Source organism: Gouania willdenowi, chromosome 14, assembly GCF_900634775.1.
Source record: "Gouania willdenowi chromosome 14, fGouWil2.1, whole genome shotgun sequence".
Lineage (NCBI taxonomy): Eukaryota > Metazoa > Chordata > Actinopteri > Blenniiformes > Gobiesocidae > Gouania > Gouania willdenowi.
In genome coordinates, this window is record NC_041057.1 from 19449490 (window position 1) to 19725908 (window position 276419).

Sequence of the window (276419 nt, forward strand, 5' to 3'; positions counted from 1 at the left end):
GAAATAAATTAAATGATAGATACTTGTTTTTGTTGTATTTTACAGCTCATTTAGGACCCGTTATCATAAGAGATGCTAACAGAAAGCTAACACAAGAAGAAAGTCACTTTTTATTAGGCTCAGTAATTGTGATTCATTGTGATTGAACTTTAGTAATTGAGAACGTGATTGAAATTGGAAAGATTGCTGGTCACTGTCTTCGTAATTTAATTCTAATTGAACATGGGTAATTAAAAACATAATTGTAACTGAAAAATGTAATTGACCCCAACCCTGGTCGCACGCCATTGGCTCAAACGCCTGTAACCTATGACGACGGCCCAAAGCGTGACTATACTTGTAGTTTACTCTGAAACGATCCGCTACAGCCAACCCAAAACATATTTTTTCAGCACAAAGGCTAATTATTTTGTATTATTTTATGACATGTGATTGCAGAATCTCTCCTGGTCAGTTTTGGTCAAACTGCCTTAGAGCAGGCCAGATACCATCGTACTGATAGCATTTACCAAGGTCTCTTCTCGAGTGCTCTGTCATTGTTATGACTACAACTATGAGCAACATACAAAACCCTGAAAGCACATAACAACAACAGATTCATTGGACATACACACTGAAACCATTGAATCCCAGACCGGTCTGCTTCCAAAACCCATCGACCAAATAAACCCTGTGTCTGCATCTGACCAGCAACCCTAAAACTCCACTTTGTCTCATTTCATCCAAAACCGCCATAACACTGCGGCATCGTGATACTGTCAATACTGTGACATTCCTACGAACTAGGCATGCTGTACGGCCCCTGGTGCTAGGAGGTGGGTGAGGTTGGGATGGGGTGGGATAGAATAGACGTGCAGCTGTTTGTGTGACTTGTTGTCACTTGTCAGGTAGCGCGGCCACTAGCCTTGAGATACTTGGCTGTTGTCTGAGAGTGCTTTATCATCTTGATAAATGCAGCCTTGGAGCAGTGCACTATCAGCATGCCCAAAGGCATGAGACACACTCTGACTAATGAAAAGAGAAGGTCAAGGAGAGGGAGGGGTGTACGGCATGAGAAAGAGGGGAAATGGTGAACAGAGATGTGGATGTAAAAGTATGGGACAGCTTGTCACATTCTCTATTTGTGGGCCTGTGTGAAAGAGGAAATGGTAATTTTCCAGCTTTGTATGGGTGCTCATGTGTGTTCCCGCTACTTATAAAACGTGTGTGTGTGTGTGCACAGTACACATTCTCCCTTTGAATGTGTGTTGCATTGTGAATGAATGCCTGAGTGGTGTATGGCTCTGGCACTCCATTATACTTACAGAAAATCACATCTTCACATATGGCTCTGCAAGTGCAAATAGAAAACAGCAGCAAATCATTGCTAGCTTCACCCTTTAATAACAGTCGCTGGGCCATATCTGAGCCACTAATTACATTTGACAAGAGGGCTGAAGCTAATTTTCTTGTACCTGTGTTACTGAAGACACATTCCTTCTATCTGGAATGTTATTACAGCAGGTGTTAAGAATTGCTTGCACTGAGTTAATTTTAGAGTCATCAAAGTGACAGCACTGAGCTTGGGAATCCTTTTGGGCTCATTACCATAGTCTACTGAATATATTGGCAGAGCCCCGCATGACTGGGCAGAAGCTCGCACTAGCCTTGGCCTTCAGATAAAAATGCAATGATCAGGGGGGTCAACAGATGCTGCAGAGTCTGCAGGGTCACATCCACTCGATCCCACTGATGAGACTAAAAACCAAGGCGAAAAAGCACAACAGCTTACGAGCAGTTTGTAGCTGAATTGAACCGCTAAGAGAAACGCCTCTTCCTACAGCAAATCACTGTTTCCCCACTGCTCCTGTACCTCCATGTTAGAAACCCATGGAACAGTTTGAGGCAATTGTGAATTGAGGTTAAAGGTCAGGTGGAGCTCAGATTTTACCAACAGGAATGAATGTGCCTGGCAAAGGTTTTTTTTTTTTATTTAAAAAAAAAAAAAAAAAGCATTGAAGTGATAATTTGCTCAAAGCGTGTTCTTTCTCGTTTATCAAGAGATGTGTGATCAGCTGGGCTAAATATAGAAGGAGAAAAACAATGCTCAATTATACGTGTTATACGATAATTTAAAAAATGGAATTAAAACAAAAATATACGGATACAAAGATGCTTGCACAATTTTGGAAAGTGGAAAGTTTTTGCCCCCCCCCAAGTAATATGTATTTTTGCTCGCTTTTAGATCTTTAGATTAAAATTTGATTCATTTCCTTTCTTCTTGTTTAGTATTTTTTCTGTAATACGTTATATTGTGTCTATTGGTATTGTCTCTGTCTTGTCAGCAGCTGTGTGTATGAAGAATTAAAGCTGATGGAGACAAAACATTTACAGATTAGTTGTTTCTTAACTCATATATATATATATACAGTGGTATGCAAAAGTTTGGGCACCCTTGTAAATGTTCATGATTTTCCTTAATAAATAATTGGTTGTTTGGATAACAAATTCCAGTTAAATTTATCATATAGGAGACAAACACAGTGATATTTGAGAAGTGAAATAAAGTTTATTCGATTTACAGAAAGTGTGCTAGAATTATTTAAACAGAATTAGGCATGTGCATAAGTTTAGGCACCCTTGCATCTTATTGATTTTAATACTCTTAGCACTAATTATTGGAACTCAAAATTGTTTATATATAATATAATATAAAAAATAAAAAATTGATATGAATGCATTTCGAATCGATAATTGCGCGATGTAATATCACGATATGACCCCTACTTGTTTTTATCTCATCAAAAGTTTCACGCATTGCATTGTGGGATGTGGAGTCTGGAGGCAAGTGTTTGTCCTTAATTCTTGCTGGGATTTTCCGATATACATGTATATGGTGGCGATTAAATTGTCTCTGTCTGTGTGTTGTATGTGGCAAATAAATTAAAAATAAATAAAGGAAAAAAGGAGATCAAAACAACTCAAAAGACAAAATCGAGAGGCAGTTTAAATTTGTTTTAGTCCTTTTTGAGCAATTCATCTTGAATTTATTGATTTATGAGGCCTACGCCATGTTTTTATCTGATTTCAGTCTGCAGATGCCTTCAGTAGCTCCTCCCATTCCTACACAGGTGAGTCTCATTGACCGTGATTAGCTCTCATCAGCTATGGGTCACTGTGTCATTGCTTGTGTGCTGTGCTGTCGTCCTTTGACCAGGTCAGTCCAATCCAGTTCTTTATTTGATCTTTGTTTTGCATATAGAAATAAAGATTAAAAAAGTTCCATGCAGAAAAAAACTAATTAATTAATTCAAATATAGGCCTAATTCCTTTTTACTTTAATTCCCCTCAACACTTTACATATAGGATGAAAGATGTTGAAAATGAACTGCCAATAGGTAAAAAAACCCCAAAAAAAACACAGTTTTCGAACTATACATCCGAGGAGTGTGTCCGTGATTATCTGCTGACCTTTCCAAAGTACTTACAGGATACGTGTGAATAGGAGCTTCTGTCGCTGTCTTTTCTTTCTCCCCGACGTGACGTGCTGTGATTCAGTCGGAGACAAAGCATTAAAAAATGAACCTGGGAAAAAAGTTCACAACTGTGATTGAACAACAGTAAATGCAGTTCAACTGTTGTGTACAACGTTTTATAACCATTTTTCTTGCAAAAGAATACGCTTTCAAATGATTATTTAGAATCCTCGGAGGAAATCAATGTTCTTCTCAGAATGTTTATGCCTGACAGTCTTGAGGGGGCAAAAATTCTTCAGCTCTATTCATGATGATGATCCATTTTTTGCTGAGTATCTTGTTTGGTTAAAAAACATCTTTTTGCAGCAGTACTCTAGTAATAATGCATGTACATGTATACAGAGGTGTAAAGAGTACTGATATATCCTACTCAAGTAGAAGTACTGTTACTTGATTCAAAATGTAGTCAAGTACAAGTAAGTCATACATAAAATACTCAAGCTCATTTAAATAGTACTCAAAGTTCTAGTTACTACTTCCCTTCACCCCCCACTTTTATGTTTGGTAATAAATCTTACCACGGTTCCCTTGCATGCAGTAAACATCTCATGCATGACCTTAAAAAAAGAAGAGACGAAATCTTAATTTATTTTCCACAAATGCATCTGTATAAAATGTTTGTCAAAATGTGCATTTCTTTTTTTTGAATAAAGTAACACCAATAAATTCAATTAAAAAAAAAGAATAAAATTCAGACTCCAAGCATAGCTACATTCATGTCTAAAAACAATCTAAAACTGTGCCATGCCAAATGTGCCATATTGGTAACAACATAATTGGTAGAAACCACAACCTGAACTGAAAAAAGTGTCTGGGCGTTGATCAGAAATGACAAGACCAAAAAAAACTGTGTTTAATGAGCCTTCGTAAACTGCTGACCTGAAATCAGTACAGTTCTGTGGTTTAAAGGGCCCATGTTAAGCTAAATCAACTTTTCTGTGCTTTAAACATCATAAAGTGCTATTTAGGCTTCATACACATTAAAGTGTTTTCTTCATTGATTTCCTCAATCGTTAGTTAGAGGGTGATTTGTTCCATTCTTACTGAAGGGTGAGCCCAAACACCTCGCTCCAATTTGATGAAACGTTCCCACTTTGATGATGAATTTGACGCGGCACTGAGCTGGAGAAGCCACGCCTCCGGGAAGCTCTCTGCCGTGATTGACATGTAAACAGCCACGCCCACAAAGGTGAGCATTTCAGCGTCCTTCGCGCAGTGCTATGTATGTACTTTCTACAGTCTATGTATGTACCGGTGAACGCCCCGCCCCCACGCTCTGTCTCGTGTTTATAAAGCAGCATGAGCTCAGCTACGGAGTGGGTGGGAGGAGGGCGGGCCGTCCTCTGGCCTTACGTCACCGTGCAGGGAGGAGGAAGTCAGTGTCCCGTCTATAGACACGCTCACTTATAAATATGCATAAGGAGGATCAACCTGTTTGTGTAGAGTTGCTCAGAAAGTGAGGGGGTAGTGTGGTTCCAGTTACTGTTAAACAGTGGTGTTGAACAGTCTGATGGCAGTGGGCACAAATGACTGAAATGAAAAATCATGTGAATGTGATGAATCTTTCTGAATAATTAATGGTGAATGTTGGCTTAACATGTTCTTTGATTGTATAGTATATGTCTTGTTACTGTGATTGTAACATGTGCTATAATTTTACGGTTGTAAGGTTGTGTGGATGGTATAATTTCATACAATCGCTTGGAGAAAGCGCTCTGTTTAGCCAATCAATCTAAATATGCCAGGCAGTTTGGTGTCAATAGGAGTGTTTGTTTGTTTGAATACGCAGTATAACAATCAGTCAGGCCTCTCCCGTCTAATGAACAGTCATCATAAGATGTTTTTACATAATCCTGCCATCTAAAATTACCTTAATGCTTGTAAAAGCTTGCTACTGATGTGTGCCTCATTACCTTGGGACATTGGTCATTTCATTTCAAGGGTCTGATTTTCATTAACTGCTCTGCCCCCTACCCATTAGCGGAATGAAAGCTAGGCTGCAGCCATCTGGTTGCCAACTACACCTCAGGGCTGCTTTATAGCTCCATCGAGCTTCATTGAAGGGAAGGTTGGACTATTAGAGCCTTCACAGAGTTACCCAGAAGGAGCATATGGGCCAGATGCAAGCAGTGTGTCCCATACTCAGGAATGTGGGAGGAGACAAAAACAGAGATAAATTTAGACACACACAAGTTCTTCACTGCAGTGATAGATGAGACAGAGAGGGGAGCCAAAAATAAGAGAAAGTCAAGCAAAACCCAGAAGAAAAGTCAACAGAAAATAAGAATAGAGGAGACAGAGGGAATATGAGAGAACAGAAAACAAGGAGTGTGGTGGTGATGACAGTTTCTGAGATAAGACTTCCACTTGTTCCCAAACAGTTGAAAGTCGAAAGTGTGATTCTATTGATGATCCTGCTCAGTCAGAGAACAGGTGTACATTTCACTGCTTTCTATTTACTTATATTTTAGGAATGTCCTTGTTTTGAAAAGGCTTACAGAGAACATTTCACTGCCTCCATCAAACACAGACTCTTTCCATCCAATCCTTCACTGCTTTCATTCTATTGTCCAGACCAACCTTTTTTTCTTGTCATGCAATTACTTGATGTTGATAGTGTTTTGTTGTCTTCCGCAGACTGCCCTTGAATGCATGTCAGCCTACTGTATCTTCTTCTTGTTTTGATGACAGTGTAATACAAACTTCTTGCAGCTGTACCCTGAATAGCAGCGTGGGCTTTATTGCTTATTTCTGTCTGCAGTAGGTGAATCATACAAGTTTTCCTCCTTTGTTGTCCATGCAAATTACACGGAAGTACACAGAATAAGGGGCTTGTAGCTATTATTTCCCCTCTGCTAAGTTAGGCCTCTATAATTTGGCCTACATAACAAACAGGAGCACAATAATGAGCTCAGTAGATACTGTCTTCTAATAATTTTGGAATGTAACGTTTTATCAGAGAAAAGCGTATTGTAGTTCCACAGGCTTTTTGCAGGTGTCATTTGTCATTTCTAAGTAATTTGTTTGGATAACCAAATTAAAGGTAAATAAAGGCTTTTTTTACTCGCCAAACTGCCATAAGGAAGTGGCTCCCACAATGATACAATACTTTATTGATATTTTCTTCCACTCAGGCTCTGCACAGAGGTCAAAGGTCAAGTACAGCCTTTAGCGCTTGGAGGAATTTGATGCTTTGCCTGTGTTTGCTAACTTTTGGCCTCCACGTAGGCCAGTAAACCCATGTTTTCCTGAAGGAAATGTTTATTGCATGCGAGCATCTGGATTTGTTTTTATTTAAAGAAACTTTATTTTAAATCTCTGCTTTGAGGAGCAGTAGGTAGCCACAGTGTAGCGCCCGGGAGAGACAAGAACTGGCGACTCAGATTACTAGCCTGCTTCCTTAACCAAATGTAACTGATGCAAAAGCCTCACTCTGTTCCTTTAAAAAAAAAAAAGAGTAAATACATTATTTTCTGCCGCCTAGAGACATAAAGTGCTGAGTGACCTAAAACACAGTCAGTTATTTTCTACACCTGAGGAACGCTTCCCCCTCAGGACCTATCATGTACATGAGGACTTCGCTTTACTCTGAATTAGACTAAAGTAATTCAAGTGCGTCACAGTCCATCCTCGTCCCGTGGGCAAAAAGTCAATGTTGTTTAATCTTAACAATGGGAAACAAGTGCATCGTTGGTTTTTGTCTAAACATTTGGAACAAATACTACACAGATGTATAAACAAACACAAGTCAGACATGCATTAATATGTTGTTCATTCATATTTAAATAAGTCGCGATGCTAAAGACTGTTTGAGAACTCCAATAAATGAAATTATGCCACGGTTGCAGCATATTGTTGGATGCTCATCGTGATATAAACTTTAGTTCACTGGACTCTTGTTGATGAATGAAAAACTGATGTTTTTACCATAGCACCAGTGTTGGGAACGTTACTTTAAAAAAGTAATGAGTTACTCACTACTTGTTCCAAAAAGTAACTGAGTTAGTAACTGAATGACTCTATAATAAAAGTAACTCATTACCAAGGAAAGTAACTATTTGTGTTACCGTTAAAAAAAAAAAGTTTCTATATGTCAAAGAATTCAGATTTTTTTAGATGCGTGCGTTGTTGTGAGGTGCTTCATTAAATTTGAGTTGCTTATAACAGATGTCGACAAAGTCTTCACTCCTGGATTTAATGTACACGTTCTTGCCTTTGACCACAATTAATTTAAAGTAGTGTTTGTATCGCCACCTTAAAAATGCTGTAGTGGTTGTGTGTGTGGCGCGTGTACTGGCACATGCGTAAAAACACTGGCTCTGATTGGCTACCGTGAAACATGACGCCGACTTAGCCAATCATAAACGCTCACCTCGTTTTTAACCCACCTCCTCACTACAGCTGCGTATGAAGCCAGGGGTGCGTTGGGATAACAGTTTATTCAGTCAATGCATGTAACACACCACATTTAACGTTAAGTAATTTTAACGGCGTTGTAACGGTAAAAAGTATATAGTGAGATTACCCCGTTACTGAAAAAAAAAAATGCCGTTACCTAACGCCGTTATTCCAAACACTGCATATCACTAAGTGAAAACACAGTTGATCAGTTTTTTATTTATTTTTTTTTAGTTTATCCGCAGAGCAGAAATGATTTACTAAGAGCCAGAGGTCCATTCCAAAGTCAATACCTGCAATTCAACCATGGAGAGTGCAACAAAACCAAAGGGAAGAACAAAAGCTTGTAGCTGGGGCTGAATCATTGATTCAAACACTAGGAAAAAAAGAAATGTTAGCATATTGGTACAATGAATATTCCACAACAACCTGTAAGCGTAAGGTGCTTTATTGTGTCAAATGCACAGAAGGCCCAGTGTAGGAGGAGGTGAGGGAAAAGAATAGAAACCCAATCATTATTCATCTCAAACTAGTGACAAAAGTTTACCAAATAGAAAAAGAATGCGAGTGTTTAAAGTGTGGGACCACACTGAAAAATAAAAGAAAATACAGCACTGTGTGGTGTGTTCTTTGCCATGTTGTGTTGTCTTTTTATAGCAGCTCCTCAACAGGAAGCATCCATTAAAAGCAATGGACTCGTCTCGCAGGCAGTACCGACAGGTCAGGGTTATTTTTCCTGCAAAACACATTTACTCTAAATCAAGGCAGAGAATTATGTGTCGAAAACAACAATGCACTTACCATAAGTTTTGTCAATTCAATTGCATATGGAAACAAAGCGACATTTAGTAAAATGGACACGTTTCAGCCACCTTGATAACCAGCGAGTGTATTTAACCAGGAGCAGTGCAGCTGTATCTGGCCCTGAGGCACAGAATCACATGAATGTGAGAAAACACGTTTTATATAATGATATATAAAACAAAAGTTTAAGTTACATAAAAATTTAAACTGTATTGCAGAAATATAGATAAAACACCTAAAATATGTTGTTTTGCTAAATGTTTGAAGGAAGTTGTATTTCTTGTTGAATCATTTTGTCGTTGGACACGCCCCCAAAAGGTGCTGCTGTTCAAACATAGCTACAAGCTCTGCATATTATCATAGCCAAGGTCACATTCAAGTTGTTGTGTTTTAATTTCTCATTTTTTTTTTTTTTTATTATTCAACTTGGCAAAAACAATTACTTTTACCTCAATTTAGCAATGTAGTTGTTTATTTAGACAATGTTGCTAATAAGGCCTTTAATAATATCTGTATAAAAAGTCAAGTTAAATTATTTTTGTTAGATTTGTGTATGTTTATTTGTGCAATAAAAAAAGATCAAGGTAGTTATGGAATATGTTAAAGAAGATTTCTCTCTTATGGATTAATTCAGGGATCTGCAACCCTGCGGCTCTGGAGCCTCATGTGGCTCTTTGACTCATTTTCAATGGCTCCCTATTGCTTTAAAAAAATAAATAAATAAATAAATTCATTATTTCTTACAGAGGTTATTGATGACTAATGACATTATCTTCAAATAGATTTATGACAAAACCTAAAAATAAATCACATACTGTACGTCACCTCCTGAAACCTCTACAGACACTCAACTTACCAGTTTTAAATCCCTGCCAACATAACTAACAAAAATAATATTCTGGAAGAAAATATATATTTTGTTTGTGTGGGGAATTTTTATTTTTTTATTTTTTATTTTATTTAATTTCATATGCATGCTTGATATGATGCAAGAAATGATCACTTAGCATTGTGTTGACCGACATGATCATGTGTCGTAGCCCATCAAATACATTAACTCAAAAAGTTATTGTTTACATAAAATGATTCGATACAATTTGAACTGTAGAGAATTTCATACACAATATTGTCTTTATTGAGAAAGTGTTTTTTCAGCTCCCGGAGGACTTTAATCCGGGTGAGATTAAGCAAAATGGCTCCTTTGAGAGTAAAGGTTGCAGACCCCTGGATTAATTGAATCATTTACTGCAGCCCTAGAACCAGTGACTCAATAGACAAAATAATGCAATCATAGAGCTAACAAATAGAGAGGCACACGTATGTTCATTCAGCTTCAGCCTTGTATTTTATAGGTTGATTTGAGTCTCTAAATAGATTTTTTTTTAATCCTCACATGCCTAGCCAGCAATCAACTAGCCTCAAGCACCTTCACACTGCTCTGTTAACCATCTTGAAGGATTAGATATGTTTTATAAAGATATGGGAATGTAACTATGTACATATTTTGAAACAACAGCATGCACTGTCATGTTCATAATCCTCTGAAAATCACACGTAAGTTGTTAAATATTGGTACACTACAAACACCAAGACGTCAACTCTTTTTACCTATAGTTATAATGCATATGTAGCCCTGACAACAAGGGATCGCATAAAACCTATCTTGAAAAACGAGTCCTGTCCAAAAAGTTAAATGCTACGAGCAGAACAAGACGTTATTGACCTTTTGAAATATCCGTCTATGATTTCTAAACAGAATCCAATCGATTAGACTATACCTTGTACACTGCAGTCTCTTTGCACACATTGGCATGCATCGCACTCATTCTCACAGCCTTTGAGTTTACAGCACACTGCGCTTAATCCAAGGTGATATATTTGTCATCTAATATTGTGTCTTGCATGAAAGGGGAGGGCTGGTCAATAGAAAGTGACTGCTAAATGTTAGATGATAGAATTCCTGTTAAACTTATAATTCTGATATCATTTCAAATTAATCACTGACATGTAAAGTTTTCTTGGTCAACATCCAGTATATCAATAATATATTTTGCCATCTTATTTAAGACCTGTTGGCAGGATATGGTATTTTTCAGAAGATTTAGCTCCCAGACAGCTGGCAAACTGTAGAGGCTCTTAAAGTTGCAATTTATTTTCTTGTGGCACCAACTTACAGTTACAGTTTGAGAGACTACTGCCTTACTATATATATATTTTTAATACATTTAGGCTCAAAACGTTATTTGAGAATGCTCACAGTCAGCTGGCTTGCTCAGTCCTGAATCATCTCTTTGTTTTGCTGTGAAAATGTTTGGCTTGTCTTTGTTCAAATACTTTAAATGTTATTATTGAAAGCCTAGGCTTATACAGTATAATCTGTCTCTCTCTGTTGTAGTCTCTTTTCCTGGCTGCATTTTTATTTTTTACTATATTATACGTACCCCAGTTTAGCTTGAAATGGTTAATGAAGCTAACAGTGACAGATTTTTGTCCCATTCTGCCTAGCTAATGATATTTTATCAATGGTTATCAATTCATTTAGTTACATTTTTTACTGACCTAATACGCTTTTTAGTTGCCGTGCTACTTCACGATTATGGGAAACTCGTTATATATAATAAATGGAGGAAATATGAATAAAGCTATTGGCTATGTTAGCTGCTGCACACTGGGAACACCATCTTCCTATTTTAGCCTCTTACAAGAAGAGTCTTGGATGTAGACTACACTGCACACGTGCACTGTCAAACAACTGCCTTAGCAAATATAAAGGTATTGTAAAAAGTTATACACAAACGTAAGCTCCCAACAAATTAATATAAGATTCAGCCACAATCATATAACAGCAGCACTCCCAGCATATGTGTGTTTGATAGAGGCAGATGGACCATCTGGTTCTGCATGACGGTATCATCAAAAATGATTTTCATTTCTTATGACATTGTTACATTTTTTATTTTTTTTTATTTTTTATTTTTTTTTGCCAATCTGAGTCCTATGAGATGGCTCTGCATTTTCTTCTACATCAATATGAAATAAATGTATTTCGTAAATTTTAATGTGTGTATGATTGCACTGTATTAATGAAAACAATTTAAAAGTTAATTATTCTCCAGCTCTCAGTGGGCATTAGGTGGGAGTACACCCTGGACAGGGCGCCAGTCCAACGCAGGGCAACACACAGACAGACAACCACCTACACTCACTTCTATACAGGCAATAGAGACTCCAGTTAACCTAACAGTCATGTTTTTGGATGGTGGGAGGAAGCTGGAGGAAACCCACGCAGCATGGGAAGAACATGCAAACTCCACACAGAAAGGACCCTAGTGTCAACTTCAGGGCTTGAACCCATGACCTTCTTGTTGTGTGAGGCGAACGTGCTTTCCACTAAGCCACCGTGCGCCCAAAATATAGATTATCCTATCCTAAATCGATATATCGACTCAACTCAATGTATTTATATAGCGCAAATTACAACAAAGTCCTGCTTAAATTTATGTTTGCAGAGGTGGTTTTTTTCCTGGTTTTACACTGCCTTCTCTGTTTAGGAAAACCAGTTTTTCAAACTGGCCATTTTTTTTAATCTGTTCACCTAAATGTGAGGGCGCCGCTAATGGCTGCTCCGGTGTGTTGATGTGTGTACTTTCGCTGAAACTACCTTGTATTGTTCTGCACTGTACCTGGCCAATAAAACTGATTCTGATCTCAAAGTGCTTAACAAAATATAGAGTTCATAATAAGAAACCAACACGATCCACATGAACAAGAGCTTAACAATAGTTAGGGGGGAAAAAATACAGCATGGATAAGTTGGTATAAAATTATTACATTCATGACCAATATATATTTTAACATTGATTATTTACTGAAAAAAAAAATATGTAGGTTATTTTCTAATTAATAGGCGATAATACATTTTAAATCCACAATGGTTTGTCATTGTGGAGCACAGTTTATACTGTATTTTGGAGCTTTAATAGAAGTAAATAAAATAAAAATAATTGACATTAAGTAGCACGGGGACCAGACTGATTATTTTGAGGAGTTGGTTTTGACCGCCAGCCCCATGTTTGTCACCACTGCTATGAAGTGAGGTCAGTGCTCACTAACTTTGAGGAGGCTGTTCCCAGTACAGACGCTAGGAGCTGTCCGTGGTGCTGACGCCTCGGCTGCTCTCTCTCTCTCTCTCTCTCTCTCTCTCTCCATGTGTCGACAGCTACACAGCCAGGAATCCGCTTTGCTGCGCGTTTCAAATTAAAAACACTCCAGCGTTTTCACTTGATTATTCTCCACTGTCTTCTTCACACGGTGAACCCCCTCCACCCCCCACACACACTCACACACAAGAATAGGTCTGAGAGCATCGCGCACGCATTCACTTGCAAACCTGACGGACGGGGCTCGAACCAGCAGCGCGCTTATTTGTCGCTTGTTGTTTTGTTCTCTCCGCTGGAAGTATTCTTCTTTTTTTTCTTCCTCTGTCTGTCTCTCTCTTTCTCTCCAACACGAGGACGAGCTTTTGAGAGTGCGCGCAGATCGACTTTGGTTGGACATGTGCAGGAGAGGCATGAGACGACACTGCCAGTTTCACACCTTCCTGACGGTCTTGGCTCTCTCTGCCGCCGTGGGTGAAATTCCCGGGCAAGGTAAGAAGAACTTGGGTGTGAAATAAAAATGTGATGCATTACTTTGGTCTTTGAGTCAAAGTGCACTCATTGCACAAAGGAAGCTCAGTTCTTTGCATTGACACCATGTGTATGATCTACAAGTGCAAATGATTTAATCATTTATGGTGAAAGTTTAAAAGGTGCAACATTCAACTTCAAATCTTTAACAAAAAGCTTTTCTCATTGCATAGTATTTAAAACCACATTTTTCTTTTTTTCTTTTACTTCCGAGCAGTAGGTATATCATTAAATAGTAAAAAGTGGCTCGTAAACAGTGTAGACAATTAAAAGTTATGGTTCTTCACCTTTTTCCTAAATGTGTTTAACAGGTACAAAACATTTTCCACAGACAATCTGAGGTTTTTCAAACTCCACACAGATGATCATAAAAGCCATTTATAAACTAAGCAAACACAAAACAACATTTCTCTTGTTTAGATTTACATCCCTCTCCATTAAATCAGGAAGTGCCATAGTTTGAACATGAAGGAAGTTCTGTGTGACAGACGGTGGTTGGTCATAAGACTCTAATCCAGTGGAATTGCTGAGGATTATTGACCAAGCTGTTTGACACAGTTGAGTGGTTGTGGGAAGACAGGATTCATGCACAGTAGACTCGTCTTTATTATTCCTGCAGTTTGCATCTGTCCACTCCTCACCATTAGATCCACACTGTCTGATCCACATTCACCTCACAGTAAGCAGTGCAAGTGCAAGTACAGTCCAGTAATTACAAAAAAAAAAAGAGGGACGTGTTTAAAACACGCATGTACTCATTAAACTCTGCACATTTTAACCTCATTTCTAACAGTTAATAGGAAAAATGTTCACACAACTCTTGCGTCGCTCCAAATGCAGCATATAATCACAATTTATATTAGTTAAAATATTGACTTTTAGTGGAACCGCTATCTAAATATTTTGCCCGAGCTTCTTATTAAAACTGCCAGGTTAATGTTGAAAACATTCATGAGGCAGAAATGTGATTACTTGGTAATGTAATAACTGTGGAAATGAGTTCATATTGATGGAACTTTGTGGTTCCCATATTTTAGCCCAAGAAGCAATTCTTCAGCAGGCTGAAACTCTATTTGACTCCATCCACGAAAACAGCAGCGAGCAGATTGAATATCTAGCAGAGAAATAGTGCAGCAGTATTGGAGTTTTATCATTTCTGGACCTTATGGAAGCCAATGTGATGCTGCTATGTGTTTTAAAGACCTCTCTGCACTGTTTAAATGTTAATCAAATTGTGTAAACAACAAGCGAGGCAGAGAAGCAGTGCCGTTGTGTGAAGAGGAGGTGTGAATTTGGGTGTTTTTTTTTCTCACATATCCCAAGAACACACCCGGCCTGTACACTCACACTGCCTGACACTCCAGGGAAAAGAGGAAAAGACAGTGCACTATGTTTTTGAGAAAAAATATAATTTAACAGCTTCCATTAGTTATTTCTCGTTTCTTGCTTTGCCAGCAAATGTTCCCACATTTGTCTGCTCAGAGGATTCTCAGTTTGGTATTTTTCGTGAAGTTTTTGAGGTTTATTTTCGGCTTCATCTTTAGCCTATTTGCGGATTCCTGAGGATTGCTTAGTGACGGTGTTGAATTTGATCCAAGTTGGAGGAAAACAGGAATAGGTATGGCAAACAGGGGGCTACAAAGAGCCAGTTATCAGTTTGATTGACAGATTTCAAGATTTGTTTCATTTTTTTTTCTTTTCAAGTGCATCATATAAGTGGAAAAAGGGAAGTCTTTGAAGTCTAATTCATGAATTTAATTTATGAGCAGAAAAAAAGTATTCGGCTTGGCTGTCAATTTCATTTGCTTCTGCTTCTTTGTCATGTAAAAACCAGGCTGTGCATGTGACGTACGCTACAAACATCATTGTTCATTTACCTTAACTATCTATACAGTATATATTAAGAGTATTCCCAATAAAAACAAGTGCTACTTTTCCTATACATAAGTGTGTGCCAGTCAGTTATTCATGGCATTCTTTTTCAATGAATACTTTATTCATTAAATACATTTAAACCTTAACAAAATGCTTTCAGTAGCCAAAAGAATACAAATTAAAAAATAACAATTAGACATAATAATGGATTCATTCAAATAGGATTTAGTGTAGTGGCCACACATAATAGAACTCTGCTAATTAATAGCCCACTAATTGTATTGCTTTAATTTCCCTGCACAGTAATGTCAAGGTAATTCATACAAAGACAGAATGAGGGTTATTAAAATTCTGATCATGACCTCTTTGTTATTTATGTACAACCTAAACTTCAAAAACACAAATTGATTGTTCTGCCCCTTAAATCTATTCTGTGCCTGTGGGAGGATGCGTCCCATTTTATTTGCATCCTTTTTTCCCAGGATGCACGGAAGTAACAACATGAGCAAATTGCTCTGTGTCACGTGTGTGTTCATCTGCTTGTGTTTAAATGCAATCGTGCTAAAAATAAAAGATAAAAAAACATATTGAACTCATGTCCATTCTGACTTAAATGTCTAATAATTACAGTATGAATGATATTTACACATTACTGTAACAAGCTGAGATGATACATACTTCATTGAGTGCAATCATAGAAAATCATCATTTCACAATAATTTAAGGTACTTTGGAACTAAATGTTGGCTTAATGACCCGTAGTTGACTGGTGAGACCTAATTGCAATCAGGATTCTTAACATCTTAACACTTTTGTGAGATTTTTTCAAATCTACTGAAAGAGTTAAATCAAAGCAGGTGCAATGCATGCAGAGTAATTTATGCATATGTATGTATATATAATAAAAATAAGAACAGAGGAGCTGTGTAAGTGGTAAGTACATACACATTACTCGAGAATGCCAAGATTGATTGCTTCAAAGCTGCATCAAATTGCCTTTGCCTTATGACCGTCGTCCTTTCACTGCACATTCAACTGCAATTTCCTTTCACACTGATATACATGCACCTGGATATTGACGTATTGTTGGAAAAGCGGATAAACTTAGCATGACTCATGTGGACAGGTCACCTTTTCCCTTTGTTCCCAGAGTTTTTGTTCCAGTGCTCACTTAGAGGTGGATGAGGGTCAGCCTGACCCGTCAGCTGCTCCACCAGGGCTAGTGCACAATGCTTTAACATCTCTCTCACTGCTCACCTTTTTGTTGCTCTTTTTCGTGGCTCATCTTTTGCTTTGCACGCTCATCAATAAACCGTGGGTGTCCTATGGTGTCCTCGCCATGTGACCGCTTTCTCTTCTCTCGACCAATTTCTCTCAATCACTGAAAGTCACTGCAAAACAAGAACAATGTGATGCATTGATTCTGCTGCTTATCCATCACAACTTGGCCTTTGATAAAAATCAATTGAATTGGTAAGTCTGCTGCTTATATTTATGTTGTAGCTATAAACTAATCGCAATCTAGAAAATGAAGTTATGCCAATAATTTCCATCACATCCTCTGTTTTAATGTGGTTGATCGGAGCCCATTCTCTGGAACAGGACGGTAGTAGATTGACAATATTACAATTAGGCTTCTAGTTTACACATAATCAGCTAATTTTATGGCCATTTTAAAGCTCATTACCCTTCAAATGATGCACTATATTCAATTTCAAAGATATGCATAATAATACAACTGCTCTACAGCAATTTGTGCATCTCTTAATCTCAGCTGTAATTCTCTATTTGTTTCACTAATGTCACAGGTTAGTGAATGAGGTGTTTCGCTTCAGTCATTAGGGTGTTGTTCACACTCCCAAATGTTGGTGAAATTTGCCTGGATCACGAGGATAAGACTGCATTATTCTGCCTTTAGCGATAGATATCTGTGATGAGCAGCTTTGTGCTGGAAAAATCCGAACATCCTATAATTCCATGGGAGGAAATAGAAATCCTTCAACACCTGTTTGTTGGATTGCCAGTTATTAACTTCATCAAGGGCTATTCAGCATCTGTGTGCTGTCATAATTAGTTTAACTTTCCCAAGGCCTGTCAATGGTAAATGAGAGTCATTATGGCAGAGTGCCCCTCTTAAAGGCTTGGCGCCTGCCTGCCTCGGCTCCTCTCTGTGCCTTTCTCGGTCTCTTTCACTGCCTCCTAGGTGGAGCTCACAGCTTGGCTGAATGCGACTCATTTTCAACTCTTCATGTGCAAATAGCTCGCTCGCTCGCTCAGTGAGAGTGTTCTATGCATCCTAATTTGACTCATTGCCTCATATATTTTCTTCCTCAAAAGTGCGGCGCTTTATTTGTCAAGGGAGGAAAAAGACTATTTCTGAAGGGTCTTTCTAGATTTCATCAGACTTTTTCGTTAGATTGCTTTTGTAATGACGCCTTGAACCCTATGCAAAGGTGTCTGTCTTTTTCTAAACAGCCTGAGCTATTGCTTCATCACAAATCTTTACACATTATGAGGACATGAGGACATTTGAAATTCAAGACGCTTTTTTGATGTGTGAGGGCTCAAAATGCCAAAGTCAACGGATGTTTGCTTGGTTAAAGTGATTTATTTCTTTTCATTTTGCCTTTATTTGACTTGGAGCAGCTAGGATTTGCTCACTTAAACAATGAAATGCCCTGCATGTCTAAAATTTGATTCTGTATTTCGATATTTCTTTCAGAGAGTAAGGCCAAAGATAAAAAAACAAAAAAATCATATTAATACCAAACACCTACACATATAAAAAAAATAAATATTTGAGCTGGATAGCTGTGAGCTATCCTTAAGATATTTTTTTGCACATCTTTTGGTGTATTAAATGTAATTTAAGGGAAAATATTAAACATGTTTTGCTAATGGTAGGAGGGACATTACAGGTAATTTAAGAACTATGGAGATGTTTGTCCAATTGTGTTATGGTCACCAAATGAATCTGTCCTCTCGCCCTCATACCAACCTTTGGATTCTCTGCTGTAATTCATGTCTTGACCTGCTAAGACAAAATCTTTTCATTTAAAATTTATTGACATAATGAAAAATATGGAAGACAATTTCACAGGAGATCTGTGTAGGTTTGTTTCTGAAGAAATGATGCCCTTTACTTTTATTTTCATTTTTTAAAAGCATCAGAATATCTCAATTTTTTGCTGAATTAAAGATTAAATCTTAAAATGAAATCTATAAATCCACAGTTGTTTTATTTTATTCTGTTATGCAGGTTATAGCCTAAATTTATTTATTTATTTATTTGTTGGAGGATATGCCCCTTGAGATGGAACATCTTGTTTTCGAGGGGGTCCTGGCTAATATGGAGCGCTTTGGTTTTATAACAGTACCAGAATAAAGTCGATCTTTGGTTGAGACTCTTCCATATATTCCCAGAAAAAAAAAGTTATATATTTCAACACTGGCAGACACTATATTTTACCTGACAGTGTTTCCCCTGCTGTTTGTTTAATCTGTTTGACACTTGTGGTAGACTTGAAATTGGTTGCTGCATTTAGGTAATTAAGTGCAAGCTTTCTCCGTTAGTGTTGTGTTTTGTCTCAACACAATCATCTCTTCTGAGACGTAAAGTAATGAGCTTACGCTGAAATTACTAACGTGTCCTCTGCATACAAACAGTCTGCAACCCTTTAAAATGGCTGATAGTTTGAGAGGTGGGCATGTCATTGTGTTGGTTTACATCAAACGAGAAATGTCGCTGTAAAAAGAAAAAAACTCTAAATGAAAAGATGTCAGTCTATTTGTCAAAGTACGACATTGTGAATATACTCAGTTTTGCCGTTGGCCCGGTGCCTTATTGATCCCACAAGTCGTTCACTGGAAGAAAAAAAGGAAGCCACCAGCGTGTGATCCTCCCTTAGGCCAAGCCTCCAATCCACACCTTTACCGCACGGCATAGCCACGCACACACCTCCCTAATCAGGACTGGCGTATTTTGCGGGTGCTGTAGGGATGGCTCTCTAAAACAATTAAGCCTTGGGACACCTCTTGCTCTCTTTCCCTCCTCTCCGTGCCAGATTTCATCCAGAAAGCATTTAATCTGTGGCAGTGGAAGGCCTTATGTAGGGTCGGAGAGTGCTGTGTGGAAAGCAGCAGGTAATAGGCTGTGTAATGTGTTTGGGGGAGTAGTTTTAGTATTCACAGTTAGTGCTGACCTCTGGCAGGCTAAGCCACCTCCACAGTAATTTTCACCCAAAAGATGTAATTGAATTCATCAGAATGAGTAAACATATTAAAAGTAGCGGGGAAAGATAACAATGTTGTGGTTAGATCAAGGAAGGGGATTGTAGCTTCACAAGTAATTGAAAATGGGCAAAGTGTGCAGGACAAATGGGAAAGTTGTTTAAGTAAGGCTGTTGAAATTTCCACAATATCGGACTTAGATTTTGTTCTTTAATTCTGAATTCCTGAACACTGCCATTAATATATTTCAGTTTCAGTCGAAGGCATAAATCAAGCCATCTTGCTGTAATTTCCCATTCCTTCCTCAACTCCTGTCACATAACAGAAGTTTGCAATGTGACCACATGTCCTGTCCTCTCCAGTGAGACGTATTGAAGTAATGTCCCAAAAGACCTTGTGTATAATTTAGAGGTTCTCACATTGACCGCCATCTCCCAAATATCAAACATTATCAGTCCAAGCTACTGCCGGGTGGTCAGGCAATTGTCTGTCAGTTATAGGATGGTCGTCTGCCTTTGCTTCTCCCCGGGTGATGGAAAGCCAGCTCATTGTTGCAATTCTCATCTGTCAGAGAAGCGAGGAGCCTTTAAAAAGAATAGTTGCCCTTAAGAATGGATTACTTAGCAGGGAACAGCTGCAGCTCTGTTAGATCTCGTCATTGATTGCTCGGCTATAGCTTTTAATGGTAAAAGCTGCCCTGTGCATTTCTGACATGCTGTGTGGAAAATAAGAAGGAACCATCAAATAACACATTGTTCTTTTAAAATGTAGTTTGATTATTTTCTTCTTTAAAATTTGTGTTATTTTGGTCTATTTTTAAAATATGTTTTTTAATACTCATTCAGCAATTTCTTACAAAACATATCCTGTTCATTTTCAGCTGGCTCTAAAAAGAAAAACACATCTGAAATGCATGAAAACCATGTACCTTAAAGCTGATATCCAGAGTTTCTGAGAAATCTGTTTATGGATCATTTTTTTGAAATTTGAAAAAATAACCTAACTAGTAGGGCTGGACAAAAAAAAAAAATCAATTTAATCGAATTTGTAGATAAAAACGATTTTTATTTTGCAAATTCGAGTTAAAAAAAAAAGAAAAAATATTTAATTTTTAAATTTTTTTTTCTCACCACAGTTTTTTCGGACTTTTTCGCGTTCCAATGTGAGCCAGCCCCCTCGTTGTTTACATTTGTTTACCCTTTGGTTAGGCTATATGTGTGCCACAGGGATGTTTAATATTTTATTTGCAGTATGCTGAGATGCTAAGGGAAGAGTTCATTATTTTTTTAATTGTAATGTTATAAAATATGTAGTTATCTGATTTCTTAATCAGAAAATGTAAGATACTGTGAAGTTGCTGTTGCACTTTTGCTTAAACCTGGGTTAAAGCTTGAAATTGTTGAATGACAGAGCCTTGTTTACTTTTTATTTTGGGATTGTTCTATGCATTTTAACTCTTGAGGACAATCACAGCAATAAAGTTGCACTTTTGACAATATATCTGATGTCTGCAGTCATTTTCAAATGTATTAAAAAAAATAAATAGAAAATTGAATTAAAACTTGAATTTTTCTTTAAAAAAAATTTTTTTTAGGCAAAATCGCCCAGCTCTACTAACTAGTCTTTTACTATGGTCTACTGCCGGTGGTCATTCATATACATCAATGTATATAAGACTTGCCTTTGTCCTATAGATCCCTATAAAACCCCTATAAATGGAAACGAGCAATGAATTTGCCCAGCCAATAGGCTTTGACTTCCTGGAGTGGACTCTGTCAATCAAAGGGAATGCGCATGGAAACAACAGCAAACAGGTATCACTGGTCACCCATAAACGTCAATGTATATAAGTCCCACCTTCTTCGTAGAGACCCCTATACAAATTACAAATTGCGCCGCAATCGCCCAGCAAATAGGCCTTGACTTCCTGTAGCAGAGACTGTCAATCAAGTGCGTAAACTGTGCACGGAAACAAGGCTGCGCGTCACAACAGCAAACAGGTATGATAGCATCATAGCATCATGGAGCACTTGGCTCTTACCTCAGAGATGTCCATCTCCAAAAGAATATCGATGACCCATAGACTACTGTATATCAATGTGACCCGATGCAACCTTGACATCAAGACGTTCGCTTTTGAATTTCCTCTCTCTTTTTTCATCCTCTGGATAATTGCTTTAATAATTCTCACCAGTTATTTTAATTGATTAGAGTCAATGAGACTGAATACCATTACTATCAGTCATCTTAGTAGAGCCTCTAACTTTGTGTTTAAAAATTTCCCAAATTCTGTTTCAGGGTTTACATTAAATCACATTAAAATTTTACATAAACATTTCATCATTTTTCCATAATTAGATGGAGATTTCTGTAAAAGCCGAGATCCAATTACATTATTTTTCTTGAGTTTTTAGGGATTTTTCAAGGCAGCGAAAATGTAGTGTTTTGATTGTATAGGTGGGTTATGTTATGTATGTATCACACTAAATGTCGTTGAAGACATTTAGATGTTAAATAATTTTATGTCATGAAACAACATCTTCAATTTCAAAAGTACAGTGAGTGTTTATTTTATTGTCATATTGAATTTCATGCACTGGAACCTGAATGTTTTATTTTGGCCCGCGGCCGTCCACTTCGATTAATTTTTGGCGCTTCAATGAAAAGAATTTGGGCACCCCTGGTTTAGATGATATACAAAATCGGGATGGTTACACTCCAATCGCGCAAGAGTGGCATTAGCCACACTGCTCGACCCTCAGCTGGGAAAAATACCATGGAAATGTGTGATATGATCCCAAAAACAATTTTATGGCATCTTTAATTGCCACCAGCTGGCGAATCACTGTCACGTTTGACACAAAACTCCGCGCGACCATGTGATCTGAGATGTTTCTGCCATGACAAGTCACCAGGTATAATGATCACCAGTTGAACTAATACGTCAGCTAAACCTGTCTTTGTACCAGTGCGTTTTCAGATTTGAATGTAGTCATAATAATCTGAACCACTCGTTCATCAGAACACATTAAAAAGACTTAAAAAGATATTAGTCAATTTGTCACGCTTTCTAGACATTCAATCACCTGTAATTTATTTGAATTACATATTAATCAATGTGTCAGCAAACAGCATCAACATAATTATGCCAGAGTTAGCACAATAGCTAAAATGAATCCATTGTCCTAAGGCAGGTAAGTGTGATATACAGTTGAAAAATAGCATTTAACATACAGTTAAGCAACATGGAACAATGAGACAAACATTAAACCTGACTGACAACTTTATGTATGTTTTTATTTATTTACAAAACACGACAATTTATATCATTCAGTTAAATTTGTTTATGGTGAAGTCCGTTTTGTAAAAAGGGGAGTCCCAAGAAGAGCAAGCGCTTACTGTATGTCCAGGGACCCACAGTTAAAATACAAATGCAGTCAAAATACAGAACAACCAATTACAAAAGAAAAACAAATTATAACACAGTTCACCCACCCTGCACCCACCCACAACAACCCACCAACAAGATCACATTTACAAAACGATGCCTGTGAAATTCACCCATCCCGTCTCTACACATCACAATATTGAAATCAGATTTACATAATTACATCTTCAGGTTTACAAGATATCTCATACATTCAAGGGCCAGACCAAAATGCGACCAATGCTAATAATCAGCCATATTGGATTATATTACAACAAAAACACCACCACATATTAGGGGTGTGTATTGCCTGGCACCTGGCGATATGATTTGTATCCCGATACATAGGTCACGATACAATATTTCCCGATATTAACACTTAAGGCAATATTTATTTTTTTTTTTTATTATATGACTTAAGAAACAACTAATCTGTAAATGTGTACACCTTCATGAGAACATTATGTATGAAATACATTTTATTGGCATATTTTACACTCAAAACATTGGCTTTAACATGTCATGTGTCAACAACTTAAAATCTGCCTGTGGCTTTTAAACCAATGTTGACTTTAGTGCAACTTAACTAAGATATATGCCTTGAACAACAAATAAATGCAGAAGTTAGTACTTTCTTTTTAGAATTTATTGAAAAAAAAAAAACATACCCAGGTTTCAGCGCAGTTCTTTGTGCAGTTACAATGTCTCCTGCAGTGGAAAAGACTTTCCTGGTTAAGTTAAGGTAAAAATAAAATATATATATATTTGTATATGTATGTGTGTGTGTATATATATATATATATATATAAAATAATTTTTTAATATAAATGAAATATTAAAACAATCAATATAGATGCATTTAAAATCGATCTGAGAATCGCGCGATGTAATTTTGCGATATATCGCTGAATTGATTTTCTTCAACACCCCTACCACATATACTATTTACAATATAAAACAACGGTCAGGAATTAAGAGACCACAAAAATCTGTGGGTGCATGACTGGTTTGTTTTCAACCAATTTAAATGCGTGATTGCGTGATATTGTTCCAAAACATCCATTTTTTTTTTTCTCCCCGCTCGTTTTCTGCAAACAGAAAAAAAAAAAAAAAAAAAATCAAAGACCCCACCATGGCTTCCTATCAACAAGCTGCTGCGTACCTACAGTATAATGAGGGTGTGGTTTTGGAAGGAGGCTTAAGGGACTTGGTTGGTATTTCTAAGTAACGCAGCCTCTTGTTTGTTAATATAGCTTTCCGTCTCAAATCATCTTGAGCTATACATTGTGTACATTCATACACCTTATTGAAACAAACCTATTTGATACGGTTAAGTATATAAAAACTGGAGTTTGTAGGACATTTTCTTTTCTCTGCTTTTAGACACTACTGATTCAACCATGTCTCTTAAATTTCAACAAGCTTTATTTTTTTGTACTCGTCCTAATGCAAGGGGATCCTAGTTCATGTATGTTTGTTCAATCTTCTACTAAAAAGTGTTTCACCCTCATAACCTCAGCACATGTAACTAAATTACTTGCGTGTTAATGAGATTTCCAAACTCAAATGGCTGATCCATGAAAGACAACTGTGCTAATTAGGAAGTTAATATCTCTCTTTAGTGCTCTTGGGTTTTTGGGGTTTTTACTGAGACTATTTGTATTTAGGAAGCGAGACTATTTAAAACATCGGAGCTGAATCTTTTTTGCTGGGTTTGTTAAAAACATCTCGCACTGAAGCTTTAAACATGTCCAGTATTCATTAATTCTATCTTGAACACTATTGATACACTAACTTTTATATTCCATTTAGGAGTAGAGTGCTTTATCTAATATTCACGCTGCTTAATAGCATTTGAAATACAACACAGTTATCTTTTTAGTTTAGTTCTGGTGCAAATATGACCTCACTGTTGTATGTATAAACCAGTTAGACTTTAATTTCCTTTAACCTTCAGCTTAAAAGATTGGGGGATGTCCATAATTCATTGCATGAGGCCATGTCGTGGCTACTTTACAGGATTAACTCGGTATTATAGACAAACACTTTAATAGAATACTGACTGCAGAGGATCCTGATTGTAAATACTTGCCAAGACCTTTCAAACAGACAAACAGAAGCGCTTTCGATCTGTTGAGGTTTACAAATAAAGAGGGTTTAACCACAGGAGGCATGAGGTAAAAGGGGGGGAAGTCATGTCTCAGTTTATGACAGTGTTATTTATTTTCAGTACCGAAAATACAAAAAAATGATTTCAGCCATTATTAAATGAGGAAAAGAAGGGATACAAGGAGTGATCACATGACTGGACCAATAAGAGGGACGATGGGGAGTGTTAATGTAGTAAGATAGAAAATGCAAAGGGACAGAAGAGGGAGTAGACAAATGGCAAGAGGAAAAAGGTACACGTCAATCGTAACTCACAAATTCTGTATAACCTTGTGTAACTATTAATTTCATCACATCATCTGTGTTGAACAGGTGATTAAACAAATAATTATTAGTCAAATTAAGCACAGCCTGATTGTGGGTTATCAAAGCCCAAACTGTGTTTTTTTATTGCCAATTTTGCTCAAATTCTGTTTCAGGGCTTATCTTTTTTCTTTATTTCCATATTATTGGCTTTTCCAGATCCGATATAATTACTGACACACTGAACGACTTTAAATTCTTAATAGGAATTAAGTTAAATCTTGTAAATTTTGATATGCTTCAGATGTGCACGATGTACCAGTTTACTCAGGTCTTGCAAGGTTAATCTCAACAGTTTTTGTAGTTCCTGATTTTGCACAACATTTGACATGCCCCTGTGTTTATTTCACTTGCTACACATTTAACTGCATGTTTAATACAAAAGATATGTTAGAAATCTGTCATATTCTCCCAAAACATGTACATGACGGCATATTCCATGTCCTATATCTTTTTCCGTTTTAGGAAGTTCAATTTGTGATTTACTGACATCAAATAGACACAAACAGCAGTAGAAAAATATGTGGCTCTATGATAATAACAGAAGTCAGTGTTTTTTGATGTTGTTGAAATTATACAAATGACCATTTTTCATCATAGATAGTTTAAGTTTATTTAAAAAAACTGAGGATGTTGAAGGAATAAATGTAGCAAAATTAACATTTTTTTTTTTATTCAGAGCATTATTGTATCTGCTTTGTGATTATACCCCATTGTTATCTGCAAACTTCAAGATTTATAACCTTCTCATGTAACATTCATTTAAATAAACAGCCCTGTACTAGATCTCCTAAAATTAGACTGCGCGTGAGGATGCCCATAAGTACAATTTGACCCACTTTAAAATCGCGTTACACTCCTCGACATACATGATTCAGTATTAATGATGTCAGCATATGTGGGATTCAGCCCGGAGGGTAAAATCACTTGCTGTCACGAGAAATCAAAACGGCTGCTTGCAAACACACAAAGACAAATGAAGTAAACTTGATCTCACAGAAATGTTCACTGTACGCATTAAGAGCAAGATGAGCACATAATGTCACAGGTTAGCACAGACATTTATGAGAATTAAGCAGGAGGAGAAGCTGTAGAGAGAGCAATAGGGAAGAAGTAATGGAGAAAGTGAGGAGGTGCAGCTGTGGCAACAGGTCACTCAGGTTGATGAGGGTGATGAGGCACGGATGTGGAGATTACAGGGAGCCCAGTGAGGTGACCCCTGTTTGTCAGGTGAGGAATTCAGCTTTGTTGAACATGTGTTGCAGCAAAAAAAAAACAAATGAAACTACTAAAAAAAAATTGCAATAAAATGCACAAGATGAAATATCGAGCTTATTTCACAACTGCAAGCAGCTCTTATTTAAGGGAGGCAAGCTGTTTGCTCTAGTCAAGCAATTATAATTCAAAACACATTATTGTTCAGTTTCAGAAAGGTTGCACCACAACAGAGAAGTCATTGACTCCAACTTTGGTCCAGCTGGAGTGAGCACCAAGCGTTTGCCTCTTCACTGCACTGGGCACATAATGAGGTGTAACAGAGCAGTTTTATAATACATTGCAAAGGAAATCCTCGCTGTGAGGCAGCACTGAATAATGTCCCAAGACTTGCTTCTTATAAATATACTTGTTTCTTTGAACTGCTGTTTTTCAATGAATTTACTGTATATATTTGAAATATCTACAGAAAAAGCCCAACACACTCATTGTGGAATGAATGGATGCTATTGCACCACAGCAATACATTTAGTCATTTCCAGTTCTCCACTTATTTCTGTGTTTTCATAATTTCTGTTAGCCTACCTGGATTTTCAGTGTTCTCTGGGTTTGTCCTTGATTTTTAGTCCCTAAATCAACCATTCCTGGTAGAGGTGTCCCGATCTGATTGATATCAGATATCGGTCATCAGCCTGAAAACGAATATTGGATTTTATCAGACTGCATCTAAAATCACTGACATAAGTGCTCCGATAAAATTTTCCTCTCCAGCATTTCTATTTATAAGTGGTTCACACTCCAACAAAGTAACCTACTGTTTCTGAATAATGTTTTCTGTTTGACTAACATCACTTGATCAAGCCTTTTCTAGCATTCCACACTACAAAATAAGTAATAAAAGTATGTATGATTCGTGCTGATATCGGATCGTATCAATATCGGTATCGACCGATACGCAAAGATGCAATAACGGTATCGGAAGTGAAAAAGTTATATCAGGACATCCCTAATTCCTGGCGCTGTGTGCGTGCGCGTGTGCGTGCGTGCACGTGCGTGCGCATATACCTGTGTGGGAAGAGTAGAGCTGGGTACTATCATGGCCAATGTACTGAATCAATTCAATTCCGACTAATAAGATTAATCACAATTTGATTTTGATTCATCGTTGATTGATTGACCTTTCAAATTTTACTTGGATATTAATAAGATGGTTCCAAACTGCCATGTTTGCACTGAATGCTAAATCAGCATTAGTCACAATGCTAGACCCTCAGCTTCCCGTTTATTGGGAAAAGAAGTGTGGAAATGTGTGATATGATCCCAAAACTTTATTTGTGAAATCATTAATTACCACCAATCGTCAAATCAGCCTTACGTTTTGCATGAAACTCCACGCAGCCGTGTGATCGGAGATGCTTGACCACCAGTTCAATGAATACACCAACAGCTAACCCTGTCTTTTTAGCTGCCTTTTCAGATTTGAATGCAGTCATGATAATCTGAACTAGGGGTGTTGAAAAAAATTGATTCAGCAATATATCGCAATATTACATCGCGCGATTCTCGAATCAATTCTAAATGCATGCATATCGATTTTTTCCCGCCTTTATTTAACCAGGAAAGTCTTTTCCACTGCAGGACACATTGTAACTGCACAAAGAAGTGTTGAAACCTGGGTATGTTGACCAGCTTGTGTTTTTTAAATAAAATCTAAAAAGAAAGTACTAACTTTCTGCATTTATTTGTTGTTCTAGGCATATATCTCAGTTAAGTTGCACTAAAGTCAAAGTTGGTTTAAAAGCCACAGGCAGACTGTTATTTTTTTTATTTTAAGTTGTTGACACATGGCATGTTAAAGCCAATGTTTTGAGTGTAAAATATGCCAATAAAATATATTTCATACATAATGTTCTTATGAAGGTGTAGACATTTACAGATTAATTGTGTCTTAAGTCATATATATATAAAAAAAATATGCAATAATCACCTTATAGTTTAATATCGGGATATGTCGTATTGTATCGTATCATGACCCGTGTATCGGAATATGAATCTTATCGCCAGATGCCAGGCAATACACACCCCTAATCTGAACCATTTGTTAAACCTAACACATTAAAAATGAATGCAGATTTTCACCTGAAGTGTGTTTTTTAATCACAGTTGAACCGTAACATGTGGCGAGATATTTTGAATTCTACTTATTGGTGGAATTGGACATGTTTGGTCTGTGAGATTTTTGTTATTTCCTTTATCACAGAATCAATAACGTGATTTGTTTTCCACAATCATAGAAAATCACAAGCTCTACGCACACGCTGACAGAACAGTAAGTGGTAGAAACACAAGGCTGACAAGACAGTTTTGACGTTAACATTAACCTACCAACAAACCCGAGGTAAATGTTAACAGTGGCCGAGAACATAAGCATCTTCTAGAAGCATTACCTGCAACAATCACTGGATTATTCCAGAAGTCCCTCATTACGCATCGCAACATCATTACCTTACCGGATCACTCTGTGTCCTTTTATTCCACTCCCCTGTAAAAGACAATTATCAATAGCTGAAGGTATATCTTTCAAATGAAGTACATTACGTTTGTTAGGATATGGTTTGATTTTTATTCAGGTCACGTCTCTGTATACAGAACACAACCTTGCTCTCCTTGTCTTTCTCAACCAAAGCCCTGCGGTATACGCTTTATTAGCTTACAGTAGATTTGACAGCTCAGCTCTGCTGTTTGTTTTTTATGGATTTCCTCCAACTCTGCATAACTGTATTTACGGATTTTACAAAAAAAAAAATGTTAACACTTTTTACACTTCCTTTTATTTATTTTTTCCCACCTCTGCAGTGCTTTGCTTTTATTATGAATTGAGTGTTTTTGCCTTAATGGACTCCTAGAAAATGTGTTTCTTTATGAAAATAGGTTTTTCTCAGCCTTCATCAGAGCCAAACAATGTTGTTTATCATCATGATGTACTTCATGTGTAGTTATTTTGTACACTAACAGCATTTATGGGAAAGGTAAATGTCCTTTATTTGTAAATAAACAAGAAAATGACAAATCAGAGTAACTTGTAAATTACAAGATTTTTATGACTTTAGGTGGATGGATTTGATGGGTGTCAAAGTAGGAAAATATAATTTAGTAAAAGGAGAAGTATTCTCATCTCAAAGGCCTAAATGTCATTAGTATGATCAACTGTGGAATAACTAAACCTTACTCTAGCTGCTGCTGAGTCTTTTTTTTTTCCACTAACAACATGAAAAGCATGCTGAACACACAATTCACTGAAGCCTGTGCTGTGGGGAAAACAGAAAAAAAAAGAAAAAAAAAAACCCTAGATGTTTATCAGAAAGCAGTCTCAGAGAAATCGAAAGAAAATATTCTCCAAACGATCATCTATAGGTGCATTTTTCAGTGAGCGTCGTCCATGCTTCCAACCAGTCTCATTCATCCAGAATATTCACCATTTCTGTTGTGGTAGTTTGCATAAAATCTTTCGCTGCATCCTGTATTTTTCATCAGGACAAAAGGAGCGCAGCTGAATTTACCATGTGTGAGGACAGCTGTTGAAATAATGACTGGGTTAGACTCTCTTGTGCATTCTGTCTCTCTTATTATTCCTGCACCCCCGGTGACAGAGTTTAGTTTCTTTTTATTTTTTTCCATTTTTATTTTTTTCCATTGGTGGTTTTTAAAGATTTTTTTTTCACCACATTTTGAATTCAGAGTAAGAATAAAGAGCACCCGCATTTTATAGCAATAACAGTCGGCAATTTTACTGTGAGACGAGCTCCATTCCTGCAATGATCTTTGCTCTGTGATCCGTCGTCTATTTTGTTTTGTTTTTTATTTTTTATGGCATATATCTTGAGATTGAGAGAGGTTGTAGGTTGTAAACAGTTTGAGAAGCAGTGTGAAAACTCAGGGAAAAGGAGCAAAGATCTTGAGTAAAAAACTTATTCTGCAAATCTTCCATTTTTATTGCAAAGTAGACACACTGGAGTATTCACCCAGGGTGCACAACAAAAATCTAACCACAGACCTGTGACTATTTTAATGTATTTGTGTTTGGACTGTATTAATTGATCCCAATCCACAGAAATGTCATGTCATTTCAAGCCTGGCTGTGCTCCATAGGCAGGGCGGCTGGTAAATAACCCATCAATGTCAGCAGCCATTCTAGTTTGAAGGTGACATGCTTGTATTGAGCTTAACCTATTTTATGTCGCTGTCATAGCAGTTTCATTTGGCGAGTAAACAAATCTTGAATGTCTTGAAGGTTTAGCAAAGATGAAAAAGCTAAATCTCATCACAAATGTGCACCACTTGGCACCAGTGCAATTACCTTCTGTAAATGAAGCTCAGTCTGTCCTGCAGCCGCTCGCCTTCTGTGCGGACCGCGTGCACGTGGTACACTGTGTCAACAAAGCAGCTCAAACCTCGGTGTAGAAGAAGGAGCGAGGATGTTTACCTTTGTTGCGGTGTGGATTGATGGGGTGGCAGAGGCAGGGGCACGATGTGAATGGTTGGAGTATTACTGTGGAAAGAGGTGTTTCCCCTTCGGAGGGAGCTAACTGAGTTTGACAAAGCTGTTTCTGAGAGGCTGTGGGAGACCACTCTGCGACCCCGCTTCACCAGCTCCGACTCTGCATGCAGATTCACATATCAGGTTGTGATAAAACGTTAAAGTAGAGCCATGAGGGACACGACATCTCCCAGTAACACAATTGCACAAGTGCTCTTCAGGCTATGGTATATGTAATGATTTATTAGGATGGGAAAAATACAAAGCATTGATAAGGAAAGCTCTGTTGCATGTTTGAATTCTAGCTACGTGATTTATTTGGTGGTGATTCACTTTGTTTAAACTAGAACTGTAGCTGTAGATAAGATGTCATGTAGTATAAACAATCTTTAATAAAATACTACATCTAGAGGAATTTCACAGGTTATTCTATTCATCTATACTTTTCTATACTTGCTATTATCCCATCTTTGTGCGTAGGGTGCAAGCAGGGTGTCGGCTATAATAGGATTAACCCACATAAATGGACATTTACACACATTGACTTTCTAGCTTTTAGACGATATAAAGTAGGCTCAATCATTGGTTTGGGGACCCATGTGGTTACATTAGTTAAAGGTCCCATATCATGCTATTTTTCACCCATCTCTATTTGTTCTAAGAACCCCAAAAACATAGTATGAGGATTATTTTCCAAAACTCGCCTGTTTTCCAGAGTTTTAGCCTCTGAAAAGTCACTTTCTGAGCAACTCTACACAAAAAGGCTGATTAGCATCCTACTTATGCATATTCATGAGTGGGCGTGTCTATAGACGGGACACTGACTTCCTCCTCCCCGCACGGTGACGTAGGGCGAGAGGACGGCCCGCCCTCCTCCCACCTACTCCATTGCTGAGCTCATGCTGCTTTATAAGCACGAGACAGATCGTGGGGGCGGGGCGTTCACCGGTACATACATAGACTGTAGAAAATACAAACATAGCACTGAACGAAGGATGCTGAAATGCTCACCTTCGTGGGTGTGTCTGTTTAATAGACACACCCACTTCCTGGAGGTGCGGCTTCTCCAGCTCAGTGGCGCGTCAAATTCATCATCAAAGTGTTTGGGCTCACCCTGCAGTAAGAAAGGAGCAAATCACCCTCTAACGATTGATAGAATCAATCCTTTAAACAATATTAACACATTGTCACAAGTTATAACACAAAAAGAAATATATGCTGCACGTACAAACATTATTTGCTCAAAATTCCTACTTTTTTGTTATTGTGATTCGGTGAACAACTCACTTGCTCTTTGGGTGCAATGTTAATACAAATGTATATGGCATTTTTCTTTAATCTTGGTGCTAAATGCAGGAATTAGTGTTGTTCCAATACCCTTTTTTTCTTCCGATGCCGATACCAATACCCAATTGCTTAGTATCGGCTGATGCAGATACAGCGGTGTTTAAAAATTTTTCGCTGAAAATCTAGTCCTCGAAATTGCGAAAAAATTTTCTCGTGTGTAGGGACATTAGTTTGTTTTTCGGCAACATGAAAATGGCGGCCCTGTGATTGGTTGAGAGCGACAGCTCCGTGGCCAATGCACTGAACACGTAACCATACGTGTTTCTGTGATCAGGAGTCAGGGCAGCAGAGGGAAAAACACAATGCGCTGTGTTTGGAGAAGAGTTTGATGCTGTAAATGGCATCGGCGTGTTCATAGTTAGTACTTACTGATGCCGATATTAGCCTTTTAATAATGCATCAATTTTATATAGAACTTTTTTGGACACTCAAAGTCGCTTTACAGAATTGAGGCATTATTCTTTCACTCCACACTTAGTGGTGGTAAGCTACTATTGTAGCCACAGCTGCCTTTGGGCAGACTGACGGAAGCAAGGCTGCCATTGTGCGACATTGTCCCTTCCGACCAACACTCATTCACAACACTACATTCATACTAGGCAATGTGGGTTAAGTGTCTTGCCCAAGGACACAATGACAGATGCCACTGGAGCAACTGTTTCCCACTGTGGCACCTGGGATTCTCAGTGGTCTTCTATCCAACTATTAACCAGGCCCAGACCTGCTTAGCTTCCGAGATCTAACAAGATCGGGCAATGACAAGCTGGTATGGCCACATAGTGCTGTATCAGGGCCCCTCCGATACTAGTATCTAAATGGTGTGTCCACAAAATATTTTACATTATGTTCATCTTAATCTTAAATTTTGGATTTTATTATTCCTTTTTCATGTGATGTCAGTCTGGTTTTTTGGAGAATGACCATATATGAGTTGTGATGCAACCAAGATGACCTTTCTCCGCAGTGCTTAAAGCTCACACCCACAATGCCTTCGCAGTTTAACACATCATAGTTATTATCACAAACTACTCTCAAAGATGCCTCCATACTGTGTAGCAATTCATTGTATTAAAACTTCTGCGAATAGTTTCCTCATTCATCGACTCTGCAAAATGATGGCTCTGAGTCATCATTACGTCAGGCACAGAATTTATAACGCCCATCTACAGCGGTAGTCATAGATGGTTGTTGACGTCACCAAAGTCGGCCCCAGAGTACTTGAAACCAAAGCCTTTAATAGTTTTATTATTAACTATAGATATACTCAGTATTTTTCAGTCTGACTTCTCCTATAGCCTGTGCACCAACAGCTTGTTTTGACAGCAGACTTGTCACTCAACCAGTGTTCATATTGATGAGGCTGAATTAGTATTTCAAGCAGATTGTCAAGCTCAGATTTACTTGTTTCTGAGCATGAAAGGTAGCCAGTTATGCAAGTGTACTTCTCCAGAAATCAAACTTTCTCAGGCTTCCTACATGCAAAGCCATATACACAATATTCTTTACAGCTATAGGAGAACATGCAAACTTTACCCAGGAGAATGGCAAAATGCAGTTTTACCATCCAAAATTTCAAGGAAATACATTCGATTGTTTTCTGTGATTTAGAACCATTTAATATCCAACTTTTCATTTAATTGCATATTTGTTAAAGGTGCAGTCCGCAACTCTCAGGACCCTCTCTCCCCCTTCCTCCCCGCTGCTCTCTTGCCCTGCCTCCAAACTTTCCAAAGTTCCTCCCTCAGAGTAGCTAACAAGCTAACATTAGCCCAACAGCAACACCACAGTAATATAACATGCTCTGTTAAAAACATATTACTGCAGCGCTTCTCTCTCTATGTGCACACACCTCAGCAGCAGCAACAACACAGTGTCAATTACAGCAGCCAAACGGAGGCTGCTGCGTGCACATGAACAACACATGCACTACAGAGTTGTAGTGTAATAATTACAAATCACACATAATGCTAATCAAGCAGCAGTAATTACCTTTCAATCCTTTACCTCCTCCAGACCATACACTGTAAAAAAGACAGCGCTACAGCCCCGGGAAAGGGGCGAGGCTTGTGAGAAACAGCTGTCACAGTCCATCAAATGCAATCCTGGCTCTGATTGGTTCTTTTTGCTCGGTCGCGGTGCATTCTGGCAATCTACCAAAGGCTGCAGGAGCAGCAGGGGGGGCTCAATGAGTCTGTTTTTTTCACACAAACTACTAGTTTGATGTAAAGCTGTCCTTATAGTGACAGTTTTAGCAAATATGACAAAAAGTCACTTTTATGAGTTGCAGACTGCACCTTTACAATTTTTTGTAGATTTCCCTAGTCTTCCTCCAGCAGCCCTTTTCCTTCAACCATTTTGAAATTCTAACCAAGTTAACAGACATGTCCCTATTTACCCAACACAGCTGTAAATGAAAGCAGAGATAAGAGAAAGCCAGCTGGATTTGTCACCCCTAAGCCAATGGGTTTTGCCAGTGTGCGTTTCATTCCACAGTCAAATCCAGTCTGTCCAAACTGATTATGAAGACAAATATGCAGACGTTTTTGAAGGCACATTCTCAAACAGATTTGAAAGGTTTGCAAATGTTTATTTCGCTGAAGCTTTTACAGGCCACTTGTGGGAAAAGTGGTGGCTTTACCAAGATTAGATGGTGACACTGGTGTTTGAGAAGTCGATATCATTGCTATAATAATAGGGTTAGATGAAAAGAAGCTCGTAACAAGACGAAAGTTGCCTTTCCCAAGACGAAAGGCAACTTGCAACAATTAAATTCAGGTTTTTGTTTTTCAGTTGTCCTCTGAATAGAACAAAAAAAGTCTAATTTACAAACATTATCAGAAACACCTCTCACACTTGTATTCTAAAGTTTGCAGAAAAAAACTAAATTCATTAAAAAGAGGTTCAATCTTTTTTCATAATGTTTTATTAAGAGACATCAAAAAAGCTTTTCTTGGTACCTCTTGGCAAGTGTGTGATAAGTAATGAATAAATTGGCCTTCACATTTGTTTTCTTAAGAAAAAGTAAGTTTGTATTTCTTATGAAAAAACCACACTGTTTTCAATGGGCAGCTCTTACAATTCTAATAATAATAATACATTTTAATTATACCTTATAGTTTATATCTTACAGTGGGAACGGTCATCATCCTAATCCTCTTAATCATACATATAGTATATAATAGACAGTGTATAAGTAGTTTGTCGTGCATAGTATGTTGTATGCTAGGGCTGGGCAATATATCGCGATTTAAGATATATTGAGTTTTCTATTTTGGCAATATACAAAATGACAATATCACCTATATCGAGGTGTATCTTTTTTTATGTGATTTGTACTGTGTGATTGTATAAATCAAAACTCGTATTTAATATTATTCATAGAGTACAGTTAAACAGTGTCCTTCTTTACAGTTTTCCAAATTTCTGATATATATATATATATTGTATAGCTTATTTTGTGTTAAAATACAGGAGTCGCTGCTTTCGTTACTTCTCAGAACATGAAAAGCACAGTTATATGGATTGCTATATGAGTGTGTCCTAACCCACTACACAACTTACTCATACGTGCTGTCTCTTATAGGAGAAAAAGCCAAAAGTGGCCCATAATGAATTATCTTTCTCATTAGACTTTATTGAGTTAAAATATTGAGATTTATATTGTATAGTAATGTTTTGAGAAAAACTATTGAGATTTGATGAGTTTTGGTCCATATCACAGCCTCGGCGTGTTGTGTGGGTCATGGTGTCATTTTCACTCCTTTCGTGGACTCATTAATCGACCCTTGGGAAAACATTTTTTTTTTAATTTTAAAGGGTTTCTTACACCTCAAAGCTAAAGTAAATCTGAGTATAGCTCACGTTGCTGCCATTGCATGAATAGATGTGGAAAGGCACTTCCCTATCCTTGCTCTTTGTCTTCAAACTCACCAAATCTTCACACTGCCTGAGACAAACAGCCCCTTGATCTGAAAGCTCAGAATCACGCTGAAGATACATCAAAGTGTGTTCCTTCACTCAGTCAATCCACCCCTCCTCTAACGGATGCATCTTCAAGAGAGGGAAGTGAAGATAAAGGAGGAGTACAGAGGGTGTGAGTGTGCCGGTCTACCCAGTGGGTGTAATTAGACTCTTTTTCTGGTTAATGTGTAGGGTAGGAGATGTATTGGATAAGAATGGCCATGGAATAAAATCCCTTTATCTGGGTTTCACATCCTCACAGCATGATAGGCCTATCTTGAAGACCTGCTTCAGTTAAATCTGAGTTGAAATAGCTGGAGCTATCGATATTAACTATCAAAGTTGAGGCAATGATTTTAGCGCTAGATGTGTTTAGAGTATGCACCCTGCAAAATGTAACAGAGCCAATTTAAGTGCATTTTTGACTACATCAACTGACCAAACTTCAATATTTTCTCAAATTTTGATGTAATTATATATTAATTCATAGAGTTCATTCGTGGTTTAACTCGATGCAGCTTCAAGAGGCTCCCAGGTTCTCCGTGGTGCTTGGAGTTGAGTTAATCATTAAGCAGAAAGCTGTCCTTCTGGCCTTTATTTAAACACTTCCTGCGAGAGAGGCTTCTTCTTCTAAATTAATTATGTTTGCCTAATGAATAATTAAGCCTAGGGAAAGATAATTTGGCGTTATGCAGGGAGAAAGGCCATTGCGCATGTAAAAGGAACTCGTGCTCTGTGTGCCTGGCTGATTTCACAATGGGAGTGTGAAATAACATTAGCAAACAATTTGCCTCCTGTTTCATTTTCCACCATGACTAAAACACCGCAGCTGATTACATCTTGACAAGTGTCAATACTGCACGCTTGTTTGTTAACTGTACCAGGAACAGCTTGTTTATGAGGTTCCATTACTGTGCTTACGAATTGGATACCGTCATTGATTCCTTAGGTGAAAAGTGGGCAGATAAATACCATCTTGTACTGACGCATACGTTAAGGTACTTTTCTTATGACAGCCTACATAAGTAGCTTCTTTTCATGTGGAGGTTAGACACCGATGATAGAGATTAAGCCATGAGAGAAGACATTTAATTATCTAAGTCATGGCAATTGTTACGGTTGAATAATACATGGGAGTCACTGATGGGGGGGGGGGGGTTCTAAAAGGATAACACATAATCCTATAAAGCAATAAGGATCATAATTAGTTTTCTCTCAAGTCTTTGGTTTTGTGTCCCCATAAATCCTATTTGTTTATCCATATTTATGTAATTTACATTTATTAGGGGGAATTGTATTAATATGTTTCCCCTTATTCCCTGTAGGAAGCCTTCTTGGATATTTATTCATGATCAACTGTCTCTTTACGACCTAAACTATCAAATCCTGCACAGCCTTATGCTAAAGGATCTTTTTGTGTTTAGCAAACCATTTTCTGATGTATTGTAAAGGTACATAGCTTGTTTTTCGATATTGTGGCAAAATGAGCACGGAACATAGAGGGAAATATGTTTTCATAATGACAAATACACACATCTTAGATAGACTGTAACAAAGAAAAACATTTCTGACAGTTTCAATTTTGCGGGCCCCCGGTGATTTATAGGCTCCAGGAGCCACTGGCACAAAAACGTGGGGAAGCAAGAACAAGTGAAACACACTTGTGCACGCACCGTTTCTACCTCCTTGTCTCCTTCTTCCCGCTCTTTGTCCCTCCCTGATTATTAAGACTTGCCAAGAAATTATTGGCTCAACAGAGAAAGGGCAAATCCTCTTCAGCCAATTTAAATTCTCTTGGGCGCATGGTGCTGACAATTCCAAACTGATTAATAGACATGTCATGAATAAAAACACTTTGATTATGAAAAGAAGTTGCCCTTGCCTCCTTTTAGGTCATTAGTATGAGGACACATGTGGTAAGTAGCTGCAGTGTTGGTATCCGCAGACAGACCACTGCAGATGCCCTTTCTTGATTAAATTTTTTTTTTAGTTTGTTCCATGTTTAATTCAGAGCCAACTGTGTCGACCAGCACTATGGTCCCTGATTAGCTCTACCTGAACCAACAGGGGGCCGACGGGACCTGCGCCGGGCAAGGCTTTTTATTCAAATAGCGGGAGACAAAGATATGTGACCTTGAAGAACTCTGCCATAGAAATCCTCTTCATCACATACTAACCGCCAACTACTTCCTCATTCAAAGTGATGCACAACTTCAATTCACATGTAGAACTAAGATTACGTACTCTGACAATGTGGTACCAAATGTCAGATTTTAATATAATAGGTTCGTGATAACCATATCATATTTTTTGGAAATGAAAGACGACAAAATAAATTGCAGTTGAAAATATACCAATGGTTGCAAAATGACTGACCTTTTCAGCTGAATAGGAATATAAAAAAGTAAAAACAAAGCATAACAATCTGGTGTTACATCTTGTAATGTTTTAATATCTCGACATCTTGTCACGTGACATAAAGTTCCATCTTTACTTATTTTTCATAGTACAGATTAGGGATTATAGTGTGTATTCATTTGTGCTGTCTTGCCTTTGGATATTTTTTTAACAGTCTGTAAATTATTAACAGAATCATGAATGGAGTGAAAAAGGCAAGATAAGACAAAAACTGAAATGATTTTTGATTAAAAATACCACATTGTCTTAATGTTATCTGTGTGAAGAAATGGATAGTTACTGGTAAAATGTGTACTTGATGATATGGTGATGCGTTATTTGGTCTGATATTATGTTCTCAACTACAAACAGCAAGTGCAAGTTTACACTCTGCTGCTTTATGGATTTCTTGGTACTGGTCCAACATCATATTTGCATGACCCTCAGACTGTTATAAATGAATCCCGTGCCCTATGGTACACAAAACAGGTTCTGGCTGTCAACATGTGGTCATCAGTCCAGCTGAGTTGTCCCAAAGGGGGTGCTGGACCCCCTCTGCAGCAGCCATCTGTATCTCGGACAAGGCCATCCATCATCCTCACTGCTGCTCTCAATTTAGGGTTTTTTTTTTCTTTTCCTGAAAACAGCTTTAGGCGTCGCTGAGCAGCTTTACATGTACGTGTTGGTAATGAGAGCCCTTGAAACCTGCCTAGTGGCTTTCAATAGCCTCAAGAGCTGAAGAGATTCAGTGAATCAATCCCTGAGGCTGAATCAATCTCCATCCTCCAGGGTTGCACTGACGGAGGATTTCCAAACAGAGAAACCACAAACACTCAAGTGGTGAAATTGATCAAGCAGTGCAAAGATATTTTTTTCTCTATTCCTACACTTTTGAAATTTTAATTTGATGACCTCCTGTGATGTTACTTTTTAGGTTAATTATTGGCATGTGTTTTTATTTATTTATCAATTTTTTATTTATTTTTTGTTTATTTGTTAAAAAGCAACAACCTACTGAGGATTTCATAAAAAAATAAGCCAAGAAAAAAAATAAAAAAAATACAGCATCAGCGTTTAGGTACATGCGAAGTTATATCTGCATATTCATATCAAGCTGTCTAGCTCATGAATTATGGTAAAATGAAGAAAGAAAAAAGCATGTAGAAATCTATGACATAAATGACCAAGAAAGTAATAATAATAGTGCTATTAGGAATTTTGTCGTGCTGAACATAGCTTGGATGGTAAAGTGTGGAGTAATGACTAATAAATGTCCCTGGGCAAGATGCTAGACCCCAAATTGCACAACTGTGTGGTAACTAAAGTGCTAGGGTTATCTTTTAAATGCTATGCTAAAAAAGGTATGATTTATTTTTTGACAGTTGTATAGATGTGAGATTCAAGTTACTTTTTGTATTTTTTTATTTTTTTTTTAGCATTTATATTTGCTGTTTTGATTGTAAGTATGCAAACTGATGATCAAGCCTGTTAAACCTTTGTTGATGGGCTAATCATCTTTAACTCTGTTTTAGGATCTCTCTGTAGCATGTGGACGAATCGTTTATTGTTTTAGATTGCTGCTGATATTGTTGCATCTATCTAATATATATATATATATATATGCACCAAATATTTGATGGACGAATATATTCACCCGAATATTGCAAAAAAGCCACATTCGGCCTCCGGTTTAGTGAGTTAAAATCAAGGCCGAATAGTAGCATGTGACGCAATGACGCAATCAAACAACGTGCAGTGATTTTGAGTTGGAAAAGTGTGTGTGCGTTGCTGCAGCTCCTCCTTTCCGCTTACCACTTTCCGTCATCGCGTAAATGTTGGAAGCCGTCCAATTCCACAACAGAGTCCGTTGTTAGCGCTGTGAGCCACGAATTCGTAAACATCCCCATTGTTTAATCCTCAGTTTACAAGTGATGTCGGGTCTCGCTGCATAGGCTGGTGTAGCATTAGCACAGAGTGCTAACAGCTGATGTGTGTAAACAATGGGTCCGTGGCTCCAAGAAGTGACTCCCAACATCGTTGGCAGCAGAAAAAGTAGTGCAGTTTGCATTTACATATATGGCAATAAAGTATAATATATATTTTATAATAAACAGCAGTGTTGTTTTAGCTGACTTTTTACAAAATGTGGAATAACAAGGGAGAGAGAAAACAGAACTTTTTCAACTTTGTCCCTCATACCTCCTTCATACCTGTCCTTTATTGCTCTTTAGTTTTTTTGGAATTCATGTTTTGTTTTATTTGAAGGGCTAATAATATAAATGAAAAACTTTGTTGTGCTTTTTTTTGAAAAGTAAAGGCTACTGGAATATTTAAAAAATGTCAGAATATTCAATTAACATTCACTTTCTTTAAAAAAAAAAAAAAAAAAACATGTTTAAAAATTTTATTCTACGCTATTTATGCACTATTTAAAAAAATAGTGAAAAACTTAACAACCGCATTTGATATTCGGTATTCGGCCAAGCGTTTATATTTGATTTGTCTTTGGCCTCAAATTTTCATTTCAGTGCATCGCCTATATATATATATATATATATATATATATATATATATATATATATATATATATAAAAACAAAATCTATTGTGGAGATTCTGAAAATGTCCTAAAATTGCATTTTTCAAGGTTGCCAACTCATTTGACCTAATAAGCACAAAACATTTCATAAAACGTTATTAGTTTACATTCTCCTGGCATCATTATGTTGAGAAAAGAAGATGGTCATTTCATGGAATGAAAGTTCCCTTATCCCTTAACGACTTCCTTCTCTAACTGTGAAAAAAAAAGTACTTCCTCGAGGTGTCTCTCATTCAAAGCTTGCATCTAAAAACTAAACTCAGGACCATAGTTAGGAACAAATACATGTATGGAAAACTTGCATCTTTCGTTCCCTCTTAAAGCCTACAGCAATTAATTACAGTTGGGTTGTTAATTTTTGTTGTTAGCCTATTGAAATGTGTTTGTCCTAATGGTGTTCTATGCTGTTATCTCACGGTGAATCATGCACTCGCTCACACCGTCTAAATTCAAAGTCCGTCAGTGACTCAAATATCTGTCCAGCAGGTTGAGGTTGAGAATCCATTTGCCTGGTAATTCAGCACCCCTCAACTGACTGCTGCATGCTGATGGTGCTCCCATAGGTGTCTTTGGAGAAAGCAGATAGACCCTCTTGATGGGGTGGGGGGCTGAAAGGTCATAGCCCAGTGCTTTAGCTAGATCACACCCTGTTACACACCAACTTGGCCGCACAAGACGAAATAGTTGCAGCTTATCACTTGTCAGCTACGTTTTATATAGCGGTACTGGGTCCACATCACTACATTATAAATCTCATTCTTCATGGTGACGCGTTGACCTATCTTGCAGTCTCTTGATAATCGCATGGACTGGTTTCCGGCACATCTAAATCCTAGCCCTACAGGTGCTTCTTCTGAACTGAACGAGAAGTATAAGCATCCAACAGCACAGCGCAGCAGTGTGTAACCTCCAGCTGTAGGGATTATTTTCATCCAAAGATTGTACTATTGAAATGAGTAAGACTGCAACCACTAAGGGATCTTTCAATATAAAACTCCTGAGATATTTTCATGTTGTACTGGGTGAAACAATATTGTTTTGATGCAATTGAGCTTTATTGTGTATTCTATCATCACGTGACTTATTTCAGTCTGCTATAGTTACTTTTAAATATACCCTGAATAGATCACCAGTCTAAGAAATGGATTATTCTTTGAATAATCTTATTATTGTTGTTTTTAGGGTTTAAAATTAGCTTAAAAACCCTTAAATGTTCTTTTATTTTTTATTATAAATTCCTCTGGTTTGTCTTTATCTTTGACTCTATCTTATTTCTCATCTTTTTATTAATTTTATTAGATTACGCATGTGTGCATTCGTTTTTAAACCTTTTTGTCATTTTACCTTTTGTCACTTTAGCAACATTCTGTGAAGCACTTTTGTCTACAATTTTCTTTAAGCTTTGGTAAAACTGGTTTGCATATTCTCTTCTTTTTTTCATTGGCCATCACATTACACATTTAATATTAAGTTTATTTTGTTACTATGATAACATTTATTTCCATAATGGATTAGAATTGCATTCAATGATTTCCATTCATCTATCAAGCCTAACCCTGCACCTGCAGTGACTTGTCATATTTACATTTGTTAAGCATATTCACTAATGCATGTACTGACTTGTTGAACAATGTACAATATCATAATTAAATACCATGAAGAATAATCTGGATTTAAAGATAATGCTGTCAATGGTCAGTGTGTTGGTTTGTCGAGTCGGACACAAGTCTATTTCTAGAAAAATATGTTTAATGTTGTTGTGAATAGATCATGTTAACCAGCCTTTAAGAGTTAACATTTTAGGGTTATTTCTATACGTCTCGATGGTAGATGCAGTGGAATGGTGCACAGTGAAATGCTTTGAACATTTCTGTTGAATTTCTGTACCCATTTTTAGTTCACAAGATTTGTGAGCTGCTATTTTGTTGCTATTCTTAGACAGGTCTCTTGAGAGGTCCTTTGCTTTTATTTTGATCACACAAGAATATTTCTTGATTTTCTTTTTCTTTTTTTTTTTTTGTTTGCCATAATGATCTCCATCTTTTCCAACTTGGGGACTGACAGTATAAGACTCCCTGTAGACAAACAGCCAGCTACTTGGTTGGAAATTATGGGGAACATCTTAACAATGTAGATATATGGAAAGCTGAGGCATTAATCTTTCCATGAGAGCTCCGCTTCAACTGTGCGTCTCTTCTTCAGAGGAAATTACTTGGATTTATATTTTCCACTGGTTCCATTCTGCTGTATGTTATTCTAACCTCCTGAATTTGCTCAACATAAACCTACAGTGTTACATTTAAAGCTCTTTCTGTCAATTCAAAGTCGTATCTTGCCTTGTCCTAAAGTAATAACATTCTCCTTTCAGACTACGCTGAGAAATTTTAGACCGCAATTTCCTCTGTCAGATTTGATGAATGTACTCTGTTCTGCACCTTCTGGGTGTACGAGTGTTCATCCTGAGAATGCCTTGAAACACTGGATTAGTGTGTCTTGTTCAAAACGTCAAAGCTAGCACCGGAGCATGCATGTGGCCGGAGGACCATCACTAATAACAGAAATTACTTTTCTCCACATAAACATATGGAGATCGCAGGCTGTGAAATTGACTTTGGGCCGTGAAATTAAAGAAAAAAAAAACAGTACACAGATGTAATGGTATGAATTGTTTGGCTAGTATGGGTGTATACTACTGAGGATGTGGGGAGGGGGGATACTGCAATTCAATTAATGACCTTGATCTTCAAGTGAGTCTGATGTGGTGTGACTCTTAGATCTGAGAGAGATGTTTTGATTTATTTGTTCATTAGAAGGCCTCTCTGCAGACTCAGACCACTCATCAATCTCTGTTCATTCTCAACAAGCCAAGTTCACTGACACATTTCACCAAGGAGGGAAAAAAAAACCAGCATACCAACCTTTTTAAAAGCCCGTGCACTGCAATAACTATCGACTAAAGGCATGATAATCCAAGCCAAAGAGGATGAAGTCATGAATTGTTTGTCACGAGTGAAGACGTACGGCCTGCTTTAGTGAAATCATGCCATGTGGATTAGGTTGGAGCAGATGTAGGAAACACTGTAGTCTACAGTAGCAGTTTCTCAATAAGAGAAATGTCAGGAAGGGAAAGTGGAAGGAAGAGGATGATGATGTTGTGGGTGGGGGCGGTGTCTTCACTGCAAGAAATCACATCATTATTACTTTACACTTTACATTACAACTGTTGCTGCTGGGGGAAATTCGTGGTTACTAAGTTTGAGTGTTACTCTTACTTACTACCAACTTTTACTCAATAAGACCATAGTGTATGCCTCATAAATCGATGAGTCAAACATGAAAAAGGTCAAAACAAATTTGTGTATCATTCGTTTTTCATTATGTAACAAAACCATGAAAAATGAAAAAAAAAAACACTCATTATTTGAAATTTGTTTCCAAAACCAAAATGAAAAAAACGCAAAATGCCTTGTTTTTCAAATTCAAGCTCTTTTGCTTCGATACAGAAAACGGAAAACGAACACCTTTATTTATTTTCTCCTTTATCGATTGGCCAAAGTACGTGACCCGGAAGTGTATTCTCATCCGACGCTAACAGCTATGCTAACGGCAGTGCGGCAGAATAAGCCTTTTCACACTCTCGCACTGGTTCAGTTCTTCCGCATTAGGTCAAAGGTCAAGAGGGATAAACTCGCCATGGCTGACGGTGTAGGAAGCGAGTCTGACAGAGATTTCGAATATTTTTCCCGTTATAGCGTTGATTCCTTGAACGATTTTTTGCATAAACGTAGTATCGGTCTCTGAGGCAGAAAGACCGAGTTAGCTGCCAAAGCTCATGCTGCACACGAGCTAAAAAATTATGTTTTTTTTCCTGACTTTTCAAACTGTTTCAGCTGATGGCGTTACTCCAGTTCTCTTATCGACCTGTCCATCTTGTGCACTTCCTTCAAATTTGTAAATTTAATTGAAATAATAGCCTAATAAAAATAATAGTGAATGGTGTACCTCATGAATGTATCTATTCAAAGTCAGAACTCATAGTCTCCTTTTCACAGTCAGAAATATCACTTGTCCCATCAATGATATCAAAAACACTTTACAGTTGTTAAAACAACTACACAAGTGAGAAAAAGAAACCAACAACAATAAAGTAAATACATAACAATCTAAAGTTGAAAGCTTGGGCGAGCAGTGTGAAAGCAGAGGTCTGTCGCTTTGATAAAGCTTCTCTCATCGGTTCTACAAAAGTGCTCAGATATGTGCATCAATCCCGGGTAGAGTCCTAATTCACCCGCTGCAGACCCAGGTAGTCGATGTTTTCATTCACCAGGGGTGGAAGCGAGGGGACTGCCTCGCTTCCATACTGCTGCTGAGCTGTTCCCATCGGTTATTAGAAGTGCTCGGATCGGCCAAAAGTGACATCAGCGGAAAATCCTGGACACCTCCTCTAGTCCGAATATGTGTAATATTAATAATATAAACACTATTAAAACACTAACGATCTCTGGAATAACATTAAAAACGCTGTTAGGTTGGAAATATCTACAGAGTGGACGAGCTTGTTTACGTTTATATCCCTCTCGACCTATGACCCTCCCAGGTCGCGCATGCGCAGTTCCAGAATGTGAAAAGGATTATTGATTACAAGATCGCTGCTTCCAACTGTGCATCCAAAACATGTCCTTTTCGCTTTCGCTGGTGTTGGGCACAGAACCTCCTCACGGACATTTCGGAGGATTAAGAGACTCCTAAGTGTTGCAAAGCTCAAGATATCTTGGAATGTGTTCCATATATTCCTCCAGTCCGGCCATGACACGGCTTGTGTTATCGGACAGGTAACTGAGACGGGTTACGCTGCACCTGTGTTTTTTATGTTTTTGTTACACAATGAAAAACGAATGATACACGGATTATAACTGCTGCTTAAATGTTTGTTTTCATTTCCACCCTAAACCCAAAGGTTGACATTTTTGCGCATTGCATTGTGGAATGTGGAGTTCGTAAATGGAAATGAAAAAAACAAGTTTTTTATTTACAACAATATATTGAGTCGAGATATATTGGGATTTCTGTTTTGGCGATAAAGAAAATTACATTATCCCCTATATAAATATATATTTTTATTTTATAACTTATTTTTTATTGAAAGGCAAAGCAAGACAAATTCATTTGTAAAGCACATTTCATACTCAAGGCCATTTATTGTGCGTAACGTGATCAAAAATGTTCAACAGAAAACATTAAACTGCTTAAAAATCAAGAAGAACGTTAAAATCATCAGTAAAAACATTGAATCAACAATAAGATGATTAAAAATCTCCCTCTCAGTCATACGCGGTAGAGGAAAAAGTGCCTTTTACTTGGATTTAAAAATGTTCACATTGGATGCTGACTTCACCTCATGTTGGTTTTACCCACTTCTTAGCAGCATAACAACTAAAATACTAATTTTAAGTGTTGCTGGTTTCACTACTTCTCAGACCAGTATGAAAAGCACATTTAAATGGATTACTGCATGTGCCCTAACTCAGACCTTCCCCTAAACAAGCCACACTACAGAACTCACTCACACGTGCTGTCCCTTAGAGGAGAAAAAGCCAAAAGTGGCCCATATTGTGCAACTGTTGTTTAACGTAGAATTATCTTTCTGATAAGATTTTATTGAGTTCAAAATATTGAGATTTATTTATGCCCAGCCCTATTCTTACTGTGATTTATTGTGCTTTTCGCCAGACGAGGAAGATAGTGATTCACTTGATACTGATACTGTCTGAGTCTCATCCCACAATGCAATTCTCCAAACTTTCAAGCAGCAATTTAAGCCTTTTACCTCTTTTTTTGAGCAAATTATCTTTGATTTATTGATCAATGAGGCTTACATTTGATTAAAAAATAAATAAAATGTCCAGCAGCTTCAAACAAATTTAATATATTTTTTTATTTTTTTATTTTTTTAAATGCAACAATTTATTGCCTACTTTAAATTGAAATGTCCTTCTTTTAAAGCAACCATGAAAGCGTCCTTACTTGACAGGTTATTCCTCATCTTCAAGCTTTATTTCAAAAATGTTATACCTCTGCATTTGTCAGCATCAGTAATGCCTCTAAATCCAACAGTGAAGAAGATTAGTCGGTAAGAAGTGCTGCCGGCTGCAGTAATTAAAATTCTGCAGGATGGTCAGGGCTTCTTCTGCCATCCTCGCTGTCTCTCTTCCTCACTTTCCCCGTCCGTTTGTCCCGGTCAATACTTTTAATCAGTTACAATACAGTTTGTGGCTGACAACACTTTTCTTTCAAGACTTAAAGGAGATGATGATAAGCAGGAAGAGCAAAACGGGAGCCAAAGATTCCCAACGATGACGGACAACTACTCCGACAGTGTTAAATCTTATCACATGTGTACAGTCCTCACTGAAGGAAAAATATATGGTAGATTGCTATTGTTTTCTATACTATATGTCAGGGTTTACAATTATAATTGTAATTGTGGAATTGGTCATTAATTACAATTATGGCGTAATTATAATTGTAACTGTAATTGAAAACACCCGTTACTGTTGTAATCATAATTGAACTGTAATTCAGTTCAGATAATTGACTTTGTAATCAGGGTTGGGTCGAATTGTATTTGGGTAATTGATGATTAATGACAATTATGATAGAATTATAATTGTAATTGTAATTTAAGAATCTGTTGGTGTTGTAATTGAGTTCAGAAAATGTACTTTGTAAATGACAGTTTTTAAATAATATTTTATACCCGATTACACTTATATTTAATTCATCTCAAACCTGGCACCATGTTACAGTTCTATAACACATACGTACTGTAGTTAACAATCATTAAAATATGTGTCATATAAAACATTTCCCACTACCTTTTTACCATTATTAAAAAATATACAGTATATAAATCTAGGACTATACCAATATTTTCATTGATTAGGAAGCCTAACAAGGAAACCAAAGGATGAGAAACATATTAAATGATATTATTTTTTAGTGTATTTGACAGTTATTCAAGACACGGGTCAAACTGACCTGTTAACATAAGACATGCTAACAGAAAGCTAACACAAGAGGAAGATTATGTTATGTGGACCTCTTTATTAAAGGCTCAGTAATTGTGATTAATTGTAATTGAACTTTAGTAATTGATAATGTAATTGTAATTGACTTACAGGGGAAAATAATAATTGTAATTTTAATTGTAATTGGAAGAAATGCTGCTCAATGTAATCGTAATTGAGTTGTAATCGAACATGAATAACTGACCACATAATTGTAATTTAAGAATGTAATTGACCCCAACCCTGTTTGCAATTCTAATTGGCATGGAAATTCTATAAAAACTACAACCATTTTGGACTTCTATGGCTTACACAATCGTTTTTTTAATCTTTTTTTAAAGAAGAAATTGAAATTGCTGAGTATACTGACAGAAAAAAGGCTGAAGCGCCCACACCAAATACATTAATACCAATGTTTTCATGGATAAGGAAGCCTAACAAGGTAACCAGGAGATGAAAAACAAATTAGATGAAAGATAATATTTTTTGTGTATTTTACAGCTGATTTAAGACATGGGTCAAAACCGACCAGTTATCATAAGAGATGCTAACAGTAAGCTAACACAAGAGGAAGGTTACATTTTATGGAATTCAGTAATTGTTCATGTGGCTGGGTTTTTTCTTTCTTATTATGAATTTGATATTTTGATAAGCGCATTGAGATGACTTTGTTGTAATTTGCGCTATACAATTAAAGTTGAATTGAACAACGTAATTATAATTGACTTTCAGTGGAAAAATAACAATTGTATTTTTAATTGTAATTGGAAAATATACTGGTCTCCGTAACCATAATTGAGTTGTAATTGAACATGGATAATTGTAATTGTAATTGAAATATGTAATTGACCCCAACCCCACTGTGTGTGCTCACTTTTAAAATAACGGGCAAAGCTTACACAGTAAGCACACAAGCTGTACACAACACATCACACTGTTCCATTCTCTATTTTTCATTTAACTACAAGGCCATCACCTGCTCCTGTCTATAAATGATCTACAGCGAAAGAACACCATCTTCTCTTGTTGTTGTTTAGACGAGCTTATCTTGCTTTATAAACATGGCACTGCAGCTCATAGCTCCACATTTCCACTCAGTCAAAAACATTAAATAAATAAACAAAACACTATTGTGCATCCTTTTGCTGCCTCAGCAGTATGCGGAGCCACCGCAAATTCTGTTTTCTCACACCTGACAAGCAGCTCAATAATTTATTAGTTTTCACTAACAAAAGTGATATATTCCATTTGGATTTTCATGGCTCAGTAAAACAATGTTTTTATAATTCGAGGAACATCTACAATAGTTTACCAGGGAGTTATCAATGCAACAGTTAAATGTAACTTTAGATTTCTCCGCCATCACTATGTGATGATCTTAGCTCGTTTTAATCTATGTACGAACCAAAAATTAATAGCTAAATTTTGTGTTTAAAAGTTTCCAAAACCCCTTCTCACTGTACACCTATTACCTTGTCACACTTCGTTTCCTTTCCGTTTGATCATCTTTCCCTATATAGATTACTTACTGTAACTGGCATTAAACTTCCCAAAATGTAGCCAACAAGTTAAATAGGGTTTATATAGGTCAAGTACTCTGATTAATTTAACATTTTATAATGCTTCAGTTGATTTACAAAATCAGGGTGGCTTTGCTGAAATTATTACATTGCAATAAGGAAGTTAGCCACAATGCTATACTAGTTAAATGGGTATAATATCATGGAAATATGTGATACATCCCAAAACAATATTTGTGAAACCAAATCATCTTTGCATTTTGCACTAAACCCCGCAAAGCCATTTGATTGTACCGTAGATGCTTCCACCGTGACGTTTCACTAGGTACAATAACCACCAGTTCAACTATTATACCACCAGCTAAACCCGTCTTTCTACCAGTTTCTTTTCAGGTTTGAACGCAGTCATAATAATCTGAACCACTTGTTCATCACAACACATTAAAAACACTCTTCAGATGAAGCTCTGCATGCAGAGACTGCCTTAGTAAAAGTAATCAATGATCTCCTTTTAGCCTCAGACAGAGGGTTGGTCTCAGTTCTGGTGCTCTTAGATCTCAGTGCAGCCTTCAATACAGTGGATCATTATTTATTGCTGCAGAGACTGGAAAGTGTTTTTGGGATTAAAGATATGGCGCTAGGTTGGTTTAAATCCTACTTTTTAGACAGAACCCACTTTGTTCATGTTATTAATCTCTCCTCAGCGCGTGCTAGAGTTAACCATGGAGTTCCACAAGGTTCAGTTTTAGGACCAATACTCTTTACATTATATATGCTTCTACTAGGTAACATTATTAGAGAACATAATATAAATTTCCATTGCAATGCAGATGATACACAGCTCTATTTGTCAAAGAAATCAGATGAAACTCGTCAGTTATTAAAACTCCAGGCCTGTCTTAATGACATCACATCCTGGATGAGCTGTAACTTTCTCCTTCTGAACCAGGATAAAACCGAAGTGATTTTGTTTAGTCCAAAACACTTCAGAAATTATCGGAGCAAATTAGTATCTCTGGATGGCATGACTATTAGTTCATTTAATTATTTGTTTATTTGGATTTGTTGCTTTGTTTCCATTTTATTACAAATCATATATTTAGAAAGTCCATTGAGATAACTTTTGTTGTAACTGGCGCTATATAAATAAAGTTGAATTGAATTTTCAATCACACAATAGCATGATCACTACTCAATCTGAATTTAAATTATTTCAAACAGGATTATCAGTGGAGTTGGAAATGTCCTTTTGTCACACTTTCTAGACATTCAAACACCTGTTTCTCGGTGAACAATGGTGTATAAAAGCGTGATATTGTTCCAAAACGTGATACATTTCCTTGTCAAATTAGGGCCAGATTTTAAATTTGTCAGATTAATTTTTCCATTTTAGATTGTGAATTCTATCTGTTTTTCACTTTTAAAAAATTGGAGGAGTAATTCAGAACATTTAAAGATTTGATATTAGAAATATATTCCTTTGTACTTTACTTTTATTAAATTTCCTTTGATTATTTAAAGGACGTAGAATTGTTGATTTTTTTTTTTTTTTTTTCTTAACAATTTTGCGACACTATATATATAAAGTTGAATTGAATTACTAAAGTTATTATCTAAAGTTTTTGCATTCACTTTTCACAGTGTTATGATAATAGGTAATCATTAACTATTATCTAAAATATCATCAACCCTAATAAAAGTTGTCATTGTTTAAAAATCAAAACATGTTCATTAAATATGTAGTTTGCTATAAGAAAATCGCACAACAATTTCACAACACTATAATACACTTTTAAAAGGCACTTATATTCATACTTTTTGCAGGATTTTAACCTGGCTCTTTATTTTTTCTCTCTGTTTTCCACTGTTTTCTCTGCTATTCCTCACGTCTCCATTTTTCACAGTTCTGTTGAGACCCCATGAATCAGGAACGGATGCTCTTGTGTTTCCTTTTTTTTTTTTCCCAAATCCACCTTCAAACCTAAAGTGACAATGTTTTTTGTTACGGGTGTGTTTTTTTAATGTCAGGAGAATGACAGGCGCCAAAGAGCAGACATAAAAATACTGTAATGCAATGAGTTTCTTATCTAAATCTGTCAGGAGGCAATGCTGCCAACTCGGAGCAGCTCAGCAGTCTGCACTTTGAAAGATCTTTGATGACAGTAATCTGGCCTGTTTTGCAAGCTTTTTGATGGACTGCTAGACTTTCAGCCTCTCTAAAATGGCACCATTATTTTTTTCAGTTGTATTTCTTCTTGCCCTATTTTTGCCACTTGTTACCTTAAAAGTACGCAGTTTATCTGCTTTATCTTTGTATCAAACTACCTTTTGTCTCTTTCCTCAGACTGGGTGCCACTGGTGGTCAATGTGTTTAATTTATCGCTCATCCACAGATGCTCCACTACGTGCACATTTCTGAAGTTTTAATCAACATTGCAGCTCTGTTTCATCTCAACCTGATTTTGTTTACGACTCCAATGACCTTTTCTGTGCCATAAAACTGTGAGAGTGGCAATCTCCCTAACACCTCGGGGTCATCACTTCATCAGTTATCTCCTACACTATAACAGCAGCACGACCTAGACTGTGTCTGTCCTCAGCCATCAGACTAAGAGAGATGGATGGTTTTATCTGTAAATGTAGCCATTGCGCTAGGCATGCTGACATAAATTCCCAGCTGATAAGATGAGCACTTTACAGGCCAGTTGGTAGGTCATGGCTGCAGCTGTGTGCACTGCATAGAAGAGAACTAATGAGAATATCTTTTTGGAAACAATATTTTGAATTTCTTGAATACAATTTTAAAATCAACTTTTGTCTTGCTTAATTCTAATGAATAATTCAATGAGAATCTCATTTCATTATTTATTAGAATTAAGGATTCAGAATGTAGGGTGTGGCCAGCATTTTTTTCAATTAAAATTAAATGTACAATTATCATTTCCCCCCTGAAAGACAATTACTAATGTTCAATTACAATTAATCACAATCACTGAGCCTATAATACTAATCCCATAAAACGTAACCTTAGCTTTCTGTTAGCATCTCTTATGATAACGGGCCAGTTTTGACCCATGTCTTAAATCATCTGTAAAATACACAAAAATATTATCTTTCATCCAATGTGTTTCCCATGTCTTGGTTACCTTGTTAGGCTTCCGTATCCGAGAAAACATTGGCATTAATATTTTTGGCGTGGGGGCGTCTGAGCCTTTTCGGCATCAGTATACCCCTCAATATAAATTTTTTTTAAAATTGTAAAACGATTCTAATGAGAACTGACAGGTAGTGGGATTAGTTGACATGAAACACATTTGAATAATTAACTACGTACTGCATATGTAAGCCATAGAACTGTAACAGGGGTTTTGTGTTTAATGAAATTGTAATGTAAAGTTTTTTCCATAGAAATTTCTATGGAATCACAATGGTCTATTGTTTAAACGCGATTGCATTTTAATTATGATGTCAACAGCAACATATCTTTTCCAATTTCAATTATAATTATGCCATAATAGTAATTAATTATCAATCATGCAATTACAGTTATAATTAACCCCAACCAAAGATACTTACTCATCCCTAACAAAAGGGCTGCTCGATTTTAGAAAAAATAATAATCACAATTATTTTAGTCATAACTGAAATCACGATTATTTAAACGATTACTTGTCAGCCGAAGTGTTTTATTTTTTGTACAAGACAATGTAAAATACATTATTTAAATCAAGTATGTTCACACTTTTTCACAAAACAAAACGGTTCTTGCACGTGATGTCTTTGCTCTATCTTCATCATCTAATCCAAAGTGTTCCCACATAACAGAATTTGACTTGCCTTGTTTGTTTTTGTGTTTTTGCTGCATTTCTCGTGCCATGTTTCAAGACTGCTAGCAGCAACAACTTTCCTGGTGTTGGCGTGTAGGCTAGCTTTGAGACGGGCGTGCATATAAATATATATATATGTATTTATAATGTTTTTCGATTGTAATTTTGTAATCATTGAGTGTAATAATCAAAATCGTAATCAAATTTCAAATAATTGCACAGCCTTACCTAACACTGGTTATCATGGTGATCTTCTGCGTTTCAAATGAGGACACTCACAACAACTAGAAGGTGAGTGGAGTATCACTATAGCTTTGCGTTGCCCGTTCCTTTTTCTCCGATGTCAATCCAGTCCAGTCTCAGCCTGCCATCAGCACTATTGATGCAGAGCTTGATGGATATTGCATGGCAGGGAGCATCGACTGATGAAGCTACGGAGTGATGGTGGAGAGTCAGTTGTGGGCTTTGAAAGATTGCCAATGTAAATACTCTTGAAGCTAAAGCAAGCACACCTCACAACTGGCTTTACAAAAGACAAATTACCTCCTGCAAAGTGTAAAAATGTAAAGAATGACAACAATCGATATTTAAAAATTTATAAAAAATTGATAATTATGTATAACAATATGATATATACAATTAAAGACTAGTATTTTCAATTACAGCCAGTTCATTGTCTTTTTTGAAATAACATGTTTAGGTTTTATTTATTCAGACAACTTTTTTCAGGAAATTTGATCTCCTGACATGTTTCGACTGTCAACTGTCAGTCTTCCTCAAAGGCATCTGCCGATTGCTTTGATGTATCCCTACGCGTTCTTTCATAAGGAAAGCATCAAAGCAATCGCCAGATGCCTCTGAGGAAGACTGACTGTTGCAGTCGAAACATGTCAGGTGATCAAATTTCCTGAAAAAAATGGTCTGAATAAATTTAATCTTAACATACAATAAAAATTTATTAAATAATTAATATAAATAAAAATATTTCATTTTGTTTCAAACATTTCTGAACATGTTGGAATATGGTAAAAATAATAGGATTATGCTTTTAAAATGAAAAAAAACAAAGATAATCTGCCGCAAAGCAAAGAAAGTGGGGAAAACAACACTTTCAGTCTCAGTTAAGATCAAAATTATCCAACTTCTCCATGGACAGCCTTACATATAGGTTGCTGTCCTTTTAACCTTGTGGTTGGCAAAGCTCGCAGCTCTGACACTCTGATGTGTTGGACTGCTTGCTTATTCACCTCCCCACGGGATCGCGCTGACAGGTAGCTTGAGAGGTGTGTGTGTGTGTGTGTGTGTGTGCGTGTGTGTGTGCGTGTGTGTGTGCGTGTGTGCGTGCGTGCGTGCGTGCGCGTGTTTGACTTTATAGTGATGACAACTGATGCTGTAACAAGCCCTAACAGGGACTGTCTGCTATTTGAATATTTAAAAGACAATTATTGTTATACAAAGCAAGATTTCTGTAAGGAATGCAAACATAGGTCTCTATAAATATTTTCAAGGCAGCTAAAAAACTAAATGAAATGTACGATATAGCTATTAATGCTGTAATGATTTAATAAAATTAATATGACTGCTGTAACTTGAGCTGAGTTTTGATTAATAAAGTTTTTAATCAATTTATCATGATTCAATTTTGATTGAGTATTGATTCAATATTTTACTTGGATATTGATACGATGGTTCCAAAATTCTGACTTCAGTTTGGGCAGTTTACCCATGTTTGCACTGAATTGAATGCACTCTGGCGTTGAGCAGCGCAGTATTTGACTTTTCTAACACCAGACTATAGTGCTAGACTACTGGGTTAGGGTAAAAAAAATATTATGTTTAGCACTTATGAATCAATTTTTGAAAATTTCAATGAAATCGATTTAAGATTTTTTTCCACTCAGCTCTAGCTGTAACTGAATTGTGAAGAAAAGACTGAAAATTGTGTCAAATGGACATAAATGACAAAATGGATAAATACATTTAGAAATATATTTTCACTAAATGTTGGATTTTTGTACAGAGAAGTTCTTTCATAACATTAATTTCAATGTCTCACTATGGGATCTATGCCTCTGCGTTATTCCTCAGAAGCCCAATCTCATTACGCCAATCAGGATTGGCGTAATGAGATTGGGTATTCATCTGCAGCTGGTAGTCCCGAATGGGTGAATGATACTACGCCATTCAAAAACCTCTTCTTACTCAAGAGCTATCTCATGTCTGCAGCAGCTTAACCATCCACAAGTGGACCCTCTTTTGGATTCCGTCGCCAGACACTGCTGTTGGATACTTCAGGTCAAGCAGTGCTTCCTTGCTCTCCATGCTTGGTACAGCATTTCTTCGACGCCTCACCGCAGCCGTCGATTGCCAACTGCTAACTGAGCGGCTCGGCTCACCACTTCCTTGACACCACACCACGGCTGTTGATTCCAGGACCTAACACTCCAGTTTACAACCCGGTTACAACACCGCCCTTGCCACCCCACCACAGTTGCCAGGCGCCACGTGTTGGTTCTCCGGCTAGGTTAGCAGCTACCCACCATGTGCCAAGCTAGCTGCTAACTTCCTTCCGCCTGCACATCAGCACAGACGGAAGATGGAGAACAAGGCCTTACACACCAAGGGGTCTGGAGGCTCGGAGGCACGTTTCTGCTGTTGCGGCAACGAGATATCGGGCCGAAACACGCACATGGGTGCCTCGGGCTGGAACATGCTCAGCAGACACTTGAAGCTCCCGGCTCCTGCCGACATTGTGCTGTTTTTACTGTAAAGAGCCTCCATAGCCTCCAGCCTGTCTTAACAGGACCCATATCTTCTTCCCCACGGCACCCCCGTCGCGACGGAGATGGAAACGGGGACCTGTGTGGAGCCTGCGGTGAGGCTTGGTTCCAGCTGGGGCTCCCAGCTCAACCTTGCCACTGTTCCTCCACTAGAGGAAGACGACCTGGACTGTGGGGATGACAAAGATGTCACTCCGGCCCGGGCTGCAAAGCCTGCTATCTCTGTTGCCTGCCTGGAAGGAGCTGAGGGAAGCACAGCAGCTTCTCCTCTCCCAGGTTCGGACATATTGGATGTGTGGAGACTCGTCACTGCCCAACTGGCCATTCCCTAGCCCGCCGTCGTGGCCGGGACGACCAGATCCTGCTGAGAGGAGAACGATTCCCCGAGACCAAGGGTTTGGCGAGGAGTCAGCGGTTTTTGATGGAGGTTCTGGCTGTTGCTCCTCTAAAATGTGTCATAAAGCCAAGCAGGGGACAGTGGGGTTCCCACTGTCGCGCTGCCCCCGGGGTGAGCAGTTGATTACGAGTACCGGGTACTCCCCTCCGGTCTTTTACTGAGCCCAAGGGTATTTGTACGGTGCGGTGGTAGCCCCACTGCAACGGCAGGGCCTCCGCTTGGCCACATACTTGGACAACTGGTTGCTTTTGGCACAGTCGGAGACTGAAGCCAGAGCAACACGTATCCTATTACGTCACCAAGGCGACCTGAGTTTCGTGGTCACGCAAAAATTAGCGTGTTGGAACCGTTACAGGAGATAGTCTTGTTAAGTCTATCCCTGCATTCAGTGCCTTTCACAGCACACCATTTGGCTGCATGGGTGAAAACTTTTGAAACATGCCTTGCGCTTTTCCAACTGGGAAAATCTGTCCAATTCAGATTGTGTCTTCTGTTGCCCGGGTTGATGGCGTCTGCCATCCTTGTGACCTGCTTCGGCCGCCTTCACATGCAGGAATTCCAGCTGTTGGTGGCCGCATGTTGGCTGGACCCGGCGCGTCATGGAGTGCGCCAGGGCTCTGCACCACTGGCGCACCCTGCTTTTACTGACGCGAGAAGTGCAAATGGGCACCGTCGCATCCAGGAAGGTGGTCACCATGGACGCAAGCCTGACGGGATGGAGCGCAGTGCATAAGGGCCGTGATGTGCGCCTCCAGAGCTCTCACATCAATTATTTGGAGCTTTCAGCTGTGTTTCTCTCGCTGAGGTATTTCCTTGCGTTCCTCACAGGCCACCATGTCCTGGTAAGAATAGACAATACGACCATGGTAGTATACATCAACGGTCAGGGCGGAGTGTGCTCCCGTCGGTTGTGCCTGCTGGCGTGTAGATTGATCCTGTTGAGCTGTGTTCACCTCCTCTCGCTGAGGGTGATGCACATCCCGGGAGACTTGAACAAAAGTGCCCCTGGCAACTCTCGTTGTGCAGTGACCTGCTGTCACAGGCAGAGGGCTCGGTCTTCCACCCTCGCCTAGAGCACTTGGCGCTGTGTACTTGGCCCCTGAGTGGCAGAATCTGTCAGTCGTGGGACTCGCACAGCGTGTGATTTCCACCATTCAGAGCGCTCGGGCTTCCTCCACTAGGTCTTTGTACGACTGTAAGTGGTGGGTGTTTGAGGGCTGGTGTCACCAGATGGGACACGCCCCTTTCAGTGTTCAGTGGGAGTGATATTGCCATTTCTGCAGGCGCTGACTGACAAACAGAAGGCCTTAATTCTCCATGGTGAAAGTGTATCTGGCAGTTATTGCTGCCTTTCACGTGGGCTTTGGGGATGAAACTGTGAGCCAGCATCTGCTGAAATTTCGTTTCATGAAAGGAGCACGCAGACTCCTCCCTGTGTCCAGGCCGCTGGTGCCACCGTGGGATCTGGCTGTGGTTCTGGAGGACTTAAATGCCCTCCCTTTAAACCAATGGGATGGGCAGACTTGAAGTTTGTGTCCCTGAAAACAGTGTTACTGGCTTTGGCTTCAGCTAAATGGGTCAGTGACATCCATGTGCTGTCAGTGCACTCATCGTGCGCTCAATTCTTCCTGGGCGAGCCGCCTGTGGGCTTGCATGCACACTCGACTCTGGGTTTAGCCACATCCTGGGCCCTGGTCAGAGTAGTGTCTTTTCAGGACATTTGTGCTGCAGCGAGCTGGCCCTCACTTTAGTCTGGTTCTATAGGTCGGATGTCTCCGCTCCGTGCGTGGCAAGGGCGGTTTTTCTGTCCTGATCGGAACAGTGCTTGCCCTGCGGGCTGGTGTATGCGTGACAAGCTTGTCTGCAATACGGGAGCTACCATATCCCATAGTGAGTAGGGATGGAAATTGATAAGGATTTAGGGATTCTGATGCTTTATCGATTCCTGCTTATTGATCCATTTTTTTGTATCTATTTTGTTATCGGTTCCCAAATAGGCTTAAAAACAAGTACCACAAGAGTGCAGAACATAATATAACCTGGTTTATTAACATAAATATCAGGTTTATTAATATAAATCTAAATTATTCACTGCTGAGAAACAATACTCAAATGAGTAAACTGAGTCCACAAGTCAAGTGGCTATTGGCTTAGGATGATAAATTAACCTAATTTTTATCATTATCACACAACGTTAGTAAGTAAATTTTATTTATATAGCACCTTTTTATAGATAGAAATCACAAAGTGCTTTACAGTAAAAACACTGCTTTACAAAACAGAATAAACAGTGGTTTACAAAGATACAATACAAGACAGTCCATCAAAGGACAAAGAAAATACAATGTTAACACCAAGTTAATAAATAGGTTAATTAAAAGCTTGTCTGTATAAAAGTGTCTTTAGCTTTATTTTAAAGAAGTCAATGGAGTTAGTGCAGTATAGAGCCAGCGGCTTGAGTATAATGCCATGTGGTGTGGCCACATGTTTGAACATATTGGGTAGTGTTATCGCCTTTTGTGCACGGATCCCTCTAGCAGAAATTACAGGTGACAATCCTCAAGGTGTCGTCCTTCTTCGTGAAAGGCAGCAGTTCAGCTCACCTCTGCTCTGCAGCAGCTTGTGTGTGTGACGTCATTGTGAATGGAGTACGTTTGTGGGAAGAATCGATAGCAGAATCGTAAAGGGTTTTTGTTAGCAATTCCAAAGAAATTTTACTAAGAACCGGTTCCCAAACAAAACCGGTTAATGATGCACATCCCTAATAGTGAGACATCAAAATGAATGTTATGAAAGAGAACTATAGGTTATTTACATAACACCGGTTCTCTGAGTAATATAAGTGAGGTGTCTCACCAGACAAGCCTTCTTGCTGGGCGAGTGAGAAGAGGTTTTTCTTATTTTTGAATGGCGTAGTATCATCTGCCCACTCCACTTACTTACATTTCACCAGCCAATCAGGATTGGAGGCGTATATCCCATAGTGAGACGTCTCACTCATATTACTCAAAGAACTGAGGTTATGTAAATAACCTATAGTTTTTTGTGTCCTAAACCCCTCTCCCTCTCAATCATAACTGATGTTTGTTAACTCTAACCCCACTAGATCCCTCCAGCTAACCCAGAAAAATGCCAACATAGCTCCAAAGGTGTCATTATTTAGTCTTCATGACACTTTATTCATGCTAATGAATGATAATAACAGCGTAATGTCAGAATTATGTATAAAACTTCCACTAAAGTGTAACCGAGTTTATTTATTTGGTCAAAGTGTGGTATTTTTACATCTTGAAATTCCATTATCAGCCTGCCTATTGTAGTTGAACATCCTGCCTACAAATATCAGGTAACCACATCTCTCCTTTAAGGGTTATTTAACATAACACAATGTCGATCGCAAAACATGCATTTCATGTAATGCTGGCTTCTCTATGCTGGAAGTTCTTCCAAGATTTAAGGGATTAAACCATGGTTAAATTTTCCACGGTGCTGCAGAGCGTTTAACCTTGTGCTACTGTGACAGCAGTTTTCCACTCAGATTAACCATCCGATGTACACTGCTTTAGTGTGACACTAGCTAACAGCTTCTTCTTCTTTTTTTGGGAAACGTGTGCTGAATTTTACACATTTACATAAATGTTTTAGGACACCTTTATCAGGCACAGATGACATCCGGTGATTGTGTGCTCTGAAGAATACAATCTTTGCCACAAATTCAGGAAAATTTCAATGCATGGCATGATGGAGGGTTTTCATAGATATGTAGGAGAATTTTACAACCACAAAGAAAAAGGTTCAGGGACAACCGGAGGTCAGAATGTCCCATTCTTTAAAAAGATGTGCTAAATTGGGACGAATATCGCTCCTGTTTGCAAGGTTTCAGGGTGGTTTGATGGCCAAGGTAATAGCTGAATCACAGTTATGGCTCTTGAGAGGACTCTTATTAGTACCTCATGTACTAATGCGGTTCATTTCATGCCAGAGTTAATCTCTTAGCAATAGGTGCTTTTCAGATCAAATGCTTCCTCTCATCTCTTGGCATTTAGATATTATTAACATGTCATGTCTTATAACCAGCTGGCCTCTCGTGCACTATGTTCGTGAAAGCAGTTTTGTGTAGCTGCAGCAGAGCTTCAAACCCACTTATGGAACAAGTCGGGCAGTGACAGTGAGCCTCTGATTACACAATGATTTTAATCTCTTACTAAAACTTATTTCAAATGGAGCAAATTATATCTTTTTTTTTTTTCTTTTTAACTAGACTCATTTTAGAGCAAAGTATATCAATAAAATGACCCCTAAACACACACAAAATGATGAAAAAAAATGACAAAACAACAAATGACTCCAAAAGACAAACAATTACAGAAAAAATACACAAAAGAACGTAAAAATACACAAAATAACATGAAAATACACAAAAGAACACACAAAACAACAACAAAAAACCCACAAAATGACAATAACTATACTTTAAAATAACAAAAAAAAAAAACCCAAAAATATCAACAAATGTGCACAGTTACTCCAAAAACAAACAAAACAGCAAAAATACTCCAAAAACACAAAATGGGAGGAAAATATACAAAATATCTTCAAAAACACAAAAATCTTACAAAAATGACAGTAAAATATACAAAATTAAGAACACATAAAGCCCTCTGTTTTTTTTTTTAGTTTGGTCATTATTCTAAATGCATGTTGATAATGTGGCCCTCACATCAGACAAACACATTTTTGTGGCCCCTGCTGTGATAGAAGTTGCCCATATATGCTTTAATCATTCTTATAAGTCAACAAATCTCAGATATTTACAAACTCTGGGAATGAACACTTCAATTAACACACGAGAATATCAAATTGTTCCCTAATTTCCAGTATCTCCACCAACACTCAAACTGCTCTTCAGAATAAATGTACTTAGCTTTTCCACATAGCCTGCACTAAGTGGTGATAAGGGTTGACATTTGTGATAAATGCACTGACCATAAACTGTCAAATTATGGCAGAAACCTGCCTGCCAGCCACTCCTTCACTAACCTTCTGCAGCAGTCGTTCTCTTCTGCCTTGTTCATGAAACTCCCCCCTCAGTCCTGAGCACAGCCGCCGTTTTGGACACACTTGGTCAGAGTTCACTTTAACGGGAGCTACAGTGACTCACACTGTGGCCAAAGGCTTTAGCAGCCAGTGTTACTCACCAATAAACATCTCTTCACCTCTCTCGCCATGGCCCTCTTTGAACTAGATATCAGTGTTTTTAATGTCAGCTGAGGAAAAAAATCCAGCAGCAAATGGAGTTGAAAGCGAAAGTGAAAAAAGATAAACTTGCATAAAGTAGTTGCTGAAAAGTGGATGGCACAACGCCAGTGCCGCTCTTATTTTCTTCATCTCTTATTTATCTACCCTGTTTATCTCCCACTGACGAGTTGCCACTCTCCCCAAGTCTTTTGTCCTGTTAAGAAATACATTGAATTATTCACCCTGCTTCATGCGTGATACTGCAACTGTCAGTTTGTATTACTCTATGAAGAGATAAGAGGATTTTTTTAAACCTGCCAGAAGATTCCGATCAGGGCAAAATTTTTTATTTTTATTTTTATTTTTTATCCCCACCCACAACACCACCACTTTTCTTTCATAAAACCTCTTTCGGGAACAAAGCTATTTGAGTAGATTGTTTTCAAACTAATGCAAGCGTTAGCAAAAGTAGCTTTAAATCAAAGATGGACAACCTTAGTTGATGAGGTAAGAATTAAAGTGTAGCTCAAGGAGGAATTGGTAAATTTTTATGGATAAATTGACAAATAAATTTTGTTATATTCATTTGTAACTTTGTTGGTGGTCATACCTTTATTTTTGTAGTGCAAAAACATGAGCAATCATATTTGAGTACGTTAAATGCAAAAGTAAAATTTTTAATTAATATATTCAAACTTAATATCAATTGTGATTTCACCAACCTAGTATGTAGTGATTAACTCTATCTAATATTGCTGACAGTGCTATCTTTCATTTGTTACAATCCACACAATCTTTTCCACATTTAGTTTTCCTCTATAGCTAATATAATGCTACTTTATCATGCTAAAATTCAACACTTAAACTATAACATTTAATACATTCCTTAACTGTATAGTAATGCATTTGTGGAACACCAGGGACTAGAAATAACCTGTCAACATAATAAATTGTGATAAAATATAGTTTCCACAAGTGTAAGAAATTGTCACATTCCTGCTCGTAAACAAATTTGAGACCAACTATGAGAATAATTCCATATCAAATATCAATTATATGACTATATGACCTTGCTGGTGTGCAACATGATAAAAACCTAAACCTGAGGTTCTTTGTCCTAGTGCTGAAAGAGGGACTTAAACTGAAGCTGAACAGCAGGCCACAATCAAGAGCTGTTCATCTCTCGTCTTCCAGCGAAGCAACTAAATAAACAAGCCAAGGCAGATGTGTGCATCGACTTTGATCTATGTCTCTTTTGTGCGTGGTCGGACGAGGGTTAGTGCCAGCGTGGGCGTGGTAACCGCCTGCTGTTTTTAAAGGCCCTGTAGAGCTGTGCAAGACTTTCATAAGAGCTCTAACAGGAGTATACGCAAGAGATATGAAGATATGAAACATTCCCACTGTGTTAGTGTGAAACTGGTTGGTCATCAGTCAGATCTGCTCTGATTTAGAAGAGATGGTATCCTGTAAACACGCTATGATGGAGTCGACCCTAGTGAATAACTTTTAACATGTTCACCTTTTTATTTTTCTTCTTTACCTACCAGCTTTAGTGCAACTATTATTCTCTCACTTTTGCACAGATTTGTACATTTGTGGTTATACAGCACATGCTAATGCCGGAAATTCTAATAATTTGTGTTGTTTAACGTATGTTTTATTATTATTATTATTATTATTATTATTATTATTATTATTATTACATAGGATACTAAGAACCCTCTTGCTATCTTATGGCCTTTTCGTAAGTTTAATGGCTATTGATTAATTGGCAAATTAAAATATTTGGGAGCCGTGACATCAAAGGACTTTCATACTGCATGATTGGTTGATCACATCATAGGTTGTGCTCATATATAATCCTTTCAGAATTAAAGATGATTCTGTGAAAGTGGCAGTTAACCCTTCACATTAAAAGCTGAAGATGTCATAAACTGTGCTCAGAAGCCAAATGAATAATTCTTCCACAATAAAAGATGATTCTGTTAAGGTTGCAGATAGCCCCTTCAAAATAAAAGCTAATTCCTTGAAGATTTCCTTTCTTACTTTTCTCACCTGCAACCGGACCTGTATTTTCTTCAGGAAATACAAATCATTTAGCTGAATTTGAATGCCATAATTTATTTAGACAGGTGAAAAAAAAATAGTGGCCACCATTTAAATCACCCACATCCTCATGGTCTCCTCAGATAGTCCAGAAACATACACTTTTGACAATCTTGTGACCCTCTTGTGAAACTGCTGAAGTTATTTATCAGGGAACGGGTGGAGGTTTTAATAAGTTACAGCTAGGTTAGAATCGCAACCAGAGAAATACTTGAAATAGAAAATCAAAGAAATGTGTTTGCATGCCTTTCAGATGGAGATGAAGGTCGAATGGTGAGTTTGCTATTATAGAGGAATACACATGAATAATCACGTGAGAAATCATATGTGAAGTATGCTCGTCATGGTTCAACCCTGTTGTATTGGAAGGGTGTGAGTGAAGGCTGAGAGATGTTGTACTGTACCTGATGTGTGCAAAAGATCTTTTTTTCTTTGTTCCATAATGCTGTGCTACTACTTGGAGGGAAATAATCCTAAATAGGTGGATAGCGTACTTATTGATGTCACCTACACAAAGCAAAGCTTCTTTATAGAGATAGCAAAAATACTTGATTATTGGTTTATATTGATTATTGGTTTTTATTTGTTGATAGAAGAAGTTCTCATATTATATATTAACTGTGATGAAACCCAAGGACAATTAAATGTATTTATCCTTGCTTTTAAATTCCTTAAAGCTAAACCAATTTATTTTTTCCGCCTACCTTCTCTCACAGTCCCTTTGCACACAGATTTGTTCTTGCACCACATGTTTGTAGATCCTCTTAGGGAAGCCGGGCTTGGAATCCAATTTTGGTGAAGCCTGAAGTGCAGAAATATATGAAAGAAAACTTTTTAAATTGTGATTTTTTTTTTTTCATTATTCATAAGCCATCTGAAAACATCTCCTCAAATTCAATGCAGACAAAGGTGCTATAGCACATCTGGGCTTTTTTTTTTTTTTTTTTTTAAACGTCTCATCAGGGTTTCAATTTTATTGGTATTGTTGGTGTTTCGCAATTACCCATTATGGTAATCTACAGTGCTGCCTCACGGTGAGACAGACATTGCTTTCCCTCTGAAAAGTTCTAATCAGATTGTTATTGTCGTCTCTCAATCCATCTCTGCATCAAGCCAAACAAAGGCATTTATTATTGCAATAAATTTGAATGACAATATTACCAGCTAGCAAACCTATGCATGCCACCAGGGCTCTCATTTAAAATTTTTTATGGTACTTTGGTACGTTTCTTATATTGCAGGTACTATACTGTGCCACATAGAAAACAGTTTTATTTTCAGTTTTTTTGTGGAAAAATGGCTTGTGCATTATACAAACGATGCTCAAACTGAGAGGTGGTTTATTCTGACCTCTGCATTTCTTTTGTTTTTAAAGCCTGCCTCTGCCTCTCTGCTGAGCAGAGTCATCATTATCTTTTATTACTATCAATGGCAATTTCATGTTTCATTTTATTCTCTAAGACCTTATCTTAATTTAACCTTTTCCGATCCCAAGAAAAACGCAGCAGCACTATATAGAGGGACCAAACTTGAATTGCCACACGCGTTTTTTCTGATAAGTTCAATATGAACGGGTGCGATGGGAAGCACAGCATCAATTTTCACTGGTCTGTGTTTTCCGAGGCACTAGGAAACAAATTCACTCTCTTCTTGTGTTTTATCTCAAGATTAACTGTAGCATAAACATTCAGGGTTTTTTGCATGGACATTTCTGGATTGTATTTATTATAGCATCTAATGAAGTCTACGTTCTTTGCTCAGCATGTTGCTTGTGACCTCAACACAAAGATGCAGACAGAGGCATCGTTTCCTCATTGTAACCAAATGCTAAAGAGTTGTTTTTCACCAGAGCTGCAGAAAAATGTCTCCTGTTACTGTTCTGGCCCGGGACAAATTAGAAGTGCACTGTGTGCAAAGCTGGGGCTTAGGTTTCAGTGTCAAATAAAGGTGCCGGTTATTTCCGGTTATCTCAGAGCTGTTATGGACACAAAATTAATATAAAAAAAACAGAATTTCAGAATAAGAGATCCTGAAAGAGTAACTCAACCATAAAACATGTTTTTTTCATTGGAATACACATGTATTTGGTATTAGGTAGTGCTGTTGATTGATCCTAGCCCCTAGGTTCCCAAAGTGGAATATGCAAATTGTCATAGGGGGTTTGTGAATAGAAATTGAAAATACCATGACAACATTGGAAACTAGTATATAAATCGACCAGCAGTCAGGAGCCTCCATGCATTGCCACAAATTACACATGCAGTGTCCCCGAGTGCAGCCTCAGAGTGAAAAACAATGTCATCAAAAAAGTGCAAATATGAAATTCAGCCAAACATTGCAGAGTCACATGCATCCTCTCAAACCTCACCTTTCTCATTAAAGTTGTAGCGAGTTGTATTTCACTGTTTCAGGGTAATGAGTATGTTATTGGTATATGTTTTGGTACGGGACTGGGAAATTGGGAACCACTGTCCTAGTCCAACTCTTAACATTTTAGTCAAAGTGTTTGAATTTGTGAGTTTGACGTTATTTGGCCTTCTTGCATCTCGTGTTTGCACCGTTGGCCCCGCCCCTCCTACACAAGCCGGAAGGTGATACTTGTACTTCCTCCTCTCTAAGCCATCAGTGAGCAGTGATTCATCATTCCGTTGCAGACTGCATTCAGCTGCTGTGATGTTTGACTCTGTGCTTCTATAAAGAGCTGATTCTGGTCTAATCAGTGGGTTAAGTGTGTATGTACAGGCACATTGTGTGTGTATTCCCGTCTCTCTGGTGTGTGTGTGTGAGTTTGTGTAGCGGGGCTCATGGCTGGAGAGCAGGGTCTGTTTGCCTGTTCATGCTATAGTGTTTGTAATGTGTGTGGGTGAGCAACACATCAGGATGGTGTGTGCGGGTGCTCGTAGGCTGTGGGCTGCTGTCAGAGTCACTGGACGTGTCTTGACTGATCCAGGAGCCCCGCCCATAATCAAGGCATTATTCAAATTTCCAGCGTAGATTCACGTCAGCCAAAGGCTTGAGGTGTAGTTACACTTTAATTGTATCAAGGTTTGTAATATAGAAGGTGTTGTAGCCTGTTTAGTAGAATAAGGTACTTTATATTTGCATTTCTTCATTCATCTGTTCACTAAACTTTTCGTTTGTTGCTACAGTTTGTAAGAAATATGGAATATTCTTTTTTGTCCATTATTTTGTTGCATCTAGATCGTGAAACCTAAGAAGAAAATAAGTAAAATATATACAGAACGTTTGCACCAGTCCATCACAGTGCAATAATATAATACAGTACATACCTGTATACCAATGTAATATGATAGGTCAGACAAAGTGTCCTCTTTTCTGGAAATCAAATTCTGTTCATCCTTGCCTATATGTTTTTTTTGCCTCCTGACCAAAAATATATATAAATACACTGAAGAAACATCAATAAAAAATGTGGAAAATGTACACTGAGTCTGTACACGTACGTCTGGAGGATGCAGATTGTAAGTGAAACATGTGAAATACTCTGTTTATTTGGCACGGTGTGGGGTCCTGCATCTATTAGACCTCTACAGAAAGCAGCACCATCGATCACTGACAACGTTGATATTGTTTCCCCGTCACCTCCCAATAGGCACCATTGTATTTTGGTTTTCAGCACTTACGTTTTCAGACTTGTGTGCTCACAGGCCTTCACCTGGTTTTGCTCTCCGACTCTTTGGCGTCCATCGGCCACAACCCATGAAACTAATTTTGACGCTTCATGCTGCCAGCATAATAACACATAGCTGGAGGAGAACTATTCGCACTTTTCTCCGCTTCTTAAACTTAAACTCACACAACGTCAATTATCCATATATTCTAAGTAATTTGTAAGATAAACCTGATAAAGAAATCCTCAAACAGGACTTTAACCCCAGATTCGGGTTTCAGGACAGCAAAGTGATTTTAAGAGAAGGAACATCTATTGCTGTTCTGGAGAAACCATTTTTCTTAGTTGGAAATGATTACATTTTCCAAAAAGAAAGTGACTATAGCTTTCAGACATAATTTTGAACAGCAGTAGGATGCTTGAAGTGAAAATAGTGTTTTTTGTTTTTTATTCCATTCATCATCCTTTGCCATGCTTTACACACTGAAATCAAATCAAAACACCTAGTAGTTCTAAAGCCCCCCCCCCCCCCCCCCCCCAAAAAAAAAGAAAAAAGGACTCCATTCAGCTATTTTCTGTGTGTTTGTGGATACTTACACTCCACTTTACCATTTCAATACCTTTCAGGTTTGGAAGGACTCGAACAACATTGCTTTTTAAAAATGATAACCCAATATTAGGTTGAAAGGTTGTTTTCTTAAAAGCAATTCAACCATCCCATGTCAAAAGCCTGACATAATTCAAGACACATTTTTTTGTGTGCTTGTCTCTTCTTATTCTGACCCGTTAACTAATTTATTCTTCTTGTTCTTGCCTTTAGAAATAAACAAAAAGAAACAATTATCCCATAAAAGTCACAATTCACTCCAAGATGAATTTGTCTTTTAAGAAAGGAACAGAAAAATGGCTAAACTGGAAACGAAAACAAGTACTTAAATTTAGTGTACAAAAGTACAGCAAACTTTGAAAATGTGCATTATTCTTTACAGCTTCATCGGTGTCTGTTAGTGGACAGCGATCAGATGTGACCAATTTAAATCAATTTTAATCCTTGAATGAATAAATAATAAAACCAAATACTATCTAATAAGTGCCAAAAGACTCAATTCTGTGCAAAGTGCATCTACCATTGGTGGCGTGGGTGCATGGAGCATTACTGATCACAGGGGTGGTACTGGGTGTCATAGTATCAAAGGACAGATGAGAATAAAGGCGCACACACATAATTACACTTGGTTTCAAGTCTGGGCTTAAAAAGATGGGGTCTGCACCTGTTCAAGACAAAAAACCCACTCATGATAAAAGTCAAAACAAAGCAAGCCTACCAAAAACCCATTTCAGAGTAAAAATATGAGGTTTTTATTTCCAAAAGCAAGTTGATCCCCTTGTTGTAGCTTTAATTCTTTAGTAGACAGCCTCAGAGAAATTAGACTGAAAGGAATCTCGACCAAACACTTTACTGAGTAACTGCTACAAGAGCCTACTGATGAGATATAGAGTGTTGACAAGTGTTATGCTTTGCATAGGCGATATTCAATCTATGACAAGTACACAGATAAGGTTGAAATTGCACTAAGGCCCTTAAGTAGTGCTTTCCTGGAGCTGATGGATTTGTTATGGAGCTGGGAAATCATTTAAAGGAGTCGGTAGCATCAATCAACCAGCTTTTAAAATCACCACTAATGCTTGCACTGTTGAGATGGGAGCAAGATGAATGTGTGTTTAACCTGTCAGTCTTTGGTTATGTTGTGTATATTGAATCCATATTTTTAATAACGGTACACTCAGAAACAGTTACAAATCATACAATTGTGTCTTGGGGCTCATTTTCAGATTTTGCGTAGTCTGTAATAAAACCATAATAGTAAAAGCTTAAAGAAATTGAATAAAACAAGTTTTTGCATTTCTTTTATGTTGAGGTTGTCTGTCTGATCAGAGTTAAAAAAAAAAAAAAAAAAAAAACAACCACTAAAAAAACCCCTAAATATTTGGCTGAGTAGCGTTTGTCTGACTTATGCCATATACTATGTACCAAACACAAAACTTAAGCAAAACGCACCATGTAATTTGAAATCCTCCTGTTTCTGTATTTTACATTACCACTTAGGTGCAATTCACTTATTTTCATGTATTGCATTTAGTTAAGTTATTTTTGCAAGATTTAGTACTTGTATATGTTTTTAAAAACAAACACATTATTAAAGGTGCAGTCCGTAACTTCCAGATCCCTCCCTCCCTCCCCGCTGCTCTCTTACCGTGCCTCCAAAGTTCCTCCCTCAGAGGAGCTAACAAGCTAACGTTAGCCCGACAGCAACATCACAGTAATATAACATGCGCTGGTAAATGCATATTACTGCAGCACTTCTCTCTCTCAATGTGCATACACCAATCGATCAGCAACAGCAACCCACACGGGGGCTGCAGTGAGAACTACGCGCATACAAACAAATCAAAGATAATGTAAATCAAGCAGCAGTAATTACCTTTCAAGCAGAAAAGTGGCCAATTCCTAATGCTAATTTAATTCCAAATTGAACTAAATCCGAATTAAGTGGCTAGTTTATTTTGATTTTAATTCCAAATGAGAAAATTCCTCTTTCTTGCAAACACTTAACTTGGCTAAATCCGCTTTAAGTTAATTCATATCGTTTTGCGCTTGCGCGACTTGCGGCGATGACACGCTGGTGACGACATAATCCAAATTGGCGGTGGCCCGGACTCCAGTTGAGACTATTTAATAAGACCCTTAAAAGACATGAATATAATGAAAAGAGTGGAGGCATAAACATGGAAACACACACAGACCTCGGTAAATGGACCAGGCTTCATCAAACGGCTGGCACTAGAACCCGGAGGTGAAGAAAATGCGTCCCCGTACTGCTTTCACAGGTTGTAATATCACCAAGTTTATCATTTTCCCTGTTGTTAGAGCTAATATCTTTACCACGGAGAAAATATTTATTCCTGGTGTTTGTTTTCCAGAGGTTTACTGGGCTTTATACCAGTGATTAGTTCCTATCTCCTTCCGTTCCACAGTCCAAACTGAAACCGTGTGTTATTTTTGAGCTGCTGCTTCAAAACTACAATCAAAACAGTTCTCATGTGTGGTCGTTTGTGTTACATCCAACAATAAAAGGTTTGTTGTGTTTTTCTCCCGATAGACGGGATAGGTCATGTTCTCCCCCTGCCCAATCAGAGCATTCCCAACCCCCCGACCTCTAGCGGAGTTAAGTTTTGGAATTACTATTTCCATCTAAACACGAAGCAGAGCACTTTAATTTCGAATGATTTAATTCGGAATAACTAATTCCGAATTAAAAATAACATAATGTAACCGTGGCCAATGAGCCAGTTTTTTTTTCACTCAAACTACTAGTTTCATGTAAGGCTGTCCTTGCATAGCTTTAGCAAATATGACAAAAAGTCAATTTTATAAGAGTTACGAACTGCACCTTTAATGTCCTAGGCTCTAATAAATGAAGTGAATAGCTTCATATGTGTTGCAACTTTTAAAAGGAGACATTTCTATTACAAATTCCACATTACAACAGTGCATTGTGATAGCAATGCACAATGCATTATACTAACCAACATACTCAAAAATAAAATTCATACCGAAGTCCATGATATCATTAAAGGCATTCTCCACTGTTTTTACAAATGTGGTCTAAAACCTTTTAAATGTACTTATTAGAAGATCTATGCCTAACAAAACTCATTATTTTGCACTATATTTGGTTTTTATTAACTATCAAACATCTCATTGTTTCCTATTGGAGTGGAGCATTTAGATCATTTAGCCAGCTTTAGACATATATCTTCTAATAAGTACATTTTAAAGGTTTTAGACCAGACTTGTAAAAACAGTGGAGGATCCCTTTAAAGGTTTCCTATAACCGAACCTCAAGCATGCACAAAGTGTTTCCTAATTTATTTAAAATACATATTCCGCTGTCGATTTCAAAGTTGTTGTTCTTGTTTCACCCACAGCTCTCTTCCTAATTGACTCCACCATGGAGTAAATGAGATAAAGAAAAGATAAATTACTCTAATGGAAGGGAATGAAGTGTGAAAAGAGACATTCCTCCGTTGTTGTTGTTTTTTTATTAGATGCGAGTAGATTGAAATACAACAAGGATTAGATCATATGTCACAGAGATTCTACTAACTTCAATGTTTGTTTACACACTACAAGTCGCTCCGTTTTTTTTAGTTGTTTTAAATTGGAGAAAAATAATTAATAAAAACACGTTCGGTACTTTAAAAAATTATAGATTTAAAAACAATTTAATAGCAATTAAAAGGCAATCAGCCCTGCACCACAGAGCTCAGATGATCTTAAAGATGGCCCATTTACCCCCTGCAGTTACAGCTTTACACTGAATTTCATGCAAATCGCATAAAGAAGGGTTTCTGCTTCAGCAAAAAGGTCAAGCCTTATGAGCTTCCTCGCACCATTAGGATACAGTTCTCTCCAAGTGTGTGGGACGGACAATGGTCACTGAAGCAGAACACAGAGAGCCTGTTAAAAACCAGAAGGAAAAGTTATGGTTCCGCTCAATGAAGTCAAAGGGCAGATGGGGGATAAAGTATCTCTTAATGCGTTACATTATTCTCATGACAAACTACCTGACACAGACAGTAAAAAAAAAAAAAAAAAAGTGACGCCTTGGAATTGGATCGTCTGCACAGTCATGGGCATAATACTGTTTTTAGAGCGTAGATGAAACAAAACAGTGACCTTTTGTTGTTGTTGTTTTCAATCCCTTTCAAATGAAGGAGCTCCCTTGGGGTCTCTTGATTTAATTAATTCATTTCCTTCCTGAAACATTTGTTTTTGTTTTTTTTTTTTTTTATATCCACTTTAATGCACCTGTCAAACCCACGAGCAAAATGAAACGATCAATTCATTAGCTTGACTAATAGAATCATTAGTCAGCTTTAACTTAGTTGTTCTTTAGTCTTTTCTTTATGCGAGCGAGTGTTGACTCCATGCATGCTGCAGGATGCGCAATACAAAGCACCGAAAGGAAATTTTCACCTAAAGAGTTACAATGAATTCAAAGTGTAAACCTCTACTGAGGTCCCTGGAAGGAGACACAGAGTGATCTCAGGGCCTTGTATCTGAGCCCAGCGGAAGCCGCTTATTGATTTGCTTGTCTAGTGGCTCTCTGTAATAATAAGAAAATAAAGCCCCGGGATATTAGGAGATCGACGTCAATCAGAAGCATGCCTCAAGTGTGGCTTGTCCCATCTTATTAGTGCTCTCTCCATGCGCTGAGTGTTCACTGATGACTCCATTGATATGCAACCGAGGATAGGAGGCTGTCTGTTGCCATCTCGAGGAGCATTCCCTTATGATTGCTCACTAGTCAACTTACGCCGGGCTGAAAAATTGCAGAGGATTGAGGAGTATTAATGCAGCACATGAGCTTGTACTTTCAGTAAATGTCACCCGCAATTCAAATCGCTCGAATACCTATAATAAAAGCCAGTAATGTGTATATTTAGTCCAGTTACAATTAAACAGTGTTACAAAAAAAAAAAAATCTGGTCATTGTTGAGATTTGCAGAATAAAAAGAACATTTAAGATTCAGCTCTCTACTAATGTGGGTTATTCTACTGTGACTCTTCTTTTCTCAAGGACACATTTTAACATTTTTGGGGTTGGCTTTAATCCGTTCTGGTCTTTTATTATCCTTTTAAATAGTAATTTTGTTTAAAGTAATGAAAAAAAATACAGATTCCTTTTTTTCAAATATGAAGACATGAATTTAAAGCTGATTCCTTCATAAATTGTCTCATTGAGCCTGTCCAACTTGGAAACATTTGGATACATGTCCTCAAAGACAGTAAATTGATTTTTTTTTTTTTTTTTCAAAGCTTAAAATAGGTTTGCATTAATCCAATTCTGTCTTGTTAAGTCCCACCTTTTAATTTATGAATTAGCTGTAATTAACCAGCTTCAGTGGTTTGGTAATCTGATGTAGTTATACTCAAACGTTTTTAAATGTGAGCTACAGTTTATACTTTTGCTCTTTAGCTACAAGTTACAAAAAGAAGATGCCAGCAGATAAACATGACACGTATGTAGGTCGTCGCTTCTTGATACAGCATATCACAGGTCTCCGATCATTTCAAGTATTTTCGCTGACTCCGGATGTGTCTGGAATTATGATAGCATGACACCCATTGTGTAAACCCGACACAGCACATCAGGATCACTTTGTACGGAAACTGCATTGGTTATGCCAACATATTACAGTGGATTTATAACTACCCTGAGTCCTTCAAGCACAATAAATTTAAATTGGTTGGCAGAGGTTTTCCTATGTTTTGATGCATGAGCACACATCGTGTGTGTGTGTGTGTGTGTGTGTGTGTGTGTGTGTGTGTGTGTGTGTGTGTGTGTGTGTGTGTGTGTGTGTGTGTGTGTGTGTGTGTGTGTGTGTGTGTGTGTGTGTGTGTGTGTGTGTGTGTGTGTGTGTGTGTGTGTGTGTGTGTGTGTGTGTGTGTGTGTGTGTGTGTGTGTTTTAATAAAGTACAGGCACCTGATAGCGGTTCTAAATTGAGCGAGTTGACAGAAATGCTCGGTTGGACAAAAAATGAAGTTGATTCTTAGTATTCGCATTTCATTAAGAGGCAATAGCTGCTGCGTAAATATGTGACAATGGGGCTACATCATCAACATTTGTCAGCATTTAGAATAATGATCCTTTTGAGCATTATTACTGAAAAGAACAAAGGGTTTCATGTGCTTTTGTGGTCGTTTTGTATCATTTCCTTTCAGTTTTGTGTATTCTTATACTTGTTTTTTTACTTTCAGCTATTTATGTTTTTTGAGTCATTTTGTGTGTTTTTATTGTATTTTTGTGTATTTTTATTGTAATAATGTGTGTTAATGCAGTCATTTAATGTGTTTTTGCATTTATTTTCTTTATCTGTCATTTTGTGTGTTTTGGGATTTATTTTATCCATGTACTTTTCAATAATGTGTTCATATACAGTACCTGTAGTTTTCAACTAACGTGTGGGAATATGCTGTATAGTCATGAACCAACTTTTAGTGGCTCATTAATTTGAAAGTAACCAATAGTTCATAATAGATTTGACAGCTATTTTTTTAAATGATTTTAAGTAATTACTGTCTAATGAAATAGAACATTTGTAGTCTCTTTAATTCTTTTTTTTGTTGCTCATATTGTTTTATTTATATTTATTTCAGCTTCAAAATGCACCATCTTTTGAAATGACAATTTGTAAGAAATAGAAAAAAAAATATGTCAATTGGAGTTTTTAAGGGCATTAAGTAGGGCATGGACCCTAACTTGTACACGTTGTTCTTTTAATGTTGTGTTCCCGTAATTGTATTGTATTTAAAATGATAGGTTTAAAAACCTTGGTTTGGGAAACTAATCGACTAAATCTCCAGATGATTAATATTTTTGAAAATACTCCAACTTTTAAAAGTACAGAGGAGATCTCACAAACACAGATTGTTCTTTAAAATCCCAGTTGTAAACACCCAATTAACACCCAGAGATCAGAACAATAAAGTCGCAGAGCTTCCCCCCTCTGTAATCACCACAGTGAGGTCTCCAACCTGTACATATTGATCGCGTATTGACTGGTGTATGAGAAACTCTAGTTTAACCCACTTCCTTACTCTCGCTTTCCACACCTACTCGATATTCTGACTGAAGGGCAGCAACTGCATGTTCCAACTGTGCCCAACACAGATAGAGACAAAGCAGCAGACGGAGATAAGGAAACTGCACTGCCTCATGCAATAATAACAACCTAAAATGCAGTGAATTTATGTTTGTGTAATTCAGATTCAAACAAAAAAAAATACACCACTTCCAGTGACAAGGAAGGCCATCTTTATTTACTTCTTCGATCAATTAAGAAAACCTCTGTTTAGTCTCCCACGGTAGTGAGTTGTGTCAAATATGCTTAGTTCTCTTTACAGCAGAATTTTGGCTGCTCTTGTTGTGACAGAATAAGGCTACAAGGGATTGTTCCTCCTCCATCTCACATCATCAAAAGGTCTTTGAATTGCTTCTGTCGCTAAGGAAGATGAACGTGCTGTGCTGTTGCGTCTGTCAGTAAAATGTAAAACCTTGTGTCAATTCTATCACCCTTGATGAGGCTTCAGAACAAAACTGTTTACTCTTCCTCTGGAATAGCCTGATCAAACTTTTATTAGCACGTTGGATGGTGGCAAATCTACTCGGCAAAATGTTGCAGAGCCAGTGCAAGCGATTTGGAAGTTTTTTTTTTTTTTTTGCAAAACAAAGGAGAGCTGCTGCTTCTGTGGCACGGTTAATTTTCACATTTATTCAGACTTGCATCTTTTACTTGAAACCTTGCTGTGTACAGTATTTAGTGTAATGGAAGAATTGATTATGCCTAAGTTGAAGTTAGGGAATGAATGCTTCAATCAGATGAACAGGTACCTTGTAAAAATATAACAAATGCAACACAACCAATCAGAACAAAGAGAGCTGGATTGAATAGCAGTGCTTTTCACTTGATCACAGCACCTGTTAGTGGGCGAGATGAATTACATAGCCTTTTTTTCCCCTCAAAGTAGATTTTTTAAAAGCAAGAAAAATAAATTTCTGATGGAAGAACGGGTCGTTAAAGACTTGTGGTGGGTTGTTTTCATACACTCGAACCTATATAGCTTTTTTTTTTGTTTTGTTTTTTTTGTTGCATGTTTTGTTATTGTATTTAAATAATTGCATTCATTTTATTGCATAATTGTGACCATCACCAGCCCTCGCTAAGGAAGGGTAAGAAATACTTTAGTATAGGGAGGATATAAACAGAGAGGGCAGTGTTACACCTAGGTGAGGGGGAAGGGAACAGGAAAGAGGGAGTCAGGGTAGGACAATGGAAAGGGCGGGGAAGAAGTGACTGCTTCAAAGTGAGAGTGAGATGTGATGTTATAGTTCAACAAAAAAATACATTCTATTCTATTCTTGCTCAAAAGGATCTAAGAGTAGTTTGGATACGAAAAATGCATTCAAAGTCAGGTCATACCATTATTGCTGGGTTGTGCATATTTGAGCGCAAAAAAAAAGAGAATTCATGAAATAGACTTTTTCGTTCTCGTGACTTTGTTTTGTGATGACAATACTCTCACATGATAATATCCTTCTCTTGACTGATGAAACCATTTATTAGCAGTTTTAAATGAATCTTAGTCCATTGTTGGTTCCAGAGTGGGGCTTCATGGTGAAAAACACACATCACAATGAATTTCACACTCATTTTCAGCCTGTGTCAACAACAGGCTTTCATCTAAAGGCGTGAAGAGTGGGCTGGAAACCACTCTGCCTCATCGAGATGAAGCTGTCACCCTGAATGAGAGCTAATTGACATGTCAAAATGATGATATTGTTCTATTAAGACACGCGTGGACAGATCTGAAGATGAGTGTTTAGTCTTTCTGTATGTATGCCATTCAAAGGAAATGCTCAAAACAGTTTAAAAACTCAGTTTGAATACCAATTATTGTATGTTTGTATTTTATTTTATTTGTAAAAAAAAAAAAAAAAAAGATAGCTGACCTTTAGAATTTTGGAATGAACCGAAAAAATAGTTAAATATAAGATAACTCGAAATATCTAAATGTGAGATACAATCTTGCAAATCTCTATTACAAGACCTAAAGGAGCATTTTAATTTGAAATCATTCTGTTCGGGTATTCTGCGTAGAGGTTTATGTGGAAGACATCCGTGTTCTAATCTGAGTGGGGAGCAGCTGAAGAATATATGATGATTTTATCACGATAAACGAGAATACGGAGTGCAGTTTATTTTTGCAGATGCCTACACTTTTCTGGCTTCTCTGTAGTTGAGGCAATCCCATAGATTTCCCCAAGCAACTAATGTGAAGGAAATTCATGAGATAATGAGGAAAATATGGCAACTTCAGGGAAAAACTGCCGTGATTTAGTTTAAAAAAAAAAAAAAAAAAACCTGCACAGTGTGAGGTGAACATCAGGTCTGTTATTGTAGAAAGTTATGACATTAGATATTTTGTGACGAGTGCTATGAGATGACGTATAGCTGTAATTAGCGCTATATAAATAAAGTGGAACTGAATATTTAGCTACCCATAAAAATATAATTCCTTCTTTCTGTCCAAAGTACAATTATTATTGTTTCATTTTGGGGAAATGTAATTACACTGCGTGAGTATATCATATGATCAAACAGCAAAAGTCACTGAGGCCCATATATTTCATTGTGTTTTTCAAACAAAGGAGAGTTTTTCTATTGTTTATAGATTTTAATGTAGCAATTTTTTCTCATGGTGTGTCTGCTGTGAGATTATTTCCCTCAGTGAGGGGTGTTACTGTGGACGCTGCTTTTGATAAACTGTCGTCCGACAAGCTGCTACTCCCGACTGTTACTATTAATTGGGTACAGACACTTGAAAGGTAATCCCTATGTGGTAGATCAATTGTAAGCAAACAACGTACAGTATGTAGAAAAATATCCTCTTTGCTGGAAAGATGCAGTTCCATCAAAAAAGCATTATTTTATACAATATTTTTTCTTTGATTTGCTCACTATTATAAGTCTGCTGGTTTTATTCTGTAAATTATCTTGTGCTGTGTTATGCTAACCCATGCTATGCTTTTCGTAAGCTAAACGTAGCATCTGCTTCGTACCATTTGCAATGTATACTGTTAAAATGTGTTTAGGGCAAATCTTGACAAAAACCATGACAGCTGAAAACTACATTTATTTATTTTGCTTTCTACACATTTAAAGTGTGCAAAAAATTAAGTGGTACTTTTTAATGTTTGCCAGTTTTAAATAATACATATTCCCCATTTCTAAAAATGTAATCTTGCATTAAGTTTTATATATAGTCGGGGAGACTACAAGAAAACATGCAAACTCCAGACAGAAAGGTTCTAGCTTCCCACTGACACTAAATCTAGAGCTATCTGTGCTGGGAGGGGAAACAGCTCACCACTACTAGTATGACTAGTAGTAATATCCAGATACGGCGATATATCACGATATATTTTTTGCACGATCGATAATCGATATGCTTGCGCTAACTATCAATTGAAATAATAATGATAATTTTCTTTCTTTTTTTTTGGATTAAAGATTTATTTTATTATTTTCAAAACCTTTTTTACTTTTTCACTAAAATGTGAAGGTAGGGCTTCACAGAAATTTTGTCACTGTTTGTTGAATGAACCAATATATTGTTTACTGGAATATTGCACTATAATGTATAATATCACTGGTGAGAAAGACCCTATTTTTTGTTTACAGGAAGCACTATTGGAGATACTTATTAGTTTACATTGGTATGTTGACACTTATTTACAGAAATGTTGCACTAAAATAGTGTCACTGTTCAAAGGACACTTTTTCAATTTATTGTCTTTCAGAGATATAAAATAATAAAAAAATAAATTTCACTTAATCTTTTTTTTTTCTTATGTCATAAATTATCATAGATTGATTTCTGACCAATATATTGATAATCCCAGAGAGAACCCAGAGGTTCCCACTCCTAATCCTATCAGAATTTGTGGTATATGTATTATATATGTAGGTTTAAAATGTTACGACGGCAGGTAAAAATATGTTAGATATCACACCAGGTGGACTGATCATGAGTTACAAAAGGGTTTCACATCAACAACACAAATGAAAAATATAGTAAACCAATAATGTAGAGGTTAAAGTTCTAATGTAAACATTGGTAATATTTGTTTTGTGCTCTTGTCGTTAAAATTATTTTTTTTTTAACAAGTGTACTGTCTTTTTTCCAGGTCAAAGACAAAGAAATGGCTTCAGCAAGGAACCACTGGGCCTCGACACAGATCTTCTCACACACTCGCCAACACAGGACACTAAAAGTGACATTCATTCAGTCACAACTGCTTCACCTTCAAACCTCCCCAACCACCAGCCTGTCTTCAAAGGACTGATGCTTCACGAGCACCTACTTACACGGGACTTCCAGGGAGATCAGCACTTTTTCAGGCAGGATAGCTCTGTGGCTACATATCCAACTGTGCCAGGCTATGCCTTTGCTCCAAACGCAAAGGACTCCGTCACCCATTATGTGTCCCACGAGGATGCCCCGGCCTTCTCGGACGTCGCTACTACCACCACCGTGGCTGCCACCTCCCCACTGACTACATTTTCTCACACTACAACCAAATCATCCACATCTTATCTTCCAAAAAGGTTATCCAAGGAGAAAAGCAGCGAAACGGAGAAGCTGGAGCCGACAACAGATTCTCTCACGACGCAGGTGACACCACATAATAAGGGTTTAGGAGATGAAAACGCCTCGAGTGCGCCCCTGTCCTCACCAAGTAGTCACCCTCATAGTTTCCCTGAAAACACAAACCTCAAACCAGCCGTGATGAAGATGGAGAAAGGGGACCCCAAAGAGGCGGCACAAAAACCCAAAAGTGACCATCTGATTACCACAACAGCGTCACCAATGGTTATTACCACCACCACCATCACAACTGTGCAAATATCAGGTAGGATGTTTTTCTGTCTTAAAATAAAATATGAAGCCTTAATGCAAAACTCAAAGCATAGCTAACTGAGGCCGTTATGTGGCTTTGGATAGTTTAGCATTCTGCCCACAAACGTTCAATCCTACACCAAAGATTTAGAGTTGTTCATGTGTCAAAAACAATCCGATTTTCCTTGATGTGTCCTGTCTGCTCTGTCCTCTGGCAATGGAGGGCTGAGGGCCCAGATGAGCCGTGTTGAAGAGGATTTCTGTGGAGATTGTTAGAGGGTTATATGGCCAGTGAGACACAGGTGGGCTGTCAGAAAGATCAGTGGTCCGGGAAAAAGGGAATCACTTGTCATTTTCCTGTCTCCCACAGAGCCGTGCAGTGTGAATTTCACTGACCCCGAGGGTAACATCGAAATCTTGCAGCAACTGGACTCAGGAGTGGAGTGCAACTACCTGATCACCGTCTATTTGGGATATGGCATTGAAGTTCAGGTCAGTGTGAAACACTCACTATTTGAATGATAATGAAACAATTACGTGTTGTTTAAATGCAAATTGTTACTTTAATTGGTTTCTTTTCTAGAGATTGAAAGACAGAGGGTGGCAAACATTGTCATTTCCCTGAAAACATTATCTTTTTACCTTATTTATGTAGGCAATATCATTGTGTGGTTTTAGATGTGATATTTTAGCCAAAACACAAAGCTTAATATGAATACTATTTGGTTGGTTAGGGTCTATTCAAAATGTTTTAAGATCTAGGGGGCAGGGTTCTCACCAGGAATTTTCCACAGCGTAGCGGGATTGGAATTGGGTCCGGAGGCATCCCCACAAAAAATTTAGAAATGTATAACCCTTTTGTAAGTCCCTTTTGTGTCCAAGTGTGCAACAATTATTACGACTGTGCGGATTAAAAAGGGGAAAAACAACAGAAAAGCCCCCTACGCTGGTTGAAACATACTGTTCTGGGTGACATCACACCGTAGGGGGTCAAAATCACAACGTAGGGGGACAACAGAAAGCCACACTTACCCATAATATTACAATGGTCATTTCACCATAACAACAATTTTACTAATTTCTGCTTAAAGTCTATTATTTACAAAAAAAAAAAATTACACCGCTATCTCAGAGAACAACTGTTTTAATTAACCGAATTAGCTTTGTCTTTCATGAATGGATGATTTTCATTGGTTCTCATGAGCTTGTTTAAATTGACAGCAGCAGTTTGCATTTGGAAACTTAACTGATAAGTGATCTAATCCCCAGCTCTAAAGATATACAAAAATATTTTGCTGAGAGATTCTTTTCCTGAGGTGGAGGTTTATAGTGTGACTGAAAACCAGCATGTCTGCACTCAGGCTGTGATGGACAGCATATGCAGCTATTGCAATAATTATTTCGATAAAAGAATAATAGCCATTTTGACTTGATGAAAAAAAGGCTCTTTTTTCCCCCCCTAATGGCAGCTGACTATATTTCAGTACCGCCTGCTCTTGTGTGGATAGACAGAGATAGGCAGGCTGGGAATTTCTAAAGCGGGTGGGTGGATGATGGCCAGAGCAGTCCATCTCAGGTTGAATGTTTGATTTGTAAATCTTTTCACAAAAGGTTCTAAAATTAACTAACAGTGTGCACATTCCCTGGGATTTGCAATTCCTCAAATGCTTCATTTACCACCGGAGACTTTAAAATGGGTGAGCTTTGTCTTGCTGTCTCTGGAGGGCTGAGATAAGTCTTGACAAAGTATATGTTTGCGAGTGCGCTTCGCTCCAAAAGCTTTTCTCCGGGTAACTTAAGTAAATCTCGAACCACTTATAAGAAGACACACATAGCCTACCTGCTCGTGCACATCGGCACATACGCTTGTGCTTTGGAAGTATCGTCCGTTGGTTTTCACAACTTCCTCTGCTGCATTTCAGATGACTTAATAGAACTGAAAATTGCAAGGCGTTCAGGACTAATATATAGGAGTTCCTGTAACACATCTAACCAGGGCTATTAAAGAAAAAGGATGGTAACAGGAGATTCTACATAAACATGAGAACAGATGGTGGGTGGGGTGGGGGTGGGGAGGAAACACACTCCCTGCCTCCCAAGGCAGAATTGATAGCCATCTGACGGCAAACTATAGAGACAATTGCTTGGCACAGCTGAAAAGACCGAGGAGCCAAGGTCCCTGCTCCTCGGGAACACAGAGTGACTGAAGATGGAAAGATAGAAATTGAAATCAAGCATGTGTCGTGCCTCTTTCTCATCAGCAGCGTGTGAAGCTAGCTCTTTTTCCTGTGCGCCCTCCAGGTTTCAAGGTTAGAAAGTCACAAGCATGACCACAACATGGACTAATCCAGTCCCTGTATGTGCACAGACCGTGTCTTTAGAGCAGAAAATTAGCATCACATTTGAAATGGTTCTGCATACAGAAATTTTCTTTTTTTTTTTTACATTTTATGTACAGGTCACCCTCATGCAGAGGAATTTAGCAATTAAAAACAGTATTTTTATTGTAGAGCTGCTTAGTCTGCTTTATTTTTTTGTATGCAGAAATATGTCTCCTGGAATAGAAAATGCTTAACCCAGCATTTTAAAGTGCGTTCCACACAGTCAAGGTTGTTGCTTGTTTTCTCGCTTATAGACCTTCATGAATTTGTATTTTTTTAAGTACACTCAGTTTCTTTATCAATATATTTTATGAATATATATAAATATGTTTAAAAATGTACATATATTTACAGTATATAGTTTTTTTGCATCCGAGTCCTTTGATTTTGAGAATTGGCCGATACCGAGTCCCGATCCTTTACTTCTATAATACATTATTAAGATAAAGAAGAGCTAAAAAACTGATCCAGGATGTCCCTTATTTATTCAATTCACCTTATTTTAACATTTACCTCTAAACCGAGCACTTCAAAATAAAAGTACCACAGTGTTGTAAAGTAAGGCCAGTAATGTGCTTTTAGGAACTGCACTCTTAATATTTACTCTCCTCACTTAGTTTCACAGATTGAAAAGTATGTTTTTCTTGATGAAAAGTATGACAACTTCATTTTGTTGGCATTGCAGGTGCAGAGCATGTAACGTATTAGCTGCTTACTAAATAAAGTGTGTGAGGTCTGCAGATAGAGGTTAATGTAGAACACACCTGCACGTCCTGCTGTAGGCGCTTGATATAGGAAATACTGCAGTAGATTGACTTAGGGTGGTCCATTCTCACACACAAACGTACACGCATGCACTTTAATCACACAAACACTGGCGTGCGCGCACACACACTAGCATCAGGCTAGTTACCAGAGAGGCTAACGATACGTTTTGTCTCTTCCAAACACAACAAATGTTGTAGGGATTTACCTGCTGTTGAACTCCTTTATTCACGAACGTATGGGAGAACTTGGGTCTAACTCTCCACCTCCGCTCTACTGACCAAACAACAGACAGGGCTCCTCTTTTTGACACTAGTTCTTCTGTGTCATTATGTTCTACTAGTTCTGCAGCTTCAGAGCTTTCTTTTCCATTTACACTGTAACCAGAGCGCTACTGTTTACCTTCGCAGTGCAACATTGAAAAGGCTCCGGTCTGATGTGGCGTGGCGTTCCAAACATTGTGTAATCAAGATACCGGTACGGCGGTATATAAAAAATGTATATCATAACAAAAATATATAGCAGTTTTTGGTACGAACCGGTATACCGCCCACCCCTATAATGATAATAAATATACAAATATATCCGAGTCCTGATCGGGAGATAACGTCCGATTGCGATCGAGTCTGAAACCATGTGATCGGGCCCGATTTCCGATCACGTGATTGGATCGGGACATCCTTAGTATACTGTATATACAACGCCGTATTAGGGCCACATTCAAATAAAAATAAAAATCTAGGCACCATGAGATTAAAGTCGCAATATTCCAAGAATGAAGTTGTAATTTTATGAGAATATAGTCGTATCTTAATAAAATCGTATTTTTATGAGATTGAAGTAATATTTCAAGATTAAAGTTAATTACGACTATTCTCGACATATTACAACTTTAATCCTGAAATATTATGACTTTAACCTAATTAAATTATGACTTTCTCATAAAATAACAACTTTATTCTTGAAATATTACGACTTTAATCTTGTAGAGCCAGATTTTTTTTTTATTTTCATGTGGCCCTGAAACGTCGCTGTGTATATATTTGAAAAAGGTGTTTTTTAGCAGCTCAGTCAAACCAGGAGTAAATAACACTTACGTATTTAGGCTAACAATTTGAGAGTTTTTAATTCATATCCATCCATTTGTCCTCTTCATGCACTGCGTTAACTTTTCTCAGGAATAGCATTTTCTGTTGAAGGCAACTGTTTTTACATTGTGATCCCAGATTCATGTCTGCTATTTATTAGAAGTCTGAGCTTCAATACTGCTGTTTTAATTCATTAACTTTTTCATGATATAGGTGAGCATTTTTTAGATATTTATTGGTAATACTGGTGCCTCACGCTTCAGGGTAACAAATTGTAATACTTGTGCCTTTGGGGTGAAGTGCATGCTCTTCTTAACAGGTGGCCTTCATTAGAGGAAATATAGTATAAATTTTACAGACAGTCTGGCCATTTACAAGGGCAAAGTAGGGAAATTGCCTGAAAGAAATAACAAGAAGGATGGCAGGGGTGACAGTTGTAATATTTATGGTAATGCTGTATACCTATGATTCAGTGAAACATTGTGAATCGGTGGTGTATCATTTCCAGTACCCATGGCTGGTTGGCAGCATTCAGAAACTATCACACTGAGCGGTGGGGACTAAATAAGACAGATGGGAAATTTTCTGCACTCATTCAGTGCTCTTCTCAGCAGACTGCGTGCTATTAGGGGATAGGAACCCAACGGTAGATAAACACTAAAATCATTTGGTTTCAGGCTGTATTCTGTGTGGGATATGAAAAGATGAGACTGTCTTTATTGATCAGTATGTAAAAATACATTGTAGTTATGGTGAAAAGCATGGATTTTGGCCCAACAATAATCTGAAAACATTCTAAAGATAAAGAATATATGAAACTACGTTGTTTGATAGTAATATATTTTAGAAAAACAGGTTCACATAGAAATTAATTATCCTGGTATCTATGAGTAAAATATAGCTTAAAAAATATTTCTCTTATTTTAAATATCCTGAGGCTTTTTCCTGAGCAGTGAATTAGTAAAATGTAAGATTGTTTTAATTTTAAACTCCCCATTTCTTCTTCTTTGCAGCACTCACTATTCAATAAGCTTTTGGTCGAGAACAGATGGAGGTTTTCCGGTACTCGGCTGTATCATTAAAGTGCCTAAAATCTGTTTTTTATTTGATCAAATAAATCTGGTGAGTTAGCTATCAGCTCCTTCCACAGCCATCTGTCCTGCTCTGATTTCTCTGTCTCCTCTTCTCACTGATCCACCTCGTTGGGTCTCGAGAAGTTCACATCTGAGGCTATACACAGGTTGTTCTGGCTCATTTTGACACTTACATCATTGGAATGTAATGTGTGGGAAGCAGTGTCTGATATTTTTCTGGGGACACGAACCTAGACACGACCAAATTCTCCTATTGCGACAAACCTCAAATTAAATGGGTGTTTCCATTTTCTGACAGGGCAAACACAGCTTTTACCAGCTTGTTCTTTCGGTTTTTGTTTCTCTTTTTGCTCGTTTACCTTGTTTTGGTCAGTTAGAAATAGTTTTAAACCCTACATTTTGCCCTCTATTTGTTCACCACTCTTCTCTACCCCATTATTCTGTTCTGGTCACAAGAACTAGCCCCTGTCCTAGGTTATCGGGATGAAGGCCATAATCCCAGGGTTTAAAATAGAATTATATAATCAATCTTTTTTAAGACCTATAAACAAGTCCAAGTTTTTTTTGTTTAGATTAAAACTTCATCATATGAACAAATACACAAAACTCTCTTTTAGTTGGTTCTCTTGAATAACGCCCATAAAGCAGAGGCAACCTTGGTGGAGAAAATGATTTATCAGGTTTTATATCCTCACATGACTCAAGAAAAGGGGAAAAAAATACAGTAACTCAATACATAAACAACTACAGAAATGTGATTTATCACACCAGGCCATCTTCTTCTTTGCTATGTGGTCTACATCTTATGCTCATGCATCCATTAAATTATTTTTGGGCTGTAAAGCAGGGTTAGCATGGATACTTTAGTGATTGGTAGCTTTGCAGCTTTGTATATCACTTCTGATCTGACAGTCCTTGTTTATTTCTAGCATTGTTACAATGAACATTTTATACTGAAGTAGTATTTTAGCACTAAAGGCCAGTCTTGGTCTTAAGACTGGTCCTGAGAGTACCTTTTGACAATCTTGGTCTGGTCTCAGTCTTGACTCCCAAAATTCTTGGTCTTTTCTTGTTCTCGAATTCGCTGGATTTTCCAGTTGAAACCAGCACCTATTTGCTATTCTTCAACTTCAGTAAAGTGAAAATAAAGTGAAGCATTTGGAACTGTTTCTGATTAACAATTGTTGTAATTTGACTTAAAACATTTAGCATTAGCTCACTAATTGATCTGCCTAATTGGAAATCTTTTGGGTTGCCTTATGTTCAACCTTTTCATGGTTTTTAAAATAGATTTGTATGGTCTTGTCTCTGGTTGTTTTGGTCTTTGTCTTGATTCGGTCTTAACTCCCAAAAGTCTTGGTCTCGGTGCGTTCTTGTCTCTAGCACGTGTCCATCTCAGACAGTTTAATCTTGAGTACAACACTAATAACCAGTGCATGCACTTACTGTATACATTTTATTGGAAGCTTGACTAGTTATAGTCCCTATGATACCGTGTTTCAAGTCTATGCTAAATGCAACAACATTGTACCCTATATATAGGCCGTCAATGAAATATTTTGCATAAATATGTCCATCTTAACATAAAATTTAGCATCTTAAAGTTGCTTGTCATGTGCTGCTGGTGTGCTTTGTGGAGAATGGCCTTAGATGGCTTGTGATGCATGAAGAGTTACTAGCGTGGCATTCTTCCCCTTTACCATGGCCCTGAGTTAGGTAGCATCATCATTGTTATCATTACACAAAATACTTTCTAAGATGGTTTGATAATATGTAACAGCTAACTGTAAGAATACTTTTGGGAAAAGAGTTTCCTTATTTACATGAAGCCGAGCCCCCTTTTGGCCTGATTAAGTCGTAGATGGGTGTTTTGACTAATTCTGTGGCCCAACAGTTGCTAAAATCTGCGTTTACTTGCAGACTTTAGCTAGTAGCTGAATTAATCCAAAGCCTTTAATAGCTTATACATCAACTATAATTATACTCTCAGTATTTTGCAGTCTACCTTCTCCTATAGCCTGAGCACAGACAGCTTGATTTGCCACATTGACAGCAGGCTGACTACTTCCTCACTCAAATAGGGTTCAAAACGATATGGCTGAATGAATCCGTTAAGTGGAATGTAGCTATCTCCAACTCATGCTCAGATTCACTCACATCCGAGCATGAAAGGTAAAGTTTTCTTCTCCAGAAATCCAACTTTCGTGTGCTTCGTCCACGTCCTTTGCTTCCACTGCTGAGAGCGGCTCACTGTTGTCACGTCTTGGATTTCGGCAAACCAAAAACCAGATGCTGGGCGGAAGCAAATATTGAGATGTTTAATTAAAAATTATGGACAAACCGAGCATTGTTTGGCACTGTTATTACCAGAATTAAGATGGTGTTAAAAAAAACAAAGATGTCAAAAATGGTGACATAGGGGCTTTAAGGATTCCGGTAAAGACCCCTCCTTTTAGCATTAAGATGTTGTAGAGAAGGCCAAGTGTTTTTAGCTAACTCTAACATCAGGGTTAACGATTTGTATTTGATGCTGTTTCTGAGACCACGCTCCTCTGACTCCAGTCAATAGCTATGTTAATAAGCGGCACCAACACTTGACTCGCAGCCTCCTCTCCCAGCTGGGTGGATTGCTTTTATTGATTATGGCTCTTGTATTTTAATTCCAGTTTTTTTTTTTTTTTTTTTTTTTTTTTGGGAAAAAAAAAAAAAAAGGAAATACACACAGCTTTTATCTTCGCTAAAGTGATAGTGACTGGGTGAGGAATTAAAAGTGGTTTCTTGGTGGTTGCCCGTGTGCTGATGAGATGAAAAGGCCACAAGACTGCGTTGTGAAGTTACAAACAATGTCTCCCAAAAGAAAACCCAAATAAATTAGTTTAAGTGTTTATTGGAAAGTGCAATTATCCCGTTTAAACTTAGATATTTCGATGGTGGTGTTTTGATGTTTTCTTCAGGTATTTCAGTGAACGTATAGAAAAACAAACACTGCAGGACACCTCAAAAGCGTAGCAGGCAAACTAAGCGTGACTGAGTAATGGCAGCCAAGACAGGCTCTCTGCCTTTAATCATCATGAGAAGAGGCAAAAGGAACCCTTCATCATGCCGTGCCACGAGGAGAAAGCCAGGGCATAAAGGGGGACGGTTTGATCTTGATGAGCTTTTTAATGTGTCAGGGCTTTGCAGAGATGAGTTTTCGTTGGGTCTGGCCATCCCGAGAGAAATGCTTTCAGGTGACATTAATTGCTCCCCCACTCAGCTACAGTAGATGTCATGAATGAAAAAGTCTGTTTGGTGCAAGTTTTCTGCAACTCTCTTTTGTTTTGTTTTTTTTGGAGGAAGTGTGTGCGAATACACAATGTTCGTGAAAAAAAAATGAAGAGTAATCAGAAATGCATGTATTTAAATGTATGCAACAATGGGTTCTGCAGCAAATAAACCCTGTGCTCCCCTAGAGGCACCTTGGAATAAGAAGATGATTTATCAGAAAACGAGATTCCTTTAAAATCATAAATCTAAATCTAATGGGTTATTACACTGCTGCTGCTGCTGCAAAAAAAAGAAAACCCCGGCACAGAGTGTGAAAAGATGGTCACTACACCGTGTTCACAATCTTATCAGCAAAATAAAAAAAAGAGTAGTTCAATTGTACCATAAAGCACTATGAGCTTGTTAGCATTGCATTTAGCCGCAGGCTCCCACTCATTAACATTCAGTTTTTTCCTGATTGGTGCAAATTCATTGTTTTAGGCAAACAGGAAGTGGCCTTGGCTGTTTCACATGGAGGTGAATGTTCAATTAAGATAACATTTTTTCAAGTAATGAGCACTGGAGGAACCCTTTTGTATGAATTAATCAGTAGATGCACAAAAACACCAACTGGAAGTGTGGGCACCCAAGATTATTCAAATGTACGTCAGAGATTGAATAACGACAGAGTAGGTATTACTGTGTCTTCCACAGCAGGTTTTATCACGGTAATGATGACTCTGCAGCTGCTGAGTCCAGTAGCTGTTGATTTATTGCCCCCGGCAGCAGGGTCATTTAATTTCCATGTATAGTGGTATCATTTTGATTACATATGGCGTTTATGCATCAGCAATAGCTCCTGTGAGTCGGTGTAAATGTTCAATGCGGAACCCAGCCAGATGTTTTTGACTATAAAATATTGTTGGAGCCGCGCACTGTGGAAAAGTAACTTGTGTGCTGGTAAATAAATGAGTGAATAAATATGACATGCGGCGAGAGAAAAAGTGTGATTTGTTTGATGGATTGTGTAGTTAAAAGCTCAATGACACATTTTGTTCTTTACACAAAAATCCAAACTTGTCATTTGTTTGCATGTTTAAAATGTGTTCTCATGTTATATCAGGGGTGTCAGTCATTTTAGTTCAGTGGCCAAATATGGAGCAGTTTGATCTCAAGTGGGCCACAGATTTTAAGTGGGAAAACAAGTCATTTCACCATAATTGTGCACTCGTTTACACTTCAACGCAGGGGTGGAGCAGCGAAGGAAGGACAACCGTCGACTCCAAATTTAGTTTATTAACTTATATTAGTAAAACCATGATGAAGCCATTATGAAAGCTGATATCCGGAGTTTCTGAGAGGACGTCTTGATGTCCCGCCCTAAACTTTGCGGGACATAACAAGGTCGAATCGGGTTGCATTGCACTCAGCAATCGTTTCCATTTGTATAAGGGTCTATAGGACGAAGGAGGGACTTATATACATTGATGTATATGAATGACCACCGGCAGTAGACCATAATAAAGGACTAGTTAGGTATTTTTTCGCATTTCAAAAGAATCATACATAAACATAGATTTCTCAGAAACTCCGGATATCAGCTTTAAGTCAGTGATACTCAACATGCGGCTCCTTATGTTTAAATTTGTATTGTTATTCCACCAGAAAACCTTAAAAGGGGGAACATTTTTAACCCCTTTTTACCTTTTTTTTGGCCATTTCACAAAAATTGACACTTTTTTTTTCAGATTTTAACTTCCTATTGGCCATAAATATCCCCTTTTCCCCATTTTTACAAGTTCTTTTTGAAACTTTTATTCATTTTTTAAAATTCTCTAACCCTTTTTTGCATTTTTCATTCAAATAGACTAACTTTTGCCCAATCAATAACACTGGTTTCCTTTTTTCCCTTCATTTTGCCTCTTTTTGTTCCACATTTTTGCCCTTTTTCACTATCGTTTGCCACATTTGGCTCATTTAAGCTACCTTTTGCCATTACAAACCACCTGTTTCCTCTTTTTTTGCAAAAAACCCAAAAAAACCCCCCCAAAAACTCTTGACTGATTTTGGCCCATTTTAGTCACTTCTCACTATTTTCTTGCCACTTTTGGACCATTGTTCTGTCACCTCTTACTCATTTGTTGTCACTTTAGCTACACTTTCTTAATTGCTGTTAACTCTTTGTATACCATCTGGCTTGATCACCATTCAGTAAATCTAACTTGACCAATACAATAAAACCCTCTGTAAAAAGTGAGAAGGATGAATTTTTGTTTTTATAAAAGTGCGGGTGTTGCACGCCTGGTTCAACGTATATATGAAATATAAAATATGTAACTGACAATATCCAAGCAATAAGTGATAAATATCAGTTTTCACTTTAAAGTCCCTAGATTTTGTGACCAATTTCTATTTAATAAAGGGAAATATGTCATAATTTGAGGAAAATTGAATGATTTTCTAAGAATTATTTGAGTTTTTTTCAACATTTTGACATTAAATATTACTGCCATCATGTGGAAAACTGTGAGCCCCTGCAAATATTGTTCAATGTCATTTACACAATGATTCATGTTTTCTCTGTAATTTTTACTTTCTCCTGTGGGCAGAATTAAATACTCTTAAGGGCCTGATTTGGCCCCCGGGCCATTAGTTTTACATGAGTGTTGTTTGATAAAACACAATATTTCTATATTGTATGAACATTGTTGTAACAGGTTTAACTATAGCTGCAGAAAGACTTTGTAATAGTACAGAAACAGAGTTGACTACTTCTCCCTGTTCACTCTGGAAATTTACCAAAACCACTCACGGGAAGCTTCCGGTTCTACAAAGGTCAAAGCAACCCTAGAAGACCAAGGTATTAAATCCTGCAAATGCTCTTATCCATTCAGACATTATTTTACAGATTTTCCTCTCATCATTTGTATTCAAAGTGCAATACGAGACATGTCAATTGTGCCGCAGCCTTGCAGAATGGTGTGTTCATTCCAGGGGTGTGATTGAAAAGCCAGTGGCTAGAGGAGAGAGATTACCTTCTTTCCTCTAGTCCTTTCATTGTGATTAGTTTCAGGGAAAAATATATTGGTGGAGTGATTGAAAAAAAAAAAAGATGCGCAAATTTGTCCAGAGGAGTGAGTAATTTTCAGTGAGGTTTACATCCAGTAAATACTATACACCAAACGAATGCACTTGATTGTGTCGGTACAAATCTCCGAATGGAACTGTCTTGCAGCGATGTCATTCCCTGATAACATTGTGATTTGAACAGAAGTCTGCTCGCTCAGCCAAAGTGGCTGCTGATGCACACATTCCAAACTAGCCTCACTGTACAGTAACTCTACACTCATTACAGTTGAAATGAACACATGCACACATACATGTAGGTGTGTGCGAGTGGAGTGATGGCGAGGAAGAGGTCCCTGAGGGCGTTTGGCGAGAGCACGGGTGGAGATAAGGTAGTGTGATATCTCCTGACATGGCCATGATTCATAATTGAGGCAGGGCAGCTGTTGCTGGCTGCACTGTCAGGTCCAAGGGTGGATGACAGATGATAGAGCCCTCTGGGGCCCAACTATCTATCAGTCCAAATGTTCACTGTCAGCCAGCCAATCCTTCATCCCACTCTTCCTATATGTAAACCAAGTTGTCTTAGATTTGATATCTGAGTTAACACTCAATATTATGATGAAATGATGTGTCACTCATCACTGACCGCATGGTTTACCTGTGATAGAATTTTATTAAAACTTAGTGGAATAGAAAAAAGTACATTCAATGGCTCTGAACTCACTCTGAATAAAATTTTCCATGCAGGTTCTACAATTAGGTGTAATCACCAGTAGGGGTGTGCATTGCCGTGAATCTGACGATACCATTCATGATTTGCATGTCACAATACAATATATCCCAATACTGAACACAATGATGCACATTGTGATATATCGCAATATCAATAATTACAAATTTCACCTTTAAAAGTATAAAATGGTATGAAATACAATTTATTTCATTTTTTCTAAACTTGTGAAAACAAATAAATGATAATTAACTGTCAAATTACATTTTCCAAAAAAGTTTAACTTTTGCTTATACAACAGATTCTGTTAAGTTCTGCAAGCAGAACTAAGTAACTTGCGCTTAGTGCTCCCCCTAAAGGTTCCTTTTGGTTATGTCCGCACCCCCACCCCACAGCTACATGTCCACCTTTGCTCTTCCAAGACGGTAGCAATCAATCACTGAAAAATCCTACTACAACAGTGACACTAAGGGTGCTTTCACACATATAGTCCCATGTGAACAGTATGAGGAAGAGAAAATAAATGAATAATGTGGGAGTAATACGGAAGGGAGTGTGGAAATGTATGTGATGTGTTTGTTTGTGTGCTGACAAAACGGCTCTGAAAATGGATGGATGGATGGATGGATATTTGTGTGTGTGCTGCCTGATGAAGCGCTGGGTTGTGAGTGTGTGTGTGTGTGTGTGCCTGTTGCCGCACCAACAGTGTGTGTGATTGGTGTGTGTTGCTGCTGAGCTGTCACTGCATGGAGTTGCTCCATTCCTTGAACAAAGGTCTTCTCTGCCTTTTTTTTTTTTGCTGGCGCCGCCATTTTTACTCAGAAGCCACAGGTATTTCTATGCAGGAAAATATCTGCAAAGTAGAAAATCAAGAGTCATTTTTTTGTGTTTCCAGATAGTATGAAGACTGTTAACTAACTGTAGAATAGAGGAAATCCAGCTGCGTTACATCTAAATGGACTTGATTTATATGAATGGACTTGATTTATGCCTACACTGAAGTAGTCCCAAAGCGCTTTACAATATCAACTCATTCACCCATTCACACACCAGTGGGACTGAGCTGCCATGCAATGCCCTGGTCAGCCACTGGGAGCAACTTGGGGTTCAGCGTCTTGCCCAAGGACACTTCGACGCATAGAGGGATATAGACTGGGATCTAACACCCAACCTCTTGATCAGAAGACGACCTCTCTACCACCTGAGCCACCTTTTGTCCTCTGTATTACCTACTATTTCCTTAAATTCCGTGCTTCCTTAGTGGGAATGTCAATTTGAAGGGGAATTCTTGTGCTGCAAAGTTTAGTATCAGATGTAAGACGATCATGTTGCTGAAGTAACCTGATTTGCAAAGCTTCTAAGCCCTCCATTTTAACTCCGTGAAAAAAAATAGGCAGAATTGAGAAGAAGGAACGATGCCTAAGGCCTTGTCATTGCATTACCCTTGAGGACTGGAGGTTCTGGGATTCTCAATTCATTTGACATTCTTTTATCACTCAAAATAATCCTTCCACTTGTGGTTGTTGCAGCAACAATATTATACCTATTTATTAAATGTTATACTAAAACATGGATGCAAAAATTCTACTTAAAGAGGTTTGCTATTTGATCTGCTCTTTTACTCATCCTTTGTGTTTTTAGTTTTAAATAAACCCTTCAGAGTGCTGTTGTGTTTAATTTGGGAAGGGGATGAAAACAAAGTGTTTGACCTCATGGATCATTATGGAAGGAGTCACCTCTAAGCTCAGACTCACAGCGACCATTAGCTTCTCTGCCCATGTTGTCAGCCGCTGTCCGACTGAGTGACAGTTAGTCAACGCGACCAAATTAATTTTGCTGCCACCATTGTGAATAGTGCTCATCCAGCACACTGTCTCAGCTTTTCCAGTCTGCTGCACTAACACTCCTGCACATATATTGCCTCAGGGACACCAGATGGAAGGCAACCACCTTTTTTTTTTTTTTGCTATACCTGAGATCTGAGCCCACACCCTATGACAGGATTAGCTCTCAGAACAAGTCAGGAATTTGCTACATGCTAGAAATGAAAGGAGTGATGGGGGACTTGTATTTGCAGACAGGGGTTTTGTCCATTTTTTCTCAAAGTGAATGGTGGCATGACATATTTAAACTCACCAGGCTGTGGTTCTCAAAAACTTAATCTCCTAGCAGTGAAATTTGTAATTGTGGGATCAAATTAGGGTCATGAGTATAGTGTGGCTGTGAAATACAAATTGCACATGTCAAACTTGAGACCAAAGGGCCAAATCCGGTGCAAACTAGTGCACAAACATGTTTTTTTTTTCCTGCCTAAAATGTAGTCCGTATTTGAAAATGGGTTTGATACCCTGTGTTAAAATGCGTGTGTAATTTTTGGCTTGTAATATTACTCCATAATTGCTACAACTACAAGCATAAAGTGCACTTAAAGATACAAACCACATACATTTGTCAACATCAGCGAACAAAATGTGCATTTAAAACCTGCAGTTAGCCAAAACTACATATTTAACATTTTTAGTGGGTATGTTATCAGTATTGTAAAATGTCATCATGGACCTTTTATTTAAAAAAAAAAAAAGAAAAAAAAAAAAAGATTTGATGTATGTAATGATTATGTTGAGATGGTGGGGTCTGAGGCTCACTCATGTACGATTATGATCACGATCTGCTGCTGGATTCCCATTTCCTGGTTCTGCAGGGAATGAATCAGATGTCGTTCCGAAAGGTGTCAGTACTCCATTACCCAGACAGTTTAACTACAAGCAGGTCTCTTGAGATCTTCATCACCAGATTTAGCTGCAGATGCTGCTCAAACCTGTTGAAGACATAAAACACAGCTGACAGATTTTGCTCAGAGGCACGAGCAGAACACAGAGCGGATGAATCAATTGTGCAACAAACCATGGGTAAAATAGCCCCGACATAGTCTAGAAATGCTCAAAACCAAGATACAATCCAGCAGCAGGTCGGCATGAAAGTAACCTAAGGTGATTATATGTGTCCCAATGGGTAATGCTATATGACTCAGAGACATAAAGTGTCAACCCACATTTTCACAGATACATTACAGGATACAATTTAGTGCAAAATGGCAACACGTACGTGCCTAATTAATGCTTCATCCGATGGAGCTTTTATTTATTATTTAAAGTGGACGTTTTTAGGCTATTAACATGTACGGAGGTGCTTTGAACTTTAAAACGAGTTTCATTTACTTTCTTAAAGGTGCTAAATGTGAGTTTGTTGGAGGGGGAACAAGTGACAGTGGAGGATACAGGCGGTCAGGAGCCTGTTCTTCTCGCCAACGAGACAGTCCTAATGAGAGGCCTCGTGCTGCGCAGCTGGAGCAACCAGATATCTATCCGTCTTCGGGGTGACCGGCAGCACCATTCAGTCCTCCTGCTGCATTACCAAGGTGAGTCTAATCCAGACTGGAAAGAAATAAAAACATTGGTAAACAATTGCATTATTAACTGGTAAATAGTATACTAAAATGTAAAGTGCAGTGCCTATGAAAGGCGCTTTATAAATCCAATGCAGTAATGAAGTAAATGTACTGTACTTTGTTAAAATACATAAGGATGAGGATACTTTACTTAAGTTTTTTTTTTTTTAAATCAGCACTTTTACTTTTACTCTACTACAGTGTTTCCCAAACGTTTCACAGTCATGTACTCCTTCAGACATTTAACCTGAACCCATGTACCCCCTACTCCTGCACATGTAAAAACATAATAATGTACTGTTATAGACAATGTAGCCCTACAGTGAATTGTACCTATCCTGTTAAGGAATAACATATAATCAGAATCTAGGATGCAGGTGCTGCCCCGCGTCGCACTGCATGAGCTTATCATTGGCATTAGCATGATCTAGTATTAGCCTAGCAATAGCAATAACCGAGCAATAACATTAACCTAGCATCAGCATTAACATTAGCACAGCAATAACATTAGCCTAGCATTATTATTGACCTAGTATTAGCTTTAACATAACATTATCTTTAGCCTAGCAATAGCATTAACCTAGTATTCGTATTAACCTAGCAATAGCAACAACCTAGCAATAACAATAACCTGACATTAACATAGCAATTGAATTAGCCGAGCATTAGCATTAGCCTAAAATTAACATTGGCCTAGCATTAGCATTAACCTAGCATTAGCATTCACCTAACATTAGCATTAACCTAGCTTTAACATGAACTGCTCTATTTATATTCTAGTTTCCAATGTTGTCATTGTTTTTCATTTTCATTCACGTACCCCTATAACAATTTGCGTACCCCACTTTGGGAACCTAGGCTCTACTACATTTAAAAGATAAAAAACATACTTTTACTGCGTTACTTTTATGTTTTCCTTCCTCATTACTTGTTACAGTTTAAAATATGATTATAATTAATCTGGAATGAGAGCACAAAAAGAACAACTTCTGGTTTGCACGTGAATTGGAGATGACGGCGGAAATGGTCACAGTTGATTAGAGTGACCATATGTACGCTTTGACCCTTTTTCACGTCTTGTCCGGTCTGTCTGGCTGGATTTTACAAACTCATCAAAATGTCTGGGTTTCCCAGGGACCCTGAACGCTTCTCAGTAACATGTTAATTTAAAAGTAACCGTAACTCTGCTAATATTTTCTCCATCGGTGGAGTTGCTCTTTACAGGCAATATTATTCAATATCTCAGGCAGACATTTGATTCACTAACTGCTCATGTGTTTTACCTAATAGTGAAATAAAGAAAACCAGGAAAGAACATTTATGGTTGTTTTGCTTCCTTTTATGTGTAAAATATGAAAAAAAAATTCTTTACTTTTACTTGTACTTTTACTTTTGATATTTATTTTCACATTTTCACAATTTTGATACTTCAGTGCATTTAATGTGAGCTGTTTTAAGACTTACTCGAGTGATTTTCTAATAACAATCAGAAAAGTTTTTATTCACCAAGTACAGTTAAAAACAATACAAGGGATTTAACTTGGGAGTTGGTGCGAAGAACAAAAAACAAAACAGAAACAATAATAATAATCATCATAATAATCATAAACATAATAATCATAATAACAAATATAAAGGGTAATTATATACATATATACAAGTGCTGCAGGTAACTTAACAGGGGACTTTCAGTTATTGTATTAGTACTTTTACTTTAAGTATCACTTATTCTTCCACCTATCATGCCTTTTCAATGTAAAAGCAAAGGCTTTTTCTCCCCTTGCTGCTGGTGTCACGATCTGAGTTTACTTCATACTGAGATTGATTATGAGCGTGCGCACTACTGGAAAATTAATTTTTGCTAGTTCCGCTGTGAGTTTTGCTACTTCCGCCATGCTGAGTGAGTAACAATCTCAGTCAACAATTTCAGTAAAGTAATCATGTCTCATGCAGCAATCTCAATACGAAAAGGAATAATTTATCTTCCAAAAAAAACATGATTATAATATGCATTGCAATAATTATCAGTTAACCTAATGTAACTTTACAATAATAAACTGTTGTATTCATATAAACTAGTGCAGTGCCCGTCGGAAGTATGCCTTTATATAGTGGGGGTTTAAAGGTGCAGTCCGCAACTCTCAGATCCCTCTCTCTCACTCCCTCCTCGCTTCTCTCTTGCTCTGCCTCTAAACTTTCCAAAGCCCCTCCCTCAGAGGAGCTAACAAGCTACCATTAGCCCAACAGCAACATCACAGTAATATAAGAATCAGAAGATTCAGAATCAAAATCAGAATCAGAATCAGAAGAGCTTTATTGACCAGGTACAGTTTAGAACAATACGAGGAATTTCACTTGGTAGTTGCAGTGAAAGAAGACACATCAACACACCGGAGCAGCCATTTGCGGCGCCCACATATTTAGGTGAAAAAGGGATCAACAACAGGAGGAGAGGAGGGGTGAGGGGAAAAAAAAAAACTGCCAGTTTGAAACTGATTTCCCTAAACAGAGAAGGCAGTGTGAAACCAGGAAAAAAAAACGCATCCGCAAACATAAACGTAAGCATGACACAGTCAAACAACTCGAGACAAGGCATGTGGGAAGGGTTGGGTGGGAGGTTGACTGGGGGAGGGGGTCAGGTGGGAAGAACAGCAGGATTCCAGCCGTTTGGGGACATGGGCGTGCTGCCAATGGGCGCTGCAACCACGCCTCCATGCAGCTGCGGATGGGAGGTGGGGAAAGATGGCCAACGAGGCATTTGAAGTTGAAGACCTGTAGCTGCATTACTGACAACCAGATGACGTGTGGAAAAGTTCAGCATCAACAGTTCCAGGTGGGAATGTAGGGAAGGAGCGGGGGGAGGGAGTGGGGGTAAGAGCCGCCGTCTGCAGAAACTTCCTGGTGATAAGAGTTGAGACAACCTTGGCTTTAGCCTTGGCTGGCTGGGGAGCCGAAAGGGAGATAAACAATGTGATTTGATACAGGCTATGTCAATTTCCAATAGCCTTCTGTCCTGGGTCTCTCTGCTGTAATCCAATGAGTGGCCTAGTTTCCACTTCCAAGCCGGGTCTCCAACTTCTCCCAGTTGTTATCCATAACGCGTAGACGATCCAAAAGTGTTCAGAGCCCTGCTACATCCTTCAGAAATCACTGTCAGCTTTTCCAAAACAGTCGCCAGTGTAGTACGGACTTTTCGTTTGATTAGGAAGCCACCAGCTCCGATCAGCAGCATGCCTACTATCATTATTCCAATCATGTAGATGTCCTCCACGTCTTCCACGGAAAGGATGGACAGACACACAACTCGCCAAGGGTCAAGTGTGTATCCAGCCGCAAACGTCCCGCTTGGACATGCGGGTTCACCACCCCCGGTTCTTTTCGTCGAAAAAATCTGATCGATAGCACTGACAGACCAACTAATTAATTCCATTATTCCGGTTTTGGATGAGTTACAGAGAGAGGCTCTTGTTAGGCTCACAAGACCAGACAAAGCAGCAGCTGGGAGAAAGATAAGAATGGAAGGGAGGGAGAAACAGAGAGTGCGACTGTCCTCGTCGAGAGAAGCAAGAAGAAATGTTTGATATGCTCTTTAAAAGAATATTACTGCAACGCTTCTCTCTCTCTATGTACACACACCTCAGCAGCAGCAGCAACAACACAGTGTCACTTACAGCAGCCACACAGAGGCTGCTGCGCACACACAAACAACACATGCACCACAGAGTTCTAGTGTAACAATCACAAATCAAACATAATGTAAATCAAGCAGCAGTAATAACCTTTCAAGCAGAAAAGTCACCAATTTCATCTTCTACTCCTCCAGACCATACACTGTAAAAAAGATGGTGCTCCAGTATGGGAAAGGGGCGGGGCCTGTGAGCAACAGCTGTCAGACAGTCCATCAAACACAATCCAGGCTCTGATTGGTTCTTTTTACTCAGTCGCGGCACATTCTGGCAATCTGCCAAATCCTGCAGGAGCAGCAGAGGGGATTCAATGAGCCTGTTTATTTCACACAAACTGATCTAAAGCTGTCCTTACATAGTGACAGCTTTTGCAAATATGACAACAAGTCACTTTTATAAGAGTTGCAGACTGCACCTTTAAGTAGAGTTGTCAATTATGGCCAAATGAGTATGTGTTTGAAGGTTGGATGTACAAAGAGGTGTACTAAAAACTAAAACAAACAAAAAAGTAGGTCCTGGTCCCAACTTTGTTTTTGTTTGAGTTTTTTTTAACAGCAAACAAAAAATACATAAAAAATAAGCAACATGATTGTGTTATATATTGATATGTAGTTGAAAATGCACAAAATAATAGATAATAAAGGAAAAAAGTTAACAGGGATTAAGTAGTGCTGTAGCAGTTGCAAACCCTGTTGGCTACTGTATGTTGGTGGTGAATATATTGGCCCATAATTCCTTTCCACCCTGAGGTTTGTTTTGTCTGCGACATTGATCTTCCCCGTGCGTAACAATGTCTGTTTATCTTTGCAATCACACAAAGTGGCCACCAATTACATGCCCCATCGATTTGAGCCGATGGTGGAAGCTGGTGGACAAAACATTCATTCCACCACATTACTGTGGCACTTTTTGTCCGCCACAAAATGAAAACGACCATCACAACAGCGCTGCTGATGCAAGATAGATCAGCCTGTCTCTGTTGGATTGGTGAATGTGGCTATGGGGTCAGACTGAATGATGACAGTGAGGGGTGGCTGCTGAACACACAGGGTGATGCATAAGTGACGATGAATGCTTGGAACAACTAAAAATACACCACTTTTTTTTTTTTACACAATCACAGGACATTTCTGCGTGTTTTTCACCCACAAGTAGATAAATACACAGCAACAGAAATCCTCAACCTTATGATTAAACTTGTATGCACCAACTTTGAAGACTGGTATAATCCACTGTAGGAAGCGTAATTAAATACAGTAATCTGTTACAATCACCATGTATTAATAGTTGCACCTTTTTGCATCCAGCAATCTATTAGTGATTTTATACATTGTTTATTCTCCATATTTCATTTATTGATTTTTTTTAACTTGTTATTATTGTTTTACTATTACTTGTTTTTATCTACAGTGATTTATTTTAGTTACACACTGTGTTCCCATGGTGTTTGTTTAAATTGATTTATGAATAAACTTGGATTGAATTGGACAAACAAGCAGTCATATAATGAAAGACAGAGAGAGAGAGATTTAATGATCACAAAGTTGAGACAAAGAATTGATTTGTTTCAGTAAAAGAAAGAGAAAACGTATTAAAATGTCCATAGTGCTTCTTATCAGTGGAGCTCAAGGCTGTCCATTTTGACCTTACAGCTTTGCAGCTATTACTGATTACATTAGAGCAGACTTTTTGAACTGGAAAATTCATCTCTGGTTTCAAGGGGTTGATTCAAACAGCTGAGTAAATCACATTTTCTATCTCATGCTGCATTACTTTAGACATTGATCATTTTTTTTTTTTTTATTGCAACAAGAATTAAAAAAGCTTAATAATGTTGGCCCTCATTCTATCGGCTGGAAGGAAAAAAAAAAAAAAAAGCCAATTGACTCTTTGACTCTCTATAGAACAGAATAAATCATTGGTTAAAGTCAGAATGACAATGACACAAATCAACTTTAGTTATTAGTCTTTCAAGAATAATAAAAGACCGATCTTAGTGATAGTCTTAAAATCTGTTCTTTTCTATTAGTGATAAGACCAGTTAAAGCAAATCTGACAGTAATACTTTGGATTTAAACCTTCTGTGGTGTAATTTTTCAGTTTGTTAAAACGTTGATAACCAGGGTTGGGGTAAATTATGATTGTAATTCCATAATTGGTAATTAATTACAAGTATGGTGTAATTGTAAACGTAATTGAAAAAAAATATGTTGCTGTTGTAATCATAACTGTAAAAAAAATGGCCGACGTACGCTCACGTGGAAGTGAAGCTTTTAATTTTAGAGCTCCCCCTGCTGACTGGCTGCAGTATGGGTCATAAGCCCCACCTCCTCAATGTTATCGGATGGGATGTTAGTCAAACTGTAAAGGTAAAATACTCATCACTATTTTTTTTTCCAAACCTAAACTCTGCTGTGATCATAAGTTATCACCCTACACTGTTAAAGTGCTATTTTTTTTTGTTTTAAATAAGTTATTTGAGGTTGAAATATGGGATTTGACATCATATATGACGATGATTGACAGCTTCGGATTTTGCGTAGCTCTCTGTGTGAATAGCATAAGCAGTTATGTCATGAAGGAAAGCCGAGACGCCATTAAACTTTACCGTTCAGTTTTTTCATCTTTTCTGAGCTACTAGTACTAGTACTAACCTCTATGATCTGATCATCTGAACAAAACGTTGCTAGAATTTCCAGCGGGAAACACACTTAAGTTTGTAACGTAGCTGGGCTGCGTAAGTCATTGCATTAAATGGGCGGGGCGTGTTACCACAGCTCCTCCCACTGGACCCTACTGCGCAGACTGGCTCCAAATGACGTCAAATTTGAAAGATGGAAGTGCCCCTAAGTGCCATTATTTGGCTTCCAGAACGTTGAGTGGGAACAGCTACAGTGCGTGCCCACTGGTTGTAATGCAATTGAATTGCGATTTAGTTCAGATAATTGACTTTGTAATTGTAATTGGCGTGAAAATTTAATTAAACGCAAACCTGTTGAACCATGTTACAGTTCTATGGCTTACACTTACGTAGGTAACAATTTATATTTATATATTTTTATTTCATTTTAGTTGAACTATAGTCACAAAGGGAAAGTATAGAAATCAAGTTTGTTTGTTGATTGTGTGTTTTAAAAAATTAATTTCAATTTTTCAGAAATTTCAGGCGACCCCATTTAAACTCAGGGCGACCCCCACAGGTTGAAAAACACTGATTCAGTGGCTCCTGAATAGATTTATTTCTATAGTTTCCGGTCATCTCACACCTGGGGTGGGACCAAGACTTAACACTTTATTTGTTAATTTTCCACTCTCTCCCAAGTACCCCCTGTACTGCCATCACGTACCCCTAGGGGCACATATACCACCATTTGAGAAACTGCTCTTGAGTATCATTTTACCATTTAAAAATAATTTGAAATCTAGGGTTCTACTCACAGAAAAAAGGCTCAAAAGGCCCACACCAAAACTATTAATACCAATATATTCATGGATTAGGAAGCCTAACAAGGAAACCAAGACATGAAAAACAAAGTGCATGATGGATAATATTTTTTACTGTATTTTACAGATGATTTAAGACATGGGTCAAAACTGACATATTATCATAAGTGATGCTAACAGAAAGAGGAGGTGAGATTTTGGCCTATAATTTGTGATTAATTGTAATTCAAACTTTAGTAATTGAGAACATAATTATAATTTACATTCAGGGGGAAAATAGTAATTGTCATTTAATTGTAATTGGGAAAAATGCTAGTCAACGTAATTGTAGTTGAGTTGTAACTGAACATGGATAATTTAAATTGTAATTGTAATTTAAAAATGTAATTGTCCCCAAAGCTGGTGATAAGTAAGACATCTTGGGTGCAGAATAAACACTGTATAGTCCCACCTTGGTTCCTCAGTGCAGAGTTTGCATGTTAGGTTAATTGGAATCCATAAATTGATTGTAGCAGTGAATGTTTTTGTGCCCGTGATCTCCTGTGATGGACCGGTGATGTGTGCAGGGAGCGCCCTGTGGTGATAGGCTCTGACAACCCGTGACCCTAAACAGGATAAGTGCGATGGATGAATATATGCATGAGTGACATTCGTATACTCAAATGTGAATTCTGGTTTACAAATTGCCCCGTGTGCATTTCTATAAGATTAGCTTTTTTTGGAGACATAGAAGATATTTCAATTGGTGTTGCTCTGCATGGTAAGCAGTCTTTTCCCTTGTCCTTTTATAATGGGCTGTGAGAAATGTGATTGGACAGGCATGGAGAAAGAGACTGAACTGTGGTGAGACGCGACTTGGCTCAGGGTAATTAATATCTGCCACGGCACGCGCTCTGGCAGACTGATGGATGTGCCTCTTTGTCGTCAGATATGCCTCACACGCAGAACATGGTTAAAATGGGTGTTTGACTATTTATATTAAAAAAGAAAAAAAAACAAAAAAAACAGGAATCTCAGAGGGAATAAAGGTGGGCTTCACTGCACGTAAACACCTACTCATGCATAGCTATGTTCACTGTAGCTATAGAATATATTTGTCACAGTTTGTGCACACACTAACCAACAACACATGTACAAGCCTGTGCGCAATTACTGTTGCAAGGACTAATCTCAATAGACAAATAGCTTGAATATATCACCGATGTCCTATTTTTTATGATCGACAAGCCGTGAGGACGCTTTGAGATGAAATGAATAACCACTTCACAGAGAATTGCATCCACTTGTGTTTTCTGCTTTTATATAAAATTAATTAGAGGCCACTCTATAGTGAGCAAGCTTTTATTACTGTATATTTTTTTTTATTTTAACCATTGATGACATCAAAATAATTGTATTACTTATAAAACATCTAAAAGCCAAGGCTCAAGATGTTACACAATTTCAGAAAGTATCTGAAAGAAGGTGTATAGCAGAGATGGGCAACTTTTACTACAGCGGGGCCACAAAAATGAGATTGTCTGATTTGAGGGCCACATTATCAACATTCATGTCAGCATTTAAAATAATGTTGGCATTAATACAGGAAAGAACAATGAGTTTGTGTTGTCATTTTATGTGTTTTTGGTCATTTTGTGTATTTTTCTAATTTTGCGCATTCTGTTGTGTGTGTCACTTTGTGTGTTTTTGAAGTCATTTAGCATAATTTCTTCTCATGTGTTATGAGCCAATTTATGTATTTTTGTTGTCATTTTGTGATTTTTGAGACATTTTTGTGTATTCGTTTTCTGTGTTTTTGTTGTCGTTTTGTAATTTTTTTTCAAATCATGTTGTTTTTTTTGCCATTTTCTGTGTTTTTGTTGTCGTTTTGTAATTTTTTTTCGAATAATGTTGTTTTTTTGCCATTTTCTGTGTTTTTGAAGTCATTTTGTGTATTTTCCTCTTGGTTAGTTTTTTGTTGTTGTTTTGTGTGTTATTAGTCAATTTGTGTATTTTTGTTGTCATTTTGTGATTTTTGAGACATTTTTGTGTATTTGTTTTTTGTTTGTTGTTTTGTAACTTTCTCTAAATTTTTTTGTTTTTTGTCTTGTTGCAGTTTTGTGTATTTTGTGTATTTTCCTCTTATTTGGTTTTTTTTGTTGTTGTTGTTTTTGTGTTATGAGTCAATTTGTGTATTTTTGTTGTCATTTTGTGATTTTTGAGACATTTTTTGTGTATCCGTTTTCTGTGTTTTTGTTGTTTTGTAATTTGTTTTCAAATCTTGTTTTTTTTTTTGCCATTTTCAGTGTTTTTTGTGTATTTTCCTCTTGTTTAGTTTTTTGTTGTTGTTTTGTGTGTTATTAGTCAATTTGTGTATTTTTGTTGTCATTTTGTGATTTTTGAGACATTTTTGTGTATTTGTTTTTTGTTTTTGTTGTTTTGTAACTTTTCTGTGATTTAGCTTTTCTTTCTACAGCAATGTTGTTGTTGTTTTTGATATATACAGTACATGAGTCAAATTTCATAAAGATTGGTCATTACAAACCATTATTTTTAAATATATTTTTTAAACTGATCCAGAATCAATATTGATCCAAAGCCCCTCCAAAATGCAATTTAAGCTTCCATGGCCAAAGGTTTATCTTTGATTAAGACTTTGTCAAAATCCTTTTAGTACTTTTGATATAAACCTACTAACAGACAAACAAACAAACAAATAAATAAAAGGCGGTGACAATATTACGTTTTTGGCCAAGATAATACATTTTTTTTTTTATTTATTTTTTACAAAACTGAATTTCAATTGACTCAACAGATTTACTTGCAACAAAATTGGGATTTTAATTCAAACTTGCTAAATGTACCCAATAAAATAGATTGCTGGTCACTGTTGTTGATAATCAGTTACTGGTATATATCATGTCAGCTACTATTGTAACAACATAAAATCCTAAATCCTTGATTGACCTACTGAGACTTGCTAGTTTTAAGCATTGCAACCCTCATAAGAACTCAATAATTGTCATTTTTTTTCCCAAAAGTGTGGGTGCTGCACTATTTTTTATTTCATAAGCACCCAATAAACTAACCTTTAGTGGTTAGTTTCAATGTAGTAGTGTGAGTTAAATCACGGGCAAGCATATCGACTCGGCTGTCGTATATTAATGCAGATTGTAGACATTCTGCACACGGAGAAAGACCTGGCAGTGATGGCCTTAATCAGCTTTGCATGCACTTGTCCTGCAAGGGCTTTTACATCGCGGACATTTGTGGTGTTATATCTAAAAGCCTTGCACTATAGCTTTACCTAATAAGCTGCGTTGACAAGTGAGGTGGCTATAGGACCTTTGCCACTGGCAGGGATCCAATACTCTGCACAAATTGAGAGTATTGAGCATTGATAAGATTCTGCCTTTAGCCCAACGTGATTCCTCTTTAATAGTCTTTATTGAGTAAATGACCATTAAAATTGAGGGTTTTTTTTACTAGACCACACAACTATCAATAGAGCAATATCAAGAGAACTATAGTCCCGCTTTCCACAACTGATTCACTTTCGCAGAGACAACACTATTGATCTTTCTGTAAAAGGTAATGCTTTGATGCACGGCCAGGACATGAGGCTTAGATGCAGTGATAGTCACTCTCTTAACTTCCCGACTAACCACTGCTGCTACATCTTAATATCAAAATAATAGCTTGCTACAGTTGACAAGTTATCGGCACACAATTTCCGCGATGTATTATAAATGTCAGCATAACGCACAATGGATAATATCTTCCAAATAAACTGCTATTAAATAGAAGGCCAATCTCCAGTACATTATTTGTGTTGTGTTTTCTGCCACCACATTTCATTATCTCCTGCCCTCACCTTGCAAAATTTGATCCTTTTCCAACTCGCTACCTGAAGGGATTCAGGAAAAACACACGGCAGTGCTACAGTTTATTAGAGCCAAATTGAAAAGCATTTTATTTGTTTCTACGGCAAGACTGAGTAACTTACTATTACTGCCTTCCACATCTATAGTGTTCATTATTGGCTGAAGAGCAGCATTCTCAATTTGAAGTGCTCAGACAAAATGAAAAAATGTGCATACAGCAGAGTGAGGGCCATTAATGGCAGATGTCAACGGGTACCAGCCGAACTGAGTGTTTATCCAGTTTGGCTGTTAGAAAAATAAATATATACGGTATATAAAATGTGTTTTATAAAATGTGCATCATTATCGCATTGACGGTCACCCGAAAAAAATGATTAATTTTGGTGGAAAATTGTACAACTTTTCTTGTGGATGGCTCATAATTATACATTTGCAAGATTACGTTTTATGATCACGAAACTGTGTCAATTAAGTCTCAAAATATTTTCTTTGTGTGAAGATATTGGGGACTTAGTAGTGATTGATTAGTCTCACTGAAATGGCCTCTGCTGATACAATGGCACCACAAAGATAGGTTGCACAGGGAGATAAAGTAAAACAGAACAAAAATGCCTCCAAAAAGAAAAATCTGAAGTCAGAGAAGCTAAAAATTCTATCAAAAGTGTGCATTAAAGGAATTTAGGAATACTGTGGTTGCAACTTTATTTTCCTCTCTAAAGAAAAACAAAACAAAACCTAAACACATAATCTCCACATTGTTTTTTTGTTGCTAATCTTCCTGGCCCCTCAGTGCTGTGGAACTATTATTTCTAATGGTAAAACAATCAGACTTTATGACCCAGCACCACATCTACTGGAATAGGAAGTAGTGCGTAATTTAATACTTCAGGAATTGGCTCCACAATTTTTGCCCCTGGCTCTTTCACTGCATGCTCAATAGGGATGTAAATGCTGCTATGATAATGGCAATAACTAGGTTCATTGGAGCTAGTGATAAACTATGAATGGGATGAATGACCCCGGGGTGGCGTACCTCATCCCTGTGGCTCACAGATTTACTGCAGAGGAACGGCCCCTTTTTTTATTATGGTAGTTTCACGACCCTTTATGGCCAGTATGCATTAGGAAGTCGATTCCTTGTTTTGAAGTTAAAAGGAAGATGAAGTGGCATTTTAAAAACATCATAAAATGTTTTTATTTTCCTCACAATGGAACAGTAATAAGTTCATTTTTTCTGACTAGTTTCTTTGCTGTTTCTTTTTTCAGCAGTACTTTATCACACAGGTTTTACTACGATACAAATGAAAAGTCATTGACATTAATTGGTTATTTATTCACCTCTAAAACATACCCTTTACACCGTCTCAAGAGATCTTGCAGAATTAAAGTTTTTGTGTAGAAGGTCGTTGGATGAATAGAAAGGATTGCATCCATCCCTAAATATTCTTTCGTTTCAAGCGCACTTATTGTTCAGCGCACTAACCAAGAATGGACAGGCCATAATCCAAGAGAACTGATTGGTCAGGAGGTCGTGTTTTTATACTCTCATAGCTTATCCAGAACATAACTTACTTCTGACCAGGTTTCCTGTTCAGCATTAGTTACCATGGTGATAAATAAATCCAACCCAGCGTCATAGTATAGGGCCCAGGGGGCGGGATCCTGTGACTCGATGCTAAAGGTTGCTAACCCCTGGTCTTGACAAAATCAAAGATCTGCTTGAGTCTATCTCAGCTACAAACCAGACAGAAGGTTGGATACCACATGGACAGGGTGCAAGATAGGAGATCCAGTACATAAAATGAACTTTGTTCAAATGAACATAATTCCACTTTACTAGTCCACTTTACTTTGGTTCATTGGCTGCTACAGTATGTGTTGGGCATAGTTTCTCAATGGTTCGTGAGATGGTTTAAACTAGCAGTGTCTTAGGTCTTACACCGAACGTGACTTCAGCGACTCTGGGGACTAGATTACAGTTCAAATCAATGTAAATGACATGGCGTCAGGCGACCTCCCTTGCAGCGACGCAACTAGCGCAATTCCAGCGACTAGATTGTACGGCAAATCGCTCAAGCTTGAAAATGTTAAACTTCTCAAGCAACTTCAAGTGACGCAAAATCCATTCTGCAGTGAGTTTATCCTCACGTCACTCCTCCGGTCAGAAAGGGTGTGTTTTAGAGGGCTGCAGCGAGGCGGCTGTACACTACTTATTCTATGGCTGCACGTTTACAACCTTTTAAATTCAAAATAAGTATATTTTGAGTGAACTCATCCTTTAGTAACTCTGTAAGTTGAGCATTTAAACTGTAAGTACATGCCGCTGTAGAAGTAGTATGCAGCCCTCTCAGTGCAGCCCTCTCAGGGTTGTCACGTCACTGGAGCGATGAAGCAATGAAGCGACCAAAAAGCGCAACATTAATGTTCAAGCGACTCATCACGAGCGATTTAAAGTCACAATCGGTGTGAACGCACCTTATATGTGATAAGATATTCTTGTTCTGTAAACATGAAATTCTAATCATATTACCATCAGTGGATTATTAAGTTTACACTAAATTGTTCATGTTTCATTAGTATTATTGCTTTAAGGAGTGACTGAAAGTAAGGTTTTCCCAGTGTGAGGTCTTCCAGTTAACCTAATGTTGGTTTTTGTTCCCTTTCTCTTCTATCGGTGCTGGTTTTGTCATTACACCAGCTCCATTAGGCCGAAATACAACTTGAATGTTTCTGCACGACTTAAAAAGGTCCCAGCTTTTTCGCAGCTGCATAATCACGCTGTTGTTTCAACACAAGCCATTGTGCTTGCAATTAAATTGCTCATTTTATAGTTTAGGCTTTTCCAGAAGTTTTAAAGTTTTAGTTGTGCCATTAAAGTGCCGACACTAATGATGTGGAACAGTGTGGGTATTAGACAGGAAGAGAAGGTTGTTTAATAGCATCGATTAAAGACTTGGTAAGCTCAACTCATTATCTATGTGAACTCCATTCCATCCTAAAACATTTATTTAAAAACAGTGACAAGACAGCAATGCAAAAGCGGCCCAAGAACATTGATCTTACCCCAACGCAAATGCAAATTTTTGACATCCACTGCATGAGCTATTCTTCCTCTGCTATCACAAAACATACGCACCGCGGCGTTCGATTGATCAGCCGTTCTTTCAATTGTCAACCTATTTACTGTGGCTCTGCTTTAAACCACACAGTGATGTTAATGACTGTAATGCCACATGCATTCTCTCCACATTTGCATACATTATGTGTCAGTGAAATGCAATTAAGAGACTCAGTGTCTGAGTTGAAGGTTGGTTTATAAAGTGCATTCGCACAAGGTTGAAACAGCAAAAAAAAGTTGTTGAAATATGGTAAATTTATGGTAAAGTTGTTGTTACACACAATAGATAAACAACTCACCCCCACCCTAATCCACCCTCGCTCCAGCTCACATCTAAATATGTCCTGCTGTGGTTTGGAGGCCAGACAACACAGTCAACACAACAGCTGCTGTAACACACAATGCAGAACATAGATGATTATGCTGTGAAGCCAGTTAACAATGTTAGCACTTTGGGACAGATTTAGACTTTTTGTCCAGTTTTGGATTGTGGCAAACTAACTCACACACAGCATTAGCAACGTGCTTGTAAAATCCCTTTTTTTTTTTGCACGTGTTTATTAGTTTTCTAAAAATTAGGACATGCAGCAGTTGTTGTTTGTACTGCGATTACTGAACTGATAATTGTCTAATTAACTGTGCTGGATATAATTGGTTGGAGTGCAGTACACCAACATCACATTTAGTGAGTTAATGCTGGATGCTGATCATTGAGCTGCATATTGGACATCAGAAAAGGACAAAAAACATGAGAAAATGATCATTTCTCATACAAATGCATTCCCCCTTTTTTAAGTACTCTATATACAGATTTCTTTCTTACTGAGACCAGCACTAGAATATTAAAGCTTGTTATAGACCTAATGTAGACCTCATTTATCAATAAATGGTTGATAATTTGCTCGTAAAATTATGTAAAAGGTTGAAATTGTTGCTTAAATGTTTGTTTTTATCTCCACTATAAACACTCGATTGTTGACATTGTTGGAAAAGTTTCACGCATTGCATTTTGGGATGTGGAGTCCTGTAAATGGGTGCGTAAAAGTGTTTTTACTTCTTTTCTACTCTGATTCCTAGCTTTTCTTCGCCAGACAGTGATTACCCTGATACTATTTTTGCTTGTTCTCAGTATTCCCTTTGATATCCCCTCACTCTGTGAGACATTCCATTTCTACCAGATTCTTTCCATGTTTACATCCATCATTGTTTTGCCACAACTTTCGATGTAAACACCAGAGATGTTTTTGGAAGTCGCTTTGGCAGTGTTTGGGGGCAAACACAATAAATGAAAGCAAAACCACTCCTATGCATCCGTCTACGGGACTTCACATCCCATAATGCAATGCACGAAACTTTTACGAAAATGTCAGTTAGACAGTGTTCAAGATGGAGATGAAAACAAACAGCAGAGCGGCAATTTCAACATTTCACATTTTTTTTAAACAAATAATCTTTGATTTATTGAGCTCAGAGGTCTATAGAATGTCTTCATTTGATTTAAAAAATGATCGTCTCCAGCAGTTTTAAACAATTAAGCCTTGGCTATTTAAAGGCTAAGTGTATACTAGAAATACCTCTTGTTTATTTCATTTCCTTTCTAAATTTCTTCCTTTCTAGCTTTCGTCTTGAGTTGTGCATTCCCCAAAGAACCTGCTGGTGGAGAAGTATCAGTGACACACCTCCATGCTGGTGGAGAGGTGTATTTCACCTGCTTCACTGGTTACAAGTTACAAGGCCCAAAAATGTTGACATGTCGCAATGCGACCACACCATACTGGAGTGGAAAGGAGCCCAAATGCATAGGTAATGTACCTCTTTTACACTGTCACAGAAAATTGCCCATAGGATTAAGTGTGAAAAGGTTTATTATTATAATATATACTTTTGTCATTTCTGTTGTTTTTATTATTGTAAAAGAAGAAATACATTTAAATACAGTGGATTTTTTTGTGATGATAATACAAACAAAAATCAGTTAAAAAATTAAATATGTACACAATTGAATTCGTTTGACCTTGAGAAATGAAAACAATTTCAAATAATTTGATTCTTCCAACTGGAAGTTTTATTGTATCTGTTTGTGATCTTAAAATTATATTTATGATGATCGTAATTTTTATTTTTTTATTTTTTTAACTGGTAGAAAGTACATAATTTGCACTGTATATATTTCATCTTGACCCCTCGCCCCAAGGACTACAGATGGAAATTAGCTTTTAAGCTAGAGTCTGGTACAAACATCTCTGTTTTTAGTAATGTATTCGTATGCTGTCCTAATAAATGAATAAATGAAATTAAATGACTCAAATATTCTACGAGGTTGTCTGCTACCGCTGACTTTTGGCTGTATTATGACCAAATAGGTGTGTTTGTTTTATGATTAGCAGAACGGGGTGCAGGTCATTGGAGACAAGACAAAACAAGCCAATGAACCATGGTCGCCTTAATTAGAATTTGGCCACATGAGCATCCCTCTCCTGCTGGTAAAAGCTCTTCTGTCTACAGCAGCTGCTTTGAGCTGATACTGCTCTTGTTTCGCTGTTCTCTTCAAAAACAATCACACACTCTTAAACCCAAAAGAGATGCCTTGTTTAGCTTGACCTCAGTTCCTCAGTGCGACTGTGTTTATTTTATTTTTTTTCACCTCGTATCATGGTTAATGTTGTTATTTTTCTCATTCATTTTTTTTTTTACCCTCAACTCTTTATTTGCCTTCTCTCTTTTCTCACATTTCTTATGTAGCATCCTGTGGGGGTATGATAAAAAATGCTACCTATGGTCGCATTGTCTCTCCTGGTTTCCCTGGCAACTACAGCAACAATTTGACCTGCCACTGGGTTCTGGAAGCCGCTGAAGGCCATCGGCTTCACATTCACTTTGAAAAGGTGGCTCTGGCAGAAGACGACGACAGGTGATTTATGAGCACAGACTCACAATACGACTGTTGAACTCAGCTTTTTTCATTGCATGATGCCAAGATTAATCTGTATAAGATCACTCTGGGCTTTAGAAGAAAACTTAATTTATTTTAATCCTTTTTATCTCGTAAATAAATTGAAAACATGTACGGGTTGTCTTGGGTAGAAGACTGCAACGGCATTACCATTTTCTCAGTTACTCCTGAGCCACACGGCCATTGTCATGCATGAGCATTCACCTCATTACCGAGTGTAGAATGTTATCACAAAGTTATTACAGCCATAACTGCAAGAGTGAGCAGCTCTCGGGCAGCTTGTAACTTCTACATTACGCCTCTCTCACCTTTCAAGGCTCATTTACATCTATTTTAACCAGTCTCAGGTCTTTTTTGTCTGCTTTGTATTTCAGGTTGCTCATTAAAAATGGGAACAACATAGACTCTCCTCCTGTGTACGACTCATATGAGGTAGAATACTTGCCCAACGAGGGCATCCTTAGCACTGGACGATATTTGTTTGTGGAGTTCACCACGGATGGAACAATGACTTCCACCGGCGCAGCCATCAGATATGAAGGCAAGAAAATCATGTAGAAAATAAGTCATTTTCCTCCTCTCACATGCCTTACACTAACCATCCTTTTCTCTGTAATACAGCCTTTGCAAATGGAATGTGCTACGAGCCCTTTGTAAAGTACGGTAACTTCAGCAGTAGTGACTCCAGCTATGGCGTGGGTGCAGTGGTTGAATTCTCCTGTGACCCTGGCTACACACTGGAGCAAGGTTCTGTGATAATTGAGTGTGTCGATACACAAAACCCACAGTGGAACGAGACCGAGCCAGCCTGTAGGGGTGAGTCAACAGATTTCATCTGTTCCAGTTATTGGAGAGCATTTTTTTTTTTTTTTTTTTTTTTTTACTGCAGAGGTACTCAGAGACAGATATGGCTGACCTACGGACAGAGGGATTAGCCTGTGTGATTGATCATTGCAAGGGTTCCTTTATTCAACTATTAAAAATACGATAGGCAGTTAACTATATCTTCCTAAGCTTCTTTTCTCTGATCTGTGATACATTTTCTTTTAAATTTACAACTATGATTTTCTTTGATATGTGCGCTTGCGGGGTGGATTTCATAAGTATGCAAGATTAAAGGCGTACAATAGATGGCAGATGAGTACTGTCACAGAGAGCTGCTAGTGCACCATTTTTTGATGGCGGTTCAACATAGAACCTTTTCTTTCTACTCTCTGTGGGACTTTTACCACATAAATACACTAATACACACACTAACACAAAACGCTGACCTTAGTGGTCAGAATGCCTGCATGGTCCTTCTGCATCAAAGTGAAATTGAAAAAAAGCTCTCTGCTAATACTGGATATGAGGGAAATTAAATTTCTGCCACTATGGGTCATGGTCACCAAGTTTTTTTGTGTTGGTATGCAGTTTTACAAGGATCACACCAAAGAGCCACATACCCAATTTCCATCATGTTTTTGACATTTTGGCCCCAGGTAAATTCTGTGCTGCCACAATATGGTTAGAGGCGTCACATGAAGGACGAGAGCAATTTTAGTTTAATGGGAGGTGGTCAAAAGTCACTGTGCTATTTAATAAAGTGTAGCATAACACACTTTGGACTGATATTAAAGTGTGTGTTTGATCTCTAAATGATAGATTTTAGCATAGAAAGATGTTCAATACTGTATGGATAGATACAATTTTTTTGTATTTGTGATCCATTACAAATATTGCTACAATTTAAAGTCTTTAACCCTATTTAAATTACACTGCATAACACTTGTATTTTACTTAAACTACAATTGTTAAAAATACAAGCTCTGTCAATAATTTATCAGCTTTAAAAACAGACAATATAAGGTTATGCTACCCTTCACAGATACCGTTTTTGGTATCTGCAAGACAGTGAGGAAATTGAGGTTGACTTTCATTTTTTTCCTCGAAAAATGAATGTGCAACTTTGTTTATATATTTATATGCGGTGCTAGGATTCAATTCTTGGTCAACTTCAACTGGCGTATGTTTTTTTTATTTTTATTTTATTTGGTTTTTGAAAAATCGTCCCATTGCAACGGGTACAGTATCATATTTAGTCACATTCCCATTCCCTGCCACTTCAAATCATAAACTGGTTCAATAATAATAATAATAATAATAAAATTCCCAAATAATCCAAATATAAATTAATAAACTCACACACATACAAAAAAAAAAAAAAACACACACACAAACACACACCTATGTGTCTGGTATAGAAGGTGTCATTCTAATGCTCAACTGGAATATTTAGCAATATTTATTTTGAAAATGAAGGTTTTTGTCCTTTTTCTCTGTTTCTCTATTGCTGACTTGTTTTTGCTTTTCTCATGGCGCGTCTCTAATGTCATGTGATTTAGTAGATGTTGGTATCATGTGGTTTAAACGGGTCAAACCTGATGTTTTACTTAAAGGTCTCATGTCATGCTATTTTTCACTTCATTTGTTCTAAGAACCCCAAAAAGTATTTGAGGTTGATTTTCCTAAACTCTCCTGTTTTCCAGAGTTTTAGCCTCTGAAAAGTTACTTTCTGAGCAACTCTACACAAACAGGCTGATTTGCGGCCTACTTGCATATTCATGAGTGGGCGTGTCTATAGACAGGACACTGACTTCCTCCTCCCCGCACGATGAAGTAGGGCCAGAGGACGGCCCGCCCTCCTCCCACCCACTCCGAGCGTGGGGGCGGGGCGTTCGACGGTACATAGATAGACTGTAGAAAGTACATACATAGCACTGCGCGAAGGATGCTGCAATGCTCACCTTTGTGGGCGTGTCTGTTTACATGTCAATCACGGCAGAGAGCTTCCTGGAGGCGTGGCTTTTCCAGCTCAGTGCCGCGTCAAATTTGTCATCAAAGTGGGGAACGTGTCATCAAATTGTAGCGAAGTGTTTGGGCTCACCCTGCAGTAAGAATGGAGCAAATCACCCTCTAACAATTGAGGGAATCAATGAAAAACACTCTTTGGGCATGTGTATGAAGCCAAATTGCACTTTATGATGTTTAAAGCACAAAAAAGTTGATTTAGCTTAACATGGGCCCTTTAAATTAATGCTACAATTGTGACCTCTGCAGCTACTTCTTTATTGCTTATGCAAAGTACAAATGAAGGAGGTCCCACTAAAATGTTTTTTTATAATTGACAGAAATCTTGTGTCTTATTATAGATCCATGTTTATGTAACTACATTGTGTTTTGCAGCTGTTTGCAGCGGAGAGATGACGGACTCCGCCGGTGTGGTGTTGTCTCCAAATTGGCCTGAAGCCTATGACAAGGGGCAAGACTGCATCTGGGGTATCCATGTGGAAGAGGACAAGAGAATCATGCTTGACATTCAAGTGTAAGAGACTGCACCCAGGTGTAAGATTAGAAATGGTACAAAGAGGAGGCCAGATCGACCCCGGGTTGTTAAAAATGCGGGGTCTCTAGACAAACAAAGCCCACATCCATATTGTTACTCTGTCCTCCTGTATACACATCACATATTACAACATACACAACATAATTGATAGTTACAGCCTTCAATTAGTTTTCTCTACACTCGCTACATTAGGAATTCTGCATTGCTTCCAGCTTGCACTCTGACCAGATTAGCCAGTAAGCCTCCGTGAATTCACTTTCCTGGTGTCTGCCTGAGAGTTGGCTTTGAAATAAATACGCTCTGGCAGTGAACGACTCCCAGCCACTTATCCAGCCTACCCAACTGTAATTCAGTGCATAGCTCACAGATATCAGAATACACAAACACACTTTTTTTTTTTTTTTACCTTTACTTATTATCACATAAATTGTTAATTTAAACACAGTATTCCCATCAAGACAGTGTGTGAATGTGATTGGTCTTAATTCACATGCATCAGCCTTGTTTTCCTTTAAAAAAAAAAAAAAAGCTAAAGGTATCCAGGCGTGTACATCACTGTCTTGTTATCTCATATGGATTTATCAGTTTGCTTCAGCTGAGTGATTCCCACAATATTACCACACACATGCAATCCGATGGTGAGCACAAAAGCTTCAGCATAAGTGATTTGTGTTATTGCCTGAAGCACTTGTACACAGGAGGGCACAGAGAGGTTAAAATTAAACCGGTGGGAAAACTGCCTGAAGTTGTAGAAGAACGATCACTTCATACTGTATATCTCAAACAGAACCAGTGGTGGGCTTTTGGACGTGGTGGTGATCATCATACATGCAGGCAAATTCTTTCATCAGTTTTTGATCAATTGTTTTGTGTCATGATGCTCTCTAAGGAGCTGAATGGAAAAAAAAAAAAAGGTTTAAAGGTTATGACGTGAGGTCTCAAGCTGTGCAGACAATGTTGACCCAGTAATAGAAAAACCTACTGAACCAATCGGTCATCCCCTCGACTACACGCATCTCATGGACAAGAGCAAAAACAAACCAGGTAGGGTGAAAAATCAGGGATTACTTTGGGGTTTTCGCAAGCTCCTTCTAAAGATTTAAAGTCCCAGGGATCAGGACCTGTTCTCCACAGCGTGGCCCCCGACATACACAATCTGAAATCTATTCTCAACTGCAATACACAAAAGCTTTTTTATTCTCTTTCTTCTTTATTTACACAGGTGCAATATAAGAACCGTAAATGCTAATATGAGTATACTTAAAGCATAATGCACACTAAAACTCTACAACTTATTGATTCTTGCATTGTCTGACACTTTTAAAAGTTGTCTAATTTTTGCATTTCAAATAACATTCACTACATCACCAAAGGCTAATGCAGTGGTTATATCAGAGGTTCCCAATCTTTTTTGGGTCGTGACCTAATTTTGATTTCACAATTGTCCAGCAACCCCAGAGAAATGCACCACCTCAGATATTTTTATTTGAAAGTTCAAGTATAGAGAAGAGTTTGATATTTATTGTGTGTGATGTGTTAATTTAAAAAATAATAATTTAAAAAAATAAATAAAAATTGTAAGCAGTTTTTTTTATTTAATTATTTATTTTTTTTAAAACCATTTTGACATTTCAGGCAACCCCATTTTAATTCCAGGCAACCTGACCCCAAGGTTGAAAGACACTGGGTTATATTGTCTACTCATAACTTTATAATAATAATTTTAAAATTATATCCAGACTAAAACTAGCTAACAATCCCTGGTGTAAATAGAAAATCATTTTCAATCAACTTAATTCAGTCCAATAGATGTCCAGAACTAAATCTAAATGTATTATTTGTCCAAATCCAAATCTTACTAGCTTTGCTACATTGCTACAAACTCCCATTAACTCAGTTGTAAAGTATCCTCGACATTGACGGTGGTCTCATAACTAATTCAGCATTTCAGTATCTACAACTGAGTAGCTGCAACTCCATAAAGTTTTCAGTCGTATAAAAACTCTTTTAACAATAAACGTGAACACTAGCATAGTTAGGAACAGCATTCTCAAAAAAAAAAAAACAAACAACTACTTCCATAAGACGCTGATTTAATTTGTGATCATTTGGATTTTGTTTATTTGATTCACTTTGAAAAGTCTTTTATTTCCTTTAGTCACTGTGTATTAAAATCTGTCCGTCATCAATTGTGTATGCAGCCGCATGATCGCAATACGCATAATTCTCCAAACCTTATCTTCCAGGCTTACAAGCCTCGAGATATGAGGCATCACTCAAAGACGATCCGCAGATGAAAAGGGAATAATAGCATCAGAGGATGCCAGGAAAAAAAAAAAAACTGTCTGCATATATAGCACACAGTGGTTTCCATGACCCTGCATGGCTCTCTGTTCTTCAGATGCAGATTAAAGCTTAGTGATTAATGTGGATGTTGAAAGTCAACTAGTACACCATGGCTGAAAAGGAATCTGGGGGGATTTGTTCCATGCAGAAGTAGGTAAACAACTTTGATTTGAGGTAAAGTGACTCTTCCAGAAATCCAATTTTAAAATAGTGCCAGACTTTGTTTTAATCCCAACCATGCCAGGCTTTGCTCTGTAAATTACTGGTGCTGCTGTGGCCAGTTTCACTTTATCTCAGGGTTGGCCATGCGTAGCGTTCACAGCTGTAGAAAGAACCACAGACCTGTCTGATCCCCTCAGACCCCACCATTACCGTCATGTCTTGTCTGCTCAGCTTCAGAGCAGCTTTCCTAAAGGTTTGGTCAACAGGCAATTTGCATCTATGCGTGTTTGTTTGCGTCACTGCGTGCGCTATCCATGTTGAGTTGACAAAAGGCTCTTGTGAGTAAGAGCTGTCTCATTATAAGGGTGGGCACACACTCTTCCACATTAATGAGAATGTTTTCAGTGTTATCATTCATCACTGTGCCCGTGCTGGCAATTACAGGGGAGCACTGTGCATAATGAGCGCTGATTAATTAATTTAGGCCAAACAGGAGGGCTGGCTCTCTGCTAATTAGCACGGAGCAGGGCTGGAGCAGGAGCCAGGGACAAGAGGTTACAGCTGATATCTCCACCTGTGGAAGAGCTAGGTAAATGATTAACATGTGACTGTTAGCGTTCACAATGAAAGAAATGGCTTTTACAGTTCAACATGATAAGAAAGGCTCATAACCTGGAGCTAATGCATGTGTCAGGCGGCTGTAGATATTGGACATCCTGGGTTAGCAGAGCCCTCTAGTGGAGACTCACAGCACTGCATGCAACCCATATGTAGCACAGACAATACTTTCAACATAAATCCATCCATCCACCAGTCACGAATGTACTGTACATAGCTTTAAACAGGGTTGGGGTCACTGACATTTTTCAGTTACAATTCAATTTTCAATTACCCGTGTTCAGTTACAATTCAATTATGATTACAGTTAACAGCATTTTTTTTTTTTTTTTTAAATCCTCAAAAAGTCAATTACAATTACACTCTTAATTTAAAAAGTTAAATTTCAGTTATTCCCAAATACTGAGCCTGAAATAAATAACTTCATAAAAGTGAACCTAGGTCCTAAAGCAGCTATAAAATGCACTAAAAAGAAATATCTATCATCTAATTTATTTCCTATCTATTGGTTACCTAATCAATGAAAATATTGGTTTCAATATTTTTTGGTGTGGGCATCTGAGCCTTTTTTGCGTCAGTATACCCCTAGATTAAATTTTTTTTAAATGGAAAAAATGTGAGAAAACTTGATATGAAACATATTTCAATAATTGTTCACTACATATGTGTAGAACTGTACATACAGCTGTAACAGGGTACCCCAGTTTGGCGTTAAGTTAAAAATAAACAAACAGCAGAGGGCAAAACAGACAATTTTTATAGAATTTTCATGGTAATTACAATTGCAAAGTCAATTATCTAAACTCAATTACAATTTAGTTCCGATTCCGACAGCAACAGATTTTCAGTGTTTAAGTATTGGACATATAGTAAAAAAAAAATGAAATAAAAAAAATTGCAGTTGTAAAAATAAGATGGATAGATTGATAGGATTTATTTCATACTATAAACAGACAATATATACAAATTGCAGAAAAAAAGAATATATTAAAATAGTACATAACAATGCTTTTATTTTACTTTAACTCTGGACATACTTACTCTGGGTATTACCTTTTTAACTCAATAGGAATAAAAAAAAATAAAAACAAACCATAATAACTTTTTTGTGTAGTAAATCTTTTAGATATCTGACTCTCTCGCGATACCACTCGTACCCTCGACGATATATCTTCTTGTAATGTTTTAATATCGCAATAACTTATTGCACGATATATCATTCCTCCTTTAGTATTCACCTAATCCTCTGAACACAACAATCAGTTTAAATTACTGTTGTTGAAATGTGAAACCCAGTGAGCGAGTTCAAATTTCCTTATAAACTCTAGATATATGTCATGTTAAGTTTAATCAATTCCTTTTTAATGATATATATATATATAAAAACAAAAAAATGAAACACTGTTCTTATGAGAGATAGAAGCACTTGAATACTTAATACTGAGCAGTTTTTATTCCCTGAGTAATTAGTTTGGCCTTAATGCTGCACCTTTAATGATGTAAAGTTCATTGAATTGCCTTGTGTATAAAATGCGCTATACAAACACATTTGCCTTGCCTTGCCTTTTGAAAACTTGACAGGTCAATAAAGGTGGCAAAGCGCCTGAAGGCACGTAGGAGACAAGTATCATTCCCTCAACCGCACAAGTGAACCGAGGCCATTAGTATTCAGACGAGTTCAAGAAATCATACGTTTTCTTTTTACTCCGACGTAAAAACCCAAGCTTTGTGACCCATCAAGCCAAACGGGTCAAAACCAGTGAAACAGTGAACATATATTGACATCTTTTATTTAGTTAGCATACCTTTTCATCTGTTATACACATTAATAGCAGAGCCTATAACATATTTTTTACTATGAGCGTCCATGGCTCATTTAGCAGTAAGCATTTGAAATGTCACTACCCTCAAAGTCATTAAGCATTTTGATAAAAGTTTATGTTGCTTGAAATTAAAAACGGAAAGACACACACACACACACACACACACACACACACACACACACACACACACACACACACACACACACACACACACACACACACACACACACACACACACACACACACACACACACACACACACACACACAGAGACAAAGAAAAAGAAAAATGGAAATATTAGTTGGATTAGTCAACAGTTTGCACACAGTATGTGGTTTGAGTGCCTTTTGTGTGTTCAAGGCGCAGCTATTACAGAGCCAGGTGGGATGACATTTGGAGGGAGCAATTGCCAGGTAGCTGCAGGCGAAAGCAACCGAGTGGCCTGTTGTGCCTCATCAGTGAGTGCTTTCTAGGTCTGCACCAAAGGCCCTCTGCATTTGGCATCCTTCTCTGATGTCGCCGGGGTCTTAAATACACTTGAAGGAGACAGCTGAAGGAATGCACAGGCTCAGTGGAAAACTTCACAATCTAGGTCGCCTGCAGGCGGAGTTCAGGTGAAATTATGTTATACATAGGTGACCAAAGTCGTACATGATCAACATCAAAAATAGGTAATATTATATTAGTCATGGACCCATGTTGTTTTTTTCTCAAAGGACAAAGATATAGTACTATATAAAAATGGTGCCGAAGTTCAAAGACAAGAGTAGAAATTTGAAAACAAACACACATAAATGCACAACGTGTAAACCATCACGGATACATGTCAACTACATGTAATACATGTAGTTGAAATCAGAGGTGTATAAAGAGTACTAATATATCCTACTCAAGAAGAACTACTGTTGCTTGATTGAAATTTGACTCAAGTACAAGTCAGTCCTACATAAAATACTCAAGTACAAGTAAAAAGTAGCTCACCTAAATAGTACTGAAAGTAAAAGGTACTGGTTATTTTCACCCCCCATGTTTATAAATTGTGCCACGGTTCCCTTGCATAAAGTAAACATCTCATGTATAAACTTAAAAAGGAAGACACCAAATCTTGCAAAATCGGAACTTAATTTATTTTCCACAAAGGCATCTGTATAAAATAAGTTTTGTCAAAATGTACAATTCTTTTTTAAATAAAAAAAAAAAAAAAAAAACACGAATAAATTCAATAAAAATTTTTTTTAAAATGAACAGGCTCTAAGTATAGCTAACTTTATGAACTCTAAAACTGTTAAAATAATCTCCATTTAATGCTGTTTTGGCGCGGTGCATTACGTTTAATCTGGTTGGTCGGCTATGATGTGATGCATGATTTGACTGTTGTCTGGTCATTTCATTTTTTGTAATTTCTAATTGTTCATTGATCATCTTACAACAACAAAAATTAGCATTTACTCAGCAACTTGAGTACTCAAAAGAAAAAAAATATGGTATTATATAAAATGCAGTGGCTATTTGTACGGAAACCTATCAATTGACTCCCCCTCTATCCGTACGGAGCGCCCCTTATTGGCCGTTTTAGGTGACGCGATAGGTGCACCAAGTGACTTAAAGAACCGTCAGTTTTATTTTAGCTCATATTTATTTTTATCTACCCCGCTAACCCTTTTATTTTAACCAGGATATACCCTACATTGTTAATATATTTTGTATATGTATTTTTAAAGGTGGAATTTGCTGTGGTAAATATGTTAAAATGAAAAAATATTTATGACAAAAGTGGGATTCCAACCCACGGCAGCGGAAGATCCGGAAAACATAAGTTTCCGTGTCAATAGTTCCAGGGTCTATGGATACGTTTCCCTATGAATAGTCACTTCGTATTGAAAAATGGTGCCGGGGTTAAAAGACAAGAGCAAAAACTAAAAAACAAAATGCACAAAAGTTAGAACCAGCATAGATTGTGCCAAATGCATGCAGTTAAAATAAAAATAAATGCCTGAAATTAGAGGTAATCTCATGCTTTAATTGTCAACTGAAACATTTGTATTCCTCCTTCCCGGCCACTACGGATGCAGGAAAACCTTGGGGAGAAGATAAGGTGAAATCCAGAGCAGCGATATGGTGGATTGCCTTGATGACATGAGGAGAGCTTGAATAGAAATTAAGTGTGAGATGTGAAGATAGAGGGGCAGTGGAGAAAAACACACACAAATTGGCTGTGGTGTTCCGGGGAACGTCATAGGTAAACACTTCACATCTATTTTGATAGAAGATTAGATGTTCTGTAAAGGGTTGTCAACCTGAGGTCCAGAGGAAAAAGATTCCTCTCATTTCATGTCATAAATGCCGGGTGCATCTTATTTAACCTTAAATGATAGTAAAACTTCATTATACATATATATATATATATATATATATATATATATAAAAAGCTTTATTTCATCGATATCATCCTAAAGGCTGATCTAAAGGTATTTAATTGTCATTGCTGTCATATTGCTCAGAGTTAGGGATGCGTTAAGTTAGGGAGGAGTAAATTGTCTCCCTACTGGTCCATTGCTCTAATCCATGCAGCTAGAACTAATCTCTTTATCCAAAAAAGAGGCGCCAATAAATCCCTGCACCAGTGCTAACAATGATCTTCCTATCAAATGTGGACATGCAGTTTTAATATGCTAAAAATGTCCAGACATTCATGCACTTTAAACAAAAAAAAATACAAATGTATCCAAACTGGGAAATGTTTGGAGTCGACCTCTTCAGCTCTGGTGCCTGTGGTTGTCCCGCTGGTATACATGCAGAATGAGTGAAAAGGCAGTGAAGTGGAAAAAGCTGTTATCCACAGCTTGTTCTGGCCGTTTGGCTCCATGGGTTTGGAATCAGTGCTGCTCCTAATTTTAGAGTCGATTCAAGCTTCAAAAATGTTTATATTGTTTTCATTGTTTATTGGAATTGACCCAACAACTCATTTGAGATGAGCAGTGTTGGCGCTATGAAGTGAATACATGATTTAGTGGAATAGGTCAAAATCAACACATCCAAAGTAACTTAAAGCTATTTATTTACATTTCTCGTATCATAAACAGCTGTTTAGTTTTAGAATCCTGTATTAATCCCAGGGGGAAATTGCTTACGTTACAGCCACTTAAGAAAAATCACAAATATAAAAAAAAGAATAAACATTAAATAAGTGTATAATTAAGTAAAAGACTGTTAAATAAGGATCAGATACACACACATTACAGTAGTAAAAAATAAGCAAGATTAATAATAATAATAATAATATACAAATTATTTACAAATATGATAGATATTTACAAAAAAATAATACAAAATGAGCAAATATGATACAGATATTTACAAAAAAGTAATGCAAATATGCAAATATGATACAGATATGTACAGCAATCAAGCTGAGGTTACAGTGATGAATTATACAGTTTGATCGCCACAGGCAGGAATGATTTCCTGTGGCGTTCTGTGGAGCACCGTGATTGGATCAGCCTGGTGCTGAAGGTGCTTCTGTGACTGACCAGCACATCATGGAGTGGGTTTAATTATCTGACCTAATTTACTCTGACCATCGAGGCAAGTTTTTGTAAAGCTTTCAAGGTCAGACGCACCCAGTACAGAATAAAATGAGTGTCCTTGAAACATCAGAATTTAAAGAAAATCTCATTATTAAGCTGATCAAATACCACTTACAAAGCATGATAGAAGTCTGAAAATCATTTCATTTTGGACACGAAAAACATTTGCCATGTATTGGTTCTTTTTAGATGAGAAATCTGCTCTGTAGCTTAAATTTTGTTGAATTTATTTCATATCTTGCACTGAGAACGTCCCTATGTGTAAAAGCTGTTCTTTAATGTGACCTGTTAATAAGATGTTTCAGGTTAAATCGTATTCTTTTCCAGTCATTATTTCTTTCATTGTGTGCCAAAGGAATAAAATGAGAAATACGGGGGCTTGTCATGTAGACAAAAGGCAAAGATTACTTCGGCATCATTAATGTGTTCAAATGCAAATCTTTAATCTATGGAGACATGTTTGCACCAAAGGCAGGAAAAAACGATGCTAAAACCCACAACGTCCTATTTTTAAAACAGCAATACAATGTTGATCTGAATTCTTGTTCATTTTTATCACATTGTTTCCTTTAAAACAGGTGCCAAGTTACTGTCTTAGTAATGCACATGATTAAACTTGATTAAATTACATTGTTATTATTAATAAAGTTGGCTCTCAATTGCAATCAGCACCAGGCAAATATTTGCTCATCATACATTTAACCTGATTTTGCTGTTTTGAATATAAAGAGCAAGAGCTATTATACCTACAGGGAGCAACAGCATCTTTGGTTTATCATTTATTTATTTTCTAACCTCCTTCTGCCCTCTGTGTATGAATAAATGTCAAGCTTTACTTGTGCCCTATCAGCAAAGCAAACAGGAATTCAGTATTTGCAAAATGTAAAGGTTAATGCATTCTTAAGACAATAAGTGACAGTGGACATCCTGTTCCAAATATTCAATTGTATCGAAGTATTAAAATGTCTTGGCTGCATTTAAAGGTTTAACTATATATACACAGTGTTTCCATCCAAACATATTGCATGTTTGTTTAATTTCTGTTATCTTATGTCTGATGTGTTACATCCTTTTGTTTAGTGCTGGTAAATGGTAATTAGAGCATCTTATTTGTCTGGAGTATTCTTGTGTTATATTGTGCTCATGTGCGCTTTGCTACATATTCATGAGTGCAATGTGAAAGACATGGATCATGAATTATTTAGTGTTTACTTCCCATTGAATCCATCCAATATAAACAGAATTGAAATTTCCCAAGTTCCGCTGACATTGCTTTTGCTTTCATCAGCTGTGAAAGACACCAAACATGGCACGTACACAGTTCTATCACTGAGGTGAAACTTTTTTCTTCTCATTTCCAGGCTCCATTTGGGTAAGAATGACCTGCTGACTTTCTACGATGGTGACGACCTGACTGCCAACATCCTGGGCCAGTACAGTGGCAGTCGTCCTCACTTCAAGCTCTACACCTCCATGGCAGATGTGACCATCCAGTTCCAGTCGGATCCTGCCACCAACATTTACGGCTACAACAATGGCTTTGTGGTTCACTTTTTTGGTAAGATGGACACAACACGTACATTTAGATACATTTCTGGTTAGCAAGCTATTTAAAACTGCCTGTGACAATCCCTATTGCTTCTTGTAACACCCATAGACATGTAGTCTCAAAGAAAACTCTGTCATTTACTCACAAACGTTGAAGGTTGAAATTGCCGCTCGCAAAATTGTTTTTGACTCCGTCACAAACATTATGTTTGTTAAAAAATGGTCATGTGACTTGAACTTTAGAAAAGATTTGGCCATTGTTTTGTGGGATTGGGAATCCTGTAGAAGAATGCAAAGACGGTGCCGAAGAAGACAAGTTTCATGACAGATTCGACATTTCTGATATTTAAGAGGTGTTCTATTTCATTTATTTTTTACAAATACAGTACTTAATTGTGACCATCACCAGCCCTCCCCAAGGAAGGGTAAGAAAAACTTTATTAGAGGGAAGATATTAGTGTTACAGCTTGGTGAGGGGGAAGGGAACGGGGGAGCGGGAGTTGGGGTGGGACAATGGAAGAAGTGGTTGACAGACAGCTGTTTTGGTTGTACTGAAAGTATAATTTGATGCTACTATTGTCCTTATTGTGTTGTCACGTGTACTCTATTGAACCAGTAAAAAAGTGAAGGATGCAACACTTAGCCTAAGTATAATGATGGTGGCCGTGAACAGAGGGAGAGGATAAGTGCTTACACCTAGAACTGATAGTTTAGATCCACATCTCTAAGGTTCAGCCCAATGCAAGCTTATCCCGAGAAAATCAGTGATTCACTTGACACCATTTTTGTTCTGGTTTGTTTATGATGTTCTCTGTGGTATAACATCACTCCGCAGGACATCACATTTTGGCCATATTCACACCTGAATATGGCCAAAATGTGATGTCCGGCATGATTTTCCATGATTTTGGCACAACTTCCAGTTTGTTAAAAAAAAAATGTGTTTGGAAAGTCACTTTGGCATGTTTGGGGGCACTCACATCAGTAGTGGATGAGAACAACCTTTGGATAAACAACAGCTACAGTTGAACAAATGTTAGGGAGCTTTAAATATTTAGAGTTTGGAACACAAATAAACATGTACAGTACATGAATGCTGCTAACAGCTACATATCTTATAATATTTATCAAGCTGATATTATTTCTGATTTCTTTACATTTTTTTCTTTTCTAACAGTTTTATTCTTTGTGATTTTACATTATTGTTTGTTTCTATTTGGTTATTTATTATTATTACTTCTGGTGATTTCACAGCCATTACAAAATACCAATACCCTTTTGAATGCTTGGATTTTATCATGATTTACTGTATCTTCATTAAATGTTCTGGTTAAATGTAGATGTTCATGTATTATAAATTAGTATTATACAGTAATTATGATTTTAAAAAAAAAAATTAGTCAGAGAAAAAATTTGAATAATTTCTATATAAAATATTTAATCATAATACTCTTATTTACAACCTAGGACGAAGAAAAGGTATTGTTTGGCATTTAGTTTTTTCTGCCTGTGCCTGTCGCTCTTTTCTGGCTCCTTCCGAGCTCACACAATTAAAAATCCCCAAAGATAGACTCACAATAACAGGGTACTCTGAACACCAGCTGCTTTTGTTCAATGCTTTGTGCTGTTGGACACGTGGGCTACAGGATGAAGCACGAACTGATTGCTGCCAAATCACATGCTGTGTTCTTCCTCGCAGAAAACTCCTCAGGCCTATAATTATGTTGTTAAAAAGAAGTATTTCTTTTTTAAATGTCGATGCATTCATTTTTTTCAACAGGTGTAACATATATTGCGTCATTCGTGGGCTAATATTCTCCACAGGATTCAGAGTGATGTGTAATTATATATATATATATATATATATATATATATATATGAATCAACTCTGTATTTCATAAAATGACTTTTTTCTGCTTTCATTTGTGTTTCATTTTCTTTTCCTGCTTTCCCTCTCTTCTCTTCCATTAACGCGATGCTGCAACTATCATTGTGACACCCAAAGAGGTGCCACGGAATGACACATGTCCAGAGTTGCCAGAGATCGTCAATGGGTGGAAGAGCACATCTCACCCTGATCTGATCCACGGGACTGTCGTCACCTACCAGTGCTACCCGGGGTATGAACTGGTCGGCTCCGAGATCCTCATGTGCCAGTGGGATCTCTCATGGAGTGGAGATGTGCCGAAATGTCAAGAAGGTAAGATGGAGTGCACACGGTGTAACGTGCCATGCATCACTTTCCAAGAAGGGAAATTATCAGTAAAACAGACAAGTCTGAAAAACGTGCTGCTGAGTATTAGACAAATCACTTAAGTAACGATAGTTATGTTATCGTTTAAAGCAGACTTGGGGAAGAATACAAAAAATAATGAATAACGTACAAAATCGCTCCAAAAACACACAAAATGACAGAAAAAAGCAAAAATAGACCAATTTGCTCGAAGAATAAACAAGACTACTTCAAGACTACTTGAAAAATACACAAAATGACACAAATACTCATTAATGACTCCAAAAACACGAACTGACAATAAAAACAACAAAAATGCACAAACCTACTTCTAAAACACACAAAACAACAGAAAAAAAACACAACATTGAGAGGGAAAAATTGCATCAAGATTATATCTGTCATAACTGTTTTCACTTGTTCAATCGGTTTGTTTTATTTTATTTTATTTTATTTTATTTTATTTTATTTTATATTATTTTATTTCATTTTATTTCATTTTATATCTTTTTATTTATTTATTTTTTATTTTATTTTATTTATTTATTTATTTTTTTTATTTTATTTTATTTATTTTTTTGTTGTTGTTCTCGTTATATATAAGACTACATTTCTAATTATACCCTTTATTGTTTCTATATATAAAAAAGGGAGATTACAATCAGGAGCAATCACTTACACATTGGTAACATTTTAAGTGTTTTATTTGTTTGCCATAATTGTTAACCTCCAGTTTTTCAATATTAATACATACAACAGTACTATGCATACAAATGTTTGTAATTTTGGAACATTGTACTGCTCCTAATGTAAATATTCTGTGCAAAATCAATAAAAATACAGAATGTTAAAAAAAAAAAGAAAAAAAAGGATTAGACAAATGTATTAAAATGACTCTGAACGTACAAACAAAATGACAAACAAAAACACACAAAATTATAAAAAAAAAAAATATATACAGTATATATAAACGGGGGAAAAAAGAAAAACCTTCGTTGTGTCTTGTATTATTGCTCGGAAAAGTCATTATTCTGAATACTGATATGACTGTTGATAATGTGGTCCACGGATCACATTTTCGTGGCCCCCACTGTGATAAAAGTTGCTTTCAACAATAGTAATTTGATAATGACATAATGGAACTGTCTTTTCTTTATCTTTTGTGTTGGTTGTGTCAGTCTTAAGCTGTCGAGACCCTGGAAACGTGGAGCACAGTCGTAAAGTGATTGGAGGAAAGCGCTTCACTGTTGGATCCACGGTGCAGTTTATCTGTAATAAAGGCTATGTCCTGTCAGGCTCCAGCCTCCTCACCTGTTACAACCGTGATTCAGCCGCTCCCAAGTGGAGCGAGAGGTTACCCAAGTGTGTCCGTAAGTCAGAAATACTCACACAATGTATGAAAGAAAACATATCTCAGTTGTACGGATCATAGGGACATGTTTCTGCCCAAATGTGCAGTGACAATCTGCCCCCACCCAGGGGTAAAAGTAATGGATTACAAGTACTCACGGTACTGTAATTGAGTTGCTTTTATGGGTACTTGTACTTTTTTTTGAGTATGTTTCTAAATCAATAATTGGTAATACTTTACTTGAAGTATTATACATGAGGCTGGCATTAAGCTGACATGACATGACGCCTGTTATTAGCATTAATAAGGTGTCATCAAGGCTGTCATTAAGTGTTGTTTGTTTCCCTAACTCTTTGTTACCCTAACCCCTAATCCTACTTAAACCCACTAGATCCCACCACCTAACCTCAAAAATGCCAACATAGCTCCAAAGTTGTCATAATTTAGTGAACGACACTTAAAGGTGCAGTAGGTAACTTGGAGGAGAGAGAGGACTTAGCATTAAATTTGAACAAATACAATTTTCAGATCCCTCCCCCTCCCTCTCAGTTGCTCTCCTGCCCTGCCTCCAAAGTCCCTCCCCCCAGAGGAGGCTGGTGTGAATATTGCGAAATGGCCAGTAACCTACAGAACAAAACCGATAGATGCGTTCACGCCGAACGAAGTGACTAGATTACATTCAATTCAATGTAAATGACACAACCTCAAGGTTTCTCCCCTCAAGCGACGTGACTTGTGTGATTTGAGTGACGAGGTCACGCTTGACCTAGTCGCTCAAAGTTGAAAAATTTCAAACGACAATTTTCCTGTCCTTCGCTGTCTGTACAGCCGAGGCAGAAGCTCCTCCCTCCCACTACAGTGACACGGCTTCCAGCCGAGGGCTGTACTACACTTCCTCAACATACCAGGGCAAAATTAAAGTGGTTAACTCTCTGAATAAGTCTACATTCTGAGTGAAGTCATCCTTTAGTAACTCCGTTATGATTGACTGCAGTCGCTACGGTTGCATTCGGTGTGAAGCTGTTGTGCTAACGGTAGCTGAAGAGGAATGGGGCGGAAGCTGTAATCGACAGCTGTTACAGTCCATCAAACACAATCCTGGCTCTGATTGGTTTCTTCTTGCTCAGTTGCGGTATATTCTGGCACTTTGCAGTAGGAGCAGTAGGCGAGACTTAATGAGCCTGTTTTTTTTGGGTTTTTTTACAGAATACTAGTTACATGTAATGCCGTCTTTACATAGTGACCGTTTTAGCAAATATGACAAAAAGTCACTTTTATAAGAGTTACCTATTGCAACTTTAATGGCATCCTTCATGGCACCATACTCATGCTAATGACAGCGTAATGTCAGCCTTATATATAAAACTTCAAGTAAATTGTTACCCAGTGATTACTTGTACTTAAGTACATTTTGAAAGAAGTAATTTGTTACATTTCTACACCCAACCGTTACTGAATCAATTATAATTTTTTGTTTTAACATTATCAACGGACATTGTAAAACTACAAAAAAAAATGAAATGACCAGACAACAATCAAATGCATCACATCATAGCCAACTAACCAGATTAAACGTAATGCATGGCACCAAAAGAGCATTGAATGCCAGTTATTATCCCCCGCCACAAAGTGGAATGGGGATACAGGTTTGAGCTCCGTCCGTCCATTCGTCCGTCCGAGTTAAAGGGCACAGCTTTTCCTAGAAACCATTTAAGACAGGATAACCAAATTCGATGTGTGGCTTCAGGGTATTAATACCTTGATGGAGTTTGAAAATGAGAAGCGTGCAAATTATTTTTTCCGGAAGTTATTGCCCTTGTTCCATTTTTTTTTTTACTCTGACAGCTTTTCTCAGACACCGTTTAAGATAAGATGACCAAATTCGGCGTGTGGCTTCAGGATATTAAGACCTTAATGGAGTTTGAAAATAAGAAGTGCGCAATTATTTTTTCTTATTGCCCTTGTTCTGTTTTTCTTTACTATGTTCGAGGTGTCTTCAAAAGGGACAGCTTTTCTTAGAAACTGTTCTTAGATTTAGGACATTTAGGAAAAGGTTGTGAGTTATCATGAGAACCAATCTGGCCAGGGATGTTGATGTCTTACTGTTTTTTTAGTTATAGAGTTAATGCATTTAGCTGTACTTAGAGCCTAATATTTTTTTCATTTTTAATTAAACTTATTGGTGTTATTATATTTTTTAAAAAATTGTACATTTTCACAAACCTTTTATTCTATACAGATGCCTTTGTGGAAAATAATTTAAGTTCCAGTTGTGGAAGATATTGACTGTACTAAGATATATGAGTTACTCGTACTTGAGTACAATTTCAATCAAGTAACAGTACTTGAGTAGGATATATCAGTACTCTTTACACCTCTGCCTCTACATATTTTTTTCCCTCTAGCTGAAAGGTACGAGCCCTGCAGAAATCCTGGTGCTGCTTCCACCAGTGTGCAGAGCTCAGAGAAGGCCTTCTACCAGGCTGGAGAGACCATCACCTTCTCCTGCCATGCCGGCTACGAGCTACAGGGCGGAGCCACCATCTACTGCGTCCCTGGACACCCATCACAGTGGAACAGCACCCCTCCTGCCTGCAGAAGTAAATCACTCTCCCACTGTGTGGCAAAGTGAATTTTTCACACATTTCGGGTCACCTGGAATTGACGTGCATAAGCGTATTGCATTCACTTGAAGAAAATAAAATATCCAGTTTTCCTGAATAATTATTTGTTTTGTTTTTCAATGCTATTTTTTTACTGTTCATTGTGCTAATTTCCCCCCTGTTTTTGAGAGTATTTTTTTGGTTGTTTTTCGGCCAAATTTTTTTCACCAGTATTTCGGAAAATTATTTTTCTGAGCTTAGAGGTTCATTTGAAACAACAGATGCATTTATTTCTTTATTAAGCAAACATGGCAGGCTTGTTTCATTTGATAAAAATGTATTTTCAACTTGGTTTAAGACAAAAGATAGTTCTATCTTTGACCCATTTTGATGGCATTACAATTAGTCTATCGACTCTACGTGGCCACCTGATGGGATTTCATGGTTGTTCAGAAGGAACAACCGGTAGAGATTTGAAATGTGCAGCGAGGAGTTGTCATAGGATTGATGTTCTTGCGGGATTTCCAAGTATCTCGATAATTCAGAAAATAAATTAGCACGAAAAACAGAAAAAAATGTCTCATAAAAACAAGAGCATATAACTCAGAAAAACACAAAAGAAATTAGTCCGAAAAACAGAAAAAAAAAATAGTCCAAAAAACAAACCAAATGAATAAATAATTCAGAAAAAGTATTTTTTTAATCTTTTTTTTAAGAACACTTCTGTGCAAAATATCTTGTTGACTTTTGTGTATGATTATATTTTTGTAGGCTCTTCAAAGCAGTTTGTAAATGAAAGAAAGATTGATGGTAAGTCACTTTTTTAAAGCTGTTTATTTGTACTTATATTAAATAAAATGCTTTATTTTACTAATGACATGTGCTTTCCCCTCAGAGGTTAACATGAATTACGACATGGAAGGAACCAATATTGCACTTGCAATTTTTGTCCCTACTGCTGTTATCTTGGTGGCTTTCCTTAGTATTTACATCTATTTTGCAAAGTAAGTTCTAAACTGGTTTTTACAGTTTAGTTGTTTTTTTTTTTTTTTATCGAACCATGTATTGATTGTCTATGCCTTCACTCAGACTCCAAGGGAAGTCCATCAGAATGCCAACGTCCTCCCCACCGTATGACAACATGACAGAAGAATCAGCTTTTGATAATCCCATATATGAAAGTGGAGTGAGTACAGATGTGCTGAGCATGCAAGACGTGGATTCTCACAACACCAGTGTGCTGTCCTGATCCATCTCCATCCTGTCATCATCTCCTCCCCACCAGCAGAGGGCGACCTTCATCTTAATGTTCATCACATTGACAGCAGACCTTCCCATTTTGACTTATTTACATGATCTCCACTATCCATTTGTCTTTAAAAATGATATGTAATCATGACATTATGTCCATTGTGTAATCTTTATTCCACCGTCATCCATGTTATAGAATGCTTTTCTGCTGTATTAAATGGAATATGACATGTGAAATATTGCAGCACTTTGTTTGAAAACACCCAGTGTGTCCTGTGTTTTTTTTAAACTCCTCCCTTGTTTCTCTGCTCCTCCAGCACTGGCAAACTCGCTCTAGATACTAATCCCTGCCAGTGTTTCCACTTTGACTAAAGATGCAGAACGGCACTGAGGTGAGATCTGACATCCACTCCCTCTGTTTATCCATTCATTCATTTGAATGCTATTTGTCATTTTTACGTCTTATCACACACTTCCTTTAAAGGCGCAAAATCAAATCATGCACGGATTTGAGCAGAGCCAATCATATCTGATTAAAAAAGTATTGTGTGAGCATGTTTTTCATTTGTCCTTTGCATCATCGTTTGACTCACTTTGTGTGTACATGTGTTCAGAAATCATTGCGTAACAGTAAAAAAGCCAAACAACATAGACAAATAGCTGAGGTAATAATAGGTATATAGGAAGTCAGTGACATAAGTGATTTTTTTTGGATTAAGCTGCAATTACATTAACACTTTATTTACTTTATGAAGGGAAATGTATGGGCAATGGTGGCCTAAAGCTTAAGGAAGCAGGGTCATTGGTTTAAATCCACTGAGCAAGTCCCTTAACCTTGTTCTCTCAAAAAAGAGATTCTTGAACTCAAAATAGAATATTTGCTAGTTAAAGTGACGTTAAAAATGGATTTTAAAAAGTGACCTTTTCTTAAAAATAAAAATGTCTTCCTCAAATCTCATGCTCAAGGTTCAGTAAGGCCACGCCCCCCAGTTTGGGAACCACTGCTCTAAAATAACAGGTCACGTATACATTATCACAAAAAAAAAAAAAAAATAACACGCCGTTATTTAGTTTTAGTCACTACGTATTTTGTTGAAGGATTATTTTCAAATTAAAGTATAACATCAAAACTGCTGAAATGCAGTTTAAAAAAAAAAAAAAGTTTTGTTTGGGGAAATAAACACTCAAAACTTAAAACAATTTCTTAAAAAGTTAATTTTGAGCACGGGTAAGGCCTTAAGAAAAACAAACATTGAATGATATTGCATGTCTTTTGTTGTTTTTTTGTAAACATCCTTAGTTTGTGTGTAGTAAAATGCTTCTGGACTGAATATTAATTTAATAATATCCAAATGTGTTCCATATTTTCCCATTCTTTTTCTCCTTCATAATTTTGTTGCTTTAACAATGCTTTGTTCATTGATTTTTTTCTTTTTTTGGTCTTCACAGGAAAAATGAAAAAGAAAAAAAAAATGAAAAGTGTGAATTTAAAGACCTTAAAGCAGGATTTGCTCAAGCTTTGCCTTTTTGGGACCCTCTCTGCACTGCTGACCCTTTTTTTTCTCCTCCAACACTTTTCTTCCTATATCACTGTAAATATGTTTATGTTCTTTCCTCTCTCCCCTTACAGTAAAATCTGTGAATTTGTGAAACACCATGGTAATATTTTTATAAAGTAAAGCGTTGACAACCGTTGGTGATTGTATGTTTTTCAGTCCTTTTTGATGCCCTGAGCTAATAGCAAGCACGGTTATGAGGTTAAAACAAACATTGTGATTGTGGGACTTGTTGGATACAAGATTCTTTTGCATCCTTTCTTTTTTTTTTTTTTTTTTTTGTTATTCACTTTGTGTTATGATGTTTTAAACTTTGTCTGCTAATTGTAAATAAACTGCCCGCCCAAATATGAGTGCCTCACAACTGACTATAACCTGGAACTCCGTGTGTGGTAATGTTTGTCAAACCTTCATGAATCATTTTGTATTTATTGGACCAGCATAGCACTTCATGTTAGCGTACGTTCAGTATTTCCCATCGAGCACTTTCAATAATCAAATAATGGCAGATGTTTTGGTGTGTGACGTCATCTGCAAACAGCCTCAGAGGACCTCTCAGATACACTGTATGTTTTCATATGCCACTCGTTGGCTTTACATTAGCACTGTTTTCAATGTCACATTGTAAAGTCTGCTTTGAACAATAAGTAGTGACTAAGATTCCTTTTGTGTATATAATCTACATTTGTGGTTGCACCTCGACATGATCCCATTTTGGGAACGCCCATTGAAATTCAGTGAAAGTAACACTTTGATTTAAGGTATAAACAAAGTCAGGTTGTTTGATGAAAATGCCAGACTGATCCTGCAATATGCGAAATAAAACATCACATACCATCTGGGAGATGATTCACAGTTGTGTTTCGGTGCAGCTGCTTGTGTTCAAGACTTTTTTCTCCTTTGTGCATATTCTTTATACTCTAACACATTTTTCTTTCAGCATCACAGCAGCTATGAGCACTCATGGGAAAACCAAATAAACTTCAAATATAAATATATATATATATATACATAATCTTCTATTACAAAAATAAACAGCTCTACAGAGAATTTTCCCAGATTTTGCTTTTTACTTTCACTTTTTACCAGTGATGGACTTACTTACATCTCAATTTCACTCCACTACATTTGAAAGACGAATATTGTACTTTTTTTTTTTTACTCCATTACATTATTTTAGATGTCCAAATCTTACATGAACTAAGGGTACTTGCCTTATAACAAAAAGAAAATGGGGCAAAAAATGGTTAGGACACACTGGTTTAGACAATTGCTTTGGCAGAGATTGACCATGAGAACGATGAAGATACTCAACCTGAGCATCCATGACCGTGTTTTAAGTTTTTGAACGTGGGCTTCCAGGTCCTGTCCATCCAGTCTAAACAGCGAACAATCAAACAAACATGAAAATAAACGTTTTGAAATCACCAAATAAGTCCAAAATGACGCATGCACACACTCGGGCTATGTGCAAGCTGTTAATGAAGTTTCAGGTCGAACAGACACCGCGTCGGGGAGAAATTCACTCCACAAACACACACACACGCAGAACTTCCTTGCTTTTATAGAGAGAGATTTCAGTACTTTCACTTTAACGATTATTTGACTGAGCCGCTTTTACTTGTATTGGAGTAGTTTTTGACAGAGTATATGTACCTAAAGGTTCGTACTTTTTCCACCTTTGCTTATTACTAATGAAGCCTAATTAATGCTCATTAGAGTATAGTATCTTTATTGATCCCGCAGTGTGGAAATCAACGATTAACATTGATAAGGTTTAAAACGTTTTATAAAAAAGCTTAATTTGTATAGTTATTATAAGTTATGGAGGTGTCCTCAATGATATATTTCTATTACATTAAATATTACTTGAGGGACATTAAACAGATGCACATTACTGTAGTTATCCACCAGAGGGCGACATGGAGGCGAAGTCAAGATCAGCTGACGGGTGCAATTTTCATTTTTCATTTGTTTTTATTGAGATTTATTAATGTATATGATAATGTAGGATGCTACCTTTCTCTCACGCTTGTTGTGGGGTTTTTATTTTACTAAAAGGCAATGTACAGTATAAGTTAATACATGATCTACTGAAAAGTTTTCGATTTAGGTACGGCTGCACTGAAAATGATCAAAACAATGAACATGATATGAAATACAGATGCATATTAGGCTTTTTATCTAGAAAATGAACTGGGCTAACACTTCCCAGAAGACCATTATTTATTTTGTCATCTTGATTTACACAAAACTTAAGAATTTACTTGACTAAAGCGTCTAGCTGTTATATGTGTAACTAACAAAAAACAAAAACAACAGTTTTGTTCCATGTTTGTGGAAGGAGTTTGATAGATTCAGACTCCAAAACCATCACATCTGGCCAGATTAAGTCAAATTTGCAAACTAATAATTGCGAACAGATTATTAACATTTGTACAGAAATAAGCAGTTTTAAGATCTTCTCCCTGTTAGCAGCAGGATTAGACATGATTAATGTAGGCAAAAAAATAAATGATTACACTTTATTAAATTCACAAAATCTAAATTAGAAGTTGATTAAACAATTTTCAAAATAAAAATCTTGAGAAAACAAACATTTGTCAGATGGATTATTACTTATAGATTGTTGCTATAAATTACAGTAGTTTCTAAATATAACAACAACAAAAAAACAATCACATTGGCACTTAGTATTGTAGGAAATTTAATTAATTCATTCATTGTCTGACCCGCTTGATCCTGTTCAGGTTTGCCACTATAGTTGCCATTTGATGTGATTTGATTTGATTTATTAATCTATTCATTTCGATCATGTAAATGGCAATTTAAAAACAGTTTAAAATAAAATAAAATAAATTAACAACAAAACAGTTTCATGCATCTTCCAATTCTTATGCATCTCAGTTTACATGAACAAAAAGGAGTAGGAAAAAAATATAAACTTATCTAATCCTTTATTTTTTTTCTAGATTTCCTAACTAAAACGTTAACAAAGTCTTGATTTACTTACAAGCTGAAAACTATTATGTGAATAAACAATCAATGCAATATAATACTGACAGAAATCAAGCGACATTAACCTCCTTTTCAAAACATCTGATCTGTAATCTAACATCTTTTTAGTCAATAATCAAATTATAGTTAATATTTCAATGTTGAATATTCAAAAGTAAAAATAAATGTTCATTGTGTATACTTTTGATATATTCACCCTGACTGCAATTGCAATTTACATGCAGGTTAATAGCAAATAGGATGGATTCAAATTAGTGTTTAAATCTATTCAATAGAATAATTAGCATTTCTGTAGCCAAAATGCCAAACTGATAAAACAAATGTTCATTTTCTGTGTTTATGGGGATGTGTGCGTCAGTGGGTCATTTTGGTGGCAGATACTCATGTTTCCTGCAAAGCTTTTCACTATTTATTTATGGATTTCATTGAGAAGATGTATTTCTCCATGAAGCCAGTAGATGGTAATATAGCTCTAATATAGAGAAGGGCCAACTTTGTATCCCACACATGATCATTTACTGTAATACTCTCACATTGCATCAGTGGTGGCTGCAGCTTATTCACAATCAAAATCAAATGTCCCGCTTACAATCCAACAGAGACCAAGACATGGCAATTAACCCTCTAATACAGCCCACCATTAGACCTGTGTGTGTGTGTGTGTGTGTGTGTCTCCAGGGCAGACTGTACACTCCCCACTGGGCTCAGGGATCCCTATTAACCAAAAGATAGTTTAATGTAATGATCCATTGAAGGAGTTGGAGGTAAAATGAGCAGCACTCTGCTGATATACTCAGCTTCATTTTTCAGAGTTAAGAATAGATAATAAGAATGAGAATAAGAATAAAGCACAAGCTATAACTCAACTTTCACCTAAGGTCATTTTAAGTTTATCAAAACAGATCATGTTTGAATTACACCGTATTTGTGTAATTCAGTGTTTTTCAACCTTGGGGTCATGACCCCATGTGGGGTCGCCTGGAGTAGAAATTAATAAAAATTAATTACAGAATTATGTATATATATATCGATGGTCAACTGATGTAACATTTTAAGCTTTTTTTTAAAATGGGTACAAAAATCTTTGTATGACATTGCGCATGACAATTCCAGCATGGGTACATCTCAGTACGTAGCAGTACTGATATTGTAAAATAATCTCAGTAAACTCAGACCGTGACACCGTGTCCGGGCCAATAGCAAAACCCTATTTTTTTAATTGTTTTTATTTTTCAAATTAAAACACAACATACAATGTTAAACAACTTTATACTTTCGTTTTGTCAAATATGAAAGTATGAAGAAAAGAAAAGAAGAAAAGTAAAATGAAAATGAAGTAAATTAATAAGTAAATTGAGTATGAAAATATCTGAGCTGGCACATCTATAGTCACTTTGTGCACTAACCCTGGCTACTCTGTATTTGTAACACAGTGTAACAAACAAGGTTAAAAACAAATATAAAAATCGGGTTACGATTCTAAAACGGTTGGAGAACCACTGATTTAATTGGTTTATTTATTGTTATATTATATATTAAGGAATGGGATTTCTAAAACCTATCAGTTTAAAATGATAAAAATGTAATTTTAGATCAATTAAATATTAATGAATATTACAATTTTATAAAGATTATGTTTGCTTTTTTTTTTTGCTTTCCAGTTTGTGAGTGTATGTCCGGTCTCTGGGGATGAAACAGCTCACTGCCTTTGTTATTGCTAACTGCAGCCTGAGGAAAGCATTTTGTCCCAAACAAAGTGGGAACCCTGCATGTGCACGCCTCTGCTGATGCTCTCTGTGGCAAAGAGCCAAGTCCTCCATCCCAGTGTATACATATTGTCTCCGAAAGCTCTCTGCAAACAAAGAATTGTATGAATTAGATGCCATCTCCAACCTCCCTGCTCATAAATAGCAAACAATTTGATGGACCTTAACTAGAGATACTGTGTTTCTGTGATAGAAACTTGAATAAACTGTATGAGAGATGACGTAAGGAGGCAGAGGAATGATGTTTATTTCAATGAAGACAAAATAGGAGATGAGTGATGAGGGACTCTTCAGATTGGATCGTCTTGAAGGATGTATGCGTAAAATGAACATTTTGGAGGATATTGAACTATATGTTTTGCCAAATCAAAATTGAATGTAAGATTTTAGAATTTGCAGGGTTTTTAAATCTTATAATTTTACATAGATATAGATAGATAGATATGCCTCATTTCAAAAATGGAATGGGCTGAATCACTAACTGCTTGTCAGAGCCTATCCCCAAACAATATTTAGTTTTTTAAAGATTATTTGAACATAGACAGTGAACTCATTAAATGAAAGTGATCCTCACGATCATTCCAAACTTTAACATCATAAACAGAAATGCATCTTCTTTTTACATTTTTTCTAAATTAACTTTTTTCTAAAATATATAAACCCCTCTTAAATTATATTTTACTTCTCTTAGTTTAAAAACTGAAATAATACCCAAAGAAATGTTTTTATTTCTGACTCAGAATAAAATCTCCAACACTTTTAACCTTATTATATCCATAAGTTTTATTTTTATTTTTAAACAGTTTGTTTTAGGTGCAAGGTCCACTTTATGTATTATTCTTAATGCTCTCTTTTGTAATTTGATTAATGGATCTACATATGTTTTACATGTTTCTGAGCAATGATGAATTCAGACAATCTTTTTTTAATATGCTTTTTGTTCGTTTTGTTTAAATTCAAACTGAGAGTTTCGAGTAGCACAATTTTACCAATGATTATTAATGTTTTAAGTTGCCTCTAAAAGATTTTTAGTGTAGAAAGTGAATTTTCTATTAAGTTCAAAAGTGCATTTTATCCTGATAATGATCGATTGATTGTTTATTCCGAGTTTGATGTACATTACATGTACACGACTCTTTTCAAATTAACATACTTGAAAAGGAGTGGGAGTAAGTAAACTTACTGTATAAGTTCCCATCCCTGTAATTGTCATAATTCATAGCAGTGGTTGCTTCCTTTCACAAAACAGTTAACATAACAGATAAACAGTTAACATGCAAGAAACATACATATGCATAGACACATAATTATACTGTATATACACATATAAATATACAAAAATATGTTACCAACAATGGTAAGTAACAATCTATTGTCAAGCTCTTATATGTAACAATTTTATTTTTATTTTATATATATATATACTGTACATAGTAGATGTTCATCACTATTTTTTTTTTTTTTTTTGTGTAGAGATAAGGCTTGAAGTGTATTGTGTATATATATATATATATATATATATATATATATATATATATATATATATATATATATATATATTTTTATTTTTTTTCCAAGTGGCAAATGCATGCACAGCTCTCAGTGTGTGTGTAAGTGTGTGTTTATACGTGTGTGTGTGTGGGCAATGAAATCCCATCAATGTGTGTGAGCAGGAGCAAGATAGAGGCGATGTTTTCCTTCCACGATGCTGGGCAGGTTTGAGATTGAGGCGTCTGAACAGAGAAGGGACAAAAGCAAGCGAGTAAGAGGGCGAAGGGGAGTGGATGAGCTGGTGAGATGATAATGCAGCATGACACCTCTGAAATGAATCCCCGGTTACCATGGTGAAGAAACAGGATGGGACAGTCTCTGAGGAGCCTCAAATAAAGCCTGCTGTAAATGATGTTTGATTAGTATTTAGATCATGTTCCTGCTCGCCATGCAGAAGCATTTTGTCAGCTGTTTGTGCACCATGTAGCTGCAGGGCTTTGCCGGAACATTCAGTGGTAAAGAAATATTTAATAGATGAACTCTACTGCTGTTTTTCAAAAAAAATATCAGTTTTTAAAATAAATGCATAGCTTTTCATTTTTTTTTTTCACCAAAGGTCATACATACTCAAAATGAGCATCTGAAATATACTTTTTTTTAAAATTCTAAATATATACATGATGATATTCATGCTATAAATGCCCTGTTTTGTATTGTTTTTCTGCCCTAAGCATAATAAGTACATTTTATCCAGTGGTCATCTGGGCATTTTCATATGTAAATGCAAATTTGTTGAAGGGAAAACATGCTCATCTAATACTGGGATTTGACTATTTACATATTTATACAGCAAGTCACACCACCCAAGATATAATGCTGTTATTTAAATACACAATATGTAGAAGGTCGGTGCAGACTCATGTAAAAATAAAGCCCAGAAAATGTCACATCTGCTTGGCTCTTAATAACAATATTCTATCACGACTGAAAGAGTGAATAGTATAAATGTCACAGGGTGTAAACAGTAAATGAGGTGGATTCTGAGTGAGAAATTTAGAGCGGAGGATATATACCAGTGTGCTGTATAGCTCCATGTGCAGACAGTGAGGTTCTTTTCACTGCTTCCTTCCTTTCCACTTCTCCCCTTTTATTTTGTCAGCCGTACCAGCGATGGACTGCTTACTAAGCCAGAACTAATCACATCTGACTGCTATCTGTCTCCATCAATTACACACTAGGTGCCTCTTGTCCTCGTGCTACCATAGAGTGAAAAGGATTCCACAAAGTACCACAACAAACACTCACCGATCACAGGGAAAAAAACAGTTTAGACTTGAAAAATAAAACATTTGTTACATTTTGTTAATTTATTTGTTTGTTATTTTTTATTTATTTATTTTGCAAAAACAGATGGTCACTCAGTTGTCACAAAATGTGTAGATCAGTGTTTTTCAACCTTGGGGTCATGACCCCATATGGGGTTGCCCTGGAATTTAAATGGGGTTACCTGTAATTAGTAAATGATAAAAACAATCTCAATCTCAACTATAGTCTATACTTTCACTTCCTCAAATATATTTATAGTTAAAAAAAATATATACAGTATCTTTTAAATAAACAGTTCATTAAATGATGAAATAATAATATAAATGAAATGTTTGTAATTATTATTGTTTTTCAAATTAAAAACACCTGACACAATCTCAATTAACTATAATCTATACCTACACTTCCTCAAATATAAATCTAGTTTTCAAAAAAAAAAAATAGTGTACAATTAAATAATTACATAGTTAATTAAATAATAATACAAATAAAAATAATATTTTTGTAATAAAAAATATATATTATTTTTCAAATTACAAACATCTCAAACAACTGTATTCTATACTTTCACATCCTCAAATAATACTATAGTTAAAAAGAAAGATACAGTATACATATTTTTTCATTAAATAGTTTATTAAATAAATAAATAATAATATAAATAATATTTTTGTAATTTTTTTCATTATTATTCTTTTTCAAATTAAAAACTCCGCACACAATATTGATTAACTGTAAACTATACTTTCACTTTCTCAAATGTAAATCTAGTTAAATACATATTGTCACTACAGTGCTACTTGTAACACTACATCACAAACATGATTAAAAAAGTAATGGTAAAAAAAAAAATGTCTGAAATTTGTGACATCAAAATGGGGTCACGATCCAAAAAAGGTTGGGAACCACTGGTGTAAAACCATTAGGGGAAACACAATTGAAGTAAGTCAGGCAACAATGTTTCACAATAGATATGCCCCAATAGAAAAACCATTACTGTATCACAATTGATGACACCTGTAAATACTCTCACCGAGTAACTCACAGTTTGTTGGTAACGGATGCAGGACTCAATAGTCATTAATCTAAAAATACACCAGCAATGCTAAACCCTCTGATTCATGGATTCCACACAGTATTAGTGTGTAAAAGAAATGAACTAGTAGCTCCTTTCACTGTTTTCGGTCATCCTCCATGTGCCTTTTCTTGACATTCTTCATCTTCATCAGCATGTCTTCTACTTGTTCACTGTCAGGCCCAAGTTGTCCCCCTGCCTGGGTGAAGACTGACAGAGACAGATTGCTTTGCCACAGCTTAAAGGTGACTGCCTCACTTTGAGTTCCCTAAAGCGCCGGATCATTGGAATCCATCATGAGTGGGCAGCGGTGATGTCCATATAGACGGATCACGTGGAAGAGACAACAACAAATGGGCAAGACAATACAGGACACAGAGAGAGAGAGAGGGAGAGGGTTAAACCTGATGGAGAGAAATAAGAGAAGACATGGGATGAAAATGGAGTGGAGAGACTGGAGGCAGGATGGAAGCATCTCAGTGTGAGTGCACAGGTGAGGCAACTCAGTGGTGGGATAGAGAGAGAGAGGACTAGAGATGCAGGGAAGTGGTGAAGACTGTGGACACACAGGCGATGGATGAAGGGTAAGCCTGTGCAGGAGGGCATTTATCATTATTGGCTGGCGCCTCCATTCCTTGCTAAAGCTGACATCCCTCCCGTCTTTGACATAAATCATGATTTCTCTGTAATAGATCCTCTTTGGGGCATGTGGGGGGAAGAATGGACAGCTCATATTGATTGTAGCCTCTTGTCACTTCTCCAACATACAATGCAGCTGTGTGATCATTATCCAACATTACTGATTTGGATTTTTATGTTTTTGTGTTTAATCTTAGCTCAGTTTGGATGGAAAAGGTATAGGCTGTATTAGCAGTAAACAACAAAAAAACACATTTTGAAAACAAATTATGTAAAGCATTTGTGGAGTCAATGAAATCATTGATAGCACAAGAAAACTATAATAGATGCACATTTCTATTATGGATCTGAGACATTTAATTGCTCTCTTCCTCCTTTTCCCTCCAACAAATAGTGTGATTCCAGCTGGTCAGGAAACATCTGCTACTTTTTGATCGTATGTAATCCCTGTAACCAACGTAAACAAGGATATAAACTGTACCACTACACATCATCGACCCATGGTGCTTTGCAACAATTCATGATGGTGGATCACAGACTTTATATGAAGCCCATCTATAAAAGACAATGAAAACAATGATGGTGCATAATGAGATGTTTTTTTTTTTTTATTTATTTATTTTTTTATGTATTTATTATTATTATTTTTCTGATAATCACAGATCTTCTAATCAGTACATTTAGAAGGTTTAGGGCCAAACTTGTGAAAACAAATGCCGATATTGTCCAACACTAAATTTACGATATCTTCATGGAAATAACAGGTTTAGTCAGTGTTTTTCAACCTTGGGTGTCGGGACCCTATGTGGGGTTACCTGTATTGTCTAGTAATTGGTAAAAATAAATAAATAAAAAATACTGCTTAAAGTTATATTTTCTTTTTCAAATTAACACACCACACACAATAAATATCAAACAACCGTTTTCTATACTTAAAATTTCTCAAATATATTTGTAGTTCAAATAACATGCCGTATAAAAATATCTGAGCTGGTGCATCGTGTTACTTTGTCACTAATCCCTGCAACTCTGTAGTAACACACTTTAAAAAAACATGATCAAAAATTAATTCTAGGCAGAAAAAAATGTCTGGGGTCACCGGACATTTATAAAAATCCTCTTGTGAAAACAAATGCCGATATTGTCCAACACTAAATTTCTGATTTCCAATATTAACAGATACCTATATAAACATAGACACCCAACCCTTGCACCTAATTTTAGGTCACATGATATATATCAAAATGGAAACAACAGGTTAACCCTACTTTCTTTTATTGTTTGTATTTCACAATAAACATCGCCTATGTAAAAATAATAAAACTTACATAAATTTAAAAATGGAAAATGTGCCATATTTGTTTTAAACATGTTGTATCAAACAACAACACATATTGTTTTTTCAATATCGGTGTAAAAACTGATGTCAACCGATATTACATTTTATTGCAAATATCAGCTGATATTATCAGTAGGCCAATAGTATCGTCCATACATTATTTATTACTGCATTGAAAGAGTTAAGCTTCTTTTCTTCAATGCTTCACTGCAGATTATATTTAACTTTGATGCAATAAATGAGCAAACTAAAACTGTTCTGTTTTGTTTTTTTCCAAGGGTTTCAGGTTCATCCGATGTGTCTTTTTTTTTTATAGCTTTGATGAAGCTTATTAAATTCAAATCATTAATCTCGTCCATATTTCATCTGAGATCTTGTTTTAATGAAACATTAAACTTTAATGCATAATATGTTAACCAGGGTGCACCACCAGATACATTTTACAAGTGCCTTGATTAATTACTACGCTGCAAATGCTATTTCAAATTACACTATAATTAGTCTTTTTGTCTTTCAGTCATGCAGAATATATGAAGGAGGATGATTTTCCTTGTTCAAAAAACAACTTTTTAAAAATGAACAAAAATATTTATTTAAATGCATAAGTCACAAGAGATTTCTTTGTTCTTGTTTTGTGTATGTGTGTTTTTTTTTTACACATTCAAATGTGGCAAAAAGCAGGCGTCTCGTGCGTGATTACTCCACATCCTGTTAATAGAACATCCATAACGGCCCAACAGCTTAACAGAGGCTTGATTTGTGGATGCTCGCTCATCCTCAATGCCACTTTCACTTTGTGCACATGCAATTTGAAAGTCATTTGTAAAACAGCGAAGTAATAAAACCACGGCAATTTACCTTTCTAAGAAACAGTCGAGCCATGTTCATTAAAAGAAATGCATTAATTTGTAATGAATATATTATATTTGTTGGCTGGTAATGTAATGATATATATGCCCTTAGGTCACTTGAAGTCTTTTTGCGTAAAAGTAATGATCAACTAATTTAAGAGAAACTAAATATTGCTTTTTTTTTTCCCCTCTCTTTTAAATACCTTTTCTTTTCTTCTTTTTATACCATTTTAACTTTTAGTCTTAAAATTATTATAATAGGCAGCAACAGATATAGATTTTCATTTCATATCACACAGTGTCTTTACACTTCTTTCCTGCCTTGACAACCTTACAAGGACTTTGAAATTACACTTAAATATCTTCAAAACTGTTAAAAAATAGGCATGTTAGCCAGCTTTATTTCTATAGCACGTGTAAACAGCCAAAGCTTACCAAAGTGCTTTAGAATAAAATAAAATAGACAAAACAATATAACAGATAAGAGGTGAAAAACAGAAGAAAATATGTACACAACACACAATAAGCAACAATGGATAAAACCATAACATGGAAAAAAAATGCTTGGCAAAGAAAAAGTTCACTTTTGTCTCTATGAGGAATGTTTTACAGAAGACAATTGTTAGCAGAACAAAATGATCTTTAAGTGAAATATTCCCCCCAAAAAAACAACTTCTGCTGTTGATGACATTGTCGTTAAAAAAGAAGAAAGGATTGTGGAGAAAAGAGAGGCTAGAAAATGAGTCTGACTCCTGACAGGCTGAGTTGATGATGCCCAGGCTTAACTACATATGAAGGGATTAAGAATGAGGCCCATACATATAGAGCCTAAATAAATGATTGCAGGGTTAATTGCAGTGTTCTCGGCTTTGGGTAATGGAGTGTACTGCCCTAATGATAAAGCATGAGCTCCTCGCTGAGCTCGCTCCAAGTGGCCTTTTTGTTTTAGATGGTAGATGATTGCACTCCTCAGTTTGTGACGGCGCTTTCCAAGATAACCTACCAGGCTTTGACTGTTTGTAGAATTATTAGAGATCTTGCTTCAATAACTGATCGCGTGCTGTGCAGCTAAACCCAGTGCTGCAGGATGGCAGCGTTTCTGATGCAAACCATTGCTTCTATATCCCTATGGAAATGTATGGGTTTCTTAATGTCCTGTAACACCAAATCATCATCATCATTGACATTCCTCAAATAAAGAAACCATTTAAGAGACACCCATGTAATTATTGTGAAAGAAACATAAAGGATCATCACAGTCGCATGTCAGCTGATCCGTACTATTAACCGAACTAGAAAATGTGTTGAGAAACAGAATAAATCCAGCTGCAAATACCAAAGTTTCACAATTGAGCTCAGCAATAAGATACAAGGAAGCTTACTGTACATGCAGCTAGTGTAATAATGAACTTGTTTCAGTTTGGTGAAGATCAAGGAAGCCTTTGTAGTTTAAACACGGTGGCTGTTATGGCTTTTATAAAGAGATTTAAGGAGGTTTGTAGTAAGTATTCAATATTCAGTGATGTGTGGAATTACCTTCCAGTTGTGTTTCTTAAGTATGTTCACATTTAAAATAGATTTATATTGAGTTTTAATGTACGCATTTTGTTAGTTTATGAGAAAAAACTCTAAATGCTGAAGCTGTTGAGCAAAATTAATAGATATATATGTCTATCTTTATCATTGTTGGTTACTTTGTTAAACAGTTAATCATGTTTGCATTCAAAAGGAGGATAACACTAGCAGACATAGACACAAAAAGACATTCACTCAAAGTCTCACCATGTGCTTCAAATGAATTCTTTCATGGTTGGATATAGATTAAAGCTGTTGGGGACAATAACTTTTGATCAGATAAATCTATATTGTGGGCGTCAATAAATCGAAGATCATTTGCTCAAAACAAAGTTTGAAATTGTCGCTCAAAAGTTTGTTTTCATTTCCACCGTAAACACTCTCTTGTTGAGATGTTGGAAAAGGTTTGCGCATTGCATTGTGGGATGTGGATACCTATAGAAGTGCTTGAATGCATAGAAGTGACATTCAATGTTTTTTTTTTTGCTAGAAACAGATCTTTACCCCAAAATAAACAGCCCACCATTATTTTTATCGACTGAAAGTTGTGGCTTGTGTTGGGAAGTCACTTTGGCAGAGTTTTTGGGGACAAACACTAGAAATCACAGAAAGAATGAAGAAAAAAAAAAAAAGAAATCTTCAATGCATCTGTCTAAAATGCAATACGTGAAACATTTCAAATAAATTGAGTGTTTACGGTGGGAATCAAAACAAACGTTAGAGTGGCAATTTCAACTCTTTTTCAAGCACATGACCTTGGAATTATTGATCTATGAAGTCTACATCACTATCTGATTAAAAAAATGTTATTGTCCCTAGCAATTTTACTTAAAGCTGAACTTAAGTTCAGATATACATTCAGAGACAGAGAAATATCACATGACATACATGACAAATCCATATACTTGGGTTAATATTAGTAAAAAAAAACAAGTATTTTAGTACTTTACATTTGATTTCCCTCTTTGTGATGATTAAAATCAGTTGTTTTCTATGGCTGACATAAATGTATTATCCGCACATTAAAGTGGCGGTCCTTGGTGCAATAAAGCCCAAGCACTGACAACCTGTGTGTGCCACTTTGGCTGAGCAAAACAAGACCCTTAAATTACAGGGTCTTTTTACAGTAGCTAAACATGTATTCAGAGCAATCAAGGGTTGGGGTTGGGGGCGTAGAAAAGGATTATTTTGCACTTTATACATAAAAAGCAGCACAAGTAGTTTAACAATAGAAATAAACGAGTAAAAACAAAACAAGGTAAGACAAGACTGTTAGAAACAAGGATAAAATGCCTACATCTGTGGTTGTTTCTATGTTTGGAATCAGTGCGAGAATTATTTTTATTGGAAAATCAGCAACAACACTTGTTTTGAAGAATATTGTGACATTTGCTGAAGGTAAAACTTGAACATTTTAAGATGAATAGTCACTTTTAACCGATGCAACTGTCGAAGTACTTCAATCACGTGGAAGAATAGAAGATAGGAGGTGTTAGTACAGTAAATGGAAGGGCTATTAGGGCTCATTGTGGAGGCTACAGCATGTTGCCTCTCCACCTGCTGTCTGTGCTGTTCTATAAAGCAAAGAAAGCCTCTTCTTCCCTAATGGCAGTTCACAAAACGTTTACCCACAACCACAAGTGTCATAATTTGCTCTAACCACTAAAATGATGTCATTTATTCTTTCAGCATCTACTGCTTTATTAAATGAGAGGAACAATATGTCTTATTATAACTTCTGAACAACAACATGTGGTTGAATTGTGACTGCGAATTTCACACAGAAGAAGTGTCTTTGTAGTGTGCGTATTATCAGAAAAGCTGGACAAATAGGTTGGACCGGTGAAAAGAAAACAAGGTAGGATACCACAACTGAGCAGTTTATGTGGAGAAAGGTCAACGTAAAGACAGCTTTTGGATTGAGTAAAAAAAACAAAATTAAAAAAAAAAACAACCAAAAACAAACAACAAAAACAGGTTGAAGAAAATCTAGCATGAAGGATAATTGAATTAGAATTCTATGTACTTTTTTTTCTCTTATTTAATTTATGTATTGAGCCAATTAAGCACATTATGGTAGTATTCTGTTATGCAATCAGAAAAAACAAATGCATTTTCTGCTCTTACACGCACGCTATCAGTTATTTTGTTGACCACAACATTTTTGTCATAGTTTTGTGTCATTTTTAAGTGAAAATAACTCTTAATATAAATTTATTAATTTATGACTACTAATTTTGATTTTTAAAAATATGTTGATATTTCTGTTGATTAATAAAAATAATAAACTATTATTTTGCATCAAGGGACAAAATCCATTCAGAAATCATGTGCTCATGTGTTCTTATTCATTGATCACATCAGGTCTGTCTGTATCATACAGTAGTAGGCTACATTGTAAATACATACAGACTGTATGTATTTACAAACATTAATACCATCCCATATCAGGTTCATAAATTGGAATTAGAATATTTGAAAAACATGCATAAACTCTTTTTTTTATGTATTTTTTGTGTTATTGTATTATTTTGTACTATAACAGATTTAGTCGACTAAAATCCTAGTCATTTATTTGACTAAAACTAAACTATAACTTTGACTAAAACTAAGTCACATTTTAGTAAAAAGACTAAAAATAAATGTAAATTTGCAGTCAAAATTAACACTGGCTCATGAAACATGCTCTTTGTTGTTTACCTAATGGAAGCTCTCTGTTTCTAATACAGACTACGTAAAAAAAAAAAAAAAAATTAAAAAAAAAACAAGCGTGATGAGCTAGACGTGCACTATCCACGAGGGTGCTCTACTCTTATTGTCATGCACTATTTAGTATAATAGGAAATTGTTGGCATACAACTGGATTCAATTTAACAATGTAGCAATGTAGGCTATCAAGTCAGTTTACTGCCCCCTGCTAATGTGAGCTATTGACTCAATATCTCCCACCACAACATCTGTGACATTTCTGTTTTTGGTTAAATGTTGCTTCTCAAAGCATCAAAATGTGCTTGGGTTGATATGTAAATGAGCTGTTGTTGTTTTTTCGCAGGAATAGAAAAATTCTAACTAAACGAACAGAAGCCTGAATTGCTGTTTACGTATTGGTACTGATGGTGACCTTTGGGCCGTGACTATGCACTTGTGTCGATGGACAATAACAAACTGCTCCGGCACACAAGCTTTTGATAAACCACCTTTTCTCCCAAAAGGCACATGAAACAAGCCCTGACTTCATTTGCATGATTGTTTTGTCCCTGCAAAGCTCGTTCATTCCGTTGCCAGATTCAGCCTTGCTCCGTTGTCGGACAGGGAAACAGTACAGATGATGATCTCCCAGTTGCAAAGCGTTTATTAGTTACCCACCACCATTCCCTAAATGTATAAGACATGAGTCTCTAAATCTATAAAACACAAAATGTTATAAATATTCACTGATCATCATAAATAATGACGTTTTTATGAAACATTGATTGTGTTATGGCCAGAGGTGTAAAGAGTACAGACATATCAAGTACAAGTAAGTCATAAATAAAATAATAAAGTACAAATAAAAAGTAGCTCACTTAAATAGTACTCAAACCCCACGTTTATATTTGGTAATATATCTTGCCACGTTTCCCTTGCATACAGTATAAACTTAAAAAGGAAGAAACAAAATATTGCACAATTGGAACCTAATTATTATCCACAAAGGCATCTGTATTAAATAAAAGGTTTGTCAAAATGTACAATTATTTTTTTAAATAAAATAACACCAATAGTTCAATTCAAAATCAATGTATAGCTACATTTATGAACTCTAAAACAGTGCCATGCCAAATGTGCCATGTGGGTAACAACATAATAAACCCCAACCTGAACCAAATAAAGTGGCTGGGCCTTGACCAGAAATGTCACGACTAAGAACTTATGAATTATGTTCAATGTGCCTTCAAACAGCAGCAGAAATAAATATACTATCACTAAAAATAATAATTTAGTCAGTTACGATTGGGTTTAGTTATGTAAGAAATTACAAAACGTGCTTAAATACAAGTACATTTACTGTTTTAAAAAAATATTCAAAGTACAAAGTAGAAGTAACCATAAGAGCAACTCAATTACAGTAACGTGAGTAATTGTAATCCATTACTTTCACCACTGGTTATGGATATTGCTGACAGCGTCATAAATAAGAGAGTTTAACAGTCTACAATCAGGTATTCAGCTCATTTGTGGAAGGCCCCCACAGAGCCCATCACTGTAGCTCCAGGGGGAAGTTTGGAGACGAGTGCAGTCGCAGAAAAATTAATTAGATTTTTTTTTTGTGCCCTCCCATTAGAAATTGGTTCCACTGTGACAGAAACAACAGAACCTTCCCTTGCCAAAAGTAAAAGCTCTTGTTTCCTCTTTAGGAATTGGCATGTGACTGCTTATAAACTGGTATTATTTACTAATACTGTTCATGCATGAAATGAAATACAGTGCCATTCAAATCCAGATTGAGAGGAGCCGGTTTCTGCCCTCACAAACTGAAACAGCGGGGGTCGGCTGATTTACTGAGACAGCTTTTTAAATGAAACGTCTCACATGGGTTTGATGGGGGGAAATCCACATTTTACTGATATTTCAAGACTATAGAACGTGTCCCTTTATACACACATGCATGTGTTTGCTGATTTGTGAGAGCGCTCTAATAAACCAAGTCTGGACATGCTGGGAACTTATGACTGTGTTCTGCACCTCCTGCTTAATACTACAGAGGATCAGCACCGAGTCAGACTGCGTAACACCCATAACATGGAGGGGGTCTTTGTGTGCTTTCTTGATCCCTTATTTTCTGTCCATTTGCTTTCCCCCTCCTCCTGCCATGACGGCACAATTAACCATCAGGCACACAATAGGGGCACATGTCCCCGTAGCTGCGGTCGGCTCCCTCCGACCTGTACATCCTAATAAGGATTAGCTAAGAAGTTAACAATGAATGAAGAAGTCCTTGAGGAGCCTTTAATTCTATTCTGCTCTGTGTCACTTCTCATTCAGGACCATTCACAACTGTGTGTTGGAACATAAGGTATAATCCTCTTAAATATCAAAGGTGGACAAATCATATTAATTTAAGCATCTCCTCCCCAGACTCGAGGGCACATTATGCACTCGACACAGAGCTCCAACGTCACCATCTGCTCTATTTTCTCACCTGCTTTAAACCAGAAACCCAATGCTGCTTTCTTTGAACCACAATGTTCCTCAGCTACGTAACAATGAAGGTGAATGTGATTATGTTTGGCTGGACTCCGAATGATTGAGATGTTTCATTGACAGGTCAATAAAACAAATCACATTTCTATGTTATATTATCAAACAAAAGTAAGAAACATGAGTATGAAAAATGATGGTCATTGGTTTGTGGAAGCTGGGCATATTTTTGTTTAGTTTGCCCCCATGAAACAGAGATGGACAACTTATATATTTTAAAGTTTTCTTACTGGTTTTTCAGTGTCTTAATGGTCTTGGGCCTTCTCATCTTTCAGAACTACTTTTACCCTATGAGCCTTCTCAAACCCTGAGGTCCTCTGGCGCTGGCCTTTTCATAATCCCAAAAGTCAGGACACGCACGCACGGTGAGGCGTCGTTCCAGTTTACGACCCCCGTCTGTGGAACAGTCTGCTGGAGAACCTCACAGCTGCTTAGAACTTTCATGTTTTTAAGAACAGGCTCAAGACCCACCTTTTCAAATGAGCTTTTAACTAACTATCTATTTATTTTAAGATTATCTTTCATGTTTTCTATTCTTATCTTTTGTTGTTTTTATAGTTTTAGTAGTGGATTGTTAGATTTTATGTTTTTATAGTTTTAGGATTGTTATCTTTTATATTGTTTTTATAGTTTTTGGATTGTTACCTTTTATTTTGTCTAGGATTACTGTCTCAGTGTTTCCTCGGAGGTACCCCTCTGCACTGGGGGCTACTATGGGTCGTGGCTGCAGAGGTTGGTGAATTGGTGAATACCTTTTGCTCTTGGCTTTGGATTTCATTTTGAGTATTTTGTTTCTGTTTTGTGTGGGTTAGGTAGGTTATTTTGTGTATTTTGTTGTCGTTTTGTATCTTTTTCTGTTATTTTGTGTTTGTTGTTTTGTGTTATGAGTTATGTAAAGTTGTGTTTTTGTAGTCATTTTATGTGTTTCTGTTACCCCTTTGTGTATTTAGTTTTATTTTCTTATGTTTTGTGTCATTTTGTTTGTTTTTTTTTTTTAAGTCATTTTGTGCATTTACTTTGGGGGTTGCACAAAATTAGTCTGGGGGCCAAATGTGGCCCCCGGGCCACCAGTTGTCCATGTCTACTATAAAATGTTATCCTTGTATTTCTATACTTTAACCGTGACAAAAGAACAACAAAAGCTTTAAAAAAAAAAGATAGTTTTCTATTCATTTAGCCAGACGAATACCTCAACAAACCCTTTATTCTCAATTTTAGCATTTAAATATGTTTGTTTCTAAATATATTGCATTTAAAGGTCATGATAATAAATTCAGAGGCAGTCTTTATTTATATTCTGTGAAGGATTACATTATTTTATATAATAATGACTCAACACCTTTTCACATTATTTAGTTGTGGCTACTGGACTTGTTTTGCTTGAACTTTGCTTTACATTATGATTTTATCATACAATTCACTTGGACATATTTATACGAAATAAATGAAACAAGGGAACATCAGAGGAAATTCAGTGAAAGTTGATTTCCTGTTCCCATCCAACACCTGTTCCCTTCACTGGTTAAATCCTTGTATTCTCGTTCAGCCAACTTCCGTCCATTTGAATGTTATCAGCCTTCTGCTTGGCCTCTCGAGGAGACAGCACACACTCTCCGACATGAATTAGCCCCAGATTGACTGATACTGTTTCACCCAGGGGAATTCTGTCCAGAGGAGTCCCTGACTTCTCCCATCCCTCACTCTTTCACTCCTTCACCACCACCAGGTTGTCACTCACCCGTCTGTGAAACATCAGACTATCACCTTCGTCGCACAGACAGGTTCTCGCTGTGTCTGATGGAGTAATTTGCAACAAAGGTACAAAACATGACTGATGAGACAAATGTCATCCAAGGTGGTGGAAAATGTTACACATCTGAGAATAGAGAAAAGAAGTTCATTTCTATCCATCACAGAGACTGACAGAGAGCCATGGTTTCCATATTCTGTCTCAACTCAGTCCTTCTGCTCATTAATGCTCCACATTTGTGAACTGGTTGATGGGTGTTCACAAATGTTCACAGAGTGAGAAAGCTCTGTGTGAATGATAAAGACTTGAAGAGAAAAAGTAAAACTAAAACTAGTCAGTTGTTATGTCAAAGCTGATGTTTAGTGTTTTTTATTGTTGAATTCGAACTGCATACGTTTTTATTTTTTTTATTGTTGATTTCTACAGAGCCCCTAAAGGAATACTTTTACGCGAGCACATATTAGTTTCACGCGCTCAGGTGCAATTAAAAAATATATCTGTGTCCCTTTAGGGGTGCTTATTGCAGATTTTTCTAAATGCTTCACCTTTTTCATGAAAAGCACATTGAATTTCCTTGTGTACATATATAAAAAATGGCCTTGCTTTCCTTCAGTACATTACAGTCACACTAAAAGTGCAGGTAAAACAATGCCAGTGCATTTTCAAGTTATTTCACCAGTGCACTGCGAAAGCCTTTACTTTATAATGACAGTGTTTTTCTTTCCCTTCTGTGAACATCATTAAAGAAGGAGAAAAATAATGAGTGGAAAATGATTGTAATCAATGGCTAAGGAGGCTAACACAGCATTTTCCTTTACCAAAACAATGGCCACGGTTACAAGATGTTCTTTAATTTGAATTAGTTGTTCCAAATTAAATCATTTGGAATTAAAGTGTTTTGCTTCATGTTTACATGGTAATAGTTATTCCCGTATTGAGGTTTACATGGAGAACCGGTTAATTCAGCTTTAGTTAATTCCGATTTAGGTCTGGGGGTTGTGCTGACTCTGATTGGACAGGGGGCAAACATGACGTATCACGTCTATTGGGAAAAACACACAACAAACCTTTTATTGTCGGCTATAACACAGAAGATCACATGAGAACTGTTTTCACCTTTATTTTGATTGTAGTTTTCAAGCAACAGCTCAACAATAAAGCACTTTGGTCCACGGAAAAGCCCAGTAAAACTCTGGAAAACAATAACCAGTAATAAATAGTTGCTCCCTAGTAAAGATAGTAGCTCTAACAACCATTACAATGATAAACTTGGTGATATTATCACCCGTCTGATTGTTCCGTTTGCTGATTTCCGTGTGTGTTTAATAAGTCCATGTGTTCGTGTTAATATCCGCATGTTTATGCTTCCGTCCATCCCCTTTTTTCATTATATCCATGTCTTTTAAGGCTCTTATTAAATAGTGTTGTTTCTACTCCGGGCCGCGATGTTGGATTATGTTGTCACCCACCGCATCATCGCCGCAAGTCGAACAACTGGAATTAACTTAAAGCTTCTTTAAGTGTTGTTAACTGTTTGCAAGAAAGGGGAATTATTTAATTCTGAATTCAAAATGGAATAAACCAGCCACCTAATTCGAAATTAAGTTTAATTCGGAATTAAATTAGCATTAGGAATTAAGTGTTTACAAGCTCAGGTTAAAGAGGAATTAACTTTTACTCCGCTTTAAAGAGGAGTTAAAGCTCCCATGTAAACGTGGCCAATGACAGTCATCAGCACTTCCTGTATTCACTGTGTCTTTAATAGGTTGAAAATGAATTTTGCATTCTAGTTGCATTTTAGTGTGGTATTAAGATAATTATGGGAGGAAAAAAGGTAAGAAACACTAGGTATCACACATTGATAGTTTCTGCTACACACTGCATCAAGAACAGCTATACTCCCAACCCATCATGCATAGGATCATTATTGATTGTTGAGTTTTAAATTTAACAAACATCCCTCAGTAAATCTTCCCACACATAAAGAAAATATACATCAATCTGAGCAGCCATTATTGTGATATCAATTATTTAACCGTATGCAGATTGTATTCATTTATTCACCAACATATTAAATGTAATGTTTGCACTGAAGTGTAAAAGCTCCGGCTCGTCCCACTGTTCAAAAAAATGTATGATAGGTTAATTGGATTTACTGCATTTGGTCTCTGTGTTAGATTGTGTGTGATTGTTTGTCTCTGCATATTAGCATTGTGATTGACTGAAGATGTGTTCAGGGTGTAGTTCTTCTTCTCCCTGGTTGAGACTCCAGCACACTGATCAGGACAGAAGGATGTTGCACTAATACAAAGAGACAGACAATCACAGTCACACACATTCATTACCATATTTTTTTTAGCTCAGGCAAACGAAAATATACGTTTTTCATTTGTAAGACGAATGCGCAGCACCAGGAGACACTCTCTCATGCACATTAGGAGCATGCTAACTATCAATTTAAAAGTATATGTTACATTGTTGTAGCATTTATGCAAATATATTCATCCATCCATTTTCTGACCCGCATGTTTCTTTTATCAGGGTCTGCTGGTGCCTATCTCAGCTCTCATTGAGCATTAGGCGGGGGTACACCCTGAACAAGGCACCAGTCCATCGCAAATTTATGCAATTACACTTATAATATATTATAATCCCAACTAAGTTTCTTTTTTTAATGGTATCCAGTCAAAACTACTTTTGTTATGTGGAAGCTGGTAAGTGATTTAATAGGAAGTGAGCTGATTGTGTTTGCGGATGTACGACGGATCATTTGATTTTACGCATTAGTCACATCAAATCTGTCTGTGTATATTTATAAACATTAATACCCTCCAATATCAGGTTGATTAATGTTTATCTTTTAAAAAATGCATAAACTTGTGCTTTATATTTTAATCGAATCTGTAACATACAACGGTGTATTAGGGCCACATTAAAATGAAAAGAAATCTCAGCACTACGAGATTAAAGTTGTAATTTTATGAGAATAAAGTCATAATTTTATGAAAATAAAGTTGTAATTATATGACAATATAATCGTACTTTTCGTTAAAGTCGTGATATTAAAGTAAGAATAAAGCTGTATCTTTAAGAACTTGTAATGGTATAGTGCTATTTCAATTTTATTTTCATAAATTAACCATTTTAATCTCAGAATATTACAGCTTTAATCTTGAAATATTGCGACTTTAATCTCATAAAATGACAACACTATTCTCAAAATGTTGTGACTTTAATCTCGTATAGTGCCCAGATTTCAGGTATTTTAATGTGGCCCTAAGACGCCGTCGTAGTAACAGATTTAGATGACTGAAATCTTAATTTAATGTAGTTAACTAAAACTAGAATACATAACTGAAATAGTTCTGATGAAAAGATTTTGACTAAAATTACTCAAAATACTTTGACTAAAACTACATTTACAATTTGGTGTAAAAATGAACAATCATCCACTAATTTTTTACTCACACACAGAGTAAAGGCATCTTTTATTGTCACGGTGATTCCAGATGTTGTGTTTGGCACTGTTTCATTTGGCGACTGCTGTTGCATGTTCTTTGCCAACTGTTTGTCCAACAGCCTCATCAATGCAGATATCACATTTGTCATGTCAATAAAGCTATTTGCAAGCGATCGATTGTTAGTGAAGGTTGCAGGAACACTGATTGTGACCTCAGATAATAACACTGGACTCCTCACAGTGCCTGGCTGCAGCATGCCTCCTGGCCCTGTTCTCCAGAGAGAACACAAGTATGACACTGCTGTGCTCTCCTATCAGTGTTTGTCAGAGATCAGCATCGAAACCACCCCGCAGAGAACATGGAGTCTGTGTGAACGAAGCACTGCAGGGTTGACACACTCATTGGCATGTAAGTATGATTCAGCACGATGTGATCAGGCATTTCCAGAGAGGAAAAAAAGACATATCTGCCAGCTGAACAAAGCATGGCTGGTGGTTGAAAAGAAGAAAGAAGATCAATGTCCATCTCCAGTTTGTAAAGAGCCAATCAATTCTGTGGGGGGTCTTGTGTTCTCGATGCATAAGAAAGAGCAGTATCAGGATGGTCAGCCAACATTTACGAGTGATTTGAAAAGAAAACCTTTGCTTGAATGGTTTTGGTTGTATTGTGTATTGATTTTTTTTTCTTGTCTTTTTGTCGATACATAGGTTTATGCTGCAAACAATCCCAGACTCAGTGTTAGAGTGGCAGTGCTTCAGGCGTGTTCCTTAATTTTTTTACTATTTTACCAAAATGCAGAAAGAAAACACGCAAGTCGCAGAACAATAGCAGAGTTATGGTTTTACTACTTTGGTTTGATTTGAACTAAAATATGTTTGGTAGTTCAGGTGACTTTTCATTCATCCCTCTATGCAACCCTCCATCCTTTCATCCATGCCTCTATACATCCATCCATACGTCCTTCCATACTTCCATCCATCAGTTCATGTATCCATCCATCCATCCAACCATCCATCCCTCCATTACTCCATCCTTCCATACCTCCATACCTCCATCCACCAGTCCATCTATCCATTAATCACTATATACATCCCTCCGTCCATCAATCCATCCCTCCATGATTTATGAGCTCCATCCATCCATCCATCCATCCATTAATCCATCCATCCATCCATCCTTTCATGATTTATGAGCTCCCTTTATTCATCCATCCATCCATCTATCCATCATCCATCCATCCATCCATCCATCCATCCATCCCTTCATGATTTATGAGCTCCCTTTATTCATCCATCCATCCATCCATCCATCCATCCCTTCATAATTTATGAGCTCCCTTTGTTCATCCATCCATCCATCCATCTATCCATCATCCATCATCCATCCATCCATCCATCCATTCAACCATCCATCCATCAATCCATCTCTTCATGATTTATGAGCTCCCTTTGTTCATCCATCTATCCATCTATCCATCATCCATCATCCATCATCCATCCATCCATCCATCCATCCATCCATCCATCCATCCATTCATCAATCCATCCCTTCATGATTTATGAGCTCCCTCCGTTCATCCATCCATCCATCGTCCATCCATCAATCCATCCCTTAATGATTCATGAGCTCCCTCCGTTCATCCTTCCATCCATCCATATATCCATCCATCCATCCATCCATCCATCCATCCATCTATCATCCATCCATGATTCCTTTTTTGGTAGTGGGTGTAGGATAATGGTCGGCAACAATATACTCACTTCAAATTTCACCACTTTACAATTGTAATACATGTGTATCATGTTTGTTATATTTTTCAACAAACAAGAAAAGTTAACAGGCTGCTGATTCTCTCCTTAATCAGCTGTGATGAGATGAAAAAAGTTACATTTTGATGACTTTCTCCCTATTGGAAGGCACGTAAAAAAAATAAAACCCTAGCTTCTTTACAATAACATTGAGGTGTTGATTTGGGGGTAGAGGGTGTGCTTGACTGTGGGACGTTTTTCTCCAGTCACGGGGATTCCAGTGAATGAGGATCAAATGTTTGGCTGGAAGCATATGTCTGAGTCAAGAGGCACAGGGAGGGGTGGGAGCACAGAGCTGTGATCAGCTGTTCCACTGTGTCAGTCCATTAGCACTTTCCTCTGTGCACTTCCCCCTACTCTCACCTTCCTTCACCCAACTGACTCATGAAGGCCAAGATGTGACAAAAATAAATTCAATAATATGACACACATTAGGTCAGATAGTGTTTGATTTGGATCATTTTTGGACATCTCTATCAGTTCCTGCTTCTATGACTCTTGCTGCTATATGAAAATGTACTCAGTTCTAAAGAGGTTTTATGTTGGTGGCTGTAACTCATGTAATACCCAAGGGCATGCTGGGACAAAACAGATTAGTACATTAGCACGGCAAAGACTGAATAAAATCTTGCGGCTTTGCCTCAAGGCTTGCCTGCAATTAAAGCAACTGCTCCTCGCTCACATTGTGGACACGTCTACTACATTTGTATCCCTGTGTTACTGTATATCTGCAATGGAATACGGAACATTATACACAAGAATCATGTTAATATGTTTGGCTTACTGAAATATGGTTCAGGCAATTGTCCTGTTACTACTCCATCCTCTCTCTATACCTACTTGTTCAATCACCCAAGCTGCTTTCCAGAGTCTCATTCTCATCTTGTGAAAATAACTGCTGTCTTGGACTTTATGTTGCCACAAACGCCCAGTATCTTTAAATTGCACACTCCTTCTCCCTCTCTGAGAATATTGACCTTGTCAGTTGTGTTCTGATTGGCTGCGCCCTGCAGAGATGTTGAGACTGTCACAGGAAATATACAGTTCTTGTCTGGAACCCAGGTGTGCTGAGGCAAACTGTTAAATTTGGTCATTACTCTTGTAATAGTGCTTTTATGGTTTGTTCACAAGGGTCATGTGCACAACTGCCTGAGCAGATCTTTGTAGAAAGGTCTGCAGACAGAGATGTGGGCACCTGTTGTCAGGAAGACCATATAGGAACATGCTTCCTTTGGCTGCGGGTTCATTTTAGCTTTAAAATGCACTTGAATGGATTAATGAGGTATACAACTGTTTTTTTAAAACATCTCTTTCTAGTTATTTATTGTAGCAGTTTAAAACAAATTGTGGATTTTGGATACATGTCTCCCTTCATGCAATAACATATGTACGCAGATGTTGATTTGTATGAGTCGCCAGACCTGGAGGCAGGGCTAGGGGGAGGAGAAGGCAATCTTAACGGCTTTTTGATGTAGATAAATGGCTTACAGATGGCCCACTCAATATATTCAAATGAGGTATAAAAATCAGGGAGGGGCCAATGGTACACGGATGGTTCCTGGTTTAACATCATGTGACGAGAAGGCATCAATCAGCATGCAAATCAGACTCAGCTAAGGTCTCTTTTACATAATATGAAGAGCAGGATGAGTTTGAATTAGCTGGCTTTCACTTTTTGCAGCCAAGTGATGGTTTTATTTTTTTCTTTGGAGAAATCAAAATATTAATTTGCAAAAAATTTAGAATTATTTTGGACAGACACACTCAGTTCCGTACACCACAACAGGTTTGAAATGTGACATTTAACAAGTGAAATGAAAGTAGGAGTGGGAGTCACAAAAAAGTTGATTGTCTGATATGAGGAACACAATATAAACATTAATGTCAGCATTTAGAATAATGATCAATCTGAGCAATAACACACAAAAAAACTAAGATTCCTCTGTGATTTTGTTGTCATTCTGTATTTTTCTTCCTCATTTGGTGTGTTTTTGTTGTCATTTAGTGTATTTCTGTTCTTGTTTTGCGTTTTTGATCTCGCTTTTGTGTTTGCTTGTTTTCTTTATATGTATTTTTTTTTGTCATTTTGTGTGATTTTCAGGTCATTTTGTGCGTTTACTTTGAGAGGCCTCACAAAAATAGACCAAAGACTGCATGTGGCCCCCAGGCTGCCATTGCCCATGTCTGATATAGGGGATTTAAATATGATATATGCTTTTAAGGAATCAAAAGTAAGAAATATTATTTGATTTTCAGGTTTTGCTGCATGTCCTTCACTGTAGTTAACATCAGTTCTAGTTTTGAGTATTTTTTTACTCAGTAGGATTTTGTCTGCTCAGCATGATTCCTGTCAGATGACTAATTATTCTATTGCAGAAATTTAAATTTTTTTAATTTATGTTCGCTTTATAAGCTATTTTTAAATACAGTATAATAAGTTATTATAATGCAAAACACTTCAGGAACAATTATATATTTTTCGCTTTAGGTGATGTATGTTTAAAATACAAACAAAAATACGTGAATATGGTGCTTGTCAAAGTACAATTGTAACGGTGTAGCTTCTGTTGGTGCGAGATGAAACAGAAATTACAAAAGGAATTCTGTGTTGAGCATTAATTGTTGCTGTCAGCTTTTTTTTCCCTACACAAGTCTTCCCAGAGTAATTCATCATTTCTTGTGCAGTCTGCACTTAACGCACATCTCAGTTGTTATATTTTATATCTGGTGACCCATGCTGATTGCAGAAAACTGTAGAAAAAATTGCATCCTTATCAGTGACTGATTGAGATAGTGTAAAAAGAGATACTACAAAGACACGAGTACAGAAATGATTACAAAAAAAGCAAATTGAAACACAAAAAGGTAATTCAGAGATATTCACCAGGGAAAACAGCCCGAGGTGACGGAATTACAACTGTCTGAGAAGCAGAGCCGCCTGGACAGTTTATGACTGAGGAGATTATCTCCTCCATTCAGCCATCTCAGTCTGCAGACAATATCCTGGAGGTATAAGAACTGCTAACACATTCCCCACAATAATGTTCGATCAATGTAAATTGTATTTACCCACGATTCACCTTTGACATTGGGCTGGGAAAGAAGCCCAAATGCGATTATGCATACGAAGAATTAATCCGGAGATGAGCACAGGGTAATGCATGGTAATTATCCGACAGGATTTTCTTACATTGCGATTAGCATATCTGGAAGGCCAGACAGGGATGGTAGGGCAGAGTGAGAGGAAGGAAAGGACACGGCTGCTGATAAGAAGCACAGACTTTTATATTCAAATGCCGATGAGAAATGCGGATCGTCTTGCTACAGGCATGTACGGTACTCACTCGCTTCTATCTCGTGTGCACACGCACGTCGTCTGATGGGAAATGGACACGATGGCACGCACTATGACAACAAGTTTATCAAAATCTAGCAGAAAGATCAGGGAAATCACAGAAGTCTGGCAACATTTTTTACTGAATTTCACATTATTTTCTAACTCCTGTGAATCTTTGTGAAGTACGTTGGTTTTGACGCTGCCAGATTATTTCATGGTTGCTTTCTAGAGGAATGTACCAAAATGTTGCGGCACAAAATTTAGCGAAATAAAAAATGGCAATATAAAATTCAAAGTTTCACAAAATAAAACCAACTAAAAAAAAGTTTCAAAGCAGCGCAGCAGCACGATGACATCTGGCCCTCCTACTTCCCGTAGCAGCTCAAAGGCGGCAATGTTTACAAGATGGAAGAGAAAGTGGAAGCTCCGTAGACGCATAAGTCAGTTGTGTGTTGTGATGCATGGGAAAAAAAGAAAAAAAAAGATGGCTGAAACAGCGAACGAGCTAACACCGCGGTCAGCGCACGCTTGTCTGGATACGAGCCAACGTGTCCGTTGAACAATGTTGTAGCTTGTGCCAATTTACTCCATGTATTGAGTGTTGTATGATTTATCATGTAGAAACTAATAACTGCTTAATTTTAACTCTGTCCTTCTTTAAGCTACAGGGCGGTGCTGAAAATGTCAAGCTGCATTTTGGATTAATTTTAGCGGGTCCAAATGAAATGAGAAATAATAATAATTTTGAAAATAACTGTCAGATTGGTACATTTCTTTTCATTCTTTATATGTGAAGCAAAACACTCTCACACAATTTCTCCAACTTTTGCAGTCAAATTTTTTTTCATTAACAAGGATTTGTTACACGTGTGTTACGTAAAGTGAATATTTTGTATCATGAGCCATATATCGCATTTCATGTCGTATCGCGAGTTAACTATTTTGTTACACCCCTATTGCTTTCTGATTTTATTCTCAACTTTCTGTTGCCCAACATGCCAACAACTACAAGGTCATTGATGGACTGTGGCCTGCCTGGTAGTTGGTGACCACTGTTTTCATTATTAGTCTCTTACTTCTTGTTGTAATCACAGTAAATATATATCTAATGCAGCTACCCACGATCATTTTTTTATTCGATATCATACAATCATAGAGTATAGGACTCAAAGATCAATGAATTGAGCGTCATTTACTTCAAAAAGGTAGAAAAAAGGTTGAAACTGACATTCATAAGTTTGTTTTCATCACCACAGTGAACACTCCGTTTGTTGACGTTTTCACCCATTGCATTGTGGGATGAGATGAGAAGGTGCGGAAACAGGTGCTTTCTGGTATTACGGAACAAAAATGATACAAAGCGAATCACTGTCCTCCTTGTGTGGTGAAAAAACAAACAAACAAACAAGAGATCAAGAATGAAGTAAAAACACTTATATGTATCTGTTAATGGGACTCCACAACCCATAATGCAATGAGCGAAAATTAAACAGTATTTACTGTGGGGTAAAAACAAACTTTCGAGTGGCAATTTCAACATTTTTGCCTTTCTTTTTTTGTAGTAAATGATGTTTGATTAATTCATCTATGAGACATACACTATGATTTTATGTAACTAAAAAAATATATATTATGGTTGGCAGTTCTAATTGTTATTCCTTGGATTTAGCTACTCAATATCCTCTTATATCTAATACTAGCTGAACTCGTCTTTTGATCCTTTTAGACAGGTTTCTAATGCAATTGCTCCTTTTTTCTGTCTATTCTGCAAATTCATTGCATATTGTGACAACGAGCCACTGTATCAATTCTGGGTTTTGTATTTAAGTGTAATCAGCCATGTAGGACACCAGCTTGCCAAGACGCACAGCCCTTTGTGAGCCGCCCATCTGTTTAGTGCACTGGGACAGGCCTGGTCCCACAGAGCTGCTGGAGTGAAAGGGACGGGTATGAGAAGGCCCCAGCTGAAAAGACAAGGGTGGGCGGCTGCGTCAGGAGGCAGTCTGTCTGAGGCACTCCTGCAGTCCACTCCTATTCTAATTCAGCTTCAGACTCCCTGGCTTGCATACAACCTGGAGATCAGAGGCTGACAGATGCACCAGGGAAAACAGAGCGGAGCGTCTGCATGGATTCACTCTTTCATGCATGCAGGGTCTGTGTGTGTGTGTGTGTGTGTGTGTGTGTGTGTCCTCTCCCTCTCTGTTAAGCTGTTTAGCTAATATTTTCCTATTGACTCAACAGTGTACATATTACCCAGCCTTGGTGACCTCTTCATGGGACAGATTGATTCATACAGTGGGGTCCCACTTGCTTGTTGTCAGTGTTGGGTTGGCTTGGGAGCATGGGAGCAGGTGATAAGCTGCTGAGGGCCAGGCACAAACCGTTCCAGCAAAGAGTCGTGACCCTACTGCAATAGCGCTGATTATATCTCACCCGGCTGCCGCTATAGGCCTGGAAATCAAGTCTGCATTGCAGCCTGAAACATATCACCTCTGACCACGATCACGACATGAAACATTGGTGGGGGGGAGGGGGGTTTGGAGGAGCTCAAAATTTTTCTTTATTTTATGTATATTCATATTTAAATCAGGTATATTTTTCATTTTATTTATTTTAATCATTTCATTAGACTTTTTACAGGTTTCTTCATGGCTAATTGTGGCATATTTCAAGTTGTATATACCTTTCTACGTTTCTACGGAAGTATTGAGCTGCTACGGGGTGAAATATATTTTGGATCAATAAAAAGCCCTATATTGTATGAACAATATAATTATATTGTACAAACATGATTATATATTGTACAAACAATATAGTATACTGTAAAAACAATATAGTATATTGTACAAACATGATATTACATTGTACAAACAATATAATTGTATTGTACAAACATGATATTATATTGTACAAACAATATAATTGTGTTGTACAAACAATATAATTGTATTGTACGAACATTATATTATATTGTAAAAACAACATAGTATATTGTACAAACAATATAAGTAAATATTGTTCATACAATATAGTGATCCTAAATATATTTTCACCTGTGGTATCTCTACGCTTCCGTATCTTTCAAATAGAAATAAAATTAATTTCATTTTTTTGTTCAATAAACATCATGAAACACATTCACAAATCCAGTTACTCCTATGGACCACTTAGAATTTATTTATTTATTTATTTGTTTATTTGTTTCAAATAAGGACAAACAAAATCTGCAAGTTTAAAAATATTTTACACATTTTGTTGTTAAAAATGTTGACATACAGGCCTTGCTGTTGCTGGAATATATTGTGTAAAAAAATAGAATAAAACAAACTGGAAAAACAGCAAGACATTTGTTTTTGTTTTGTTTTGTATGAAGCAGGTGACTTGCTTGTGAGAGACCCGGCATGTGTTGCATGGAAAAACGCCATTTCCCCAATGTAGATCCATATGCCCTAAAGCTTTCACAGCCCCCCCCCCCCATCCACTTCCTTTAAAGTTCCATACAAAAACACTCCGTTCCATCAAAGCAGCGTGCACCCCCTCCCCATCCCTGCTACACACTCCTGATAACTGACAGCAGCTGCATTGATGAGCACAATGCATGGACCCCAAGCACCTCAGCTGGCCGCACACCCCACTTGACACTGATTTGACCTCCGGTATGTGACTTGTCCTCCCCAAAGGCTGCTCCGCCACGCGATGTCTGTCTATCTCCGCTCCACACACATGGATGCTGCTACCAAGCAGGATACACACCCAACGTGTGGGTGCATCCTGAGGTTATCCAGGTCAATCACATTCAAACTGTGGAAAAATGATTTCTGCACCATGTACAGATAAGGAGTTAATGCATAAAAGCAACACTGCAGCGTTAGAGTTTATCAGAAAATATCCAACGCGTGCAGTCTGTGGAGATGAATGTTTTATCTTGAATGCCTTATGACTTTCCACCTATGACCCGAAGCAAAATATACAAGAACTTTTTCACACTGATTCAGGTGTACAAGCTTTATTTTTTTTTTTGCTTTAAATAGACTCTAAAGATAAACTTCTATATTTTACCCAAATCTTTATTCTAAATGAACAAGGATTGAAAAATTCACATCTTTTCCTATTTCTTAGGGCATTTGTAGGGCTTTTCTGAGCTTAACACACCCACGCAGGGCCGTCATCATCCAAGATGGCGCTGGGTCAATGTGCCTTGACGTCACATTGGGTCTCTAAGCTGAATATTGAAAAATTGTAGTTTTTTCACACTTCATTACGCCTTACCTCCATTGTGAGGTGAATTTTTTTTGCCAGTTTTCATGCCTTACTATAGTCTTACATCTGTCATAAGGCGTTTGAACGTTTACTATACTATAGCCTGACCTTGTTGTGAGGCGTTTGACATTTTTTCACCCTTTTTTATGCTTTACTATAGCCTTATACCTCCATTTTTTGGTGTTTAAAACTTTTTCACCTTTTTTTATGCCTTACTATAGCCTTACCTCGATGTGAGGCATTTGAAAATTTTCTGCAATTTTTTATGCCTTACTAAAGCCTTACCTCCATTTTTTTGTGTTTGAAAATTATTCAATCAATTTTTTTGTCTTACTGTAGCCTTACTTTCATTTTTTGTTGTTTGAAATTTTTTCGCCCTTTTTATGCTTTACTATAGCCTTTCCTCGATGTTAGGCATTTGAAAATGTTTTGCTCTTTTTTATGCCTTGCTATAGCCATACCTAAAATTTTTGGTGTTTGAAATTTTTTATGCCTTATTATAGCCTTACTATAGCCTTACCTCCATTATCTTGAATGTTTTACGACGTTCCACCTATGACCTACAAATATACAATAACTTTTTTACACTCATTCAGGCATACAAGATTTTTTTTTTTTTGCTTTAATGAAACTCTAAAGAGATTTTTTTACATTTTACCTAAATCTTAATTCTACATGAACAAGGAATGAAAAAAAATTATTTATTTTTTATTTATTCAGTTCATTACCGACATGGTTGCAATCACAGAAATTCACTTTGACATTCAGAGCAAAATCACATCATTGTTTTTTTTTTTTTTTTTTTTTTTTTTTTTTTGTCCTTTTGCATGCCGGAAAGGGCGACGGAAAAAAGCATTTTGCTTATCCAGATCCGTCCCCTGATTTGAACACAGATCATTTTACATCAAACCTCGTTTCTTCCCTAGTCAAACATTTTCGTCTTCATACCATAATTTCATCTTTTCATTAACGTCTCTTTTTTTTTTTTTTTGTCTTTTTTTATGTGATGTTTTCTCGTCTGCAGTCATTGTTCCTGTTGTTACTCCTCCTCACTGTCCTTTTTCTCCGTATCTCCTCGAGCTTTCTTTTCCAGTCGTTGTTTACGTTCCTCCAACTCTCCAAACGAAAAGTTCTTCTTCTTTCGGAGTACCTTCATATCCTCGGAAAGTCGCCTCAGCATACGATGCATCAGAAAGGCACATGCACATACACATACCCCCATCATTAGCAGGCCAAAGATCATGACCCCTAGCAGATAGATGTCCTCCACATCTTCCACTGTCAGCGGGGAGAGACAGAGCATCTGGCTTCTCCCTCATGCATCCATGACATATCCACTTGGGTATGGGTCCTTTGGACACGCTGGTTCGTGCTGTAGTAATTGCCTCATCGTGAAGATTTTGTCGATGGCGCTCAATGACAAAATAATATCCTTTCCTATTTCTAAGGGCATTTGTGGGGCATTTCTGAGCTAAATATTGAGTTTTACAGTTATACAGTGTTAGAAGGAGTAAAAATAAAATCAAAACCCATAAATATAGCTGGAGTTTTGAGATTCAGCTCTTCATCCTTCTGTCACACACTTCCATATCAGTGATATATCCACTATGACTGAGCGTGAAAGGCTTTTAATAGCTCCCCTCCCTGAGGGCCTGATGACACCAAGGAAACCAAACAGAAGCTGATGGTATGACAGAAGAGCTGAAGGGGTGGTGGTGGTGGTAGCGGGGGGGGGGGGGGGGTCATCCCTACCCTCTGCCATTCTGCTCTTTTACAACTTTACAAAATAGCCTTTTAATTTGCTGCAGTGTCTGGGGTGTCTGAATTGTGCCTGCATCAATCACCATCATCACCGTAGCTGAGGGCATGCAGTCCCTGGGGCCCTCTCACTGAACGGGCCCTTGGGCAGACCGCTGACTCTTCTTTATGCTAGCATGGGTTTCCCACTCAATATTTTCTGCCTGTTCTAGCTGCACTTTTCATGCAAACACAATGTTACTCCTTTGAGTCCATTCGTTTACTGAATATTGGGTCATCACTTCAATTTAGATCATTAAATAGTGTGCATGACAAAACTATCACACTGCGAAACTCTCAGTGGCCATTGTTGACCTCTCTCCCTAATTCTAGTGTAATTACACACATGAGAGGTATTAGATTGTATTAACAAAGACTTCTGTCTAATTTGAGCAAATCATAGTCCCACCATGTTGCCATTGATACCGAGAGGAGAAGAAAATCATCAGGGAAGTTAGATCATAGTAGTCGGGTTGATAAAATCACTATTGCATGACATGAAATCTTACCTACATTTTTTGTTGTTTAAAATTTTACCACCCTTTTTTATGCCTAACTAATGCCTTACCTCCATGTTTTGGCATTTAAATTTTTTTCCCTCTTTTTTATGCCTTACTATGGCCCTGGAGGGTGAAGGTCTTTAACTTAAAGTAGTCTTTCTGACTGGGAACTTATTCACCAATTATTCACCAGTGCCTTACCTCAATTTTTTTAGCGTTTGAAATTATTTTGTGCTTATTTATGCCTTAACTCCTTTGTAAGGCGTTTGAAACTTTTTTGATCTATTTTATGTCTTACTATGGCCTTACCTCCATTTTTTGATGTTTGCATTTTTATTTGCCTTTTTTATGCTTTACTATAGCCTTTCCTCATTGGCAGGAATTTGAACATATTTCATCCTTTTTTATGTCTTACTATAGCCTTACCTTCATTTGTTGGTGTTTGAAATGTTTTCATCCATTTTTATGCCTTACTATAGCCTTACTTTGTTGTGAGGCGTTTGACATTTTTTCACGTTTTTTTATGCCTTTCTAAATCCTTAGCTCCATTTTTTGGTGTTCGAAATTTTTTTGCCCTTTTTTAAGCTTTACTATAGCCTTATACCTCCATTTTTTGGTGTTTAAAACTTGTACGCCCTTTTTTTATGCCTTACTATAGCCTTACCTCGATGTGAGGCATTTGGAAATTTTTTGCAATTTTTTATGCCTTACGAAAGCCTTACCTGCATTTTTTTGTGTTTGAAAATTATTCAATCTATTTTTTTGTCTTACTGTAGCCTTACTTTCATTTTTTGTTGTTTGAATTTTTTTCGCCCTTTTTATGCTTTACTATAGCCTTACCTATGTTGTAAAGTGTTTGAAAATGTTTTGCTCTTTTTTATGCCTTGCTATAGCCATACCTAAAATTTTTTGTGTTTGAAATTTTCGTCCTTTTTTATGCTTTTTGCCTTACCTCAGTTGCAAGGCGTTTAAAATGTTTTTGCCCTTTTTATGCCTTACTATAGAATAACCTCTATTTTTTGGTGGACTCGAAAGCCACTGGGGTTTCCCAGCACAGGTTCAAATCCTGTCAACAACGCTGGATGCCTTACTATATAGCCTTACCTCTATTTTTTTGTGTTTGTATTGTTTTTGCCCTTTTTATGCTTTACTATAGCCTTACCTATGTTGTAAAGTGTTTCAAAAATGTTCGCCTTTTTTATGCCTTACTATAGCCTCACTTCCTTTTTTTGGTGTTCGAAATTTTTCAACCCTTTTTTATGCCTTACTATAGCCTTACCTCGATGTGAGGCGTTTGAAAATTTTAAAGCCTTACCTCCATTTTTTGTGTTCGAAATTTTCGCCCTTTCTTTTGCCATACTATAGCCTTCCCTCCATTGTATGGCGTTTGAAAATTATTTGCCCTTTTATATGTCTTACTATAGCCATACCTTGTTGTGAGAAGTTTGAAATTTTTTCGCCCTCTTTTATGCCCTACTATAGCCTTACCTCCATTTTTTTGTGTTTGAAAAATATTCAATCTATTTTTTTGTCTTACTCTAGCTTTACTTTCATTTTTTGTTGTTTGAAATTTTTTCGCCCTCTTTTATGCCTTACTATAGCCTTACCTCGATGTGAGGCGTTTGAAAATTTTTCACAATATTTTATGCCTCACTAAAGCCTTACATCCATTTTTTTGTGTTTGAAATTTTTTCGCCCTTTTTTTGCCTTATTATAGCCTTACCTAGATGTGAGATGTCTGATTATTTAAAACAGAACTTCATTCATGCCTTAACTCGTAATTTGATTGAAATTGATTGAAAAACCTCCATTTTTTGGTGTTTTAAATTTTTTCGCCCTTTTTTTGCCTTGCTCTACCCAAAGGACGAGTCTGAGAAACAACCCCTATTGTAAGTTGTTGTGGCCGAGAGGTTAAGGCGGTTGACTCGAAATGCACTAGTTCGAATCCTGTTCACAAGGCTTGGTGTGAAAATTGGCAACAACATTGGAAAAAGAGAGAACCTGATTATTTAAAAACAGAACTTAATTTAAGCCTTAACTCTGTTGAAATTTATTCAATCCATTTTTCATCTTACTTTCATTTTTTGTTGTTTGAAATTTTTCACCGTTTTTATGCTTTACAATAGCCTTACCTCGATGTGAGGCATTTGAAAATGTTTTGCTCTTTTTATGCCTTACTATAGCCGTACCTTAAATTTTTGGTGCTTGAAATTTTTTCGCCCTTTTTTTGCCTTATTATAGCCTAACCTAGATGTGAGATGTCTGATTATTTAAAACAGAACTTCATTCATGCCTTAACTCCATTGTAATTTGATTGAAATTTATTCGATCTATTTTTTGTCTTACTATAGCCTAACCTCCATTTTTTGGTGTTTGAAATTTTTTCGCCCTTTTTTTGCCTTGCTCTACCCAAAGGACGAGTTGTCTGAGAAACAACCCTATTGTAAGTTGTTGTGGCCGAGAGGCTAAGGCGGTGGACTCGAAATCTACTGGGGTTTCCCCGCACAGGTTTGAATCCTGTCAGCAATGCTTGATGTGAAAATTGGCAACAACATCTGAGAAAGAGAAAGTCTGATTATTTAAAAACTGAACTTCATTTATTCCTTAACTCTGTTGTAATTCTATTGAAATTTTGATCTATTTTTTGTCTTACTGTAGCCTTACTTTCATTTTTTGTTGTTTTTTCGACCTTTTAATGCTTTACTATAGCATTACCTCGATGTGAGGCGTTTGAAAATTTTTTGCCCTCTTTTATGCCTTACTATATTCTAACCTCCACTTTTTTAGTATTTTAAAATTTTTCACCCTTTTTTATGCCTTACTGCCCGTTTAAGTATGTGCATTATTTTTTAGGGTCTAATGATGGTCTTAACTCAGTTTTTTTTTTTTTTTTTAAAAAAATATGCCTTACTATAGCCTTACCTCCGATTTTGGGTGATTTTTGTTTTTTGTCATTTTCTGTGCCTTACTGCTTTCTTAGCCCTGTTTAAGTGTGTGCATTATGTTTGCAGTAGTTTTTAGGGTCTAATGATGGTCTTAACTCAGTTTTTTTTTTTTTTTTAATTTTTAAAAATATGCCTTACTAAAGCCTTAGCTCCTATTTGGTTTTTGTCAATTTTTGTCCCTTACTGTTTTCTTTGCCCTGTTTAAGTATCAGCATTATGTTTGCAGTAGTTTTTAGGGTCTTATGATGCCTAACTATTGCCTTACCTTCTATTTTGGGTGATTTTTGTTTTTTGTCATTGTTTGTGCCTTACTGCTTTCATAGCCCTGTTTAACTATGTGCATTATGTTTGCAGTAGTTTTTAAAGTCTAATGATGGTTTTAACTCAGTTTTTTTTTCTTTTTTTAATTTTTAAAAATATGCCTTACTATAGCCTAACCTCTTATTTTGGGGAAATTTTGTTTTTTTGTAATTTTTTGTGCATTACTGCTTTCTTAGCCCCGTTTAACTATGTGCATTATGTTTGCAGTAATTTTTAGGGTCTTATGATGGTCTTAACTCAGTTTTTTTTTTTTTTTTTTTTTAAATTTTTAAAAATATGCTTTACTATAGCCTAACCTCTTATTTTGGGGAAATTTAGTTTTTTGTCATTTTTTGTGCCTTACTGCTTTCTTAGCCCCGTTTAACTATGTGCATTATGTTTGCAGTAGTTTTTAGGGTCTTATGATGGTCCTAACTCAATTTTTTTTTTTTAATTTTTAAAAATATGGCTTACTATAGCCTTACTTCTGATTTTGGGGAAATTTAGTTTTTTGTCATTTTTTGTGCCTTACTGCTTTCTTAGCCCCATTTAACTATGTGCATTATGTTTGCAGTAGTTTTTAGGGTCTTATGATGGTCTTAATTCAGTTTTTTTTTAACTATTATTTTTAAAAATATGCCTTACTATAGCCTTACTTCTGATTTTGGGGAAATTTAGTTTTTTGTCATTTTTTGTCCCTTACTGTTTTCTTAGCCCTGTTTAAGTATGTGCATTATGTTTGCAGTAGTTTTTAGGGTCTTATGATGGTCTTAACTCAGTTTTTTTTTTTTTTTTTTTTAATTTTTAAAAAAATGTTTTACTATAGCCTTGCCTCCTAATCTGGGTGATTTTTTGTTTTTTGTCATTTTTTGTGCCTTACTGCTTTCTTAGCTCTGTTTAAGTATGTGCATTATGTTTGCAGTAGTTTTTAGGGTCTTATGATGGTCTTAACTCATTTTTTTTTTTTTAATTTTTAAAAATATGGCTTACTATAGCCTTACATCTGATTTTGGGAAAATTTTGTTTTTTGTCATTGTTTATGCCTTACAGCATTCTTAGCCCTGTTTAACTATGTGCATTATGTTTGCAGTAGTTTTTAGAGTCTAATGATGGTTTTAACTCAGTTTTTTTTTTTTTTTTAATTTTTAAATAAATGCCTTACTATATAGCCTTGCCTCCTAATCTGGGTGATTTTTGTTTTTTGTCATTTTTTTGTGCCTTACTGCTTATTTATCTCAGTTTAAGTATGTGCATTATATTTGCAGTAGTTTTTTAGGGTCTAATGATGGTCCTAACTCAATTTTTTTTTTTTTGGAATTTTTTGAAAAAAATGCCTTGCTATAGCCTTACTTTTTATTTTGGGTGATTTTAGTTTTTTGTCATTTTTTGTGCCTTATAGCCTTTTTTGCCCAGTTTAAGTATGTGCATTATATTTGCAGTAGTTTTTAATGTCTAATGATGGTCCTAACTCAATTTTTTTTTTTGGAATTTTTTGAAAAAAATGCCTTGCTATAGCCTTACTTTTTATTTTGGGTGATTTTTGTTTTTTGTCATTTTTTGTGCCTTATAGCCTTTTTAGCCCTGTTTAAGTATGTGCATTATATTTGCAGTAGTTTTTAGGGTCTAATGATGGTCCTAACTTAATTTTTTTTTGGAATTTTTTTGAAAAAAATGCCTTGCTATAGCCTTACTTTTTATTTTGGGTGATTTTTGTTTTTTGTCATTTTTCGTGCCTTACTGCTTATTTAGCCCTTTTTAAGTATATGCATTATATTTACAGTAGTTTTTAGGGTCTAATGATTGTCCTAACTCAATTTTTTTTTTTGGAATTTTTTGAAAAAAAATGCCTTGCTATAGCCTTACTTTTTATTTTGGGTGATTTTTGTTTTTTGTCATTTTTGTGCCTTATAGCCTTTTTAGCCCTGTTTAAGTATGTGCATTATATTTGCAGTAGTTTTTAGGGTCTAATGATGGTCCTAACTCAATTTTTTTTTTTGGGAATTTTCTTGAAAAAAATGCCTTGCTATAGCCTTACTTTTTATTTTGGGTGATTTTTGTTTTTTGTCATTTTTTGTGCCTTACTGCTTATTTAGCCCAATTTAAGTATGTGCATTATATTTGCAGTAGTGTTTAGGGTCTAATGATGGTCCTAACTCAATTTTTTTTTTTTGGAATTTTTTGAAAAAAATGCCTTGCTATAGCCTTACTTTTTATTTTGGGTGATTTTTGTTTTTTGTCATTTTTTGTGCCTTATAGCCTTTTTTAGCCCAGTTTAGGTATGTGCATTATATTTGCAGTAGTTTTTACTGTCTAATGATGGTCCTAACTCAATTTTTTTTTTTTTTTTTTTTAATTTTTAAAAAAATGTTTTACTATAGCCTTGCCTCCTAATCTGGGTGATTTTTTGTTTTTTGTCATTTTTTGTGCCTTACTGCTTTCTTAGCTCTGTTTAAGTATGTGCATTATGTTTGCAGTAGTTTTTAGGGTCTTATGATGGTCTTAACTCAGATTTTTTTTTTTTTTTTTAAATTTTTAAAAATATGCCTTACTATAGCCTTACCTCTGATTTTGGGAAAATTTTGTTTTTTGTCATTTTTTGTGCCTTACAGCATTCTTAGCCCTGTTTAACTATGTGCATTATGTTTGCAGTAGTTTTTAGAGTCTAATGATGGTTTTAACTAAGTTTTTTTTTTTTTTCTTTTAATTTTTAAATAAATGCCTTACTATATAGCCTTGCCTCCTAATCTGGGTGATTTTTGTTTTTTGTCATTTTTTTGTGCCTTACTGCTTATTTATCTCAGTTTAAGTATGTGCATTATATTTACAGTAGTTTTTAATGTCTAATGATGGTCCTAACTCAATTTTTTTTTTTTGGAATTTTTTGAAAAAAATGCCTTGCTATAGCCTTACTTTTTTTTTTGGGTGATTTTTGTTTTTTGTCATTTTTCGTGCCTTACTGCTTATTTAGCCCTTTTTAAGTATATGCATTATATTTACAGTAGTTTTTAGGGTCTAATGATGGTCCTAACTCAATTTTTTTTTTTGGAATTTTTTGAAAAAAATGCCTTGCTATAGCCTTACTTTTTATTTTGGGTGATTTTTGTTTTTTTTGTCATTTTTTGTGCCTTATAGCCTTTTTAGCCCAGTTTAAGTATGTGCATTATATTTGCAGTAGTTTTTAGGGTCTAATGATGGTCCTAACTCAATTTTTTTTTTTTGGGAATTTTTTGAAAAAAATGCCTTACTTTTTATTTTGGGTGATCTTTGTTTTTTGTCATTTTTTGTACCTTATAGCCTTTTTAGCCCAGTTTAAGTATGTGCATTATATTTGCAGTAGTTTTTAGGGTCTAATGATGGTCCTAACTCAATTTTTTTTTTTTGGGAATTTTTTTGAAAAAATGGCCTTACTTTTTATTTTGGGTGATTTTTGTTTTTTGTCATTTTTTGTGCCTTACTGCTTATTTAGCCCAGTTTAAGTATGTGCATTATATTTGCAGTAGTTTTTAGGGTCTAATGATGGTCCTAACTCAATTTTTTTTTTTGGGAATTTTTTGAAAAAAATGCCTTGCATTTGCCTCACTTTTTTTTTTGGGTGATTTTTGTTTTTTGTCATTTTTTGTGCCTTACTGCTTATTTAGCCCAGTTTAAGTATGTGCATTATATTTGCAGTAGTTTTTAGGGTCTAATGATGGTCCTCACTCAATTTTTTTTTGGAATTTTTTTGAAAAAAATGCTTGCTAAGCCTTCATTTTGGGGATTTTTTTTTTGTCATTTTGTGATTATGTTTTAGCCAAAGTATGTGCTTAATATGCAGCGTTTTTGGTCTATGATGTCCTTAACCTTTTTTGAATTTTTGAAAAATTGCGTGATAGTTACTTTTTATTGGGGATTTGTTTTTTGTCATTTTGTGCCTTATAGCCTTTTTAGCCCAGTTTAAGTATGTGCATTATATTTGCAGTAGTTTTTAGGGTCTAATGATGGTCCTAACTCAATTTTTTTTTTGGAATTTTTTTGAAAAAAATGCCGTGCTATAGCCTTACTTTTTATTTTGGGTGATTTTTGTTTTTTGTCATTTTTTGTGCTTACTGCTCTTCTAGCCCAGTTTTAAGTATGTGCATTATATTGCAGTAGTTTTTAGGGTCTAATGATGGTCCTAACTCAATTTTTTTTTTTGGAATTTTTTTGAAAAAAATGCCTTGCTATAGCCTTACTTTTTATTTGGGTGATTTTTGTTTTTTGTCATTTTTTGTGCCTTATAGCCTTTTTAGCCCAGTTTAAGTATGTGCATTATATTTGCAGTAGTTTTTAGGGTCTAATGATGGTCCTAACTCAATTTTTTTTTTGGAATTTTTTTGAAAAAAATGCCTTGCTATAGCCTTACTTTTTATTTTGGGTGATTTTTGTTTTTTGTCATTTTTTGTGCCTTATAGCCTTTTTAGCCCAGTTTAAGTATGTGCATTATATTTGCAGTAGTTTTTAGGGTCTAATGATGGTCCTAACTCAATTTTTTTTTTTGGAATTTTTTTGAAAAAAATGCCTTGCTATAGCCTTACTTTTTATTTTGGGTGATTTTTGTTTTTTGTCATTTTTTGTGCCTTATAGCCTTTTTAGCCCAGTTTAAGTATGTGCATTATATTTGCAGTAGTTTTAGGGTCTAATGATGGTCCTAACTCAATTTTTTTTTTGGAATTTTTTTGAAAAAAATGCCTTGCTATAGCCTTACTTTTTATTTTGGGTGATTTTTGTTTTTTGTCATTTTTGTGCCTTATAGCCTTTTTAGCCCAGTTTAAGTATGTGCATTATATTTGCAGTAGTTTTTAGGGTCTAATGATGGTCCTAACTCAATTTTTTTTTTGGAATTTTTTTGAAAAAAATGCCTTGCTATAGCCTTACTTTTTATTTTGGGTGATTTTTGTTTTTTGTCATTTTTTTGTGCCTTATAGCCTTTTTAGCCCAGTTTAAGTATGTGCATTATATTTGCAGTAGTTTTTAGGGTCTAATGATGGTCCTAACTCAATTTTTTTTTTTGGAATTTTTTTGAAAAAAATGCCTTGCTATAGCCTTACTTTTTATTTTGGGTGATTTTTGTTTTTTGTCATTTTTTGTGCCTTATAGCCTTTTTAGCCCAGTTTAAGTATGTGCATTATATTTGCAGTAGTTTTTAGGGTCTAATGATGGTCCTAACTCAATTTTTTTTTGTGAATTTTTTTGAAAAAAATGCCTTGCTATAGCCTTACTTTTTATTTTGGGTGATTTTTGTTTTTTGTCATTTTTGTGCCTTATAGCCTTTTTAGCCCAGTTTAAGTATGTGCATTATATTTGCAGTAGTTTTTAGGGTCTAATGATGGTCCTAACTCAATTTTTTTTTTTGGAATTTTTTTGAAAAAAATGCCTTGCTATAGCCTTACTTTTTTTTTCGGTGATTTTTGTTTTTTGTCATTTTTTGTGCCTTATAGCCTTTTTAGCCCAGTTTAAGTATGTGCATTATATTTGCAGTAGTTTTTAGGGTCTAATGATGGTCCTAACTCAATTTTTTTTTTTGGAATTTTTTTGAAAAAAATGCCTTGCTATAGCCTTACTTTTTATTTTGGGTGATTTTTGTTTTTTGTCATTTTTTGTGCCTTATAGCCTTTTTAGCCCAGTTTAAGTATGTGCATTATATTTGCAGTAGTTTTTAGGGTCTAATGATGGTCCTAACTCAATTTTTTTTTTTGGAATTTTTTTGAAAAAATGCCTTGCTATAGCCTTACTTTTTATTTTGGGTGATTTTTGTTTTTTGTCATTTTTTGTGCCTTATAGCCTTTTTAGCCCAGTTTAAGTATGTGCATTATATTTGCAGTAGTTTTTAGGGTCTAATGATGGTCCTAACTCAATTTTTTTTTTGGAATTTTTTTGAAAAAAATGCCTTGCTATAGCCTTACTTTTTATTTTGGGTGATTTTTGTTTTTTGTCATTTTTTGTGCCTTATAGCCTTTTTAGCCCAGTTTAAGTATGTGCATTATATTTGCAGTAGTTTTTAGGGTCTAATGATGGTCCTAACTCAATTTTTTTTTTTGGAATTTTTTTGAAAAAAATGCCTTGCTATAGCCTTACTTTTTATTTTGGGTGATTTTTGTTTTTTGTCATTTTTTGTGCCTTATAGCCTTTTTAGCCCAGTTTAAGTATGTGCATTATATTTGCAGTAGTTTTTAGGGTCTAATGATGGTCCTAACTCAATTTTTTTTTTGGAATTTTTTTGAAAAAATGCCTTGCTATAGCCTTACTTTTTATTTTGGGTGATTTTTGTTTTTTGTCATTTTTTGTGCCTTATAGCCTTTTTAGCCCAGTTTAAGTATGTGCATTATATTTGCAGTAGTTTTTAGGGTCTAATGATGGTCCTAACTCAATTTTTTTTTGGAATTTTTTGAAAAAAATGCCTTGCTATAGCCTTACTTTTTATTTTGGGTGATTTTTGTTTTTTGTCATTTTTTGTGCCTTATAGCCTTTTTAGCCCAGTTTAAGTATGTGCATTATATTTGCAGTAGTTTTTAGGGTCTAATGATGGTCCTAACTCAATTTTTTTTTGGGAATTTTTTTGAAAAAAATGCCTTGCTATAGCCTTACTTTTTATTTTGGGTGAATTTTGTTTTTTGTCATTTTTTGTGCCTTATAGCCTTTTTAGCCCAGTTTAAGTATGTGCATTATATTTGCAGTAGTTTTTAGGGTCTAATGATGGTCCTAACTCAATTTTTTTTTTTGGAATTTTTTGAAAAAAATGCCTTGCTATAGCCTTACTTTTTATTTTGGGTGATTTTTGTTTTTTGTCATTTTTTGTGCCTTATAGCCTTTTTAGCCCAGTTTAAGTATGTGCATTATATTTGCAGTAGTTTTTAGGGTCTAATGATGGTCCTAACTCAATTTTTTTTTTTGGAATTTTTTTGAAAAAAATGCCTTGCTATAGCCTTACTTTTTATTTTGGGTGATTTTTTTTTTTTGTCATTTTTTGTGCCTTATAGCCTTTTTTAGCCCAGTTTAAGTATGTGCATTATATTTGCAGTAGTTTTTAGGGTCTAATGATGGTCCTAACTCAATTTTTTTTTTGGAATTTTTTTGAAAAAAATGCCTTGCTATAGCCTTACTTTTTATTTTGGGTGATTTTTGTTTTTTTGTCATTTTTTGTGCCTTATAGCCTTTTTAGCCCAGTTTAAGTATGTGCATTATATTTGCAGTAGTTTTTAGGGTCTAATGATGGTCCTAACTCAATTTTTTTTTTTGGAATTTTTTTGAAAAAAATGCCTTGCTATAGCCTTACTTTTTATTTTGGGTGATTTTTGTTTTTTGTCATTTTTTGTGCCTTATAGCCTTTTTAGCCCAGTTTAAGTATGTGCATTATATTTGCAGTAGTTTTTAGGGTCTAATGATGGTCCTAACTCAATTTTTTTTTTTGGAATTTTTTTGAAAAAAATGCCTTGCTATAGCCTTACTTTTTATTTTGGGTGATTTTTGTTTTTTGTCATTTTTTGTGCCTTATAGCCTTTTTAGCCCAGTTTAAGTATGTGCATTATATTTGCAGTAGTTTTTAGGGTCTAATGATGGTCCTAACTCAATTTATTTTTTTTGAATTTTTTTTGAAAAAAATGCCTTGCTATAGCCTTACTTTTTATTTTGGGTGATTTTTGTTTTTTGTCATTTTTTGTGCCTTATAGCCTTTTTAGCCCAGTTTAAGTATGTGCATTATATTTGCAGTAGTTTTTAGGGTCTAATGATGGTCCTAACTCAATTTTTTTTTTTGGAATTTTTTTGAAAAAAATGCCTTGCTATAGCCTTACTTTTTATTTTGGGTGATTTTTGTTTTTTGTCATTTTTTGTGCCTTATAGCCTTTTTAGCCCAGTTTAAGTATGTGCATTATATTTGCAGTAGTTTTTAGGGTCTAATGATGGTCCTAACTCAATTTTTTTTTTTGGAATTTTTTTGAAAAAAATGCCTTGCTATAGCCTTACTTTTTATTTTGGGTGATTTTTGTTTTTTGTCATTTTTTGTGCCTTATAGCCTTTTTAGCCCAGTTTAAGTATGTGCATTATATTTGCAGTAGTTTTTAGGGTCTAATGATGGTCCTAACTCAATTTTTTTTTTGTGAATTTTTTTGAAAAAAATGCCTTGCTATAGCCTTACTTTTTATTTTGGGTGATTTTTGTTTTTTGTCATTTTTTGTGCCTTATAGCCTTTTTAGCCCAGTTTAAGTATGTGCATTATATTTGCAGTAGTTTTTAGGGTCTAATGATGGTCCTAACTCAATTTTTTTTTTTGGAATTTTTTTGAAAAAAATGCCTTGCTATAGCCTTACTTTTTATTTTGGGTGATTTTTGTTTTTTGTCATTTTTTGTGCCTTATAGCCTTTTTAGCCCAGTTTAAGTATGTGCATTATATTTGCAGTAGTTTTTAGGGTCTAATGATGGTCCTAACTCAATTTATTTTTTTTGGAATTTTTTTTGAAAAAAATGCCTTGCTATAGCCTTACTTTTATTTTGGGTGATTTTTGTTTTTTGTCATTTTTTGTGCCTTATAGCCTTTTTAGCCCAGTTTAAGTATGTGCATTATATTTGCAGTAGTTTTTAGGGTCTAATGATGGTCCTAACTCAATTTTTTTTTTGGGAATTTTTTTGAAAAAAATGCCTTGCTATAGCCTTACTTTTTATTTTGGGTGATTTTTGTTTTTTTGTAATTTTTTGTGCCTTATAGCCTTTTTAGCCCAGTTTAAGTATGTGCATTATATTTGCAGTAGTTTTTAGGGTCTAATGATGGTCCTAACTCAATTTTTTTTTTGGAATTTTTTTGAAAAAAATGCCTTGCTATAGCCTTACTTTTTATTTGGGTGATTTTTGTTTTTTGTCATTTTTTGTGCCTTATAGCCTTTTTAGCCCAGTTTAAGTATGTGCATTATATTTGCAGTAGTTTTTAGGGTCTAATGATGGTCCTAACTCAATTTTTTTTTTGGAATTTTTTTGAAAAAAATGCCTTGCTATAGCCTTACTTTTTATTTTGGGTGATTTTTGTTTTTTGTAATTTTTTGTGCCTTATAGCCTTTTTAGCCCAGTTTAAGTATGTGCATTATATTTGCAGTAGTTTTTAGGGTCTAATGATGGTCCTAACTCAATTTTTTTTTTGGAATTTTTTTGAAAAAAATGCCTTGCTATAGCCTTACTTTTTATTTTGGGTGATTTTTGTTTTTTGTCATTTTTTGTGCCTTATAGCCTTTTTAGCCCAGTTTAAGTATGTGCATTATATTTGCAGTAGTTTTTAGGGTCTAGTGATGGTCCTAACTCAATTTTTTTTTTTGGGAATTTTTTTGAAAAAAATGCCTTGCTATAGCCTTACTTTTTATTTTGGGTGATTTTTGTTTTTTGTCATTTTTTGTGCTTATAGCCTTTTTAGCCCAGTTTAAGTATGTGCATTATATTTGCAGTAGTTTTTAGGGTCTAATGATGGTCCTAACTCAATTTTTTTTTTTGGAATTTTTTTGAAAAAAATGCCTTATTATAGCCTTACTTTTTATTTTGGGTGATTTTTGTTTTTTGTCATTTTTTGTGCCTTATAGCCTTTTTAGCCCAGTTTAAGTATGTGCATTATATTTGCAGTAGTTTTTAGGGTCTAATGATGGTCCTAACTCAATTTTTTTTTTGGAATTTTTTTGAAAAAAATGCCTTGCTATAGCCTTACTTTTTATTTTGGGTGATTTTTGTTTTTTGTCATTTTTTGTGCCTTATAGCCTTTTTAGCCCAGTTTAAGTATGTGCATTATATTTGCAGTAGTTTTTAGGGTCTAATGATGGTCCTAACTCAATTTTTTTTTTTGAATTTTTTTTGAAAAAAATGCCTTGCTATAGCCTTACTTTTTTATTTTGGGTGATTTTTGTTTTTTGTCATTTTTTGTGCCTTATAGCCTTTTTAGCCCAGTTTAAGTATGTGCATTATATTTGCAGTAGTTTTTAGGGTCTAATGATGGTCCTAACTCAATTTTTTTTTTTGGAATTTTTTTGAAAAAAATGCCTTGCTATAGCCTTACTTTTTATTTTGGGTGATTTTGTTTTTTGTCATTTTTTGTGCCTTATAGCCTTTTTGCCCAGTTTAAGTATGTGCATTATATTTGCAGTAGTTTTAGGGTCTAATGATGGTCCTAACTCAATTTTTTTTTTTGGAATTTTTTTTAAAAAAATGCCTTACTTTTTATTTTGGGTGATTTTGGTTTTTTGTCATTTTTTGTGCCTTATAGCCTTTTTAGCCCAGTTTAAGTATGTGCATTATATTTGCAGTAGTTTTTAGGGTCTAATGATGGTCCTAAATCAATTTTTTTTTTTGGAATTTTTTTGAAAAAAATGCCTTATTATAGCCTTACTTTTTATTTTGGGTGATTTTTGTTTTTTGTCATTTTTTGTGCCTTATAGCCTTTTTAGCCCAGTTTAAGTATGTGCATTATATTTGCAGTAGTTTTTAGGGTCTAATGATGGTCCTAAATCAATTTTTTTTTTTTGGAATATTTTTGAAAAAAATGCCTTTTATTTTGGGTGATTTTTGTTTTTTGTCATTTTCTGTGCCTTATGGCCTTTTTAGCCCATGTTACGACCCGAGTGCTCAAAAAGGGCACCCGGACAGCAACAGACGGCCAAACAGCAGCAAAGACAGTTCAGTGTTTAAAAGAGTTTTATTCGTCGTTACAACAGGACGAACAGTTCCCAGGTGGGGAAGGTGAGGACTGGGAGGTTAGTGCGAAAGAAATGAAAACAACAAAACAAACCAGGCCCTAGCAAACTCTTGCACTCCAATATGAAAAAGAACAAACTAAAATCCTGACTAACTAACTAAAGAAGAGGCCAAAACATACAAGGTGTGGCACCAACCACTTACCTAGTGTTTCCAGACACAAAATTCCTAGGTGTGTAAAATGTAAGAGGTACCTCGTCTTACCTAACCCTACACCTTACCACCACACTGAGAACCAAACAAAAAGTAAGGCCACCATGCAAAACAGCTCTCTCCCAACTGCTCATCAAAACTTCCTCTGAAGACTGTCCTGAAGCCCTCCTTTCAGTGTGCTGATCAAGCCCTTATGTACTGCAGGGCTCTAACGAGGCCAGGTGAGCACAGCTGCAGCCAGCTGATTAGCCTGCTAAAAAAAACAGAGGAGGATCACAACAGTGTCATGTTCACTTGCACGTAACAGCCCAGTTTAAGTATGTGCATTATATTTGCAGTAGTTTTTAGGGTCTAATGATGGTCCTAAATCAATTTTTTTTTTTGGAATTTTTTTGAAAAAAATGCCTTGCTATAGCCTTGCCTCTGATTTTGGGGAAATTTATTTTTTTGTCATTTTTTGTCCCTTACTGTTTTCTTAGCCCTGTTTAAGTATGTGCATTATGTTTGCAGAGTTTTTAGGGTCTAATGATGGTCCTAACTCAGTTTTTTTTTTGTTTTAATTTTTAAAAATATGCCTTACTGTAGCCTTACCTCTGATTTTGGGGAAATGTTTTTTTTTGTAATTTTTTGTGCCTTACTGTTTTCTTAGCCCTGTTTAACTATGTGCATTATGTTTGCCTTACCTACGTTGTGAGGCTTTTGAAAAAATGTTGCCTTTTTTATGCCTTACTATAGCCTTACCTCCATTTTTTGGTGTTTGAAAATTTGTCGCCCTTTTTATGCCTTACTATAGTCTTACTTCTATTTTTTTATTTGAATCTTTTTAACCCTTTTTTATGCCTTACTATAGCCTTAACTCCATTTTTTGGTGTTTGAAACTTTTTTGCCCCTTTTTATGCCTTACTCTAGCTTTACCTCTATTTTTTGGTGTTTTAATTTCTTTCGTCGTTTTTGATGCCTTACTATAGCCTTACCTGCATTTTTTGGTGTTTGATATTTTTTTGCCCTTTTTTATTCCTTACCTAAAATTTTTGGTGTTTGAATTTTTTTCATCCTTTTTTATGCTTTACTATAGCCTTACCTCCATTTTTTGGTGTTTTACATTTTTTCGCTCTTTTTAATGCCTTACTACTGCCAAACCTCATTGTTAGGCATTTGAAAATTTGCCACCCTTTTTCATGCCTTACTATATAGCCTTACCTCCCTTTTTTGGTGTTTGAAACGTTTTTGCCCTTTTTTATGCCTTACTATAGTATTACCTTTGTTGTGAGGCTTTTGAAAATCTTCCGCCTTTTTTATGCCTTACTATAGCATTACCTCAATTTTTCGGTGTTTGAATTTTTTTCACCATCCACATGGATGGATAGATGGATGGATATTTGTGTGTGTTCTGCCTGATGCAGTGCTGGGTTGCGAGTTGACGCGACAACAGTGTGTGTTGCTGCAGAGCTGTCACTGCATGGAGTTTCTCCTATCCTCGAACAAAGGTCTTTTCTGCCTTTTTTTTTTGCTGGTTCCGCCCTGACATAAGTTTGAGAAAAGTGAATTTGTAGACCACCTTGTCCAGCCACAGGGCTGGTCATAATCTAGCATTAGTTTGTATTTGGCTGCCGTAAAGCAGTACGTCTTTCCACCGGGTCGAGGCAGGAAAGTTGCAAGTGCGGTTTTCTGGCCAGAAACAGCAGGGAGAGATGAAAGAGCCCCCAATCACCCCATAAATACTTGTATTACCCTCACAAGGACTACGAGAAGGATTTATTAAGGTGAAAAAGTTCCTTAGTTCTGCTTTAAATGCCATCATCTACATTGTTGGACTTTTAAATGCTTTTAATCCATATGGATTATTTTATTCTCTCCAACCTGTTGTTTAATTTAGTGATTTACAACTTTCAGTAAAGTCTATCCCTTCATCTTAAAGTCTGTCTCCCATATTAAAACACATGTATTGAGTGAATGATTTATCATAGAACATAATAAATAATGACACTGCTTAATTTGAGCAATTTTACTCTCTCATTCTTTAAGTTACAGTGGGGGCTGAACATTTCAAGCAGCATTTTGGATTTATTTCTGCCAGGTCCTTAATACAGCTTTCAAAACTTACAAGTTACAAAAATGATAATAATAAAAACAGTTAGATTGGTGGATTTATATTATACAGGAAAAAAACAAATTCACCAATCTAACTGTTTTTATTATTATCATTTTTGTAACTTGTACGTTTTAAAAGCTATATGAAAGCTATATATATATTATTATTTTAATTTTTTTTTTTGCCTTCTTTTACAAGAATCTCAAACTTCGCCTATGTGTTACCCCTAATTCTTAAACTTAAAAAAAAAAAAAACCTATGCAATTCAAAATGTACCTGATTACTATCAAAGTTTCAGTATAACAAACCAACCAGTGTTTCATTCAAGTACTTTGACCAAACTAAGGATGTTTGGGATCTATAGGATACATGATGAAACATCAAACTAGATGAAAATATTCAGATCTGTATTCAACACTTCATTTATAATAATGAGTTTACTCAATGGAATATGATGATTTAAGTTACAATGGCCATCTTTGCTTCAACTTTGGTTCATAATCAAGATTTTACACTGGTAGAAAAAAGTAACCAAATTTAAAAAAAATTTTTTTGAACAAATCCATTTATGATCATGTTGAGGTCAAATATACTGTATGATGGTATATAATCATGGCTGGTAAATGTCACCCATCAAGGAGCTGATCCTGTTATTGAGCTCTAAGCTACACTTGTCATGCCCTAATGTGTTGCTGGGTATTTTCCCACTGTCTATAACTTTCTCATTCCAACACTGCCTAATCAGTTTTAATTAGCATCCAGTAATTAATTTAGTTTTCTTCAAATTATTTGTTTGAATGGTCCCACCGGGTGGTCTTGTTCATCTTGTTCGGGCCAATTAGCTGCAATTAACAAATACTAATGACATGCCTTTTTTCATTCCAAAACAAACAGCATGCACCCTGCCAGATTCCAGCGCTGCACAGAGACCTCTTATGTGTGAGTGGTGCTGGAGGCCAACTCACTGGGCCAGGCTTTCTAATCATCACCTCTCACTGAGCAACACACGCTCACTAAGGAGATGCTTATCCTGCTCGCATTTAAAACGGCCTTCTTTGGAGATAATTGCTTCTCCCTCTGGCCTTTTTATTGTCACCCACACTTAAATCAACTAAGGGAATTCCTCATTCGGATTATTATCAGGGGTTGGCATGTGACAATCATTGCTGGATCCTTTGTTTGTTTGTTTCTCTGACGTTTCCTCGTGTACGCAAAAGCAAAGGATCATGTGACTTTGAGCAACATCTAATACAGCACGAATAAAACTGACTCAAACATATCAAGTGGTGAAAACATCCCTTAAAACTAAAGACGCATGGGATCAGTGGCGGCTGGTGCATTTTTTTTTTTTTCCCAGGAGGGGCTACAACTCCAAAATAGATATATGCACTAAAAACAGGGTTTGTGTAGCTTTGAACAAATAAGTAACGAAAATTGCAGTGGCACAACTGCTTTTAAACTAACCACATTTCTTTCCACAGAACCCATAAACAAGCAAGAACTAATGTAGTTTATAGCAGAGGTTATCAACATTTTTTGGCTCAAGTACCCCTTACTCTCATTTCTGAATCTAAGTACCCCCTTATGTCCAACTACAACATTTTGCTCAGAATACTGTAAAAAAAAACAAAAAAAAACAACAACAACTATAGATCATGATGATGGAATGAATGAGTCACACATTTTAAAGACTCTCATTTTGTAAATAAAAGGAAAGAAACAGTATTTAGTGCCTCATGACTAGATTTCTTTCTATTCATTTGAGAAACTCTGCTATATACAACAGAATGAGCGAGTGCGTCTCAGGATTATTATACTTTTTGAAATGTAATTTGTTTATGTTTTTATTTTGTTTTTCAGATTTTACCTATTTGTTTTTAGTTTTAGTTAGTTTAACAAGTATTTAAATACAAACGAGGTGACAAAGGAAGTGGTAAATTAATATACATAATTTAAAATCTGACAAAATATAAATTTAAGACCTAGTTTACAAAATATGGACATATTCAAGATTTGAAATCATCAAATGTAGTTTGTTCCTAGTTTGTTCATGTTTCTTTGCCTTGTCTGAAAGGTGCTTTCAATGGGTCCTACCTGTCTTTATTCATGCTGGGTCGGCAGGGAAAGCAGAATTATTTAATTTATCTTTCTTCATTTTGCTTCTCCTTCTAACGTCCCACGCTTCACCTGTCAGAGCCACTTTATGACGGACCACTGTGACGTGTTGTGTAATTGATCCGCCTGCATTCAACTCTGTGCAGCCGCAGAGTGTCTCTGGGCGCAGATAGCGGCGCCCAGAGACACTCCATTGACTCGTACATACAGATGAACCAAACAACTTTTACACATCATCATTATCTATATAATATTTATTCTGATTATCTAAATACAGATACAACTTTGTTTCGTAGTATTTTTAATTAATTATTACTTTTTTATTATTTTTTATGTTTTACTCAAACTGAGTGGTGGAGCGGCGCCCTCAATTGGCCATCCTCCACTGCATGGGATGATATAACATCACATGAAGTATCGCCTACTACACACCAGATTGTTACGATTTGTTTTAAGTTCTATATTCCTATTGAGTTGAAAAGGTCAAATCCAGAGTGATCATAACCATATCCAGAGTTATTGTATTATTATTGCAAGCCCGTTAAGAGAGCTGCAATTGTGCAACTTTCTCACTTGACTTATTTAGAACAGTAACTACTTGCACTACTTGCATATGTTCATATTTATATTCATCCTTTATATTTATAATAATTGTTATTATTATACTGTTTATGGTTTTTTTTTTTCTTTTTTTTTTTCACACCATCAAGTAAAAATCCTTGTATTGTCTGAAAACTCTACTTGGAAATAAAGCTGATTCTCATTCTTCAGTTCACACTTCACACAGAAACCTAAAGGACAAAACAATGCCTTCAATCTTAAATATTCAAAATACATCTTTAGTAATAATCCAAATATGCTGAAGGTGTCTTTTTAAATCCAACATTGCTGTACTCAGAATAGTCAATTGTTGTTTATATTGAACTATTTTATCTCAAAAAGGCCTTTACAATAAAGCCAGTCCACTAAAACTGATACTGAATAGAAGTTGTAATAATTGTATACGTACAAACACACATATTAATTAAAACATTAAATTCTATAGACCAGTGGCTCCAGACCTTTTTCGTGTCATGACCTGACCCCATTTTTATATCACAAATTTCTGGTGACCCCAGAGACTTTTTTCCCGTTCTCTAAACCTTTTTTTTTTTAATCATGTTTGTTATACTTACATAATTATGCACAGTAGCCAGTATTAGTGCACAAATTAGTGCAAATATAGAATACAGTTTTTTGGGATTGTGTGGTGTTTTAATTTGAAAAGGAATAATAATTGTTTGCATAAAATTAAAAAAAAGTATGTAAAAACTAAAAAAAAAACTGAATTTTAATGAGCAATTTTTAAAATTGTATTAGACATTTAAGGCGACTCCATTTTATTTCCATAACCCCACATGGGATCATGACCCCATGGTTGAAAAAACCCTGATATAGACTGACTGTAATGCAAACATTATGTTTTAGATCTTTTGTTTTCAAACTTACCAGAGGCTCGTATAGGACCAAAAATTCAGCCTCTGATGTCACACTTTTGTCCCACAGGCTGAATGTTTCACACCACTGAAAAATAAGCAGTTTTGGCAGGTGTCATTTATCATTCAAGCTCTAACAAAAAAATTAACTATTGATATAATAAATGATGTATGGATTGGATGGACTCATTTAAACAATCTTACATACCTAAGATTAATAAAATGTAACCTTTATTAAAAGTATAGGGGTTACATTTTCTGGTGTCAGCTTTTAAATTTTGGTTAAATGTTGAGGCGATATAGACAAAATGACCATGAAACAAAGCAAATCTTATATAGAAGAAAGTAAAAACTAAAAACTAGACCAGACATTGTAGGCTTTTAATCTTAGAAATTGTGGCTGTATTTAAAAAAAAAAGTCTTACAAGGATGAGAATGTGACTACCAGGCAATTTGCTGATGTTTAATTTTAGCTGTGACCAGACAAATTTAAAAGATTTAGGGGAGAGAAAAAAGTAATTGAAGATATTCTGCAACTCAGCTTGTGTTTAATTTGCTATCATGAAGACCTCAGATAACAGCCTTGAACAGAGCTCAGGGTTTGTATGGGAAACTGTGCTATCTCAGTCCCCGTGGCCCCAACACGCAGTGATAACATCTCTGAGAGGCACAGATTAGAGCCATTAGGGACCCTGGTCCTTTCAATGGAATAAAGAATAATGTAGGGCCACAGCATTAATCTGTGGGGGGAAAACTGCATCTAACACTGAAGCTACATCTGCCCTGTGTCCTTCTTCAGAGATGGTCTATAATGTGTCACCTGCCACTGAGTCAGTCTGAAACATCATCATTGACTGTTGGTGGTGTTGAAAACAAAGGCAGAAAACGTCTATTGTCATACTGTAATGAGGAAAAGAATATAAAAGGAAGAGGTTTTATTATAGGTACAGGTTTGGAGAAGTTGATTATATCTTGTATTTTTATTTTTATTTTGATTAAATCTTACTATAACTGTGGAATCCAAAACTATAACACATTTTTCCACTTTTTATTTATTTGTTGTGCCCTGCAAAATTTTTTTTTTTTTTTTAAAAATAGCCCATACTCGGTGAATAAAATTAATTTTAAAGGGTTATAAGAATGTTGTTGCCTCTGCGCCTAACAACAAATCTTTAAAAGAATAAATAAATAAAGATGTAACAATGACCTTTATTTTAATTTTTATTTTATTTGTTTTGCTTTGTTTTGCCCTGTTTTTTTTATTTTATTTTATTCCTATATGCTATAAATTGAGTACGTTTGTGTGAATGAAGACACATCATTGGTTGAGCTTGGGGCTGACGTCACTGGTTTCCCAATAGGTGATTGGCTGGTGTTTACAAGGTGCGCTCATTACTGCCAGACTCAGACTGAGAGCTCACACAGGCTCTAAAAGGCACATGTCACTACGCTGGGCGCACGGCATGTGTTTATTTGACTTCATAGAGCACTTATATCATTTAAATATAATTTAATAAACAGGCTGATTCGCTTTGTTGTGATTTCCTATCAGTATTTTTTTTCTCTTCTTCTTCTTGTAGAGATGTTATCTAAATGGTCTTTTCCATTATTAACCCGTGATTTGGAGCCTTTGGATGTTGTTTCTTGCCTTGTGGGGGGAAAAAAAGACGATCTGCCTTTAATCAAACGGATGTAACCCTTCAGAGATATTTGGATACAGTGGATTTACCGGATCTTTCCAGAAGAGCCTAAAACCGAACGGACTGAGGACGGTGCATCTAAAGAGAAACCAGTTTATTTGATCCCATCACCACGGACTGGGAATATAATCCTGGCCATCATGCTTCAGTGTGCTAACTGTGAGAAACCTATCCTAGATAGGTTCCTGCTCAAAGTTTTGGACAGACCATGGCACATCAAATGTGTGCAGTGTTGTGAATGCAAATGCACTTTGACAGAGAAGTGTTTTTCACGAGAAGGGAGGCTTTACTGTAAGAATGACTTTTTTAGGTAAGAGTTTGTTTACTCGAAAAGTAGATGAATATGATCATGTTTTGAGTTGGATATTTTTGAACAAGTTGAAATAATATATATTTTTAAACACATTGCAGTGGTTTATTGCACACAAAAAAACCAAAACCAAAAAAAAGGCCCAATGCTTTGTTAATATTCAGGAATAATTGCGGTTTATGTTCAAGTGTCTATTCCATATTTCCGTGTGACCATCAGAATAAAATAGATTTAAAAAAAAATTGTTTAATGATATTTATTTTAACCATTTTGCAGTTACAACGTTTTTTATATATTTTTTTTTTTTTTTTTTTTTTTTACAAAAATACAAAGGGAAAAAAAAGAAAACGAGAGAAATTCATGGTTTTCCTCATGCATTTTTTTTTCTGTTTCTTTTCTAAGGCATATGTTTCTTTGGAGCTATAATGACAAATACAGTTATCACCACTATAAGCTACAAAAAATATTCATCTTAAAGCCATTTCTGCAACATTTTGTCCCATTATCTGCAGTTTTTTAAGTTGACCCTTTGTCCCTTTTTTGAACAGGAGGTTTGGGACCAAGTGTGGAGGATGCTCACAGGGGATTTTACCCAGTGATCTTGTCCGCAGAGCCAAAAGCAAAGTGTTTCACCTCAGCTGTTTCACCTGCATGATGTGTAACAAGCAGCTTTCCACCGGTGAGGAGCTCTACATCCTGGATGAGTTCAAGTTCGTCTGTAAAGAGGATTATCAAAACAACAACGGCAAAGACACCATCCTCCTCTCAGGTAATTTAAATTAAAATAAATCAATCAATAAATTCATCATTCGATTGTAAAAAAAAATAAAAATAAATTAAATTAAAAACATAAATCAAGATATATGTTACATTTCTTGATTTCTAATTTGTTGTGTTAATATTTCAAATCTATAGTGACAACGTGCAGTGAAACCAGTATGTCTCCAGACTCCCAGGACCCGAAGGATGACGGGAAGGACTCGGAGAATTTGTCCGACAAAGACGCGTGTAGCGCGGAGAACGACGAGCAGAGCACCGTCGGGAAACGACGCGGGCCGCGGACCACCATCAAAGCCAAACAGCTGGAGACCCTGAAAGCGGCTTTCGCTGCTACACCGAAACCCACCCGACACATCAGGGAACAGCTGTCCAGGGAGACCGGACTCAGCATGAGGGTGATCCAGGTGAGGGAACCCAAAGGAGAACCCAGAACTGATGTATTTTATAGTCTAAAGGTTATTATAATAAAACCAGACTCATTAACAGCTCAATTCTTTCTGCGTAAATCAGGTCACTCCAAAGTAATGCGCATACATGGCCTTTCACCCTATAAACATTAAGATCTTATCAAAATTGTATAATACACTTTTCTTTTCTTTTTTTTTTTTTACCCATATCCAGAGTAGGTATATGCGTGTCCAGAGTTAAAAATCAAATAAAATATGGTTATTTTTCCATCCCCAAATTATCGTATCGTTATCGCAAGTCAATTATCGTCTATCTCATATCATGAACTCAGGGTATTGCCTCACTCCAACTAAAAATACATTGAGCTGCTATATATTTGTGCAATTTATTGAAGTATTTTGAAAACCAAAAGCACAATATAATGTCGTAAATATTTAATATTGAGTAAACAATCCAATAATGCTGATATTGTTTTTTTTTTAAATTTATTATTATTATTATTATTATTATTAATTATTATTATTATTTTACTTTTTCATTTCTGAATGAAGCTTCTATTTCCCTTTAATATTTATTCCTATGCACCTCTAATACTACACATTTTCATAACAATGTTATTCTAAAGAGTGGTTTACAAGTGTCATGTTATGCTGGATTAAATGTGAATAATGATAATTGAGCATGCCTCCCAATAGCATTTAACATTTTTCGTTTGTCCGAATTTCTTTCGACAAAATGCATTTTCTTTTGTTGATGCATAATTGTTTGGTTTTCTCTCCCTCTCTCCATATATACATGTATATATCGTCGCATTGCATTTATTTTATTTTATTTATTTATTTATTTTAAACCTGTATCACTCACATTTTGTGTCCCTGTATTAAAGGTCTGGTTCCAAAACCGGAGATCTAAAGAAAGACGCATGAAGCAGCTGAGCGCGCTGAGCGCACGGAGACACGTGTTTTTCCGCAGCCCGAGGAGGATGAGGGCTCTGGGGGAGAGACTGGAGCCCGGAGAGCTCGGACACTTTTCCTATTACGGAGGTAAGAAAGTCTGTTGCTTATTGTAATGACTGATGGCGATAGGATCAAAATTAATATTAGAATTTTGAAGCATAAAATGCACCAATTATATTTACTAATCCAAATCTGTAACCAAACACAGATTATCCTGGAGAATATTATGGCTCAGGAGGCAATTACGAGTACTACCAAGGACCCCCATCCCAGGCCCAAACTCCATCAGACCTGGGCTTTGTCCCTTCTACAGTCCCCACTGGGACCCCGTTAGGATCCATAGACCACCATCACCACCACCACCACCCTGCAGCTGGACACATCTGTCCTGGAGAGGTGCAGTGTTTTTCTGACCCTGTCTCCCAGCATCAACACTCGGACTCTCCCAGTCCAGAACCTAATGGACCTGGATCAATTCACAGCATGTCCAGTGAAATGTGTGGCCCCAGCACGCCTTTCACCACAGTGTCCCTCAGTGACAACTACACCAACCAGCTCTCCCAGCCCTCCTCAGACCTCAGTGAAGGCACTGTGTGGTAGTCCAACCAATAATCCAACAGGAAGCACACTTTTAATATAACGCATTTATTTATTAATCTATTTATTTATTTATTTATTTATCCATCTATTTATTTATTTGTGTATTTATTTATTTATCCATCTATTTATTTATTTGTGTATTTATTTATTTATTTATTTATGTGCTAATTTATGTTCCTCTCGAATGAAATGGGGTGTACGTAACTCTACATTTGTATGCTAGTTGTTTATTGACCATTGGGTCAATAGCTGGTCTTAAATAGTTAGCGCTGTATAGCTAATGAATTCAGTGCTGGGTCTCACTGATCAAGCAATAAACACAAACATCATTGGTTTTCAGACAGAGGCTTTTGTTATTGTTGTTGTTATTATTGTTAATATTTTGTTCACACCATCCCTTTTCATATAGCTTTATAGTATACAGTATGTCGTACCATCAAAGCAGTGTTAAACAATATTTAACATTTTTTCAGGATAAAAAATGACAAATTGTTAGATTTATTAAAAAAAAAAAAAAATAACTATGAAGTGTATTGCATAAAATGTAATAAGCTAATTGGAGTATTATAAATAAAGAACAAAAGAACCTTTTTTAAAAAAAAAAAAAAATTGAAAAAGGGAGAAAATCTACAATAGCATGATGTTGAAAATGACTGTGAAAAATCAACAAATTGATCAAAACTGGTACACAAAGACTACTCATTTGATTTATTCAGGAAAATAAATTACGTTTGCACTTTTGTATGACTTGTTTTCAGTTTATAAAGGGGAACTAATGAATTTTGAAGCAAAAATGTATACACAATTGCATTATTTTCACATTTTTGTGTTGGACACATTGATAAAGGGCACTTGTCATTCTTACGTTCACATCGGATACATTAAAAAAAAAAAAACACACATTATGACCAAAAACGTCTCTCAGGACTGCGACAGCACGATATTTGCAATGATTTGCTTATATACACCTGCTGTCTGGAACACATTATCATTATGAATCACTTTATTTCATTGTAATAGTAGCGAAAGAAAACAATGTGTGTTTACAGAAGTTCAATATATATACAACAATAGATACTGAAGTACAGACCAGTCACTTGTTTACACAGAGCTCCAGTGTTTATAGGGGTTTATTATTCCTGCTGTGTAATGACCTCCACCTTCAGAAACCGTTAAATGCAAACAAGCCACATTTTTGTAGCTGTTTGATTTTTGTGTTCACACACACGCACGCACGCACGCACACGCACACGCACTCACACACACACACACACACACACTGTGATAGTTTGTAATATGTCCTGACTATAATGAGAAAAATAATAATGATAATAAAAACTGTTTCCAAATGAAATCTTAGATTGATTTCCTGAACTTTGATTGTTTAAGATGTGAATAATGATAATATTTTATGTGTGCAGGGACACAAATAACTATGTCCAAGTCATAAAACAGGGGTTGATATAAAAGTTCTTGTAGATTCTCAAGTAGGCCTATTGCTGGTGAATAAATGTTTTGTTTTTCCCACTCACACAAATTCAAAAAGTCGGAAAAACATAAACACAAATTTGGGGGATATTTCCAAATGTTACTCAACACAACTGCAATAAACAGAAACAGATTTAAAATATGCATGTTAACTTTCATTAGCATCACTGTTTGTAGGAAGAAAAAAAAAAAGATAATAAAAACACCCAAAACATGCTGGATCATTAAAAAAAAAAAAAAAAGGCTGTTAATTTGACCAAAATAGATACATTTGGATCCAAGTATTGTTCTGAGCAATTTTATTTTTTTATATTAAACTTATATTTCCTAATATTTGTAATATTGGAGAGAAATCAAAATATCTAGACCTCTATTTTTATTTGACAAGTACTAAAAACTGCACTAATTGTCATGTTTGATGTGCTTTCATTCAGATTTGGTTTGAAAGTTTCTGTGTTTTTGTGCATGTGTATGAAATTCACATCCTTTCCCAGGTTATTGTTAGGATGTGCTGACAATAGAGTCCCCTGTAATGTCAGCTGAGTCATTTGTTAAAGCTCTTCTGTAAGTTGTGGGGAAGAGGTTAATGGCACCGTGACCGTTTTGGAGGCAGGGAAAGGTGAGCGTGCATGGTTTTAAAGATGCTAAATATGGGATCAGTGGGCAGTGAAGCAGGAGAACCTCTGAGCGGATCAGTGGAGCCAAATTGAAGGAAGTGTGTGAGAAGACAAGACGGTCCACAAACAATAAAGCAGAGGAAAACATTAAAGTGTCTCCCTGGATGCTTTCACTGTTATCTGAGGCTAGAGAATTAAAAAAAAAAAAGGCCATCGCACATTGTTTGGGTTGAAAATATGTTTGGTGAGGCTTGGTATTGCTTTGGATATATAAAATTATTTCCTCGATCTTTGCAGAAAATGTACAAAAATTGTAAAATGATCTTTTTTATTTTTCAAAATGATATTAAAACTAGAAACAAGTTCAAATAATTGTTGTAGTTTTAATGAATTCAAAAATCAGTTCTCACGAGACTTGTTAAAAAAAATTCTAATGTACTTTTAAACAAAAAGGAAAGAAAACAAACAATATAACAGGCAAAGCATCCAACTTTGAAAAAAAATAAAAATTGGAATGGAAGTAAGTTCAAGTAAGTTTGGTCAAAGCCCTTGTTTATCAAATTTGCTGCATTTGTGCTGGAAAATCTGCTTTTTAATCAAGAAATTCCTTAGATTTGTTGCCTAGTTTCTTCTCGCTGAAATATCAAATCTTGAATTGCAATATCTGGAATAACTCACCTAGTTGTGTGTGTTATTCCAATAACAGGGAAAGACTAAAGCTACAAACAGATTAACAATAATATCACTATCATATATAATGGTTTTGAATTGTTCTCTAATTACTAGATGGCCATTCCCATCCATACGTCTGATAAAGGAGCTCATGGTATTTGCAGGGGTGGTGAGGGGGGGGGGGGGGGGGGGGGGGATTAATGAATCGAATGCTCGCACTCACACAGGAAAGAAGGAAAATGAAACAGACAGAGCAACAAGAGGGAAACAGAACACACAGACTAAACGTAGGAAGCAATCACCAACAACACATGGAAGCTAGAGGTGTTTACACTTAAGGCTCAGGTGAACACACACACACACACACACTCACACACGAACGTATATCTATTGTAAAATGGTTTATTTGTATAACTCCGGAATTAAACTTAATGGATTCCAAAATTAGCATGACCAACAAAATATATATATATACACTGTAGGTAACTTACACTTTGAAAAGAGAAATCCTTAAGCTTAAGTTCCCAGTCTCTAGAAATCCTCCTATCAATAGGAGTTAATGTTATGCTGCTGATGGGATCCTTGTTTGTGGAACACATTGCTCTGATGAAGTAAGAGATTTGCAAGTCAAACATAAGGCAGCAAATCAATTAAAGTCCAGTTGAATTGATGCAGACGTTAAAAGAAATAGATCAGAGACAGGAGTGTCTTTCAATATGTTGACATGACATCTCATGCAACTGACCAAAACACCAAATAACAAATAACCTAAAAATGAATCATTTGTTTAAGAAAGTGTCAGTGTCAGTGTCAGTCCTCGGACCATTCAGTTTGGAATAGGGAATCAAAGGCAAGGCACGGGCCAACGCATGTGGTCCACATTCCACCAAACCATGCACATTCATCAAAGAGGTTTGTGGAAGTGGATCAGTACGGAATGCGTGCAGAGTGCGGTTAGGGTTAAGGTTAGGTTCAGGTTATAACCCAATATCGCAAAAAAAAATTAGGTTTAGGGTTACGGTTAGGTTTTGTCTTAGTCACGCAACCTAAACTGGTCCATCACTGACCTATCACAATGACCTAAACTGACATTCAGACAGAATGTCAGTATATTGATACATAACCGTACGGATAGCCACTGCCTTCATTTAAATCGGATGATTCAGGGTGAAATATATAATCATGCAGAAAGCTGCTCTGCAACTGTTGATTTTGTTCATTTATTTTATCACAGTTTTCATTGACAATTTAAAAAAAACAAAAAGTTACAATAATGAGACTATGACTATAGTGACTATATATGACTAAACAAAAATTATACAAAAATATATTGATAATTCCATTAACTAATAAAAAACTAAACTATAATGTTCACATGGGACAAAATCCAATCATAATTACATTTCTTTTTTGGAAGGTGCCCAATCAAAACAATTTTTGTTGCATGGAGGGTGGGACAAACTGGTAAGTGACCCAACAGGAAGTACCGGTAGGCTGATTGTGTTTGCAGACGTAAGACGGATAATGTGGTCTTACACATTGATCAAATCAAATCTGTCTGTGTGTAATTACAAACATTAATACCATCTATGATCAGGTTGATGAATGTTTATTAATTCTTTAAAAAGATGCACTTCAACTCTTGTGCTTTACATTTTAGTCGACTATATCTGTGACAGACTTAGTCGACTAAAATCTTAATGTCTATTGAGATGACCAAACCTAGACTATAACTGAAATAGCCCTGATGACTACATTTTGACTAAAACTAAGTTGCATTTTTGTCAATAGACTGACAAAAACTAAATGTAAAATGTTCTGCAAAAGTTAACAGTACTCTGATTGTTGGTACTGTATGACACTTATGTTGCTGGAATTGTTGGGTTGCAAATCTACCAACGTTAAAAAATGAGATTATAGTGCAAAATGCATTTTGTTAACCCAAAATGATATCCCATGAGTTTGTTGTCATGCCCTCAGTTATTGAATCTGAATTTGATTGCCACCTTCTCGCCTTTTTTCTGATATTGTGTTGAAAGTAAAATCAGCTACTCTACCAAACAAAATGTTTTTTTTTTTTTTAAATACCAAACTGGAATAAAAACTAAGCATTTGTGTTCGACTTGTTTCATTTTCTATCTGACCTCTTAAAATGGTGACAGATACAACACCAAAAAAAAAAAAAAATGACAGGCTTGATCACTCCTCCATTGTGCTTCCCCATTCCACCTTTTCATTTTCTAATCTAAATCATACTTGAACACAGAATCAGCCTTTATGCTGCGGATTCTTCCCAATTCTTTACACAATCTGGCCCAGTTTGCTAATTTGGCTCCACTTTTAGCTGGAGGCTTGGTCGTCCACTTTCTGCATGAAAATCATTCACACATACAATTTTATAATCAATGCCCACAGTAATAGGATTCCTCTGGCCATGGGCAATTAAAACAGTTTTCCTCTTCTCTCTCTCTCTCTCTTTCTCTCTCCCTCCTTTTCTTCTCGTTCTGTCTCTCTTTCCTCCTCCTCATGCGGATCTCAAAGCTATGAGACATTGGCTTTTGCTCATTTACATATTTATTGCATTGGACTCAAATCTGGCGAGTGATTGATGTGGAGCCTGCCTCCTGAATTTTTAGCGGGCCATTATTATGAAAGACATGGAGGGGGCTGCAGCGCGTCAGTGTACTTTTGATTAAAGTTGAAGAGGACAAAATCATGAGGGTTTCCCACCTACTCTTTTTTTTTTTTTTTTTTTTCTTGGGGTGCCTAATCTGTGAGGGTGAGAACAGAGAAGACTTTCAAAACAATGAGTGGTTGTTCATTCATAAATATATATAATAAAAACCAGACAAAAGCAATGCTGCTCTAGAATGTTTATTTCAAAGTGATCTTTTAGCATAATATATCTTAGTTTAGTACAGTTAGTTATGTTTTTTTAAAAGGTTGCAAATATATATATATATATATATATATATATACAGTATGTATATATTTTTATTGCAAACTACAGCTACCATTAGCTTACAGAATATTTTATTTCTGATACATTCATTCTTTTCTGCATCCCTCCTTCTTATTGGGTATCAATTTCATATACGAAACACTGAGACAAAGACCACACACACACGTACAAGGAAGGTTAATGCATCTCCTATTTGCACTCATGCATGTCATGTTCCAGGAGTGGAAAAAAACCCACTCTGCAAAATGCACTTGTGCATGCGTGTGTGTAATGGGCTGCACAAGCAGGGTATATACAGTACGTGCCACCTATTACTGCAATGGAATGATCTGCTTTCTGGCGTCACCGCAATTAATGCACCTATTTTGGAGCAGTGGTTAATGAAGTGTGTTGGACGCAAGCATGCAGGGCTCCTCAGCGTGAAGATACTTTCAGGTTGTTTTGGTAATAAGTAACAAGCTTTAGTTGCACTAAGTGATGGTAAAAGATTTGTTGCCAGTGTTTAATTGCATTGAACTGAGGTCTGAGTGCTCTATGGAGGAAGTCCCATCACTGCTGAAGCCCGTCACTGTCCTGCTTTTTTTTTTAAAGTAAAGCTTTTCATCATGCCCTACAGCAGAGATGGACAACTTCTATCACAGTGGGGGCCACAAGAATGATTGATATGACAAATGACCAATCTGAGCATTAACACAGGAATCAACCATTCTCCATTTTGTTCTTTTTTTGTGACATTTTGCATATTTCTCTCTCATTTTGTTTAGTATTTGTTGTTGTACTGTGTAGTTTTGGAGTCATTTAATGTATTTTAATGGTCATTTTGTATATTTTTGTCTCATTTTGTCTTAACTTGTCATTTTGTGCTTTTGGACTCATTTCATATTCATATTCATATCATTCATATATTTTTTAGTGCATTTGTTGTTGTTTTGAATCATTCAGTGTGTTTTCCTAGTCAAAAGTTTTGCGTGCTTAGCTTGAATTTTGTGGAATCATTTCTTTTTGTATTTTAGTTGTCATTTTGTACATTTTTCTCTAATTGTGTATATTTTGTCTCATTTTGTGGTGCTGGTTGCATTGTGTTTTGTTTCTTTGTTTGGGGGGAGGGGGTTGTTGTCATTAGGATATATATGTGTGGTTGTATAGTCGACTTGTACGTGATTTTGTGCATTTTTGCTGCCATTGTGTTTTTGGACTTATTTTTGTGTATTTTTCCGGTCATTTTCTGTTTCGTGTGTTTTTCCTCTTGTTTTGTGTCATTTAGGGTGTTTGTGTAGTGAAATTGTGTATTTAGTGAGTGATTTTGTGCATTTTTGCTGTCATTGTGTTCTTGGACTCATTTTTTGCATTTACCTTGGGGGGCCACACAAAATTCAAATGAGGGCCGTGTGTGGCCCCATGGTTGCCTACAGTATCTTACTAACTCTCCATTGCTATGCTTAAGGTCTTTTCTTCTATTCTCTTCATTTGCTCCTAAAATTTCTCGTTAGTTCCATGTTTTTAAAGAAACTTTCCGTTAAAGTCGAATGACGTGAGACGGAGCCATTACACGACCACAAGCTACATCTTCAAACTCAATGATTTCCCACATTTGGCTGCTTTTGTCCTTCAGAGGCAGAGGACACTGGCCACAAATCCAACCATTTCACAGGCACTACGAGAGGCAGTAAACCAACAGTTCCATGTGGAGTTGGATCTCCACGCTCCACTGATATGCCGATGACACATGCATTTTAATGTGGCATGCCATTCACAATGAGAGCAAAGCACCTCTTTACTGATGTTTGCATTGCCACAGATCCCTGCAGTCAGCACCTCGGCACCTGCATGTGATTCCTTACAATATGCAGTGCATGTGTGTTTGTGTGAACACTTGGATCATTCAGATCATTAACAAACAGTCTGTTGAAGTCATTATTCAATGAAAAACTTCAGAAGACAGCTGCATATAACTGGACACTACAATCTATGGATGTAATGTTGGTAGACGAATTCTCAGTATATAGACATTTGGCTCTTAAGGCAACATTTATCACATGATCACAACTGTAAACACTGTATTGGCTTGTACGCCGTATGCTGTGATTAAAAATGAAGAGGGTAAAGCTTGTGCTAGGACAGCTGCTGCACAGCTTCTTACAGATGTTTAACTCGTTCCAACTAAAGGGTCATCATCTGCATCTCTAAGAGCCAGGGGGGATATAATGCATACAGTATATGATGTGTTAAGCATGATGACAAAAAAATAAATAATATAAGAGATAAAAAGCACTGTTTTAACAGGGCCAGATTCTGACAACACGGTGGCAGGTTTATACTTTTGTTGGCATAGATTCGCAATGACCCAGTTGTGTATAAGATTACGACCAATGACAGGTGACACGAGAAGTATTGATTGTTGGTGGGTTTGATATACTAGGCAGTAACAAAATACTGTACCCTCAAAGGGTGGGGGCGTGTTAGGGGTGGGGGTGGTTCATGTCAAGTGATTGCATGTCTCTACATCTCTCATTGATGAACTGAAAAAAATATCTCACAACTCTGTTTATCATTGACCAATCTTCCTGAAATATTACTCAGTTATGTTGAGTTGGTTTTTTAATTACCCTACCGAGTTTCATCCGGATCGTATACAGATTGCGCATTTTATTGCAATTACTTTAAAAAAAAAAAAAAAAAAAAAAAAAAAAAAAGGGGGGGGTGCCCATACATTTCGACCTACTATATCATTATTAATGGTGAAAGGAATTTATTATAAGCCTTTAAAGTGTGAATGATCATGGTGCAATGATCAAGATCACTGATTCAGATAACGGCCACTATCTGGCAAAAAAGAAAAAAAAAAGGAGATTTGGTGTTAATTTTTTTGTACACAGCCAACATACTTTGACTTGATTTGTTCGTATTTACTATTGACTTAAACAGCTGTAAGAGCTTTTGAATAATTCTTGATAGCATTTTGTAAATGTAAGTCATTGAGATATAATAGAAACCTCCTGATCGCACACAATGTTTAGCCCGAAATGTATGAAACGAAAAAACTAAGATATTTTTGTAAGATTCAACAAGGCAGACCATGGGATCATCCCGACTTTGAATTTACTGTTTAACAGTTTAAAGAAGGACTGTCGCCATGTCGTAGCCTTTTCACTGCTCCTCTACTCTGATCAGTGACCTACAGCGAGGACTGGGATCTACTACCTACGGTGTGGCACCTTGATCGTTGACCTTTCCATTGTTCGTCCCATACAAAGCAACCTTCACCATCACGTCCCACCTCTCTCCTTCCCCCACCCACCCTCTCTACGAGGCCCTCCATCGCCCTTCTCCCCCCCTCGCCCTCATCTTCCGTCTCGTAGTTGGCTCCACGTACTGAGCTCGCCACACTCCAGTGACTCCATGAATGTTAATGTTGGGATGAGGGGATGGAGGGAAAGGGGGGGATAGGGGAAAGGGGAAACGGGTAGATTCACCTGTTCTGCAATGTACATGTATCCATCAGCTCGTTACATATGATGGTTGATTTGGATGTGCTGTATGGAAATTGTTTTACAATCAAAAACAAATCATTAACTCTGTGTTGTGTTATAGAAAGAATGACACATTTACCGGTAATACCTTTTTTTTAAAAGGCTGAAGATAGAGGGAATTTTAGAAGAGGGTCTTAAATACCTGGAAAAATAGCTTTCTTAAAGCCAGATTTTTAAATCATGAGAATTTCGGCCACGTTTTTTTTAATTATTTTTTTTTAATCAAAACAAGCTTCTTCATGGGTTTTTAAAATAATTACTATTTCCACAGTCCAAATGTATGCATTACAACTAGTATTTTTGAGTAGCTGTACATCATTTGAGAATTATTTTGTAGGTTACTTCTTACTTTCTCTCCACTACATTTAAAAGAGAAATATTGTATATTTTACTCCATTACATACTGTATCTATAGATACCCTAGTTACAAAGTACTTTTTCCTCTCCAGTCAGCTCAGGCTTCAGATCTGATACTAAAGAGTTTCTGTTTATCGTCATATGGGTTGTCCCAGTTCTACCAAAACTTTGATATGTCATGCTCGTCAATGCAAGAGCCAATCAGAGGGAGGCAGGGGTCGTCTATTAGTGTAGTTTTTTGAAGATTGAACCTGAGAAGGATTAAGATCCTCCTCCTGGGCATCTATGGCCTTATTTTGGAGCCACGTTCAAGGTCTTTGGAACCAAAAGCAGCAATTTAATGTTGGAAATATAAAGTCTGGTTAGCGAAACAAAAGACGCAAAAATGGCATTTTATTAGTTCTTTAGTGTTAGTTTAAAAAATATACCTCATGATGTTCAAATGTACAAGTATACGGACATATTTTGTGTTAAAAAATATAGTTGTCGGTTAAATTTGTTTGTTTTTGGCAAATAAAACAGTTGTATTGATTAATACAGCGGAGTTAGTTAACTCAGACCTTTATTTGTGTAATGTTGAGCCTATTTAACAGCTCTTTGTTCATTCTGTGAATAAATGATATGCTAATGAAACACCAGTGTTATTCAGTTGTACAACAGTACTATAAATATGGAACAAATTGTGCATTAGTGTTTTCTTATTTTCAATTATGATTAGAAAAATGATGTCAGAGATTGTATATTAATTTTATTTTGTAGGCAGATAATTCAGTCCCTTTACCTAAAGGCACACTGTGTAACTTTTGGCCACTAGGCGCGCTAGACCAGTAACTTTTACGTCAAGACCCCCTAGTGGCCACAAGCGCCGCAGCTACAGTCTATGGGCTGGAGGAGACTTCCTCCTCTCCCCGCCGCGTCGTTGGAGCCTCCCCCTATTCCCTGGCCTCGCCGCAGTTGTCGACCCGACTTCCCTTACTAAAGAATCCATGTTTAACTGAACTATCGCGGCGATTAGTGCAGCATTAACCCAACACGAAACTACCATATTGTGCTCTTCTGGCTGTAAACAGAGGCTCAGAACTCATTTCAGCTGCCCACAGCAATGGCGCCGGGTCGGGAAATGCTCGTATGTTGTGATGTCACGTGGGAACTACATACAGTATATCCGAGCCTCTGGTCACATGACTGCCGTAAAGTCAAACATTCTCCAGGTCACATGACCTGGTGAAAGACGGTCCGTCTCCTCCAAACTTTCATAGTCGGTATTTCAAGAGGGAAGCCCCGCTCGGAGCATTGATACTGTCAAGCGCTGTATATTGGCCTGATGAATCATTTAAAATAACTCATATGAGTCAACTCTTTAGATCAAAAAGTCCATCCACGATGTGCCTTTAAGTAATATTTTTGACTGAGCTACTGTTACATGTATTGGAGTAGTTTTATTTTCACTCAAGTAATGAAGGTGAGTACTTGGTCCACCTCTATATATTTCAGTCAAATTAACAAGATTGAAAATAAAAATATAAATAAACAAAAAACAAAAACTGAGTGATGGCTTTTTTATGTCATAGACTCTATACATCTGTGATTTATATGTAGTCAAGTCAAAATCTAATGCTGAATTTTTCTGGTTTAATAGTCCGCTGACATTTTAATAATAGAGTTTACTGAAACATTGATAAATTAAAAAAAAATATTTTCTTTTATGTTTCATGTGTATGATAAATATTTCCTACCCCTGATCCCTGAAGACACTATTGTATACTATTATTTATGGTGACAACTTCCTGTGTGATAGAAGAGGTATGTGTTAGCAAGAGATTTTCTTTTAGGAATATCTTTATTCTCACTATGTTTTACTTTAATCACATTCATTGGATCAATACGTTGCTATGACCATGTGCATGACTGCCTGTTGTGATTGGTTAGTTACGTGTTATTGACTGTTGACCTGTGCTGGGTTTCTTCTTTTGGTTTGTTATTGCCTGGATTTAATTTCAGCACTTTGTGCCCATACTTTGAAAAGAATATGGTGGAATATTGAGTTGATCACAAATATTTCTCCCACCCTTTACCTTCTGTAGCATTTATTCTCCCTCCACTAAATATTAGGTACAGACAATAGTGTGGACTTTGTGACAATGGATGATGAATACAATAAAATAAAAACAAAGCTAGAACAAAATATATCAAATGTACAGTATGTATGACTGTAGAGTCACAGCGCTTTGACCTGGAGGTCATCGTATGACAGAAAATAACCAAGATTCAACCAAGCACTCGACTCATGAGGCCCATCTGAACAGTGTCTCACAGTGAACGGGCTACCTTGCACTTTGAGTAGGGTTGAAATGTAAAAAAGCAGACAGGCAAAGATGAGATGAGCTCTTCAAAATCTTCAGCCTGAAGAGAGAGAGAGAGGCAGAGATGGAGAACAGCTGGGGCCTGGCACTCCCCATGCGTCTCTCCGCTCTTTGTCAAAAGCAAGACTCTTGTTTTCAGGCTGTAATCAGACAGCCCTAGGGCTCTGTAAAGACCCTGTTCTCTTTTCATCTCAACTGTTGCATACACCCTGCTAATTGGAATTCTGCAACTGGGTCACAGCCATTGTCTCTCAAGTGCCGTCAAGTCAGTGAGACGCGTGAATGTGGAATTATCGTGCGTCAGATGCATGATTGAGTCTTGCCTCTGCGCTATCTTAATGCCTCTATTTTAGTCTCTTCACAGACACCAATTTTGTCTCTTTTTTTTTCCATTCGTATTTTTTGCTGTTCTTGGTTTAAACTAAAGCTCAGCCTGGAACCAGCAATCACAGCAGTTTGGCAGTGGGGAATTACAGAAATGAGAAAGAGAAATCCATATCTGAGGTTTCTTTATTATCAGTAAAGTTTGAAAACTAAAACAAAAAGTACATACTAAAACCTTAATGCACATGTTTCAAATTCAAGGCCCAAGCTCCAAATCCAGCCCTTTAGAACTGTGGTTCTTAAACCTTTTTGGCTCAAGTACCTCCTTTCTCTTATTTCTGAATCCAAGTGCCCCCTCTCTGACTACAACATTTTGCTTGGAAAACTATTTAAAAACAACTATAGAGCATAATGATGGAATGAACGAGTGATAACACACACATTTTAAAGAATCTCACTTTGTAAATAAATGGGAAGAAATCTTTTTTTGGATCATTAAATTAAATAAAATAATTTTTAAAAAAAATTCAAAAATCTATTTACATTTTTCAAAAATTTCAAGATACCCCATTTAAACTCCAGGCGACGCCACATATCGTCCTGAACCCAAGGTTGAAAAACACAGATTTAGTGGCTCCAGGATAGATTTATTTCTATAGTTTTTATCATTTCCGGTCATCTCACATCTGGGATGGGACCAAGACTGACAATTAGTTTGTTAATTTTCCACTCTCCCTCTCTCTAGTAGTCCCTTTAGTGCTATCACGTACCCCTAGGGGTATACGTACCTCCATTTGAGAAACACTGCTTTAGAGCATCCAATTCGGCCCGCCGCAGCAAGCAAAAAAAGCCAGAGAAGCTTTGGAATCATTGTGTAAATTACCAACTAATTTAATAGACAAAGTCAATGAAACTCTGAAATATTAGCAGGGCTCACATTTTCCCACAGGATCTCAGTCATTTTTAATCTCAAATTATTAAAACAACTCACAAAACAAAAAGTTATGCCATTAATTTCCTCAAATTACATAACAATGGGTCACAAAATGAAATTAATTGAAAGTAAAGATCCTGCAGGGACTGAAATCTGTCACTTATTGCTTTGATATTATCGGTGTCGTACATATTTCAGCATTTATTTACACGTGGAAGTGCAAACTAGAGCCCAATAATGATTAAATTACTCATTTTCCGGCCTAAAATTGGCGGCTCACTTAAGATAAACTGCTCCGTATTTGGCCCCTGAACTAAAATGAGTTTGACACCGCTGCCTTAATGTGACTAAGAATAGATAATTCGCCAGTTCTCTCCAACAAAGTTGTTCCCTTGACTGCAACTTTTAAGGAGGAACCTGAATCTGCATTCTGTCAGTGATTAAAAGCAGAATTAGCCGACCTAGCATGCCACCACAAATGAGAAAAACCCTCTGGGAGACCAGAGAGACCCGACAAGGCACATTTCCAATTATACTGCCAAATGACTCATTTTCTTATTGGGCCTACTATAATTGTGGTGGGTATTGAGTGCATGCAACTCAATTTGTCTTACATATTTGTTGGTGAGTTGGTAATAGAGTTGCCAGAGTCAAGGGGGATGATATAGAACCAGACTAAAAAGAAACAGGAAGGATGAGATGGATCAATTTGTTTAATCCACCTCATCCTATTTAATTGTGTTGAAGTTTGAACGGCAGGAAGACAATTCCACTTTAATCATCTGCAGATTGAGGAATGAGAAGATATAGCGTTTTCAAGTAATCGGACAATGTCTCACCAGTGTGAACAACTTTGAGCCAAATGAAGCTTCCATACGGAATCAGAACAGTATCGTAATGAATTAACTCTTGCAGGGTTTTTCACGAATGCACATGCTTTGTTTCGCAGTTGTATTTCAAATTCACAAATGCACACGATCTGTTTCACAAATATATAGTTTCTGCAAACTTGTAATATAAATTTTGAAATGCACATGTTCTACTTCACAAATATTATTTTGAGGCACACATGTAATATAAATCCACAGATATTGCAAATTGCTGAATATGCATTTACAAACTGCTTCACTGCTGTGAAACCTCTGTGTATTTGTGAGAGAAATCTGTGTGGTGAATTTTGAGACTGTCCTGACGTTGCGGGTCAACGAACGTCACCATTGGCTAATAAAACTGATTGACAGATTCATCAGCCAATCAGGTGTGTTTGCTTTCAGCCAATCATATGGCTTCTTACATTTTCTCCACACTCTTGTTTGAACACCGCGAATGCGCACACATATCAGTAGCTCTGCATTTGGTTTAAAAGGGTGGATAAAATGTAAGAAGCCATATGATTGGCTGAAAGTAAACACACCTGATTGGCTGATGAATCTGTCAATCAGTTTTATCAGCCAATGGTGACGTTCATTGACCCTCATTTTTTTTTTTTTTTTTAAATCTAAGCACAGTTTGTTTTTACGGAACAATGGCTTTTAGCGCAAAGATTAAAAAAAAAGAAAATTAAGACTGAACATTTCAATATCAAGTAATCTTTATTCACTTCTGTGAGGAAAGGCAGCCAGTCACTTATAAAGCAACGAGACAGCATGTCAGTATGGGCAAAGGGAAAAACTGTGATCACGTCATCATTTCACAAGTGTAACAAAAGGCTCAAAGGCCTAGAGTCCACAACAGAGCTTTATTAGCTAGCACTAGTACAGTACATGCCTGTTTGTAACTAACTCAAGTAACATTTCAGAAACAAAACCAAACATTACGAAATAAGTAACATTTCATTTACAACACATACACAAGTTTTAAATATTTTTTTGTTGAGAATTAGAAAATCATAACAGACATGGAACGGAAAAAGTTGAAATAAGCTTTTGTTCTGTAAGTTCTTTGGTTAGATAAAGAAAAAAAATATATTTTATTCTCCAGTGTTGCTTAAAGTAACAACGTAATATTAATGTAACCAAAAACAAGTAAAGACTAATTTTCAAAATAAGCGTGCTGTAACTCCCTGCATCATACCATTCATTAAATATGCTCGACTGTCATGTACTCACACAGAAACAACTGCTTAGAAATAATGTGCAGGTTTCATTCCACATGCAGTCGACCAGGGAGGAACTGAAGTGGCCCTGAAGCAGCGAACAGAAGGGCCAGCTGTAGTTTTGTTGGAAGGAGGCCTGCCCACTGCTCGCTAGAGGGGAACTGTGAAATAGCAGAGGCCTAAAAAGGGTCCGTGTTCCTGCCTCCCCACTGTGTGCACCCCGAGTCCCAGTCTGTCACAGCCTTTATTCACTAAGTAAGAATAGTTGTGAGTGATTGCTAATTTATCCCATGTAGTGTTGTCATTATCAAGCTGCTCATCGAAACGCTTGTGATATCTTAACAAGCGTCTCTCCCAATTCAAATCACATTCTACCAGGATGTCTTTAGTTCCCTGCTACCATCTTATTGTTTTATTATTTTTAATCAATTTCATGTAAACAAAACAGAAGTCATTTGCAACATTTTTTTTATGTGAAAAAATTATAAAAAGTCAAAAATGATTCCAGCTACCTGAACTCTTTCTACGCGAGAACCATTGCCAACTATTCATCAGTAACTTGGCACCTGCCTTGACCTCATGTTGGCTCCTCCCACGTCAGGGGCCACGCGTGAGCCAAGCTCAGGTTCCTCTGGCAGCGGCCGTCCCACTAGGAGGAGGCTGACGTCTCCATTGTGGACAGGATACGCACCACCTCGGCTCTCTGTGTGGGGGAGATGTGCTGGGTCATGTGCACAATGGAATCCATGGCAACCTCTGGATTGACTTGAACAAGGCTGAGAGGATAAAAAAAAAAGGTGGGGGAAGAGGAAAAGTGTTAAAAGAAAGCACTGGAATCTGTTCTCACTACTTGGGGCTGCACTTAATATATACAATATAATTAGGGAGAGGTGCTGAAACATAACTTCACTGGATTTTAAAGATTGTTAAATATTGAGTACACAAGAAAATACCCAAATGTATACGATATCGGGGCATTTTATAAGTATGCACGGTGGGCACACTAGTCATACTCAACCGCCCCATGATGCATTGTGAGCGGAAAGTCCTGGGACCGGCTTCAAGCAAAAAGTCAAACATCCTCTTTTCATAACAAAAGCATCTCTTCTTGTCTTCTATTCATTTTTTTTTGTAAATAGGGCTCTTATTTTGAAGTTAACCGGAAGTTTAGTCAGTTGTACAATGGCAGGTCTTCGAAAACCTCCGAAATGTTGACATGAAATGCGTTTTATGGATCAAAGGACCACATGTTGAGATTCTACTTGGTCACTTTCTCAGTTAAAATGTTTTCAGAACTTTCAAAGGTGGCGAATTAATGGAGATATTAAGCCTCAGTGTGCTTCTGGTTTTTGTCGTCGTAGTTTCCAAATGGATCTTGGGAGACTTAAAACTATACTTCAGTGGGAACAGTCCATCGAATAATATGTAGTAGACAGTATATACTCATTGAGTGTGTAGTGTGCAGTACGTTAGTATGCTATTTCAAACACAGCCAAAGTGTAGGCCTTATAGATCAATAACTCAAAGATTAATTGCTAAAAAAATTATGCAAAAGGACAAATTTGAAGCTTTAAAAGTTTGTTTTGATCTCCACTGTAAACACTCTCTTATTGACTTTGTGGGAAAGTAAATACCAGTAAGAATGAAGCAAAAATATTTCTATGCATCCGTCTGCGAGACTCCACATCCCACAATGTCAATAAGAGAGTGTTTGCAGTGGAGATCAAAACTAACTTTTGAGCGGCAATTTCAGGCTTTTACATATATGTATTTTAGCAATTTATCTTCGATTTATTGGCATATCATCCTGTCCAGCTTTATATTATTTATTATTTATTTATTAATAATTATAAATAATGACTTAGCACAAAGTAGATTGAGAAGATGGTTCAAGACATTGATGAGTCAAATGAATAAAACAATAAAACACAATAAAAGCATCAAATATCTATTGTCTCTTGTATATTTCGATGATTTTAATTCATGGCTTCGCATTGCTTTAACTTTTTATGATCACCTGCGAATCTGCTTGAGGATGTGATCTCTGCGGATGTACTTGATGTTCTCATCGATAACGGAGCGAGCGCCCTCTTCTTCAGCAAGGTGCTTCTCCAGCCATCTGACCACCTCTTCATTATTATCCCATAGATAGGCCTACAATCATAAAGAGAGAAGGAGAATCATATCAAACTGTACTACAATGCAGCGCTGAAATCTTCTTTTATGCCTGTTGGAATAACGATGATGACAACACCATGAAGGTGATGAAGGGGCACAAAGTTGGACCTAAAGTCTTGTTGAATGGACCTTAGAAGAAAATTAGTATTCATGACTGTTGGCATTTCTGATCCCAAACAAAGCAAAGCTGCAGGGCTTAGCAAAGATTTGGGGGTGGAGAGGTTTAATGGGCTTTTGCCTTTATTTTTATGAACAGTCCTGCTTGAAGTCCACAAGAACATTTAATGCCCTTATTAATCATTTTTAATCTGTTTGCTTTTAATTAAGGAACAGCATGTTGCTCTCCTATCAGCATGTGCCAGGGCTGTGATTAATTGCGGCTTAAGACGACCAAACCTGATTAGCGTATTGTATTAGCTAACAAGAGAAGCGGCTTCTTCAGAGATCTCAAACACTGAGATGGCCCCGTCACCCCAGGGCTGGTCCTCTGAGCTGGGGTTTGGATCACAGAGGAACACATGGATCTGTGGGATGTTTCCTTGTGTTGGCTACCTACAGCATTTAATCCTGATGATCTGACAAAAAGGTTCACAAGCAACTACATTACAAACAAACACACACACACAACACCAGGATTTGAGTAAAATAATGTGTTTAGTTAAATGTGCCTCTCAAGAACAAATATAAATTAGCCACAGAACAAAAAAAAGCAGATGAATACTATAAATATTTTCACTTTATAGTAGTAATAGTAAGAATTTTGTAAATTATGTACATATAAGCACATTATTTTATATATTTATTTTAAAACAGTAAATCTCCAGAGTTTGTTTTCTTTGAAGTTGTGAAAAAAATACGTTTCTTTCAAATACCAGTGGCAACATTTGGGTCGCTACGTACTTCAGAAACTCTATTATCTTTAAACTTGTATCAGACATACCATTATTGAATTGAACACATTTTTTTTTATAAACAATTTGCTTATTTTATTGAACTTTGAGACACCTACTGAAATACACGTGATCCTCTGTCTAATTCTGTGCAGTCCCTAAAGTAGACAAACAAAAATGACTTCCAAAAACAAAGCAAAAATCACAGAAAAATATACAAAACGACAACAGAAAGACACACAATGTTCCCAAAAACACACTAAACAACAACAAAAATATACAAAATATCAACACACTAAACCTCTTTGTTCTTTCCTGCTTTTTGTAAACATTGGTCACTATTCTAAATGCTACATGAATGTTGATGTCGCCCTAAGATCAGTTTCTGTGGCCCTTGCTGTGATAAAAAAGTTGCCCATCTCTGCTTTAGACTGAGTAAGACCAACTAGAAATATTTAGTTGTTTTTTTTTTTTTTTTTACCATCACCAGCCTTCCCTATTAGGAAGGGTAAGAAAAGGGAGAATATAAAAAGTGAGGGCAGTGTTACACCTAGGTGAGGGGGAAGGGAACAGGGAAGAGGGAGTCAGGGTAGGAAAATGGAAAGGGTGGGGAAGTGCCGACACTTGTTTTTATTGTTGATTCGTTTGTTTTCTCTGGGGCTTCCTTTGTTTCTGAACAACAGAAAAGTCATTATTCCCTCTTTGTCAAATAGAGTTTACCTTAACGGCGCCTTCGGCCTCCACAAACCATCGGCGCAGCATTGCATGGATCTGCCCGTCAGTCAGCTCGCTATTGGCTTTTAAGATCTTCCTCTTCACCGTCTCCTCCAGAAGCAAACGTCGCAGACGCCAGTAAAAGAACTGACGGGACGTCTGCCACTCCAGGATATCCTGAAATATGCAGAATAAATAAATAACCTACTTAACAATCAACCATTTGCTAGGAAAGGAATCGTAAATAATTAGTTATTAATTTGATAGATATCAAATTCATCTCAATTAGTGAATTACTGCACTGCACTGAAGCTTAAGGCCTTTTCCTTATAGAATCCACCCTAAAATACCTAAAGTGGACATGGACACAGTAGAGTTAACAGTCCTTACCACCATCAGACTGTGTGTAAAAACCTCCCAACAGAAATCCATCTGTAAAGCACCCCTCGAGCCATAGGAGCAGTGTGTGAATGTGTGTGAGCTTGTATGTGAAAGATGGCGCTGTGAACGCACAGAATGAGCCAGGCCTGCCCGAGGCTTCTCTGTAGTTGCTAAGGTGATGGGCCGAGGTCATCAGGAGATAATTGCAGCCTGGTGAGACCAAACATTATTCACTGTGCAGGTGGAGCAGCAGTGGAACCAATGCTCTCCTGTGGCTCTTTCAGCTCATTTACACTTACTGACTGACTCAGTGCCTGCTCAGAGGCTGGTGTCCACGCTTACCGTGATGACGCCCTTTTCCTGCATGCGTCCTGGGGTGTCATGGAGGTCAGCAAACTGCACGGCCACCTGGTGGTAGATGGGTAATAGAAACTCCTCGCGTTCCTTAAGCTTGGTCTCCAACTCTTTTCGATCAGGGGGGCTCAGCTCAGGGGTTCCTTTGGAGTGGGAAAAATATCAACAACAAATATTTCCCCAAAATATGACATTTCCCTTTGCTCTTGGTATGAAAAACATAAACAACTAGAAAAAATGCAAGTAAGGATGCATGTGCTGTTATTTATGGCTGAACCCTCTATGAAATAATGCAGAAGATTTGATGAAAACAGTTGAAATGGATTGAAAAACATGGATATAGACTATAACATGTTGGAAAAGCATTGAAAGTTGAAATGAGCTCAAAAAGTTGCAGAAAGGTAAAAACGGAAAAAGCTAAAGAAAGTAGAATTAAGATGAAAAATATTAACAGGTTAAAGGATCTGAAACATCCAAATAAAAGTAGAAAAAAGGTTAAGAAAGTTGAAAAAAGTAGAAAAATGTAAACATTTTTGGTTAGAGTCGGAATTGCGCCTGCTGGAGGCAAAAAGCAAAATTTTGGAAAATGTGGGAGAAGTTTAAACTAAACGGAAGAGTAATAACTATAATATAAAGGTCACAGATTATCTGTAATTACAATTACAAATAACAATTACATTCAATGCTAACAGAAGCTTAAAAAACAAACAAAAACGATTGGTTGGTCTGTTGTGAAAGAGCCAGTTTTTTTTGTATTCTCAGAGCTTCCCTAAACCTCTCACCGCTGTCAACAATCAGAGATTTATTTCAATTCCAACCTGTAAGCTCTAGAGCGCTCCCCAGTAAACCTCCATTCCACCAGTTTGCCCAAAGCACCAAACCTACGCAGCATCGGACCAAAAGAAAATCAATATTCTGCACAGGACAGACAAGTGAGCTGGTGATTGATCTGAGGCAGTGATTGACACGCCTCCCAAGGGACTGCAGCCAGGACGACACAATCAACACTGAGTAAAGAATGTAGGTGGAAGCACACGTGCACCCCCCTCAAAGGCAGACGAGTCAAAGTGGGAGAAAGATCCAGTAAAGGCTATAATTAGTATTGAAGTGCACTTACCCAATTGTTCGGCCAAGCCCATGTAGACTGGATCGACTCTTCTCATGGTCTTTACCAAGTCCTTCCGGCGAAACTTGATCTCGACGGTTCCTTCGGGCTCCAACACGCCGCCTCTGATGACAAAAAAAATTATGAGTGATCATAGATTTATCAAAGGATTCTTTTGTCTTGGACACTCACCGGCTGTCCTTGTCAGCGTACATCTCCATGTGACGTGGATTGATGGTGGGATCTATCACCACCCAGGAGCCTCCTCTAAGCTCAGCCTGGGGTGGGATATAAACCAGAACCGGCTGCCGGTACTCTCTCAATCCATCAACGATGTAAGCTCCAAACTTCAACACCTGATCATACATATCTAAGAGGAGGATATCATTACAACATGAAAAGAGAACGGGTTCAACTCATGTTGGCTGATTCTTGAAAAAGCAGAGGTACCTTTCATTCCTCCAGAGAAGCCTCTCCAGTTTGCAAACACCATCAGAGGTAACCCTTCACGGTTTAAGTCCTTGATGGCCTGGGCAGTTTTGAAAGCAGAATCTGGGAACCACACCTGCCCTGCCTGCTGGAATGTCTGACACAACGAAGGAAAACACATCACTACATTAGTTTTTCAGCATTTTTTATCAGAATCCGGATCAGGAATCACCACTGGTGGGATCCAATCCAATCAAATCCAACTTTATTTAAAAAGCACCCAGGAAGAGGGGGACAAAGTGCTGTACAAGGTGACAACAGATAAATGAAGTACATACACTATAAGACAAACAATTTCAAATGAAATATAAATAACAGTGTACATAAAAGCAATGCAATAAAAACTATATGCTAAAGTAAAAAGGTGCATTTTTACCTAAAAACAGGCAGAGATGAAGCCTCTCTGATGTGAAATGGCAGTGCGTTCCATAGCTTTGGACTCACAACTGAGATGGGATGTTCTATTGTGGGTAAATCTTACTACTACTTATCTGTGTTAGTATGTCCTATACTGTAATGTTGCACTCCCTGTGGCCATGACCTGTAGCATCTCTCTAAGTACTGTAAATGGCTCCCCACTCAGTGTGCAAACCTCCACCAAGTGCCAAATCTTCTCTTTGTCAGATATTGACGGTTATCTATTCTGGACCACTGATCTTGATCATGGTACCATGATAATTAACACTCTAAAGGCTTGGCAGAAAATTTTATCCCCCTTAATAATGATACAGCAAGTCTAAATTTATGGGCACCCCCATTGTGTTGAAAAACCGTGATGAAATGCGCAATCCGGATACAATCCAGATGAAGAACCAACCCAATGCAACTAAGTTGATTTTAATAAAGATTGGTCAATTACTAACAGATATATGCATTTTCATTTTTCAAAACTGATCCAGAATCAGTATATTGACCTGGATCTCATCCAAAATGTAATGGAATCTTCCATGGCATAAACTCTATCTTTGGTTAAAATGTTGTCAAAATCTGTTAAGTACTTTTGACATAATCCTGCTAATAGACAAAGAGATTAAAGCTGGTGAAAATATTATCTCCTTGTCGGAAGTAAAACACCTTGTTGAAATGATGTATGCAACTATTTGTAATCATGTCTGTTCTTTGCTTTATTTATGTGGATTAGGTGACAATTACCTTTGCATCAGAGTCCAGATTGGCAGGATCTGCTGGGATTGAAAGCTCCACTGACCTGGTTTCCACAGCAACCACTCCAGTAGGTATCCCACCAAGCCTTCAAAGACAATTCACTCAATGTTTAATCTTTCAATTATACTTTGCAGAGGTCATACTTGATTAGTTAGTTTAGGTATTTGATTTGGATCTCACCTGGCTCTGCCTACCACCACGCTCTGAGCCCAGGGGTGCATGATTTCCATGAAAGAGCCTTGGTCAAAGAACCCAGTCTGCCAGGAACCTTTTGGAGCTTTCAGAAGAACAGAGTAAGAACGAAGTGTGAATCACTGACAGGCGGACATGGAAATAACTCAACTCATATCATAATGTATTCTCCAAACTTGGTTCTAAAAGCAAAGCAGCCTTCTAGTGGCAGTCTGAGCCTTTGTATGTTTTCTTGCGTTAGAATCTGTACTCCTGGCAGCAGCAGTGATGGATGACTCCATAAGCACGCTTGCTCAGCTCTTTTCTGCCTGCGCACTCTGAGACACATTCCCAGCCTTAGCCTATGAGGTTACCATTCAATTAAGCCTCGCCACTCATCACTATCAGACGTTGACTAGTTTCCAGCCCAGAGCCTCAAACTCGTTGCTGTCCTAAGCTGTAATTACACTGATGTGGAACCTGCCCAGTCCTGACCCACAGTGTAAACCACAGTGCATCCATTTTAGCGCTTATCTTGCCTCTAGTGCTATGATGCTAGTCTTTACCATTTTTCTTTCTATCAATAACTAATATCTTCCTGGTTGTAATGAATTGTTTCAACCTTTGTTGAACCTTGTGGGATATCAGGCTGATATCATTAACCTTTTTAAATCTAAAACAGATAACACTGGAAATAGTCTGAACTGTATCCAATACGTACTTCTTACGAACTTAATTGTATCAGGTAAGCACATTTTACAACTCAACTTAGAAATAGCACTGGGAATGATTTAGTTGTCAGTCTTATAAAAACAACCATGCCGACATCAATGAAATGAATATTTAATGACAAAGTCATTTGGCCATTAACACTGAGCATTTTGTCAATAATTTGTAATGAATTGAGAATTGTCGCACACACTGCTTACTGCCAAAAAGGCTATTGACATATCTGAATTGTTTGTAATGTTGATCCAGGATGAAATAATGTTGTAATGGTGTCACACAAAGAATAGTATTTAGAAATCTTTAGCTATAAAATGGAAATGAATTGTTCCTATTTTTTAATTGGACAATAAATAACTCAGTGCTTGAACACTCACATTGGCTGGGACGTCCGCCTAACATCCAGCGAGGATCATAAGGACCTTTGGTAGGCACAAAATCTATGTGCCGGTCTATGGGGTCCTTCGCATCCAGGATGGGCACTGGACTGGACTTACACTGCAGAAAGTTAATGAACATGAATATTGAAATATTCAACACAGTAGTTTTAAATACACACAGGATGGGTTTGAACAGGAAAGTTGTGATACTGAACCTTTGGCATGTAGGACAGCCATTGCAAAAGTGCAAAAACTCCTTCAAAGTCATCACAAACAGTACAGTGGGTCACACCGTTGTTGTGCATGATCTGCACACCACCAAGTTGGTTATTGGATGTGTATACTTCCCTGCCCAGCACCTGAAATAATACATACAGTATTAGTGAGTTAGAAAATCTAAAAGAGATACTTTCACTTGCAACCTGATGATGAAACAATGCAAGTATGGCTGGGGGATTAATCAAGTTTTCTATTTTGGCGATATACAAAATGACAATATCAGCTATATCAAGATATATATATATACATACTGTATATATATATATACATACTGTATATATATATATATATATATACTGTATATATATATACATACTGTATATATATATATATATGGCACATATTGTGCAGCTGTTTGTTAATACATGTGTCTGTGTGGCATTTTGTATCATCAATTTTTATCCTGAATTGCTTTCTGGTCAGACTTCTTTTGAATTACAATTATTGAGATTTATAATATTGCATATTGCCATTTTGAGAAAAAATGTCAAGATATGAATTGCGGATCATTTCGCCCACCCCTAAAAGCAAGAAATTTACACCTCTGTTTAACTCAAGTGTGCATCTGTTCAATAAAAGAATGCTTGCACTGTAACTTTGTACTAAGGTTGATGAAGCTCAGGAAAAAGCGTGCAAGGTTACAGCAGATTTATAAACACAGGTGATCATTGATCATCTTCCAGAAATGGCATCATTTAAGTTGACTTTCCTTCAGTTTGGGGTCATCTACAAGTTCTATTCGTTACTTAAAATATAATTATTTCAGTGAGCAAATATCCACATTGTTGTCATGTCAGTTATCTATACCTGTGGGTAGGGCTGGGCAATCTATCAAGATTTCCATTTTGTATCGCCTATATTGATATATATATTTTTTTTCTACAGCTTATTTTGAATTACAATACTTGTTTTATGAGTCGCTGCTTTCACTACTTGTCAGAACAGCATGATAAGTACAGCTAGATGGAATACTTTCTGTGTCCTAACCCAGACCTTCCCCTAAACAAGCCACACTAGTGAACTCACTCACACATGCTGTCCCTTAGAGGATAAAAAGCCTAAAGTGGTGCATATTGTGCAGCTTTTTGTTAATAAATGTGTGTGTGTGGCATTTTGTATTAGCAATCTTAACCCTGAATTGTCTTTCTGGTAAGACTTATTTGAATTTAAATCATTGAGATTTATATATACAGTATATATTATATATATATATTTCCATTTTGAGGAAAAATATCAAGCTATGAGTTTTGGACCATATTGCCCTAAAGGCAAGAGATTATGGTTCTGTTTAACTCAGGTGTGCATCTGTTCAATAAAAAAATGTTTACACTGCAACTTTGTACGAAAAATGCAAGCCTGCAAGGTTACAGCAGATTTATAAACACAGGTGATCATTGATCATCTTCCAGAAATTGCATAATTTAAGTTGACTTTCCTTCAGTTTGGGATCATCTGCAAGTTCTATTCTTTACCAAAAATTAATTTATTTCAATGAGCCAATATCTGCATTGTTGTCATGTCAGTTACCAATGCCTGTAGGTAGACCGAAGAATGTAAATGAGGTCAAATTCTTTTTATCTTCACGTTGCTCTCCAAACCTGAAGCCATAAAAATCCCAGTCCCTGCCCACCCTATTTTCATAAGCCACCCAGAACAGGTGGCAGGGCCCTGACGTGGCTCCATAAAAATCAGAGAGGAGCTCAATCTCTACCCTCAGCTCTCACCTTTTCAGCCATCATTTACTTTCTTTATTACCATTAATGGCTATGTATCTGGCTACAAATCTAGGGCACTCTCCTAAAGCTGTCAGCCGAGCCAGCAGCCCCAAGAAACATTGCAGTCACCTTGACATACACAAAACCCCAGCGCCTCCGGCCAGAGCCTGTTTCATTAAGATTCCACGGCACTGGGAGGACGAGGAACAGGAGGAGGAACAGGAGAGGGAGAAAACGAGGGGCCAAATGGTAGTAACAGCTCACTGGGGTATTTGTGCAAGTAGTTACGATCCAGTCCCCATGAAAATATGAACGATTTCCAGCAGCTAATGAAATGATGATCTCTGGGTGGCAGCCTCCTGCTCTCCATTAAGCTTCAATATAAGCAGGAAACCACATGATGAATGAGCATATAGGAGTAGTACTCTTTCTGATACTGCAACATCAACTCTCTTCTACACTATTTAAAACACACAGATTTACATGAAAACGATGCCTGTTTTGTAATATATTGTAAAATCAATACATCTTTGTACTATGAATATTTGTCCGTCTCCATTTCAATGATTCTGCTTCACAAATGAGTTAAATAATAAGGTCATCTAAAAACAAGTGAGCTTCCATTAAAAAGATAGGCCATCACTGTGCCATTTGCATGGGCTGTCATGTTGCGGTCTGTCATGTCATATAAAATGAAGTCATCTTAATTCACAGACAAGGACTGGGTATGGAAAAAAGACAGGAGAGGGTGGTGGAGCGTGCAGTAGCACACATCCACCCCTCTCCCCTCCCCCCACACATACCAATCAACTGTATGCACAAAACAATCTGCATCAGCAAAACTTTTCATTTTGATTAAAAACAAATGATATGTGTGTCCTGCACTGCAGCCTCCGGCATGTCACTTTATTTCTATGCAAATATAAATTCAGCGCTCGCTTTCAATTATTCCGCCCTGACTGGCAGGCTGAACAGGCTTGGATAGGAAAGACAATCCTGGTTAAACAGAGTCAGGAAAGAGGGAATTGCAAAATAGTGACTTTTTAAAAAATGTGTAGTTAAACAGCAGTGTAACTTCCAGCAAACCAGCAATAATAGGGTATATACAGCAATCCTGGCATTCATTTCAAGACTTTTTAATGACCTTCCATAAAAGCCCTTAAGACCTCATCTCTACTTCAAGCTACCATTAGCAGCAACACATCAACACATCCTTAACTAACTACACGTTTGGGGTTTGCACCAAATCTATAGAGCACAAACATACAACAGAACTCAAAGAATACATTAAACCAGCCCTTCTGAAATACGCACGATGCCAGGGGGGTGGGAGTTGTGTACTGGATTGCTAGTGTTTCTGTACTAGAGTAAAGGGTAATTGCATATCCACTACTATAGGGGGCAGTGGCGCTCTCGTGTGTGAGTGTGCGCTCTATTAGAGATCATAGAGCACGGGTTCACAAATTTTCCGAGGAGCATCCAGCTGCAGCCCTGGAGCAGAAGCCCGACGTGATACAAGCCTCTTGCTTGATGGAAGTGCTCCTGGCATAACGGATGTGACGTAGAATACCAGTAACCCTATCCACTGTTCTGGCAAATTTGGAACTTTGCAATACTCACATTTCTTTTTTACTAACCCAGAGGCTTGTGTCAGTCAGGGGCTTCCACTCAGAGGCTAAAGCAGGATACTATTGAACTTTTCAGCCCACGACACCCAATATATATTCTCTTTGCCCTCGAGTGTAACCCGTACGCTCCGTAAACATTGAACCCGCCTTCCTGCTGAGTACCTGGGGGGCGCGTCGGACGAGGTGACGGTAAACCGGGCCATAGCCTGGCTGGGGGCGGTGCCCAAGCAGCCCCATGAACGCCGGCGCATCCCCCACGAGCGAGCCTGTCGCTTGTTCTCGTTCATTTCATTTCCTCGTGGCAGTTCTTTCATGACTGACACATCACTAGTGCACCAGTAACCAACACACGCTCAGTCAGAGACTAGGACAGTTGACCGTTTGTGACACTCCTTACACATATTCGGCATGTCCACGCGCATCCTTGTGCACAATGATGGTACCACATTTGAATCTGAGTCAAGAAAATGTAATACCTCAAAATTATGATTAAGACTTTTTAATACTTTTTTAAGGGCCTAAATTTCCCAACATTTGATTTATCAATCTCCCCCTCAGCCCTCCCAGTGTCTGGCCTGGGCCCCTCAGTTCACCTGGGCGCCGAACTCCAGGTTGAAACTATTATTTCTCCCCCTTTCTTAGGTTTTTTTCCCCTCTGTTCTCTCAATTTTATTATATCTATTTTGTATACATACTGTATACCGTTCCTTTCCCCCGCGTATTTGTCCATTAATAACTTATTATTGTCTCCTCCCCTGACCCCCTCATAGCAGACTACTAGTACTATAATTATTATATTATCGCACACGCACCCACATGCACACTGTATTATAATATGTACAATTTGTAAGCAACCTGTTTGTCCCCCTCTATTTTTTCTTTAATTGTCTCTGTCTTTGTGTTGTATGTAGTAAAACAAAAAAAATAAAGATAAAAAATTAATTAAAAGAAAAAGAAAAATTCATGCCACTCAAAAAAAAACGTAACATTTAGTACTTCTTAAGTCCTCGCGAACACCCTGAATAAAGTGGAGAAAAGTCAAGATAATGTATAATACAACAATCAATTGAGTAAATTCAGAGATTGCTTAGGTGACCATTTCTCATTTAAATACATACAAATCCATCTTCCCTTAGTTTAAATACAAATATGTGTAGTTAGTCATGTCACCTTGTTTAATGCTCCTGCTCCCGTAAGGATGATGTGAGAGTTGTCGACTTGAATGGTTCTCTGTCCAAGCCTCACCAGATAGGCACCGATACCGATGGCTCTACATGTGACCTAAAGACAAGACAAAGAATCTTTACGCATCACATATGAGCGGAGCCTCATACAAAAATACACCGTCAGCTCATCAGCTGTTCGGTTGTGTGATCTCTCAAGATCACCTGAATGCACAGCTCAAGGCTGAGATTATGGAGGCAAGTGCATGCTTTCGTCTTACCAGATTCATGGTGATGATCTCCTCGTAAGCCAGGGAGGATTCCCCAGCAATCATTCCAGAGCCTTTCAAATTCTCCACACCCAATCCCTCATCTTTTCCTATAATGTCAGTGATCTTGTACCTGCATGACAACACATACACAAGTCACAAATCCTCAGAACTTCGGTTCATTTTTAGAAAATCCAAAAGAAGGGTTTAATATTTTACCTGTGCGCACAGAAAAGGAGCCACATTTTTTTTTTAAATACTGAAAGTTATATTAAAAAAGTACCTGGACTCTCCCTCATCTTCTATGTGCTCACAATGCACAGAGTTCAGAGCAGAGACCTTCTTGTAATCCTGAGGCGTGAGGTAGAGATACTTGAAACCCTGCAGGGAATAAAGGAACGACAGCTTCAACATGATAAATGAGGTTAACAGTGTAAAGAGCTGAGAATAGCATCTAAAAATGCATTGGATGAAAAAAACAATAAGCATAAAATGCTTTGAAAACACTGATATGTGAATTCCAATGACCTATTATCAAAAACAATTATAAATAAACACTTATTGTGCAATGCTGACATATTCATGGGCCTTTCACAGCAGTATTGTCAGGCTGGCTGACCTTGTAAGGATCGACTGGATCTTGCCAGGCAACGTGGAACATGTGCCGGATCTCCTCTGCCAGGCCGATGCGGGCGCCGCTGTTGGCTGCGATGTAGATTCGAGGGATGCCGCTCTCTCGTGCCATCTCTGAGGCTCGCAGGAAGAGCATGTCCTCCTGCGGCCCGAACGAACCGATCTTGTGTGTGATGTCATTGCTTATGACGATGATCTCGCGCCCTGCTGGATATTCTGGCGTACGCAGGGACATCCGCCATGCCACCATGCCAATCTGGTCCAAGGAAAAAAAAATGTGCAAAACATAAGAAACAGAAACCTCTATGTATAATTTAGAACATTTCAACCCGACATGCACTGATTTGCTTATTTACATTAAACACGTTTTTCTCTGTGTTGATTACAATAAAATGAAGCTTTCAAGTGCTGCATTAGAAACTGTAAAAGGGAAAAATAAATTTAAAAAAGGGGAGGGGGAAAACTTGTAAGGGAGAAAAAGAAATCAAAATAAAAGGGAATTTGTAACCAGACAAAGCTGATTTGTGACGAGGAATTATGATTAGTTATAAAGTCTGTATTTGTGTATGTAAAATACAAAGACATCATACCTCATTACCCCCTGGTAGTCGGTTCATTTGCACCAGTTGACCTTGGGCATCGAGAACCAGCTCAGTAAAGGTGAGCAGCTCAGAGGGCAGAGGGCAATTGGGTAATTTAGCAAAGCTCTGAGTAGAGTGCCACAACTTTTTCAGGGCCTAGAAGTTTGTCAAGAAAAACAATAACATTATGTGATGTTTATTACATGTCAATAGATGCAAAGCTTCTCAAAACATTTTGCTGATTTTCTGAGTTTCACCTGTCGGAACATTTCTGGAAAGTCGTAGACATAGGTGGTTCCCAGAGACTGAGCCTGGAAGCGCTTGGACTGCAGCAGGTCCTTGGTAACGTAGGGTGTATTAATGAGCATGCCGTGCAACGGGCCTTGCTTGTCTCCATAGGCTTGGAACATAATCTGGAAAACGAGATCAGGAAGTTACATCACAGGCCAAGTGGCTTCTGCAAAAGCCTTGGCGTTAGGATGAGTGGAATCATGATTGTGAAGATGACAGTTGGGACATCCAACACACTTCGATCTAAAAGAAAATCTGAAATTATTACCAATTGTTCCTTAATTATTCAATAGGCGCACATTTCTTTTTTTGTTTGATCGGATGAATACTTTTTGAGATACGGACAATTTAGCGAGAGGGTTATGTGTTTTTTTGGGCTTGTAGCTTGCCTCTGTGTCTTATAATCAGTTGTTGTTTATTAGTTTTTCACTAGTACCATAAAAAATATTTTCTCTTTTTTTTCCTAACTCATACTTTGTGATGTACAGCTTCTCGTGATGAAAGCATATGGTTGCTTCAAACCTGGTATAGTGATCCAAAAGAACAATTTGCAAGGCTAGCAGCCACGATGATTACTTGACAAACACAAAGTTCAAAACGGACTAAAATATATATGCATTTTATATATGACCATATTTCTCAAACTGATGAGCAGCCCCTTCCTTTTTTTTTGTACCTAATTATTATAGCCGTGAAATTGATTTCTGAAATTTGGTAAAATCTTGGGAAGAACAACTGATACGAAGTTAAATTAGAATAGCTAAGAGATACAGCAGAAAAGAAATCTCCAGAAAACCAATAGTATATTTTAGAAATTAAAATTCCCTACATATATTTTTGTGGTTGGAATTGATTTCTTAAATTATGTTTGCTTATCAAAAAATTATATAAAATTATCACCCCCCCTAAAAAAAAAAAAAAAAATCAAATGTAGAACATGAGACATTTGTTCCTAATTAATATGTTTTCAAAATAAATGTTTTTCTCATGCAATTTTTTTTATATTACGAGTAAAAAACTAATGAACAATAAATGATTATAAAACAGAGGCAAGATACAATGGAATCGTAAAGGATTTTTAATATTCGCTAGTGGTGAAATAACCCAAAGTTGGGGTCCAAAATAAAAATTAAGTTGCATGAAAAAAAATTATGTCCCAAGAAAGAGTAACCTTTATACTATAAATTACAGTAGAGATCAGATGTTTTCTTACAATCCCACATGCAGTTATAGGGGCCAATGAAAATAGTAAAAAATATATTTTTTTCAGATTTCATGAAACCGTCACCCAAGAACCAATGCATATATCTGACTAATCATCAGTGATGTGAACAGTTTATGTACATAGCTCAAAGCTGATTAAATTACAGGGAGCTGAGAGATATGCAAAGTTGTTTACTGAAGGCAAACATGTTCGAGCCTGAAACCCAGGCAAACTTTTTTCCAATTTTTAGAGGCTGACATGTCCACCAGATAGAATATACAAAAAATATCAGCTATACATCCTGAGAGAGTAGGTGGAGCTGAATTATTATACCAAATGTCAGTTTCCTATGTGTTGTATAGCTCCCGAGATATCGGAAGCTGAAAATGGAAGAAAATAAGGACGAGCAAAAATCGACACACACACCCTCACTATATTTGGCTACATCTCCAAAGGCATTCATCCGAACCAACTAAAAATTTAAAGTGTGCCTATTGAATGATCACGGAACAATTGCAAAGTACGTGGACTACAATGAAATGCCATGGAATGACCCATTTATAATGGTCACTACCTCATAATTGACAAAACATTAAAATATAAATAAAAAATAGTTAAATATACTTTAAGACAAGCTTTTAATGTAACCACTATCTGGGCATGCATTTCCAGCTGAACAGATGGTGGTGATGATGGTTTGGATGAATGAATGGGCAGGACAATGAAATCTTACCAGATTTGCTTCAGGCAGAAACATACTACACCAATTGTCCCTGAGGCGAAGGGTGTTTCAACTCCAAATTAATAAACTGTACAAATATTAGTAATTTCTAGGATAACCTTTTCAAATCAAACACTGCATTTGTGGGAGCTGAGGCCCCTGAATGGAGTCTAAGCCTTTTGCTTATGACCAGACAATAAATAGATGAAATGGAGGATGTATGAGTGCCCCACCTGTCGATCTTTGGGCCCCACCTGTCCCGTTCGGGAATCAGTGACCTCCTTGTACAGGCTGATGTCCAGGTAGTAGCCCGACTCATTGGTAAGAAACAGGCGGATGGGGATTTGCTTTCCCGTCGGAGTAAGGCGGATGTTAATTTTCAGCTCAGCTTGCAGGACGCGTAGCTTCCACAGGCGGCTGCCATAGCGCATCACCATGGAGCGTACGGATTCTTCGATCTGAGGCGTATAAAGCAAGATTGATTAGAAAACACACTCAAATTACAAAAAATATCCACTTTGCATTAGATCAGTTGTTGAAATTTGTCCATGAATTTTACCCAGGGTTCCTAGAGCTTCAGTCAAATTGAATTCAAGACTTTTTAATTTCATCTGAAATTCAATTTAGTATCAACTTCACAGTAAACACAATTGGGAAAAAAAAAAAAAAACTAAAAAGTCACACCAATTACATAGGTTAGGGTTTTTTTTTTCAGTGTCTAGTGCAGATGTGCAACTAGCGGCCCCCAAAGAAAACACACAAAAAAACAGACTAAAATACATAAATTCACTCCAAAAAAACGCAAGATGACTACAAAAATAACCAGACATCTACAAAACAACAACAAAAACACAAAAAATAAAAACCATTATGAAAAACCAGTGAAAAAAAATCTTTGTTTACATTTCCCCATGTTGAAAATTGCTACAAGCATGACGCGCATCTGCATGTCACTGTTTTGTTGCTGGTTCTGCTGTTGTGACTGTACAAAGTTACGGAAATTATATGTATTTTTGAAAAACAAATGCTACCATTTATTTTAAAATGTGATACTAATTACAATCATAAAATCATACTTATGTGTTCAAATGTCAGACTTTTGAAAAATTAATTTAAGACATTTTAATGACAATTAAGGCCTTATTTTTTGATTCATGAATTTAATGCCTTTTAAGACTTTAAGGATCCGCGGGAACCCTGTTTACCTATCCTGTTGAGGAATGATATATAATAAAAAATAAAAGAAATCTGTAAGCACACAATCAAACATCTTATTCAGTAAAATCACTCGATTTATTTAATTAATTAGCCGAATGCTGAACTTGAGGGAGTCAGAGTCTTAAATAATTCTCCAAGTCTTCTATATTTTGTTTTCATGTTTTATCAAAGCTGAAGATCCACTACGTGGTGGAAAAGGGCATCAAGCAAGATCGGCTAGTTTGGCTAGCCCAAAAAAAATGTAGCTCTCACCATATTTTTGCTTTTTCAGATTAAGATTGTTTTTCTTTCCCCACTACAGATTAGTTTTACAGCAGCCAATGTAAAATTTGTTCCATGCATGGAGGCTCCTGACTCCTGCTCTATTTATATTCTAGTTTCCAATGTTTTAATGCCATTTTTTATTCTTTCATTATCTATTTTTTATTCATGTACCCCCTATGATAATTTGCGTACCGCACTTTGGGAACCTGGGTATTAGATGATGCGTTTCACAAACCTTTGATGGATCCATGATGACTGTTGGAACAAAGTTGAGGAAGATGTGGTTACAATCAGTTCGTACAGTTGTGTTGTTAAAAGCGACCTCCAGTTCATCCATGGCTTCCAGCAGCAGACGCTCGGCTTCATTGTGAAGATATTCAAAGGAGGCTTCCTGTTAATAAAGCATGGGGGGGAAATAATCACACACGGGAAAGAGTACATCATTTCATTTGATTGTTTTATTTCTTAAGTGATTTTATCATCATACCTTTGTTACCAAATCCGAGTGCCGTATGATAGCTCTGACAAAAAAGCGGTAATCCGTCACCTCTGTGCCCACCTCCACACGGGCTGCACCCAAATACAAGTGCATCTTGTGGTTGGCGCACGGAATGGCGGTTAAGGCAAAATTGCGCATGCGGTTGAGCTCCAACTGGAACGCCAGTGCCGGCTCCAAATGACGGTAGATCCTGTCTTCTTCAAACTATCAAAGCGCAGAGGATTTGAAGTCACAAATCGCCACATTTCACATTAAAGTTCCTAATTAGTTGGTTCCAGAGCTTTCTCTCTAACACTTTGACTTTCCGGTAAGGTCTCACTGCCAAATGATCAAAACAGGCAATTTTACAAGCACTGATTTGGGATGAGTAAAGAGTATATTACCACACTGTATTAAGTAAATGAAATCATGGGCATTCTCAGAAGCTGTTAATGGGTCTCATTTCTCTTAAATGGGGGGACATAATTAAGGAGTTCATTACTTTAATGAGTTTTAATGGTGGTTTTAATGGTGTCATTGTAGTGAAACTATAAGGGAAGGAAGAGAAACTGTCCCTGAATGTGATTGAATGAGATTAAGCATTCAATGGTTGGGGGTTGTGGTCAGTGATATGTGGGGGGTCAATTTAATCTACATTATGATATGCTGTATGATGAAGATTAAAGTGAAGACAATCTATATAATAATCCATATAAATTACCAGATAGAAAGAAGAGGATTTTAGTTGTAGTATACATTTTCATATACAGTACATGTATTGATTGCCATGTGATTTCTGTCTGTACATAACTATAGTATTTCATTGCATTTAAACTCAATTAACAGCAGCAGTTGTGATGCTTCATCTTTCCCAGCCAACACTGCTGAAAAATCAGAAAATAAAACCAACAAAATCTAAATTTCAAGCTCACTTTTTTAAAGCTGATATACAGAGTTTCTGAGAAATGTCTCGATGGCCCGCCCTAAGCAGCCTCACTTCCTCCTACTGCCTCTGCCAATCTACCAGAAGCCACACCTCTACTTTTCTGCATGCGCATCGCGGAACATAAGGTCGCATCGGGTCGCATTGATATAGGTCTATGGGTCAGGTGAGAGCCAAAATCATATTAACCTGTTTACTGTTGTGACGTGCGGTCTTGTTTTCGAGCACAGTTCCGCATTCACTTTGATTGACAGTCTCCGCTACAGGAAGTTGTGCGATGACGGCTCTCGTTTCCATTTGTATAGGGGTCTACAGGAAAAAGGCGGGACTTATATACATTAATGTATATACCGGCGGTAGACCATAGTAAAAGACTAGTTAGGTATTTTTTCGCATTTCAAAAGAATCATAAATAAACGTCAATTTCTCAGAAACTCCGGATATCAGCTTTAACGCTCAGGTATCAAAATGACCCCTTTTATCAATGCAAGCTGCTCTTCCTGGTTCTGCCGCTCCTTAAATCTGTGTCTGCTGTTGGTGGATAAGCAGTTTGATCTTCTCAATGCAGAGGTTTTCCTGTTTGCCTACCGACATTTCACTTGACAAGACTGAACCCAAAGATATCACTAGTGAATGACCTTGGCTGGCAGGTGACATATGAAATAATGGGTGAATAAAACAGAGCAGATTGAGAACACAATGAAGAATAAAATTGTTTAACATAATTAGGACGGACATAAGGTTTACCTTGTCTCTGGCACGGAAAGTGAAGAATTTGGGGAATTCTCTCTGTGTGGAAAAAAAAGGAGAGAATTAACAGCACATAAGAGTCACGTTACAATTACTAATAGTGTATTAGACAATGAATGAGTTTGACAATAGAAAACAAACACAGGCAGTGATACTAATTTAAGAATTGCACAAGATGTAAAAAGCAGAGTCTAAATGAACTCAAACCAGGGTTGGGTCAATTATAATTGTAATCGCGTAAGCGGTAATTCATTAAAATTATGGCGTAATTATCAATGTAATCATAATTGAAAAAAAAGCCTGTTGCTATTGTTATAATTGAATGGATGGTAATTGAGTTCAGATGAATTACTTTGTAATTGTAACACATGCGTAGTTAACAATTATTAAAATATGTTTTATATCAAGTATACCTGTCAGTTCTGTTGAGGATCATTTTACCATTAAAATGAAAAAGAAATTGAGGGCTAAGATGCCCACACCAAAAATATTAATACCAATATTTTCATTAATTAGGAAGCCTAACAAGGTAACTAAAACATGGAAAAAAATGAGATGATATATAATATTTATATGCGTATTTTACAGCTGATTTAAGACATGGGTCAAAACTGACCTGTTATCATAACAGATGCTAACAAAAAGCGAACACAAAAGGAAGATTAAGTTTTTTGAGGTTATTTTTAAAGGCTCTGTAATTATAATTAATTGTAATTGAGAACGTAATTGCAATTGAATTTCTGGGGAAAAATAATAATTGTAAATTTAATTGAAATTTAAAAAAAAAAATGCCAGACAACATAATCGGAATTGAGAACGTAATTGGAATTTTAAAATGTAATTGACCCCAACCCTGACTCAAACAAATAAGAACACATTGTATATTGTGTATACTAGAGTAAGGGTATCTAGGTATGTGGTATAAAGTACCTATTGAAAAATCCCAATGAATTCCGTCAGAGAACTTGTTTTAACAATAGCAGCGTTGGGCTAACAGTACAACCCTGTACATTAAACAAATGAATAAAACATCATCTTTCTTTCAGAGACACGCATCGCACCCTGTGACTGCGTTTGACATTATCAGATGAAGCGCCCCCACTTGTCACAACAATGCCAGAGCGATTGCAGATCCTCTCATCAACTTGCAGTCTATGTGATAATGAGCATGCTGCAATGGTACACGCACTGAAAACCAGCGAGCTTTGTGAAACTGGATGACATATTCACCCTCCACAATGTAGTTAACTGACGACAAAGTATATCTGGGGAGGGTTGACCACATATTAAGTTTCTGTCTACTGAAATGACCCTTCATGTGACGGACTGTGTAATGATGCTGACATCAGTTTGCTTGATGAGCACTTTGTGCATTTGGTGGCGTTGAGTCAAAAATCAAAGCCTATTGTGTGAACGGCAGCAGGGAAATAAAAGTGGTCATTTTTCCAACACTAATCCTGCACTAAGGCCCTATCATTAAAGCTGACATCTGAGTGTAGGTACCATCACGAAGCTGCACTGACTTAGGCAAGATTCACAGTGGAAAAGACGTCTGTTTATACAACACAACTTGGTGTTTTTAGATTGTGTAAACACAGTAGAAAAACCTTTTCTTGAAATCATGTGGGTAAAGATTAACAGACAGCCTTTAGGTAAAGAATTGTGTAGCACATAACTCATATAGGTAATTATTTATCCTGTAGATTATTCATTTTTTAAAAACCTACCGAATCAAGAGCCTGAGTAATTTTGAATTCACTTTCTTTGTTTGCATTGTTTCAACTGTTTCAGAAAAAACCAAGTGACAGAGGTGAAAAGAGTACTGATATATCCTACTCAATTAGAAGTAGTGTTACTTGATTGAAATTGTACTCAAGTACAAGTAAGTCATACATAAAATACTCACGTACAAGTAAAAAGTAGCTCGGTTACTAGTTACTTTCACCCCCACGTTTATTTTTTGGTAATACATTTTGCCACGGTTCCCTTGGATACAGTAAACATCTATATATAAACTTGAAGAGGAAGAGACCAAATCTTGCACAATTGGAACTCTATTTTACACAAATGCATCTGTGTAAAATAAAAGACTTGTCATATTATAGAATTATTTTTTAAATAAAATAACACCAATGATTTCAATTAAAAATTCAAAACAATTCCCAGGCTCCAAGTATAGCTACATTTAATGTGCCATATTGGTAACATCATAATAGGTAGAAACCCCAAACTGAACCTAAGAAAGTGGCTGGATGTTGAAATGGCACAACTAAGAGCATATGGATTATGTGTTTTCATAATACTCATAGTATTGTGGTTTGGGGTACCTTTTTGACAATAAACTCTTACAACAACTGCAACAAATTACTGTTTTTAAAACGTACTTAAGTACAAGTAAAATGACTGATTTAGAAATATACTCAAAAAAAGGACAAGTACCAATAAAAGCAACTCAATTACAGTAACATAAGTACTTGAAATCCATAACTTTCACCTCTGCCTAGCGATACAACCCACTACTTACATGAAACCTTTGGTCCAACTCAGAGTTGATTAGCTTCCTGAAATCCTGTCATCAAGAACGAACCAAAAAGCGAGGCATGCAGAAAAAGATACAAAAGAGACATGCAAAAAGTTAACAACTTTAGACCACATTTTAGGTTGTATAATACATGTATACATTATTGTTATATGTTAAAGAGTTAAAGTGTTATGCAAGTCAGTAAAAACAGAGATTATTTCTAATCAAACACTGCACTTACCTTTTGAGACACAAGGAAAGTTAGCCTTCGGATTCCATGCTCGAATAGCAAAGATTTCTGCATTTAGAAAAAAAAAAGGGTTTTAATCTCCATAAATTACTTATTATTTCATAAATTACAGATTTTTCTAAGGCATGGGACAGAAACCTCAGTCCTCCAAGGCCACATTTGAAGTCTGAGTTTGAGACTTCCATTTAATCATAAAACAAATATGTACTATAAAGGTACCTTTGATTGAGTGAACTCCCGAAACATGGCGGCTAGGCCATCATCCTCGATGTCCATGTCAATTCTAATGGCCACATTTAGGATATGAATGGGTTCGTCCTGGATGCTCTGGATGACAACATAAACCCATATTAAAATCACATATTTAAAAGCATTTAAATCAGTGATGGCTTCTGGGTAACAGAGAGACTCATTACTTTGTTGTCTTCTTCGCCGTACAGGACAGGATTGCCCCCCTCTGAGAACGAGGGGCTTGAGGGAGGCAAGTCAGAGAAACAGCTCAAAACGTCCGTTATGTTCCTGAAAATTTAAAACGTTAAAATTATTCACATATGCAAATATTGTGCAATCTATTTACAGAAATAGAAACTGACTTTGAGAATTCCTGGAAGGAGCTGAAGGCGACCATGGCTCCCATGCGTTGACAGGGGGGTGTGAAAGAAGTGTCAAGCAGAACGTCGCTCACACTGGCCACGTGAACCATGCCGTAGTGATTCAAGTTGGACGAGAAGGACATCCTAGAGCGCACACAGCGAACATTTATATTCAAAATGTAACTGAAACAAGTTGGGCATTGTAACAAGTTCCTCAGGCATCGTTTAGGAACCATTAGATGTGGACCACACATTTTGAGATGCAGAAATAGGAAATAGGTTGCTCAAAAAGTAGCAAAAATTGTTCAGTGCAAGATCTATGTGAAGCTCACGTTAGTAATAGAATGACATCATTAAAAGGGAACATGCTATAAACAGTTTAATTGCAGAAAAAGGTTTTGGTAAAACTTTACTTTTACATTTTATACATAAAGACTGACATTATGCTGTCATTACTATAACATGACACCTGTCATTATCATGATTAAGGTGTCATGAAGGCTGTCATTAATGTCGTTCCTTCATTACTCTAAACCCTTTGCCTTAACCTTAACCGGGGCTGGACGATTTCATCAACTTTTTAAAGAAAAATTTGAATTTCAATTCGATTTTTTATTTTTTTTTAACGCACTTAAAAATGACTGCGACATCAGATATATTGTCAAAAGTGCAATTTTATTGCTGTGATTGTCCTCAAAAGTTAAAATGCATAGAACAATCACAAAATAAAAAAATATTCAACAAGTCATTCAACAATTTCAAGCTTTAACCCAGGTTTAAGCAAAAGTGCAACATCAACTTCACAGTAGCTTCAATTTTCTGTTTAAGAAATCAGATAACTACATTATTTAGAACATATAATATTATAATTAAAAAAAATAATAAACTCTTCCCTAAGCATCTCAGCATAGTGCGAATAAAAAAATGAAATATAGCCTACTCAAAGGTTAAACAAATGTAAACAAAGAGGGGCCTAGCTCACATTGAGCGATGGTAACCCACAAGGACAGAACGTGAAAAAGTCTGAAAAACTGTGATGGGGAAAATTAATAAATAAATAAAATCTAATATTTGCCCAGCCCTAACCCTACCCAACGCCCCGAGATCCCTCCACCTAATCTAAAAAATGCCAACATAGCTCCTAAGGTGTCATAATTTTGCGAATAACACTTAATGACAGCCTTTGTGACACCTTATTAATGCTAATGACAGCCTAATGTCAGCGTTATGTATAACCCTTCAAGTAAAGTGTTACCAGGGTTTTTTCTCTTTTTTTTTTAAAGTGGCAAAATTAATCCACAAGACCCAAAAGAAAAAGTGAAAACCTGAAGCCACCAAAAAGCCACCCTGAAACACAAACTATTTTCATGGCAGTTCATTCCACCATCCTAAGCAGGGCTATCAAAAAATTACACCCAGTGAGAACTGTCAAGTGAATCAAACCTGTCAACAGAATCCGAGTCTGAGGTATTATTCTTCTCAGCATTATCATCCTTAGATTGTAGCTCTTTAGCATCCTGGGCATTTGTTTCCTGCAATTTTGTGTCCAGGGTTTTAACACCGTCCAGGACTGGAGCTGCGACTCTCCTGCCACGACAGTCACAGGTTTTAGCTGAAGATTTCAACTGAGGGGCAACAACGTGCCCCGAAGTATTACTAACATGATGCGTCTTTTTGACATTTTACCAGTTTGTCCTGAACTTCACACAAAACATCACAGATAAACACAGTGAAAAGCAAAACAACTAATTATTTACAAAAAAAGCACATATTAAGACCCTGGCTTTGGTTTAAAACAGGAATACTGTGCTGTTGTCACGCGATATTTGGAAATAGGAGTTATATTTTTGTTAAACTGAGTTAAAAATATGACTTTTAGCATGCGGCTTGGCAGTCTAAAATTACTCAGCAATAGAAAGAATGTTCACAATACCTGTTAAGAGTGGGGATGTTCCCTCTGCAATTAAATGACATTGATTACCAAGTGTTAGAAGCATCAGGAGATAAAGACAGTCAGGGTGTAGGAATGTGTGAATTTACAAATAGCTCCGACTGTGAATCAATAAAGATCTTAATCGTTGATGGTAACATGCTTGCATTGAAGATAAAAAAAACAAAAACATTATTGTTGCAACAAACACATTTCATAGCCCGGCTGCCAATCTCACGACATGCATCATGAGATCCGAAGAAGATCATTTCATGCTCGCATGCTGTCTTTTTATTTGCAATAAGTCACACCTATGTGTTAATGCACAGAGCAGAACAAGATCATGCAGCACCATTTGTAAATGATGGCATTCATACTTGTTCTCCATTTAATCATGTTAACAAAAAACTGCAAATAACTCAATAGCAAATTTACTAAACTACACACACACACAAGACAGAAAATATTACAACTCGGGTTGCGTGGGGGGGATTTGGAAACTTAAGCTCAGGAATTTTGAGAATATAGAAAAATATAAACTTTTCATGGGGATTATTTATTGGAACTAACTGGAAATATAAATATTAGTATCCATTCAAAACAATAGAATAAAAAAAAACCATCACATTTAAACTCGAGTTACAAAATGATGGTAATTTTCAAAGTTGAATACTTTCGATGGGAATTTACGGGACATTTTTAAAATTGAAGGTTATGAAATATAGTTAGGAAAATATATTTCAGCATCATCTAAAACAGGTTTCTCAAATGGGGGTACATGTACCCCTATGTAATGGCACTACAGGGGATACTTGAGAGCAAAAGAGTGGAAATCTAACAAATGAAAGCATTAAAAATATGAAGTTTTATAATGCTTGATTTAAAATGATAATCATTATAACAAAAATGATCTTGATTAGAACATGAATGAAAATACAAGGGTCACTCTTGGTTCAACACCTGATGGAAATAATTCTATTCAATAGGCACTAAATACTGTTTCATTCCACTTAATTACTAAATGGGATTCATCACTTTTTCATTCCACCGTTATGCTCTATAGTTGTTTTTTTCCATAGGATTCAGAATTAAGGGGGGTTTGTGGGGTTAATCATGTAATGCACAAATATTAATCAAAGCAGATATACGCTACCTGTTTGGATGCGAGGATGGAAGCATGAATTGGAACTCGACTACACACGTGTTGTCCTTCAGCTGTCGGTGCTGAACGCTATTGAGCTCGTACGCTATGTACGCTCTACGAACATACACCTGAAATCAAGATAAAGTTGTTCCTTGGGGATGAAAAGGCACCAAATGAATGAGAGGAAAAAAAGTTCAGACATCTACTCCTCTCACCTCAAGGGCGGCCATTCGAACCACCTGATTGTTGTGGTAGAAGAAGTTTGGGAGGACATCAAAAATGGACGTCTCTGAGAGGATCAGTTTCTAAGAGAAGGGAAAACTCTTTAAAACATTAATCAAACTCCTAGATGAAGCTAACATGTTTATTGTTTCCGTTGTTGCTCACCTGAAGGTTCTCAATACAGAACTGGTGCCCATACATATCAATGGCAGAGAGGAAGATTGACTCCACCTGGTTGTGTCTAAGCTCATATGAGGGAAGGTGTGAAGCTATCAACACCTGTGGAGCACAAATGATTGTTTCTTTAGGTTTAATGTACAACGAACATTAAAATATATCCTTCCAGTATATACTTCAGATACTTCCATATCTGAGCTCAGTGGACCTTATTCAGAGGTACACAGTGACATCTGGTGGTTAAATCTTCAACATGCTCCATCCTGATGCTGAGAGCTTATCGCACTTTTCACAGTCAAAGTTTGTTTACAGCCTTGATGGGCTGCCAGCTATAATCGCACCAATAACAGACACTCAACTTTTTGAAGAACATACAAACTTGTTATTGTGCCATTCTCTTTCTTTAAAACCAAGCCATCGCTTTTTTCCATAATAACATTTTTAATTTAATTACAAAAAAGGGGTCTGTTGATGTTTTGAAGCCACGGCACATGAGGTCTAGCCAAGAGGAAGGGTAAAAAGTAGTGATGCACGACGTTATCGGTAGATATTGGCTTTAAAATGAAGTATCGAACGTCGGCCATTCTGCCAATATAATTAACCAATAAAATAACAGGCTTTGCTTCCTTGATCAATCCATAAACATCATATACGTAGAGGCCTCATCGCCCATGGAGAGGTGTGTGTGGAGCAAACTGCAAGAGAGTTTGTAAACCAATGGAGGTAAGCTAAGAGGCACACAACAATCTTAAAGTTGAATTATTCATTGAATTTACCAATTTCCAAACGGTTTGATTCTTTCCTCATATAAAAGCTGTGACACAGAATGTTTGGATCTTGTCAAAATGCTGTTTTTACCACTCAAATATAACATTTAAGTAGGTAAGAATTGACTAGAAGTAACTGTTTTAAGTAGGCTGCAAGTATCATAATTGTTTGGTTTAAGAAACAATTGTCATGAATAAATGACATGTTTTACATAACGACATAAGCTGAAATAATTTTCTTATTTTGCACAAGGAATGATTACTAATGCATCATTTTCAGCTTTGTCTTATGTCTGTATTTTCCAGCAGGCTAACATGACAAAGAGTCTGCAGAATAACTGTATATTAACTCCACTACAGAAACTAGATGATCTCTGTAATTAGGTGTGAGGGGGAAAAAATATCATTGGCCAAACGGGTTGTAAAATATCAGCATATCCTATATTGAATAAAAAAAATTCCAATACCGTGCAATTCCATGTTTAAAGAGTGGGTTTCGCCTTCTTACCTGTCGAGCTCGGAGCGCCACCTTTGCATTGGTCGTCTTGCTGAGCTGAGTGAGCTCCGTCAAAATGGCAACAAGTTCATCTGTGAGTGTGGATTCACGGCCACAAAGCTGGTTCTAGACACAAAAGAGAAAATAAGACAGGACACTGTGATAAATCACTTCAGGGTTAATTTTTAAAAACTTTTTCAGAATAATAATGCTTTTTGGTTTTTTTTTTAACAACAGCTGCAGCACTTGCCAATGTAAAGCATTTTACTGAAACACCAATGAACCCCATAGTAGAGGCTTAATGAAATTAACCAACACATGATCTAACATTAGTTCATAGAAACTAGAGCTGTTTAAGTTCATCTGTATGTCTAAAATAAACAAAATGAAAGTCTGCCATTGTAAATCTGCTTTCTATTTAGATATAAAAGGCACTTACAATCAGCATCTTAACCAGTAGGTTTTTCTTGGTGACTTGAGCGTGGGAGAAGATATAGTTGAGCACATTGGCCAAGTCGCCTTTGTTTTCTTCACGCAGTGCAAAGACACACTTGTCATAGTGTCCTGTTAACAAGTCAGTAAATAAGATTTACAATCGAAATGAAACAAGAGAACTCACAGGAGCAGAGCTCCCCCAAATGGAAAGAAAAATTAAAGCAACAGATTTCATCAAATGTAAACACGACTTTTACATTCACAATAAAAAACAGAAACAAAGTGTGTCGTAGCGGATTCTTACCATTCTGAAACTGGGTCTCTACTTTCAGATACTGCCGGAGCAAGTCCATCACCACTGCCTTCATGTGTCCTCTGATGCCACTGCGATATCTGATAAAGATATATACCGTCATGTCTGATCATAAAGCTCAAGAATGTGTTGGAGATTCAATCAATTCAACCTGGCCTTACTGGGTTGAAAACGTTCGTAAAATGTTATATATTGATTGTAGGCATTAATGCTCACCTCTGCACCAGTTGAACAATGCTTTGGGTGTTCATGAAAAAGACTTCTCTCTCTGACTTCTTGTTAAGAGTTGCAGCATGGCTGTCCAGGATGTTTGCAATCTGGAGACACACGAGATACAAAATGTCAATGTCTGTGGAGACCTTTAAGTATTTAATCCTTTAATCAATATTGCATCTAAATTGTGGATGTTGTCTAAAAAAACACAAGTTAATGTGCATAAAATGTATGCATGAAACAGTATCACAGAAAAACCTTTTAATGCTTTTAATTAGAAAAATAAAATCCTAATATCTATATCTATGGTACGATGGCGTATTAGGGCCACATTAGAATAAAAAGAAGTCTGCGCACTACGAGATTAAAGTTGTAATACTTATAGAATCAAAGTCGTAATTTTATTAGATTAAAGTTGTAATATTTATAGAATAAAGTCGTAATTTTATTAGATTAAGGTTGTAATATTTATAGAATAAGGTTGTAATTTTATTAGATTAAGGTTGTAATATTTTGAGAATGTAGTCTTAATTTTATGAGAATGAAGCCATGAAAAAAAACTAATGATATAGTGCTCAGAATTCCCTGTTGAAGTGAATGTAACTAACACCAATAGCCCTGAAGTCAACCACTTCCAGCCAGCTCCTCCTCCACTAACGAGGCTCTTTGCTCCAAATCATTATGTTTTTTAGTCAGAACAAACGCAAACGTCTGCAAATTTGCTGATAACATTGTGGTGATATTGGGCCAAAGGCTCAGTATTTCACCATGTGTGAAACCTAAAGAGAAGTTTAACCTCACTAAATGCTCCACATTCTCCATAACACGCGTGCCCACAACACAGACAAGATCCTGTTTGTATTTCAATTTTATTCTCATACAATTACAACTTTATCCTCTAAATATTAAAACTTTAATCTTGAAATGTTATGACTATGCTTGGTACATGCATTCCTATTTTTACTGTACTTGTGTGTACTTTCTTTATTATTTATTTCTGTTTTATTGTGTTTATATTGCACCGTTGCCATTAATATTTATTTTCTTGTATGCTGCTGGTCCTGAGAAACAAATTTTTTTTTTATGGAAACATGAAGATGATAAAAAACCTTGAACCTTGACTTTAATATAATGAAATTACAATTTTATTCTGAAACTATTACGACTTTAATCTTGAAATACTATGATATCAATCACAGAAAATTATAATTTCAATAAGATACAACTTTATTCTCATAAAATTACAACTTAATTCTCGAAATAATACGACTTTGATCTTGTAGTGCCCAGATTTTTTATTTTATTTTAATGTGGCCCTAATGTGCCGTCGTACTATGGTACTCTCTAAGCTAACCAATTGTCTAAAACCTTTTACCATGGTAACACAAAAAAGTTGTTAATAAAGACAACAAACAGTTAAGTAAGATGTGCCACTGTGGCAGAAAAGCTAAGATAAGATAAGCATACTGTGAAGTGTGTTCATGTGTTAATGTTGCACCTGTTGACTGGGAAACTGGCAGATTACGGAGGTGATGTTGCTGGCATACTGAGCCATCTCCCTCTTTATGGCCTTCTCCACAGCAGGCGGAATGCGACCGGACACACTTGTCATGATGTCTTGAAGCTCCAGCAGCGGCAGAGAGGGGTCGCGCATGGTCTTCATTAACTTTTCCACCCACTCTTTCAACTACGACAAACACAAGACGTCCATATTTATCAGGAGCTGCCACAGCCACTATGACTGATGAATGCGCTCACTCAGGTATTTATTTATAGGTGCATACCTTGATATTAAAGAATGTCTCTGGAAGGCAGTAGCCATTCATTATGTGTACAAGATGGTCCAGTGTGTTGTGGAAGACTCTGTGCAGCTTCTCTCCTCTCAGAGCTACAGCTTGGATCAATGGAAGAGCTCCAGTGTATAACTCAGCCTGGAGGATCAAAAACACCAGAGAGTAAAATGGTTTAGCGAAAAGCTGCTCACTTGGTCATTATTTGTCTTGAAAAATCTTAATCCAGTAAGCTAGTTAAACACGTTGCTCCATTAATTGTTAGCCAAGTGGTCACACGTTAACCGGAGGTGGATTATTTCTGTCTGCTTTTTTCTAGCATTAGTTAAATGCGTTTTTTTCAGTACGGACATACACTACCGATCAAAAGTTTTAGAACACCACACTTTTTCCAGTTCTTTACTGAAAATTATTCAGTTTATTGTATCATTGCACTCTGAAATGAAAGCATAGAACAAATAAGTAATTTGAGTTGAAAAAGAAATCATGGGATCAATTTATAGACCAAAATGTATTCTAAACTTTTGACTCATCAAAGTACAGTGAGTTCCAACACTGGTTTTATGCAAAGTAACCAATTAAAGTTGGAACACCTGTAGGAAATAGTAGCACCAGCTATCAAAGCTGATTCAACCTTCATTGCTGCAGAACAGCTTTACATTGTTAGCCCACTTCGTGTTCCCTGAAAAAGGCCTATTTGTATAATTCTGAAATGTACATTATTTTTCAGTTTTGGGAAACCAAACCTTTTTTTGAACCCCTGGCTGTTCAGTACTTACCTTTGTACCATTTCAAGCTATTCATTGGACTTGCTCAACTTGAATTGCAATGAATATCTGGCAAAATTAAGGTGTTCTAAAACTTTTGACCGGTAGAGTATATATATATATATATATAAACCTACAAACATGTGAACTAAGGATGTAACGATTCATCCATTAAATCAATAATTTTATGTATATTCAACTATATCGATCTAAACTTAGAGCGTCGTAAACTTTACAAATTCATCAGAGCAAAACGAGCTAAATGGATTGTGGGCGCATTGTGACACGCTGAACACGTGCAGTCCTGATTCCCTGGGGTTTGTACCCCTTATTAGCACGTGGAGTGACGCTTGCACACGTTTTAATACCCCTAAACCTTTAGTGAATCTGCCCCATTGAGTATTGAGGGCAGAAAAAGTGTTGGCTGGACTTTACAAAAATAAAATGTGAATACATTTGTTATTAAATGTTGTTTACCTGTGTGTTTATGTCATTCATTAATTTATAGATGACTCCCTTACAAGAAACAGCAGGAATCCACGAAACCTCACATGCACTGTTCAGTATCAGTAGGTATTTATTTCAGTCACACTGGTTCTAAATTAACCAATAGCATCCTTGAATTGAATCGACAACAACAACAAATCGTGTTTTGAATCAAATCGTTAAATTGGAACGTTTCACTCCTAATGTCAACTGTACCTGTTGTACTCTACTTGGGTCATCCAGTTGTAGTTTGGCGATAACACAACCAGGCTCCAGTGCCGCTCCAGGCCTTTTCACATAGTGAATGCAACCAGAGTCGGAAACGGTCAGGGTCATAACCATCTTCATCACCTGAAATTGAAAACACGAAAGCTTGAATCTACAAATACTACAGCATACTACACACTGCAATGTTTTGATTCATCTCCCCACCCCATTAATTTCTGCACCTCGATTTCAGCGTAGCACTGGCCGGCAAACACATGGCCACCGTCCTCGACCATATACTGAATAAGTTTTCCCGCAGAAGGAGATCTCAGCAGAGAAGGATCATTCTCCTTTTCAAAAACACAAGTCTTGTTCCCGATTGTGATTCTATACCTGTGGAGAAAACACATGGTTAAATAATAATTTACTTATGAAACAATAGTCACCTTTAAATGTTTTTTGTAGTCTTACCTGTCCACCTCTTCCTTCATGTAGGTTGTATAGCTGCTTCCATCATAAGAGAGCAACAGACCTCCATCACTGAGTCGATGGACATCCACTTCAGCAGAGGAGTTGTTCATGATGACCACATAGGAGTTGGGAGACTGACGCGTAACAGTCAGTGCATACTTGGTACCTTCGTAGATCAACTCCACATTCACAGTGTTGAGCAGCGTGTGTGCTGGAAGCACCTGGCCCCTGGTTAAAGCATCAAATCGGTCATATATATATATATATATATATATATATATTTTTTTTTTTTTTTTTTTTGGTATTTAATCAATTACATTTTCATGGTTTGTGCTTACCTTTCAAGAGAATGCAAAAAGTTAGAAACACTGTTCCTGAGATTGACATCTGCGACGTGCAGAGCGCCACTCACTATTCCCAACATGGTATCAGGACGCTCTGCCTGCGTGACACCACAACAGCTTAGTAAGACACTCAAGTTTAAAAACAAACTGTGTGTTAACTTATCACAGGCACAAATTATTTTGAATAGTGCAAAAAATATCAGTGGTTCTCAAACCTTTTTGGCTCAAGTACCCCTTTTTCTTAATTTTGAATGCAAGTACCCCCTTTTTTCCGACTAAAACATTTTGCTCAGAATTCTGTGAAAAAACAACTATAGGGCATAATGATGGAATAAATGAGTGTTAACATTCGTTTTAAATAATTCCATTTTGTAAACAAGTGGAATGAAACCGTATTTATTGCCTCCAGAAAAGATTTAGTTCTGTAGTTTTTTTCATTTACATCTCCCTCCTGACCAAGACTGACTTGTATTTTCAGTTCATGTTCTGATCAAGATCATTTCTATCATCAATTTGTGTATTTTGTTGTTGTCTATTTGTTCTTTCTATTATTCAGCATATTTTTCTCTTATTTTGTGTGCTTTAGTTATAGTTTTTATGTTGTTGGTCAGGTATTATTTAAATTATTTTCTCTCAGTGTGTGGGTTTTTGGTGTCGTCTGGTGGTTTCTAGTGTCGTTTTGTATGTTTCTCTATTATTTTTGTGTATTTTGTACTGGTCTTGTGTATTTATCTCTCAGTGTGTGAGTTTTTGGTGCCATTTTGTTGTTGTTTGTTTTATTATTCAGTATATTTTTCTCTTATTTTGTGTGTTTTTGTTGTCGTTTTGTGAGTTGCTGGTAATATTTAGTATGATTTTTATTTTTAAACTAAAAAATAAACATAAAACAACATATTTTTAATGCTTTCATTTGTTAATTTTCCCTCTCTCACTCTCAAGTACCCCCTGTAGTGCCATCGCACATACCCCCATTTGAAAAACACTGTGCTAATAGACAAAATGTGCACACCTGCATCTTCTCTGAGATGAGCCGGTCCAGCCAGCCTGTGTCGATGCTGTTGTTCTGAAAGCTCTCTGTCTCCAGCAGCTTAATGAGATACTCCACTGTGGTCCTGAAATCTCCTCTGATGGAAAGCTCTTTAAGAGCCACCACCATGTTGCTGGATACAAATAGAAACACAGTCTCTGTTAATACAATAAACACCATATATAATCATATTCATATCATAGTTACTGTATATGACAGTGCTGTTAAATCATGTGGAAACTAACGAGATGGCCTCTTCCCGATTCTCTCCCCAAGAGAAGCAGTGACCAAACTGGGAGTCTGCAAACTCGTGCAAACCTCCTGCTGCTGCAACACTGAAGTAGCCCCAGACATTCTTATTGCTACGGAAATTCAACTCTTGCACGGTTCCTGAGCTTGGCTTGAATCCCTGAAATTGAACAATCGTTAACATTAAATGGAAATAAGAACAGACTGTAGTTGCACTAAAGCACCTTCAGGGTTCTCACCAGGAATTTTTCACAGTGTAGGGAATCTCACTGTGCGTGAGTGTTGTAGGGGGTTTTTAATTTTTTTTCCAGCCTTACTTTAAAGCCAAAAGTCATTTGTTGGATTGGTGAAAGGTCATGACGAATTTAGTTAGAGTTACTCATGCTTGATATAGGTCATCCATTAATAAATAATCACAGACACTGTATAGACAAGAAAAAACATTTTATTCAAAAGACTGATTCGAAGATGCGCTTTTCAAATATATATGAAGTAGTATGTGATATGGGACTTGCGGTAATATTGGGACAATTATGGACAGGCCCCCACTCAACTCATTAATTTTGATTAGTTAATTATGAAGCACACCATTTATATTGGATGGTGATTATGGGTCACAAAACAAAAGATGCACAGAGTAGAGCTTTAATTTGGCCTAAAAAGAAGACCTGAGCCCGACAGAACATGGACCGAATCGTCCCGATTTATTTGTTTCTTGGTTATGCAGATTAAAAAAAGTTTAAATAACATGGGCTTGCCTGGAAGTCCAAGTCTGCAACAATTATTAGGATCAATCTGATTAAAAAAAGAAAAAAAAAAAAAAAAAAAAAATCAGAAAAGCCTCCCTACACTGGTCAAAATACACGGGGCAACATCAATCCGTAGGGGATCAAATTTACATCGTAGGGGGCCACTACGCTCAATGGCGCTGGTGAGAACCCTGACTTTACATACTGAGATGAGGCAAATCATATAAACACGATAATATTGTGGGCTTTTGAACTTACTTCATCAGGATTTTCACTTGTGATTCTAGCTGCAATGACATGACCCCGTGGAGAGGGGGAGGTGGACAGAGTCTCAAAGTCTATGGGGCAGTCTCCCCAGGGCTGGACCCCATAAAGCATCCGAATGTCCTTTATCCGATAAAGTGGAATTCCCATAGCAATCTGGCAAAAGAAGGAATGATGGACGGTGGTCAAACAATAACACATTAGGATAATTATGGAGAGTGGCACTCGAGTCCAAGTGGAATGGGATTATCCAAACAATACATTTTATTCTAAATTTTAAGCAGTTTGCAAGTCCTGTAGTAATCTTCAAAAAAGAGAATCATTTGTAATTTCAGAGAAGCTCGTCCACCCCTTTGTCTCCTCCAGGCTGGACTACTGTAATGCACTCATCATCGGGATCCCTTGCAGGAGCCTCTAAAAGCTCCAGTATGTTCACAACAGTACTGCCAGGGTCCTGATGAGGAATGTGAAAACATGAGCACATCAGCCCCATCCTCCCTACACTGCACAGGCTCACCATTCTGTACCGCACAGAGTACAAGATCCTCCTGCACACCCATCAATGTCTGCATGGTGCGGCCACCACGTACCTAACTGAACTGCTCACACCACGCACCTCAACCAGGACACGGTCAGGCCAACAGCACCGTCTGGTGATGCCCAGGACACAGCCCAAAACAATGGGCGACGGGGCCTTTGAAGCCGCTGCTCCCCGCCTGTGCAATACCCTCACAGACCACCTCAGGACCCAGCCGATGGTGGACGCATTTAAGAAAGGACTTAAAACCCACCTTTTTACACAAGCTTATTTTAACAGCTAATGCTTGTTTTTAGTCTTGTCTTTTTAATATATGTTGTGTTGTATTGTTTTAATTCTCTCGTCCATTGTAGCACTTTGAGATTTGGTGTCAAATGTAAAGTGTAATAAAATATATTATTATTATCTACGTTGGTGAGAACATAATTCCCACAGTAACACCTACTGAGCTTAACAACAGAGCTTCGCTGGTCCTTCAGCTTGACTGCTTCTACCTATTTAAACACAATCCCAAAGACTACAGAGCAAACCACATGATACCTATGCTGCTACAAACCCTGCATCTTCTACTACAATGTTTCTGCCTCTCTTTCTTTGCAGTTGGTTTCCAAGGAAACCAGAGGCCATTGTGCTGGTGGTGGTGTTGGTGAAGCATGCTAAATTTGACTAATACAGGACAAAGTGGAGGTGACGCAACAGAGTGTGCGAGAGATGCACCTGTAGCTGGGCGGCCGGGAGGTTGACATCAGCCACCATCTCAGTGCAGGGATGCTCCACCTGCAGGCGGGGGTTAAGTTCAAGGAAGTAGAAGCTGCCGTCCTGGCTGTAGAGGTACTCCACTGTCCCGGCACTGACGTAACCCACCATCTTGGCCAGCTTTACTGCACACTGAGGAGGAAATTGATATTTTGTTTTACTTTATGACAAAAACTCGAGGCCCGGGGGCCAATAATCAAGAGAGAGAAAGAGGGAGGGAGGGGGAGAGAGAGAGAGACAGAGAGAGAGAGAGACAGAAAGAGAGAGTACAAAATTGAGAAATAACGACAGTCTTGGTTCCACACCAGGCGTGAGATGACCGGCAATGATAAAAACTATAGAAACCAATCTATTCAGGAGCCACTAAATCAGCGTTTTTCAACCTTGGGGTCGGGGCCTCATGTGGGAGTTTACATGTGGTTGCCTAAAATTTCTGAAAAATTAAAATAGATTTTGGAATTTTTAAATTATTATTCTCTTTTAAAATTAAAACCCAATTTTAAACAACTTTATTTCTATACTTTTACTTTGTGAAATATTGATCTAGTTCAACTAAAATTCAGTAAAAAATAAAAAATAAATCTGAGTTCAAACATGATCAAAAAATAATTCTAGAAAAAATATGTCTTTGGGGTCACCAGTCACGATCCAATAAAGGTTGGGAACCACTGCACTAAATACTGTTTCTTTCCACTTATTTACAAAATGAGATTATTCTTAATGTGTTTTATTACTAGTTTATTCCATCTATAGTTGTTTTTAAATAGTTTTCTAAGCAAAATATACTAACGAACGAAGGGGGTACTCGGATTCAGAAATAATAGAAAGGGGGCATCCAATTTGGCCTGCAGGAGAAAGCAAAAAAAAAAGAAGATAGAAAATCATGAATCAATGTGTAAATTACCAACTAATTTGTTGTTTTTATGCCTAAATTCTGCAGCCCACCAATTACAAAGAAAAACCTGATTGGTAGGAGTTTTTGTATTGCTGCAACTATATGATTTACTTGGGACACGAAAGTAGCATATTCACTGATGATTTGGCTGCTTTAACTAGAAGCAATCAGTTCTTTAAGCCTGACCAGCACCACTGACCTGTTCCATATCTTCAAAGATATCAGAGGTAGCTATGGTAGCAGGAGCCTCCTCAATGATTTTCTGGTGACGTCGCTGCACGGAGCAGTCTCGGCCAAACAGGGAAATAGCATTTCCGTACTGATCAGCTAAAATCTGAACCTCCAAGTGGCGGGCATGTTTGGCCAGCTCCATGACAAAAATTGGTGATCCAGGAACCTCTGTTTGGACCTGAACAATCCAAAAAAGACAAAAAAAAAAAATACTTTAAAGTGTGTTTTCTAAGGAGGTGATTTGATCAAACATGTTAACGTACCTGTCTAAAGAGGTTCGGAAAGTCCTCTGCGGAGTTGACTTTACGGATCCCTTTTCCTCCACCTCCTTCTGAGGCCTTTATCATAACAGGATAGCCAATTTTTTCAGCAGCCTGGCAACAAAAAAACCATCAGGTATTTAATAGTCATTTATACAAAAGCATACATGTTGTGACTTAATCAGGTAAATGGCCTACCTTCATGCCATCCTCGAAATCTTGGATGCACCCGAGCTCATATACGTCGTGAGGAACGCTGATAAGTTTCTTCTTTTGATTGTTCTCGCTCCATTCTACCGTCAGACCTGACACGGAAAATAGAAGTGAATATTTGCGTCCTCATTTCACAGGATATCAACCTGTATTTTCATAAACATGATCCGAGACATTTGGAAATGAAAATATAAATATAATAAACTTTCAGGCTATATTTGACCTACCAGAACCGCTCCAGGGCAGCGTTGGAATTCCAGCTGTCTGGGCCACAATCGACGAAGCAATTTTGTCTCCGAGAGCCCACATAGCCTGACTTGGAGGACCTAAAGAGACGGTAACACATTTTTATGAAGTATCTTTTCAGTTAAAAGAAAATACTTTTAAGCAAGGAGGCAATGTGCTCTTACCCATGAAAGCAATGCCATGTTTGCAGAGTAACTCTGGCAATTTGGGGTTCTCTGAGGCGTGACCCCATCCAGCCCACACAGCCTAACATGCATCATGCAAATGTTGTCAATGTGAGAAATTGTTAATAACAGTAAAGTCCAACTAAAAACAAAGTTGGTACCTGAACAGGAATCCGTTTAGCGATGTCCAGAATCAGTTCCACGTTGGCATAGTTGTTGTTGTTTGTCCCTCCTGGTACAGGCACATAGTGGTCTGCAATTTTGATGTACTCTAAAACAAAATTAAGAAGCCAATAATCAATTCAGTACAAGAAAAAACATGTTCTACAAGGTAGAAACCTGCAGTTTCTAAAATTCTTAACTCTCAGATAGATTAGTGGTAGAAGAGAAACCACTGTTAAAGGGATAGTTCGCCTATTTAAGACATGGCGTATGCAATCCTCACCAGCACTATAGTGCATACACATTGTTTCACTCAGTGGTCACCTCCCTGGTCCGAGTTCTGGCCGTTTGAAGTTGGTCAAGAAAGTAGTCCCGGTTAGTTTCCGGGGCCACAAAACTGTGCGTTTTTAATAGAAAAAAAGATATGCGTTTGAAAGCTTGATTCATTTACATCACAAAACCGCCCATAAAAAAAATTCATACCTCCAGTTTTAATCGGCACTATTTTCTCTTCCGTTTCCATCAATCCGCGCTGCCGTCAACGTCATCGGTTGCCGATGGCAACCCTCTGGCTGGTAACCGGAGTCAGACATGTTGTCCGCGAGTCGCGCTATCAACAGCTGATGGGATTAGGCGCACCGATGACGTTGACGGCAGCGCGGATTGATGGAAACGGAAGAGAAAATAGTGCCGATTAAAACTGGAGGTATGAATTTTTTTTATGGGCGGTTTTGTGATGTAAATGAATCAAGCTTTCTAACGCATATCTTTTCTTTTATTAAAAACGCACAGTTTTGTGGCCCCGGAAACTAACCGGGACTACTTTCTTGACCAACTTCAAACGGCCAGAACTCGGACCAGGGAGGTGACCACTGAGTGAAACAATGTGTATGCACTATAGTGCTGGTGAGGATTGCATACAACGTCATGTCTTAAATAGGCGAACTATCCCTTTAAGCCTTATTAAGCTGTTAATGCATTTCCTCACTCGTTTTTTTCCTACATTGACAGATATCATGCAAATCCTCACCTGCATTGGCTTTCAGGTCCTCTGGGGTTACCATGACGACAAAACGTATTGCCTTTTCATTGCGAAACATTTCGTAGGCCCAGCGGCGGATGGAGCGCATGCATTTAACTGCTGCAATTCCATTGTTGGCAATCAACACCTGAAAAAGCAAAAGGTTCGAGTTACTATTGTTGATTAATTTACTCGTGTTAGAGAAACAGGTACATGCAAGGAGGTGCAGTCAATTAGCAGGTAAGAGGTTACTCCTAAAATGTAAGAAAAATAAAAAATGAAGATGAAATTATTGTGTTTTTGATGTTATGACAGAACAAGTAGTAGTAGCTTTAGCAGTGCATTTAATATGATTCAATGTTGGGATTTTACTGTTTATTTGGGCTGCAGATAAACACTTGAATACAATATAACTGATCGGTGTCCCAGCACCTTTTTTGTTAAAAAAAAAAAAGGAAGAAGAAAAATACCTTTTCAATGACTTTATTACCACCAAAACGGGTGACAAACTCAGCAGGTGAGGCCACAGTGAAGTCCCTTTGGAGCTCAATGCGCCTGCGATCCCGTCCTTGTTTCACCAGGTGCAAACCAGACATGCTGGATCTGCTTTAGTGATAACAAAAAGCAAAAATGAAGTCCACTATAGTCTACTAAGTCTTTGATGAAGATGGACACAAAATCTTCAAGTGGTTCAGCAGCTGCAAATGTCTTTTAAAAGCAGCCTGCTCATACAAATACACCATTAGTGGCCCTTTAATTGACCTTACTAGTATGCAGGTGAGTTACAGAGATGGCAAACACTATAAATACTAAATCCAAAAAAAGGTACATCCATTAAATACAGAAAAAGGTAAAACATCTGGCATGAAAAGAAGAAAAGCAGGACAAGATTTGTAAAGTCTTAAACAAGTCAACTTGTTAAAACAAGTGTTGTCAATAGGGTTTTTAGGCTCCACCCATTATCAACCGTATGGGGATTGGACGGTACAGAGGGAGTGAGAGAATGCTGTGGCCTGAGTGACACTATTATTGCAACACTGCCTTGATCATTGGGAGAACACAATATGTCAATGCAAATTGTAAGACCTGGTTTCACTTCAGCCGAGGTTAGCAACGTTGTTCTGTGACAGAAGTTTCTTCAGAAAGGGAAAAGTAGACAACTCCCTATTGAGATTTTCCAGTTTTACACGTGCCAATCTCATCAATTCACCTCCATTCAAACCCTCTTAATTTATGCCCCTTTATGCCTGTTACTTAAAACCTCATATAAATTCTAAGCCTGGATACCCACCTCCTGCAGAAGTTGGGTGCCCGTTTTTTTCTACACACGCCAGACTAGAAGTCTGAGCAGGGTAAGCGAGTTTGATCAGCACTCGAGGCTCCTTTTGACAAACTACAACATTTTTACCATTGCAAAACCAACATTCTGTAGCCAAACCTCCTCTCAAGGGCAGCCCCACACACATGGGACAGAGAAATCCTTATACCAGAATGGAACAAGAGAAACCACATTTTTCACGTTTGCTGTAAAAAAGAAGCTAATCAGGAAAGAGTCGACTCCATGGAGTAAGCATCATGGTGTGCTAAACACACATAAGATTGTATGTAGGGCTGTTATACTTGATCCAATACTCGGTTACAATGTGTGCACAGTTCTAATGTGCTTCTGAAATCCTAAGAAAATTTAGAACTGCAGAAACCAATTATTTAGGTTCACCTTTGTTTAAAGTGGAAATTACCCACCAAAAATTTGAGAACCACTGGCTTACACACACGGCTTCAGACACAGCACATCACAGACCCAAGACAAATGGAGAACAGGGACTTTTCTTGTAGTCCCATTGTTAATGCATGCAGTTTTAATTAACAGTAAAATCACTGCTAAACAAGCTTAAGCCAAAAAAGAAGTACACAACTTAAAACAAATTGACAAGTACAAAACAATAACACACACTCTTATTCTGACCTTAAATTTTGCATTGGACCATTAACATGATCGAAACCCATTTCATAAGCACTGTCTGAGCTCCCTGAGGATGGTGAGATGGATCGGCTATCCTTTTCCTCTTGCTGCAGGTCCCCCTTCCCCTGGATTTCATCTTCTGAGTTGTCCTCCGACACCGATCCCACAATGAAGTGGGAGTGCAGTGCTGCGATGGAGGGGTTCTTCTGGGCAGCGCTGTCCTGCTGTGCCATGGCTGGATGACACGAACAGGCTGCAAAAACTGAAACAAAACAAAAAGGAAAACAGAAAAGATCTCAAATAAGTCCAACAATAGGGTACACAATGACAAAATAGGATTATATAAATGTAGGCCCTTGATAATACAGATGTCACTGTAAAGCACAGGGAGCCTAAAACCAAGAGGACAGTCAGAGGGTTGGGCAAAGTGTCAGTTACCAATAAATAAAAAGAGCCGACAACACTTGTTGAATCAACTAAGGTAGAGCCTGGGGGCCACATGCAGCCCTTGATCTAATAGCGTGCGGCCCCCAAAGTAAAAACAAAACCAAACTCCAAAAAAAAACACACAAAATGACAAATAAATACACAGAATGATGGTGTAAAAATACACAAAAGGACAACAAAAATAAAGATGACTACAAACATTTTCAAAAACAAAGAAAAAATATATAAATGACAGTGAACATAAACATACAGTGGATATAAAAAGTCTACACACCCCTGTTCAAATGCCAGGTTTTTGTGATGTAAAAAAATGACACCTAGATAAATAATTTCACAACTTTTTCCACCTTTAATGTGACCAATAACCTGTACAATGCAATTGAAAAACAAACTGAAACCTTTCAGGGAGGTGCAGTAAAAATAATAAACAGAGAATGAGGTTGCAAAAGTGTGCACACCCTCTTATAAGTGGGGACGGGGCTGTGTTTGGATTTAACCAATTAGAGTGGCAAGACAGAAGCCTTATCTCACGAAGAAAAACATCCAAGTCCAGCTTTATTTTGCAACAACAACACTGCTCATCACCAAAAGAACACCGTACCTCGAGTAAAGCATGGTGGTGGCAGCATCATGCTTTGGGGCTGTTTTTCTTCAGCTGGAACTGGGGCCTTAGTCAGGGTGGAGGGAATTATGAACAGTTCCAAATACCAAGCAATGTTTATCTTTCAACACAACAATGACCCTAAGCACACAACCAAATCAACAAAAGAATGGTTTTACCAGAATAAGATTGAGGTTATGGAATGACCTTGCCAGAGTCCAGACCTGAATTCGATTGAACATCTGTGGGGTGATTTGAAGAGGGCTGTGCACAGGAGATGCCCTCGCAATCTGTCAGATTTGGAGCGGTTTTGTAAAGAAGAGTGGGCAAATATTGCCTCATCAAGATGTGCAACACTGATAGACTCTTACCCAAAAAGACTGAGTGCTGTAATAAAAGCCAAAAGTGCTGCAACAAAGTATTAGTTTAAGGGTGTTCATGTTTATGCAACCACGTTTTTTAAGGTTTCAGTTTGTTTTTCAATTGCATTGTAGAGGTTGTAGGTCACATTAAAGGTGGAAAAAGTTGTGAAATTGTTTATCTTGGTGTCATGTTTTTACATCACAAAAACCTTGCATTTGAACAGGGGTGTGTAGACTTTTTATAACCACTGTAGCAACATCATGAATGCAGAAAACTAGGGATGGGAACCTCTGAGTACCTCACGATACGATACACAATACAAAGCTCACGATAACCATTATCTCACGATATGAAGATACTGCAATTATCGATATATCGGTCAGAAATCAATCTACGATAATCTACATAACAAGAAAAAAAAAGATTAAGTGAAAAAAATAAAAATTTTATTTTATGTCTCTGAAAGACAATAAATTTAAAAAGCCTCCTATGAACAGTTACACTATTTTAGTGCAAAATTTCTGTAAATAAGTGTCAACATACCAATGTAAACAAATAAATATATCCAATAGAGCTTACTGTAAACAAAATACAGGATCTTTCTTACCAGTGACACCATTATAGTGCAATATTCCAGTAAACAATATATTGGTTCCTTCAACAAACAGTGACAAAAATTATGTGAAGATGTACCTGCACGTTTTTGTGAAAAAGCAGACAAGGTTTTGGAGAAAAAAATAAAAAAAAATAAAAAATCAATACTTAGCGCGAGCATATCGATAATCAATTGTGTGAAAAAATATTGCAATATATTGCCGTAGAGATATCATCACACTCCTACACAAACCGACAACAAAAACACACAAAACAACCTCAAAAAATTACTCCAAAACACACAAAACAACTTAAAACCACAAAAAACCCACAACAAGTGAGAGAAAAACAACAAAAATACACAGAACCACAGAAAAATACACAAAATGATTTCAAAAACATTTGGTCATCATTCTAAATGGGTTAACACCAGATTTACAAGACTGGATGCATAACTGCTCTGTAACGTCTCCGCTGCGTAACGTAGGGATGGGCGATATCGAGTCGACCAAAGCTCAAGACATTTTTTTCTCAAAATGGCAATATACAATAAAAATACAATCTCTATAATTCTAATTCAAATGAAGTATCATCATCATATTAAAGACAATTCTAGGTTAAATTTACTGATGAAAAATGCCACACTGCAGCCACACTTATTAACAAACATCTGCACAATATGTGCCACTTTTGACTATTTCTCCTCTATGGGACAGCACGTGTGAGTGAGTTCTGTAGTGTGGCTTACTTGGGGGAAGGCCTGAGTTAGGAGACACTCAGCAATCCATCTACATGTGCTTTACATGCCAAGTAATTTGATAAAAAATTAGCTAAAATATATATATATATATATATATATATATATATATATATATATATATATATATATATATATATAGGCGATATCTAAATTTTCTGTGTCGCCAAAATAGAAAACTCGATATATCGCCCAGCCCTAGTCCGACTTCCTGTCCCACACAAGGTGAGGCTTTGGATAAAAGCGTCTGCTAAACAAAAATGTATTCTCATTATTGTATTAAATGCTGACATACAGTAAATGTTGATAATGTGGCCCTAGGATCACCCTGTGCTATGGTTATCTCTGATTTAGGGTGATTCTTTGAGTAATTAAGTCTCTACTATATATTCCACAAAAAATTAATCAATCACAGAACAGATTTAGCAAGTATTTAAGTGCAAAGGTTAGTAGCAACAGATATCCAAGCTTTGTATGATTGAGATTAAAGCTGCAATGATAATGATATATGTTAATTACGATACACTAAGGTTTACTACTACTACTTTGTTCAAGTTGTGATATTTAATATATTCATGACTTTATTGTGACTTCAATGATATTTTATGTGTTAAATATAACAACTACACTACAAATACATGTTTTATGTCATTGTTTTAATCCCTCTCCGTGAAACATGTTGGCATAGTACAACAGGAACACGTTCACAGGTGGAAGGATTTATAGGGCCCTATAAAATCCATTTTATTTTTTTCCAAATTCTGTAATTTCCACATTATTTTTTTTACAACTGCGTTTTACAAATATTAAAATTTTTTTCAGAAAATATTAGTTTAACTCCTGTGAGGAAACAAAATAAACTCTTAATAAATAAAAAAAAAAAGAAATGAAAAAAAAAGAAAACCATAATTAAACACAAATATATGTCAAAAATAAAAATGTAATTTAAGATAATAAGTGAGATACAATTAAAAGGTAAATATACAGGTACGGTACATTTTTTAAAAAAATTGAATATCATGAAAATTTCATTTTACAGCAGGACTTGGCACCTGGCCCAAACTGGTTCAATGACCATGGTGTTGCTGTACTCGATTGGTAAGCAAACTGGCCTGACCTGAACCAAGAGGAAGGTGAGAGACCCCAGACCCAACAATGCAGATGACCTGAAGGCTTCCATCAAAGCCACCTGGGCTTTCATGACACCTGAGCAGTACCACAGGTTGATAGCGTCCATGCCACGCCGCATTGATGCAGTAATTCATGCAAAAGGAGCCCCAACCAAGTATTGAGTGCATAGAAATTAACATACTTTTCGAAAGTCTTATATTTTTCATTAAAATATCCTTTTTTTATTGATCTTATATAATACTCTAATGGACACAAGGCTGTATCAGTTATTTCACCACTAGGGGACAGAATACTTTACAGTATCAGAAGTTATCATGAACCTACGATGTTTCAGACTCTACAATCCCTGGCATCGATCGTCTCGTCCACAACAACAGAACAACTTTCCGCAGCACTACACGAGAAACGGGAGGAGCTTCACAGACACATTAAAGTTAAGCGGGAACTGGTGGCTCTGCATTTTTGGAGTGAGGGATGAGTTGCGTAGTTTTTTGGCAGTTTAGACAGCGTTTCGGGTGGTTTAGACCGTGTGTGAAGCGGTGCACCTAATGAGTAGTCCCCGCAAACATTTCCGCATAAAAAAAAAAAAACGGTCCTTTCCTCACGATGATGGCGTTTCATCCACATTCTGTGAATTTTATACGTCAAACAGTAAATTCCATTTTCATTGGTCAATTCCGTCCGCGATTCCGTTAACGTGGATTTTATCGGGCCCTAAATTTAAGCTGGTGTGCTAAAAAAAAACAGTACAAAAATACGTGTTTTAAAACAGAAAAATTATCGACACTAGGGCTGAAAGATTTGGGAAAAAAATCTAAATTTTTTTCCCTCAATATTGCGATTGCGATTTAATATGCAACAATAAAGCAAACAAATCTGTGGCTTTATCTCTCCAACATATCTAACTAAATTCACGTTTCATGAAACAGGTAAACATGTGGACTGCACTTCTTAAACACTCTGAACTTAACAGGACAGTACAAGACAGGACGAGAAAAATAAATTAATTAATATGAAAAATAAATAAAAAATTACAGCCTTTGCGATTAGAAAATCACGATTTTTTTTATGATATCGTGATAATATCGCAAATGCAATTAATCGTTCAGCTCTAATAGAGACTAATCACCTAATAGAAAAAATAATTGATAAATTAGTTGACTATAAAAATAATCATTAGTTGCAGCTCTATTTGAGATCTTTTTCTTTTCTTTTTAAATTTTCTATTGCTCATTCAGTTCAGTTTTGTTACTGCTGCAACAATAAAAATGTAAACAACATGTGAACATAATGTACCTACATGCATACATACATACCCACATATACGTATAAAGACATCTACCTAGAGCAGGGGTCTGCAACCTTTACTCTTAAAGGAGCCATTTTGCCTAATCTTGACTGGATTAAAGTCCTTCCGGAGCCGAAAAAAAAACCTTCTCATGAAAACAATACAGCGTATAAAATTCTATACCGTTAAAATAGTATCGAATAATTTTATGAGTTAATGGATTTGAAGGGCTACAAAAATAACTTGAATTTGATAACACATTATCAACTCCAACTCAAGCTAATTTCTTACAACATATCAAGCATGCATATTAAGCCGGTATGTTAGCAGTTAAATAAATCTTTCCCCACACAAATAAAGTCTGTATTTTTTTCCAGAATAGTCTTTTTTGTTATTTAAGTTATCTTACCAGAGATTTAAAACTGAATGTTAGCCACAGGTGGAAGGAAAGTTAAAGGTCTGTAGATGTTACAGGAGCTGAAGTAGGACGGTGGCAGAGTTATTCATTTTTAGGTTAACCAATTGTTTTATCATCATTTTATTTGAAGTTAATGTCATTAATCACCAGTACCCTCTGTAGGAAATCATTCATTTTCTTATTTTTTTTTAAATCGTCAGAGAGCCATTGCAAAAGAGTCAAAGAGCCACATGAGGCTCCAGAGCCGCAGGTTGCAGACCCCTGACCTAGAGTATTTATACCTACATGTATATACCTACATATAATTCATACATACATTAGAGCTGTCAAAAGCATTGAAAATCAAACATCGGTCAATAGCATCAAAGCCAGACACCCGGCTTGGAAAAAACAGATTTTAAAAAATTATATATATAGTTTCTGAACAATTCCGTGGCACTAGAAAAATAAATAAATAAATAAAATTAATGTAAAAAAATTAATAAAAATAAAATCGTGACCACACAAAAAAAGCACCATTATTTCTTGTAAAGCTCAGAAATGAGCATATGAAAAATCAGTATGATATCAAAATTAGCATCAAGTCCATTCATTAGCATCAAAATCAAGTCTGCAACTCCAGTACCAAGACATACAAACATACTAGTGGGTCTAAGAAAACAAAAAACAAAAAAACAAGTAAATAAAAAATAAACATAAATATAAAAAGTTACATTAAACATTGGCTTCCCCATTTGTGATCATCTAAACTCCAAGAGACGTATGATAGTCTTAAAAGTGTTACTGTGTTAGCTTATAACTGACTGACTTTTCTTCTTCTTTCTTTTCCTTTCCCCCATGTACACCCACCCCACCCACATACTAATTGAGATCTTAATAAAATCAGATTTCATAGCAAAGCATACATTGCATCTCGAAACTTGCAGAGCAACGGACACGTGTGGATCACTTAGCTGGTAAAATAATCTCTTTATTTGTCAGCATACCATATGTCAGACATGTTTATGCTCCCAAATGTGTAGGAAGACATTGATCAATGTCTGACATCACACAAAAAACACTTTTACATAACAAACTGGAAGTCATCCTATCCTCTCCATTTAAAATTAATATTAATAATAATATTGAGATGTTGCACATTCCTATAGTCTGATACAGTTCATCTATAAAACACATTGCTGTCAGTGTGTTTGTGGTTGGAACATCTAATTAAATGCATTGCAGCAGAAGCAGGTCAATGGAGGGTTCACTATATTGTAAGGCACACCAAGCTAACTGACAGATGCTCGTGGGACCAGAAAAACAAGCTGAGCACCACCGCAACAACACGCATGCTGAAAAGATGTGACAAAGTATCAGAGGAATAGCCATTGTTTGGTGTTGGACTGTTGACACACACGAGTTTCTGTTGAAAATGTAGACTACGCAGTAAAATTCAAGTCTCTGTCAAATTGTCTCACTGCACTGGCGACATGCTAAGACGTCGCTAGCTTACCGTCAATAGCTAACACATTATGCACGCCGTTTATTACAGTCGTGACTACATCACTGACCGGTGTACAGTACAGTACACACAGCAGCATGTGTCTGCACACAGCCAACACCAGCACAAAAAACACACACACTTTACTTTAGAACGAGTTCAGACGAACATCTACGACTAGCTTCTTACCAGTGGATATAAATCGACACGTAATCCTGAGGCAGTTTAGTCAGAGAGGTGGATGAATTAACTTGGTTTGACAGACAATATAAAATCACGTCATGATGAGGTCACAGCGCCTCCTCCGAGGCTCCAACAGCAGACCGGTGGGGTGATGTGTGCGAACCGGGGGTTACTCCCGGACAGTGACGCCTGACCGCAGCTTCCGCTATAGACATATGACACATAGAAAAGACATTCCTGAATTGAATATTATTCTGTTTTCCTACTTACGAAAAAAATAAAAATAAAAATAAAAATAAAAATAAATAGAATAATAATAGAATATTTTCTATTAAAAAACTCAAGACAATATCCTCCCATGTCAGTACAAAGTCTTTGTAAAGATGGACAATGATAAACTGACTGAAGTCTGTTAAAAAAGTCCTTGAGTGTGAGTCAATTAGTAACATTGGAAATACACGTCACAGGACATGACGTACGTGGTCACATGACCACTTCTCTCCAGTAAACATAACGCAGCTCGTGTGGACAGAAGAGTAGACGGGGACATTTCTTAGCGCTTTACTTAAAAAAAAAAAAAAAAAAAATACTGCCACATTAGACAGTAAACAAAGGAATTCGGAGGTTCTGAGCGTCCGTTTTCCTGCGCCGCGGGACGAGATTTCACGGGAGTTGCGAGGCCCCAGCCCAAAGCAACTTTTAATGGAAACACGTTCATAGCGCAGTTATGCTTTATCTACATTTAGAAATATCGCTTTTTTTTTTTTTTTTTTTTGCTCAAATCTGTAATGGAAACCCAGCTACTGTCGCTTAGGATCTATAACAACTAGATCTATGAGTGGGCGGAGTTACAACATTAGGGGGCGGGTACCCAAAAAAGGCTCATCCGAGAGATCATGCGAGAAATTATAGGAAACTGTCATTTTAAGTGATGTACAAAGTCCTTTTCTTTAGTTGTTATTTTGTTGATGTTGTGCAGTATCCCCTAATATTTGTAAATATGTATCATTTGTGTCTGTATGCAAGATCACACAATTAAAATTATAACAGTCATGTTTTTTCTGTGTCTAATGTTACGATTTCAAGAGATTTATTTGTCCTTGTGTGTTTCCCCCTATTTTTTTTTTTAAATGTGTTTTTTATACTGTACTATATTGTCTTTTTCTCTTCAATCGGTTTTTCTATTTAATGCGTGTCTACATTTTTAAAGTATTGACCATAAGTCTCCATATGCATTTTATGATGGTGGTAGGAAACCTGAGAACTCAGAAGCAATTTAGAGAAATTTGGGGAGAACATGCAAATTATAGATTATATACTGTATCTATAATATAGTATAGTGGATGTAAAAAAAAGTCTACACACCCATGTTCAAATGTCAGGTTTTTGTGATGTAAAAAAAAATGACACCAAGATAAATAATTTCACAACCTTTTCCACCTTTAATGTGACCTATAACCTGTACAGTGCAATTGAAAAACAAACTGAAACCTTTAAAGAGGAAAAATAAAAATGAAAAACTCATGATTACCTGGTTGCATAAACATGTATCTTTTGTTGCAGCACTTTTGGCTTTTATTACAGCACTCAGTCTTTTTTGGTAAGAGTCCATCAGTGTTGCACATCTTGATGAGGCAATATTTGCACACTCGTCTTTACAAAACCACTCCAAATATGACAGATCGCGAGGGCATCTCCTGTGCACAGCCCTCTTCAGATCACCCCACAGATGTTCAATCGAATTCAGGTCTGGACTCTGGCTAGGTCATTCCATAACCTCAATCTTATTCTGGTGAAACCATTCTTTTGTTGATTTGGTTGTGTGCGTATGGTCATTGTTGTGTTGAAAGATAAAGTTCCTCTACATCTTCAGCTTTCTAACAGAAGCCCGAAGGTTTTATGCCAACACTGCCTGGTATTTGGAACTGTCCATAATTCCCTCCACCCTGACTAAGGTCCCAATTCCAGCTGAAGAAAAACAGCCCCAAAGCATGATGCTGCCACCACCATGCCTCACTGTAGGTATGGTTTTTTTTTTTTTGGTGATGAGCAAGGTTGTTTTTGCGCCAAACATACATTTTGGAATTATGACCAAAAAGTTCAACCGTGGTTTCATCGGATCATAACACATTTTCCCACATGCGTTTGGGAGAGTTCAATTGTGTTTTTGCAAAATGAAGCCGGGCTTGGATGTTTTTCTTCGTACGATTAGGCTTCCGTCTTGCCACCCTACCCCATAGCCCAGACATATGAAGAGGACGGGAGATTGTTGTCACATGTACTACACAGCCAGTACTTGCCAGAAATTCCTGCAGCTCCATCAATGGCCGCCTTCCTGACCAGTTTTCTTCTCGTCTTGTCATCAATTTTGGACGGACGTCCTGTTTTTGCTAAAGTCACTGTTGTGCCATATTTTCTCCACTTGATGATGACTGTCTTCACTGTGTTCCATGTTATATTTATTTTCTGAAAAATTCTTTTCTACCTTTCACCTGACTGATATCTTTGAACAATGAGATCCCTCTGATGCTTTGGAAGCTCTCTGCGGACCATGGCTTCTGCTGGAAGATGTGGCTACAAAATGTCAGGAAAAGCCTACGAGAACAGCTGCACTTTATTTGGGGTTAATCAGAGGCACTTTATATGGTGACAATTTAACATGAGTTTGAATGTAATTGGTTAAATCCGAACACAGCCCCGTCCCCATTTAAAAGAGGGTGTGCACACTTTTGCTACCTCATTATTTGTTTTTAGTTTTACTTCACCTCCCTGACAGATTTCAGTTTGTTTTTCAATTGCATTGTACAGGTTATAGGTCACATTAAAGGTGGAAAAAGTTGTGAAATTATTTATCTAGGTGTCATTTTTTCACATTAAAAAAAAAACCTGGCATTTGAACAGGGGTGTGTAGACATTTTATATCCACTGTATCATATTATAGATAATAATAACACTATGTCTCATCATCATCTTTCTCCTATCACTGAGATAGTAAATTAAATGCAATTTGAAAGTTGCCCGCAAGATGGCAGTCAATCTCCAAGCTGGGTTTTAATGTAATCTACAGTTTTTGACATTTTTTTTTTAAATTTGTGTTGTCACTTTTTATTGAATTTCGATAACAAACAATAAATGTGAATGATTTACAGAAAGATGAAAGAAATATATCAAGATTTTTTTTTTTTTTTTTTTTTTTACCAGGGGTACAAAATACAGTAAAGACTAATCTACAGATGTTGAAGTTGAATTGGTGACGTAACCTGCAAGCCACTCATTGAAGTACATTTGTGTGTCTTTTCTAAAACAATTGGCTTGTATTACAATAATCAAACTTTTGAGTTAAAAATACAGTACAATTTTGAGTTTGCAAAATATCTTTCTGTCAGATTTCAAGGGAATGCATTTGTTTTAATAGAGCTTATAATAAACATTTTTAAACAGTTCATTCTTAACATAGTTTAGGACAAAAATGAAATATACAACTAAAATATATTTTACACAACTGATGCAGTATCTTACAATATTCCCATTATTGTTATTTTTTAACCCAATAACAGTGTTTTTCAACCTTGTGCTCGCCTGAAATGTCTAGCAATTGATAGAAATAAAAAATTAAAATACAGATTTTTTTTAATGATTGTTATTTTTCAAATTAAACAACTGTACTTTATACTTTCACTTTGCCATTATAAATCTAATTCAAATAAATTGCAGTAAAACTTATCACTAATGTATGCAGACCACTCTGTTTTTGTAATACAATATAATAAATGTGATCAAAAACTAGAAAAAATAATGTCTTTGGGATATCTTTGATATCAAAATGGGGTCACGATCCAAAAGAGTGTGTGTGTGTGTGTGTGTGTTCTAGGCTTTTAGATGCTATGCCTGTAAGGTGAATAATTCATAGCACATACTACAAATGACTATCTCATCCCTTTAAGCCATCTGTGATGACATTTTTACACTAGCACTTCACTGGAAATTTAGAGCACCATTACACTTCCAGGGTTGGTGTTCTTCCAGGGTTATGTCAGCCTTGATGCACCGTGTTGCGTTGTACATCATATCATGATGAGTATTATGACTAATTTACAACACCTATTCTAAGCTTACAGATATGAAAATGCTCCATCATATTGTTGCACTAAATATTTAAGTTGCATCGTAGTTGCGATAACTCTGGAATTCCTGCTTTTTTTTTTTGCTACAGGTTTTGAGTTAATGAGTGGATGGGAAACATTCTGAAGGCCTCTACCTGTCCACAGTCCAAACTGCATCAAAGGAATTTGGTTGATGGTTGTCAAACTTTTGCAGTTGACCTCTTCACCACATTTTTGAAGACGGTAGAGATGTTCTTTCAGGATGTGGCCACGCTCAGCCAAGGAGAAAATGTGCACAGCAGAGGTTTGGGAGCAGTAGAGGAGGAGGAGGAGGAGGAGAAGGAGAAGAAGAAGGAGAAGGAGAAGAAGAAGGAGAAGGAGAAGGAGAAAGAGAAGGAGAAGGAGAAGGAGAAGGAGAAGAAGAAGAAGGTGTCTTTTCAGATCAATTGTGGCCCAAAAAGACCTGATTTTCCTTTTTCTTTTAAAACAATTTACCAACGCTGCAGTAAAAAAAGATTGTGACTTCTTTGTCTTACTTTATACAACAGCACGTGTTTCATCTTTACTTTACATTATGTTATTCTATTTCGTTTCAAACAAAGTCAAAGTAAAAAAAAGTCAATTTTTGCATCAATTGAAGTATGTATTGTGAATTTCATGTTGTATTATTGTGAATGCTAATTGAACTGACCCGTGTGGTGTTCATTATTACACGAGAAAACGACATTCATTTTGTACTTTTACATTTTCTTAATCTTTCCAACTCTAAACAACTTTCACGTTCAGTTTAATCTTTAATTTTTAAACCAATAAACTTGCTTCACATAAAAGTCAGACATAAAGGCTCTGCTGTTCTCTTTTGGTGTCATTGTGCCAAGATCTCCAGAGCGTCGGCCTCTAGAGAAAGGATTGTGGAAGCCTCAGAACCTTGCAACGGATTTAAAGAGATCTCCATATGAGTGGCTGTAAGTTCAAGACAAACTGCTTCAACAAATCCGGCACATGAGCAGAGTTTCTATGCATGAAATCCTCTAAAACCAATAACTGTGTCAGAGCATCTCAAACACAATGATATATCACAGAGTTCATGTTTCCGCAACCCAAGAGATTGCAAGATTTTGACTTGCAGAAGGAGTTATTTAGAAAATATAGCTTTCCAAAAGCTAATTTTAAACAAAGAACCCCTTCACATTTACAATTCCAGTTTTTCCACTAGTTTGTTTTACACAAAGTTCCCAAACTGGGGTACGTGGACCCCTAGGGCTACAGGAGTACATTGCAGGGGATTCACGGAAAGATGTAACAATTTATGAATAATCAGGAAATGTTTCTAGCATCTTTTAGGCTATTTTGGGGGGTCAAATTCACCACAAACAAACAGTACTATTGCTCAATAAAATGCTATATTTTCTTGTGATGCACTGAAACAGAATTATTTTATACAATAAGAGGCCATCTTATCACACTTCTGACAATAGAAGACAATATTTAGCTACATTTTGCAAAGGAGACCATTTTTACTTATTAAGTAATCGCATTAAAGTTGCACGCATTTAAAAAAAAAAGATTGAAATTCCACTGATTGTTTTGAATTTGTAAATTAAGCCTTAGCAAACCATTGTTCGATAGACAGTTAGGGGTTTACGAGAGCCCGCTGTTCCATAAGTGAAAAACATATGAAATTATTTAGAGGGTACAAGACATGATTTGACAAAAATGTAAAAGGGGGACGTGGGACAAAAAAGATTGGGAACCACTGTTTTACATGATGAAAGAATGTCCTATTTGAAAAAAAAATGTCAAATTAGTGACTTAACTAGTTACTGGGTGAATGCAGAAATAAAATAAAAGACAAAGTGGGAAAAACTGTCAAAATATTTAATGATTTTGGTCCTGAGAAGATGAGCCGATGTGTCACTTAAATACATTTCCACCCCTCCCGCAGCAGCCTGGGGAATTGTACCAGGCACGGGGATTAGCAACTGAAGTGTAGCTTTGCTGTCAACAGCAGGAATGTTTTGGGAATTGCTTCATCTTGCAGTGACGTGCACTCATGCATATGGAAGGAAGTGGAGATAGCTGCAGAGTTGCTCGTTCACCTTCAGTGTTTCACCACCACCATCATCATCATCATCGCCATTTCCTTGACACGTTAGCCTATTTTATCGTCAGTGAACGCTGCCAAACCCCATTAATTCAGAATTGGAATGATCTGGTTCAGATCATTGTTTGACTCACAAAGCACTTAACAGCTAATACCTTAAAGAGAAGGACATGGAGACGGATGCAGACTTCTCGTGCTACGGACTTTAAAAATAGAAAACTGAAGAAAGCATCAGCCTCACTGGATGCAATCTAAGTTTAGAAATGTGTTATAAAACATTTGGTTTAACCTAATTACTAAAAAATCAACTAAAGGTTCAGTGATTTTAAAGAATTAGAAAAATATCTGCATGAGTACGTACACATGATTTTCATTAACGTTAATAAAATTGTCAGAAATAAACCTAATTCCAATGAAAACAGCTTAAAAATAAATAAATAAATGATTATTAATCGCCTAAAAGACAGAATATTGGAATTATGTAGTATCTAAACAAGATATAAAAAACAAACTAATTCAATTTGCATCCCCTCATAAATAATAATAAAAGTATGATTTAGCTGTGTTTGATCTCTTTTTCATATTGTTCATCATAACCAATTATATTAAATTTACAGAAAAAAAATTAAAAAATTCTGCTTCACTTCCTGAAAGAAGTGAGTTAAATGCGTAAAGCATGATGCAAGTCTATGATTACCGTAGATTGGAAGCTTATGTTCATTTCAATTACCCATTAAGATGTGAATCTGTAAACAAGTTCATAAATGGCTTCCTGCACTTAAGAGAAGCACCAATAATTCTGGCCCACTTTTAAATCATAAACACCATAAAGAAGAAAACACAAAATGTCAACGTCTTCTGATGACAGCTGTAAACTTGGCCATTGTATATTTTCAGTTACAAATTTCCTTCATAAAAACATGAAAAAACAAGTTAAGGACTCCCCACAAAATTGTAAATGTGATTATCAGCTTTATTTAAATAGTAGAAACCAAAATTCTATTAAAAACAAAATTTCTGTATAACGTGGCAGACAACATGTATCCGATGAAGACTATAATCAGATGTGGTGAACCTGAGCTTTCCCTTTTGAGGCCCCTGGTAAAACTTTGGTAAATTCAACAAAATGTGAAGCTGTGCACGTGTGGTAAACAATTTACTCTCATCTCATTGGCGGGTTCGCTCGTGATCAATAAAGTCATCAGTTTCAATGGGATTTCTTAGTCATGTCTCACATAACGTGTTGAAATTGAACTGACATTTGCTATGTACATAAATACAAGGGATAAAGCAGTGCGTGTGTGTTTGTGTGTTGAAAAAAGATTAAATCACAGTGCAGTGTTGTTTTTTCTCAGCACGCTCTGACAAACCAAAACAAATCTTGTCTAAGTCATCTGTTTACTCTGATTGATCTTGTTCATTCAAACTCTGAACGGGTTTAACAGAAACTGCCTATTTATACTAACCTGGGACACATTAAAGTCAATATTTTTGTGAGGTGGGCCAAAGAGGCATATTTGTAAACCTGTATGATTAACGCTTTAGGAATATTTTCCTAATTTTTTATTTTTTTTTTTTTAAATTTACACTTTGCTAATAGAACAATTCTATTGGCTAAAAAAGCACATATTTGGTAAAATGTCTTCATTAAAATAATTATTCTTCAAAGTTTGCCTTTTTTTGTGTGTGTGTGAATGTGGGGACTGTATGTGGGGGACGGTTGGGGGTGATACGTATATAATGAGAAAGTGGAAGTAGACAAAGCTTTGATGAGCATGATATTTTTACTATAACGCCCATAGCGGATTTCCTTGTGTCAAAATAAAAATGACATTTTACTAACTCACTTTGACTCAAATTGTTTAATTTCCTGGAAATTATCCTCAGGAAAATGAGATGCAGTACTTTCTCTATTTCCTGCTCAGTTCTAAGGGTATAAAGAACAGTAGGTCACTTGTTTTTGTATATTTTCTGTATTACATCTATACATATCATCATGATTTTGATATTAATGTACGAGAGTTACTTTGGCCTGTCAATGGACAAATGTTGAGTTGTGATATTATGTCAAGTTACCGTAATTAGCAGCAAAACACACATTAGTTACATGAACATTTGGTGATCATTCAAGCCCAATGATACCCCACGTGAAAGGAAAAACAAGCTATTTTTCCAAAGGAGTCAATTTTTTATGACCCCTAACTTGATTATCAGTGCATCGTAGTCCGTCAATTGATTCCTTTAAAATGTTTTTAGACGTCTTCTGTTTGGTCTTCGAGGTTTGAATGGCAAACACTGGGCTTGACTCTTTGCTGTCGGACTGTAAGGGACACCTGTTGGGTAATCTGGCTGTTAGTACATTTTGGCACGAGTTCACAGGCGTGGGAATCTGATAAGGATTGAACCGGAACCAAGGCCGAGACCTGCCGTACCACTGATTTCTGCTTGGAGATGAGGACGAAGAGCACATTGGCAGAGTTGGAGCCATTGCAGGTGGTGTTGACATGTAGCGGTACGGGTATGACAGCATTCCTCCCAAAGGTGACAATGGTAGGCCCTGTAAAACCAACAGACAGTTAGTGTTATGGTTTTTATGTTGATGACATAGCATTTTTAACATGTGACATGATTTGAAAATAAATATACCTTTTAGAATTCATAAAATGTGTTTGACTGAAGGCTAGTTACTGCATATTAAAACCAGGATTTGGTTAATCACCTGCTTCCAAAGCAGGATGAGTAAATGCTTTCATGCAGTGTTTATTTATTTGTTTGTTAGCAGGATTGTGTCAAAATTTTAAACAAAAATGGACCTTATGTCATTAACAATCCCATTAAATGTAGGAGTTGATCTGGATCAATGTACTGAATCTGGATCAGTTTGAAAAATAAAAAATCTAAAAATCCTCATCTCTCATCATTGGCGAAATTTCTAAATATTTGACTCAATGATGTCGCGTTGGTTCCTCAGTTACCCCATTGAGTTTCAAACGATTCGGATCCGGTTTGCGCATTTCATCGCAATTTTTTCTAAAAAAAAAATGTATCATAAAATGAATGGGAGTGGAAATTTCTTCCAAACCTTTGAAGTGTGAATGATCATTGCACCATGATCAGGATCACTGATCCAGATAACTGAAGGGTGAAATGCAGGACCACCAGACTCCTTCTTTCCCTCTGCCATCAGACTCCTCAACAGCTCATAGAACTGTATATAATTCACTATGTACTTTATATTTGACTTATCTATCTTTTCTACCTTGTACATATTTATCTTTGTTACTTTTTAAATTATTGTAATTACTGTTACAATACTTTTCTCTTTATTTGTTTTTTGAATTTTTTTTTCGTTCTTTATTTAAAATTTTTTTTTTTTTTTTGTTGCATCCAGTGTGGTGAGACATGTTTCTTTACTGTGCACATGATAAGAAACACTTTGAATCTGACAGTATTTGGCAAAGAGGATATTTGGCACTTGCGCTCTCTGAGTGCTCTTGTTAAGTCATGTTTATTTTCTATGTAGAGACAATGTAGAGGAACCCTTATTGTTGGTATAAGTGGGCATGTATTTGGGAATGTAAATACTAGTAAATTTTCCAATTATAGTTCTAAAATATATAAGTTTTGTTTGCACAAGGTGGAAAAAAGTTGGTTTTCACTATGGAAAAGTCAAGAACAAACAGTACGAAGGGCATTCAGTGGAATTTAAGATACTTAAATAATAATCTACAGTTGTGGACATTTTAATCATTAGGTACAAAGATTATTATTAAATCAAACAGGAAACATGACTGTTGTTTCTTTAGAAGCCCCGAAAAGGTAAAATAGCTCACTCATATTAGCGTTGAGATTCATTCCAAGAGTGGACTTGAATATGTATCAGTGCAGAGTTTGCATGTTCTCCCTTATGCTTGCATTGGTGCTCTGGTGTTTTGCAACTAAATCAAGCATGCTTGGATTTTTGGGCTAGGCTTGACCAGGCATAGAATTCTATTACACCAGAATGTGATTAACCCACCCTTAGTTTTTAGATTTTAAGGTTCTGACATTACGTAGGTTTATTCAACAGGAATTTCCCCCTAAATATTTTCAAAACAAACACCTGAATCGGCAGCGTCGATGAATCTGTTTCTCACTTGAGCACAAAACTTTTCATCATGCTCCTCAGGGATGCAGAGAAAGAATTTCATACATGTAGCTCTACATATATGACAACAATAAAGGAAATCTATCACACCTATGATTGATTATATACCATTATGATAGGAAATGAGTAGCTACAATTGACAAATTATTCATGCCTAAATTGGCAACAAAAATTGCCTCTTTTAGCATAAATGTTGACAATGGTAGAGGGTCAAATGAAAGACAGATTTTCTTGTGAAGGAAAATGCTCATACAAATATACTGTAGGGTAAATATGATCTCTGACTTTTGTGTTTGGCCTGTAAACATTTTTTTGTATATATATATATATATTTGTAATATTGCACACCTGAGATGCGAACATGTGCTGGGACAGTTGAAACACAAAGGGAGATGAAGCGGCAATGCTTCGAGAAGTCAGGCCTCCATTTTGTAAGTCACTCATTCCAGGCAAAGATGGAAGAACATGTCCCACACTGGAAAAAGCATCTGGCTTTACTGACAGCTGCCCGGGGTGAAACAATAAAGGTGCCCCAAGCTTGAGAAGAGATTGGCTGTGAACATTTTGGAAATCCACATTGTGCTGTGGTCCAGCAAAGACGGAAGAGGAGCTCTGCAGTGGCACCATAAAAGGCAGGACTCTGTCTCGGAGTTCACTCAACTGCTTCTCTGAAAAGTCAAGTTCCACAGAGTAGCCGCCATCAGGCGACCTGTGTGTTGTCCTTTCTTTGGTTGGATTCTCACTGTTGTTCCTCTTGGTGAGATCAGATTTGTTCCACGGAAACTGGTTCGAAGTTGATGTAAACTCAGTCGTGGAATGAGTGGCTTCTGCAGTGGCATCCTCTTGTAGATCATTATCTGAGTCACATTCAGTATGCTTCTCTTCTGTTAGAGGACAAAAGTAAAAAATAATAATAATAATTTAGATTCTTCACTATTTGTATAAATGTCACTACCTGGAAACGTCTTAAGAAATTGGAAAACAATTGCATTTGTCTAACCCTATCCCTAAAGATCATATGCTTCTTCAAATTTAAGATTAAGATCATTTCTTGATAGTCTTTGAGCGATCCTAAAAGCTGCGGAGTTACACGTTGTTGTATTCATCCATTGAACTGTCCCAATTACAATGTGTCTCATTATATCAGCTTGGTCGAATGCTAGCAATCCCTGCAAACCTGTACCGGCTAAGCGGATACATAAGAAGAGACCTAGAAATAAATCTCTTACAACCAAGTAGCAAAACACAGCTAGGCTTTTACATTTGTGTTTATTAATTTTAAAACCAATTAATGTCAAATTCCTCGTGTGTACAACATACACTTGGCGAATAAAGATGATTCTGATTCTGATTCTGAACATGGACTGTGGACTTTTTTTTTTTTTTTTTTTTTTACATATTTTTGTTTTAATCTTTTCACTTCATCAATAATAGGAAAAATAGAATGACATTCTCCCCAATACATTTGCTGATTAAAATGCTATATTTGTTAAGGACTCAAATACCTTCACAAACACCAGAAACTTGAACACAATAAATAAAAATAGCATTAAAAAAAAAAAAAAAACAAAAAAAAAAAACTTGAAGCTTTAAAAACCATTGAGATGGCAGATTTTTTTTGTTTGTTTGTGAAAACAGCAGTTTTAGAATTAAGTCCAATAAAATCAAACATCCCCCATAAAGTATATAAAGAGAATTTGGTTCAAATGGCATTGTGTCCACAAGTTCCTTCATCCATAAGGAGATTAAAAATAATTGGTAAACCACTATAGTAGATATCTCACCTTTATGTGGTATATTATAATGTTGTGACCAAAAATATTGACGATAATATTGAGATGTAGCACAAACCTGAAAACTACTGTCATAAGAAGTTAAGGTTAAGATGACCGTACTTTGTGTAACCTTTGAACCAAAGCTTGGTAAAGTTACAAATAGCGTAATGAAGACAGGGAGAGTTCTTGGTCTCTGGAAGGTTTTAAATACATTAGACTAAGGAAAGTAATTAGGATCAGCAAACCATTTATTCATTCAGTTCAGTCACTTAACAGTAACGATTTACGACGCCTTTTCAACAGTTGTTTTTGTGTCTGGAACACGTGGAACACATGCTATAGTCATTGCAATGGCTCAATAATGTTTACGGTGTTCATGGAAACCACACAGCAGAACATAATCATTTAGTTCCCCGAGTGCAGTAACACCTCACTATACTTAACTTCTATGTGTTTGGACAGTATGTTGTGAGGTAACTTACCTTGACAGTTGGGGGCAGACATCAGAGGACTGCTCACCACTTCCACAGGGGAATAAAACGGCTCACTGCTGGTACCAGGTTGGTCAGATGAGTCGTCCGAGTCAGCACAGTCTAGGTCCGCTTTATTTTGGTTTTCGTGTAGAAAAGGTACGGTGAACTGTTTATTTCTGCGTGTCACGAAAGGAGACAAGTCAATCGAGGCTGCGTATACCTATTATATGAACACTATGATTTGATTAAGCTGCAAAATCTCTACCTCTTTTCCCGTCGCCCGTTTCCTGTGTCCCTGAAACCTTTGGCAAAAGGGTTGTTGTCGATCTTAAGCTGTGTGATCTTGAGAGAGAGAAAAAAAAAAACAACTTGAAAATCACTTTAATAATTTACATATATAAGGTCTGTTCTCCCCATTTGCTCAATCTCCACAAACAGTAAATAATTCTACAGTGCATGTTGAATTTCACTGAACAATATAGTAAATGTGTGGTGTGTGTGTGAGGGCATCTGAGGGTACCTTTTCATTCTGATACGCAGTGACAGCAATGAACTCTGTCTCTGGGAAGACATAAGTTCTGAAGGTGCTGTATGGCAGCTTCATGATGTCGTTGGCCCTCACAATATGAAATCTCGGTTGGTATTTATGCATAGAGTTCAAAATAGTCTAGAAAGTAAAAAAACAAACACAGCTGGTTAAGATTTCTGACATCAAATATTGATCATGTGTCAATGGGTTCGTTTGTTCAGCAAAAATTAGACATAAGGCAAGAAGAGTAATATTTTTGGTGATTTTACACTTACAAATCCATGCTTGTCTGAGATGTTGTTGGTGAGTTTGAGTTTATGGAAAGCAACGGGCTTGTTCATCCACTGCTCTCCTTTGGAAGGACTGTCGGGGTGGATGTACATGCGTTTTGGCATCTCCGGGTCAGCTTTCCCAGCCACCATCCAGCGAGAGTTGTGAAATTTGTAGCGGCAGTCATCAACAGCGACAATGTCCATGAGCAAGATGTACTTGGCTGTTTCATCCAGGCCATCCACGCGCACTTTGAATGGCGGAAACATCCTCCTGTAGTTGGACACATTTACACATGAATAAAAATGCTGTGGAGTTATTTTAAATACTGGCTACCATGGTGAGGCTTGAATAGAAAGTTGTTGATGACACTCAGTATTTATTAAATGCAATAACAAACACAAACTTTTTTTTTGTTGTTATGTTAAAAAAAATATTACATATTGAGGAATTATTTTGAAAATACTAATAATAAATAAATACATAAAATATATGAAGAGTTAATTTGCAAAGGTAGATGATCATGACTCTTTTTCTAAAATAACATTTCAGAAAACGAGTTTTTGCAGTTCATACTAAACTTAAAATTTGTAACAAAAAGACACGTATTTTGTTTATACAAGCAAATGTTTTTAGATCAGTGCAAAGCCAAGAATTTGATGGTTCGGTGGACATGTGGATGTTGATGTAAATAGGTAGGGCTATGGGTGCTTGTTTTTTCATTGTATTTGTGTATTCTCTTTGTATAAATATATACATGTATTTGCTTAAACGTCAGATTTATTTTGTCCTTTGTGAAATAGCTTGGATGTAGGGGCAGGACTAGAAAAGCGTTAGGCTTTCTGCCCCTTCTCAAACAGTGCTGGGGCTCTTTTTTTTTTTTTTTTAAGTGAGCAAATGATTGCTTTATATGTTGTTTCTTTATGTTTGAGATAAATAAATAAATCCAAATCCAACCCAAATGGTATGTGAGTCAAATCACATTCAGAATGATAGTTTGGTGTTAAAAGCTGGCAGATAAATTTGAAATTGACAGTATCAGGGAAAAGTTCAACACTTGCCTTCCTGATTTGGTAATGACCATCTCAGTTCCTCTTTTGTGAAATTCATTCCACAAACTTTTGGACTCCAGTGTAACTCTGGGATCATCATCCAGCTCTTCTCCCGGTCTCAGACTCTTAGGGACAGGACCAACCTGGCGTCCCACTGCGGCAGAGCCAGGGCGCTCGGTTGGACGCTGGGACAGGGAGGAGACCCCAGTGAAAGTCAGCGCAGGGTAAAGCGAGGGCTGGGCGCCCGTGAGGAAGGCTGACAGTGACAAGGCACTCGGTTGATGAGCCTGGAACGGATGGAAAGCCATGGAAGCCGCTGCGTCGGCGGGGTTTCTCATCGGGAAGTCCGAGCAGTCAGCCACACTTGCTGCAGGAGCACAGGCGCGCGCGCGTCCGAAAGGAAACTAAAGTTTGTGAACTTTCATGCATGACCGAACACTCTTAAAAAAGGATGCAAATATAATCCCAATCGTGGATAAAATACAAAAAAAAGGGAGATCTATCGTCTGGAAGGAACAGCTGTGCACTACAGACCGTGCGTAAAGATGATCCAAAAGACCCGCTGTGGCGGCACTGGGTAGCTGGGACAGAGTGACGCACAGTGAAGTCACACACCCGTCCTCTCCTGCACATGGCACACTAATGAGCCACATTTCACCGACAGCTTCAGTGTCTGTACCAAGTGCCTAGAGCTGGGTGTGGCTCTAAGTGCTCAGGCGATGGGGAGAAAGCTGGATATTCGGGCTAGATGGGGTCATTGCTCTCAAATAGAAACATATACTATGAAGGAGAAAATAGTAAAAACATGTTTAACAGATAGACTGGATTACTTTTCATGTATCATTATGTCAACATCGACATGAACAATACAATCAATTTTAATGGTGTATGCAAGAAGTAGCCTCTTGTGAAGACTCATCTTATTAAACCTATGTAAATATTCTATGCAAATATTATTATTATTATTATTATTATTATTATTATTATTATTATTATTATTATTATTATTATTATTATTGTTCTTATTGATGCTTTGGAGCCAGACTGACTTGCTGACGCTTCCCGGCGTCCCCTTAAAAACCCAGTGTAGCTCT

The 276419-nt window shown here is 36.9% G+C and overlaps 4 protein-coding genes and 1 non-coding gene across 18 annotated transcripts; 3 read left to right on the forward strand and 2 right to left on the reverse strand.

The window, feature by feature from the left end:
* The first annotated feature begins 12893 nt into the window (after nucleotides 1-12893).
* LOC114475961 (seizure protein 6-like) lies at nucleotides 12894-136762 on the forward strand. 2 transcript variants are annotated; one of them, XM_028467187.1, is made up of 18 exons: nucleotides 12896-13366; nucleotides 79847-80572; nucleotides 80930-81051; nucleotides 96161-96350; nucleotides 112109-112294; nucleotides 113234-113402; nucleotides 113819-113985; nucleotides 114066-114260; nucleotides 116670-116808; nucleotides 126727-126923; nucleotides 128919-129113; nucleotides 130325-130516; nucleotides 132903-133097; nucleotides 133872-133910; nucleotides 133996-134104; nucleotides 134190-134286; nucleotides 134669-134743; nucleotides 135801-136762. In XM_028467187.1, exons 1-17 carry the CDS (start codon nucleotides 13273-13275, stop codon nucleotides 134693-134695), a joined length of 3039 nt encoding a protein of 1012 aa, XP_028322988.1. In that variant the 5' UTR covers nucleotides 12896-13272; the 3' UTR covers nucleotides 134696-134743; nucleotides 135801-136762. The 2 variants fall into 2 exon arrangements, with proteins under 2 accessions (XP_028322987.1, XP_028322988.1); XM_028467186.1 differs by lacking the exons at nucleotides 134669-134743; nucleotides 135801-136762 and having other exon boundaries at nucleotides 12894-13366; nucleotides 134190-134660.
* Nucleotides 136763-173588: 36826 nt separating this feature from the next.
* Nucleotides 173589-173670, forward strand: trnas-cga (transfer RNA serine (anticodon CGA)). The gene has a single exon. It is a non-coding gene; the product is annotated as a tRNA-Ser (tRNA).
* An 18729-nt stretch (nucleotides 173671-192399) lies between these two features.
* On the forward strand, nucleotides 192400-195712 carry LOC114475866 (LIM/homeobox protein Lhx1-like). Its single transcript, XM_028467024.1, has 5 exons — nucleotides 192400-192968; nucleotides 193517-193737; nucleotides 193884-194152; nucleotides 195043-195199; nucleotides 195321-195712. The coding sequence occupies exons 1-5, from the start codon at nucleotides 192799-192801 to the stop codon at nucleotides 195710-195712; spliced, it is 1209 nt and encodes a 402-aa protein (XP_028322825.1). The 5' UTR covers nucleotides 192400-192798.
* Nucleotides 195713-210532: 14820 nt separating this feature from the next.
* On the reverse strand, nucleotides 210533-261150 carry acaca (acetyl-CoA carboxylase alpha). 10 transcript variants are annotated; one of them, XM_028465804.1, is made up of 55 exons: nucleotides 260879-261150; nucleotides 253611-253869; nucleotides 252115-252250; nucleotides 251654-251792; nucleotides 250623-250732; nucleotides 250462-250543; nucleotides 250279-250377; nucleotides 250037-250143; nucleotides 249842-249952; nucleotides 249547-249756; nucleotides 248414-248584; nucleotides 247153-247314; nucleotides 246142-246305; nucleotides 245879-246029; nucleotides 244864-244967; nucleotides 244526-244753; nucleotides 244297-244447; nucleotides 244064-244198; nucleotides 242589-242735; nucleotides 242303-242491; nucleotides 240808-240908; nucleotides 240583-240671; nucleotides 240283-240407; nucleotides 239856-239969; nucleotides 238569-238682; nucleotides 238397-238486; nucleotides 238191-238309; nucleotides 237041-237064; nucleotides 236551-236694; nucleotides 235108-235251; nucleotides 234931-235033; nucleotides 234734-234841; nucleotides 234506-234562; nucleotides 234268-234312; nucleotides 231741-231782; nucleotides 230060-230275; nucleotides 229808-229963; nucleotides 228345-228548; nucleotides 226132-226287; nucleotides 225884-226030; nucleotides 225280-225549; nucleotides 224944-225041; nucleotides 224673-224793; nucleotides 224399-224509; nucleotides 219822-219965; nucleotides 219604-219724; nucleotides 218510-218606; nucleotides 218318-218414; nucleotides 217127-217262; nucleotides 216869-217046; nucleotides 216689-216801; nucleotides 215560-215714; nucleotides 214843-215013; nucleotides 213072-213208; nucleotides 210533-211830 (listed from the first exon to the last, which is right to left on the reverse strand). In XM_028465804.1, exons 2-55 carry the CDS (start codon nucleotides 253838-253840, stop codon nucleotides 211704-211706), a joined length of 7200 nt encoding a protein of 2399 aa, XP_028321605.1. In that variant the 5' UTR covers nucleotides 253841-253869; nucleotides 260879-261150; the 3' UTR covers nucleotides 210533-211703. The 10 variants fall into 10 exon arrangements, with proteins under 10 accessions (XP_028321605.1, XP_028321604.1, XP_028321603.1 ...); XM_028465803.1 differs by having other exon boundaries at nucleotides 228324-228548; nucleotides 252115-252247; nucleotides 260879-261147; XM_028465802.1 differs by having other exon boundaries at nucleotides 228324-228548; nucleotides 260879-261147.
* Nucleotides 261151-268038: 6888 nt separating this feature from the next.
* On the reverse strand, nucleotides 268039-275951 carry LOC114475603 (T-box transcription factor TBX2b-like). Of its 4 annotated transcripts, XM_028466566.1 has the most exons (8): nucleotides 275335-275951; nucleotides 274279-274546; nucleotides 273995-274141; nucleotides 273740-273816; nucleotides 273484-273650; nucleotides 271575-272110; nucleotides 269512-269636; nucleotides 268039-269412 (listed from the first exon to the last, which is right to left on the reverse strand). In XM_028466566.1, the coding sequence occupies exons 1-8, from the start codon at nucleotides 275661-275663 to the stop codon at nucleotides 269244-269246; spliced, it is 1818 nt and encodes a 605-aa protein (XP_028322367.1). In that variant the 5' UTR covers nucleotides 275664-275951; the 3' UTR covers nucleotides 268039-269243. The 4 variants fall into 4 exon arrangements, with proteins under 4 accessions (XP_028322367.1, XP_028322369.1, XP_028322366.1 ...); XM_028466568.1 differs by lacking the exon at nucleotides 271575-272110; XM_028466565.1 differs by having other exon boundaries at nucleotides 268039-269636.
* Nucleotides 275952-276419: the final 468 nt, after the last annotated feature.

What these genes read in the sequence shown, in the direction of transcription:
- LOC114475866 (XM_028467024.1), top strand. Translation starts at nt 192,799, where the DNA reads ATGCTTCAGTGTGCTAACTGTGAGAAACCTATCCTAGATAGGTTCCTG. An exon ending in AGACACCATCCTCCTCTCAG is followed by an intron (nt 193,738 to 193,883) that starts GTAATTTAAATT and finishes TCAAATCTATAG; the next exon opens with TGACAACGTGCAGTGAAACC. An exon ending in TCAGCATGAGGGTGATCCAG is followed by an intron (nt 194,153 to 195,042) that starts GTGAGGGAACCC and finishes CCTGTATTAAAG; the next exon opens with GTCTGGTTCCAAAACCGGAG.
- acaca (XM_028465802.1), bottom strand. Translation starts at nt 253,840, where the DNA reads ATGGCACAGCAGGACAGCGCTGCCCAGAAGAACCCCTCCATCGCAGCA. An exon ending in TGGCGCTCCGAGCTCGACAG is followed by an intron (nt 238,683 to 239,855) that starts GTAAGAAGGCGA and finishes TGTGCTCCACAG; the next exon opens with GTGTTGATAGCTTCACACCT. An exon ending in ACGGCGAAGAAGACAACAAA is followed by an intron (nt 234,842 to 234,930) that starts GTAATGAGTCTC and finishes GTTGTCATCCAG; the next exon opens with AGCATCCAGGACGAACCCAT.
- LOC114475961 (XM_028467186.1), top strand. Translation starts at nt 13,273, where the DNA reads ATGTGCAGGAGAGGCATGAGACGACACTGCCAGTTTCACACCTTCCTG. An exon ending in AAAGGAGCCCAAATGCATAG is followed by an intron (nt 112,295 to 113,233) that starts GTAATGTACCTC and finishes TTTCTTATGTAG; the next exon opens with CATCCTGTGGGGGTATGATA. An exon ending in CGCAGCCATCAGATATGAAG is followed by an intron (nt 113,986 to 114,065) that starts GCAAGAAAATCA and finishes TCTGTAATACAG; the next exon opens with CCTTTGCAAATGGAATGTGC.
- LOC114475603 (XM_028466565.1), bottom strand. Translation starts at nt 275,663, where the DNA reads ATGAGAAACCCCGCCGACGCAGCGGCTTCCATGGCTTTCCATCCGTTC. An exon ending in GTCTGCCCCCAACTGTCAAG is followed by an intron (nt 272,111 to 273,483) that starts GTAAGTTACCTC and finishes GTCCTCTAACAG; the next exon opens with AAGAGAAGCATACTGAATGT. An exon ending in AGCACATGTTCGCATCTCAG is followed by an intron (nt 269,637 to 271,574) that starts GTGTGCAATATT and finishes TTGGTTTTACAG; the next exon opens with GGCCTACCATTGTCACCTTT.